General features: G+C 45.6%; 6 protein-coding genes and 1 long non-coding RNA gene across 27 annotated transcripts; 5 read left to right on the forward strand and 2 right to left on the reverse strand.

Moving 5' to 3' along the window:
• Positions 1-25511: 25511 nt before the first annotated feature.
• On the reverse strand, positions 25512-41504 carry WDR75 (WD repeat domain 75). Its single transcript, XM_027737533.2, has 21 exons — positions 41417-41504; positions 41131-41260; positions 40260-40325; positions 39565-39658; positions 38854-38978; positions 38140-38210; positions 37465-37581; positions 36802-36890; positions 35827-35985; positions 35431-35490; positions 35226-35341; positions 34563-34735; positions 33599-33762; positions 31233-31416; positions 29723-29817; positions 29214-29309; positions 28477-28646; positions 27835-27894; positions 26597-26740; positions 26425-26516; positions 25512-25877 (listed from the first exon to the last, which is right to left on the reverse strand). Exons 1-21 carry the CDS (start codon positions 41500-41502, stop codon positions 25670-25672), a joined length of 2499 nt encoding a protein of 832 aa, XP_027593334.2. The 5' UTR covers positions 41503-41504; the 3' UTR covers positions 25512-25669.
• Positions 41505-41604: 100 nt separating this feature from the next.
• On the forward strand, positions 41605-53664 carry LOC113996476. Of its 5 annotated transcripts, none has more exons than XR_005562617.1 (3): positions 41605-43593; positions 44721-50896; positions 52737-53664. It is a non-coding gene; the product is annotated as an uncharacterized LOC113996476 (long non-coding RNA). The 5 variants fall into 5 exon arrangements; XR_005562616.1 differs by lacking the exon at positions 52737-53664 and having other exon boundaries at positions 44721-47429; positions 48580-49614; XR_005562614.1 differs by lacking the exon at positions 52737-53664 and having other exon boundaries at positions 44721-47429; positions 49409-49614.
• Positions 53665-53907: 243 nt separating this feature from the next.
• Positions 53908-84935, forward strand: LOC113996478. 10 transcript variants are annotated; one of them, XR_005562620.1, is made up of 28 exons: positions 53909-55000; positions 55241-55305; positions 55420-55671; positions 55948-56095; positions 56336-56400; positions 56515-56766; positions 57045-57192; positions 65850-65914; positions 66029-66280; positions 66558-66705; positions 66946-67010; positions 67125-67376; positions 67655-67802; positions 68043-68107; positions 68222-68473; positions 68752-68899; positions 78034-78098; positions 78213-78464; positions 78742-78889; positions 81323-81387; positions 81506-81655; positions 81831-82289; positions 82377-82514; positions 82788-82902; positions 83315-83452; positions 83706-83872; positions 83983-84521; positions 84615-84935. XR_005562620.1 is itself a non-coding variant. In XM_039378839.1 (22 exons), exons 1-22 carry the CDS (start codon positions 54880-54882, stop codon positions 80029-80031), a joined length of 3423 nt encoding a protein of 1140 aa, XP_039234773.1. In that variant the 5' UTR covers positions 53909-54879; the 3' UTR covers positions 80032-80083. The 10 variants fall into 10 exon arrangements, 6 of the variants coding, with proteins under 6 accessions (XP_039234778.1, XP_039234773.1, XP_039234777.1 ...); XR_005562621.1 differs by having other exon boundaries at positions 84618-84935; XR_005562618.1 differs by having other exon boundaries at positions 83983-84935.
• A 4325-nt stretch (positions 84936-89260) lies between these two features.
• Positions 89261-117566, forward strand: MLPH (melanophilin). 7 transcript variants are annotated; one of them, XM_027737546.2, is made up of 17 exons: positions 89265-89704; positions 93552-93773; positions 94648-94784; positions 96097-96135; positions 97034-97128; positions 97832-97960; positions 99937-100129; positions 101364-101524; positions 106174-106257; positions 108086-108277; positions 110564-110758; positions 112638-112793; positions 112901-112993; positions 113203-113268; positions 113395-113473; positions 115041-115138; positions 115536-117566. In XM_027737546.2, the coding sequence occupies exons 1-17, from the start codon at positions 89595-89597 to the stop codon at positions 115560-115562; spliced, it is 2076 nt and encodes a 691-aa protein (XP_027593347.1). In that variant the 5' UTR covers positions 89265-89594; the 3' UTR covers positions 115563-117566. The 7 variants fall into 7 exon arrangements, with proteins under 7 accessions (XP_027593349.1, XP_027593351.1, XP_027593347.1 ...); XM_027737547.2 differs by having other exon boundaries at positions 89268-89704; positions 113416-113473; XM_027737548.2 differs by lacking the exon at positions 106174-106257 and having other exon boundaries at positions 89261-89704.
• A 2605-nt stretch (positions 117567-120171) lies between these two features.
• On the forward strand, positions 120172-120946 carry LOC113996477 (prolactin-releasing peptide). Of its 2 annotated transcripts, none has more exons than XM_027737557.2 (2): positions 120172-120498; positions 120755-120946. In XM_027737557.2, exons 1-2 carry the CDS (start codon positions 120384-120386, stop codon positions 120910-120912), a joined length of 273 nt encoding a protein of 90 aa, XP_027593358.1. In that variant the 5' UTR covers positions 120172-120383; the 3' UTR covers positions 120913-120946. The 2 variants fall into 2 exon arrangements, with proteins under 2 accessions (XP_027593358.1, XP_027593359.1); XM_027737558.2 differs by having other exon boundaries at positions 120172-120483.
• Positions 120947-121766: 820 nt separating this feature from the next.
• LOC113996447 (ras-related protein Rab-17) lies at positions 121767-125575 on the reverse strand. Its single transcript, XM_039378848.1, has 6 exons — positions 125530-125575; positions 124586-124745; positions 123439-123590; positions 122899-123024; positions 122622-122715; positions 121767-122244 (listed from the first exon to the last, which is right to left on the reverse strand). Exons 1-6 carry the CDS (start codon positions 125563-125565, stop codon positions 122132-122134), a joined length of 681 nt encoding a protein of 226 aa, XP_039234782.1. The 5' UTR covers positions 125566-125575; the 3' UTR covers positions 121767-122131.
• An 18193-nt stretch (positions 125576-143768) lies between these two features.
• LOC113996446 (leucine-rich repeat flightless-interacting protein 2-like) lies at positions 143769-222322 on the forward strand (the record flags this gene model as incomplete). Its single annotated transcript, XM_039378847.1, has 11 exons — positions 143769-143894; positions 191461-191547; positions 198927-198944; positions 202820-202867; positions 204426-204470; positions 204989-205039; positions 209655-209702; positions 213036-213092; positions 217878-217922; positions 218844-218909; positions 222245-222322. Coding segments are annotated over exons 1-11 (633 nt in total), but the record flags the coding sequence as incomplete, so codon positions are not given.
• Positions 222323-231032: the final 8710 nt, after the last annotated feature.

The following is a 231032-nucleotide window of genomic DNA, read 5'->3' on the forward strand; positions in this document are numbered from 1 at the left end:
ATCCTGCTAATACTGACTGAAGGTTAATTACTGCAGGCTGTGCCTCAGGCTCTTTGTCTGCAGGGAACCATTTCTGGGTTCTGATCATCTCCACTGTTTGCTGTTGAAATCTAAAAAATTGGGATCATCGTGCAAAACATATTTGTGGATTTCAGGGAAAAGAGCAGCCTATCAGGCAGAGAACAAGAGGAATTACCTCATTAGAGCTGTGCGGAGGAGTTCACTGAATTACTCATGAACTCATGAGAAATGCATAGCACAAAGGTAACTGCTATTATCATCTGCCTAGGGTTCATTCTTTATAGCAGAAATATATAGCACAAAGCACCTATAACCCCTATGCAGTGTGGATACAGCAACTTTGCTAAAGCAGCAAATTAACTCAGCATGTCTTTCCAACAGACCCCATGTGTCCAGCCTACCACAAGTTAAAGTTCTGTGAAGGATACTCTGGAAATACCACCCTCTGCTTTCTGAGTGAGCTGCCCTCCAGAGGGGTTGCAGAGCTGGGCTGCCCACGCTTCCTGCCTAGAGACTAGTTTGCTTTTCAAAGGTGGATTTTATTTAAAAAAATAAATAAAAAATGACATAATGATAATAAAGTTACAGACAAAATGCAAAGACCTGCAACTTCAAGTGGCTGTGTCACCACAAACATTTTTCTCACCTCTTCTGTAGTACAGAATGTGTACTACATTCTGTAGCGTGAGAATGTTTCTTTATATGATACCCAAACTCAAGTAAAGGTTACAGAGCAGATGGTTAGCACTTTCTGTTCTTCTTAAGAACACCAACGTGTTTTAAATGGTCAGGTACTACATGGATGGCAGGCAGCCACTGTGGAGAGGTGAAGTCAGTCAGAGGGGTGGGAAGTAACAAGCCCAAACTGAGCAGAGAAAATTGCAGTAGTATTTCTTCCTTCTTAGGCTTCTCTCTGCAGTTTTGCATTGCCTGTCCCCTGGCACCCCTAGCAAGGAGCTACTCTGCCTGACCTGTCCCTATCCCTATCAACACTCCCAAGGTGAGGCCAGCAGCAGCTGTAGTGCATTTGGACCAAAGCAAGAGACCCTGCACGCTGGTCCAGAGGCCAGAAAGGGGGTGGAACTTGTGCTGTTGGAAGAGGGGTGCCCAACCACCTCAGGAAGATGTGTCCAAGTTCATCCCAGAAGCCTGCATGGCACCCTTTCTGCTGATAATTCCAGGACTTCAGTCTAGGGCTCTGTCGCACCAGGGCAGAAGGAATGAGGAAGAAGGTAACAAGGTACCCAGAGAAACTCAGAGGGCAACTGTTGTCTCTCTTTCCACCTGTGGGATGCCAAAGGCCAGGAAACAGAGTCATTACAAAGCCTCTTAGACAACATAATTAACTCCAGCTGGACCTTTTGTAATCAGCTGTTTAAAATCTCTCCCTCCTCATTAAGGGCATTAAGAAATCACCTCTTCCTAGACCTCAGAGAGAACTACTTTCCTCACGTTAATCCAATCTTCTTTAAATGATCTTTTCTCTCCTTATGTTTAAGGAATTACTTACAGATCATCTGTTGAGAGCATCGGTCTCACCAGGGAGGACTCAAACTGAGAGATGAGTGATACCTGCTATCTATCAGTGGATAAAAAGGCAAGTAAAGTTTCTTCTAAGGTGTTTCAAATGCAGAGAGCTGACAGAATGCTTTGAAAATATTTTGTCAACTTCCTTGTTCTGTTAAAAGCTGATGTGGTCAAAGGGAGAACTACTGTAGGAGAAAACATATTTGCTATTCTCTTTCTCTCCAGGAGACAGAAAAAGTAGGAGAACGCTTTTTCATGCTTTCTGACCAGCAGTTAATCAGCAGGTTTGAACAATAGGGAACATTAATAGCTTGTATGTGCTTTGCCAGATGGAATGCTATTTTTGGTATGAGTCTCAGGGCATGATTCAGCAGTTTCTTAGCCAGCAAGTAGTTCAAACCTATCCCAGAGTATTTTAAGGCTCACTATGTCACATGTTGCTTAGTAATAGTTTTCCTCTCTTATTTTATCTGTGATTATGTGGTATTTCCATTAATGTATCACTCATTAATAATTATGGGAGCACATTAGGTTATCCAATACAGTGAGAGAACCTACTCAAATGGATACAGTGATCACTAAAGGTATTCCCACTGAATAGAATTATCTGTAAGTTTAGTTCTTGTGAGAAAATTAAGTGTGAACTAAAGAGATCTGAAATCCCTGAAATATAACCACGACAGGATCAACTCATGTGATTGTGCCATGCTCTGTTCATGTCACTTTACACACAGGTAGGAGAATTAGTAATATTCTCGAGGCTGCTAATATAGGGGAAGCAACCTGTATGCATTTTTGGGATGGGGGTTCTGCTTGCAGTTACTCATTTGACATTGAGAAGAGAAAGATATAATGCTCAGGGGTCAGCTGTAAGGCTGGAAACTTGAACGACAGTGTAAGTAAGAAAATAATTACAGTGAGAAAGGTAGGATTCAACTGGGGATATGTGGGAGATGCTCTCATTTACTCTGCAGTCAGGTGTACACCCCTCTAAGTGTCATGTGAGGAGTGCTCACTGTGTAGCAGAAATACAGTGTCATAAGGAGCAAGCAATGTTCTTGCTGCCTTTGCCATGAGAATCCTGATTAAAACCGAAAAGGAAACAGAACTCACGTGATGAACACTTCAGCAGTTCATAAATCCCCTTTCTTTATTCACACAGGAACACTTGGCACAGATCCCCTCTCCCCACTGCCCTGCCATCTTGCTGGGGAGCAGGCTAATAGCATGTGCAGGAGCACCTCCTCCCTGGGAAGAATCCTGACAGGGAGCTGTACTGTGGAAAATCACTTTAGCTTCCTTGCTACAGTAGCCTGTTTATTCCATAAACTCAGCTTTTGTGGTCCCCCCAGTTTTCAGGCAGAAAACAGGGTAAAGCCCATCTGATGCCCCTTGGCATGTCCACCCTGTTTGTTACATGGAGAAGAAAAAAGCCTCCGTGTGCAACTTCCAGTATCTGTGAAATCAAACAGTTTCCTCTGGAGAAAAATGTCGTGGTATTTCCTTGGCAGGGAGGGGCAGGGAATGAGAGGTGGAAAGAATCCGACTTGATGGTGCAGTTCTCACTGAAAAAGTTCTCTGATTCCTATTCACGTGGGAGTCAGGCACCCAAATGCCTTTGCAGGTTCAGTCCATGATCTAGAACTAAACTGAAGTTTCCATTTAGTCAGTAGAAATAGATTTGGTTCAGTGACTGAACTGAGGAAGAAGAGACTTCTCCAGTAGGAGAAAAATATCCCAAACACACGCGTGGGTCTTGCTCAGCCTCAAACACTTGAATGTTCTTGGCAAAAACAACAAAAAAATTAACAACAAAAGAACGCACACTCCAAAATATATTTTGGGAAATACAAAATACTGAGTCTTATCCAAAGCACGGCTGAAAAACCAGCATTCTCTAAACAAAAGTAACTCTGCAAAGCAGAACATTAAAATGTTATTAAATGTCAAACCCCAAACAACTTATTTGGGTTTTTTCCTCAAATGAAGAGGAAAATCTATTTGTTTTGCTTGAAGCTGTCCTGTGATTTAAACCAAATTCACACCAAAACTTCCTTAATGCTATAGTCCCAGCCTGCTGATTTTTATTTTAGAGGGGTAAAAGATTTATGAAAGTGAAATGGAAAGAATTAGTGGTATGCCACATCAAGGCACCAGAATAGCAACAAACCAAAGAATTAACAAAATAAGACTCTTCCAAAAATAAATTAGTTGTCCTTTGGCAAAAGTAACTTAGCAAATGGCTCTTGAAGATTTGGGGGCTCCTGTGTTCGCTCAGGTGTTCATGGGCAAGATTAAACACTTTGTGAAATGTAAAAGTGAGGCGTGTCATGTGAGGTTTTCTCTTGGGCATTTCTGGAAAAGCAGGGCCCTTTAGGTCAGGAGATGAATAAATCCACCCTGTGAGGCAATATATGGTTGTGGGGGGAAGTGTTTATGAGAAGGTTTGTTACAAGAAATCTGTAGTAGCTGGATACCAGAGTGAAAGCTGACCTGTAACTAGTGGCTGAACACAGTATGAATTAGTTACTTACAATGAAAGGTTTTTGTTTTTTCTTCTTCTGGATTCCCACAGAGTTTGAAGTTCTGTAGGCAAGGAAAGCCAAGTGAAAATATGAAAGCTGTACAGACCTCTGGGCTTGTCAGCCACTATGTGAGGCAAAGTTCAGCTCTCTGCTCTCCATCGCTGAGATTCTTGGCAGGCAGGACAAAGCTTTCCTCCTACCACTGCTGGAGCCTTGCCACAGCTGTTTTGAACATCTCCCTGTTTTAGGCTCTGAGAAGCTGACAGAGGACATTTGACATTATACCTGTATCTCTTTCTTTAGGTAGAAAAAATTAAAACTCTGGGCCCTTGAAGCTGCCGTGTTTGTTCCCTGAGAAATTCTTAAAGCATTGAAATTTGTTTGGAAGCTTCAAACACTTCAGACAGATGAGTCTGTTAGACAGAAATTTTTGGCCATCCAGAACACTGGTAAAGGTAATTACTTTAAAATATCTTGCACTTGTTTCAGATTCATTTAGCAAAGGTGCCATGAAAATTCCTAGGTGGTGACAGTCTTTACTTGCTGGGGTTTTTTTTATCTCCATGTAAGAAAGTCCCTTACCAACACACGTTGTGCTTCTGGATGGAGGTATGCCTTACTTTTACCTGCTTTAGCTTTATTCTTCTTGGTGAAACATCCTGCTACTCAAACTGTGCATGCCAGTAGTTCTGGATGCCTGGAAAACCAAACACCCTTTGGTGTAAGCTCTGAAATCACTTAATCTGGATAATAGTGTTTGGTGAAAATTGTGAGGAATCTGTACAGGACCTTCTGTCATTTTAAAGATAAGACAATACTGCCTTTAGCACTGATCTTTCATTTCAGATTCTGAAAATGCGTATTATTAGAATGAGAGAGATATAAACATAAAGGTTGGATGTCACACATCTGCTAAGGCTATTGATTTGAGACCTTAACCTTTATTTTTTTTCAAGTAAACTTTCATTTTAAACTGTTGCAGCAAGTGCTTTACACAAATAGATTCCTTGAATGGACTATTGCCTTCAGGATTGAGAAGGAACTAAAAGCCTTGCTTGTCTTACCGGTAAAGTATTATCAGAATGACAAGTACAGCTGATCACAGAATAAAAGTCCACTTGTCTGACTGCAGACTGCTTGTTCTTCTACAGGGTTAGGAAATCTGTGTTGTGTACTATCAGACAGGTTTATTACTACTAACACATATTTTGAGTTGCATTAAATCACAAACCTGAATTCTGATTATCAAGTCATGAAACAGCTGTTGTTCCCTCCTTAATAGGGAACAATCTGTTGCTTTGAGGTAAAATGGTTATGATCTGGCTGTTAGGATTTTAAAATTTTTTTAAAATTTAAATTTTAAAAATTTTTTGCAACTTCAACTTTCTCTTCTGATTTAGGCTTCACATACAAGGAATGATAGGGAACAGTCACTGGAATGATTTAAGGCTTATGAACCTAATAGCACTCCAACAATTGTTTCTCCCTTTGCTTGTAACAGTGCTCATTATTGGTTCTGTTTCCTGAGTTAAACAAAAGCCAGGAAAACTGCACAGTTTATATTGAGGGGCTGCAAATAACAAATACTCCTAGAAGAATTTTTTCAAACAGCCCAAGCTGTTGACTGGCTGTGATGTGGGAGTGAGCGCAGGAAAAATTTTCTGCAATAACCAACAGTCTGAAAGAAGCTCTCATGTTTTGAGAACAGGTTATTGTTCATCACTCATTGCAGAAAAGCAACAGAAAATTGTCAGATTCTGGTACCTTCTACTTAAAATCTACCAACGAGGTAGAAATTTCAGCTGTCCTGCTCTCTACCAGAGTGAATACAAAGGCTCTCTATGAATTAGCAGTCAGCCACCTTTAATGGTTAACATTCAGACTTGCTGAATGTATTTAGCTTGGTATCCAAGCTTGAGCTTGTTCCTTCCCTGAGCTTCTACAGAAGTGGTAGCACTTTAAAGGGATTTGTTAAGAAATGTCTCAGAGCTCCTGCCCACACCTTCACCACTTTTCCCTCCATCCTCCCTGGAGCACTGCATCCCTAAACACAGTGTGACCCAGGGCTCAGTTCTTAGGCCACAGTCCTGTCCTAATGTATCTATGACTGGAAATTTTTAAGCTTGTTTTGATGGAAGATCAGTAGTCTTGACTATATTTTGTTAGGCTTCAAATACTAATCTGTTCACAAAAATAGTGGAAATACTTCCATTAAGAGAGATGCAGAGAGTAGTAAAACATTTCCATGCACATTAAAAAGATGTGGCTGTGAGGTCAGCGATGTATGGAACACCATGTGCAGTGTACCAAGGCTGTGCTCAATTCATACAATGAACCTCACCTCAGCCATGACACACATGTCTTCCTTGCAGCCACTGGTATGGAAGACAGTGCTGGAGAGCAGATTCATTTGCTTGTTCAGAGGCTGTGATGGCAAGGATGCATTAGTCACAGTTCCAGTGCCTACTCAGCATCAGGAGGGCTTACTATGGCTTCTGGTACAAGGATCTGTCAACTCCTAAAAGTTACTTCTGTGTGAAGCAGAAAATTCATGTGGTGCCCCTTAGCTCGGGATCGCTCGTTAGAACATCTGCTGTTATTTCTGTACTTAGAAACAAAAACTCATATTTTTCAGCACAGATGTAGCAAATGTAATTATGCTGATACTTGTAATTGGGGAGTTTCATTTCCTTGAAGTTCTTCTCATTCTCCTGGCCTTGGAAAAACAGAAATGCAGTTAGGAAGTCAAATCGCTATTGGCCGTGTATGGCAAGTTGGCACATTCCTCACGTGATTTCTATTTTTGCTTTGAAAAGAGCTAATGCACTCTTTCACCTTGCATGTGGTCTGGAATGAACCCCTAGCTCCTGTTTGCACCCTTTCAGAGAAGTTACTTTTTTTTTTTTTCCTAAGAGAGGCTTAAAAATCAAAAGCAGAACAGACAAGCTTAAAAGCAAAGGTAAATATTTTATGGGTCATAAATGTGCGAATAACATTAGTTTCAGATAACTTCAGGTGCTAGGATAAGAAGGGATTCTCAAATGAAATTTCAACTGAAAACTGGTTTCACAGAATTGCTATTTTGGGCCAAAAGGGACTTTTCACATGATGCAGACACACTTGTCAGCAGTGCAGGGATGGCAGGCAGCAACTGCGGAATGGCTGCATGTTGCCAAGAGGCTCTGAGCAGGAAGATGTTGTGAAGATGTTGCAAAGATATCCAGATGCTTTGAGAGGTACATGATGAAAACTAACTAGAACAAGATAAAATCCAATTAGGTATGTAAAAGCCTAGTCTGTCTGCCTATAAAGCTGTAAGAATAAATGTCCTTACCTGTCATCTGCTGAAGTTAGTTAGGCGGGTTTTTTCTGCCTCTTGGTGAATGAAAGTTTTTTTTTCATTCACTTAATTTTACTACAGCATCAGAAACGTAATTTTTTTATAAGTCCTGAAAATACTTGTGTCTCTACAAACAGGCAATGTGGGTTTCTCAGCTGAATTTTGGTGTTTCTCTCTGTTGAAGACTTGTATGTTCAAGGGAAAAGCTGGATCAGCTTTTGCTCTCTAGTAGCAAAACCATAATATGAGCACCATGCATAGTGGTGCATCCTCATCTAAGCATGTATGTACCATCAAACTCTATAGGTGCACAAAAATTGATATTTTAGAGAGGAAGTTTCTTCAAAAAGGAAACCTTTGCTGTAAATAGTCTATTTTAATAGATCAAAACCTGAGTGTAGTGCATTCTGGTTCTAGCAATAAGCAGGCTCCTTGATTTGCCCCTGGGAGCGAGCGAATTCATTGTGCTCATGACATGTAAAAATATACAAGAAATAATACTTCTGAGGTTTCACATCCTTTCACAATGTAATCAGAAGACCCAGGAGTGGATGTCTGAGCAATGATAGGAGTGCTGTGGAGTCATATGTTTCCCATGGAAATCATTTGTGACTTCCCGCTCTTTGCTGCCACACATCTTCAAAGCACAAAACCAGCTTGTATTTTGAGGAGAACAATTATTTGCTTTACATCAAAGTTCTGTGTAGCTCTGAATTCAGACTAGATTTCAAAGGAGGAAACTTGATGGAGGTCTCTGTAACACATGGGTGGTGATGTGTTTTCCCCTCCTGGTGCACCTTCTGTTGATAGACTCAGTATACTTTACAAACATTAACAATTCAGCGCTTGCCAGAAAGAAAATATGGTTTGCTGTTTCACAAGAAGAATTATTGCCAATTCCTTCTACTTTTGCAAAGAGTTGGAAAAGCAGTCATCTCCATACCTTACCTGCTGTGTGATTGCAGTGTGATCACGGTCTGATATATCTCCAGGTGTTTCACTTGAACTATCTGGGCAGTCTAGTCCTGTGCAGTATAATTTTGCCTCTCAGGATCATACCTTTGGTGCTACTTGCATTGTTCCTATGGGTCAGAGTTTTAAAAGAACAGGCCTGTTGTCTTATGTTTAATGGGTTAAACTGCTGTCTGAACAGGTTGTTTGCCATCATGCTTGCGATGCAACTAAAATGCTTGGGCAATTAATTAAAACCAGAAATGGGTTTACTCATACTATAAAAATATATATTTTTATTATAAGGGTTTAACAACAGAGACAACCATTGAACATAATAAAACATAACCACAATTTTTAGTTCCAAGTATTAGATAGTTAGTTTCATGCTCAAAATAAGAGTTCAGTGTTAACTAATAAGGAGTGTGGACAGTAATATTGTTGTATTTGTGCTGGTTGGATCATAGAATAACTCAAAGCCTTGCCTGTGATTGCTTGGTAGAAATGAGTACAATGTTTTTCACTGTGGTGATGTGACCACAGGTACTGTGTACTGTGGGACTCTTAATTCTTTTGGTGAAAATTATTGGTTCTGCAGGTTATTTGCAGAAAGTTGGTTGTGAACATTTTGGTTTTGAAATTCACGGTCAGTCCAAAACTTGTGTGATCTGAGTGTTGCTTCTGGAAAGGCTGTTTCTTCCTGGAAAGGTTAAAATGGCTTCAGTTCTGTAGTGCACTTACATTGCACTACACATTTGAGCCCTTATGGCTGTAATTCTTTCAAGAAGCTGTGTGCCTCCCTAGTGCAAGAGGGGAGTGTAGCTGGTTTTCAGTATTATATTTGCCTTTACTATAACCCCTTATTAAAGTCTCTTTAGACTTGGTATTTTTTAAACGGGGTTAGGTCTCAGTTATGTCCAAGAACAACAGACAAAAATCATTTTCTTTTCTACTCTAGTTCCTTGTGTTCAGGAGCTGAGGTAGCAGAAGTATTTTGTTTTCCAGGCTGTTGTTCCACCAGTAACAGCAGCAGCAGAGTCGTCAGCTATTGTAGATAAATAGCTATCTTCCTGCTTGTGTGATTTAGATGGGCAAAGGCTCCTCTCAGAACAGGAAACCTCACTCCTCAGCCCTGAACTTCCCTCTCAGGTAGAATCCCAGTTAGGAGCAACAACTACATGTTTCTTCTTAATGTCTACCTTCCTGTTACACAGTGCTGTTAACACTGCTATATCATATTTTTACTTTAAACCTCCATGTATTATTTTTCTACTTACAGACTCTCGATTCTTTAGCAAGATGAATTTCTTTCCAGGCCAGCCCAAGAGAGGAGTCTCGTAAAGAGAAATAAAAATGAAGTGTCTAAAGAGTCAAGTTTAAACACTGTGCTTTCATCTTATCTCTTCCTTGCCTCAGACATCTCTGCCTGCCTTCAGACTGACTTGTTTGTTCAGGCTGCCAGACTTGCTGGAGTCAAATCCAAGGGGAATAACATGAACTCCATTAACCCTGATACATAGTCCAGTTCTCCCACGTGTCAACTCCTTAGTGGCTCTATCTGTCTGAGGGCTAATTTCCATAGTAAGGGACAGAAAACCTTAAAAGTTTAAGTTGTTTCTAGCAACCAGAGCCTAGTGGAAGGCTTCCCTTATTCTCCTTCAGCAGTGGACAGGATGAATTTGGATGTTCTTTTTTTTGTTTGGTTGGTTTTTCGTTTGTTTTTTTTTCGGGGGGGGGGGGGTTGTTAGTTTGGTTTTTTGGTTTTGTTTGTTTGATTGATTGATTTTTGGGGGTTGTTTTTTGGTTTTTGGGGGGTATCCCCTTCCTTTTCTCCTTCACAATGGATTTTCTGTCAGGATGGCTTTGTGATGTAGTTGAGGGCTGGAGAGCTGCTCTCACATGCAGCAGTATGAGATACATGTCACCTCGTGGAGGGAGCCAGCTTTTGGGAACTAGAGGAAGGAAATACTTTTCCTGTTTTCTATTAGCCCCTGAGATTCTAAAGCTACTTTTGTGATTAATCTAACCAAGTGCAGTTTGTCAGTACGAAGAGATGTGTGTGTTAATCTCTGAATGTCTTTCCTCTTTGGAATTCAAATATGGTATAAAATCCTTGGTACAGGCACATTTTTTTACTAGAAAAAAAAAAACGGTTTATTTTTTTCTTTAGTCATGTAGTTGTCCACAGAGCACAAATTGAAGGTAAAAGCCTTCAGTGAGAGGCATACTTCCTGCTTTCTCTATCTCAGATATTTTATAGGTTTTAGGGTTTTTTTTCTAAAAATAGACTTTATTCAGGACAAAAGCTGTGCTTCGAGACAGTCTAAAAGATGTGTCTGGAGGATGAGGCAAGGTGTGCTCTGTGGGGAGTAAATGATTAAGGGTTGTTTCTGTTTCTTGTTGTGGCCCTTTCTGTGGCCCTGGAGGTCTTGGTGGGAATATGTTCCAGTGAAACTACAAAAACATGCCTTACTTTATCTACTGGGTGGTTCATTCTTTGGCAAAGTAACCAAAATAAAAAAGCAGAGTATGAAAACTTAATGGAAAAACTGAAAAAAAAAAAAAATCCACGTTAAAAACTGGACAGGGGAGCACTAAAATGAGGACTCCGGGTTGCTCAATAGTTGTTTTGTTTTTTGTGGTTAGTCAAGCTGTCCTTTCCCTGCACAGCCAAGGATTGCTAAGCATGAAAGATCCCCTTTTGTAAGCGATCCAAGCCGCAGCTTCTCTGCAGCGTCAGCTTTCTCATGGCTTGAGGTGCTGGTAGCATGAGAGAAGTGCTGGGACTTGTGACTGGTTCAATGACCAGGAGTCTTGGTTAAGGAATAAAAATGACCCTTAAGTCATATGATTTGGAGATGTGGAGAATAGATTCTTGGGATTAAAGCGAAGTTTGACATGGTTTGGTTTACTGGAAGGCAAAGTATTTCACATGGCAAAATAGGAATTTAAAAACCACGTGTGTGAAATTAAAAACTAGAAAAGATTAAACTAGACTCTAAACTGCTTTCATATGCTGTCCACAGCAATATTATTTATTGTCCCATGTGAGATGAGCATTTACAGTAGCCTAAGTAGTTGTGGATCATGATTTTACCTTTACTTTTGGATATATGGCCTCAAAACTGTCTCATTTCAAATGATAATTTGAATCTGGCACTATTCGTGTATTTTTTGAGTTTGTGATTATACGTTGGAATTGTTTTAGTTTCTCCAGAAGCGAAAGCAAAAAACCTAAATATTTAAACATCACCAGTTTCCAATACTTGGAAGCATTGCTGCTCATTTGAGCACTGGTGCCTCCAACTGGATATGCAGTAAGAGGCCTTTGTCACCCAGTACAAGATTCCTTTAACCCTTTACATGAATACAGAACAGATTTTTTCTCATATTTCTTGAAAGACTATAGGTTTAAAAGCTTTTTGACCATATGATACATGAAACAAGTTTCTGAGCATGATTCTTAACTTTTCTAACAGAGAAGCCTTAAATTGTACAGTAATGCTGGTGGTTTCCCAAATGATCCCAAGAAAAGAGCCTTTAGTAAGTCCCTGACACAAGCTGAGGCTTTTTTTTTTGTTCCCCAGTTGTTCACAATGACGTGATTCATAAATTTCCTGCTGAAATATTCCTAGTGACATCTTGTGCCAGCTTCCCTAAGGATGCAGAAAGTTAATACCAAATTTCACAATTTCAGTGCCATAGAGCAAGAGTCCTTGTCCTTCTGATGGCACTGCCCACTTCTGGGTTTGTGGATGCATGATATAATTTCTCTCTTAGCACTGAATTGTTTGGGCTTCCTGCTGCCTTTGCAAGTCTTAGGTCCTTGTCAGGAGCTACTGCAGTAGATAAGAGCTCATGCTGAGTGTGTTGGATAATGTGTGTGTCACCTGGAGACAGTGCAGCCCAGAGACACCAGGTGATCTATGCCTATCATGACTCTGAAGAACGGGTTCTACATGTTTCCACACCAGGATTCATTCCATATGCGTAGAGATAGAGAAGTACTAGTATCATGGAAAATGTGAAAAAGCCTCTATAGATATACACTGGTATTCCAAAGCTGTAAATTCTTTCAAGCCACGCAACCTTAGCAAACACAAAGTACAAATATAATTACGTGCCTGATTACCTCCAATTGTTGTTATGCACTACAAGCAGGAACCAAGGAAGATCATGTCATTGTTTGTTCAGCTGAGACTTTTGCTTAGCAGAAGGGCACTGTCTGCCCAGCTTCTCCACCTGATTGACGTCGTGGGCTTCAGTGGGGCTTGTTTGTAACCTCCAATGTGGCTGTATGCACCAGCAGCTGAGCTGCTGTCCAAGTAAGCTTTTTTGGTAGATCGAGGAACTCAGGTCTTTGGGGAGATAAAGAATGTCATCAAATTTTATAGATCAGTAGCATGTGCTTTGGAACATTCCAAAACCTTTTGGAACCTCTTCAACTTATGTGGTGCTGGAAAACCAGAACCTGTGCTGTCTAACTCCTAGACATGAGATTTCTGTCTCCTCTCCTACCTTCATTTCCCACTCACTGAAGGGCTCTAGAAGTCTTTGATTTTTGCAAATATGTATGTACAAGGACATCTGAGTTGTCCCAGTAAATTTAATTACTCCATGTGCTCGAACTCATGTGGAAGGGCTGCGTCTTTAAGTTTAACTTCAGTGCTATAAAAGTTCTGAACAGAGAAAGACTGAGAAAAATTTAGATATTTTTTGGATTGGTAAAATCAACACACTAGAACTGCATCTAGTATTGTAGGAACAGCTTAAAATGTCTGGCAAAGTGAACAGTTTCTCTGACTAGATTTTGTTAAATTAACAGTGTCCCTTGGTCGGCTGCTCTGCATTCCCTGCATGTGCAGCTTTACATGGCTGCAGTCAGGGCTTGATTTGGGGGGAATTACTCATTTAGTGCACTAAACTACCATAATTTCAAGCTAAGTTTGATGAGAATTGCTTTCTTTTTATCCTTTTAAATAATACTATCTGCTCCAGAGTTTTAGAAGAACTAAATGAAGCAAATAATAAATGTTCTGTGCGTATCATCTGGTTCTGATTACCTACTTTATTTTCTAAATACCACTAGAACTTATTCAGCAAATAAATGTACAGTCCAAAAACATGGTATTAATTAATGAGGGACATGTTTTGGGCTTGTCTGCTGCATAACTCAGTGGCTTCTGGGCACACTGGTGCATTGCAGAGTTCCCTGATTTCTCTGGTTAGCACCCAGCTGGGAGTTGATACTGCTTAAACTACAGACAAGGCAAAATACTGAAGGAAATAGATTCTTTGCTATGGAACAGTGCTCTGTATTGTATCTATGGATTGCTCAAAGGATCATTTTACATTAATTCTGATTTCCATAGAAAAAACCCTCAGAAATAAGTGGCTCAAGTATTACAGGAATATAAATTAATTAGAGGCATGAAATCTAAGGTAAATAAATAGAAGACAGTTTTCTGATAACTTCTTTGGCTAGGATGTTTAGAAAAGTAGATGAATCAAAACCCCATAGTCCCAAAATTTGCATTTCCTCTTTCAAAGTGACCAGTTCCTGTCAGAGTGCAACAAGGTACACCACTGAAAGAGTTTAATGGAACAAAGGGTGAGTAAGATCTGTCCAAGCAGTGATATCTGGCATCACAGGAATGACATTTGAAAAAGGATATGGTAAAAAATTCTTGCACTGTTCTATGGAATATACCACTGACGTGTCAAATTCATTTAAAGATGTACTGTGCGTGTCTAAAACGTGTTCTTCCTTTTCACCTTCTCATTTTCTCCAGCAGAGCACAGCTAGGGGGAGTTTCCTTCCCAACCATTCCAGGGCTCTGCAGACCTTCCCTAAGCTCCCAGATGGGACTTGTCATGTGTTTCTAAAGAAAATATGCTGTAAATACCAACACCTGCTCACGTATCTGTTGGATGTATCAGCAGATTTTCAGGGATGGAGTAAAAGAATAAGCCACAGACCCGGCTGCCAGGTTACTGCTACAATATTTTCCCTTTCTTTTCTCTTGAGAACAGAACGGTGTCCTATGGAAACTTGAGGCTGAAGGTAGATTCACTATCAGGAAAACCTTTCAGAGTATTTAACTCACTCTTGTTCTTTAATTTCTATCCATATTACACAAGTGTGGTGGTGAGCCTTCTGCCCCTAGTTTCCAGATACTGTTGTAGCAAAAGATTACATGCATAATTAAACTAGTTAAATTCTAATAGTCTACAAATATTTGAAGGATGCTATGAACTTTCCAAACTATTTTTGAAGTTACTCATTTCTTCAATCAATTAATGTTTGTCTAAATGCAAACACAGCTGTTTTGTGGTTGTTTGGTTTTTACCCTCCTCATGAGGGACTCACAAAGCGAGCAAATGAAACACTGTGGGTTGACAAACTCTATTTCTTCAAAGCCCACAATCTCAGATGACAAATATTCCTGCTCTCCAAATTGGGTGGATGGGAAATTGGCTTGTGTTTTGGTTGCTTGTTTTTTCTGATGTTGTTGCCTTTCGGTTTGTAACCCCTAAAGCCATAAAATCCATAGAACTGAGCTTCCAGTGATGGCTTTTAAGATGGATTTTGTCTTCATCAGTGTGAGAGCAAAACAGACAAATGTGTTTGTAGTGTCTGTCCCCTTTTTACCATATCTGGAATATATATTTGGCCTTACAGGCCCCAAGTATAAAAACCCAACAAACTTGCTTTTGACTCTCATCTCAGCTTATGCCAGTGACCACATAGGAACCCCCTTTTTACCCTGGGGCACATTTGGGCTGTATTTAAACAGCCACTCCCCTGAAGTACAAGACAGGGTTCACTTAGTCAAAAGAAGCAATGGTAACCTTCGTCCCTCCAAAAACTTGGACTCCTCTGATCTGAAATATGCACATTTTATCCCTATTTCACTATTGCTTTGCAGAAAATAGCCCCAGAAATACCCACTTCTTTTGAATGTCTCTCAATAACACCTTCATACAGGACACTTTTGCATTTCCCAGTTGTTCATTTTTCCAAAGATTCTAGTTTTTCTTCCTTTAAACAGATATTTACTTCCTTCACTCTAACTTTTTCTTTATGAACATGAAAACTTAACCCTTTTATTAGTGTGAGCAAGTAGTAAATACAGGATTAGCAAATTTGCACAATGGGTTGGTTCACATTTCTTTCTTTGCAGTGTGATCTCGTTAATGAATAGTTGAATTGAATTTGGAAAATGAACACAGGATAAAAAAAAAAGCTGCTTTGTACCGCTCAGATGCTACTTAAGAAATAATTAATGTTGACTAGATCTAATAAAAAGGTAGACTTTTCAATTTATCATTTTAAATTGAATGTTTGCTAGGGAGTTCCTTATTCTTCTAATTTCTTGAGAAATAACAACACCTAAAGATTCCGAGATCATTTCCATGGAACCCTGCTGATTTCATTCTTACTAAATTCTATAGATCTGAGCCTACAGTTATTATGAAACTTAAAAGAAAATGACAATTAAAGTGATTATTTCAGTAAAATGTTAGGAAAATTGACCTAATCCCCATTGTTAAGTGGACAGATTTTTTTTTTCCTGTGGAGAAAAGAGCTATAACAAATGACTCATTAAAAGTTTTTTAGTTTTCTGAGTTCTGTCAAGCTGTTCACATTTTAAACTTAATTTCGATCAGAGCCACATTTGCATTAGTCTAGATGTGGTTTCTTAGTAACTCTTGAATCTCTTTTAAAAAACACGTCAAAAACAACCACATGGTTTAGATTCCTTAATGAAAGCAGCCTACTTGTGCAGCTGGGGTGTGTTTTCTTGTAATGCATCTTTAGCACATTAAACAGAGCACAATGGCTTGTTCCACATTTCAAGATGGATATCAAGTACCAAGTAGCTGTGAACCCTTCACGTCTCTTACATTTTGTTTGATCAGCAAGTACTTGTGCATGGGAAAAGTGTTCGTGCTTGGAAAACAAGAGAAGGTCACTATTCCTGCCAGGGCTTTGCCAGGGCAAGCTGCACCTTCGGTATGAGAACCACAGAGAGGCCTGATGTCCAGAGCCTGCTTATGTGTGGAAATTAAAACAGAACCCAACAGTTTCCAGGTGCTATCCATATCTTCCTTTGGAGACCCTTTACTTCTCTGTAAATCTTTAATTTTTTTTTTTTTTTTTTTTTTTTTTTTTTTTTTTTTTTTTTTAGAAGATCCTTGTTTACTTTAATTTTTATTGCTGGGATTATCAGTTGGAGGACTATAGAACTGAGAGTTATTTGCTGCAGATTTACTGAAGTCTTATAAATTTCCTCTGTAAGAGTTCTCTTTAGCATCTGCTGTCTGGGTACTTTCATCTGTTATGATCTCTGTTATTTTAATTGTCATATTATTATTTTAGAGCCTTACACCAACAGAAATTTTTCTTAAAAAAAAACCAAAAAAACCCAAAGCAAAGCCAGAGTAATTGTTGCCCAGAGTCAAAGCAAAGCCAGAGTAATTGTTGCCCAGAGTCAAACTTAATCTGTTATGTAGTGTTGTTTTTTATTGTGTGATCTGCCGAGTTCCACTTGTGAAGTTTTTGGACCGTCTCTGGTTGAGCATCTTTATACTAATCTGAGTTGCTGTAAGAAAACGATTGTGAAGTGCTGTTAACCTTTCAAATGCAACTGATGTGTCTGCAAGAAGCCTCCTTTCTGCTTTCTCTAGTTCTTATTTAGAGACTATGACCTAGACTGAATTTGTTAGATTTCTTTTTGTTGAGGATATTTTAAAGTCCTCAGGTCAGTGGGGTCTTGCTGTGAGGCTCTTGTCCCTTTTTGTTTGTGCACGCTCACCTGGATCCCTTTCCATCCCTGGTACTGCCAGTGGCCCAGTGCAGGAGTACAAGGGAAAGGCAGGGCAGCTGCTGCTCCCACTTGGCATGATTGCCTAGGAGGGAGTTACACAAAAGGAGGGAATTGATTTCTAGGTTGGTTTCCATGAGAAAAATGAAACTTCCTGCGGTTTGTCTATGTGCGTCTCCCTCACCCCCCCCCTCCCCTTCCAAATAACTTTTGAACCCTTTGGTCAGTTTTGGCCCTGTTGGATTGGGAGTTCCCACTGCAGGAAGTTAATTGAGATGAGCAGTTGGTAAGAGGAGAGAGTCGCCATGAACATCCCTCTGAAGAGGAGTCTGTGGCTTGGCACCAGGGAATTCACACGGAAAAGAGACGCGAATGCTCCAGGTAGATGAAAAGCAGCCATTGGAGATCAAGCGAAACCCAAAGCCACAAAATTATGGGAGAACCAGCAACGCTGTGCTGTGCATACAACTTGTTGTTTTTCTTCTTCCTAAAGCTTCAAGGAATGTTTTTCTTTTTTTTAAGTCTGTCCCCCTTCGCTGTTCCTTTGCTTGCTGATGCTACTCTTGCAACCTGAGCAGGTGCCTGTGAGTGTCTGTGGAGTCATTCTTTTGAGAAATTTGAGTAACAAAAAGCTAAGCATGCTTAAAATTTATTTCTCTGGATGTATGATTTTCATATTATACATCCCACGGTTGTATTTAGTCTGAAAAACTACATGAGAACTTCTGAATATTTTTTCTTTAAAACTGTAAATAGGAAGCTTTTTAACACACCTGTGTTTGAACTGTTACCCGTGTCTAAGTCGAGGTCTCAAGCATGGCTGTGTTCTATCTATCTATCTGTCTATCTATCTATCATCTATCTATCCATCTATCTATCTTTGCAGCATTTCTGTGGGGTCTACTGAATTGTTTTGCCTGAACTGTGTAAGTGGCTTGATTTATTACTGAGCTACGAAGAGCAGCAGGAAACATCCACTACTTGTATACACCAGCCCGAATTTACTTGTTTTGTAAGTAGTTCTACTTACATTGCATTATTGAGAGTTGAAATGTTTTTGGAACATTCTTTGCTGGTTAATAGGAAAGCTGTTACATATGGGCTTCCAGGAGTTTTGCACTGATGGGTATTCAGGGTGGTTTTCTGGCTTCCTCTAAACCAGTTGATTCAGAAGTGGGTTTTTATTTTGCAAGTGATGTGAGTTTTTCTTTCCATTTGATCCTTGAGATCAGCTAGTGGATTTCATAGAAAAGGAAAGATAAACTGTCACTGTGTCCTGAGCCTACTCACAGAATATGCAGTCCAGAAATAACATACTGTATGGACTGAGGGAGCAAGCACTATGAAAATGTTCCTTTCCTAGCCTGTGTGATAGTTCTCAGAAATCCAGCTTTCGTTTGCACTATGCCAACCAAAAAAGAGCTCTTTTCATGTATGGGATATTTCAGGGTTTGAATAGTCTCTTTGTACTAAGAGCACATGCACTGCTTTTTACTGTTTATATTTTTGTTACTTTTTCTTCTGTGAGCTTGAAGGGATGTGGGAAATGGAGCAATCTGCAGCTCACATGAAAAACAAGGAGGCTTAAAGTGAAGCACTTTGGGACTTGCACTTCACTGTCTTTGCAGCCGTGATGGCAACAGCGTGTGTGCTCCTGGTGGGTCTCAGGACACACAGCCCAAGGTGACAAACCCACTCTGATCCACCTTCTGAGGCAGGTCTTCAATTGTTTTAGTTGTCTTTCATACTGAAAACTCATCTTTACATAATTTTAATGAAAGCTGCGAACTTCTTGCTACATCAAGCTTAATTTTCAAAGTGGAAAAGGAAGATTGTGAAAGATCCCCCTGCTTTCCCTGTATTTCTTCCTTAGAAGAGCTAGGACTGAAATTAGGAGAGGAGCAGGGCTCAGGGAAGCTCAAAGCACAGAGGAAACTTAGCCTGGACAAAAGCTTTCATTGCAGAAGTGTCTGACTTTGGTGAAAATTATATATTGCCTTTGAGTAGCAAACTTTACAAGAGTGCCAGGTCACTTTTTCTTTACTATTTGTAAAGTCAGTGACTAAAAATGAAAGAGATGACATCTCAGATAATGTAGAGTTTGTTTGTTTGTTGGCTTGTTTTACTGGTTTGAGGAAGAAATGAAAATTCCTTTTGTCATTAGAGGAAATCAAATAGCCAAGGCATTTGAAGCTTTGATCACAGTCTCAAATCTAAAAATGTATTAGACTAAGTAGCATTGCAAACAAACATAATTTAAGGCATCAAAAACAGAAACTGATAACCAGCTTTATGGCTGATATAATTTAAATTCTGTGCTATTTTAAAATAAAGGAGTTAGCAGTATAAGAAAGCCATTTGGAAAAATTGGCAAAAATGTCTTGCTTCTCTGGGCACCTTCTACCTATTTCTTTGTTCTTGCTCCCATGAAGAAATTAGACAAGTTAATGGCTGCAGAGTCTGTTCCTGAATGATAAGCCTAATTCTTAGCTACTTAGCTGCATCTGCAAAGGTCAGCAGAGGACAAAGGTCATGGCTCCAATAGTGATACTTCATTACATGGTAAAAACCTCATAATTCTTTAACATTTCATTTTAGAAGCTAAGAGAATATCCCCCCCCTCAGCAAGTTCAGTGCCATGCTAGTATCAGTCTAAAAGTATTTTCTTTGAACTGCTGGCCACTGCTTCATTTGAAATTTGTTTATTTACCTATTAGTTTGGAAGAGGAAGAAGAGGGTGCAAGGAAAAACCAGGAGCTGCTGCATGGGAGCTGAGCTGTCTTGGGTATCACATCAAACAAACACCTCTTGGGAATGCTCTGGGTGTGGTTGCAGCTCCCCTGGCACAAGGGACAGACTCTGTGACAAGAGTGGGGGGTTGGATGTATAAGATTAAAACCTCATCTCCTGAGCACACAAAAACATCTTGAAGAAAATCCTTCCCCGTTCTCAGTGGAAATGTGGTTCTGTGAACATCTTAAACTATTTAGTCATGTATTATTGGGTTTTGTTGTAAGCAGATTTTTTCCCCCAGCCCGTTCCCCACAAAGGCAGTAACAGCTTGTGTTGGCACAGGAGATGCAGAAGTGGGCGGCAGATGTTAGCTGGAAGGTGGGAATGCTTCTTTCCCTGGTGGCCACTTATGTGTTCAAAGCGTTTGAGGAAAGAACCCACAACCTCAGGAACTGCTGATATGCAGGTTCTAGAGCTGGGTGGTAACTTTCCTTACAGCCACATTATGGAATTTCCCTGAAGGGCTTCATTCCGTGAATTACAAATCGTATTAGCAGGAAGTTCTTTATAAATACCTTGGGCTACATTCACTTTCAAATTACACAAACTACACTCAGAACGCTGCTTATAGCAGTATTTTAAGGTTTAGTACTTTACCTTGTTGTTGGCTATGTGACTTTGTGACTCTGGACTGTAAAGTCAAAGGGTGCTTTGTCAGTGATTTCTGAAGAGTAGGGATTTCATCCTGAGTTAGCTTTACAGGAACACAAATTTCATTCATTTCTGCCATCTGATAATGATTTCATCTTGTGAAGATACTCTGTTGTGACAAGTTCTCCTGTTTACATGCTCTTAGTGCAGTAGTTAAAATGCAGAGCTGTTCAGAGTATTATTTAAATGTCTTTTGCAACCTTAGAGGCGAGTGACCCTGCTGCCCTGGCTAAATTCCAGTTTACATCATTGCAATCCACTACTTAACTCGCCAAAAAATGCTGTGCAGAGGCCACCACTAATGCCTGCACTGTTCAGTCTGAACTGAGGTATCCATAGAAAATGGTGCCCTGCAGAGATTCTGCATCAGAAGAGGTGTTAGCTGCCCACACCAGGGTGTTAGCTGAGGTATAAACTGCTGCCTTTTTGCTCCTGCCAACCCCAAAAAGACTTGGATACTTAAGCTAATAAGCAAGAAGTACAAGCCAGAACAGAGGAAGAACAGGCTTTAGGACTATCCAGAAATATATCAAATGACCCTGACAAGTTCTGCCCTTGAAATTATAAATTATTCAGAACAATACTTGACCTGTAAGCAATTAGCCCAAAGAAGGGCTGGAGGATAATTCTGGTGCTGCTAAGGGCCCAGAGAAAAGCAAAAGCAGAAAGGTTGAGAGATGATTTTTTTTCTTTAAAGGCAATAGAGTAGCATGCTTTCATTTTTTTTTTCTAAAGATTGTTATCAAAGAATGGAATAGGAATTTTGCAGGAAAGAAAGACTTTGATTAGGAAAAACTGTGTCTGTAGAATAGGTAAGCATTGAACAGATTACATAGACCAAAAAATGGCTTTTATCAGGAGTTTTCAAAATCAGACAAATATCTGCCAAAAATAAATATTACTCAGTTACTCTGCTTTGGGGCAGGAGGGTGGACTAGAAGATCTGTTGAAGTCTCTCTGGGTTATATTTGAAGTTGTTGTTGTTTTCCTCTGCCCTATTCTCTGCTGATTCTAATTCTGGCTGTTAGCACATGCTTTAGGAAGCTCAGCACAGACTGGGATATGGCAGATTGAGACATCTAAAAGAGCCTCCCCAAGGCTAGACAGCCAAATGATTGTTAGGCTGAAATACAAAGATCCGAGTGATCCTAAAACACGCTGCACAATTTACAGTTTCCCACACCACAGTTCTTAAACAACTCGAAAAAATGTAGCAACTGTTGTTTATCAACACCAGTGGTTTAAAGTAGCTTTCCTGCCAAGTCTGCCCACGAAGGACAGGGTGTGTTTTGGAGCTGCTGTTAACTAATAACCAGTTTGGGGCCACAAAATACCAATGCACAGCAGTGATTTTTGGTCTCTGTGGAACTAAGCTTGACTGCAACAAATGGGTTTTAATTACTGGTCACCTCTTCTGCAGTTAGAGCAGCACCTGAGCAGTGTCACAGGGAAGCAGCATCTCAGTCAAAGCCCATTGCCATGACATAATCCCTAAGGCTTTGCCTATATTTTTTATAATGCTTTTCATAGCTGCTGAAGTTTCAGGCTTTCATGTTTATCTGACCCACTTGTCCAAGTGGAAAATTTGGGAGGTAAACAAGCCCCCTCCTAGGCACCTGCCACCCTTGCATGGTCTGTCCCTCAGCCTAAATAAAGCTGTGACTGCTTCTGTGAAAACTGCAGTCCTCAGTGATGCAAGAGGCACCCAGAGGTATTGAACACTGACCTCTACGTGTGCAGAGGTTTTTTATTACCTGTTGTATTTATCATGTAACTGGAATCAAGAGACTAAGTTCAATCTCCTTCTCTATTGTCTTTTGTGTCATTTTTTTTCTGATTAATAACAAAGTTATTAATCAGAAAGCAGAAGCCAAAAAATCAAATTCAGAGTTGATTTAGGATGTCACAGTAAATATGGAGACCTTTCATGGCCACTGAGAAACATGTGATTTAAAAATAATTAAATATTGAGGAACAGCAGAGAATTATTTTAAACATAAAGCATTCCCAAGCAGGTGCAGGTGGATGAATAGCAGCCCTCCTACTGAATTCTTCATTGTAATTGCAGTATCATTCAAAAGCCATTTTCAAAATGGTTGGTCAGAATGTGCCTACTAAATGTAGTAAAGCTGTAACCAGAAATGTATTTCCTGCTTGAGTAGAAAAAACATACACACAAAACTACAAAGTGAGGACTCTCTTTGTTATCCCTGTACCTTCAATCTACTGTGCAAAGTTAAACAAAGTGAGTAAAGACAAAAGGTTATGTCTAAAAGCTGTATCTTGATGAAGTAACACAGCGTGCTACTGCCTGGACACAAAACTAAATTGTGCCTTCAGATGCTGAATTGCATCTAAATTCTCTCTTGTTAATACCAGGTTAGCTTCCAGGAAAGCACTTGACTTTCACAAGAACATGTGAAGTTTAAAAACCCCACATGAACAGATACTGAGACTTCCTCCTTACCTCTAAAGCCACACCAAGTGTTGCTGACACAGTGACACCACGCCAGGCTTTGATGCAGCGACTGCTTTTGAAACAACACACTTAGAGATCCCTGCTCAACTCACACTTGTTTCTCACAGAGCTGAAGTCTGATTTAATTTAAGAAAAAAGACAAAAACCTTTCAGTGTGCCTTTCCTAGTGTAGTGCATGTTTTGAGGGGGGGAAATGTTTACTAATATTTTTTTTTTTACCTGTACTTTCTACTTCTTAACATCTCTGAGCTTTCGAAACCTGTCATTTGTCAGTTATGGTCTTAACACGTTTTCCCTATTTATTCTGCTGAAACTGTTCATTTAGGGAAAAATCCATTGGGTCCAAGGTTCTGAAAAGGCTGTATCAGTTTCAGATCTGCAGATAAAGGGATGGAAATAAGAATTGCATAATATTTGGGCAGCTGTGATTTTTTTTTTTTTTGCTTCAGCTACATATACCAGAAGGTTATCTAAACAGCTGTTATAAAAAGGGAAAAAAAGCAGAAAACTGACTGTAGTTGTGACAGGGTTAGTTTGTTTTCCTTTTCCTCTCCCTGTTAAGTTTGAGACAGAAATAAAAGCACATGAACTTACAAGCAAACTGATTTTGAAAAACTTTTATAGGTTTTAAACTGTTATTTTTCTGTTGTACCAAGGCATAAGAAAGCAAAATGACTAAATATTAAAAACTTCCCTTAAAATTCCCAGTAATATTAGTCCTATGTAAATAATCTATGGTTGAAGAAAATGTGCCTCACAGCCATAATAAATAAATAGTCTAAAGAGCTATGGTACCTAACTTTATTGTGTGAGAAGCTGCAGAAGCCCTTTGCTTCCAAGTGACGAAGTTAACCCAAGCTGGTTTAGTCTGAAATTGCAGCAATTAATTATTTTTCATGTTAATGTCTAGTTAGAAGGAAATATAAAGAGTATACAATGCACTATCATTGGGCAGTTCAGGTTGCATGGCACACGTTCCAACTAATGTCTTTGGAAGTCTGTTTATATTCCCCACATTCATGTTTTGACATCCATGACTGTAAACTTAGAGAATAAAAGAGTCCTTTTCTATAATAATGAGTTTTAAACTAATTTTTGGCATTGATTCAGCCAGCACTGACCTATTGGTAGACTTATTTCTAACAAGTTTTTTTAGGGCACCTGTCTCTGAGGCAGTGTTTCATTTTTCTCAAGGGTTAAGACTGATCCCACACCCTCACCATGGCAGCCCAAACATACAAAGTACCTCACTGCTAAAAACAGAGCTGAAGTCACTGTGGTAACACATTCTAGGTAATGCTACAACATTCATCTCTGGCCTGCTTTACACAGAGCTGGATGATGGTTGACTTGTCAGCACTGCTCACTGGAAGCAAAACATTTGCATTCATGTTAAAATGTGGGAAGTTAAACCTTCCAGCAAAACCCTTCTGAAGTGCTTTCCTTGATGCTTAAGGATGAGTATCAGTGTTTTCTATTCATGACAGAAGTGACAGATTTTGCCTATTGTAGGATATGTCCCCCTCAAAAAAAGTAAAAAGCATTGTTGCTAATCATTTTCCAATATATGGTGTTAAGAAAGGAGAGGGAGGAAAGGTTTTCAGTTTAAAGGCAGATGTAAAGTGGGGAGAACATGGGTTTTGCTGACAAGAGTTGAAGGATCTGCTCCCATTTCCAACCTTTTTGATCTGAGTAGTTTTAGCAAAATATTGTTTTCTGAGAGCTTTTAGTAACCTGTGCCATTTCCATCTGCTTGCCTTCATACTGCAACACCACAGGAGACTACTCAATTTGTAGGCCTTCAAATTTACTACTTCAAACTAACTCTACACTCTGATATGTATAGTTAAGTGATATTCAGGAACTCGAGCTGATGCATGAGAGGCCTACTAAGCTGGCTGTCGAGTTGAGAGGTTACATCTCCTCCTACATGGTGCAGTGGTCTTGATATTTGGAAAGGCTTCATTATGCTCTGCTACACAGAAGTACCCCCTGCCTGAGAATCTCCATACACCAGCAGACATTAATATCTGTATTCTCAAATCAGGCATATAAAACCACTTGTCATCTCTCTCAATGCCTGGAGAGGAACTTCTGGTGAGGAGACTTGTTACCTGCACACAGACCCCTGATTTCCCCTGCCAGACCTTGAACTAAGCTGTCTCACTGACTGAAGGTGTTTGCTGCTGTTGCTTTGGCAGCATTAGCCTGGCCTCAGTGGGGGAGGTTTTCAGCAGCTGAGCTGTCACTTTGCTCACTGATCACAAGATAATGAACTCAGTTTTGCTATTAGCCTTTTAAATATACTTGCAAGGGGAAAAAAAAAAAAAAAGCCCCAAGACCAGGTTAAACGTTTTCTAAGGTCACAGAGAATCAGCAATAAAATAGGAGCAGAATCAGCTTTTCAAAACTTTAATCCCCTGCCCCCCTTTTTGCTTTCCTTTGGAAAGAGAGGTTGCTAAAACTTATGGCCCAAGGGCCTGAAAGATTTTTTTTTAAGAATATTGAATCCACAAAGGTTCAGCTTGCAGTATAAAAAACATTACATGTCTGTTTAGAAGGCTGATATCCAACTGTAGTCCATTTTTCTTATTTTTCGTAGCTCTTTTTCCTGGGATTTAGACAGTTTACATGTCATCTCTCCTAATAATTCCATATGGCTTGTATCTTCTTGTTCCATTTCTGTAACATCTCTTTCCTCATCTGAATCATCTTCTGTTTTTTCACTTTCCATTTCTACTTCATCAACAACTTCTTCAGTACTGGAAGATGATTGGAAACAATTAATGGGTACTTTAACATACTGTAGTACTGTACTATACTCTCCTTACTTAGAGGAGAGAGGTAAGTTATCATGCAAATAATTAAGTAAATATTAGAATTTATCTCTTTTTTTTTTTTCATGCCAGGCTACTTAAAAACTACTATGTTTCTTTTACCATCTCAATTTCAAGCCATTTTTCAAATAGCTGTCCTCTGTTTTAAGTAAACTTATACAAAGTATTTTTTCCTCCAAATATAACACATGAATAAAGTTAAATTGATAAAGAACATTTGAGTACCAAAGGCAACATTTTGCATATGAGCATGTTGTGCCAAAACCCAGCAAAAATAACAGCACCAAAAGACCCAATACACTAAACAGCCAGACCACCTCCCTCCCCAAAACTGCATTGTTTTAAAAACACTTGCCACATTAAAGTGTTCTACTAATTTAGTGAATAGATGAAGAGTGTTGGAAAACTGCTTTTACACTTTAAACAAGGATGTACATAATTTAAAACAGGAGAGTTCTTGAACTTCTCTTACCTTTTGTTCTCTTTGGAGATGAGCAATGAATTAATAAATATAGGGCAGAGGAAAGAAGCAGATGGCAAAACGTGTGCTGGAGTGTGCAAAAGCTGAAAAGATAAAACAGAAGCTTTATGCAAGGTTTTGTTTGTCATGATTTTGTTTGTACACTTAATGTAATTACTCCTACCTCTTTGACAGCAGGTGAAGCTTGTTCATGCTTATTATGAACAACTAGTTTTCCAAGGTCTGTATCCTCTTGTGATTGCTGACGTCTGTGCTTTCCCAACAGCAAACTAAACGGGGTCACAGGGAGGCTTTCTTCTACTGCCAGCTTGAAAAATGTACAAGTTTCAAGTAGAATTTTAGTGTCACAAATCTAAGTTCCATCTCATTTAAAGTTACCTAAATTCAGAACCAACCCAGGTGACAAAACTTTACGCTCAAATTTAACTGAGCTGTGTGGCTCTTTGTACTCATTCTCTGTCAGGCAGCTGGAGAGAATCCTACTCAGAGGGTTGCAAAACTCTCCAGAACACCAGATTTTAGTTGGCTGACAGACCCATTAATTTCCAAATATGCAAGTTGGCGCATGTGCCAGAAAAACTAAGTATGAGTTTCGGATTCCACTTGGGACCAAAAGATTGTTTATACCCCAGCATCACCTGCAGAGACGTTCAATTATTTAACAGGAAGCAAAACATGGCACCATGCCTTTTGGCACCTTCCTAGATCAATATACTGTAATCCAAGCACCAAATTATTCCCCCACCCTCCAAAGAAACTCATTGCTTATGCCCACATCACCACTGGATTTTGTATCAGAAAGATACTAGTTTCCACTTCAATCTATTTTACGTAACCAACCAAATCAATCAAGTGCTGCTGTTTTAGTCTGTTCAGTGAGTGTGACACACTCCTTCAATATGAATTCAAAAAAACCTCAAGTTTCCCAGACTACTTCTCCACAGAAGTACATACTGGAATGCAGTTCTGGAATTCCTTCTCACTGATAAGTCACAACTGACTGACAATTGTTCATCCTCATCAGGAAGCACAGTTGAGGCCACACTCAAGGTTCCAGGTGTTACAGAAACCAAGATAAGGAAAGAGCTCATTCAAACATTTTGCTTCATTTGTGTAACCTGAATCTTTTAGAAATATATCTTTTTCTTTTTGTTGTTCGGGGGAAATGGAAAAAGGAGGGAGTGGCTTACTGATACTTTTTAACAAGATTTTTACAAACAGCAATTCTGTCAAAAAATAAGCAAATACACACCACTCCTCCCACACCTAAATGCCTGTGACTCCAGCTAAGGATCTGCTGTGCATTTTCATGACAGAAGGGAATGCAAGTACAACAAAATGAACCCCATCAGAATTTTGAACTGGTCTGTCCAGCTCTGTCAGAACTTCCACGACAGGTACCTGTTTGCTCGATGGTGTGAGCCGTTCTTCCAAAGGCTTTGTGCTAAGTGTCATTAGCTCCTACAATACAGAAGGATGCAGCACAGTTATCACAGGTGAAACTGTTTCCCACATTTCCATACCTTGCCTACAGAAGCTTCCAACTGGACCTAAAGTTTTTATCAGTCAAGTGGAAGAGATGAAACACATCTCTTCCTCTTTATTTTGTAAAGAAACTGAAAGAAAGCAAGAATGGACCTAGAGGTTCCATAGACATTTTGGGGAAACAACAAACAAACAAACAAACAAAACCCCCACACCCATCCAGAAACTACAAGGAAACTAAGTATCACATGGAACATTTGTATAATCAGCAATAATATATACAGCTTCTAGGTGGTTAAGTTAAACAGCATAAGCAATGTTCCCAATTTATCTAGTTTCTCAGTGAGGCAGCATAAACTACTGGAAGTAGAAAATCAGTAAATAATTTTGAGCTTAGGCTGTTTTGGCAGTTGAAAGCTTTTAATAAAGAACAAAGCATGGTTTATGCTGACTTGAAATCACAAAAAGAAACTCTTAACAGCACTACTCTGAATTTGTATCAATCCACACTTAAAATACTTTTTCCCCAGGAACCACCTGCTAATCACAGTTTCTTACTTGTGTATCCGTAAGAAAAAATAGTTGGGATCTTCTCAGCCAAAGGTATTTTTCTGAGCCAGTTGTTTCAGGTTCATCTCTTGGAACAAAGGCAGCAAGGAGGATCTTTTCTTTACAAAGGTTTCTCTGGATATAGATTGGCCGTGGCTCATTTGGTTTAAACACAAACACTGAAAAACCAAGAATGTCTTCTCTTTAAATCATGAAATTCTGACCTTCCTGGCCACCTGTCAAAGCCTTACAGCCACAGCCAGTGAGGGCTGGACAGGATTGCCTCCAAGCACTAGTTTGCAGGAACAGAATTGGATAACCTTAAGCATAGTGGAAGGAACCTTTCACAGTGCTCCAATCCAGACAACATACTTAGAAATTAACACAGGACAGCAGCTTTAGGAAGAGTTATCTTAATTTATAGTCAGAGCTCTAAAACATAGCTGTATGTTTCAGCAACAGTTTTGCATTTACAAGAGAGGGTCAAGAACGTTTCAGAAAACCTGATTAATCCTGAGCTATATCCTGTACCAGAATCTAACTGCTGGAAGAAAAGATGAGGAGCCAACATGCTTTACTTGATGGCTGCTGCCAGACGTGGCTCAGTATCCAGAGGTGCAAGCACAGACTCAAGTCCATCTTACAGCTTTCACAGCCTGAATTCTAAGAAAACCTTTTCCATAAACTGTGCTTCCCCAGTTTAAATTCTGCTGACTATTACTTGTCAAAGAAGCCTTTGTACTTACAGCTGGACTCTTTGGAGAGCCACGAGACCGCAGCAATATGTTCCGAAAGGGGATCAGGTTGCAGAACTACGATGTTGAGGTGGGCACTCCACTCCACTGGAAAGCAAGCAAAGTAGGAGGCAGAAGTGAAAAGGAGCCATTCAGTTCTACCTCAGCACTCTGCCAAACAAAAGGTCAAACAGAAACGACACACTGGGCCCTAACCACTGGAAGAGGCATGCAGCTTCACTGGTGAATGAAAATACACAAATACCACCAGCTTCTACACAAAAGTAAGAAGTGCTACCTATTACTGGGTTATCAACATCTAACTTAGAATTTGCTCTACACATGCACACAAAGCATATGCACACTGGACAGGATACTATCCTAACTGGAATAGGAAAATCACTGTATTTCCACAAAGCATTTTGTAGTGTGTCAGTATGGAATCAAACTAGAATTAATTTAAGGTTTCATAATGATTTGAAGTATTAAGTTACTCTAGCACACATTCAAGCTGATCTTACATGCACAAGTGAGCAGGTTCCAGCAACACAGAAAGCCATAATCAGTGGCACCAATAAGGTACTTGGAACATGTTAGTCTCCCAAAGCAGATGTTCCTACAGAAGTAAAAAGTCAAAACAAGTTAGTGACCTTTAGAGTTCATCTTTGGTTCTCTATCTAGCAATGATTCACTATTCACAAAAAACATCCAGCTAAGATTTAGTTCTGATATCTAAATCAAGCCTGCTTTTTGCTTTCACCTCTAAGTGGCACAAAACTTCACATGAAACCATCAGATAGGTCTGGGAGATTCAAAAGTATGCATAAATCTAATGGGATTACATGTTTCTACAGCATTATGATTTAAAGGAGGGATTTTAAGCTTTAAGTAAATTAAAAACCCATATGTAATAGTAAGCGTTCACATTGAGACTGGAAAGTAACTTCCATATTTGAAGAACCACAAGTATTGCTCTAAGGACTAGAAAGAGAGGAGTAGCCAAAAGAAAGCTGTTATTATAAGCTGCTCCACCTGAAAAAAGCATGTGATTTGTTTCCACTTATTTTAATTTCTCAGTCTCTTGTTTGAGAATACCAGAGCAGCCTTTTGGTTTCCAATGATAAAACATTTTCAAAAAAAAGCTAGTAAGGGACAGAATTTGTATATTGAAGCATAGCCTTTTGAAATTATGTATTTAATACAGTAATTTAATATATTCCTAGAGTAATTTATTTCCTTTTCCTATAACACAGAGTAAAGGCTATAAGAGGAGCAGCTAGCCTGGGAAAAGCTTGCCACCATACCAAGCTCCCATGCCTCTCACAGTTTTCCTGCACACAACTTCTGGAATCATGTTTCTCCCTTTCTAATCTCAGAGCACAAGTATCAACAAAACAGACTTCATAGCACAAAGGAAAAGCTTACAAACATACACACAAAAACATGGAAGTGAGAAATCTCTGTATCCTTCTATGACTCTTTGTGTCAGTCTTTAAAACATCGTGACCACGCAATATTGGTGTGTTTTATCATGAGGGCACACAATGGAGCATGCTGGGATAGTCTGCCAGGCAAACATGGATTTCCCAACAGAGGTTAGAGAGGATCAAGATATATATTTCATAATAGAGATGATATCATGATTTATTGATATAATTTCTATTTGTATGTGTGCGTACACAAATAAAGAACAAACTTCTTCTTGTATTTATACTTTTTCAGTACTTTGATTCATCCCTAGACTAATGGGGGAAAAGAGAAGGGCTATCAACACATACTGTGTGACACATATTTAAGCATGGGAGGTATAGGAGGCATAAGTAAGATGAAGAAACTGAAAAGCTTGATCTTATTTTCAACAGGAAGTTACCAACCACCTAAAAGCCATTTTAGAGTCTTTTCTATATATGAACTTAAGACTGTTAAATTCAACATTTCTATGAATATATATAAAGTCTTGGACTACTATGAATTGATTCTTTCTGCTCTGAGAGTTCAAGCGAGACATAAAAGAGCAGATGAAAAACATACCTTATATTTCCAGGTGGATGGCAGAACGTACACTTAAGATCCCAAGTGACAGAATCCCAAACAGTGACAGTTTCTTCAAAGCTAACAGCAAGCAGAGAACCATCTTCTGAGAAGCAGCAGTTAGTAGCTTGGTAGTTGTGGTAGCTGCCTACAAAGTCACAGCTCCAGCTCACACTTTGCTGTGCTGCATTGAATGAACAAGCCAGTTAATTCAAGTCTGTACATGAAGAAGGAATTCAAATATTACTGTTGCAAAATAGGCTCAAGAGCAAGGCAGTTTTGTTTCAGAAGGTTTATGTTTTGGAAGAGCAGAGAATCTGTCCTGTTCTATTACAAGAAACATCTGGTAGGGTTTTCCTTTGCCCTCAGTTTTGCATTTCAGCAGTGAACCCGAGCCTGACATGGTACAATATCCATGCTTACTCTGCCAACTCTGTTAACTCTATGCTCTTGCATAGGCAGATGTTAGATAAAAAAGGTACTCAAGTAGATTCAGCATTTATTGTTCTCAAACATACTGTTCTTTTAAAACTCTGGCAAGACAATGAACTTGAAATTTGAACGTAGGTTGTATTTGAGTACAACAGAGCTCATGGTTCATTACAGAAGATTTGAGGACCACCAGGTGACCCATCAGCATGCTTCCTTGTGTTGGTTAACATGCCAGTGCATTCCTTTGGGATACCTTTCCCACTGCTGAAAACTGCCATAAAATAAACTGAAGCAAAGTGATGTACTTACCACATTAACATACATTTCCCAGTATAAAATAATTCACACAGCATGCTTTTGAAACATATGAGTAGGATGAGGAAAGAAAGGAAAAGAAGTTTACCCCATGCTAAGCTATCCTTTATATAATGGCTACAAGTTGATGATTAAAAGACCTGCCTGTAAAAAAGAGCCAGAAACTATTCACTACTTCAAACTGCATGGCACCATCTAGAGGCACAGCGAGAGATCTACTGCAATTAAAAACATCCCAGCAGGTACTCAATGTATGGGCTCATTAGTTTACCAATATTTGCTGCACAGAAGCTGCAGCATGTTGAGCCTTTCTCCCTGAGCATTCCTACCTTGTCCCCGCTGGGCAAATACACCACAGAAGTCAGCACTAAAAAATTTGTGTTTTTACATATGCCATGGAACAGAACTCTGCAGTCATTAAAAAACAAACACACAAAAAAAACCCTGATGAGGCCAGTCAGTAGATACAAAACTACTTTGTGGAAGGAAACAAACCCCATTAGGTTTCATCTCCAACCCACACCATACTCGAAGATCAAAGTAGCTGCTTGTTAAGTTGAATATAATTTAGGATCAGAATAATTTACAGAAAAAAAAGCAAACCCAAACACTTTCAGATATCATTGAGGGAGTTGCTATTAAATGAACACAAGCTTTTGTCCTTCTTCTCAGCAGCAGCCACAGTTGAGCAAAGAGCTTGGAGAGAGAAAGTCAATTTGGCAAAGGAAGGTTTCCAAATGGAAACCTCAGTGATTCAAAAGTACTTGTGAACATGTTCTCACCTGCCCATGAAAAGACAAACAGGTTACTAAACGTAAGCAGTTCAGCATGACCACTATTACAGCTCTCTGGGAACATGAAAAGACAAGACACCCAAGTGGCAGGGAAGTTCCAGCTCATTTAAGTGTGGCTGGCACCAAAATAACATTCAAGTAAAAGGAAATTACTAAGTGGAAATCTTTTGTATTTTACATCCAAAGGCGTACAGGGCAATACACATCCAGAGATGTTCTGTTTGCAACAAGTGAACATCACCATCAAGAGGTGAAATTTGCTTATTTAAAGTACCTTGGAAGTGGATGCTAAATACCCATTCTAAGATGTTCAACTATCTAATGGGAAGGAAGGATGTTCAAAAAATGAACTCTGAAGTGGCAGAGCTGCAGAATGGCAAAGTGCTATTATTTTAACACATTCCTGCATCCTGCTCCCTCGAGCAGAAGTCTCAAAAAAAAGTCTATCCAGAAGAATGACAAAAATCCATTTTCCCAGCATGGAAAAACTGTTACCACAAACAATCCTTTAATCAATCAACACAGGCTGTCATTCCCTTCTGCAGCAGGCTCAGCAAGGTCTTTGGAACTTCAGGAACCTCCATATCAATCTATAAGACTGCAAAACTGTGACAGAACTCCATCACAGGCTGCTCATGAGAACACAATACTTCATGCAGCAGCAGAACCAGATCAATGCACAGGACAGAGCAGATGAAGGCAGGGTTAGAATTTCTATAGCATGACTCCAGTGATCCTTGTAGGCCCCTTCCAACTCAGGATGTTCTCAGGATTCTACGTTACAAGGTGGCAAGTAAGAGTATGTTAAGTTTTGACCATACTTGCCTTCTGGATCAGTGTCTTCTACCATCACCCAGACTTTAAACACACAGTCTCTGCCAGTTGTTACCAGTATCAGAGAGTCATCTTCCAGTTCACCCATGTCACGGAAGCACATGTCTGTGATGTGGTTGTCATGGGGTGTATTTATCCTAGTATTCAGCTTAAAGCTATAGGACAAGAAAACAGAAGTTTGTCATTCTATTTCATTTGGAACTTGGGGAACACTTCAGTTTTAAGTTGATTCTGGAATGGGCAGACGAGGGATAAAGAAGTTCTGTCTAAGACAGCTAGATGGTATCACATTTACAGATCAGATTTCCCTAATCACTTCCATATAGCAAGAGAGATTGTAGCTCAGCACCTATCACTAGGCAAGCATGTCTCAAATATTCAGCCTGAACTCTGGGTAGTCTTTCCAGTAGTTAGAAAACCAGTCCCATAGTTGATCTGTGTAGTAGTTTTCTTTTGCTTTGTTTCTTCTTTAGGAAAATAACAATTTATAGTCAAAATATAGTTGTTTAAGTAAGAAAATTAGTGTAAGTGTATTAAGCAGATGCATATGTTAGCTAAAGAAAAAAATCAACAATAAATTCCTGATCTTCTGTACTCTACAAGGGCTAACCAATGAATGATGGATTAGACAGAAGTGGGAAAACTGAACAAGGTATAGAACTATTCTGTCATGTCTATGGTTTTTAATACCAAGGAAATATGTGAATTTAAGTCCCATGGTTACAACAGCCTGTCTGATTACTCTAAGTAAAATAGATTCAGAGCAATTATGTTCAATCTGCAGTTACTGCATCTCTGTGTGCTGTTGCAGATGCTTCTAGTGTGCACGGTAAACTTCTGACAGCCTGCCCCAGAATTTTATTAGTTGATCTGGAAGAAGTCTGCCTTTGCAAGACCACGTCTGTGCAGGTATTTGTGTGACTGACACCTAAAAAGCCAGCTCTACTATTGTTACCTTTGTGTTTCTTCCTCATAGAACCACAGTTTCAGCTCTAACTCGGGGTCTGTCACTTCTTCTCTCTCTTCTACTGTGGCCAACCAGGTTCCCTGGGCGCTGAATGCGACCTTCACCAGGTCAGATTGCTTCAGACCTGCCTCGTGGATGTACTGGCGCTGCACAATGTCCAACTGCAAAACAAGGCCAACATTAAACTTCAAAATTCAAGTGCAGTTGTAAGAGATACCATCCATAAAGCCATGGAGAAAGGATGTTCTGAAAGCACTCATTAGACCTGACTGGGCTGTGACATAAAAAAAAAACAAACAACACAACCAACATGAGGGGAAAGCATCATTAGGGCATGTGCATCCCACAGCAATCCTATGTGTAGGAAAGAAGAAGAAAAAACAATTTAGAGGGATTTTACCTAGAAATTGGACATTCAACAGGAGTAGCACACACTGTTTTGAAGTATTTTTTCAACTATCAACATTTAGCTATGCTTAACAAGTAAAAAGTTTGCAATAAAGGCAAGAACATCTCAGCCTGGAATCCAGCCTTGCCATATAGCTGCTGGGTTTTTTCCTTTTTGCCACATTAAGTCTTCAAATAAATTCTGATGCACAAGTTACTTGACTAAAGAACTTAAAAGTTTTGGTACAAGCTCATTCAACTTACACTGAAGAGCTGTTGGTCACTTTGGAGGCAATAGAACTGCAAGTGCCCAGGCTCTCCATTCATGACCAGAGCTTTGGTTCTAGGATCAACCACTAGGCCAGTCTTGACATCCCTACCTGGAAACAAAAATCAGGTGACAAATGACCAAAGATGGTAAGTGACACATTCCATCCTCTAAAGGGAAGGTAAGTTTTATTGAACTTACTTTTGATTAGCCCTTGAATACTTCTGGAAAACCTTAGGTTGCTGTTGATTATTGTAATTCCTGAAAGAGAAACCAAACCAAGTCTTGCAAAAGGCTTTTGCAATGTAACCACATCTCACGGTGGGAAAAGGACCACAACCAACTGTACTGCAAATGTATCTTTTCCCAATTTATGACACCCCTACATCAGGGTGGAAGGCCAAGTTACAGCAGTCACCAGGAAAATTCACAGAACTGATGCAGGAGAAAAAAATCACTTCAAGCATCTGTCCTTTCAGATCAGCACTGACATTTTATGCAGTATCTGTTTAATTAATCTGAAATCAACAAAATAAAGCTCCTACAGATTTGCATTCCATTTTGCATTAAGTGATACTCAAGTTTGCTTTGGCTTACTGTTGTCTGCGTGCAAGGTGCAGCAGAGCGCGCCGTCAGATGACATGGAGATGTACTCAATGGGAGACCCCAAACGAGGCAGGAAATCCTTCTGACACGATGATTCATTGTGCCACTGGACTAGAACTGATTCAACTCCACCACTCAGCAACCTGGTTCCTTTTCCAGCAATAAAAATGCAGTTACTGGTTTTGCTTAAGAACAAAAATTCAGTAGTGTATATCTTTACAATGACAGACGAACATAAGTGTCTCAAAACTTTTTAAACTGTCACGAGCCTGGGCCACACACACAGATATGTTTCTTATTATCCCATGTTAAACTGCTAGAGAAACTTGGATTAAGCAAGAAGAATTTGTGCCTACAGTAAAACTCAAACAATGCTTTGGGAGTGGTAGATCCCATTACTTCCTGAATCAGCTGAGTATTTGTGTTAGAATACAGATGAATTGTTCTCCTTCATTGAAAAGTACTTTGCACTAAGAAATACCTTGAGAATAGTTCAGATCACACAATTCAGATAAAAGTGAAGTATTTCTGACACTAGGTTTGAGTTCAGACCAGACTAGCTTGTTTTATTTGGATGCAAATAAGACTGACAAGAACTAATCAGTATTATTGATGAAAGGGAGAGGGAATGAGAGTGGAGGTGGGGGAGAAGAGGTGAGAAGAGGGGTTAGATTCTAAATTTTACCACAGAGGTAGATATTTGACATTATGAATGCCAATCAAAATTACATCAAAAAAAGTAAAAACTGCTTCCATTTTTATTTTAGATCCTTCCTGGACACATTTAAAATTCTAAAAATTAACTTGTTATAAGTGGGCAAACTCGAACTTGTATTGATTCTTTCCTCCCTGCTGCAACTCTTTGACTTTAAAAGGGGTTTTTTGTTTTTTGGATGGAGGTTTGCTTTTGGTGGGGTTTTTTTGGTTGTTTTGTTTTGTCTTGATTTTTACTTTTCTTTTACTCACCCTCCATAGAAAAAGCCAGATCCATGACAATATCATGATGCCAGTGCAGTGCGGAATATGTGTATTCTTTCTTGTGGTGGAAATTCCTCCTATGTGGGGAGGAACAGAACAGTTTTTTACTCACAAAATCAAAAACAGAACAAAGGAAAAGAAATATTGAATTGAATCAAGTATATCATTCTCTCATCTAACTTCTAGACTACAGTTTCTTGAGTGCTCAGGTGATGCAGAGGGAAAGAACCACAGTAGCAGTTTTTGAGCACCCTCCTGGTCCATCTATACCACACATTTTAGATGTACTGAGCAACTCACCCCTGGAAGAAACTTGGCCAGTGTGTTGGTTTTAATCAAGTAGTTCCACTGGTGTGCTCTCCCTAGGACTCTACTTGCCCATCAAGTGTTATTTCTGCTGTTCCCACATCACTTTTTCCACATAAGTTTAGATTCGTGGAGCACAGCTTAACAAGCATATTTTTCCATTTGACAATACACTGAAGCTGTCCCCTGCAATGTCAACACTGCAGGTACATTGCTCATTCTTTGTTCATTATGACTTCTGAAAATGGCAGCACTAAGGACAAATCAGACTGCTTTGCTCAGGTTTCACTTAATTCCTTTGGTCAGAGCAGTTTATGGGGTACAGTTGAATCAAAATGCACATACCAGAGGCGAATCTTTCCATCAGCATGGCCAGTTGCAATGCAATCCTCTGTTGGGTGGCACGCTACGCAGCTGAACTGATTGTCTCCACCTTTTGTCTTCACTGCACGCAAAGAAAACCTTCAAGAGTTAAGGAAGTACCTTTAATTATATGAGTTGGGTTGGTTTTTTTGAAAACCTTCAAAAGGATCAGTCAGAGCACATAAAAAATACTTCTGATTAGCAAAATTAAACATCTCCAAGTTGTTATGGTTAGTTATATGTTAGTTATATATACTCTCAACAAAATAGTGACAGGCTTATTTTTCTCTTTATTTCGTTATTCTTTGCCTTCAATCAAGCTGAAAATTTTTTTGCTTCTTTCTCTCCTCTACTCCCCTTTCCTTCCCATGCCCTGATCCTGCCCAAACTATGTCACTTGTTTCAGTTCAGCATCAGCCTAAGTATTTTCCTGAAAAAAATACATCCCTGAGCTGCAAAGGTAAGGTACCATTGCCACTGCAGTGCTCACTGTCTGCTTCTGTGGGAAGCTTCTTATACAGTGACCACATTCCCTCCAGCATAAAACCAAATGGCTGTTGACAAACACGAAATCATGTGTGCACAAATCACTGGTGAATAAACACTTATTATATATTGGACTGAATCAATACTTGACATTTTTACTCACGTTCTTACCTGTTCAACAGTTTCCGTTTAAAGAAATAAACTTGGAGATTAACCTCTTTCACTGATGCCACATATTCACCCTGTTAAGAGTAAAACAATGTGGGATATACAGATTATGTTTTTACACATGAAAGAGAAAAAAAAAAAAAGAACCACATTTCACTACAAGTCTAGTGGTTAGAGTGTCTGACTTTCACCGCTGCGACCCGGGTTCGATTCCCGGCCCCCTGGGCAGGTGGAGCTCGTCAGCCATGGAAGGCAATCCACCTAAGAGAAGGTCACTCTAAACAAACCTACATCCTGGGGACCTCACTGCCACTGTCCAAGCTTTGCTCGGCCCCGGCAGATGAACCTCAGGGCTAAAGGGTGGGCTCAGTTCAGCGCACGCTGTGTCTCACCTAAAAATCCACTGCGCAGGCTGGAAGGGTTAATGACCTTTCCCAAATCTTCGCTCACGAAGACTGGCCATTATTACTTAACACCAGAGACAACATATGAGCTGACATTAAGTAAAGACTTTCCTGTGATAAGTGTTGATGTTTCTTTTTTCTGTTAGTATATAAAATAGTAGTAGCATAAAGTAAAGCCCAGGCCTTGCACAGATTCATTTACTTTTGGTTTTATGCTTGGCTTTATGAAGGCATAAACAGCATAGAGTTTGAGACAAAAAAACCCCAACCAACCAACACCCCACAGAAGAAAAAGCCTCAAAGGCGAATATACTTCTCTTCCAAACGCAATCTGCTTCGCTGATGCCCCCACACCATCCAGAACCACTAACAGCTCCTTGGCTTCCAGGTCTTGGCCTGCTCCTTTTGTCAGCTTCACAGAGACCAGCTGGAATGTATCTGACCAAAGAAAAAAGTCTCTTGGTTTCAAACAGTAGTACTGAAGAACGAGGACTAGACGGTGGGTATCAGTGCAACTGTAAGCAGAAACCAAGCAAAGTTGCACAATATTTGCTCTTGCTCTGAAGTAGCAGTATATTATGGTGCAGAGTAAGGCTAAACCATATTTATTTCACACAAAATCCTATTAAAAAATATCTAGGCAGGCTGTTAAATAGGACAGGTCTACTTATGTTAACACTGCTAAAAGTGGAAGGGTAATCTCAAGTACTCGTGTTCAAACTTAAGTAGTATACCCTGTACCTTCGTAAGCACTGCTTAAGATTTACTGCATCTACGAGATCACATCCATGCAGTATATGCTTCACAAGTGAAGATAAGCAATCTTTAGACAAATACATGTCATAGAATGAAAACAGAAAAAAATTATGACACGCAGGACTACAGACATCTGCCACAGGATTTAAGAAATATTTTCACAATTAGTATATTAAAGCACATTCCTGCAGCATACCATTCACTGATGTGACAGCAGCACAGACAGAGAATGACTGAGGTGACAGGGATGGTGCTAATTGTACTGTACCTCGTTCACCCTTCTTTGGAATTACAACAAACACCGAGTCCTCAGCACTGGCAAGTGTGTACAGTGCCAGAAGTTTGCATCCTACAGTGAAAGTCTGAAGAAAAAAAAGAGGAGGTCAACAATTATTGTATGCTTTTAAACAGTGAATAATGCTAAGTTTTTAGAATAAGGAAAGCGTCTGTGCTTTAAAGACCCCTTCATGTATTGACTAAAATTCTTGATTCTGAGACAAATACAAACACCTTTATTCTCTCAAGGACTAACACAGATGTTAAAACAGTACTAGTAAAATATGAGACATCAGATTTACTGAAAAACCTTAAGACACCTTACCCCTAATACAAAGCAGAAGGCTCATCTATAGGGAAGTGCCTCTATTTAGCAGAAAACAGGATCAAGAGGACAGTTAGCAGCCCACAATTTCAACCCATTACATCAATTCCAACCAACATATCCCAAACTGCAGTATGTTCCCCAAGAGTTACACTGGGCTCCAAACTGCAGCAAGGAGCAAAGTCAGTATGTCAGTACATCCCACATCAACTGCCACATTCTATTACTGCCATAGGTGGTTTTCAGGCTGTGTTAATAGCAGAACAACTTTATCTCAGACTGATTTGTGCCCATTTGTAGTAACAGCAGTATTCTACAATCAGCGGGTCAAGAATAATTTCGACGGGAATAACTCAACATACTTTAATGGGAATCCCATCCATGAAGTCCCAAAGCTTAATGCTGCCATCAAGAGAGGAAGAATAAAGCTGAGGAAAAAAAATAATAAATATATAAGCCAAAGCAGTATTTCAAAGTCAGCTTTTACATAAAATCACAACTTAAAAACTGGAAGATTGATCATTGGAACTGTGATTCCAGGTAACTGGATCGTCAAAAACACAGGACACAGACCAGTTCTGTGCTACCTTCAATGAACGTGCAATGGAAGCACAACATTCTAGTTTAAAATGTACATTGCCACAAAGTGTGAGTACACAGATGCCCATTATGTGAACCTCTATTAACATTTGGATCAGACTTTTCACAGCTAATACGCAGATCAGTCCCTCTGGGTAAACAACTGCTGTTTACATACAGACACCAAAAAAGCTCAAGTAAACTGAGAGCCAGAGCATGAGCAGGGAAGGCAGGCTGGGGACAGTGAGAGCCACTAAGCAAGTTAAAGGGATTTAGTCAAATCTGCATCTGTACCAGCAGATAGAGAGGGGAAAACACCAACCACAGTAAGTGCTGTTGATCTTCTCACATGCTTTTTTTACCCCTCAATCATCAAAGAACCGGAAATTTTGCTGACGTTTCCCTTTTGCTGTCATTGCATTCAACCAGTGCAATCCACGTGACGTTTCACGTTTTCACTTGTAGATAACACATACATTTACCGTTCTTGTCAGATTTCAGGGCAACATTAGCTCAGCGATGCTCTAATCGCTCCCAGCTCGTTCCCAAACTCCAGCCAGCCCCGGGACAGCCCCCGAGGAGGCACAGGAGGGCCAGGGGCACCCCCATCTCCATCCCCATCCCCATCCCCACCCAGACCTTCCCCTCGCAAACCTGCATGTGGTTGTGTGGGTTGAGCTGGATGCCCGTGACCAGGTCGGCGTGGCCGCCCATGAGCCGCAGGGTCTCCTCGGTGGTCACGCTGTACACCTTCACGAAGTCCCCGGAGGCGCAGAGCAGGTACCTGCGGGGGCAAACGGCGTTACCGCGGGGACAGGGGCCTGGCTGCCCCGCGGGGGCCGCAGGCCGCGGGGACACCGGCGGGCAGAGCTCGGCACGGAGCTCGGGAGCCCCCCCCTCGCCCGGGTGTGGAGCTGCCGTCCCCCCCCGCCCCACGCACTTGGAGTCGGCGGAGAACACGGCCCTGGCGCCGCTCAGGGCGCCGCCCCCGCAGCGCACCACGCGGAGCCCGCGCGCCGACACCATCTTGTCCCGCCGGCACCCGCGGCCGCGCGACGCTTCTCTCTATTGGCTCCCCGTTCGCCTCGCGCCCAGGGCGGGCCGCGCGCGCGCCCCCTCGCGCCGCCTCACGGGAGCGCGGGATGGATCCATGACTTAAGCGTTCGACCGGACCGCGGTACCGACTGCCACGTCCGGTCTGTCCTTCAGCACCTCCAGGGACAGTGACCTCCCCGGGCAGCCCGTCCCAATGCCCAGTCACTCTTTCTGCGAATAAATTCTTCCTAATGTCCAACCTGAACCTCCCCGGCGCAGCCTTACGCTGTGTGCTCTCGTCCTGTCGCCTGGGAGAAGAGCCCGACCCCCCACCTGGCTACAACCTCCTTCCAGGAGAGAAACTTCCCCCGGCCGCTCTCCCCGGCCATCCCCAGGCGGAGGGACAGGTGGGCAGGCATGGGCCGGCCCGTGAGGGCGGTGCCGCCGCCACCCACCGCAGCACCCCGGTCCCGGCTGGCTCCGGGCGCCTGCGACGGAAAGTTCTGTCCTTGGGTCTGGAATTGCGCGGGGCTGAGAGGAAAAACGCGTTAACTGCCTTGTTTAAGCAGAGGAAACTGACAGGTGAGCTTTGTTTAAAACCCGGCTTGTTCGCCGACTTGGACGAGCTGTGCGTTTTTTGAGGTACTGAGCACATCGTGTTCCTGTATCTGGAGAAAAACCGCCGTCAGAAGCGATGTGGGTGTCTGGAATAAACCATGATTAGTGCTGTCTGGCCCTTCGCTGCTGCTTTGGAGTAGTAATTGCAGTTCTTGCCCAGCTGTGTATTTTTGGCTGCTGTTTACGCTGTTGAAACTATCTCTGGTATGCTTGTAATTGATTTTTGAACAGTTCCGCTTCACAATAACAGGGACAGGTGCGTTCCAGGGGGTTAGTTGTGATTATCCTGCTGTAAGCCAAGTTATGTCCCTTTTTTCACTGCTGACTGAATTCTGGTTGGGAGGTTAAGTGAGGATCCTGCAGGGAGAGTAGCACAAGCATTGGAATATTGTGGTTATAGGGTGTGAGAGAGCACAATGCACCCAGAAACTTGGCTGCTAATCTCAGGTGTTTTTTCAGTTTAACAGTGCTCACTTTTTGGAGCTGAGAGCAGAATTTACAATTTCTGCCTCATCACTGCTGTTGAGTGTAACAGCTGTGTTGTTCTCTCATTCTGGTGAATATTTTAGAACCCAAAGGCAAATGCACCCTAGTGCTCTCTCTGTGTGGGACAGTCCGAGTTTAGAGCCACAGACACCGAGTAAAACCTGAGTTCAGTCACGAAGGAAAAAGCAAGGACTCTAGGAAAAGATAGTGCCTTTAATCCATGTTATTATGTGAATGGGAAAGGGCTTCTTATCTCTTTAGTCCAGGTCTACACTAAATGTAGTCAAGTCTAGTTAAAACGCAGCAGCTTGGTGTGTTGAACTTTATCCTGGATGAAGGAGAAAGATAAATACCTTGTGCATTTTAATGCATATGTTTTTGTTATACTGGTGTAATGCACATTTAGTTTTATCATTTTAAGAGGTCTGCCATAAGTTTAGAAGCTGATAAACCATCTAGACCTCAAGAATACCCCCAGACCAGGAGGGTAAATATCAGGTCTGCTATAGTGACACAATCCAATTCACTGTAATGTTTCATATTTAGAATAGCATTTCTAATAACTTTTGGGCAGCATTACATAGAACAATTACACAGTGCATCTACAGATGAAAAAGCCCTGTGTATAATAACTACCAAGTGGTCTTTTGGTACTGAAATCACATTAATTGTAGCTGCACTACTGGGTTTTAATGCTTGAGCATGGGAAGGAAAATATGAATTAATTGTGTTACTGGAAGCAGAGAAATCTGGTGCTGAAGGTAGTGCCTGTGTTGTGGGGGAACAGTGCTCTGCACTGGTAACTGGTACTGGCAGCATATGGTTTATTTTATCTATCTATGCTCCTACCTTATGATATACATTCCTGTTCTAATCCTTTCTCTCTTTTTTTTTATTTTTCATTTATTTGAATGTCTTTCTACTATCATGTGAATAAAGAAATCTGATCTTGAAGATCTCATGTCACATTTAATGAAGGTAAATTTATGTGCAGAGCTTATTCGCAGGTCTCGCTTCGTGAAATAACTGATAGTACCTTCCCAGAATTTCTTTCAAAAAGAGCTTAAAAGACTTTTGTGTTCAAGGTTAAAATGATTGCCATAAATTTATTAGAAGTCCTCTGTGTGTATTTCAAAAAAAAAAAAAAGAAGTCTTGTTCTTGTTTTTATAATGTACTCAACCTTTTAGTTCAGTGTCATAACCTGTATTTTAAAGCGAGGAAACTGTGGTTTGGTGCAAAGATGTATAGAAACCCAAAACTTACCTGTAGCAGTTTTTGGAGGTTGAAGTAGTAGGAAATACTGAAAGTATCTGGTTTGGGGTATTTGTGTCAGGGACCTGAGTTGTGTCTGAGGCCTTGCCACAGCTGGTCTGTGGTTGTGCTCGTCGATGTGGCATGGGAAAATATTGTAGTTTCACTGTTGGAAGCAAACCTTGGAAGGAAGAGCAATAGATTAGGACAGGAACTGAACCCTGGAAAGAGAAACAAATGATTAGATTAACTGGTGAGAACTTGACTTTTGGAAGAGAAACAACAGAGCCGTTGTTGGCACGGAGTTGGTATCAGAAGCCATTGCGGTCTCGGTTCACACGCTGGCCACGCGTGAGCCGATGTTGCACCTGGGAAATGCCACTACTGTGAGGGGGTATAAGAGGTGGTTCTGGGTTGGATGGGTGAGCAGGACGAGATGCACACTGCTCTTGTCTGGGGGACACCCTGAAACGGGCATTGCCTGCCTGCTCGTCCTGCCGAGTACCATGCTCCATCTCCTTCTGCTCAGCGGCTTCTCAGGAATCCAGGGGGCAGTGTGTACTAATTGCTATCACGAGTAGTGGAATAAAATTACTTTGCTTATACCCATCGTGTCTCGGTGTTTGTGATTTTGGGAGTTCTCACGAACCTAGAACAGTATTCAAGTGAATAAGGAGCAAAACTAATCTAACTTGTTGTTTGTTTTCATTTGTTTGAAGTGGTGGCTTTGTATGATTTTCTGATTTATTAGTTTAAATTTACCCTTTCATTATATACAATTGATAGGTCTGTCTGTTCAAAGAAATTTGCTTTTGTATTTCCCAAAGTAGTGTTTTGTAATGTCTTGATTCAGTGCATTCCAGTGATGGAGGAACTAATCAATAGGAATACAATCACTTCTGAAAGAATTACTACAAGTAAGTTTCACAACCTTTTTTATGCATTGCAAATAATCAAGCAAATATTTCATGTATTGGCCAACGATTTCTTTGCATTTTGAATTCACTGTGTGACTATGTAAATAATTCCAGGTAAACTAGTTGGAGAAAATGCAGTTGTAGTTCTGCAACATTTAATATTGTAGATTAAAATATAATTACTTTTGAATATCTTATCAGTTTAGAAGGAAATCCTTCCAGGGAAAGAGGCAAGTTCTTTCTTAACAAGTGTTTCTAAACAAGTGTTACTAGAGAGGTTTATGTACTGTGTTTAGCCTTTTAATTTTTTAAGATGTTCAGACATTTGTGAAATTCCATGTAAATCACACAGTCTAAGAGTGGTCAAGGGAAAAAAACACAGTGCTGACTTCAGGGGAGCAGAATGATGGTCCCCAAGGTGGGGTGTGATACACTGCTGTACCACTGCAATTCATAAAGTCAGTAGCACAATATAGGACAAATATCTGATTTGAAATGCTAATTACATTTTACATTTGGCTTTGTTTGCAGCTGATTTCTTACTTCCTTGTACCTTATTTGTTCTCCACCTTGCTCCTTAATAGAATATCCAGGTATGTATCGTTGTCTGAAGACTGCTCAGAGAGAGCTGTGGTAACTCCCTTGCTGTCCCCTGCACAAGGCTTTGATCCACGTGGGATCCCAGCTGGGTAACATTTCAGCATGAGGGCAACATATCTGGTACATTTCAAAATCTGTTGTGTTTGCAAACTCCACTGTTGGTCTTGAATGGCTTTTTGTCATCATAAATCAAAATAATAGAAAAAATTGCTGATAGTGACAGGTCTTCCATTTTGTGTCTTTCTCAGCTAGCTTGTGGACTGCAAAGAGGTTCCTGAAATTCATGCCTTGAGGTCTTCTGTAAGGAAATTTGCAATAAGAAAGGCTGCTTGTTTTAATAACGCCATCATTTAGGAGGTGATGTGACCGACTCGAAGAGTTGGTGACTGATTTGCCTGTGTAAACTTGCTTAAAGCAGAGGCAGTGAATTCATGTTGATTTCAGTTTGAGGAATATGTTTATTTTAAGGGAAATTACATTGTTTTTCTTTCTGTGGTACACAAAAATTAGCATCTGATTTAGTGAAATTAAAATTAACATGACAGAGATGACAACTGAGTATGTGGCAGGGACACATGCTGTTGTGGGAAGCTCCTGCAGTGGGGCACATCAGTAGTTTTCAAGTTGGGAAAGCAGCTCTGCTGAGAGGGGAGGGCTGGTTTATAGTGAGATCAGGTTCCTGTTATAATGACGAGTCACAGCTCCCGGCAGCACTAGAGGGTGCTGGAGGAACGACTGCAACATTAACAACTCTGTGTTGGAAATCCAGAATCCCAGGAAAGTCGAGTTGTGGTGCCCCTTAGAGGTCTCAGCTCCAACCCAGCCTTGCCATAAACAGCACACTCGTGTTCTCCTGCTGGATCCACTGCAGTCAAAGGGAAGGCAGTCACCTGGAGGGACTCTATTGTGTGACACACTCTGGTTCCTTAGGACTGGTCAACAGGTGATGGCATCTTGTGTGTGACGCTGTGAAAGCATCAATGGGTCACCAAAAGGAAAAAATACAACGAGAATGAAACTGTAAATGCTCATCTCAGTAAGTGTTACCACCTGTAGCAGTGATCCTGACTGGAAGGCCATTGGACATCAAGGAGTTAGTGATCCAGGGTGCACTTAACTTGAGCTGGGGTGCAGCTCGACCTTTGGGCTTGTGTTGTGGTGCACAAACCCCTTGGCCACAGGATGAACTCAGCCAGCTCATTGCAACAGAGCAGCCTGCAGGCAGCTCCCACCTAATTCCAGGAGTTAAGCTACCTGCCTGGCATTAGGGAATGCAGCAGGGGGTTCTTTCCTGAACATGCCTTGTTTGATAGTGGGAATGACCAACAGAGGGCCAGAGTGTTTGTCTCTCCTGTGGTAGAATCTTCATGACCGGAAGGGGAGAATCTCTTCCATGGAGGGGGTTTGCCTGGCACGGACCAGAGGCCAGTTTGATGCTACACCCCCAGGGGTTCCTACCATCTGAAGGGATCTGAAATTATCTATACTATGCTCTCTTTAGAGTGTTAGACCTTCAAAATAGCATTTTAAATGATAAATTCTTTCTTACTGAGATCATAATGGATCAACACATTCTGGTGCAAGACATTATAATAAAAGTACTTTAGCCAATATTTTTGTTTTAAAATAAATGTAAATATTGTAATAATTTTTTCAAAGAAGTTTTGGTTTGAGGCTTTTCTAAGTTGAGGGACTAGGCATATGGTGGGAATGAGGAGAGGTAGACCTTATAAATGGAAATTTGAATCTTGATAGTGATTCTGAAGTTGGCCTTTAAAATAATTTCATCTCTTTGTATGCTTTGGTCTGTGATAAATTGTGAAACACTACGTAGTATACTTTCAGTTTCATTTTAAATAGCTAATTTTGAATGTACTCTTTTCTTTTGAAGGTTACAAGAATATTTAATATTACAGAGTTCTTGGTTTTTAAAGAGTGACTGTTAGCAAGAAAGGATACAGTTTGAGAGGAGTGGGAATAAAATGAGCCTCGATCTTATTTACCTCAAGCAGCTTCTGAATCTCCAGAGTGTCCTGTTCCATGAGGTATGTGAAGATATTTTTTTTCTTACCACTAGCAAAGGGAGACAAGCTTTGTTCAGCTGGGGAAGGTATGTACTGCAATAGTAACAAAAAGATTCTGGAATAAAAGGAGAGACTCTGAGTCTTTTAGAGACTTAGTGTCTGTACTGTAGCAGATGTTCACAGCCTTTCCTCTGATATAAATGACTTGTAACGATGCATTGTGGTGTGCAAACAGTGTTACTTTGAACCTGCTATATAAGGTGTTGTTTCATTTGAATAAAAGGATTTGGCTCTGAACCCCCAACAAGGTAGCAGGGTCCATGTAATTTATTCATGTATTATATTAATATGCCACAGGTATGTACCCTTTACTATTTACAGATCTCCTCTGACATAAACAATGCCAACAAGACTCTAGTTTATAAGTCTATTCAAGTTGAGGTAAAACTCATTTCCCAAATTATTTCCAAGCGCTGAGTCCAGATGCCTGTTGGTAAAGTTTGGACTTTTCTCTTGCAGCAGCTGCAGAGTGGATTTTTTTGAACAGTTGTATTGAGTTTCATAGCAAGGAAAACTGTTTTGTTGACAAGTGGTTGTTACCATGATCTCTACTGAAAGTAAGATGTCGGAAGAGTGAGTCCAAATGTATTTCAGAGTTGTGGGGTATCTTTTTAGGCCCAATGCTTTTAGCATTCTGAGTACATGCTGCTGCTTTAAACAGGCTAAAACTAATATAAACAAACTGAACTGAGGGCTTGTAGCTGTTAGAAATAAGTCAGTCATAATGAAATAGCTTTGTATTTTAAAGCCTAATGAACTGACAAGTGTAAATTAACAGGAGAATATCTCCTAGCTTACATGCAAGTAAAAGGTTGTGTGAAGTGTTGTTTAGTCATGACACCCTCCTGATTCTCTCCTGCCTAACCCAGGCATGGCTGTTCAGTTGTAGGGCTGCCCATTTCACATTCTTAATCCATAGGCACTAATTCTAACTGAAGGATCTTATAGGAAGTGGTATGCACATCCAGTATATCTTTTACATACCCTTTCCCCAAAGTTTACTAGAACTTGGTAGCTGATGGAGCAAAGATTGTCTTCGGGTTTAGGTTCGTGTTGCCTTTAGCAGTTGTTGCTATCATTCATGTTGCTAATGTTTTGTAGCTTTTATTAGGACATTTTTTCTGGAGGCTGCATGTTCCATTGGCACAGTGTATTCCTGATCCACACAGTGGACTTGGAGGGCACTGACAGAGTAAGAGTTCATAGGGATAAACAGCTGATTTCATGGCTTAGAAGGAAGGTGGTGTTCCAAGGAACTAATAAGGGTAGCACCATATTTTTGCAAGCAAGTTGCAATGTCTTTGCTGTCTTCAAATAATGCCAGATCTCAATGAAAGATCCCAGCACAAGTAGCTGCATGAACTTCTGGACTTAATTCATGATATCCTTGAAATGTATTCTTGCAGAAAGAACCTGATGTTGTTCACCTCAAACCATGCTTGAGGTCCATCTAGACCAGAACACTGTAATACACCCCTACTTTTAGAAGTCACTAAAGTGGTGGAGTTTACCAGGTGTTTGATACAGTTTATTAGTTAAATGGAGGTGAGGGAAAACACGGTGTGGGATGGAAGCATTAATTTGGGTTACCTTGGTTACCTTGGTGTTCATGAACACTAAGTCTGCCTCCTGTTCCAAATTATACTTAAATCTCATTTTTCTCTCTGTTGGACTAAAATGTCTTGTTTTTATGAATAAACACCTTGGGTTGTACTATATTAGAACATCTGGGTAAGTTTATGCCAATTGAAATTCTTTAGACATTGTGGTGAAAGTAATCTGATTTACCTGTTTTTCCATACTTGTTATTCCTGTGAGAGAGGATCTTCCTGAGATACCTTTCCTCTAAATTCTTTGCCCAGAAAAAAATATCTGGTTGGAATTATTTGCTTGTTTTTCTTGGTTCCGTTTCATTTTCATTTCAATGCTGTCTCTTACAGGTTTATGCAACTTTGTGGAAGAAACTGAAGCATAAGCCAAAATAAAATGGAATAAATATGAAAGTTCTGTGACAAACTCCTCTGTTTGATATGGACTGAAGTCAACAAAAATATTTTTCTCTGCAATATACTATCTACACTTCAATTGTAAACTGGGCTATTTGATGCCTTGGAAGTCCAAAGGAAATAAATATGTTTTATGTTTATTTTGTCACACTTTAGATTACCCAGACATTCAGTACAGAGCCTCCTTTGACCCAGGATGTCCTTTGGTCAAAAACACAGTCACCTGAAACTAAGTTGGAATAGTCTTGAAACAAAATCATAAAAGCTTTAATTTTCTTTCTTATTTGTGGATTCATATATAATAATAATTTTGCTTCATAACTTCAGACTGAAAAATAGCTTTTAGTATCTATGAAGCTTTTCCTTCAAATACATTTAATGTTTTACAGCAGATTCCTAAGAGGCATGCTAATGTTAGGTACAGAGGGATGAGAAAGGACCTCCTCTTCTTGTGGACAGGACAAAAAATTTGTCTTGAATCAATTAGTTTTTTGTGTGTCTGTAATTTTGAAAGCTAGAGGGCGCTGAGTTTTCCAGCAGCAAAGGAAACAATGCATAAAAAAATAAAGGGGGGATTCAAGACAGCGAAGCAAGATGGTATGAAGATAGAAATATTTACAGTCTTGACAATATTGAAAAGGCAAGAGATGAATGGAGCATATGGTTTGGGGGTTTTGTTTGGGTTTTTTGGGTTTTGTTTTTGTGGTTTTTTCTTTTGGAGGTGGGGGAGTGTGTTTGGTTTTGTTTTGGTTTTCTGTCTTGGTTGGCTTTAGAAGTCCTGATTTCTGTTCAAACTGGTAAAGGTATGGAGTTGCTAAAGCAGAGAACCCCAGTGGGATAGATGCCGGTTTAACTTCTCTGCAAGTGTCAAGAGTGTGTGACCCCTTGGCAGCTGCCCTGAGTCCTGGCAGCAGGCTGAGGGAGAAGCAGCAGAGGAACAATTTGATCAGTTTTTCCACTGAGCTAACTGTTGAGCACCTTATGTTACACACTGGTGTTTAATAAATTAGCTCTCAGAATGTGAGTGTGGTGAAATTACAATTTATGTACAGCAATAGGATGGTTAAATATACATCATGTAGATACTGATAGCTGCTCAATAAATAGTCACCATAGCAGGTGCTAAAGGACATCCCTGTGGTTGAGCTTTAGGAAAAGTACTTTTGTGGTATATATAAGGGAATCTGCATCAGATCATACTGTTCAGTGTTTCCATTGGTTCACTTTATCTACTGACATGGTTTCAAAATCCCTTTCTCTGCTCTCTTTGTGCCAGCTCCTGGCTGTGGATTCAGGGGTCAGCTCAGATTGAATGAGTTTACATGAAGTCAGATCCTAAGCCATCCTCCCCACACTCTGGAAGGTGCTTTGGCATAGAGAAGAGGAGTGGCTGGAGCCTAATGAGTCATACCCAGCTGTTAAGTAAGATTTAGGCTGATCAGTTAATTGAAAACAAAATAGTGACATTTTTGTTTTGAATGAACTGCACAGTCTTCTAGTTCCCTTTCTTAAGTGTCCATCAGTGCTTTCCCAGCCATGCAATTTTTAGTTCCTTGGGAGACCTTACCATTAGTAAAGAGAATGTTGGAAATAATTTGCCCTTTGCTTAAAGGCTTAACTTTGCTTTTAAGTCAGTCCCCTGGCAAATGGAGGATCTGCTTTCCAGAATGTGCCATCTTCATTTTTAAGGGAAATAAAATACTAATTACTACATGATAATACTAATTACTAACTGCTTGAGCAAGAGATCTTCAAGATAGTCTTCCTTAAAACTTGGGTGAATTCCTTTTAGTCCTCTCTACACAATATTGTTTGCAATTTTAGCAAATTTGAGGGGAGTTTACAGACCTTGTGCAGGCAAGAGTCTTAAGACTATGGATTTAATTTTAAGAGAAGTAAAAATACTCTGAAATCTTAGGCACCAGCCTAAATCCACGGAGAAGCCTGAACTTTCCGTGTTTCCATTCAGACTTTGGGAGTACAGCTGAGACTCGAAAAGAGTATTTCTCCAATGCAAAACATTTTGCTTGAAGTCTGAACTGAGACCTGAGTGCCAAAATGTGTATGGTGCTTAGGCAGGAGAAGGGCAAAACCTGTGTCTCACCCTAAATAAACTAGCTCCTCCTGGGTGTGCATAGGAAAATGCTTAACTTCTGATGTGGAAGAGATACAGCAGCTGTTAAGAATGGCATTTGGTAGTTAGTAGTTCTCTAGCAGTGACTGTTGTGTTCCTGTTTGTTATTTTGTGAATGATCATGAACTACTTCTGGATTGAAAAAAGGAACACCATCTGCTGTATTTAACTTGCAGGTAAAATTTTGATGTGAACAAAGCATTGGGAACCTAGAGCTACACTGATATAATTAACAACATGTATTCTGTCAAGGTATTTCTTAGTTACATCTGACATTACATGTCCCAGCTTCTCTGTGTGGTGAAAGTTGTCACTTAGCAGTATTCTACACCTGGATTACTTGTGCTTATAAACTGTTATTTAATATTTTAGCTTTAGTTATTTTGAGCTTTAAAACAGTCAGATTCTCTTTCCAGTGTTTACTCAGAGTGATGTCTACTAAAACAGACCTTCCCAGAGAATAAAAAAAGTATCCAGCCCATGTTATTTTTAAAGTGTTGCCTAAACCCCTTCCAAAGCGAGTTCCTCAGAGGAAAGCAAAGGCATAATTCATTTGCTGAATAGGAAAAACTATTTTTCTAGTTATAGCAGAGAAAGCATTCCCTCATGTTGTTGGACCAGCCAAGCAAATCTCTGACATATAATTCATCAAAATAATAGACAGACTTTCAGTAGGAAAAAATGACTTGTATTCTTTCTCAAGGACCTGCCCTGATGTTTTAGCTATACTGCAAAATATTTATTCGTATTAGAGATGGTAGCAGTAGGGGGGGATTTGACTGTTGTCTGTTTTTCTCTGAGGGCCTATTTGAAAATCAGGGTAAACATTAGAATGTTATTGCATATTCCAGACACTTGCAGAATACCTTCCTGTATTAAACAGGCCAGAGCCAGCATCTTCCAAGCACTTAACATAATGCTATATCAAGTGACACTTTTCTTCCCAATTCTGAATTTTTGCATAGCCACCTGTCCTCCTGGGAAATACACAGGATCCATCATTGTGAAAACCAGGCTTTAAAACTTAAGCTTAAAAATAGAGATATAAATGTTTATTTTTGGCTTTTTTGTGGTCAGCTTCGATGTAGGGGTTTGGTACTCATAAATATTGTTGCTTCCCCCATGTAGCTCTTTCGACTTCACTGTTCAGCAGTCAGCAGTGTGAATTGTGATGCACGGCTGGGGCTGATAGCAGAGATGACGCCATCAAAGGTGGGGATGGGAGTAACTGGAATACTCTAAACTGGGTTTACACCTGCAGGATAACAGCAGTAATGGTAGAATAATGGGTTCAGGAGACAAATTGAAAACAAAAGTAATTTGTATGTTGGAAACTTCAGACTAGTTCAGGTGTAAAGGCAGTTTTATGGGATGTGCTTGTAAGCAAACATAGAGAAGAGAAAGTACAGAACCTTCAGGAGGAGCAGCACAGTATCCTGCCCAGCCATCCTCATTGTTGCTTTTTGTGATGTTGCACTGCTCTCTTCACTAACCTTTGCTGCTCACAGACTCCATGTATGAGCACCAAATATCTTACTTTTTGTAGAGAGGTTTGTGATTTTCCAGCAAAATGCTATTAACACAAATATTTTGCATTCTTGCTTCCATCTGGGTTTTGTCAGTGGTGGGATTATTTTCTCTTAATCCACTCTGCTGCTTTTTAAAAATATAGCATTTTCAAAAGAACGAGTAAGTATTAGATACCTAAAAGAACACCTTTGTTTTGCATTCCTGAAATACTTATTCAAAATAAATGAATATAGATGAATAAATGAAAATGTGTCTAATCTGGCATTCAGGAATTATCTGTTTAGCTAATATTTAAATTATTCTTGGTACAAAACATGTGCATGTCACTATTTTCAATCACACTATACATAGGCTGAGTGATTCTAAGTCACCTACAGAGACCAGTTCTGTCTATCTGGACAGTGGGAAAATACCAGTATAGGTTTGAACTATACCTGACACCTGCTGTTGGCCATGGTTGGTGACAGGATAACTGGTCCATCATTGTGTTTTTGAAGTAAGATTAAAAATAAGTTTTGTTTCTTCATTCTTGTTTTTGTTTGTTTGTTTGTTTGTTTGTTTTTAATGAACTAAACACATATACTCTTATTCTTTTTGAACAACATTCCCAGTGTTCATAAGGGAAATAATATTTTTAAACTGAAATTTTTCCTTCTAACTAGAAGCTGGTTTTCTATCCTTTGAAGCTGCCATGAGGTTGTTGAGAGATGCTGAATGTGCTGATGAAACATATCTCTCTGACTCCACAGCAGTTTAAGTTTTCTCTTTTATTTGGTCATCATTTCATGCAAACTTAATTAGCAGTGCTCTAAAAAAAGAATACTGAAAACCAGTTATTTGATCTTAATATCTAAAAAAACTGTACCATCTTGGCTCATGTCTGCTTGTGCCTTTGGCTAATGGGACCATAAGGGTGTAGCTTTGTCCTGCCAGGACTCGGGGCGGTGGCAGGTCTCCTTGGGCGGGGACTTGCCGGAGCTGCTGATTTTGGTGCAGCCCCGGCCAATGGGGTCAGAGCAGCATTGGTGTCCTTGCCCACAGGTTCCTTCTGTGTGTCACAGCCCCGTGTTCAAGAGGGTCACCAGCCAGGACTTCTCCCAAGGAGCCCGTGCCAGCTTCTGTGGAGGCCCCGTGGCCTTCCCACTGTGGCTGCGTCGGCAGCTGAGGGGGCTCCTTGTGCTGCTGTGGGCAGGCACAGCAGGGGAGGGTTTGCTTAGTTTTTCGTCTGTGCCTAAAGTTCATGTCCAGCTGTCTTAGATACTTTGGAAAACAGATTCCTTCCGAATCTGGGGGCAGGTTGGCCAGGCTGGGGGAGCCCCCAGGGCACGTGGCAGTGTGTCACAGGGCCCTTTGTGACACGGTGGGCATTGCCAATGGATGGCACGGGGCAGGGTGTCACAGGGCCCTTTGTGACACGTGATGACTTAATACCGGTGGTGAGGTGGCCACGCCTCAGTGCTCCTCGGAGCGTGCGACGGGACAGACGGGACAGAGCGGTGCTGTGCGGAGCCCCCGTGCAGCCAACTCGTTCCTTACTGATCCGGAGCTTTTTGGAGTCTTCTCTGTGGTTCAAGCGCCCTCGAGGCCAGACCGCGGGACTTGGTGACCCGGAGCTTTTCTGCGGTGTCTCCAATCCCTGCGGCAGGTGCCATCGAGGCCATTCTCTGGGGCTTCGTGCCCCAGAGCTTTTCCCTGGCGTCTCCAATCCCTGCAGCAGGTGCCCTTGAGGCCCAACTGTAGGATGGCAGGGAGACGCTTCAGCCTGTGCAGGGTTCTCAGGAGGAAGAAGAAGACCGGAGACCCTGGGACTTCCCCTGCACAGCAGCCTGAAGAGATGCAGCAGGTCCAACCCCTGCAGGAGGGTGAGTGGCAGAGCTGGGCCACAGGACTGGTGGCTGCAGCTGGCTGAGCCTCTTCCCATCCCATCCTCTGTGGACATGCCCAGGGAAAGGGAGCAGGGAATAGGGGCCGGGGCTGATCCCCTGGCAGCTCCACGCACTGGGCATCCTGGGGCTGGCCCTGCCTGTGGAGTGCAGGGCTGGGCTGTGTTCTCTGGCCCCTCCTGCAGCCCCTCAGCTCTGACTGCGCTCTCTCTTTGCCAGATCCAGGCCGAGTCCAGACAGAAGAGCAGGACCACGCCCATGGCCGGTTCCACAGGGCGGCACAGGTACCTACAGCCATTCCCCCCTGGGCTGGGCCTGCTGTCACTGCTCAGCCGAGCACTGCTGTCAGAGCTCTCCATGGCACATTCCTCCCTTCCCTGCCCTTTGTTTTCCTGCAGGCCTTTCTGAAATTCTTGGGCATTCGGCGTACAAAGACCGGGAGAACACCAACCGAGGTCATGGCACAGCCTGACCCCATGCCGAAGGAGCTCAAGGCAAAGCCTGATGTCGGCACCGTGTCAACTGATGGCACAGCAACCTGTGACACCGCGGTGACCGATGAGCTGATGAACACCGACAGCAAACCTGTTCAGCGCCTGGCCGATGCTCCGAGTCTGGACTTTGTTGAGGAGAGCGTTGTCTCTGCTCAAGTAAGCAGCCTGTGGCCGGGATTGTGTGGCCCTTCTGCTGGGCCCCCTCAGCCTTTGAGGCCAGCACAGTGTGGTGGGAAGGGAAGCACTTCTCGGGGGCTAAACTGGGCAAGTTGCTCCCTCTGGCAGCTCTCCAACTCCCTCATGTCCCCTCCTGGCCAGACTCTGGGACTTGATGACCTGGAGCCTTCCGGAACCTCCTCTGTTGCAGGAGCTTTCAAGGCACTTCTGCAGGACTTGGTGACCCAGAGCTTTTCTGTGCCATGTCTCCTGCAGGTAGCCGTGGAGCCAGACAGAGGCATGGAGCAGAGACCGCCCAGGGTGCCCAAGCTGGCCTGGCTGAAGGAGGGGGAGGAGGAAAGCCCTGGGCCTGCCCCAGCCCAGCACCCTGAGGATGTGGAGCAGTTCCAGCCCCTGCAGGAGGGTGAGTGGCAGAGCTGGGCCACAGGACTGGTGGCTGCAGCCACCTGAGCCTCTTCCCATCCCATCCTCTGTGGACATGCCCAGAGAAAGGGAGCAGGGAATAGGGGCCAGGGCTGATCCCCTGGCAGCTCCACGCTCTGGGCATCCTGGGGCTGGCCCTGCCTGTGGAGTGCAGGGCTGGGCTGTGTTCTCTGGCCCCTCCTGCAGCCCCTCAACTCTGACTGCGCTCTCTCTTTGCCAGAACCAGGCCGGGTCCAGACAGAAGAGCAGGACCGCGCCCATGGCCGATTCCACAGGGCAGCACAGGTACCTACAGCCATTCCCCCCTGGACTGGGCCTGCTGTCACTGCTCAGCCGAGCACTGCTGTCAGAGCTCTCCATGGCACATTCCTCCCTTCCCTGCCCTTTGTTTTCCTGCAGGCCTTTCTGAAATTCTTGGGCATTCGGCGTAGAAAGACCGGGAGAACACCAACCGAGGTCATGGCACAGCCTGACCCCACGCCGAAGGAGCTCAAGGCAAAGCCTGATGTCGGCACCGTGTCAACTGATGGCACAGCAACCTGTGACACCGCGGTGACCGATGAGCTGATGAACACCGACAGCAAACCTGTTCAGCGCCTGGCCGATGCTCCGAGTCTGGACTTTGTTGAGGAGAGCGTTGTCTCTGCTCAAGTAAGCAGCCTGAGGCCCGGGATTGTGTGGCCCTTCTGCTGGGCCCCCTCAAGCCTTTGAGGCCAGCACAGTGTGGTGGGAAGGGAAGCACTTCTCGGGGGTAAACTGGGCAAGTTGCTCCCTCTGGCAGCTCTCCAACTCCCTCATGTTCCCTCCTGGCCAGATTCTGGGACTTGATGACCTGGAGCCTTCCGGAACCTCCTCTGTTGCAGGAGCTTTCAAGGCACTTCTGCAGGACTTGGGTGACCCAGAGCTTTTCTGTGCCATGTCTCCTGCAGGTAGCCGTGGAGCCAGACAGAGGCATGGAGCAGAGACCGCCCAGGGTGCCCAAGCTGGCCTGGCTGAAGGAAGGGGAGGAGGAAAGCCCTGGGCCTGCCCCAGCCCAGCACCCTGAGGATGTGGAGCAGTTCCAGCCCCTGCAGGAGGGTGAGTGGCAGAGCTGGGCCACAGGACTGGTGGCTGCAGCCACCTGAGTCTCTTCCCATCCCATCCTCTGTGGACATGCCCAGAGAAAGGGAGCAGGGAATAGGGGCCAGGGCTGATCCCTCGGCAGCTCCATGCACTGGGCATCCTGGGGCTGGCCCTGCCTGTGGAGTGCAGGGCTGGGCTGTGTTCTCTGGCCCCTGTTGCAGCCCCTCAACTCTGACCACGCTCTTTCTTTGCCAGATCCAAGCCAAGACTGAACAGAGGAGCAGGACCGTGCCCGGGGCCACTTCCGCAGGGCAGCACAGGTACCTGAGGCCATTCCCCCCTGGGCTGGGCCTGCTGTCACTGCTCAGCCGAGCGCTGCTGTCAGAGCTCTCCATGGCACATTCTCATGGCACTGCTCCTCCTGCCTTTCTCCTGCAGATGGTTTGTGAATTCACCCGGTGCATTTGGAGGGAAGAGACCATTGCCATGGGCGCTGGGGGCATGGCAAACTCTGACTTCCACAATGCTGAAACCAGTGCTGCCCTGTTGGATTTGCTCATGGAAAATGGTGTCTCCAATCCCAAGAATGTAAGCAGCCTGTGGCCAGGGCTCAAGCCCCCCAGGGGTTGTACAGCCCCTCACGCAGGATCCGCTGGGCCCCCTCAGCCTTTGAGGCCAGCACAGTGTGGCGGGAAGGGAAGCACTTTTTGGGAGAAGCTGGGCAAGTTGGCAGCTCTCCAAATGTCCCCCGTGCCCCCTGCAGGTGCCAGCCTTCGTGAGGTACATCCACCCGTGGCTCACGTCCAGTGTGTCTCCTGAGCACAGACTAGACAAGACTCTTCTGGATCTGGCCGAGGCACACCCCGTGGATGTGGTGGTGACTGGGCTGAAAACCTGGGTTAGGGGCAGATTCAGGGGCACCAGGCCAGGTGCTCCTCCTGTGTCTCCCCTGGCCTCTCCCTCCCGCACTCGGGCCTTGCCACGTGGATGTCTCAGCACTGAGCGCTGCCTCCAGCTGTTTTACTTTTTTGCAGGCAAACGTGGCGCTGTGGACGATCCTCCAGCTGCCCTCGTGCCCACGTACAGTGAGGGAGTGTTTCCCCAGCCTCTTTGTGCATCTGCTCTTCCAGGTGTTCTTCAACGCAGCGCATAGGCTGGAGGAGGACGATGCCTTCTGGAGGGAATGCCAGGACCAACACAGCCTTCCCACCAACCCCAACAGGTGCTCCACCCCAGTCCTCCTGTCCCTCCTAGGCCCTCGGGGCTGGGACCAGGGCTCAGCATGACCTGGGCTTTGCTCTGCACACAGGTTTGCAGTGCTGACCATCAAAGCCCTGCTGCGCCATCTGAGGTGTGAGGGTGTGGTGATGGCACTGGAACGCAAGTGTGGCTGGGACAGGCTGCTCAGCGCTGACACCCACCACTACGCAATGGGTCTGCTGGCCAGGTGAGACCCCCTTGTTCCCACTGCCCCTGTCATTTCTGCCTGTGCATGGGGCACCACACAGTGCCCGTGGTCGCGGGCGAGAGGGCCTTGTCACTGAGGGATGGCTGAGAGTGGAAAAGGCTGGGAGAGGCGGGTGCACAGGAGGAGCCACCTCCCAAAGTGCCCTTGTCCCCTCCCATGGTGCTGGAAAAGACCACGCCTCTGTGAGACAGTCCCAGAAGATGTTTGGTCACCCAGCTCAGGGATTACAGTGCCTTTCTCCCCCTGCCAGGGAGATGGTCTGTATCTGCACACCCTGGTGTTGCAGGATTGTATGCTGCCTCCTGGAGCTGCTCAGTGAAGAGATGTGTCCCTGGGAACTCCCTGCCATGGCGTTCCTTGTGGAGGTGAGTCTGATGGCAAGCGCTGCCTCCCTGAGCTGTCTCCACGTCTCTGCAGGGAAAGCCCAGTGAACGGAGCTGGGGCAGAGGGGTTCTCCACTGTGTGCCCTTGGCCCATTGCTGCTGGGGTGACACTTGTCCCCAGCTGTATTTTGGGTCCCTCTGCTGCCAGCACTCGCGCTTCCCTCATGGCTCCTCAAGGCCAAGGAATCCAAGGCTGCCGAGGGCTGGTTGGCACAGAGGAGTGGGCACGTGGCCTGCACAGGGCAGGGAGCCCAGGGGCTCTGCAGAGCTACTGCTGCTTTTGGGCAGGGCTGCCCGGGATGGCTCCGCGCCCTGTGCTGCTGCCTGGGCCCAGCCCTGTGCGGGTCCAGGCTCCTGCCGGCCGGGCAGCCCGTCACTGCTCTGTGCTTTCCAGGTCCTGGTGTACCTGGATGTGACAGAATGTGGTGAAAGCATCCTGCAGATCCTTTCGAGGCACCTGTGGAGTGAGTGCCCAGAGATGCATTGCCAAGTGCTCAGAGGCCCCGTGGTGCTCAGCCAGGATCCCGTGATGGTGAGAAGGGGGCAGGGGCTGAAGGCCTGCTGGAATCCTGGGGCTGGGGAACGCAGTCACTTGGGCTTGGCTGGGCTTAGGGAGCTGTGGCAGCTGCTCCCAGCTCTGCTGCCTCCCCGTTCAGCTGCCCAAGCCCTTTGGGACAGGCCTTTGGCCTCCGGGCCCCACGGCAGCACGTGGGGCTGCCCCGCCGGAGCGGGATTGGTGGTGCAGCCGTTCATGGCTTCACAGCACAGCACTGTGTTCCTCACAGGCCAAAAGAATGGGCAGCCTGACTGAAAGCCTTGAGGAGCTCCTGTGGGATTCAGACAGAGAGCTGGTCAGGATGACTGCCACTGTCCTCGAATTTCTGTCCTTGGAGAAAGACATCTGACACCAGCCCTGCAGCTGGCTGAGGCGCTCCAGCCACTCTTTGACAATGTAAGGCTCTGTGCCCCCGCAGTCACGGGTGGGATGGCCCTGGCTGGAGGTGTTTCTCAGGTCACCACAGGTCTAGGCTCTGACCTTGGCTCTGTTCCTCCCTGTTCCAGCCCTCCGAGGTATGAAGAATGACAGCAGCCCCGCTATCTCAAGCCTGGCGTTTCAAACCTGCTCTGCGGAGCAGTTTCTGGCTGTGCTGCCAGAGCTCTGTGGAGAGTTGATGTAGGAAGCTGTGTGTGCTGGGGCCACGTGAGCCTGCGAGGAAGACCCCTTCTCTGCAAGCACTTTCCTTTATCCCAGCATGGGAATATAAAATTCCTTTTGTCACATACAGAGCCTCAGGAGTGTTTTTTGGTGTCCAGTTTCCACAGGGCACTGGGAAAGAGGGGAAAAAGGGTCCTTGTGCTCAGCAACACTTGGCCCAGGTGTGCAGCGAGAAGAGAAGCTGCCCTAAGTCCCCTTGGCCTTTGGTGGTTCTGCTGAAGCCTCAAAGTTTCCACGGAGCAGTTTGCTGGACGTGTTTTCCTATGTGAGAAGTAGATGGACCTTTTGGACTCTGCAAGACTGAAAGTGCATCACGCTACCTACAGCAGAGGTTGAAAGTGCCGTGTACCATGGTGGTGTGTGCAGTTCTCAGGCTGCAAGGAAAAGTAACTCCCACTTGATTGTGGTGCAAATACAAGTTTGCAAATGGAAGGGAAGGTCGGTGAAATTCTTCTGTTCTGGCACATTTTCTTTGGCAGCAGGGGAGGACGTTTTCAACTTTGGATCTTCCCATTTGGATAAGCCCGGTACGTTTACGTCTTTTTCAAGGACACGCCGACGTTCCCACTGTCGCTGTTCAACAGCTCCACGAGGTGGCGGTGTGTACATAACAAACAACCCAAAATGCAGCTCCGAAGGTGAAAACGTCCTGTCACAATTCTCAAACGAAACGTGTCAGGACAGAAAAGGTGCCAGGACAAAAAGCTCTGGAGCTTGGCTTTTCCATTCCCACTGGAGCAACAGCAGTTCACACGATAGCACTGTATACTAGGAAAAGCAAATAAATTCACCAAGACCAACCAACGTGTGGATTCAAAATTAATTTCCCTAACCAAGAGAGGAATTATGACCCCACGCCTCAAAAGAAATGTGATCCCCACCTCCGAAATAGAAAACATCAGCATCAAGTGCCAGTTGAATGTCTGGGTACCACCATCCAGGGAAAAGCACCCCCACTAGTGGTGGCACCAGATGCCCACCAGGGCCAGGCAGAGCAAGCCCAGGATTCCCAGGAGGGTGCAGAAGGGCAGGAAGGGCACATCTGGCATGGGCACACCACGGTGCTGTCACCTGGGGATGAGTGAGGTGTCTGCTCAGGCTCTGGCTGTGCCCAGACACCCCCTGGTTCTGGGGACTGTGAGGGGCTGAGAGACCTGTGGGGGCTGTGAGGTCTATGGGTGCTATGAGGGCAGTAAGGGCTATGGGATCTGAGGTCTGTGAGGGTTATGGAGGCTCTGAGGGGTATGGGGTCTGTGAGGGGTATGGGGTCAGCGAGGTCAGTGAGGGTTAAAGGGTCTATGAGAACAGTGAGGGCAATGGGGTCTGAAAGGGCTTTGGAGTCTGAGGTGGCCTGTGAGGGCTGTGGAGGCTCTGAGGGCTATGGGGGCTGTGAGGACTCCATAATTTCCACATGGTTAGGGAATATGTTCTTACAGCTTCTACCCTATAACTGATACTCCACAAACTTTGTTTTCAAGACTTCCTTGATAGTAGTTTTCTAATTGCAACAGATGTCAGAGCATTGTTTCCATGATAATTAAAGCTGAGTGGCCATTTGCTGTAAGTGAGGTTGTTGGGGTCTGTAGTGGGTTGAGATCTCATGACTGGGAGATGATTGCAGGAGGATGGGGGGAGAGCAGAGGCCGCCGTGAAATTCCTAAGGTCAGCAGCAACATGTTTGTTGGAGCTCCTGTTTTTGTTATGATCCTGTGAATAAGGGTCCTGTGACCTCCTGGCCTGTGGCTTGGAAATGGGCTGGAGGATGGGCTGCTGGTGGATGCTCCTGGTCTGACTCCACCTGGCTTTTGGAAACTCCCCTAGCTTGGCCAGGTGCTTGGGATGACCCTGTGTTGATGGGAGCCAAAACACCCATCAGTGTTCATGAAGTGAGGAGCAGAGCTGGAGCTGTTGCCATTGTAAATCAACCCACCACCCCAAGCATCATTGCAGCACCTTGTCTGGGCACATCTTCTCTCTGCAGCACTTAGGGCAGCTGTTTGGAAAGCTGGGTATTGTTATACATGGCGAAATTGTTGGGGTTTTGCCCCTTGGTTTGGAGGAGGAGGGACTTGTTTCTCAGGAAGAAAATGAGGACGGGAAAGTGAGAGTGTTGGCTGGTTTTGCTGGAGTGGCATTTGCTGTCTTCAGAAGCAACTGTATACTATCTTCATGCGTCGGTTTTGTTGAACTCTGATTATGGATTTCCTTCCAGTTATCAGCTAAAACATTGTAAAACGAATGGCTGGAGAAAGTCCAGGCCACATGTCCTATACATCAGTTCACAGTTGTCTCACAAACGATTACCAAGAACTGCAAAGATAGCAACTCATGTGACTATTATTTTTAAGAGAGTAGCCCTGCAGCTAGAAGGCAAGTTTCTCTTAAAGAAGATATCCCAGAAATCCATTATTTTATCGTCTGGCAATACTGAAAATCAGAAATGGAGCCTGAAATCCATCTATACCTGGTTTCCCAGGAGAGGCTTAGCTTATGGCATTTGCCTCTCCTGTTTTGCCACGAGGGTGCCCAGATCCCCAACTCAACTGGACTCAACACCCATCTGAGCCCCCAGCTATTAGGAAACACGTAACTTTGCCTCTACATCCCTGTTCCTGACTTCTACCCCATGCACATGTGGTCACTGCAGGTGCTGGCAGACTTAGGCACACATATAACATCGTCTGGCTCTACAAGATAGAATCATAAAGATCAAGTCCAAGCATTAAGCTAACACTGCCAGCTCCACCACTAAACTGTGCCCCCAGGTGCCACATCTACACCTTTTTTGAACACTTCCATGTGATAGTGTCTGCCTGAGTGGTTCTGGGTGTGGGTTTTCTCTCTTTCATGAGTTTGTAAGATTTGGGAGCCTTTATTCATGGCTGTATGATGGGGGAGGGAACTGTGGGCAGGCAGGTTTAATTGTCCTTCCCAACGCAGAGAATCGCTAGAATTCCTGGGAAATACACAGGATCCATCATTCTGAGAACCAGGCTTTAAAGCTTAAGCTTAAAAATAGAGATATAAATGTTTATTTTTGGCTTTTTTGTGGTCAGCTTCGATGTAGGGGTTTGGTACTCATAAATATTGTTGATTCCCCCATGTAGCTCTTTCGACTTCACTGTTCAGCAGTCAGCAGTGTGAATTGTGATGCACGGCTGGGGCTGATACCAGAGATGATGCCATCAAAGGTGGGGATGGGAGTAACTGGAATACTCTAAACCGGGTTTACACCTGCAGGATAACAGCAGTAATGGTAGAATAATGGGTTCAGGAGACAAATTGAAAACAAAAGTAATTTGTATGTTGGAAACTTCAGACTAGTTCAGGTGTAAAGGCAGTTTTATGGGATGTGCTTGTAAGCAAACACAGAGAAGAGAAAGTACAGAACCTTCAGGAGGAGCAGCACAGTATCCTGCCCAGCCATCCTCATTGTTGCTTTTTGTGATGTTGCATTGCTCTCTTCACTAACCTTTGCTGCTCACAGACTCCATGTATGAGCACCAAATATCTTACTTTTTGTAGAGAGGTTGGTGATTTTCCAGCAAAATGCTATTAACACAAATATTTTGCATTCTTGCTTCCATCTGGCTTTTGTCAGTGGTGGGATTATTTTCTCTTAATCCACTCTGCTGCTTTTTAAAAATATAGCATTTTCAAAAGAACGAGTAAGTATTAGATACCTAAAAGAACACCTTTGTTTTGCATTCCTGAAATACTTATTCAAAATAAATGAATATAGATGAATAAATGAAAATGTGTCTAATCTGGCATTCAGGAATTATCTGTTTAGCTAATATTTAAATTATTCTTGGTACAAAACATGTGCATGTCACTATTTTCAGTCACACTATACATAGGCTGAGTGATTCTAAGTCACCTACAGAGACCAGTTCTGTCTATCTGGACAGTGGGAAAATACCAGTATAGGTTTGAACTATACCTGACACCTGCTGTTGGCCATGGTTGGTGACAGGATAACTGGTCCATCATTGTGTTTTTGAAGTAAGATTAAAAATAAGTTTTGTTTCTTCATTCTTGTTTTTGTTTGTTTGTTTGTTTGTTTTGTGAACTAAACACATATACTCTTATTCTTTTTGAACAACATTCCCAGTGTTCATAAGGGAAATAATATTTTTAAACTGAAATTTTTCCTTCTAACTAGAAGCTGGTTTTCTATCCTTTGAAGCTGCCATGAGGTTGTTGAGAGATGCTGAATGTGCTGATGGAACATATCTCTCTGACTCCACAGCAGTTTAAGTTTTCTCTTTTATTTGGTCATCATTTCATGCAAACTTAATTAGCAGTGCTCTAAAAAAAGAATACTGAAAACCAGTTATTTGATCTTAATATCTAAAAAAACTGTACCATCTTGGCTCATGTCTGCTTGTGCCTTTGGCTAATGGGACCATAAGGGTGTAGCTTTGTCCTGCCAGGACTCGGGGCGGTGGCAGGTCTCCTTGGGCGGGGACTTGCCGGAGCTGCTGATTTTGGTGCAGCCCCGGCCAATGGGGTCAGAGCAGCATTGGTGTCCTTGCCCACAGGTTCCTTCTGTGTGTCACAGCCCCGTGTTCAAGAGGGTCACCAGCCAGGACTTCTCCCAAGGAGCCCGTGCCAGCTTCTGTGGAGGCCCCGTGGCCTTCCCACTGTGGCTGCGTCGGCAGCTGAGGGGGCTCCTTGTGCTGCTGTGGGCAGGCACAGCAGGGGAGGGTTTGCTTAGTTTTTCGTCTGTGCCTAAAGTTCATGTCCAGCTGTCTTAGATACTTTGGAAAACAGACTCCTTCCGAATCTGGGGGCAGGTTGGCCAGGCTGGGGGAGCCCCCAGGGCACGTGGCAGTGTGTCACAGGGCCCTTTGTGACACGGTGGGCATTGCCAATGGATGGCACGGGGCAGGGTGTCACAGGGCCCTTTGTGACACGTGATGACTTAATACCGGTGGTGAGGTGGCCACGCCTCAGTGCTCCTCGGAGCGTGCGACGGGACAGACGGGACAGAGCGGTGCTGTGCGGAGCCCCCGTGCAGCCAACTCGTTCCTTACTGATCCGGAGCTTTTTGGAGTCTTCTCTGTGGTTCAAGCGCCCTCGAGGCCAGACCGCGGGACTTGGTGACCCGGAGCTTTACTGCGGTGTCTCCAATCCCTGCGGCAGGTGCCATCGAGGCCATTCTCTGGGGCTTCGTGCCCCAGAGCTTTTCCCTGGCGTCTCCAATCCCTGCAGCAGGTGCCCTTGAGGCCCAACTGTAGGATGGCAGGGAGACGCTTCAGCCTGTGCAGGGTTCTCAGGAGGAAGAAGAAGACCGGAGACCCTGGGACTGCCCCTGCACAGCAGCCTGAAGAGATGCAGCAGGTCCAACCCCTGCAGGACGGTGAGTGGCAGAGCTGGGCCACAGGACTGGTGGCTGCAGCTGGCTGAGCCTCTTCCCATCCCATCCTCTGTGGACATGCCCAGGGAAAGGGAGCAGGGAATAGGGGCCGGGGCTGATCCCCCGGCAGCTCCACGCACTGGGCATCCTGGGGCTGGCCCTGCCTGTGGAGTGCAGGGCTGGGCTGTGTTCTCTGGCCCCTCCTGCAGCCCATCAGCTCTGACTGCGCTCTCTCTTTGCCAGATCCAGGCCAGGTCCAGACAGAAGAGCAGGACCACGCCCATGGCCGATTCCACAGGGCGGCACAGGTACCTACAGCCATTCCCCCCTGGGCTGGGCCTGCTGTCACTGCTCAGCCACGCAATGCTGTCGGAGCTCTCCATGGCACATTCCTCCCTTCCCTGCCCTTTGTTTTCCTGCAGGCCTTTCTGAAATTCTTGGGCATTCGGCGTACAAAGACCGGGAGAACACCAACCGAGGTCATGGCACAGCCTGACCCCATGCCGAAGGAGCTCAAGGCAAAGCCTGATGTCGGCACCGTGTCAACTGATGGCACAGCAACCTGTGACACCGCGGTGACCGATGAGCTGATGAACACCGACAGCAAACCTGTTCAGCGCCTGGCCGATGCTCCGAGTCTGGACTTTGTTGAGGAGAGCGTTGTCTCTGCTCAAGTAAGCAGCCTGAGGCCCGGGATTGTGTGGCCCTTCTGCTGGGCCCCCTCAAGCCTTTGAGGCCAGCACAGTGTGGTGGGAAGGGAAGCACTTCTCGGGGGTAAACTGGGCAAGTTGCTCCCTCTGGCAGCTCTCCAACTCCCTCATGTTCCCTCCTGGCCAGATTCTGGGACTTGATGACCTGGAGCCTTCCGGAACCTCCTCTGTTGCAGGAGCTTTCAAGGCACTTCTGCAGGCCTTGGTGACCCAGAGCTTTTCTGTGCCATGTCTCCTGCAGGTAGCCGTGGAGCCAGACAGAGGCATGGAGCAGAGACCGCCCAGGGTGCCCAAGCTGGCCTGGCTGAAGGAGGGGGAGGAGGAAAGCCCTGGGCCTGCCCCAGCCCAGCACCCTGAGGATGTTGAGCAGTTCCAGCCCCTGCAGGAGGGTGAGTGGCAGAGCTGGGCCACAGGACTGGTGGCTGCAGCCACCTGAGCCTCTTCCCATCCCATCCTCTGTGGACATGCCCAGGGAAAGGGAGCAGGGAATAGGGGCCGGGGCTGATCCCCCGGCAGCTCCACGCACTGGGCATCCTGGGGCTGGCCCTGCCTGTGGAGTGCAGGGCTGGGCTGTGTTCTCTGGCCCCTCCTGCAGCCCCTCAGCTCTGACTGCGCTCTCTCTTTGCCAGAACCAGGCCGGGTCCAGACAGAAGAGCAGGACCGCGCCCATGGCCGATTCCACAGGGCGGCACAGGTACCTACAGCCATTCCCCCCTGGACTGGGCCTGCTGTCACTGCTCAGCCGAGCACTGCTGTCAGAGCTCTCCATGGCACATTCCTCCCTTCCCTGCCCTTTGTTTTCCTGCAGGCCTTTCTGAAATTCTTGGGCATTCGGCGTACAAAGACCGGGAGAACACCAACCGAGGTCATGGCACAGCCTGACCCCACGCCGAAGGAGCTCAAGGCAAAGCCTGATGTCGGCACCGTGTCAACTGATGGCACAGCAACCTGTGACACCGCGGTGACCGATGAGCTGATGAACACCGACAGCACACCTGTTCAGCGCCTGGCCGATGCTCCGAGTCTGGACTTTGTTGAGGAGAGCGTTGTCTCTGCTCAAGTAAGCAGCCTGTGGCCGGGGATTGTGTGGCCCTTCTGCTGGGCCCCCTCAGCCTTTGAGGCCAGCACAGTGTGGTGGGAAGGGAAGCACTTCTCGGGGGGGTAAACTGGGCAAGTTGCTCCCTCTGGCAGCTCTCCAACTCCCTCATGTCCCCTCCTGGCCAGACTCTGGGACTTGATGACCTGGAGCCTTCCGGAACCTCCTCTGTTGCAGGAGCTTTCAAGGCACTTCTGCAGGACTTGGTGACCCAGAGGTTTTCTGTGCCATGTCTCCTGCAGGTAGCCGTGGAGCCAGACAGAGGCATGGAGCAGAGACCGCCCAGGGTGCCCAAGCTGGCCTGGCTGAAGGAGGGGGAGGAGGAAAGCCCTGGGCCTGCCCCAGCCCAGCACCCTGAGGATGTGGAGCAGTTCCAGCCCCTGCAGGAGGGTGAGTGGCAGAGCTGGGCCACAGGACTGGTGGCTGCAGCCACCTGAGCCTCTTCCCATCCCATCCTCTGTGGACATGCCCAGAGAAATGGAGCAGGGAATAGGGGCCAGGGCTGATCCCCTGGCAGCTCCACGCACTGGGCATCCTGGGGCTGGCCCTGCCTGTGGAGTGCAGGGCTGGGCTGTGTTCTCTGGCCCCTCCTGCAGCCCCTCAGCTCTGACTGCGCTCTCTCTTTGCCAGAACCAGGCCGGGTCCAGACAGAAGAACAGGACCGCGCCCATGGCCGATTCCACAGGACAGCACAGGTACCTACAGCCATTCCCCCCTGGGCTGGGCCTGCTGTCACTGCTCAGCCGAGCACTGCTGTCAGAGCTCTCCATGGCACATTCCTCCCTTCCCTGCCCTTTGTTTTCCTGCAGGCCTTTCTGAAATTCTTGGGCATTCGGCGTACAAAGACCGGGAGAACACCAACCGAGGTCATGGCACAGCCTGACCCCACGCCGAAGGAGCTCAAGGCAAAGCCTGATGTCGGCACCGTGTCAACTGATGGCACAGCAACCTGTGACACCGCGGTGACCGATGAGCTGATGAACACCGACAGCACACCTGTTCAGCGCCTGGCCGATGCTCCGAGTCTGGACTTTGTTGAGGAGAGCGTTGTCTCTGCTCAAGTAAGCAGCCTGTGGCCGGGGATTGTGTGGCCCTTCTGCTGGGCCCCCTCAAGCCTTTGAGGCCAGCACAGTGTGGTGGGAAGGGAAGCACTTCTCGGGGGGTAAACTGGGCAAGTTGCTCCCTCTGGCAGCTCTCCAACTCCCTCATGTCCCCTCCTGGCCAGACTCTGGGACTTGATGACCTGGAGCCTTCCGGAACCTCCTCTGTTGCAGGAGCTTTCAAGGCACTTCTGCAGGCCTTGGTGACCCAGAGCTTTTCTGTGCCATGTCTCCTGCAGGTAGCCGTGGAGCCAGACAGAGGCATGGAGCAGAGACCGCCCAGGGTGCCCAAGCTGGCCTGGCTGAAGGAAGGGGAGGAGGAAAGCCCTGGGCCTGCCCCAGCCCAGCACCCTGAGGATGTGGAGCAGTTCCAGCCCCTGCAGGAGGGTGAGTGGCAGAGCTGGGCCACAGGACTGGTGGCTGCAGCCACCTGAGTCTCTTCCCATCCCATCCTCTGTGGACATGCCCAGAGAAAGGGAGCAGGGAATAGGGGCCAGGGCTGATCCCTCGGCAGCTCCATGCACTGGGCATCCTGGGGCTGGCCCTGCCTGTGGAGTGCAGGGCTGGGCTGTGTTCTCTGGCCCCTGTTGCAGCCCCTCAGCTCTGACCACGCTCTTTCTTTGCCAGATCCAAGCCAAGACTGAACAGAGGAGCAGGACCGTGCCCGGGGCCGCTTCCGCAGGGCAGCACAGGTACCTGAGGCCATTCCCCCCTGGGCTGGGCCTGCTGTCACTGCTCAGCCGAGCGCTGCTGTCAGAGCTCTCCATGGCACATTCTCATGGCACTGCTCCTCCTGCCTTTCTCCTGCAGATGGTTTGTGAATTCACCCGGTGCATTTGGAGGGAAGAGACCATTGCCATGGGCGCTGGGGGCATGGCAAACTCTGACTTCCACAATGCTGAAACCAGTGCTGCCCTGCTGGATTTGCTCATGGAAAATGGTGTCTCCAATCCCAAGAATGTAAGCAGCTTGTGGCCAGGGCTCAAGCCCCCCAGGGGTTGTACAGCCCCTCACGCAGGATCCGCTGGGCCCCCTCAGCCTTTGAGGCCAGCACAGTGTGGCGGGAAGGGAAGCACTTCTTGGGAGAAGCTGGGCAAGTTGGCAGCTCTCCAAATCTCCCCCGTGCCCCCTGCAGGTGCCAGCCTTCGTGAGGTACATCCACCAGTGGCTCACGTCCAGTGTGTCTCCTGAGCACAGACTAGACAAGACTCTTCTGGATCTGGCCGAGGCACACCCCGTGGATGTGGTGGTGACTGGGCTGAAAACCTGGGTTAGGGGCAGGTTCAGGGGCACCAGGCCAGGTGCTCCTCCTGTGTCTCCCCTGGCCTCTCCCTCCCACACTCGGGCCTTGCCACGTGGATGTCTCAGCACTGAGCGCTGCCTCCAGCTGTTTTACTTTTTTGCAGGCAAACGTGGCGCTGTGGACGATCCTCCAGCTGCCCTGGTGCCCACGTACAGTGAGGGAGTGTTTCCCCAGCCTCTTTGTGCATCTGCTCTTCCAGGTGTTCTTCAACGCAGCGCATAGGCTGGAGGAGGACGACGCCTTCTGGAGGGAATGCCAGGACCAACACAGCCTTCCCACCAACCCCAACAGGTGCTCCACCCCAGTCCTCCTGTCCCTCCTAGGCCCTCGGGGCTGGGACCAGGGCTCTCAGCATAACCTGGGCTTTGCTCTGCACACAGGTTTGCAGTGCTGACCATCAAAGCCCTGCTGTGCCATCTGCGGTGTGAGGGTGTGGTCATGGCACTGGAACGCAAGTGTGGCTGGGACACGCTGCTCAGCGCTGACACCCACCACTACGCTGTGGGTCTGCTGGCCAGGTGAGTCCCCCTTGTTCCCACTGCCCCTGTCATTTCTGCCTGTCCGTGGGGCACCACACACAGTGCCCGTGGTCACGGGCGAGAGGGCCTTGTCACTGAGGGATGGCTGAGAGTGGAAAAGGCTGGGAGAGGCGGGTGCACAGGAGGAGCCACCTCCCAAAGTGCCCTTGTCCCCTCCCACGGTGCTGGAAAAGACCACGCCTCTGTGAGACAGTCCCAGAAGATGTTTGGTCACCCAGCTCAGGGATTACAGTGCCTTTTTCCCCCTGCCAGGGAGATGGTCTGTATCTGCACACCGTGGTGTTGCAGGATTGTATGCTGCCTCCTGGAGCTGCTCAGTGAAGAGATGTGTCCCTGGGAGCTCCCTGCCATGGCGTTCCTTGTGGAGGTGAGTCTGATGGCAAGCGCTGCCTCCCTGAGCTGTCTCCACCTCTCTGCAGGGAAAGCCCAGTGAATGGAGCTGGGGCAGAGGGGTTCTCCACTGTGTGCCCTTGGCCCGTTGCTGCTGGGGTGACACTTGTCCCCAGCTGTATTTTGGGTCCCTCTGCTGCCAGCACTTGCGCTTCCCTCATGTCTCCTCAAGGCCAAGGAATCCGAGGCTGCCGAGGGCTGGTTGACACAGAGGAGTGGGCACGTGGCCTGCACACAGCAGGGAGCCCAGGGGCTCTGCAGAGCTACTGCTGCTTTTGGGCAGGGCTGCCCGGGATGGCTCCGCGCCCTGTGCTGCTGCCTGGGCCCAGCCCTGTGCGGGTCCAGGCTCCTGCCGGCCGGGCAGCCCGTCACTGCTCTGTGCTTTCCAGGTCCTGGTGTACCTGGATGTGACAGAATGTGGTGAAAGCATCCTGCAGATCCTTTCGAGGCACCTGTGGAGTGAGTGCCCAGAGATGCGTTGCCAAGTGCTCAGAGGCCTCATGGTGCTCAGCCAGGATCCCGTGATGGTGAGAAGGGGGCAGGGGCTGAAGGCCTGCTGGAATCCTGGGGCTGGGGAACGCAGTCACTTGGGCTTGGCTGGGCTTAGGGAGCTGTGGCAGCTGCTCCCAGCTCTGCTGCCTCCCTGTTCAGCTGCCCAAGCCCTTTGGGACAGGCCTTTGGCCTCCGGGCCCCACGGCAGCACATGGGGCTGCCCCGCCGGAGCGGGATTGGTGGTGCAGCCGTTCATGGCTTCACAGCACAGCACTGTGTTCCTCACAGGCCAAAAGAATGGGCAGCCTGACTGAAAGCCTTGAGGAGCTCCTGTGGGATTCAGACAGAGAGCTGGTCAGGATGACTGCCACTGTCCTCGAATTTCTGTCCTCGGAGAAAGACATCTGACACCAGCCCTGCAGCTGGCTGAGGCGCTCCAGCCACTCTTTGACAACGTAAGGCTCTGTGCCCCCGCAGCCACGGGTGGGAAGGTCATCAACAGATCTCTCTTTGGCTGTTCAGCCCTCCGAGGTACAGAGCCTCTCAGTGAGCTGCGGAGCAGTTTCTGGCTTGCTGTCTGTCACCAGTTGTTCCCACACAGGGGATTGGGGAAAGAGGGGAAAAAGGGTCCCTGTGCTCAGCAACACTTGCCCAGGTGTGCAGCGAGAAGAGAAGGTGCCCTAAGTCCCCTTGGCCTTTGGTGGTTCTGCTGAAGCCTCAAAGTTTCCACGGAGCAGTTTGCTGAACGTGTTTTCCTATGTGAGAAGTAGATGGACCTTTTGGACTCTGCAAGACTGAAAGTGCATCACACTACGTACAGCAGAGGTTGAAAGTGCCGTGTACCATGGTGGTGTGTGCAGTTCTCAGGCTGCAAGGAAAAGTAAGTCCCACTTGATTGTGGTGCAAATACAAGTTTGCAAATGGAAGGGAAGGTCGGTGAAATTCTTCTGTTCTGGTACATTTTCTTTGGCAGCAGGGGAGGACGTATTCAACTTTGGATCTTCCCATTTGGATAAGCCCGGTACGTTTACGTCTTTTTCAAGGACACGCCGACGTTCCCACTGTCGCTGTTCAACAGCTCCACGAGGTGGCGGTGTGTACATAACAAACAACCCAAAATGCAGCTCCGAAGGTGAAAACGTCCTGTCACAATTCTTAAACGAAACGTGTCAGGACAGAAAAGGTGCCAGGACAAAAAGCTCTGGAGCTTGGCTTTTCCATTCCCACTGGAGCAACAGCAGTTCACACGATAGCACTGTATACTAGGAAAAGCAAATAAGTTCACCAAGACCAACCAACGTGTGGATTCAAAATTAATTTCCCTAACCAAGAGAGGAATTATGACCCCACGCCTCAAAAGAAATGTGATCCCCACCTCCGAAATAGAAAACATCAGCATCAAGTGCCAGTTGAATGTCTGGGTACCACCATCCAGGGAAAAGCACCCCCACTAGTGGTGGCACCAGATGCCCACCAGGGCCAGGCAGAGCAAGCCCAGGATTCCCAGGAGGGTGCAGAAGGGCAGGAAGGGCACATCTGGCATGGGCACACCACGGTGCTGTCACCTGGGGATGAGTGAGGTGTCTGCTCAGGCTCTGGCTGTGCCCAGACACCCCCTGGTTCTGGGGACTGTGAGGGGCTGAGAGACCTGTGGGGTCTGTGAGGTCTATGGGTGCTATGAGGGCAGTAAGGGCTATGGGATCTGAGGTCTGTGAGGGTTATGGAGGCTCTGAGGGGTATGGGCTCTGTGAGGGGTATGGGGTCAGCGAGGTCAGTGAGGGTTAAAGGGTCTATGAGAACAGTGAGGGCAATGGGGTCTGAAAGGGCTTTGGAGTCTGAGGGGGCCTGTGAGGGCTGTGGAGGCTCTGAGGGCTATGGGGGCTGTGAGGACTCCATAATTTTCACATGGTTAGGGAATATGTTCTTACAGCTTCTACCCTATAACTGATACTCCACAAACTTTCTTTTCAAGACTTCCTTGATAGTAGTTTTCTAATTGCAACAGATGTCAGAGCATTGTTTCCATGATAATTAAAGCTGAGTGGCCATTTGCTGTAAGTGAGGTTGTTGGGGTCTGTAGTGGGTTGACCCTGGCTGGATGCCAGGTACCCACCAAAGCCACTCTCTCACTCCCCTCTGCAACTGGACAGAGGAGAGAAAACATAATGAAGAGTTCATGAGTTGAGGTAAGGACTGTGAGAGATCACTCACTGATTACCATCACAAGCAAAACAGACTTGAAGTGAGGATATTCATTAAATCTATGACTAACAAAATCAGAGCAGGATAATGAGAAGTAAGATATATCCTGAAAACACCTGCCCCCCCAGCAGTGCAGGGAGATGGGGAATGGGGGTTACGATCAGTTCATCACAAGTTGTTTCTGCCACCCAGAGAGAGGAGTCCTTCCCCTGCTCTCCGTGGAGTCCCTCCCCTGGGCAACAATTCTTCATGAGCTGCTGGAATCTGGGTCACTTATTCCATGGAGTTCAGTCCTTTAGGCACAGTCTGCTCCCTCGTGGGTCTTCCCTCACAGAGTCACTGGCCACAGAAACCCAATACAGGGTCATTCAAAATGAGCTTTGGCCATGCCATAACATAATTTAACTGTCCTATTAATAGATGAAACCCACAGCAATCCCTCATGAGTCACATACAGAAATAGCAGTGCCATTGTACACCCCTTCCCTGCCCTGCTTGTTCTTCTTCACCGTGATGGGGATGATGTCATTGTAAAACTGCCAAGAAACTAAAGGGAAAAGGAATGCCATCCCAGCTGTGAGAGATCTCATGAGTGGGAGATGATTGCAGGAGGATGGGGGGAGAGCAGAGGCCGCCGTGAAATTCCTAAGGTCAGCAGCAACATGTTTGTTGGAGCTCCTGTTTTTGTTATGATCCTGTGAATAAGGGTCCTGTGACCTCCTGGCCTGTGGCTTGGAAATGGGCTGGAGGATGGGCTGCTGGTGGATGCTCCTGGTCTGACTCCACCTGGCTTTTGGAAACTCCCCTAGCTTGGCCAGGTGCTTGGGATGACCCTGTGTTGATGGGAGCCAAAACACCCATCAGTGTTCATGAAGTGAGGAGCAAAGCTGGAGCTGTTGCCATTGTAAATCAACCCACCACCCCAAGCATCATTGCAGCACCTTGTCTGGGCACATCTTCTCTCTGCAGCACTTAGGGCAGCTGTTTGGAAAGCTGGGTATTGTTATACATGGAGAAATTGTTGGGGTTTTGCCCCTTGGTTTGGAGGAGGAGGGACTTCTTTCTCAGGAAGAAAATGAGGACGGGAAAGTGAGAGTGTTGGCTGGTTTTGCTGGAGTGGCATTTGCTGTCTTCAGAAGCAACTGTATACTATCTTCATGCGTCGGTTTTGTTGAACTCCGATTATGGATTTCCTTCCAGTTATCAGCTAAAACATTGTAAAACGAATGGCTGGAGAAAGTCCAGGCCACATGTCCTATACATCAGTTCACAGTTGTCTCACAAACAATTACCAAGAACTGCAAAGATAGCAACTCATGTGACTATTATTTTTAAGAGAGTAGCCCTGCAGCTAGAAGGCAAGTTTCTCTTAAAGAAGATATCCCAGAAATCCATTATTTTATCGTCTGGCAATACTGAAAATCAGAAATGGAGCCTGAAATCCATCTATACCTGGTTTCCCAGGAGAGGCTTAGCTTATGGCATTTGCCTCTCCTGTTTTGCCACGAGGGTGCCCAGATCCCCAACTCAACTGGACTCAACACCCATCTGAGCCCCCAGCTATTAGGAAACACGTAACTTTGCCTCTACATCCCTGTTCCTGACTTCCACCCCATGCACATGTGGTCACTGCAGGTGCTGGCAGACTTAGGCACACATATAACATCGTCTGGCTCTACAAGATAGAATCATAAAGATCAAGTCCAAGCATTAAGCTAACACTGCCAGCTCCACCACTAAACTGTGCCCCCAGGTGCCACATCTACACCTTTTTTGAACACTTCCATGTGATAGTGTCTGCCTGAGTGGTTCTGGGTGTGGGTTTTCTCTTTTTCATGAGTTTGTAAGATTTGGGAGCCTTTATTCATGGCTGTATGATGGGGGAGGGAACTGTGGGCAGGCAGGTTTAATTGTCCTTCCCAATGCAGAGAATCGCTAGAATTCCTGGGAAATACACAGGATCCATCATTCTGAGAACCAGGCTTTAAAGGTTAAGCTTAAAAATAGAGATATAAATGTTTATTTTTGGCTTTTTTGTGGTCAGCTTCGATGTAGGGGTTTGGTACTCATAAATATTGTTGATTCCCCCATGTAGCTCTTTCGACTTCACTGTTCAGCAGTCAGCAGTGTGAATTGTGATGCACGGCTGGGGCTGATACCAGAGATGACGCCATCAAAGGTGGGGATGGGAGTAACTGGAATACTCTAAACCGGATTTACACCTGCAGGATAACAGCAGTAATGGTAGAATAATGGGTTCAGGAGACAAATTGAAAACAAAAGTAATTTGTATGTTGGAAACTTCAGACTAGTTCAGGTGTAAAGGCAGTTTTATGGGATGTGCTTGTAAGCAAACACAGAGAAGAGAAAGTACAGAACCTTCAGGAGGAGCAGCACAGTATCCTGCCCAGCCATCCTCATTGTGGCTTTTTGTGATGTTGCATTGCTCTCTTCACTAACCTTTGCAGCTCACAGACTCCATGTATGAGCACCAAATATCTTACTTTTTGTAGAGAGGTTGGTGATTTTCCAGCAAAATGCTATTAACACAAATATTTTGCATTCTTGCTTCCATCTGGCTTTTATCAGTGGTGGGATTATTTTCTCTTAATCCACTCTGCTGCTTTTTAAAAATATAGCATTTTCAAAAGAACGAGTAAGTATTAGATACCTAAAAGAACACCTTTGTTTTGCATTCCTGAAATACTTATTCAAAATAAATGAATATAGATGAATAAATGAAAATGTGTCTAATCTGGCATTCAGGAATTATCTGTTTAGCTAATATTTAAATTATTCTTGGTACAAAACATGTGCATGTCACTATTTTCAGTCACACTATACATAGGCTGAGTGATTCTAAGTCACCTACAGAGACCAGTTCTGTCTATCTGGACAGTGGGAAAATACCAGTATAGGTTTGAACTATACCTGACACCTGCTGTTGGCCATGGTTGGTGACAGGATAACTGGTCCATCATTGTGTTTTTGAAGTAAGATTAAAAATAAGTTTTGTTTCTTCATTCTTGTTTTTGTTTGTTTGTTTGTTTGTTTTTAATGAACTAAACACATATACTCTTATTCTTTTTGAACAACATTCCCAGTGTTCATAAGGGAAATAATATTTTTAAACTGAAATTTTTCCTTCTAACTAGAAGCTGGTTTTCTATCCTTTGAAGCTGCCATGAGGTAGTTGAGAGATGCTGAATGTGCTGATGGAACATATCTCTCTGACTCCACAGCAGTTTAAGTTTTCTCTTTTATTTGGTCATCATTTCATGCAAACTTAATTAGCAGTGCTCTAAAAAAAGAATACTGAAAACCAGTTATTTGATCTTAATATCTAAAAAAACTGTACCATCTTGGCTCATGTCTGCTTGTGCCTTTGGCTGATGGGACCATAAGGGTGTAGCTTTGTCCTGCCAGGACTCGGGGCGGTGGCAGGTCTCCTTGGGCGGGGACTTGCCGGAGCTGCTGATTTTGGTGCAGCCCCGGCCAATGGGGTCAGAGCAGCATTGGTGTCCTTGCCCACAGGTTCCTTCTGTGTGTCACAGCCCCGTGTTCAAGAGGGTCACCAGCCAGGACTTCTCCCAAGGAGCCCGTGCCAGCTTCTGTGGAGGCCCCGTGGCCTTCCCACTGTGGCTGCGTCGGCAGCTGAGGGGGCTCCTTGTGCTGCTGTGGGCAGGCACAGCAGGGGAGGGTTTGCTTAGTTTTTCGTCTGTGCCTAAAGTTCATGTCCAGCTGTCTTAGATACTTTGGAAAACAGATTCCTTCCGAATCTGGGGGCAGGTTGGCCAGGCTGGGGGAGCCCCCAGGGCACGTGGCAGTGTGTCACAGGGCCCTTTGTGACACGGTGGGCATTGCCAATGGATGGCACGGGGCAGGGTGTCACAGGGCCCTTTGTGACACGTGATGACTTAATACCGGTGGTGAGGTGGCCACGCCTCAGTGCTCCTCGGAGCGTGCGACGGGACAGACAGGACAGAGCGGTGCTGTGCGGAGCCCCCGTGCAGCCAACTCGTTCCTTACTGATCCGGAGCTTTTTGGAGTCTTCTCTGTGGTTCAAGCGCCCTCGAGGCCAGACCGCGGGACTTGGTGACCCGGAGCTTTTCTGCGGTGTCTCCAATCCCTGCGGCAGGTGCCATCGAGGCCATTCTCTGGGGCTTCGTGCCCCAGAGCTTTTCCCTGGCGTCTCCAATCCCTGCAGCAGGTGCCCTTGAGGCCCAACTGTAGGATGGCAGGGAGACGCTTCAGCCTGTGCAGGGTTCTCAGGAGGAAGAAGAAGACCGGAGACCCTGGGACTGCCCCTGCACAGCAGCCTGAAGAGATGCAGCAGGTCCAACCCCTGCAGGACGGTGAGTGGCAGAGCTGGGCCACAGGACTGGTGGCTGCAGCTGGCTGAGCCTCTTCCCATCCCATCCTCTGTGGACATGCCCAGGGAAAGGGAGCAGGGAATAGGGGCCGGGGCTGATCCCCCGGCAGCTCCACGCACTGGGCATCCTGGGGCTGGCCCTGCCTGTGGAGTGCAGGGCTGGGCTGTGTTCCCTGGCCCCTCCTGCAGCCCCTCAGCTCTGACCGCGCTCTCTCTTTGCCAGATCCAGGACAGGTCCAGACAGAAGAGCAGGACCGCGCCCATGGCCGATTCCACAGGACAGCACAGGTACCTACAGCCATTCCCCCCTGGGCTGGGCCTGCTGTCACTGCTCAGCTGAGCACTGCTGTTGAAGCCCTACATGGCACATTCCTTCCTTCCCTGCCCTTTGTTTTCCTGCAGGCCTTTCTGAAATTCTTGGGCATTCGGCGTAGAAAGACCGGGAGAACACCAACCGAGGTCATGGCACAGCCTGACCCCACGCCGAAGGAGCTCAAGGCAAAGCCTGATGTCGGCACCATGTCAACTGATGGCACAGCAACCTGTGACACCACGGTGACCGATGAGCTGATGAACACCGACAGCGAACCTGTTCAGCTCCTGGCCGATGCTCCAAGTCTGGACTTTGTTGAGGAGAGCATTGTCTCTGCTCAAGTAAGCAGCCTGTGGCCGGGGATTGTGTGGCCCTTCTGCTGGGCCCCCTCAGCCTTTGAGGCCAGCACAGTGTGGTGGGAAGGGAAGCACTTCTCGGGGGCTAAACTGGGCAAGTTGCTCCCTCTGGCAGCTCTCCAACTCCCTCATGTCCCCTCCTGGCCAGACTCTGGGACTTGATGACCTGGAGCCTTCCGGAACCTCCTCTGTTGCAGGAGCTTTCAAGGCACTTCTGCAGGCCTTGGTGACCCAGAGCTTTTCTGTGCCATGTCTCCTGCAGGTAGCCATGGAGCCAGACAGAGGCATGGAGCAGAGACCGCCCAGGGTGCCCAAGCTGGCCTGGCTGAAGGAGGGGGAGGAGGAAAGCCCTGGGCCTGCCCCAGCACAGCACCCTGAGGATGTGGAGCAGTTCCAGCCCCTGCAGGAGGGTGAGTGGCAGAGCTGGGCCACAGGACTGGTGGCTGCAGCCAGCTGAGCCTCTTCCCATCCCATCCTCTGTGGACACGCCCAGGGAAAGGAAGCAGGGAATAGGGGCCGGGTCTGATCCCCCGGCAGCTCCATGTACTGGGCATCCTGGAGCTGGCCCTGCCTGTGGAGTGCAGGGCTGGGCTGTGTTCTCTGGCCCCTCCTGCAGCCCCTCAGCTCTGACTGCGCTCTCTCTTTGCCAGATCCAGGCCAGGTCCGGAAAGAAGAGCAGGACCGCGCCCGTGGCCGATTCCACAGGGCGGCACAGGTAGCTACAGCCATTCCCCCCTGGACTGGGCCTGCTGTCACTGCTCAGCCACGCACTGCTGTTGGAGCTCTCCATGGCACATTCCTCCCTTCCCTGCCCTTTGTTTTCCTGCAGGCCTTTCTGAAATTCTTGGGCATTCGGCGTACAAAGACCGGGAGAACACCAACCGAGGTCATGGCACAGCCTGACCCCACGCCGAAGGAGCTCAAGGCAAAGCCTGATGTCGGCACCGTGTCAACTGATGGCACAGCAACCTGTGACACCGCGGTGACCGATGAGCTGATGAACACCGACAGCACACCTGTTCAGCACCTGGCCGATGCTCCGAGTCTGGACTTTGTTGAGGAGAGCGTTGCCTCTGCTCAAGTAAGCAGCCTGTGGCCGGGGATTGTGTGGCTCTTCTGCTGGGCCTCCTCTGCCTTTGAGGCCAGCACAGTGTGGTGGGAAGGGAAGCACTTCTCGGGGCTAAACTGGGCAAGTTGCTCCCTCTGGCAGCTCTCCAACTCCCTCATGTCCCCTCCTGGCCAGACTCTGGGACTTGATGACCTGGAGCCTTCTGGAACCTCCTCTGTTGCAGGAGCTTTCAAGGCACTTCTGCAGGCCTTGGTGACCCAGAGGTTTTCTGTGCCATGTCTCCTGCAGGTAGCCGTGGAGCCAGACAGAGGCATGGAGCAGAGACCGCCCAGGGTGCCCAAGCTGGCCTGGCTGAAGGAGGGGGAGGAGGAAAGCCCTGGGCCTGCCCCAGCCCAGCACCCTGAGGATGTTGAGCAGTTCCAGCCCCTGCAGGAGGGTGAGTGGCAGAGCTGGGCCACAGGACTGGTGGCTGCAGCCACCTGAGCCTCTTCCCATCCCATCCTCTGTGGACATGCCCAGAGAAAGGGAGCAGGGAATAGGGGCCGGGGCTGATCCCCTGGCAGCTCCACGCTCTGGGCATCCTGGGTCTGGCCCTGCCTGTGGAGTGCAGGGCTGGGCTGTGTTCTCTGTCCCCTCCTGCAGCCCCTCAACTCTGACTGCGCTCTCTCTTTGCCAGAACCAGGCCGAGTCCAGACAGAAGAGCAGGACCGCGCCCATGGCCGGTTCCACAGGGCGGCACAGGTACCTACAGCCATTCCCCCCCTGGCTGGGCCTGCTGTCACTGCTCAGCCGAGCACTGCTGTTGGAGCTCTCCATGGCACATTCCTCCCTTCCCTGCCCTTTGTTTTCCTGCAGGCCTTTCTGAAATTATTGGGCATTCGGCGTAGAAAGACCAGGAGAACACCAACCGAGGTCATGGCACAGCCTGACCCCACGCCGAAGGAGCTCAAGGCAAAGCCTGATGTCGGCACCGTGTCAACTGATGGCACAGCAACCTGTGACACCGCGGTGACCGATGAGCTGATGAACACCGACAGCACACCTGTTCAGCACCTGGCCGATGCTCCAAGTCTGGACTTTGTTGAGGAGAGCGTTGTCTCTGCTCAAGTAAGCAGCCTGTGGCCGGGGATTGTGTGGCCCGTCTGCTGGGCCCCCTCAAGCCTTTGAGGCCAGCACAGTGTGGTGGGAAGGGAAGCACTTCTCGGGGAGGTAAACTGGGCAAGTTGCTCCCTCTGGCAGCTCTCCAACTCCCTCATGTCCCCTCCTGGCCAGACTCTGGGACTTGATGACCTGGAGCCTTCCGGAACCTCCTCTGTTGCAGGAGCTTTCAAGGCACTTCTGCAGGCCTTGGTGACCCAGAGCTTTTCTGTGCCATGTCTCCTGCAGGTAGCCATGGAGCCAGGCAGAGGCATGGAGCAGAGACCGCCCAGGGTGCCCAAGCTGGCCTGGCTGAAGGAGGGGGTGGAGGAAAGCTCTAGGCCTGCCCCAGCCCAGCACCCTGAGGATGTGGAGCAGTTCCAGCCCCTGCAGGAGGGTGAGTGGCAGAGCTGGGCCACAGGACTGGTGGCTGCAGCCACCTGAGTCTCTTCCCATCCCATCCTCTGTGGACATGCCCAGAGAAAGGGAGCAGGGAATAGGGGCCGGGGCTGATCCCCCGGCAGCTCCACGCACTGGGCATCCTGGGTCTGGCCCTGCCTGTGGAGTGCAGGGCTGGGCTGTGTTCTCTGGCCCCTGTTGCAGCCCCTCAGCTCTGACCACGCTCTCTCTTTGCCAGATCCAAGCCAAGACTGAACAGAGAAGCAGGACCGTGCCCGGGGCCGCTTCCGCAGGGCAGCACAGGTACCTGAGGCCATTCCCCCCTGGGCTGGGCCTGCTGTCACTGCTCAGCCGAGCACTGCTGTCAGAGCTCTCCATGGCACATTCTCATGGCACTGCTCCTCCTGCCTTTCTCCTGCAGATGGTTTGTGAATTCACCCGGTGCATTTGGAGGGAAGAGACCATTGCCATGGGCGCTGGGGGCATGGCAAACTCTGACTTCCACAATGCTGAAACCAGTGCTGCCCTGTTGGATTTGCTCATGGAAAATGGTGTCTCCAATCCCAAGAATGTAAGCAGCCTGTGGCCAGGGCTCAAGCCCCCCAGGGGTTGTACAGCCCCTCACGCAGGATCCGCTGGGCCCCCTCAGCCTTTGAGGCCAGCACAGTGTGGCGGGAAGGGAAGCACTTTTTGGGAGAAGCTGGGCAAGTTGGCAGCTCTCCAAATGTCCCCCGTGCCCCCTGCAGGTGCCAGCCTTCGTGAGGTACATCCACCCGTGGCTCACGTCCAGTGTGTCTCCTGAGCACAGACTAGACAAGACTCTTCTGGATCTGGCCGAGGCACACCCCGTGGATGTGGTGGTGACTGGGCTGAAAACCTGGGTTAGGGGCAGATTCAGGGGCACCAGGCCAGGTGCTCCTCCTGTGTCTCCCCTGGCCTCTCCCTCCCGCGCTCGGGCCTTGCCACGTGGATGTCTCAGCACTGAGCGCTGCCTCCAGCTGTTTTACTTTTTTGCAGGCAAACGTGGCGCTGTGGACGATCCTCCAGCTGCCCTCGTGCCCACGTACAGTGAGGGAGTGTTTCCCCAGCCTCTTTGTGCATCTGCTCTTCCAGGTGTTCTTCAACGCAGCGCATAGGCTGGAGGAGGACGACGCCTTCTGGAGGGAATGCCAGGACCAACACAGCCTTCCCACCAACCCCAACAGGTGCTCCACCCCAGTCCTCCTGTCCCTCCTAGGCCCTCGGGGCTGGGACCAGGGCTCAGCATGACCTGGGCTTTGCTCTGCACACAGGTTTGCAGTGCTGACCATCAAAGCCCTGCTGCGCCATCTGCGGTGTGAGGGTGTGGTGATGGCACTGGAACGCAAGTGTGGCTGGGACACGCTGCTCAGCGCTGACACCCACCACTACGCAATGGGTCTGCTGGCCAGGTGAGACCCCCTTGTTCCCACTGCCCCTGTCATTTCTGCCTGTGCATGGGGCACCACACACAGTGCCCGTGCTCGCGGGCGAGAGGGCCTTGTCACTGAGGGATGGCTGAGAGTGGAAAAGGCTGGGAGAGGCGGGTGCACAGGAGGAGCCACCTCCCAAAGTGCCCTTGTCCCCTCCCACGGTGCTGGAAAAGACCACGCCTCTGTGAGACAGTCCCAGAAGATGTTTGGTCACCCAGCTCAGGGATTACAGTGCCTTTTTCCCCCTGCCAGGGAGATAGTCTGTATCTGCACACCCTGGTGTTGCAGGATTGTATGCTGCCTCCTGGAGCTGCTCAGTGAAGAGATGTGTCCCTGGGAGCTCCCTGCCATGGCGTTCCTTGTGGAGGTGAGTCTGATGGCAAGCGCTGCCTCCCTGAGCTGTCTCCACGTCTCTGCAGGGAAAGCCCAGTGAACGGAGCTGGGGCAGAGGGGTTCTCCACTGTGTGCCCTTGGCCCATTGCTGCTGGGGTGACACTTGTCCCCAGCTGTATTTTGGGTCCCTCTGCTGCCAGCACTCGCGCTTCCCTCATGGCTCCTCAAGGCCAAGGAATCCAAGGCTGCCGAGGGCTGGTTGGCACAGAGGAGTGGGCACGTGGCCTGCGCAGGGCAGGGAGCCCAGGGGCTCTGCAGAGCTACTGCTGCTTTTGGGCAGGGCTGCCCGGGATGGCTCCGCGCCCTGTGCTGCTGCCTGGGCCCAGCCCTGTGCGGGTCCAGGCTCCTGCCGGCCGGGCAGCCCGTCACTGCTCTGTGCCTTCCAGGTCCTGGTGTACCTGGATGTGACAGAATGTGGTGAAAGCATCCTGCAGATCCTTTTGAGGCACCTGTGGAGTGAGTGCCCAGAGATGCGTTGCCAAGTGCTCAGAGGCCTCGTGGTGCTCAGCCAGGATCCCGTGATGGTGAGAAGGGGGCAGGGGCTGAAGTCCTGCTGGAATCCTGGGGCTGGGGAATGTGGTCGCTTGGGCTTGGCTGGGCTTAGGGAGCTGTGGCAGCTGCTCCCAGCTCTGCTGCCTCCCCGTTCAGCTGCCCAAGCCCTTTGGGACAGGCCTTTGGCCTCCGGGCCCCACGGCAGCACGTGGGGCTGCCCCGCCGGAGCGGGATTGGTGGTGCAGCCGTTCATGGCTTCACAGCACAGCACTGTGTTCCTCACAGGCCAAAAGAATGGGCAGCCTGACTGAAAGCCTTGAGGAGCTCCTGTGGGATTCAGACAGAGAGCTGGTCAGGATGACTGCCACTGTCCTCGAATTTCTGTCCTCGGAGAAAGACATCTGACACCAGCCCTGCAGCTGGCTGAGGCGCTCCAGCCACTCTTTGACAACGTAAGGCTCTGTGCCCCCGCAGCCACGGGTGGGATGGCCCTGGCTGGAGGGGTTTCTCAGGTCACCACAGATCTAGGCTCTGACCTTGGCTCTGTTCCTCCCTGTTCCAGCCCTCCGAGGTATGAAGAATGACAGCAGCCCCGCTATCTCAAGCCTGGCGTTTCAAACCTGCTCTGCGGAGCAGTTTCTGGCTGTGCTGCCAGAGCTCTGTGGAGAGTTGATGTGGGAAGCTGTGTGTGCTGGGGCCACGTGAACCTGCGAGGAAGACCCCTTCTCTGCAAGCACTTTCCTTTATCCCAGCATGGGAATATAAAATTCCTTTTGTCACATACAGAGCCTCAGGAGTGTTTTTTGGTGCCCAGTTTCCACAGGGCACTGGGAAAGAGGGGAAAAAGGGTCCCTGTGCTCAGCAACACTTGCCCAGGTGTGCAGCGAGAAGAGAAGGTGCCCTAAGTCCCCTTGGCCTTTGGTGGTTCTGCTGAAGCCTCAAAGTTTCCACGGAGCAGTTTGCTGAACGTGTTTTCCTATGTGAGAAGTAGATGGACCTTTTGGACTCTGCAAGACTGAAAGTGCATCACGCTACCTACAGCAGAGGTTGAAAGTGCCGTGTACCATGGTGGTGTGTGCAGTTCTCAGGCTGCAAGGAAAAGTAAGTCCCACTTGATTGTGGTGCAAATACAAGTTTGCAAATGGAAGGGAAGGTCGGTGAAATTCTTCTGTTCTGGCACATTTTCTTTGGCAGCAGGGGAGGACGTTTTCAACTTTGGATCTTCCCGTTTGGATAAGCCCGGTACGTTTACGTCTTTTTCAAGGACACGCCGACGTTCCCACTGTCGCTGTTCAACAGCTCCACGAGGTGGCGGTGTGTACATAACAAACAACCCAAAATGCAGCTCCGAAGGTGAAAACGTCCTGTCACAATTCTCAAACGAAACGTGGCAGGACAGAAAAGGTGCCAGGACAAAAAGCTCTGGAGCTTGGCTTTTCCATTCCCACTGGAGCAACAGCAGTTCACACGATAGCACTGTATACTAGGAAAAGCAAATAAATTCACCAAGACCAACCAACGTGTGGATTCAAAATTAATTTCCCTAACCAAGAGAGGAATTATGACCCCACGCCTCAAAAGAAATGTGATCCCCACCTCCGAAATAGAAAACATCAGCATCAAGTGCCAGTTGAATGTCTGGGTACCACCATCCAGGGAAAAGCACCCCCACTAGTGGTGGCACCAGATGCCCACCAGGGCCAGGCAGAGCAAGCCCAGGATTCCCAGGAGGGTGCAGAAGGGCAGGAAGGGCACATCTGGCATGGGCACACCACGGTGCTGTCACCTGGGGATGAGTGAGGTGTCTGCTCAGGCTCTGGCTGTGCCCAGACACCCCCTGGTTCTGGGGACTGTGAGGGGCTGAGAGACCTGTGGGGGCTGTGAGGTCTGTGGGATCTGTGAGGTCTATGGGTGCTATGAGGGCAGTAAGGGCTATGGGATCTGAGGTCTGTGAGGGTTATGGAGGCTCTGAGGGGTATGGGGTCTGTGAGGGGTATGGGGTCAGCGAGGTCAGTGAGGGTTAAAGGGTCTATGAGAACAGTGAGGGCAATGGGGTCTGAAAGGGCTTTGGAGTCTGAGGGGGCCTGTGAGGGCTGTGGAGGCTCTGAGGGCTATGGGGGCTGTGAGGACTCCATAATTTCCACATGGTTAGGGAATATGTTCTTACAGCTTCTACCCTATAACTGATACTCCACAAACTTTCTTTTCAAGACTTCCTTGATAGTAGTTTTCTAATTGCAACAGATGTCAGAGCATTGTTTCCATGATAATTAAAGCTGAGTGGCCATTTGCTGTAAGTGAGGTTGTTGGGGTCTGTAGTGGGTTGACCCTGGCTGGATGCCAGGTACCCACCAAAGCCACTCTCTCACTCCCCTCTACAACTGGACAGAGGAGAGAAAACATAATGAAGAGTTCATGAGTTGAGATAAGGACTGTGAGAGATCACTCACTGATTACCATCACAAGCAAAACAGACTTGAAGTGAGGATATTCATTAAATCTATTACTAACAAAATCAGAGCAGGATAATGAGAAGTAAGATATATCCTGAAAACACCTGCCCCCCCAGCAGTGCAGGGAGATGGGGAATGGGGGTTACAATCAGTTCATCACAAGTTGTTTCTGCCACCCAGAGAGAGGAGTCCTTCCCCTGCTCTCCGTGGAGTCCCTCCCCTGGGCAACAATTCTTCATGAGCTGCTGGAATCTGGGTCACTTATTCCATGGAGTTCAGTCCTTTAGGCACAGTCTGCTCCCTCGTGGGTCTTCCCTCACAGAGTCACTGGCCACAGAAACCCAATACAGGGTCATTCAAAATGAGCTTTGGCCATGCCATAACATAATTTAACTGTCCTATTAATAGATGAAACCCACAGCAATCCCTCATGAGTCACATACAGAAATAGCAGTGCCATTGTACACCCCTTCCCTGCCCTGCTTGTTCTTCTTCACCGTGATGGGGATGATGTCATTGTAAAACTGCCAAGAAACTAAAGGGAAAACGAATGCCATCCTAGCTCTGACAGATCTCATGACTGGGAGATGATTGCAGGAGGATGGGGGGAGAGCAGAGGCCGCCGTGAAATTCCTAAGGTCAGCAGCAACATGTTTGTTGGAGCTCCTGTTTTTGTTATGATCCTGTGAATAAGGGTCCTGTGACCTCCTGGCCTGTGGCTTGGAAATGGGCTGGAGGATGGGCTGCTGGTGGATGCTCCTGGTCTGACTCCACCTGGCTTTTGGAAACTCCCCTAGCTTGGCCAGGTGCTTGGGATGACCCTGTGTTGATGGGAGCCAAAACACCCATCAGTGTTCATGAAGTGAGGAGCAAAGCTGGAGCTGTTGCCATTGTAAATCAACCCACCACCCCAAGCATCATTGCAGCACCTTGTCTGGGCACATCTTCTCTCTGCAGCACTTAGGGCAGCTGTTTGGAAAGCTGGGTATTGTTATACATGGAGAAATTGTTGGGGTTTTGCCCCTTGGTTTGGAGGAGGAGGGACTTCTTTCTCAGGAAGAAAATGAGGACGGGAAAGTGAGAGTGTTGGCTGGTTTTGCTGGAGTGGCATTTGCTGTCTTCAGAAGCAACTGTATACTATCTTCATGCGTCGGTTTTGTTGAACTCTGATTATGGATTTCCTTCCAGTTATCAGCTAAAACATTGTAAAACGAATGGCTGGAGAAAGTCCAGGCCACATGTCCTATACATCAGTTCACAGTTGTCTCACAAACGATTACCAAGAACTGCAAAGATAGCAACTCATGTGACTATTATTTTTAAGAGAGTAGCCCTGCAGCTAGAAGGCAAGTTTCTCTTAAAGAAGATATCCCAGAAATCCATTATTTTATCGTCTGGCAATACTGAAAATCAGAAATGGAGCCTGAAATCCATCTATACCTGGTTTCCCAGGAGAGGCTTAGCTTATGGCATTTGCCTCTCCTGTTTTGCCACGAGGGTGCCCAGATCCCCAACTCAACTGGACTCAACACCCATCTGAGCCCCCAGCTATTAGGAAACACGTAACTTTGCCTCTACATCCCTGTTCCTGACTTCCACCCCATGCTTGTGTGGTCACTGCAGGTGCTGGCAGACTTAGGCACACATATAACATCGTCTGGCTCTACAAGATAGAATCATAAAGATCAAGTCCAAGCATTAAGCTAACACTGCCAGCTCCACCACTAAACTGTGCCCCCAGGTGCCACATCTACACCTTTTTTGAACACTTCCATGTGATAGTGTCTGCCTGAGTGGTTCTGGGTGTGGGTTTTCTCTCTTTCATGAGTTTGCAAGATTTGGGAGCCTTTATTCATGGCTGTATGATGGGGGAGGGAACTGTGGGCAGGTAGGTTTAATTGTCCTTCCCAAAGCAGAGAATCGCTATAAGCGATGGGGATTGCTGGATCTGAACTGCTACAAAACCCAATAAACTCCTTTGAAAGAGGAAAAAGAAAAGAGGAGGAAAAAAAAAAGAAAAAAGAAATCTCTTTGCTGTTACACACACCAGTGAGCTGATGGAGGAGAGTTTCCCTAAAGAGACTCAGTTCCCAGGCCAATGGAATACTTGGAAATTATTCTGTGGACCTGCACCAGGGACATTTCCCACACAGTGGTTTTCTGGTAAACCAGCATTTTTTAGGGGGTCTTGGCACTGCTGAGCACTTGCATTTTTCATATTTCCATTGCATAGCAGGCCAGATCTTTTTGATTTTATGCAACTTCATCCTTTTGGAGAAGAAAATATCCAGATCCGAGCAGTGTTTGAGTTCCTGGCATGATTGTACTGACTAGCCCGGGAACAGGGTCTCATTGTGATGTTAATTAGTATCTATTGACCCGCTCCATGTTTGGATGCAGTGGGGCGCGCAAGGGCTCTCAAACATAAGCTTACATAAGGAGCAGCCCAAGCGGTGTCTGGCTCCTGCCAATAAACTAATTGCTTTTGTCGGGACTGTATCTCAGCTGGAAGAGGAGCTACAATCAATTTCTGGCTTCGCGTGTCCCTGATATCCAGGCTCAAACACTGCATCTGTAATCATCACTTTTTTTGCACAAAATTCATCCAAGTTCGGATTCAAAATGCTCTGTTCATAGAGTTTAATCTTTTGTTTCAAATGAGTTACCAGGGTGGATAATTAATTCCATGTACCCCTGGCAAGCAGAGTGGGTGGCAGCAGGGATCTTAGTCCCACCAGGCAGAATAGTTTTCCTCTTCGGTCTTGCCCCCTTGGTCCCTCTTTACATTACTGTCAGGGAGAAAAAAAATGTGAATTGCATCAATATTTGCTGTGATGAAGATGAGAAATGCGTTTATTTTAATATCCAGGGTCCTGCTTAGACACAGAGAGCAAGAGAACAGCCCTGGTAGTCAGATTATTGCAATATGTATCTCTTTGGCTATGTGACGTGTTTAGCACTTTTCTTAAAATCCTGTCAAACCGTCTTTTCTTGCTCGCGGTGAACGAGGGGAGCGCTGTGTCCTAATTAAGCTGTTTGCCACAAGCAAAGCTCAGCTTCCCAAATTGCTGTCAGAGCAACGCCAGAAGCCAGGCTCTGGTGTGGGGGAAAGGCAGATGCACTTAAGTTTTCCTTCCTAGACTGTTGGTGGAGAGAAAATTGGTGTGGTGAAATCAGACACAGAAGAGCGAGCTGGGGAGCAGAGGGTCGTGGTGGGGCGAGATTCCCCGTGATGGAGCCAGTCCCCCCGGGTGTGCAGGCACAGCTCCTCCCGGGAATGCTCAGCTCCCTCCCAAACCCCGTGGCCTGCCTTCCCCGGGGAGGCGTTCGTTTGAAGGCTTCATTTCACTCACACACCCTGCATAAAGCAGGCAGAGAGTAAACATCTCGTGTAGCCCCAGCCAGGCGGACGAGGTCTGAGCCGTCTGCAGCTCTGGGCAGGACCCTGGGGGAAGGCAGAGCTGCCCGCCCGGGTGGCGAGGAGTCCCCGCAGCCGATAGGCACCGTGCCAGCCCTGCTCGCCGGCCGTCTCTGCGGGCAGGTTCGCCCGGCAGAGCGGCTGCTGCGCTGCCAGGAGCCGGCTGGCCTGCCCGCAGCTCTGCCTCTGCCCCTTTATACGGGGCAGCCACGGAGGTGGGGCTGAGCTCTTCCCGCTCCGTCAGCATCCCAGGGTGCGGGACAGCGAGCGCTCAGGGGAGCGAGTAACGGGATCGGCTTCGAGATGGGGAGGAAGCTGGACCTCTCCAAGCTAACCGACGAAGAAGCCAAACATGTTTGGGAAGTCGTTCAACGGGACTTTGATCTGCGGAAAAAAGAGGAGGAACGGCTGGAGTGAGTATCGGCTCTCCGCTCCGTGCGGTTCCAGCACGCCGCAGCTGCAGGTCGTAGGGATAAAGCAGCGTGCGGGTTGCAGGGATAAAGCAACGTGCCGAGGCTGTGGGCGAGGAGGAACAGCCGGGACCTGACTGTGCAAGTCAAACACGGCTGATAGATTACGTTATCAGCGGCAAGGTGACGCGTTCGGGTGGCAAAGGTGCAAACTGGCACCGTGCCCTCGGCGGCGATGCGGATCGGTGACACCGCGGCAGTTTATGGGGACAAATACCAGGAAATGCCTTTGTGGGGCTTGGGGTTGGCGGGGCTCTCGAGGCGAGACCTTATCTTGCAGCAGAGGATGGGATTTGGCTCCCCTGCTTTTGCTTCATGTGATAGGTCTCGTGCGTTTAGGGCAGGAGGGGTGTTCAGAGAGTCCTGGGTGACCACAGGCTCCTGAAGGATCCTGGAAAAATAACTGAGAGGAGTAGTAAACCTACTGTAGTAGCCTTAAATATGCTATACAGGGGGCTGTGCCGTCCTGGGAAAGTTTCAGGGGCCCACAGACTGGGAAAAGATTGAAAATCACAGGAACAGCAAATTCCAAGAACTTTTAAGTTCTTACAAACAGGGCATTTGACCAGAAGTGCTGTTTAAAAAATGTTCTGTCAGATGAGATTAAATTCTGAGCACGAGAAATTGTGGGGGTTTAGGTCTTGTTCATTAGCTATGTCAGGCATTGAATCTAATAATGTCTTAACACATTTCAAGAAGCTGCAGTGACCCTCTTCAGCGTCTGGCCAAGTTCTTGTTATTTTCCCAAGGGGCTAGTCCATGTTCCCAGGCTGGGTTCAGGCAGTGCTGCCCTCCCACTGAGCCCTTGGACGCTCCTAGCCCTGAACTTTGTGAGCCGGGGCTGATGCTGATACCATGACAATCCCTGGGGACCAGGAGCTCATTAGTTTCTCTGTCAGATCCAAAGGAAAAGGTGTGGAATCATCTTCATTTGGGATATCTGCATCCCCCAAAAGCTTGCTGTCCTGCGAGCCTCTCCATTTACACCATTAGCCACGAGAAGCTCTCAGTCATATATTTTTCAATGCCCTGATTACTTTTTTGCCTAAAACCCCCCGCCTGTGTGGGAGGCAGAGATAATTCGGTATCATCATCTACTGCCTTCCTCTGCTGGCAGCTCTGAAATGCAGGAAGCTGATTAGACAGGGATATTTAAAAAAATTATCATCCTGGAAAGCGTGAATGTCTCCCTTGTGATGGATCTGAGGTCTGCCTTGAGGGAGGAGGTGGGGACCCATATTGCTGTGCCCTGCAGCAAAGAATTGGGCGAGGTGAATTCCTTCCCTACTTGACCTTGGCGCCAGACTGGCTTATATGGGTCCTCTCTGATGCCCAGGAAGCTTCCAAATGGAGTGTCACGCTATGGGAGGTGTAAGATGGGGAAAGATCTCAGGTCTCAGAATACTTCTACTCAGCTCTCCTCCTAAGTGTAATTTCCTCTGTTTATTTTTATTTTCTTGTTTAATCCTACCCTGTGGAGGGCTGGTATTAACACTCTAAATTACAGAAATTTCTGTAATTTCTGAATAGTTTCTGCTATAGACCAGACGATCAGTCTGGGAAAGTCTGCCACATTTCTGCATGCTGGACGTGGAACTACAGGAGCATTTTCTGCCTGTAACAAGCTGGGACACGATGTGACACTCTGGGAGACCCTGCATCCATTCACCCTTCTCTCTGTGCTCTGACCAGCCCCATTTGCTCTTCTATTCATTTGCTTTTCTATTCACTGGACTTGTCTCAACCTGCAAGCCTTGAAGAAATATCTCCCCCTGCCCAACCCCCCCACCCCCCAACCCCCCCATCTTGGTCTTTTTATTTCCTTTCTGCTGCTTCTCTGTATTTTGTTTTTGGCAGAAGCCACTCACCAACAACGGACAAAGGCTTCTGCTGGCCAGAAACTGCACAGGCATGTGAGGGTAGTGCTTTGCCCAAAAAATTAAACAATGGCCATTTTGTGGAGGCTCTCCCTGATTCTTTACATAAACATCCCTGTTTTCGAGGGAGGGCTCCCTGCGTCTCTCCTGGAGCTCAGTGGGACCAACCCTGCTGCAGTTGGCATCCCATTGCTGTGGATTTATTTATTCTGCCGTGAGCAGAGCAGGGAAGGGGCTGGCTTGTGCTCCTGCCAGCAAGAGGAGACAAGAGGCATGCAGTTCCTGCAGCTTCTAAACTGGTTTGGCTGAGACTTGTCCTTCCTTTGGCAGGTCTGATGGGTGAGGGAGTAGAGGTGTAGGGATCCAACCGGTCTCTGGGAACCAGAAAAGGCAGTTCCAGTAAAAGACTGGATCCTGCTGGAAACAGCCTTAGCACGGGAGTGGAAAAGGAGCACTGAGTCCAACCCAAGGGGTTTCTATTTGCGGGTTTGGTTTTCGTAGCCACATATAACTTTACTGCTGGACATTTGCACTGGCTTGTTCGAAACACTGCAAGGATGGTGAATGCCTGGTTATAAAAAGCCACGTGCCCAGTTCAGTCTTTATACTGTTTTTTACATCTCCCCGATCCTTGGTTCATGCAAGCTGGTGTCACTGCTGTGTGACAGCACAGCCTAGTGTGCTGGCAGTAAGCTGGCCAGAAAAGTCTTCCTTGGGAAAAAAAAAAAGAACTGCTCCCTAACATGCAAACTGATTTGGTTAAACAGAGATTATCTGGATTGACATGCCTGTCATTCCCAGTGCCAGTCACACCACTGCTCCTGTGGCCAGCAAGGCTCCTCCTGTGGTCACCCCGGCGTCGGTCCAGCGGCCGGCACAGGGAGCATCACCAAAGCCTCGCGGTCCACACTGTGATCATAAAGCATCCTCCAGAGCTGATGGCTTGAGGTTTTTGGCCAAAGCTAACTTCTACTCTGGAAAATACAGCTTCCTGATCCTGCCTGGGCAGAAAACAACCTTCTAGGACCTTCCCTACAAGTCAAACATTTTCCTCTCAGCCATGGCCCCAAAGGCAAACATACCTGAGGTGATGCGTGGTACGAGGAGCAAACAGAAAGCCTTTGGGCAGCACACTGGGCCCCCAGCAGCTTGGCAGGCATTTCAGGCCTGGGCTGTTGCTGGGGGTTCAGCCTCGTACAGGCACTGTCTTGCAGGGGGACCTGCTTTAGCAGCCAGGTTCAGATAATGAAGGAAGCCTGCAGCGATAGATTGCCAGGAGAAGGTACTCTTGGAAAACGCTCATCTTGGACAGCCTTTCACAGGACTGTCACAAGCAACTCCTCCTGCTGCGTCCTCTGAACAGCCAGAACGTCATTGCACATCACTTAATAAAATTCTCTGCTGAATTTAGCACTGAAGAACTATATCAAAACCCCTTTTAATCCTTTTTAATCCCAGAATTCTTTTTTTTTTTTCTTAACTGAGAATTACAGAAAGATTTTAATTCTCTGCTGGACTCCAGGGCCAAAGATTTTATCAGGTTGGCATGCAGCCAGAGTGTTCAAGAAGAGCCACTCTCCTGAGATTTCTGGGATTTATGATCAACACCCTGTGAAACAAACAGGACAGGTTTTGGCACAACCAAATCTAATATTAAACTTAACAGTGGCAGATCCTAATATATCTGATGATACCTGCCCTGAACCTGGTGCCCACTTCTTTGTTCAGCTTATTTAACTCGTGATATTATTTATTAGATTTGCCCTACAGCTCTTTCCACAAGCTGCAGGACTCGGAATGTTCCCTGGAAAATCGTTTCTGAAATGAATGAGGCATAACAGGGTTTGCCATGTTAGACTTTGCAGTGAAATGATAATAAAAACAAACCCTGTGTTTTGGGGTGTTTTCTGCAGGGAGCTGAAATGCAAGATTGACCAGGAGAGCAGCAAGAGAGAGTTCTTGACAAATCAGTCCCACCTCAATGAAACTCACTGTGTCCACTGCCTCCAGCCCTTCAAGTTCCTGCTGAACAGCAAGAGGCAGTGCCTGGACTGCCACTTCTACACCTGCAAGAACTGCAGCCGCTACAACAAGAAGGAACAAGGCTGGGTCTGTGATCCCTGCCGCCTCTCCAGGTCCTGCTCCTCATGAAATCATGGAATGGTTTGGGTTGGAACGGGCTATAAAGACCAACTAGTTCTGCGCCCCTGCCATGGGCAGGGACACCTTCCACTAGACCAGGTTGCTCCAAGCCTCATCCAATCTGGCCTTGGACACTTCCAGGGATGGGGCAGCCACAGCTTCTCTGAGCAACCTGTGCCAGGGCCTCACCACCCTCACACGAGAGTTTCTTCCCATTGTCCCACCTAACCCTGCCCTCTGGCAGTGGGAAGCCATTCCCTCTTGTCCTGTCACTACAGGCCCTTGTCCAAAGTCCCTCTTCAGCTCTCTTGGGAGCTCCTTTAGGTACTGGAAGGTGCTCTAAGGTCTCTCCAATGCCTTCTCTCCTCCAGGCTGAACAACCCCAACTCTCTCAGCCTGTCTCCATAGAAGAGATGTTCCAGCCTGTGTTTGTGCTTGGGATTGCCACCACCCAGGTGCAGGACCTTGCACTTGGCCTTGTTGATCTTGCTGAGGTTCACATCAGCCCGTCCAGGTCTCTCTGGATGGCATCCCTTCCCCCCTGCACCACACAGCTTGGTGTCATCAGCAAACTGAGGGTACACTCAATCCCACTGTCCATGTCACTGATATACATGTTAAACAGTGCCAGTCCCAATATCAACCCCTGAGGAATGCCACTTGTCACTGGCCTGCTGTGATGGAGGCCGTGAGGGACAAGGTGAGCCTCAGGGATGGAACTCAACAAGAGTTGCCCAAATTCAGCATCCTTTTATGCTGGTTAGAAAACACGCTGTGTTTTTGCTAAGAGGTGGTTTCTGGGTGAGAGTCTGCTCACTGTGGGCGTGGCTGGACTGGCTCATGTGTGTGCATCCTCTCTTTGGGCAGGATCGTGAAGGTCGGGTCCCTGGAGTGGTACTACGAACACGTGCGATCCCGTTTCAAGAGGTTTGGAAGTGCCAAAGTGCTGCAGTCCCTCTATGGCAGGCTGCAGCCAGGGCAGGGGGTCAACTCTGCATTTCTAGGTGAGGAGAGGCACTGGGGTTTCCCCTGCCCTGCTGCGCGTGGGGCGTCTGCGCGGCACCGCGATGGGATGCACCGAGGGAGGAGCATCAGTGGTGGTGCTGCTTCGAGTGCCACGTTCAAAACATCCTGGGGAGGAAGCAGAGGTTCAGACTTGTGCATTCACACGCAGAGCAGATGTTGTTCAGTGTTTTTACCACAGACTTGAGAATATAGGATTGTTAAGGTTGGAAAAGACCTCTAGATCGTCCAGTTCAACCATTATCCCAGCACTGACAAGCCCTCCACTAAACCATGTCCCCAGATGCCATATGTATATGTTTTTTTAACACTTCCAAAGATGGTGATTCCACCGCTTCCCTGAACAGCCTGTTCCCATGTTTGACTACCCTTTCAATAAAAAAAAAGTTCCTAATATCTCACATTTATTTTTAAAAGCTCCATGTCCTGCAGTTTGCAGCTCTTGTTTTTCTTTGTTTTTGCTCTTTTCGTCACAGAGTTTGTGAAATTAACACTAGTTTAACTGCAGGATAAAGCCAGCAGCCATTTATTTTCCCTATGATCTAATGATTTTTACAATCTGATGATCCCCTGGCAGAGACAAAACTTAGCAAAACGAATGAGTTACCTGTCATCAGTATTTCTGATAATGGTCCAACAGTGAATAAATGTATGATGATGTTAATACAGAACTATTTACTGACCAGCTGCTAGTTGCCATGCATACAGCTCCTACACTCCTTTGCCTATTGCCTTTGTAAGCCAGTGTGGATTTTATTCCCGTCTTGAGGAGCCACAGAAAAGCTTGCACAAATACCATTGGCATGACTTGATTCAACTGGTCCAATCACTCTTTTATCCAGACCACTCTTGGCAGAAATAGCAGAAAAAGCATGGAGGGTTGTGGCAGGGAATATAAAATTAACGGACTGAGAGACAGTTCATGCAGCATTTGATCAAAAAATGCATCGGACCACACAAAAAGGACAATCCGAGAGAAAACCAGACCAAGCATGAGAGTAAGTGTTTTAGGCCACTTTAAATTGAGATTCTGATGCCTTTTTAAAAAAGAAATGATTTTGTTGGTTATTACTTCATTAATACCAGAGAACTGGAAGTGAGGCAATCAGCTCTTTGACTTTTAAAAGTCAAGCTCTTTCTCCAAGTGCCTGTTTTGTTCTCTCTGAATCATCTTTTTCATGATTGTTTCTTATGATGGCTAGAGAATGAGAAGTCCAGTTATCCATGGCTCTGAGGCTTGTTGTCTACCTGAGAAAATATGATTATTTATTTTTATTTTATCTTTTCATTTAGGTCTTCATGACAGAGTTTACAGCCTGCCAGACATTAACAGTAAGTAAAAAAGAGAATTGCAGCATGGGGCTGGCAGTTCAAGCAAGGTTTCCAATGTCTTTTTCTCTTCACACCCCCTGGCTATGGGCACTCTGGAGAGATTTGGTGTGGCCAGACCGGGGAGAACATTCTTCCACTGCAGTGGAGGTGGACTGAAGTGGTCAACTCTTGCACTGTGGTGCATCTGGGATGTCCAAGGGTAGACTTGGATACAAGAGGACTTTTGGTTACATGCCAAACTCAAAGTTTGCAAACACTCACCATCTCAATGTACATCTATGTCATACACTTAAAGCTGCCCACATTCTTAAGGAACCCATGGAATTTGGGATTTCATGTTGTGTTTCTTAGGAGCCCTTGCAGGAAAGATTCACTATACCTTGCCATTTGATGTAGGAAACAGCTTTTTGCCTACCTTGACTTTGGACTTGGTCTGGCATTTGGGCTGTTCCCAATGTACTGCTGGGCTTGGCAGTGACCTGGGTGTGGAGACGGGCATCCAGAAAGCAATGGGGTCACTGATAAATAGTGGAGCTGGCTGATGGGAATCAGAAATAGCAGAAGCACAGACATGTTGGGCTGAGCCTTCGAACACTGGAGTCACCATGGTGGACCTCGGGGTGGTCCCTGTGCTGCAGGTGCCCTTCATCTTCCTAAAGGAACACCTTCACTTCCACATCTGTGATGGTGCACATCTGGAAGGGGAAGCAACGAAAGGCCAGCCAAGCCTTTGCAAGACCAAGTGCTAAGAGCGGTTGTCTGCAGAAAAAAATGTGGGGAGGTATTTCTAACCTGGACCTTTTCAGCCCATACAACAAGCATGGCCTCACCTGCAGGTACGTTCATTGGTGTGACCACCGTGGTGGGGACTTACCTACTGCTGTTCTCTCCCCTCCAGGTGAGTGCCAGCTGCTCACCAGCTGTGATGCTGGGGACGACAGTGATGATGAAGACAATGTCCTTCGTGGAGCTGAGGCAGAGCGCTACAGCAGAGTAAGTGTTTTGTTCTGGAGCTCTACTGCCTCACTTTGTGTCCTTGGCCTGCCTTTAGTGGTGGTGGCAGTGGTGGTGGTTTTCTGTGCCACTTTCAAAACTGGACTTTTATCTCTGTTTTCCTTCTCCGAGACAAGATTTTTTCCCAGTTTGTGTAAAAGCAACCATGTCAGTAACATCACAAATACTTGTGCTCTGGAAAAAAAAAGACCCACTCCTAACACTAAGGATGTCCACAATTAGTATAAAAGTCCCAGCTCCTCCATAATGAGAACCACCTGGTTTTTTTTTTACTGATGACCTCCTAAATATCCAGAGAAATCTGCCTGCAGCATCCTTTCTCTGAAGATAGGGGGATGCTTCAGGACTGAAAAGCATCACCTGGCTCTCCCTCTCAGCTGTAACCTGGCTGAGCTTTCCCATAGTGCCTTTATAAACCAGGACAGAGCTTCTTACTGTCTGCTTATGGCAACAGTCCTGAGCCAGAGGCTGTGGAGATTGGGAACCCACTTTTCCTTGCCTTCAACGTAAGCATATGCTGTACCTGGCTCCCTTCAAGCAGGACAGTGTCAGACTCAAATTCTCGCTGCAAAATCAGAGCAAACTCAGGCAAACTAAGGAGAAAAGGGCCCTCCCTCCCCCTTTCCTCAAGGTCAACTGTGTTTTATGCTGAATTTTCATTTCTTGCACTTTCTACGCTAAGATGTGCAAGACAAAGCGCCTGCTGTCTGTCCATCCCTTTGATTTTGAACTGGACTCGGATTACTCTGCTCAGTCTCGCCGTCAGTCTGCGCAGCTCTCTCCAGCAGCCAGCAGCCCGGATGCTTTCCAGGTACTGGGAGTGTGCTGAGGGTTTTCTTCCTTTCTTCCTCCTACTCCTTGCTACCTCTGCTACCCCCCTCCTCCAGCTCTCAAAATCTCCTTCAGCTGGTGTTGGGAGGCAATGGTGCCAATCTTTGCTCCCCATATCCCGCTTCCTATCTCTTCTGCCTTTGGAGTCCTTTGCCTCAGGCTAAGTCAGGAGTAGGGCATCTGATCCAAGCGAGGATGAGATGAGACAGCAAGAGGTTCTCAGGCCTTTTCCCTGCAGATTTCCTTTCTCGCTGCAGACAATAGTTTTCTTGTGTTGTCCCAAGGCTATGAGACACCTTAGTTTCCAGCAAGCCCTTGAAGATTCAGTGCTCAAGGGATTAAATGAAATCAGACTCTTCTCCCATGTTCCCACCCAGTTTGGGGCTGGTTTTGCCATGTTGTGGCACTGGGGACATAGTTGGCCAGCAGCTTCTTGAGGCACACAACCTTTGTGAGGTTGAGGTGGATCCCACAGAGTCAGCGTGAGGGCAGGGACAGCACCTGCAGAGTGAGGGCCAGCCAGAGGGAAAAGCATGGGGAGAACAAAAACTGGAGGAGTCTAGATGTGCCTTAGTATCCGGAGCTCCTGACCAGGAACAAGACTCACAGACAGCTCCAGACCAAGGAACTGCAGTGAGCTGCACCCCGTGATCCCACCGAGGGCTGGGGCTCAGCCATCCCTACCTTCCAGGTCTGGGCAGAAACACAGATGGGGCATCACTGGATGTGGCAAAAGGTCTTCCAGCCTGAGAGGCTTCCAGTCAAGGTTTTTGGGCTGCTCCTGTTTGCCTTTCTTGTTGAAATTGCACTTCTAAAACACTAAACAGCTGCTGCTTCTAATGATGCTGTGATACTTGAAACTTCCCTCATGGGTAGAAGTGGGATTTGCTGACATCTGTAACAAAGGCTTAGAAAAAATAAATCTGCACGATTCCACATAAATTGATTAGAATTTGGCAAAAATAAGTAGATTCCTCCTTTCTTTATCTGAAACCATCTTTATGCAGCAGAATTCAATGTGAGGGCTGGCCTCTGTTGAGATCATCCAAATGAGATTCACTGATTGCAGATCATTTGAGGTGGTAGTTCTTTGAATAAGAGAAAGGGGGTGGTGTTTTAAAAGATCAGAGTGCTTTGCAGCCTGGCTGAAGGGACTCTGTGCTTGTAAAAATTAACAGTGCTTGCAAAAATTACCAGTGCCCCCTGGCCGTGATGGGAAGTATTGCTCAGGGTTCAGCAGCCAAGCAAAATCTTTAAATTGGATTGTTAGGAATTTTGATATTTTATATAAATATAATTGGCATTATAAAAGGTCAATCCATGGCCTTTGACCAAAAGGTCAATGAAGGATAAAGAGAGGAGATGTTACTGAAGGTCAGGAGAGACAAGGAGTCATAGAATGATAGAACAGTTTGTATTTGAAGGACCTTAAAGCTCTTCTCATTCCACCCCCCTGCCATGGGCAGGGACACCTTCCACTAGACCAGGTTGCTCCAAGCCCCGTCCAACCTGGCCTTGGACACTTTCAGGGATGGGGCAGCCACAGCTTCTCTGAGCAACCTGTGCCAGGGCCTCACCACCCTCACAGGAAAGAGTTTCTTCCCATTGTCCCACCTAACCCTGCCCTCTGGCAGTGGGAATCCATTCCCTCTTGTCCTGTCACTCCAGGCCCTTGTCCAAAGTCCCTCTCCAGCTCTGCTGGAGCCCCTTTAGACAATGGAAGGTGCTCTAAGGTATCCCTGGAGCCTTTTCTTCTCCTGGCTGAACACTCCCAGCTCTCCCAGCCTGTCTCCAGAGCAGAGGGGCTCCAGCCCTTGGAGCATCTCTGTGGCCTCCTCTGGGCTCACTCCAGCAGCTCCATGTCCTTCTGGTGTTGGGGGCCCCAGAGCACTGCAGGTGGGATCTCTCAAGTGGAGACTTCACAGGCAGCTGGTCAACAGCATCCTCATCTCTCAGTCCTTCACAGATTTCCCCAACTCAGCCGAAGGTGCCTCCCAGGAATCCAGGATCGCGGATGCAGATCTGGTCTTCCATCATGTCCTGCAGGAACAGGGACCAGGCATGAGCCCTCCGGAGCAGCACTTCAGCACTCAGGTTCGGCTCACCGTCAATTCACGGAGAAGGAGCCTGGAAAGAAATCCAAAATCTGGTAGGTGTCCCTGTCCAGGCTTCTCTTGTATCCTTGTGGGACAAGTGGCTGCAAGAGTTGGACCAAATGAAAATGTCTTTTATTTTTTTTTTTTCTGAATAATCTCAAAGACACTAAAAGGCTTTTTCTCATGAAACAATGTGCTCGTGTTAGTTAGTTGTAAAGAGCTGGTCTTGTTCCCAAGAAAGCCGAGGGGATCATTCTTAGCATGTCGATCCCTTTCATACCTACTGGTCTTTTCTAGGGTGGAAACTAGATACAATCAAATGGACACTACTAGAAACAATAGGATGTGTTTCCTGCTGCGGACAGAGGTAGAGGAATTCAACATCTTGACAAAGGATCTTGTGGGTGCAGAATGTTTTGAGTTTTAAGGAGACTTGGACTAGAACTGGAGGCAGGAACTGGGGACTGCTAAGTAACATCCTTTTAGCTGGGCAGGGTGCACATGTAGGCCAAATGATCTGTGGTTTTGCGAGTCTATAAATACCCTGTAAGAGGCAGAATTTGTCTTTTACTACTTCTGTTTTCCCTGCAGTGACAGCAGAGCCAGGAGGGTTGGATACTGGCTTGTGCACATGCAAATGTAGAATGTGCCCTTCTGTGTCTCCAGCGGCTGGGCTGTGTTTTCAGGGCATTAAGGAATGCTGGGTAGACCTTACCATGTGCTGTTTAAATTCCTACTCCGAGTCCTGCTGGAAAGACGTAGCAGCACGGTCCCCTGGCTTGTTAATTCCGTTTTCTCTCATTGTTTTTGTCTCTTGAAATTCTCCTTTGTGAAGGAGCCCTTCCACTCCTTTTAAATGCTCCATCCTAAAGTGGTACCTCTCTAGCCTGAGCCTAAACATTTTCCAGCAGCTCACAAAGGGCAGTGTCCAAACCTGGGCTCCCACAAAACTGGGAAGGCAACAGTGGTTTTTGGTGAGGGGCCTGGCTGTTCAGGCCATGGGAACAGTGATGATGCTCCTTGTGCCCAACACTGTCTCTGCAGGGTGTGGGGCCCTGCTGAGCCTGGAGCTGTGCAGCCACAGTGTGTGGAGCTGCAGCCTGGTCCAGTGTAGTCATCCAGAAACTTGGTCACTCTTGCAGAAGCATCTCCTGACAAAGAATAGAAAGTGTGAGCTGGAGAAGTGCCTCCATATTTGCTTGTCTTAAGGGTGGGGCCAATGTCCAGGAAGGAACTCAAGGGTGTGAATCTCTTGTACCTTTGTGCTGAAGCCTTCTCTCTCCAAAGGTGGCTCCTGGAACGAGCCGTCCCAGTCCCGGTACTCCGCAGATATGGACACCTCCGATGAGGATGTGAAGGGAGCCCAGTTCCCTGCCTACCCACCCCATCACATAAAACGCCGGAACAGAGCCTCCTCCCAGGAGAACATCAGCCACTCTGGCAATCAGGTATCAAACAGTTTTTGAGCCTCTTCTGAGACCAAGTCTGTGGCCAGGTCCCTCTTGTTACCCCTGAGCTGCAGGGTGGTTTCGGAGGAGAAGAGAAGCAGCAGTGGCAAACTGGGGTGAAACCACAGCAGTCTCCTGGACAGGATGGATGTGGAGCATGAGCAGAAAAGCTGGTGTGCCCTAAGTATCCACACAACTGCTGCCCCTTCTGCACAGGGATGAGTTGATGCCCTTGTTTCCAACATGTGGGTCCAGAGGAGCAGACCTCTGTAGACTTGAGATATCTCCTCCTCTTCTGCTCAGGAACTGGGGTGTAGCCACTTGACATTGCCAGAACAATACAGAGAGGCTGTGGGATGACCTAGGAACTGACTCATTGAGGTGTCACATCACAATTTTGATGAATTCACAAGATGAATACCCAGGAGATTTCCTGCCTTCTGTGTTGTGATGGACCTGCCAAGGTGGCTGTGAAATGGAAGCAGGACTGAGACCTGGGAAGGTGCATTCAAGCCTCCTTCATTCTTTAGAATGAGGGAGAACAGACATTTCTCTGCCGTTTTAGGATGATGCAGAAGTATGCTGGAGCTCTGTGCTTCCTCTCCCAGGTCCTCCTTCCTACCCTTCCACTTTTTTGGTCACAGCAAAGAGAAAATCAGGCACTGGTTGGTGCTTCTCTCTGCCTATGCTGCCAGCACAGTAACAAACCTGCCTTCATTGCTGTTCATTTTCCAGTTTGTCCCAATTAATATGTGAGTTGCCTGTGTTTTTCTGTGTCCCCAAGAAGGCTTTCTTCAGTTGAATGTGCCAGTGCTTTATGATCAGACAGAGGTCTGGAGGGGGTTATTTAATAAGCGCCAAGATTCTTCTCCTCCTTTGCAGTGTGTTCCTGCCCCGACAGGACTGGGTCAGGACAACCTGTCACGTACCTCTCCTGAATGATCGTAATAGGGGAAACGGGCTAAAGAAGGTGTCAAACAGGCTGTGAGCTTGTGTTTTAATTGCCAAGCAAGGACCTGCTGTTCCTGATGCTGCCTTTGCCAACGGGTGGTGGTGAGCGTTCCTCAGATCTCACGAGCAGCAAAATGCAGGGTGGTGTTTGGCTACAGATGCACGGGGAAAGCCAGCTGCCAGTCTCACAGCTGGTAATTTTGCATGTCCTGGACCCTCTTTGGGTAACCACTGGGGGGATCTGTGACCACAACCATCCCTCGGCACCACGCTTCATATGTGCCTGTGTAGGGAAAGCTTTCCTTCCTTTTTCACTTCTCTGGGCACATGCTTTAATTAGTAAATGCCATTCCTTTTTCAGTCTCCTATTTACATAGGAGAGCCCTGGACTGGGTGTCCTTAATGAGGCCACGGTACGTTAGGCATGAAATGTGCACCGGGGGGAAATGGGGCCAAATTCCTACCAATGCCTCAGATGACTTCCTCCAGGAGCTGGGCAAGCTCTCCCTTCAGGGCAGTCCAGCCTGTGTTGTGGTTTGCTCTGTCACACAAGTAGGAAGGCTGGTGTGGAGCCTTGTCACCCTAATGGTTATGAGACTTCTTCTCACTCCCAATTTAACCCCATTTGCTCTTATGCCAGCATTGTTCATTAGCTTAAATAGCTCCTCATCCTCCCTGCCCTTTGTGCTGCTGATATGTTTACAGCTAGCAACCATCCTCCCATCCAGCCTGCTTCTCTCCCAGCAGGAAGAAACCCAGCTCTGTGCTGGACCATTAACTTCAGAACGATGCTCACATGTCACTTTTGGCCAAGGAGAGGCCAGGTACAAGCCCAAAGAAGACTGAAGGCAAGAACCCCCGGGTTTTGGTGTTAGATGCTGCTGTTAGAACAGGTCTGTTCTATTGGCAGAGCTGGTTGGAAAAGGTGTCCATCCCCTTGTCCTGACATCGGAGCAGTGAAGCGGTGGCTGTGGAGTTGCTTACAGGCACTTCCAGGATATGCCATGTAGCCATCATCAGAGCTTCTGGGGGAACCCAGGTCCTGATGGGACATCCCAGGGAACAGTGAGGATGGCTGAGTACAGCTGGTCCCCCTGTGCTGCAGCTTGCAGAGGCTGTGCCCTTTGCAGTTCAAGATGTGGGTCTGCAGGTGTACAGTCCAGAATCATGTTTGTTAACCCTGTATTGCAGCCTATAGCCTGGCTTTAAATGCAGTGTTTATCTGTTGGTATCTGAAGATTTCAAAAGGTGGAGAGCTCAGCTCTTTGAGACAGAATGAAACCTCTCTTTCCTAAAGCTACTTTAAGAGCAAGTTTGTCAAAATCTGGTTGATCTGAAAACTGCTTTTGCATTAATTCTGGAGAGGATACACTGTTCTGTCCCAAACACAAGAAACTTAACTTTCCAGTAACAAAAGCAGAGTCTGTTCCCTAGGTCTGTGACTCCAGGAACTGAAGGTGCTAGAACAAAACTTAGAAAAAACTCTAAAACCTATTTAGAAAAGCTCTTAAACCTGATTAGACATGAAAAGAAGCCCTGAATTGGTAACTGTGCAGGTCTTTGCCTTCAGGTTCTTACAACTCGGAGGACAGGACCAATTCACAAGGAATAGCTCCAATTTACCAAGTTTCTCCCCAAAAGCCATCCTGCTGTACCTCAAGGGAGCTCAGTGGTTCTGCATTCCCAGAGCTTTGATGCTGCCTGGCTATTCTTTACACAAAGCTTCTGTTAGAAGTCTTAGGTATTTGAGAGACTGGAGGCAGCACCTCTGCGAGAGTAACCTGTCCTCTCTCTCCAGCAGCAAGGAATTGTTTCCTCTACCTGATGTTTCAAGTTTATATTTCCTTAGTTTCAGGTTAACTATTAAGCAGAAATTTCCTGATGTCCACCTTATGGGCTGTGGTTTGAGTTTACTCACATTAAGTGTTTTAATACAGTTTGCCAGCCTTTGTCACGCAGAGAGCAGTGCAGGATGATGCAGTCCCTGATGGGGACCTGCCCTAATGGGTGCCCACCCTACATTAAAGCCAGCTTTGATTGGGAAGGAGAATGAAGACAAGATCTTCAGCTCCTGCCCTGGTAGATATCCATCAACATCAACAGCAGTCCCTGCATTATGCTCTGATCTCTCCCAACCTCTGCCTTATGGAGACAGGGCAGTGCTGGTGCTTAGTTTGTCACCATCTCTGAAGCTAATGGACCATCACAGGCTTCTCATTGTCACCGGGAGCAATGCAGGAGTCAGGCCTTAACCAGTGCTGAGAAACCACTTAGCAATGGATTGAATTGCTTCCTGCCCCTGGGTTTAACGCTGCTCGGAGATGCTCTCAGTTCGGGGTGGCAATGACAGCGCTCTGCTCTCCACAGCGCCAGGCTTTTACATTCATCTTCCCTTAAGCAGAGGCTATCACTCCAAGCTGTTGTGAAGAATTAATTAATAAAACACTAGCAAGCACAAAGAGAGAGGTAGGAAATGTTATAAAAACAAAGCCAAGCCCTTGTATCTCTTTGTTACCACATTTATTTACCGCATTTGCTGCTTGTTCCCCTTTGAATGGGCAGCAGCCACTCAGAACAGCAGTGATGCACTGGTAGTGTCATAAAATAGGAAATATTTCTCATCATTTGTGTTTTATTTGTTTGGATCAAAGGAGAGAGACCTTTTTTTTTCCAAAGAAAACAAAACTTCCATTTCAAAAGGGAAAAAAAGCAGTTCCTTTAATGTTTTCAGTGATCATAGATTGTAGAATTGTGTTGGTTTGAATGGATCTTAAAAATATCTCAGTCCATCCCACTGCCATGGGCAGGGACACCTTCCACTAGACCAGGTTGCTCCAAGCCCTGTCCATCCTGGCCTTGGACAATTCCAGGGATGGGGCAGCCACAGCTTCTCTGGGCAGCCTGTGCCAGGGCCTCACCACCCTCACAGGGAAGAATTTCTTGCTAATATCTAATCCAAATCCACCCTCACCACAGAGGTTTGTCCTGGTTCTTGAGCACAGAATGTAACTTCTCTTTGATTTTTCAGGACTTCGTCTGTCTTTTTCTTCTCTGCTCTTCTCTCCATGCCCCTTTTTATAGTTGGAAGAGTAAGGGAGAAGAGACCATCTGGTTAAACCGATGCATTGGGAAATCAGAAAATTTCAAAATGGTGGGGAAAACTTTCAGGTGTAGTTTTTCTACCTGGAATTTTTCATGGGAAATTTTTACCCTCTTCCCTCTTCCTTTCCAGCACTATGTTGGCAGGCTGCTGATGGGGTAATAACAGCTTGAAAAACATGTTAGTAGGAGGTGAAAACAGATGTTGACTTCAATTTGGGGCAGCTTGGGAATGATGGCAAGATAGATGGCTTTATTACAGCTTGATGCTTTTGTTGGTGATGGGGTTTTATATTCACTGCATCAAAGCTTTGGTGGTAATTGTGATGTGCTGGGTACTCACCATTGCTTTGAGTTTTCCAGATTTGAGGAGAGGTTGCTCTCCTGGAAGTTACTGACATTTTTTAAGACACTATTTAAAAGATATTATTTTTTAAGACATTGTTTTTTAATGTCTTTTAACTCTGTCCATGGTGGCAGTGTCTTGCTGCTTGCTTTCTTCTGCTGGTTACACTGTTTTCTCACTGTCCTGGCAGTGGTGGCTGGTCTGTTCTCTACTCCTTTTCTCTCTCTCTCTCTTTCTCCCTTCTTTCCTTTAGATTCATGAGCTCAACACTCGCATGTCTGCAATCGAACGCATTCTGAACCGCTTGGAGGAAAAAATCCTGGTGCACTCTCACAAGGTAACTGGGCAAAGCCAAGGTGCTCTGCAAGGAGAGAGCTTGGGTTGTGCTGGGCCCCTCCTCTGATCACTGAGAGGCTTCCCTGAAGCAGCCAGCATTGCAGGGAGAAAGCTGGATAGATGAAATCATAGAAATATTTAGGTTGGAAAAGACCTCTCAGATCACTGAGTCCAACCATTACTTACCACTGCCAAGTCCACCACTGGACCTAAGTGCTACAGTGACTTGGGTTGTTTGAGTTTAGTCTCTGTTTTGGCCTTGGAGGCTGTTCTCTAGTTCCAGGTGATGGAGTGCCTCAGAAAACATTGCATGGCAGGACAAATTTAACCCGTTTAGACCCCCTTGCAAGCCAGTGCTGTTCTTGCTCCTTCTGCACAAGGAAAACTGGGGTTCAGGCTGATGCTTTATGAAATGCTAATTTCAGGAGTTTCGTTAGGTGGGTGTCTGTACATCCACAGAGCTGTGACAGCTCATTTGAAATCACAGGACACTTGTTTAGTCCCTATGAGGAAATCATCTGGTTATTGTGTCTATAAGATCTGAGTCAAGGAGGATTTCTGCATCCTTTCTGAGCTGCCCTTGTCTTACCATGCCATAAAACTTGGAAGAAAACATCTAAATGAAGTTAAAGCTGAGCAACAATGTAGAATGTGTGAATACTTAGGCCGCTAAACATTGATTTTTGGGTTTCTGATTTTAGACTATGCACTCTTTTCCTTTGTGTGAACCCATCACCGCTCTGGTGGCTGACAGCTCAGTAGAATGGACGGTGATAATTACAGGGAGGTCCCCTCTAGGCACAGATGAAACGATGCAATTTCTCCTTTTTTTTCTAAAATTCGTAATGGGGGATGGCCATGTTTGTGATCATTCAGTGTTTCTGTCAGTAAGCCTGACCAAGGGAGTAGGAGATGTACACGGTGGCAGGTTCCCATGCTTTATTCCCATATCTAGGGCAAAGCAGAGCAGAGGCAATGGGTCTAGACTGCTGTGGGACAGGTTGGAGTTAAGTATTAAGTGAAGATTTCCAGTAGAAAGGACAGCAGAGCCTTGGAATAGGTTGCCTGGGAGAAAGATTGCCTGCTGCAGATGCTGTTGTTCAAGGTTGTTAAAAACAGCTTAGACAAAAACCCACCAGGTATGACGCAGGTAATTGTATTCCCATCTTAATGCAAGGGACAGCGAGTTCAGGAACTTCTGGAGATCTCTTCCAGTGCCTAGGAGTTTAATAGGATTCTTCTCCGGGTACCATGAATTGCCCCTAATAACCGGGCCAGGTGGAAATAAGCCATCTGTCCTACAGGAAAATTTGCTTCATGGTTTCTCATCGCAAATAAGATTATCTAGAGGCTCTGAAAGCTACCTCTTGGAGTGGCAATTCCCATGGCTGCTTCCCTCACCCTGGTGGACCATGTCTTTGGGTCGCTGTGATCTCTGCCCCCAGAGCTACCAGCCACACCATGGTTCCTAATGAAAACGTGGTGATTTTTGGCCCCAAATCCCCAGTGCATACCTTTTTAAGGGTGAGGGAAAGGCAGTTTTCCACAGGGCAAAATAAAGATGTTCTGCGTGTGGAGAAAATGGGAATGAAGGACCTTTAGAGCAAGGGTTTGTATTCCTCAGAGTGGAGCTGGTCTCCGCTGCTCCCCTGGGCAGTCTGGCTGCTCCTCGGGAATACAGGTGTGGAGAGGGGCTCCAAGTTCTTGTTGCAAAGTCCATCTGTCCACTCCTCGAGCTCCTCTGCTCAGTGAGTGTGTCTGGACCCAGGCAATGCCCTGTTGTCCACCACAGGAGGCTGTCACACAACTCCTTTCTTCTGCTCCTTCAGTCTCCAGCCCCAGAGTCCCAAACTGATCCCGATGCCGAGGAGGAGGAGTTGAAGAGGAAGCTGGAGGAGTTAGCCAGCAACATCAGTGACAAAGAAGTCTCTTCTGAAGAAGAGAAGCACGAAGAAAAGAAGAGAGCAAAGAAACCAGAGATGAGTTCCTCCAGCGATGACATGGCCAGAGATGCTCAAAAGGTAATCTGCGTTCTCCCACTTGTATTTTTCCAGGCTGCATCTGTGATTCCTTCTGCTCTCAGTGGTTTATGATTTTACACCATGATAGTGAAACTCTTCTTCTGTCCCACACCTCCACTTTGATGCCTCCCAGGGCCGTGGTGTGTCTGACTCAGCTGTCTGCTTTAACAGAGTGTCGAGGGATTGGGAAGTCCCAGGGTGTTGGATCTGGACCGTTCTCCTTGTAGGCTCTCCCAGTCTCATCCAAGAGTCAAAAGTAAAGCCTCTTAGAGGCTACTGCCTGTCACGAAGAAGTACACAACCTCCACATCTACTTAGAGTTGTCCCAGGACCTGGACATCTTTATGGAGAAGAGTCCTTGGGGTGGGAGAAGAGCTTGGTGATGATTTAATACCAGCAGCCTTTGTCAGGCACCTGCTACAGCCTGAAATGTCTTTTCCACACCCGTCAGTGCTCCTGAGTCCCTAAATCCCTTATCCCTCTTCCACTCTGCCAGATCAGTATTTACAGCACTGTGCTGGCTCCTATCCCCTACTATGTGGTGGGTGACCTGTGCGTCAGGAGAGGAGGAGGGATCACAGCATCTATGCAGTGTGTCTACAGTTGTGCAGAGCCTCCCAAGATGATCCCTTAGCACAAATGGAGAGGTCAGCATTCCCTGTTTGGTCTACAAAGGCTGATTTGTTCATCCCTTCCCTTCTGCCTTGGCTGTGGAAGGGGTACACATGAGTTGTTCTGACACATCCGTCACTGGCAGCAAAGGAAGCGAGTGGGCACCACGCTGCTCCTCTCCAGTAAAACTGCTTTCATCTGAGGTTGCAATGACTTTTTCATGGTGCCACGAGGCCTCCTTTCAGTATGCATTTGTTCCTCAGCCAGTGCAAAACCTGGTGGTTTTGGGTACCATTTGCTGTGCCACTGGATCAGCTATGTGCTGCATCCTTACCCCACAGCATCCTTCACTGCCTCCTTTTTCCTGAAGGCTGCTTTTAGATGATTGTTGCAGCCAGACTTAACTACTTCTCATAGATTGAAGGATGTGCATCATCTTAATAACCATTTCCATTTAAGTGCAGATAAATGGTAACATAACTCCTGTGTGAGCTGCTGATGTGCAGCAGACAGAGGCTCAAACCTCAAACAACAGGCAGTTCTTTGTATGGTATCAGTGTAAGATTCTTGATTCTCATAAATGAAGCCTGGATCCTTCAGATTTTCTACTTTCTTTGCACCCAAACCCACCTTTGAAGCAGGGGGGAGTATTGAGTTAGAAATGTCTGCAGTGATGTAGCTGGACCAGCCTTGATTAAAGGCTGTGTTGGCGTGGATGTTTTTTAACAACTTCCCTTATACCAGAGCCTGGTTTGGGTTTTGAGGGTTTTTTGTTTAAGTCTCCTCCAGTCAGGAGGAAATCTTCTAACTGGAGAATGCTGTGATGAAAGCACACAATCCTAATGGAAAATGTGAAAAAACTCCATTGTACCGTGAAGGCACCATAAAATTATAAAAATATCATCTGGACTGAGTTAGCTGGTTCTCTGCAGGACAGCTTGCCTGGTAATAAGGTGCAGTTGTAAACACAACTGTTTTGTCACCGGCACATATATCACCCCCATCTCCTTGGTTTCTAGGGAATTATCAGTTGAGAGAGAGAGATGATGAGTTTCTTCAGCCCATTTTTACATGTGCTTAGCACCTCATCAAGCCAACAGCACTTAGGAGCATTATTGGCATCACTGCTCCTTGAGGAGGGAAGAGAGGACTTTAGTCTCAAGTTCTGGCAGTGTGGCAATACAATCATTTTATGAGGTTTGGTTGTTTTTATTCTTTTGCCACAAACTCAAGGAGTTATTTGCATCCCTGCTCGGACCCGCTGAAGTGTAAAGCAATATGCTGCAATTAGATCTCAACTGCTGAGTAACCAAGAGGCCTTCAGGTGGCCAGATGGTGTCAGATAGCTCCGGTGGCACCGCTTCCAGTGAGCAAAACATCCCTGGATAACCTTTTTTCCAAGCCTTTCAAGATGACTTCTTTTGTCAGAGGCATCCTCCAGAAAGCACGGGCTGAGATCAAAGCTCTGCTTTAGCCACGCATCCGTCTCCAGTGGAGAGCCCTTCAGGAACAGCGTAAGCCCGTTAATTACCTCTTCTCCATCTACCTACAGCTCCTGAAGGTCTGATGCCCCTTTCACCCCCAACTTGTGCTGTTTTGTACACCACATTAAAATAACGTCCTTATTTTTTCCCCGCTCCCACCCTCCGCTTTGGCTGTGCTGGGCGTTCGCAGAGGTCGTCGGCTCAGGCTTTGAGCGAAATCACGGCCAAAGTGCTGAGAGCCATAAACGCCACGGAGAAAGCGGTGTGGGAGTCGTTGCACGGAGAGAGCCAGTGCAACGGCGGCTGTGCCCTCCCTGCAGGGCAGCTTCCCAGCCTGGGAGATGGGAAAGAGGTGGCCGAAGCGTACCGTGAGCTTGAGGAAAACGTAAGGTTCAAGAGAACTTTCTGCGAGCAGGGGGTGGGAGTGTAGAGGAATCCCCCCCCCCAGATTTCTGGTTAGTGGGTAGGTCAGCACTAAAAGGATGGTCAGCAGAGGGATTAAAGAGTCTGGTCTTGTCCAATGGTGATACAACAGCAAGAGCAGGTGCTCTTGTCTTGTGGGTTTCCCTTTCCTTGGTTCCTGGTTCCCCTGGGTGAGTGCCCGGGGAAGGAGGTGAGCACAGTCCCCAGCTTGCTGTAGCAGCACTGCTTTGCTGGACTTCAACAGTCCTGTGCTCCAGCAAGACTTGTGTCCCATTTCTCTCCAGTTCCTCCCAGCACTGTGTTTCATCATCGAGGGTACCATGACCTACCTGTTTGCTAGGGCTGGCCTGTCCCTGGGGCTGATGGGCTCGTGCAGGTGACAAGGCTACATATAGAGCATGATCCCCTGCTAGGTTTATGTGACACTATGAAGCACTGACAGCTTTTTTAGCTGCTATAAACCCACATATATTGATTCCCTGTGGAAATGGATTGCATCCACAGTGCCATGCACCAAGCTCCAAAGAAACGGTTCAAAGAGTTGAATCTCCATCTGGGTGGCCGGGTTTTGCTGTAGGAAATGTCCTGCAATGGGGGAGCAGGGTTTTATAACATGTGCTGTGGCTCACCTCTCACTGGGGAAAGCCTGCAAATAAAAGCAGGGAGCTGCAACACCTGGATGGTTTTTGGCCAAATACAGCATCCCAGAGGAAGAGGGTTGCATGCACGAAGGTTTTGAGGTTCCCCTGCTCCCGGGAGAGGGGATAGGGCTGGGCAGGATGTGAACTTTGGGCTTAGTACTGCTGCCGTCAGTGCTGGCACAGGGATGGGTAGACAATGGCTCTGGGAGATGTGTGTCATCCTGCCATTCCCTCAGGGATCCTGGCTGAGTCACAGCTGGCTGGCCACTCTCTTCTCTCCAAGGCATGTAACCTGCCTTGGAGGCACTGGGAGAGCCTGATGGGCCAACAACAAATCCCTACGACTCACAGGTCGAGTGGTATATGGCTTTAGGGTTTGCACTGGGGTGGGTGGGACCTCTGGGACATATGCTGCTGTGATTTGGGTGGATGCTTGGTACTTCAGTGCATGCAGAGGACTCCTGCCAGGCAGTTTTGCATAATGTCCAGTCTGGGTAAAGCAGATAGGGCTGGAGGAGCAGGAATTGCATTAGCAATAGTGACATATTGGGACCAGTCAGCAGAACAGTGACCAAACCCCATCTGATCATCTCATGTGATTGCATACTGACATATTAGTGTTTCTTGAACTGCTTTGCTTGGACTTGTGTCCTTGTAACAGCCCAAAAGGAGGCAAGTGGCAGTGGGTTTATTGGGATAGATCCTTTTACCCTTCTTCTCTATGAAGCAAAGGGAGGACAGTGCAGGCTGACCATGCCCCCAGGCAACCCAGCAGCACAGACACCCTTAAAATAGACTGAGAAGATATGAAAAATCAGTCTATCTCCTTCCCAGCTCTCTGCCATCACAGGACATGGCAGCCTGAGCTTGTTTGCAGGTACCTGCCCTCCCTCTGAGCACATGGCATAAAGATGCTGCTGCTCCTCAAGCAGGTCACTGAGTTTTGGTGCTTCCTGTGTTCCCGTTGAGCCTTTTACCACTTCACCCCATTGGTAATTGCTCTCTAAAAGCCTGGGGAAGAGAGGAAATGAGATGAAAAGCCATGTCAGAGCTGACTGGTACTGTCTGTGCTGCAAGGCAAGAAGGCAGTCAAATAAGAATGGCAGGAGCTGTTGCATCTGTGGCTGCAGTCACACCAGGAGAGGAGAACTCTAGGGAGGTTGATTCTGCAATGCAGGTTTTCTTCTTCCTATATTTCAGGTGTACCTGACTGCTGGAAAGACCTACAGGCTTGAGAAGACCCTGAAGGAGCTTGAGGAAGGGGCTCAGCACAGCGGCACTACTGACTCAGAGCTGTCAGAGCTGGAGGACAAAGTGGCCTCGGCTGCTGCTCAGGTGCAGCAGGCAGAGAGCGAGGTGAGGGCTTAGCTCTGAGAGGTGCTTTGCCCAGCCACTGATGGCAAACAAAGCCAGTGGTGGATCCTCCAGCCACCATCTGTATGTTTTTCTTCCTCCCTCTAAAGATATCAGACATCGAATCCCGAATTGCGGCTCTGTCTGCGGCGGGGCTGACGGTGAAGTCGGTGGAAAAGGCAAAGAAGAAGTCAAGTGGGCAGGTGAGCATGGAGGATGGTGGGTATGAGGTCCCAGCCCTGAGATGTACATGCTCCCCCGGGCTGTTGCTGCTGCCTCTGGGTGCTGCCAAGGGCTGCCTGGCTTGCTGAGCTGTGCCCAGCTCTCTTCCTGCTGCCTGGGGCTCTGCAGACCGAGCTGTCTGCCTCCTCTTGCACCCCCAAAGAAACCTCTGCCCTTCCTCTGCCTGCAGGCTGCCTGCCTCCACTCTCCCGGTCCTGCCAGCAGCAGTCCAGGGGAGTCTTTGGATGACATTAAAGTGAGTATGTGTTTAGTCAGTGCTGGCTTTGCATGTGGCACAGCTTTAAGCCTGGAGACAACTGCCGCTTTCAAAGCAGTTGCCTCACTGGGGACCTCTGCCCTTCTGTCCCCTTTCCCACAGCAGGCTGCTCCCCTTCCCTTGCAGGCAATGCCCGGACTGCAGAGGTTCAGGAGGAGGTTCAACAGTCCGCTGGAAATCACAGGTAAGGAGCATGGCTCTGCCTGTGGGAGATGGGGACCTGTGGGTGATGGACTGGGCTCTGGGGGATGCTTGGTCCTCTCTCTGCATCCAGCTGTGTGTCTGCAATGGGGGTCCCCTTCCCTGTGCTCACGTCCTCCCAGTCAGACAGCCACAGGGGAAACCTGTGATGGATAATGTGGAAAGGGGACAGCAGTTGGCAGGATCAGGGATAGTGACGGGAAAGCAGAGGTCAGGCTGAGGTGGGTCAGTCCTCCAAGAACCAGGGCTGTCTCTGCAGCCTGGGCTCTGGCCACCCGAGTTCAGGGAGACATCTGCGTTACTTCATCTCTGGCATCCTGTGGGCTGTTAGATCTCAAAGCCTCGCCTAAGCCCATCATCGCTTCTGACAGCAATTTCTTCCTTGCTTGGCCATCCTGGAGAACGTATCCTTCCCTGGATGGTATGCCCCACCCCTGGAAGTGTTCCAGGCCAGGTTGGAAAGGGCTTGTAGCAACCCGGTCTAGCTGGAGGAAGGTATCCCTGCCAATGGCAGGCGGGTGGAACAAGATGGGCTTTCAGGTTCCTTTCAACCCAAACCATTCTATGACTATAAATCTCAACCCTGTTGCCCAACTGCCTCAGCCACTGGTCTCTGGTGGGGGGCAAGAGGCCCTCCAGGGCCCAGTTATGACAAACAGCAGCTTCAAAGTAGACTGTGACCTGAAACTTGGCACAGCAGCTTGTGTGGTAGGGGGGCAATCACTGGAAATGTTTCATCCTGACCAATATCAGTGAGACTGATTAGGAAATTACTTTTCTATTTCTCTCTTATCACACTCACAAGCTTAAAGACAGAAAGAGCGGCTCTCCTTCCAGATAATGGAAGATGAAGGGAGGGAAGGGGGAAAAGATTATTTAATGCAGAGGTGAAATAGCATTTCCCCCATTCACACAATTAACAGTGCTGTTTCCTAAGCTGAGGCTGGTAGGTGGAAAGGTTCCTTGTCCTCATGCTCAGGAGTCATCTGCTCTCCTTCCTGCAAAGGACAGGCAGATAAAGGCAGCCCGTGGGACACGTCAGCCCTGTGAGGAGATGGAGGGATGTGCAATTGGGACAGACGTCACCAGGCAAACCTAATCCCCTCTGCCTGGGCTGGGTGATGGGGTGACTTGGTCTCCTGACTGCCCTCCCTGCAGGCCAATGACTTGAAAAGTTGGGCCTAAAAAGGTGCAGCTGGTGGAACCTGGTCACAGAGAGGAGAGGAGAGGACTTAGTAGGTCAAGAGAGTGTCATAGGCTTGGGTGGTGTGAGAGCTCCTTGTAGGCAGGCAGAGCTTTCCAGAGCAGAGGTCCTGACTGCTGGTAGGCTGACCCAGCTCACACAGTGCTCTAGGAACCTGAGTAGCAGCAACTCTTGTCTCCTTGTTATCAAAGGGCTTCCCATCACCTTCCTGGAGAGGGAAGTGCCATGATGCATCCAAACCCACAGTCAGCAGGGGATTAGTAAACCCCAAATGACTTGGTGGGTAACTAAAACGTCTGGTGAGGTGGATGAAGAGCTTCTCCCCATCTCTCTTTGTTCTCTACAGGTTTTGATGATTCCTTTGACCGCAACTCTGTTTACCGTGGTTCCCTGACGCAGAGAAACCCCAACGGGAAGAACAGGAGAGTGGAGAGGCTCTTTGCGGTACGGACCCAGCCACCCAGAAGGGCTGCTGGCCTGGATTCCATGTGGGACCTGCCTCCCTGGGCTTTCACAGAGGGACCTGTCCCTCCCCACACTCTCCTCAAGCCGGTGGAGCGCCCAGCTCCCAGCATTGGTCTCACCATGCTGACTGGTGGGCAGGCACACCTGGGCATCACCCCCTGAGGTCTGGGATGTCACGAGCCCCAGTGTGGGGGGACCAAAAAAGATGTACATCTTCGAATTCCTGCTGCCTGCGTGGTCCATGGGATGGGGCAGGTCCTTGCTCCATGCAGTGGCAGCTAGAGGGGACAAGGAGCACACTGTCCTTGTCACCTGGGGTGGCTCAGGGCATAGGCACAGTGAGTGGTGAGCTGAGGTTTCTCCTTGTGCCTTGCAGAAGCCTGTGATGACCCACCTGTCCTGAGGAGAGGGGAACCTTCCTGCTACCGCATTTCAGTGATGATACAAGACCTCAGCGCAAAGCCTCTCACCGCCTTCCCCGCAACACTTTCTCCTCCTTCTCCTATGCCCTTCTCTCTTTGAAACCCTGGACAGAAATGAAGCCAAAGGCCATGGGCAGGAGGTCTCCCTGGGAGCTGCTGGGGTGCTGCAAGGCACTGGGGTGCATTCACGTGGCCAGGGGCTTCCCTGGGAGGATGCAGGCATGAGACCTTGGCTTTGGGAAGCTCTTGGGTACCGGGTCAACCAAAGGGACCAGAGGAGGGAGCTGGATGTCAGCGTGGCATTCAGCACAGGGACCAGGAGCAGTGGCACAGCCCTCACTTGGTAAAAGCTGTCAGTGCCTGTCCCTGCTCTTTTCCAGGCTGGTGGTGAGCAGGGACAGGAACTGACAGTGGGGTGGAGGATGCCCCTGGGGTACCCCAGGTAGAGTAGGGACCCAGGAATCCCAGTGCTGGGATTCGCAGCGTGGTGCTGGTCCCAGCTCCCTGCCATGTCCCTGGAAGCATTGCTTCCCTTCCCTGAGCAGCAAAGGAGGTTGAGAGCAGTGCTGGTTCCCTCCCAGGGAGCACTTGGCCAACAGATCTTTGCACCAAGCCATGCAAACACCCACTGAGGCTTCTCGCTGCCATGCCTGAAGTGAGTGTGACCATCTGGGGACGTGAGTGAGGCGAGGCTTGCAGGAGGTGTTGGCAAGGAAGGTGGAAGAAATGATGGAGAGCTTGTTGGGTATTGGTTTGCTTTTCCAGCTCTCAAAGATCCCTCCTCTCCATGTGAGGTTATATCAGCAAGATATATAGAAGAACTCCAGCAAGCAGAGTGTAGGTGCTTCTCTGCTCTGCAGAGGGGTCAGCCCATGCCAAGATGCACTCTGTGGATGAGCATGTCCCCTGTCCCTGATGATGGCATTGTAGAATCTGTTAGGACCATCCCATCCTTTGGAGGAGCTGTGATGACCTTCGGGGGCTGCAGTGGCCCTGGGCTCCTGCCAGGTGACAGTGGCATTGGTAACACCCTCCCAGATGCTCCAAGATGTTCGTTTTCCTCCAATATTTAATTCCCCACATCCATTAACCCCCGTGGATCAGTGCCTGGCCCCATCTCCATGCCCAGGGTATTGGGATGGGAAGAGGGTTGGTTTCTCTTACAGGTCACTTTGGAAGAGTTTTTTTGCTTGGTACCTGTTGGTCCCTATCCTGTATAGCCCTCACCTCCATCCTTCCCTCCCTGCCTCTCTCCTTCCACAGTGGCTGATGGGGAGAGGATCATTCGCAGCCAGAGGGCGAATGTCAGACCAATGCTGACAGATTCCCATCAATGGCCACTCAGGCTGGACCCTTTAGGCAATTCCTGTGCATCTGAGCTAAAACCACTTTAATTATGAGCAGTAGGATGAATTATCATGCAAGTAACACATATGTTGGCTTTGTCTAGAAACTGCTAACTGCCTAGAAATTGGTCCTGTGGTCATCCCAGAGCAGTCTTGTAAGTCCATAGTCTGGGCTTCCCAGATGGAAACAAAACCAGTTTCTTAATTTAAAATTAAATCCTTCTGTCCTGACACTCAAAAGGGTAAGTGCAAATCTCTGCTGTGGCAGAAACTTTCCCAGACACCGTGGCGTTAATGGGTACATTTCTTGCTGCTCCGCTGGCCTCGGTGCTGGGATGTCAGCTCCTTGCTGGCAGAAGGGAGCTCCACCAAGACTCGGGGGCTTTGCACCCAGCCTTCTGGTGTCAGGGCTCAGCCTCTGCCCCAACTCCATCTCTTGCTGTGTCTGGTTTCAGCCATAACTCAAGTCCTTCCACACTTGACCCTGTAAAGAAATCCTCATGGTGAGCTTCAGCAGTGCAAACTAAGGCATCGTTCAGGCTGTAGTTCTCTGTTGGTTTTCTGACCCATCTTTCTGTCTAGAGATTTTATATATGTATACTAAATCATGCAATAAAGCCAATTTTGTGTCCAGAACCATCGACTCATTTTCCTGTGTCTGTTCTTTTAGCTCACTCAAGCAAAGGTTCCTCTCTCTTTCCATAGAATCACAGAAGGGTTTGGGTTGGAAGGGATCTTAAAACTCATCTCATTCCATGCCCCCCTGCCATGGGCAGAGACACCTTCCACTAGCCCAGGTTGCTCCAAGCCCCATCCAACCTGGCCAGGAACACTTCCAGGGATGGGGCAGCCACAGCTTCTCTGAGCAACCTGTGCCAGGGCCTCACCACCCTCAAAGGGAAGAATTCCTTCTCAATATCCCATCTAACCCTGCCCTCTGGCAGTGGGAATCCATTCCCTCTTGTCCTGTCACTCCAGGCCCTTGTCCAAAGTCCCTCTCCAGCTCTCCTGGAGCCCCTTTAGGCACCGGAAGGGCCTCTCCGGTCTCCCCAGAGCCTTCTCTTTTCCTGGCTGAACACTCCCAGCTCTCCCAGCCTGTCTCCAGAGCAGAGGGGCTCCAGCCCTTGGAGCATATTTGTGGCCTCCTCTGGACTCACTCCAGCGGGTCCATGTCCATCCTTTCCTTTAACCAATCTGTGCAGTCCTTGCTTTAAAACTAGCCAGTTAAAGCAGACAGGAATTGAATCAGCAGCACTGAAGCAGAACAGAGGCAGATGGTTCTGATCAGGATGGCAATATGAATAGTCAGATACTGGTCACAGAGCCACAGGTGTGAAGACTGTGGGTTAGTGGTACCCAGTGGTGAAGCCAGGTGGGCAAAGGGGATGCACAGGGTAGGGGTAAGGAGAGGCTGATCCTGAAATAAATGCACTGCTCCAACTTGCATGGACACCCCGAATCAAGTCTGGCAGCTGAAGCCACAAGAAACACAAGCCCAGTTTGAGGGGTTGCTTTAAATCTGTATTAAATAATAGCAGCAACCCTGGGGTAGAGAGAGACCTGCTGAGCCCAGGGTGTGGGTTTCCATGGGGGGTTTATATATCTCTTTACCCCTTTCCCTGCCTTTGCAACAACTCTGTGGCAATCACCCTGTGTCCCTTGCTGCTCCTGTCACCTGTCCCCAACACTGCTGTGCTCAGGCATTGGAGCTGACAACCATATGAGATGGAGACCTGCCCCAGGGCAATGCCAGCCCCACGTGGGGGTGGCAGACAGAGACCTGCCCCCTGCCCTCACCCCACTAGTGACAGTGTCTTCACCATCCTGCCAACAGAAATATGTCCCTGTTTCAGGATGTCTCTGGTCCCAGTTTTGCCTGGGGATACCAACTAAACCCTCTGTGCTCAGGACATGAGATGGCTTCTTCAGTGTCACATCCAGCAGAACATAGTCAGAAATCTTTTAAACCCATTTAAAAAGGGTGGGGGGGGGGAAGGAAGGGAAAGCAGGGGATTTGAAGCCCTCATGCCATGAGGACAAACCCATTTCTGACAACCCGAGTGCCCCAGCAAGTTGTCTTCCCCTCTTCTCTGCATTTAATGTTCTGATTTCTTTAAAGCAGCTTTTTTGGGGGAGGGAAAGTGATGGAGAAAGGTACCCAGTGTGAATCCTGTGGTGGAGTTGCACTGGTAACTCAGCTTTCAGGGCAGCGTGAACCACAGATCCTCCCCCTCCCCGCAGTGGGCGCTGGGGGGGTGATGGACCAGAAAACTTCCCCTTGTCCAAAATAACCCTGGGTCGAGGACAGGGATTAACATATTCCCAAACTATCTTCCTCAGCCAGCGGAAGATAAAATGCTGGTCCCTTCTGAGTCATGAAAATCCCTGTGCTGATTTGATGAGAGGGGACAGCGGGGAGGGGAGATGCCCCGGCTCGGTCCCTGTCAGGACTCGCCTCTGACATCAGCACGAAACCGGCCATAAAAACAGCGACCGGAGGGGACTCCGGCTCAGACAGCAGCCACTTGGCTCAGCGGGACGGCAGCCGGGCACCTCGCCTCGCCATTCCACGGTAAGTGCAGCCCCGGCGGCGGGAGCCACGCTTTTCTCTCCCTCTCATGACGCTTTTGAGCCCTGCTTTGCCTCTCCGTGTGTCTGTCCTTGCGTCTGTGCGACCGGGCTGGGGGGTTCCAAAAATTTGGTGGCCGCAGCAAACCTGAGCTCGCAGGAGCCCAATCTGCCTCCTGCTCAGCACGCTGCAAACTTTTCCTTTGCAAAAGTCCTTGGAATCAAAGCTGCCGCCACACCCGCGCCGTGTCCTGCCTCACCCAGCTCTCCCGCTTCTGCCCCCCTCGCCCTGGCAGAAATCAAGCCCATTGCTCAGCCGTGCACGCTCCTGCTCATCCCCTCAGTGCCCTGGAGTAGGTTACAGGGTGTTCCCGGGTTTCCATTTCGGCAGCCAGGTCCAGGGGTGGGTGCCCAGGGTGCAGAGGTGACCGTGGTCCATTCATGCATCCCCCAGCATCCAGCAGCAAACCTCATTTGAGGCTCTGCAGCCTTTGATTGGTGCAGCCAGCCCTGCACTTTGGTGGTGGCTCCTCTCCCCATCACCCAGGCTGTGGGATCCCGTGCTGCACCGGGAACTCTGTCAGGCCTGACCTAAGGCACTAGGCTAGGACCAAAACCTGTTTTAATGAACATCAGGTTTGCACAACTCATGTTTGGAGGGGATACTTTCCCAAAAGTATCAGCCCCAGCAAAACCCCCGAGTTCTGATCCAGTTCTCCCGAGTGCTTTGCATCGCTGCTTGCCCAGGGATACCGTGATAGGGACACACATCAACAGCCAAATCCCTTCCCTCCCACAGCCGCATCGGAGGCCACCGTCTTTGTGGCGTGAAGTGCCGGGGGCCAGGAGACTTCGGGGCCGAGCCACTGCGGGCGGAAAGTGCTGGGGATGAAGCTGGGGGCCACCTGCCTCCTGTGCCTGCTGCTCGCCTGCCTGACCCTGCCCGTCGCCTACGGCCGCATCCTCCAGCGCTCCATGGAAATCAGGAGTAAGGAGAACATGAGTAAGGGAGTCCCCCCAATCAACACCCTGCTTCCAGCCCCCTCTGCATCCTCAGACTCAGCCGCATTTTTGGGGGCGAGGAGGGGGTGTAACGATACAAAAGCAAAGGTTTGCTTTGAAACAGCCTTTGCAAGAGCTTTTATCCCTCTCTTTCCCCTTTCCTGCTCTCCTTGGGTTATCATCCCCCCACCCACGGGTGAAACGCCCTGTCCTCTCCCCCATTACCCCCTGATGGTTCCTCGGCTTTTCCCTTGCAGACCCGGACATCGACCCCTCCTGGTACACGGGACGCGGGATCAGGCCGGTGGGGCGGTTTGGGAGGCGGCAAGCCCTGGGCGAGGGCACCCACCCCATGGGGGGCCGGCAGCGAGCCTGTGCAGCCCCCCACCCTCCCCGGGAGGAGCGGAACCCTTGAACTGAAGCTGACAATAAAACCCCTTCTCCTCTCATCCCTGTGTCCCAGCCTCTCTGTTCCAAAACGCAGCATGAGGGGGACGTGGGGGATGCAGGGTGGAGAGTGTGACCCCAAAATTTGCTGGTCTCGTCACAGCCCAGCACTGAGGGTCTAGTGTAGTTCGGGGAGGGAAGGGTTAATTTTGGGAAGGGGAGGGAGCAGATGGGGTACAGGAGTGGCAATTAGCACCTAATGTCTCCCAGCTGCCCTAACAAAGGGGATTTAGGCGAGAAGAGGGAGCAAATCAGCCTTTTTTCAGAGGATGGGCTTTTGTCCTGTTCTGGGATGGCTCAGCCCTGGGGAAGCACCACAGGTGAGTGTCCTGGCTGGTGTGGGGTGCTGAGGTGGTTGGTCCTCAGGGGTAAGATAACCTCCCCTGCACGGGGAAGGTCTTCAAGGGTGTTTGCTGCCTGGCATTGCTCTCAGGCCATACCCCGAAAACTCAGAGGTTACTGCCCTGCAGACAAGGTGAGTGCTGCTGCCTTTGGAGAGAGCACAGGTGTTTTTTAATCCTTTTCCAGCCAAGGTGCATTCCCATATCTAACTCATAATATGTAAAGGGGAGGCCCTGGAAGGCACGGGGTACTGAGACACCACTTGTTTGGTTTGGCCCCATTCTGGCTCTTATGTTGGCAATAAATCTGTGATTTCTCCCAAGGATGGGCTGTGACCCACTAGGGGTTAGATGGGGTGAGGGAGCACTGGCTCTGGTCCCTGCCACCTCTAAGCTTCCCCACCTGCAGGCTGACATCCAGGACAGGGAAAAGTAACGCACCTTCAGGGCACTATTCTCTTTATTTGCAGCCTGAGTGTGAAGTCCCCAGAATGCACCTGCTTTGCTCTGGAAAGCTAAACCCTCCCTTTTCAGATGGAAAGGGAGATGGAGGAGGTGATGTGCAGCTGGGGTGGGGGGATGTCACCAGTCAGGGTTGGTGGTAGTGTTGCTAGCAGGTTGTGCTCTTCTCTGGAAGTGGAAGCTTGGTGGAAGAAAACCCTGTGCTTTAGCTCTCGGGTGAAGACAGTGCTAGAGGGTTGAAGAGGCCCTGTGCACCCGGGGTGGGCTCTGAACTCGCTTTAAGGGGGAGGGTGGTCAGGCTGAGCTGCTTCTGCACTTCTGAGTCCCCACTGCTCCTCGTGGAGACTTCATCCAGTCATGGCTGAGGTCCAGAGTTGCATGTCCTCAGAGCCAGCAGCACCTCCTCTCTGGCGTGCCCTCCTTCAGGTCAATTGTTGATCTCTTGTGTGGGGATGGGGCAGATGCCTTCTCTTTTTCCCGACGCAGGAGCTCTTGGACTAGGAGGAAACATAAGGCAAGAAAGGGCTCTTTTCCCCTGCTGGTAGTGTGGGGTGCGATGGCCACACCATCCCACCCCAGGGGACCATCCCACAGTTCCCCAAATAGCTAAGCTGGGGACACCATTACACCCAGATTGGATACTAAAGCAAAATAAAATTGTGGCTTTGGGAAAAGGCCTGAAAGCCATCTCTGATACTGGAGTATCCTGGGATGGATCTGTCCATCCTTCTGCCTTAAGGGGTGGCACAGGCTGGATTGGCTGGGAAGAAGATCTCAGTGGCAAGCAGGAGCAGTGAAGGGGATCAGCTTTGCAGGGGCTTGGGGCCGTGGTTCACCTGCTTCTGCTCTCACCTAGACCCATCACATGACTCACCTATGGCCATGAAGATATCATTTACTTGATGGTTGGATTTTGCAGATGTCTCCATGAACAGGAGGCCTTTTATCCGTGCAAACTCTGCCCCCTCCTAAGTGGAGACAAGCAGAGTTATTACCCCAGCCTCTTCTGTGGCTGCTTTTTTGGCTATGGTGGGTCAGTAATTGTACAGAGATTTTGGAGGTGTCTGAAAACCTTTTAAACTCTTGGCTTTCCTCGGACATATCCCAGTGCTTGCTGGTGAGGGGGTGATGAGGGAACCACAGGCACTCACCTCAGTGGTGACCTCTCGCTCAGCAGCAAGGTCTGTTTTGTTGCCCACCAAAGCAATGACAATTTCATCAGGGAGGAATTTCTTCTCCAGCTCCTCCACCCACAGCTTTGCTTTCTTGAGTGTTTCCTGGAGAAATGGAGACAAAACCGCTCAGTGATCTGGTTTTGATTTAATCCCTTTGTCTCAGACAAAGCTGAATGGGTGGCACCAAACCAAAGGTGGAAGAGGTGTGGTGGGGAAGTAGTGATTGCCCTCTCTCAGAAAAACAGGTCACCAGCTCTCAAACACCTTCAGGCATAAATCCACCTTGGATGGGATGCACCCTTTCTGCGTGGCAGCAGAAATCATCCCAGGGTAGTGGCATGGTCCTGCATGGGCAGGGGCAGCCCCTGACAAGTCCCAGGTGGAATGTTCACCTTCTCAGGTGGTGCTCATGTACTGCTTTCTGGTCTGCAAAGGACAAACACCATCATCTGGACATCTCTGCCCCACCAGTGTGCTGCAGCATGGCATGGATGGAACGAGCATCCCCTGCCTTACCTTCTTAGCAATGTCATAAACAAGGAGAGCAGCGTGGGCATTCCGGTAGTAGAGGTGGCAGACACTTTGGTACTTCTCCTGGCCTGCCGTGTCCCAGATCTCAAACTTGACGGTGGCTGCCTCCAGGTTGTGTGTGCGTGTGAAGAAGGAGCCTGCAAGCAAGATGCAGGGTACATGTTCACTTGCAGTGACAGGAGATACCTTAAGTCTGCTGCTGTGAGGTCAAACCCATCCCGAGGGTTGGTAACAATGTTCTAACGCGCAAAGTTGGGGTGGGTTTCTCGTAATCACTGGTACCATTGATGGGATGATGTGCTGCAAGGCTGGGAGCCCTTCCTGACAGCAGACTTGGGTGGACACCAGGTTTGATGGCAGATAGTTCTGAGCTTTGCAGAACAGACCCCAGACAGAGAGGCACCACCACCTTGCTGGTGGGTCAGACCTGTGAGAGCTCTGAATAGGAATATCCACTGAAAGGGCTCACACTGGAGGGTGAGCCTTCATCTCTGTTCCCAGGGAGCAGATGGCTGCCTGTAGACCAGCCACAGCCATGGCAGAGGGATGGGGAGAAGCTCCATGGCACTTTGCTCTCCTCCACCAGCTCTGCAGATACAGGTGGGACTGCAGCCTCTGTGCCTGCTGTGCCTTCTTAGGCAAAAGCCAGGTACATCATGTAAAAGGAACATCTATAATGTCTAGATGCTGTAGGACCTAGGCAGGGGAGATTGAAACTAGATTATCTTTAAGATGCCCTCCAATGCAAACCATTCTATGAGACCCTCCTGGGGTGTCTTAAATAGCTGGGAGGGCAGCACAGGACCAAGCGTGCAAAGAGCAGATGGGCTGTACAGTTTGAATTCCAGGTTTCACTCAGTTTGCTGCTCATCTGCCTCTAAAAAGCAGCACCAAGCCATACTTGTGTGATATGGATGTGGCTCTGCTTACAGCCTGGTGCTGAGCAAATGGTCTGCAGAGATGTGAAGGGGAAGGTCTGGCTCTTGGGCAAATCTGTATCATGTTCAGAAGTGGGTCTGTGCTACTGTGAGATGTACCAACCAGTTCTTCTCCATCCCACCCTGCTTCAAGGAAGTGCATCAGGCCTGGTGTCTTGTCCAGAGCCATCAAGCAGTTAAAGCCACTCACTCACAGCCCACGGTTGGCAGGAACTCCCTGAAGTCATTTTTCACGTATCGGTAGGCCAGGCTTGACTTCCCCACCGACATGCTGCCCAGCAGAACCACCTTGTACGTGTAGGTGGGATGACTCCCCTCCAGGGAGGCGCCTGGCATTGTTTCCTGTGCCATGGCCTGCAATGAAACCAACTCTGTTCAGTGTACATCTGCAACTGATCCCAGCCTCCTGCATCAGGTCCTGACTGGTGCCAGGGGGACAGGTGGGGTTTAACCTCAAAATAGGCTGGAATAAAATCATTAATATCCTGAATCAAATCTAATATATCAAAGCATCTGCCACTGTCAGTTATGACCAGAAGGTGGAGATCTTTAGGAAGGAACAATCGATGCAAGAAGCCTTCTTGGATGTAGACAAGGAGACTAAATTTGGCGTGTCTCCTTTAAGAGGACATGCTGGGGGAAGTTAATGGCAGAGGGACATCACTCATGGCTGTGCCTTGCTCTCGAGCCCACCTTTCTCACCACAGTGCTGCTGAAGAGTTTAGGCTGATGTTCTACATTTATTGTGGGTGCTGGTTATAAGTTATACCAGGAAAGCCCAGCTCAGGCATGGAGGTGATGCTGCTACCAGCTTGCTAAGGACACTGCCCAGGGAATGACTCGGCACCTCAGGATCTGATGGGCTTTGTGGTAGCCCTGCTTTGAGTCAGCAAGTTGCTTGAAAAAGCAGGAGCAAGAGGACCTGGCTCAAGCACCCCTGAGGACAGCAGCACACAAAGCAGATGGCACATGCTCTTGCACCATGGTAAAGAACCCCCAGACAGACCAAGCCCATGAAGTCTCACACCTCATGACTATGTCAGCACAGAGCGCGACTCCGCCCCACTTCAGATGGAGCTACACTGTGCCCAGGGATGGCAGGGGAACATAGACCAGAATAACAGTGGTTATCTCAAACCTGACTCCGAGAAAGCTGCTGCAGAGTTTTGGCCATACCCTGGGAAGAGGATGGTCGGTGGGAGCCCTCCTGGGTGGCACGTGTCTCCTCCTCCCAGCCTTGAGGTCAAGGAAGCGACAGTGCCCTGCTCTTGGTGGGAACTGCCAGCACAGGGCAGCAAATAACACTGTCTTGGTTTGCCTTGGTTCCTCCTTACAGAGCTCCTCCTCCAAAAATACTCATGTGAACAGTTATAAATGAGAGAAGGAAGTTCATGCAGAGCCTGAAGATGAAGGCTCGTGGGGTGTTGAACTGAACAGGATGCCAGGATGAGCACTGATGGAATGGGGTGCTTCCTTCCATGTGGAAGAAAGCCCTGGTCAGCCAGAGAGCAAGACCAGGACCTGCAAGACTTATAATGAAGATTTAGCGATATTTCTACCTGGGGCTCAGGAATCTGGTATGTGAAACATTGCTGTTGAGCAAGAAGTACCTTTATGAAGACACCTAACAGCAGCACTAGCAATGTAGTTTCTGGCCTGGGAAGGTCTCTGCAACACCCCTCTCTGACAAAAGCCTCTTGTTCTTGCAAGCTGCTCATCCCATTGTCTCCTTTATTTTGCCTGTCCTTCCCCTGCAATCTGGCAGGCTCCAGACCTTTAATTCTTCATTAAGGCTGTCCTTAAGAGCATTCCTCGGTTGGCTGAACTCGGGTCTGTATCTTTAGATCCAAATAGCTTTCCTGCTCAGTTAAATGGGCTTTAATTCCCTTAAAGAACACAGGTAACACCACCTTCCCCAGCTCATACAGCCCCTGTGATGAAGAGCAGGATTGTAGTTTGTGCAGAACAGCTAGTCAGGAGTGGGTAATATTATTTAAACAGGAAAAAGATAAACTCTGCAGCACAGCATAAATGTGCTCCTTGTGGTATTGATCACATACACTTGCCTCTTTATAGGCTGGAAATAAGACTGCCATCCATTCTGGGCAGTTACTGTCGGTGATAAGCCATAAAACTCTCTAAGGAAGCAAGAAGCTGCTTGAAAACCACCCAAGATTATCTATACTAAACTCAGTTTCTCATCATTTCCCTCTGCTGCTCTCTGTTCAACGTCATAAGGTTGAGTTGATGCTGGAACAAAACTCACCTGAGATTTACTGCAATGAGTTTTGCCAAAGTTCATTTTAAACAACTTCTTTCCCAGAGAGTGTCTCCCTTTCCACTCAAGGAGAATGGCAAGGAAGAAAAACACGTGGCTTTATTCTTTCTAATTCAATGAAGAACAGGGGAAAATGGTGGTGGTTTTGTCCTTTTTGTTTGGGGTTTTTTTCGGTTTTGGTTTTTTTCTTGGTTTTGGTTTTTTTTTTTGTTGGAAAAAGAGTGTAAAAACCTGCACTTTCTGGCTAAAGGACTACAGGAAGAGCATCCAGATATCTCATGTGGTTCACAGTCACCCTTCTGTAGCTGCTCTATGCTTTGAGGAAGAGACCGTCAGTAAGACTTGGCTTAGGGTTACAGTCAGCTCCACAAATTCCAGGATGCTGTTCTGGCAGGGTCACCAATCCCTGCTCCAGGTGTGGATGTCACAGCAAACATCATCCCTGTCCTTCCAGCCAGTGTCTGTGCTGCTGAGGAAACACAGGCTTGCTGTTCATGTGGAAACCTTGCTGACTTCCCTGAGCAGATCCAGGAGAAATACTGACAAAAACTTTCCTGTGCATTTCTGTAAGTTAAACCCCAGCAGAGTGCATGTGCATGCTAGAAAGTTTCTGTCAGCATAACTAGAATAAGTTCGGTTGATCTTATTACAAACTCGAAACTCTGAAGGAGTCATCAATGCTTTGGTGTAAAATGGCTTTAGCAAATTTTTCCACACAGGCTTTCAAAGGCTGAGGTGTAACCTGAACTGGGACTGCTTAGATGCTGGATTTTGTGGCTTTTTATTTTGATCCTGGCAAAGAATAACTCAGCAATTTGGGGAGCAGCTTGGGGAACAGCTGAGGTGTTGCAAGTCCTGTCCTTGTGCCTAGAGGCCATGCTGAGGGGCAGAGAAAGCTGAACCTGCTTGGATTCAGTATAGTCAGAGTTAAACCAATTTATCTTCAATCGACTGTAAAAATCCTGCTGGTGGATTTAGCCTCCAGATACAGCTTAATATTTTGTGACAGCTGTGTCTAGAAGCAGATATTCGGGGCAAGATTGCTTGATCTCACACTTACCTTGAAGGTAAGTGGCCAAATGGCCACGACACAGATCATTTCTCACTTCCTGACAGAGGATTAAACATTGCTGCACCCAGGAAATTGTGTTCTCAGCCAGACACCCCCATTCCCCTGTCTCATTGTCTCCTCTCTCCTTCCCTTGGGCCAGCTCTGACCAGCGTTAATCAGCTGTGTCCCTATGGAGCCCACTGTAAATCGAGTTAAAGGTGATCTCTTTGCCAGCTCCGGCAGCAGCAGCGCCAGATCAGCAATATTGCACTTGAACCACCCATTTCCAAGAAGGGATCTGATGAATATGTTTATGAGGGTGACCTAGTTGTTTAGCATTAGCAGGAAAGTGGATTTTATCTAAGGAGTATCCTTTCAAACTCGTCGTTTATCAGCATAAAGACTAGTAATAAAGAGAAACATGAGGTGACAGTGTGTGCTAGAATGTGACAGCAAGGGCTTGGCTGTCGCCACTTTGTAAATTAGTATCTCTGCAGCATTTTTAACCTGGGGTGGAGGGTCCTGGTATATTAACTGTGAGGGGATAAGCCTTTTATTTCCAAAGGAAAGCAGTAAAAAAAAAAAAGGAAAAGTAATGCATACCTTTTGAAGATGAAGTTACCGAGAAGTCTCATTTAAGACTGTTTAATTTCCTGGGAAATTAATGTTGTTTAAGTGTAATGATGTCTAATTGATGTCTAAGCTTTTCTAAATCACAAGCTCTAAGAAAGTCCTAAAACCATTAAAGACATTTGCTGAGTTTCTGCAGGGGTGCAGCAGTGAACTAGAACCACAGTTAATGAGCTCCTTGGAAAAAACACAGGATTTCAATGCTTAACTGTGTAAGTCTGCAGTATCTAACCCTGCAATTTTTGGTCGTGATACTTTAGGTTCTTTCACGCTTAGATACTTAATTTTTTCCCCCACACGAGATAGTTGTCATGCACCTACGTCCCCAGTTAACTTCCAGTATTCAACTTAAAGCACTCCTCTGCTTTTGGGAGCCTTCTCCTAGCTGCTAAAGCTCCGGCAGTGCTGATGTGGGAGCATGATCACTTGGAAAGTTCACTTAAGCCAAGGTTACCAGGGGATACAAAAATCCCAACTGCAAAGACTTAAGGTGCAAACACTGTTAGATTTACATAGTGCTGATTTCTCAGGGCAATCAGCTCTCCCCAGAGCTAAGGGGAAGAGAATAAGGACCATTAACTGTGCCGGGAAATACGGCAGCAATAAATGGAGACTGCCTGGGCTGTGGGACACACCGAGCACTGCTAAGACCTTTGCAGTAGCTCTTTGGCTTCCTGAGAGGATGGGGGTAGGGCAGAGGGCTTCCTAAGTCTTCCTAAAACCTCTTCTCTTGGGCAGAGACTCACTGAGGACTGTGCCACCCTTCGTGCTGGCTGCACCTTCGCCCCTTGGGTGTGGGGCTGCTTCCTAGTGGGAGGATGAGAGTCCCGGCGCTTGTCTGGGAAAGGCACCTTGGAGACGGTGGGTTGGGTCTGGGGCCTGCCTCACGGAGAATCCCCCAGCAGAGGATGCCTTTACCTTCCCGAAGCCTTGCTCTCCTCCCAGGGTTTCAGTCTGTGGTGTCAGGTGCGGTGGGATGATGGCCCCATCCGTCTGTTCGAGCCTCTTGGTGCCAGGGGCAGGTGAAAGCGAAACCACCCGGGAGTGGTGTCAAAGGTGAGAAGCGACCGGAGATCAGCGAACCTTAGACCTGACGCCAGGTCTAAGGTCTGGGAGCCAGGCAAGACGAGAATATTAGGCTGCCGTCACAGGGAGCGGAGCCGGTGGCCATGCCCCCTGCACTCCCTCCTTCCCCACCTCCTTCCCTCCCCATTTCCCACGCTGGGGTCTGGCAGTGGGTGGGTGGATGGACAGACACATGGATGAATGGGTGAGTGTGTTTTTCCCCATGCCATAGGGTCCAAGGCCAGCCTAGTTATCAGGGGAATGGGGAGGAAAAGCACCTTGGACTCCACCACAGCCGGAGACGTGGCATACCAGGGATCTGTCCTTCCCCGGGGTTTTATAATGCAGCAATTTCTGCTGACACACATTAGACCTGGCTTTGGTCTTGTGCCAGGTATGGGCTCAGGTAACTTAGGTTTGGGATTGCAAAGTAGAATTGTTTTCAGGAGCGTGGCTGATTTACTGTGTGTGAGAAGACACACCCGCTTGTCTTGCAGAATGCTTGGGCTGTTGAGCTTGGGAGGTGCAAAGTGAGCAAAAACTGAGCATTTTACTGCCTGTCAATTAAGGTAATAGCTATTTACCCCAGGCAGCTGGGGCTTAGTGTTTTGAAAAAGGCTACTCTTGTTAAATCTTCAGTATCTTGAGAGAGAAATCACAGCATGTTAATGCATTGGGATAACGGGTCTGGAGTGAAAATGGTAAGATATGATAATTAAATATCTAAATTAAGATAGTTCTGTATTTCTGTCACTCATCATCACAGGCAGTATCTTTCCTTCAAGTAAGATGTCTGAGAGTAAAACAGACTTCACAAAATCTAGTCCTAATAGTTATAGGGAGCAGGGTGAAAAGCAGAAGTCCTACAAGAAAGCTTAAAAATAATATCAGCCTAGTTTTGAAATGAGAAGTGTGTCTTGTGACTTCCAAGGCCTGAGCACTGTGGCTCAATTGCTTCTCATTTCTATAGTAAAAAGCCATGTACAGATGCCCGAGAGTTGCACAGATTTCATGCAGGAGCTCATGTGGAATCACCATGAGAGGTTTTGGTCTGCAAGCAAAATTGGAGCATTTCCCTTCATTTGGGAATGTGTGCATGGATTTACACTGTCACAGCAAAACTTGAGGTAGATATAATCAAGCCTGAGAGCAGATTTTACCCTCTTGCCAGAGGGAAGGAAAGTGTTTACCTTCCCAGGTCCTTCCCATCAGCTCTGCTGAGGCTAGAACAGAATCTGGGGATCCTTTGAGGATGATTCCTAAAAACCCTATGAAAACCCAAACTGTCTGAGGCTCATATAATTTTTTCAGCCCCAAAGCAGTTTTATGCCCCCCCTTCCCTTTCCCATAACTTGTTTCCCACATGAGCTGACTTAAAGCCTTATTTTTTTTTCCAGGGCTTTGCATCAGTCAGTTCTTTGATGCAAGTCTTTGACCCTGTGCACAGTTTCCCTGGCACAGCACATGGGTAGGAAGGTGTTTCAGGACTTTGGAAGGGCTGGGGGCATGGACCCCTTAGGCTGGGATTGCTGCAGGAAGAATCTTTGCCCACAGTAATGAGTGATGCTGAAAGGCAGTGTGTTCCCTTTTACCACTGGTTTGGACCTAAAAGCTATGGTAGCATCATGCACCTAAATTAAGCATCTAATGTTTTGTAAGAAAAAAAGGCTGGAAGGCTTTGAAGCCTTATGAAAGGACTGCTTTGTTGGTGCTAAGAGAAACTTGATTACCAGTTTGTGCTGCTGCAATAAGCACTCATCTTGTGCTCTGTTATTTTCATACCAGTCTCCTCTGCCTGAGCACATGACACATCTCAGATGCCTTTCACAGAATATTCTGAGTTGGAAGGGACTCACAAGGATCATCAAGTCCAACTCTTAAGTGAATAGCCCACGCAGGGATCAAAACCATGACCTTGGTGTTATTGGCAGCATGATCTAACCAACTGAGCTGATCTCAGGATCTTTGTGAAGGGCTTTTACAAAAGAAGATGGTGGGAACAAAGTGCTATGGCCTGGCTGGTGTAAATGCCTTGAAGTCCTCCCGAGTCCAGGTAAGTGTGTCCCTTGTGTGGGCTGTGCCATCTTCCCCTGGAAAGCTCTTCTCCAGCTCCTGGTGTGTCAGACCCCACTAGAGGGCACAGCTCATCTACCATTTAAGACAAGGACGATGCTGCTCCCCAGTCTGGGTAGAGCACCTGCAGAGTCCTGCACAAAGCCAGGTGTGCACCTTGTTCAGCTGTGCTTGTGCAGTGAAGGGTTCCTCACCTGAAATAAATTTTACTGGTAAAAACTGGACACTGGTTGTTTTTCCGAGGTCTAGGGGTTGCATTTCATGTTATGCTTGCCTGATGTAATTACGTCACGAGAATTTACAGGACAGGTCTGGCTGCAGGAGTGGTATGCACCAGCCCAGCAATGCACCACTTGAGCACCTGTAACCTCTTTGCAGGCATTCCTCCACTGCTCCACCTCAGCCTTTTTCTTTGATTTTTTAACTGTGAAGGGAAGATTGGCATGTCAGTGGTGCACAGGAATGGTAGAGCAGGTCAAAATAAAACTCCTAGATTAAACATGCAAGAATAATTCCAATAATTTTGTATTTCTAGGTCTGCCTGCTGTATAACTTGGGGCAGGATGCTTCTCCTTCTCCCTTTCTCTGAGTAAAAGGATGCACAAGGACAAAGATCTTTATGGAGCAGTTTGGGAGTTCCTAGAGGGTTCTTTTCCAGCGGTTGTGTAGCAGTTGGTTCTTCCAGACTGTGCCTGCTGTGAGGAAGCATCCACATGAGCACTGTAAATCATCCCTCGCTTAAGGAAGAGCAGTTGGGTGGAAAAGGCAACAGGGTCTGGTAATGAGGGCACTACCCCAAGATGAAAACAGAGACTGAAACCAAACCTCAGCTTTGCCACTTGTCTACCTGTGGGAAGATTTATTTTTTTCTTCTCTGACTTGTTTCTCCCACTCTCCTTGGCTCATCTTCACAGTTTACATGCGCTCCCTGGTGTGCCCTGTGCAGGCAGTCCAGCACGGGAGGTCTGGTCTCCATCAAGGCTCCCACGCTGCTGGAGCAGTGCTTAGACCTTGTATTTCTCAGAAATTAGCCTGAGCTTTAGCATTTTTGGTCCCCTGAGATCTCTGAATACCATGAAATTGTTCCTGATGGATCAGTTTTTATCTGGAACACTCATTTCTTATTTAGTCTGCTTCAAGGGTACGCTGTGGTCTTGGCAGCCCTGCTCAGCTGAGCACTGTTTGTGCTGCTTGCTTGGGTACCTCCAGGCTCTTGTTTTGTGCTCACATTGCAGCACTGCTGCACTGTTTCATGCAGGGACAGGTGGCTGTGACCTCACTCCTGAATTTGTTTGCTCTGACCAGAAACAGGCACAGGTACCTGAGCGTGTTTCAGCTGCCTGGATCACACAGTGAACGCTGTTGCCTGCCTTGCCTCTCACTTTCTGAAGACCATGTCCAAAAGCACAAGCAGCTTTTCAGGTTGGTTTTTTTATTTTCTCTTCCTGTTGCTGGGGGACATGGAGTAGCAAAAAAAAGATATGTTACTTACCTTGGAAGGGCTTTGTGAAAGTTTTCTGGCTTAAACCACAGAGCTGGGGTTTGCTAGAGCTGCTTTAAAGTTTCACCTGCACAGATTGAAGCCACTGCAGCAGGGTTAAAGCGGTATGAGCTCACTAGATATCACCCTCATAGCTCACTAGGTGGAAATCCTCATTTGTTTTTTCAGAAGCAAATTATCTGTAGTGCATGTGCGTGTGTGAGCAGGCGTTTTGGAAAGTGTGGAGTGTGTACTTGATAGCATCTGAATCCTGCTGTTGTCCTGTGCCATGGTCTGGTGGCTTTAGGGCTCTGGGCTGTGCTGAAAGCCTACAGTGGCCACAGGCCACTGCTGACCCGATGTAAAGCCCCCACTGCTGCAAACTGCTCTCTATATAGGTTCTGATGGGCTGCCTCTGCATTGCCAGGCGTTCCGAGAGCATCAGCCGTGGTCTTGATGCTGTTGCAAAGCCAACACCGTGTCTGTTGTGAGCTCTGGCTGGACAGAGCTGAGGTTATGGCCAGATTTAGACAGCTGGCAACGGGTATGTAGAGACCAGAATCAATGGTCATAGAAATGTGGTTTTGTTGTAACCTTGCCTAAATGATTTTGGCTCCTGGACCAGCCATAGGACAGACAACTTGCCTCTGCACCATCAGCTTCAAAAGGAACCACACACAGTCCATTGTGTGCGAGTATATATAGCAGGCCTTGCTTTTGGGATGGAACTATTTTGGTTTAGCTGGTGTTGCTATAACTGAGCTCTCTGATCAGAGTCCACCTGTGGTCTGATCAGCTCCTGCAGAGCAGCTCTTCTCACTGTGTTCCTTTGAGCAGGGCTCCAAAATGCTGTGTGTTGGTCTGAGGAGCCCCTGGCCAGCTTCAAGACAGGTGGGCACGCTGCCTCTTGCTAAGCAAGCCAGCCTGGCATTTGTCAGCAGCCTCAGAAATAACCTGAGGCTCTTCTGTATCTAAAAGCCTGTTTGTTTCAAAAAGGAACATCTGACACCATGGTAAACAAAATAAATTCAAAATAATCGACCCATTCAGAGGCCACAAGAAGTGATGTTCTCTAAACTGTTTGCCATACTGTGCTGTAAAATGTGCAGTCCCTTGTTTGTGCAATGGTTCTCACAGAAAACATGGGTAAGGAGTTAAATCACAGAGGCCTGGCTTGGAATGGAAATGCTTTTTCTAAGTGTCCTGATCTTTGCTGTTTCTCCTTTTCTGTGTGTGCAGTACTGTTATCAGCTGAGGCAAGATGAACTTCTGAAGACCCAGGGTAGCCCAATAGTGATCAGATAGGCGAGGTTTGTCACCGCTGCCATGGAGCATTAAAAGATCATTTTGTCAGTTTTGAGAGGAGGAAGGGTTGTGCCTTTGCTAATGAAAAAAGGATTGGGGTCCTCACTGTTACACTGATGAAGACTTAGGAAATATTTTCAGGATTAGTGGAGTTGTAATGATGAACGAATCATTTACACTGTGGCTTGAAACTGTGAGCCTGCCCTGAACTGCTTCAGGCTTCTAACATGCTAGGCTTCCTATATTAATTATTAACATCACTAAAACACTCCAGAGATTGGCCTGGAAACATTAAACAAGCTTAATATTAATAGCTCCCAGATGATAAGTGGTGGTGAACATTAGCATGTGTTAAAGACTAAGGAGGGAAAATAACTACTGACTACAATAAACATTTGAAGTATAGTGGCATTAAATTACATAAAGAATACAAGTGTGAACCACAAGAAAGGTTTCCCTACAGCATTGCCTGCTACCATTTGAAGAGACAGGTGAGATTGCTTACACCTTTGAAATTACACTTGACAGGTCACAATTAAATAGCCTCGAGGAATAGGGATGTGCTGAGGTTTTTGCCACATGTCTAATAAGTAAAGAGCAGCTTTTGTGAAAGGCAAATGTGACTTCCTCGAATAAAAATGTCTGCATCGAACATTTTGTTATCTCAAACTTCATGTTCTCTTTTACTCAGCGGACCTTGGCCAGAAGGATCCCCCTCCACGAGTCCAGCCCACCTTGCCAGAGGAGCTGCGATGCAGACACCTTTGGCTCTGGGTTGGGCACCTGACTTCAAAGGGAGAGCCGGCTCCTGAGGGGTATGGAAAAGAAGGAAATGGTTCTGTGAAATAAGAGACATCGTTATCTAACAAGGTGCAGGTTTCGCAGCATTTTACATGATTAAAGCACTTAAGCACTCTCTTCCACGTGCAGGGTCTGGTGTCTACCAGGAGCTCCATGTGCTGCTTCTTTTGCCAGTGAGGATATCACATTTGGAATGGACCTTGACCTCTCCAAAAAAGCTTGGTGGCAACTGGCCAGCTGGCTTAAGCTGTTAGTCTGGGACTGGTGCACGCACACAGAGTGATCACACATGTTCCCTTAGGAAACCAGGCTAAAAATGGATGTAGGCAATACCTTTCCAAGGAAAGGGCTATAGAGAAGCTCCCTGACAACTCAAAGTTGCTCCCAGCTCAGTAATCTCCCTCAGAAGCATTTCATCTCTGTGTTTGTGAGACAGTTGCAATAAATGCAACTGAAAATGGTTTGCCTGAGCTTGGAAAGAGGAATATTTAAGCAATGCTGTCTAGCACAAACTTGGAAAGTTCGTGTGGGTGTGAATATAAGTTTAGTTTTCCTGAAGTCCCCACCCAGCTTTAGGATGTGTAGCCTAGACAACTTCACAGGGCATTTTATGATGAATTTTGCCTTTCCGTGCTTTGCAACCAGGCCGGTGGCCACAGCATCATCTTGCTTTTTTCAGCTCACATCTAAATGTTTGGCTGGTTTTCAGTCGGTTTTTAGTCTCAGGCACTGGCTGTTACAGGCGTGGTCTGTAAAGGCACAAGAATAGAAATTATTTCATCAGTATGAGCCTGAGTAACCTCGTTTAGGGCCAGATGCCGCTGGAAGAGTTGTAAAGCTTAGGCAGAGGTGAAATGAGTCATCTGTTGCCAATAAACTTGGAAGGAACAAATGCCTTGGGGAGGGAGAGGGGTGGAACCACTATCTGCTGTTACCTAGAGCAACCCCTTTTATAATTGAAAAATATATTAAAAATTATTTTGGGAATTTCTAATTAGTTGAGTTGAACCACTAATGTGTTCCGGATGTTTCGGAAACTTAAACTAGTAACTTCCCCAAAAGAGGCCACACAGAGAAGCATCTTTCCTGCCTTTCCCCTCTACCACCACAGCTCCAAGGTCAGAGAGGATGAAAACGTCTGTAGAAATTGAAGTTGGGCAACAAAGGCGGTGCCTGTCAATCCCTGGGGAGATGCCTCCTTCTAACAGTGCCCAGCCCGACGTGGCTTAAGGCTGGAAACCCTGCAATAAGTAGTTACATCGAGTAGCTGTCCTTAGGGAAAGGCACAGCTAGGAAAGGCAGAAGGCAAAAGGAAGGAAAAGCAGAAGCTTGTGGCTGAGGCCATTCTGCTCCTGACTCTGGCACGTTTCCAGCCCGCTCCTTGACAAGCCATTGAGCTGGCTATGGAAATTGGTGGTTTCTAGATGCAAGCACATATTTTGCTTTCTGTCCTGTTTGGGGTATTCAGTGCTTTATCTATCTATTTACTTATTTGTTTATTTGTTGTTTTTACAGCATCTGAAATGAAAGGATTCTGCAGCAACTTTGTGTGTGTGTGTGTGTGTGAAATCTTCTTTTAATTGTTGCTACATTTGGAGGGAAAACTAAACACTGGAGACTTCGACAACACTTGCCTGACTGTTTTGTCTCTTTGTAGATGGAGAATAGAGGGGCTAATTCCGTCACATTCCTACAAGAAGGGATCAGAAGGGGTTTAGTGCAGGGCTGGGATGGGCTGCAGCAACTGATGGTGCACAGTGAGGCAGAGGGCAGAGAGAGCACTGGGCAGATGAGTCAGTCCCACATGGCATTCATCATCACTGTGCACAGAAAACCAGGAATGCTATGGATGCCAGAAAAATGTGTTATGATTTAAAATCAGATGCACCAACTCTAACACATGTAACATCTGAAGTGTTTTGTCTCCGTTTCCTCTGATGTTTTGTTACCAGCATCATCTTCCACTTACCAGTTTAGGCAAACTTCTTTATTTCAGGAAACTATAACGACCTGCCTTCCTGCCCTACGAGCGATTAACACAGCTGGAATCTGAGATACTTTAGCACCAGCATGGTTTATTTTAGGTAAGCCAGGAATTGTTAGCTGACACTGCCTGTTTGCTGCTGTTCTCTGTAGGTGGGTGACCAGAGAGGTGGCAGGAGATGGGGTAGCGATGCACAGCTCCAGATCATAATGCAGAACCATGAGACATCACACAGGTGCTCCTCTGTCTGATGGCAAGTGGTTGGAACCGTTCTTTGAGAATAGAGCTGGCAATTTTTCATTTTGCTGTAAAATAGGTGAGTGGAAAACATACCTCTTTCCCGACAAGCATGAAAGAGGGATAGAAGCAGAACACTGTTTTCTGTGCTCGAGAAAAGGGATAGTTTGCCTCTGACTTGTGCTCTGGATAAGTCTGGATAGATTTCCACAGGGACACTAAACAGCACCTCCTTCCCCCTCTTCTGCTTCAGCTGAGGGAGTTTAACTGTGATGTGGTTTCCCATAAGCTCTTCCAAAAGCATGTTCATATGGCATTTTACAGAACAGCATGACTAATTAGTGCAAGCACTTGGTCTTTTACAAACAACTGGCTGTTTTCAGACCATGTGTTGTGGCTATGTTTTACTCCAGTCCAAAACAATTGGAGTTCAAGAAAATATGAAGGGCCTGATTGGAAAATGTGGCTCAGCTTAACTCTGCAACATTTGGAATGGGAGTGGATGAGGCCACACAGCATGGAGCAGAAAAAATATGGGGAAAATTAAACAAGCAGGCAGCATCAAGCCCTTGTAGCAAGGCCACGTGATTCCTCACTCTCATGTCTACGCCCTGTCAGTGGGGTGAGGACACCAGCACAATGACAGCAGGAATGCTTTGATATATTAATCCCAAAGTGATGCAGAGCCAGTTCCTCAGCTGCTTCAGCTGATGTAATGCATTGTTTTCGCCAAAGCCATCTCGATTTTGTCTGACTGAAGGACTAACTAGTTCAGACTATTTTCTTGACAGATACAGAGGCTGTATTCCCAAATTAAATATGCATATTGGCCTCTTGCCTGCCTCCTGCCCAAGCCCTGTGAACAAAAGGCAGGGATGCAGGGACTGCACTACCCAAGCATCCCCCAGTCTGGAATAGCTTTTATCCCTGTAGCACTTGAGGTAGGGAATGAGGAGAGTTTTTAGATTAGGTGGAAGAGACTAGGACGTATTTTCTTCTGAAGATAGCCTGAAGCTTTCTTAAAATATAGGGTTTTTTACACATCAAGAGGGGAAGCCACAGGAGACGAAACAGCCAGATTTTGCAGCTCAGCAGTGCTGTGGCAGGCCGGGAATAGCGGATAGGAGCACAGATAGCAAACAGCAGACCATGACCATCCATCTTTGGGAGCCAGGCACTGCAATTGGTTGCTGTTCAACAGCCTGGGATGGGTTTGGCTCCCCACAACCACAGCTGCTGTGGAGTTGGCTTCACTTTGCTTTGCACTGAAACACTCTGAGCCATGGTGTGTCTGTTGCTAATTAGATTAGGTCTGCAGAGGCTGTGTTGAGCGAGTTCCCATTTTCGCCAAGGATGGGCAGTTTTCAGCGAGTTCAGTGATAGTTTGCACATTGCAGGTAAGTTCCCAGCCTGGCACAGTAATGCAGAGCTTGCACATGTCGGTCTGGGTGGAGGCTGGCTTATGTTCTCCAAACAGAAGCATCAATGGGACCAGAACAACCTCTCTGGGTTGTTGAGCATCAGCAATGATGGATATTCATGTGGTAGATTTACTGGCAGGGTGAAAAGCCTGCAGTGTTTGGACTAGTGCTTGTTAAGGCAGACAGACTCTCAGTATAGTGCTTACCACAGACTTAACATACTTCACCCTGGCTACCCGAAAACAGCTTTTGGATGCATGTCCAGAAATTTGGCAAGAAACCCCTGATTTCCAGACTACAGTTATATATGGCCTGTTTAGCTGTATGCTTTTGTGCTAACTTGGCTCCAAGTTTTATAGAGCATCATCCTCATCCCACTTATCTCTAGCGGAGTTTATAGAAAAGAAGCGTAGTTGTTCTGCCTTTGGCTAGACAAGCCAACCCCTTCTCATCTCAGTAAACTCCTCCTGCTGCTTATCTTAGGAGCTTTTCTCATCACAGCTATTCAAGTTTGGTTTCTTTTTAGCATGGAAAGGCAGACTTGCAGGCACCATTTTAGTTAAGGTCTTGTGGATGGTCGTGCAATGACCTTTCTGAAGTACTCTAACGTTAAATGCAATTTTTTTGGTGTTTATGTTGTGATGGTGGCACACAACCAATCTATGACTAGTTTATGACCCCAGAACTTCCTCTTTTTCCCTTATTAACAGCTGATGAGATAATGAATTTAGCTCTTGACGTGGTATTGGCTGTCTGCTTGATTTCACTCCACTTGTTTCTCAGTCCTTAACCTCTTGTAGGACTTCATCCTCCTTTTCTGGTGACATTTCATAACACCGTGTCATCAGCTTATTTCATTAGTGCTGTCCTATTTGTGTCAGGGTGCTGATGAAAATACTAAAGGAAATCAACCCCAAGGTTAACCTTTGAAAAACTCCCTCCAAAGGAAGATCCTTCCTCAGCCTTAAAAGCAATCCAATACCGAGACCTTGAGATCCTCAAAGTGGCATCTTCAGTGACCTGCGAAAAGTTTACAGGTGAAAAACTCTCTCATGGCATGCTAAGGTGACATTGAGGGGGTTTGGCAAGGTGAAGGCAACAAATAAGCTCTCTTCAGAAATATACCCACATCTTTAGTATAGCATGTAAATATACCCACATCTTTAGTATAGCATGTAAGTTGCTGTTGGTAAAAGTGATCAAGATAATTGTCTCCTGCCGTTCTGGGATATTTTTTTTTTTCCAGTCCTCCTAAAGGCTTGGAAGCTCACAACTTTATGGACTGTATTCTCTTTGGTCAACCCAAGCTCATGGATCTCTTTTCTGGACCACCTGGGAAGCCACTTATCAGTTATGGCTTTGCTGTGTGACTACAAGCCCCAGGCTAGACATGACAAAGCTAATTAAGGTTCCCAGAGGGTCAGAGCTCTGCTGATGCAAATAGAGACTCTGCTGACTTGAAAAGATGAACCAACAGTAATGAATTTCATCTGGATAAAATCTGCATGGACACTACCGCTCTCCTGAGCCCTGTCTTGACACCGTTCAAATGTGGCAGCACCTGAGAGCTTTCCCCAGGAGGTCTGATTTGCTGAAGAGGATCATTTTGGGCTCCTTAGGAGGTCTAATAAAGTACAAGCCCTTTAGTTGCATCAATAGGTTTTTTCCTGCAGAATTTCAGTGCCAACACATACTTGTCTGTGATGTAATTTTTTTCCACTAATAAATCCACAAACCCTGCTGGATAACACTGCTGTTATGTTTGCAAAATACTACAGTGCTAATGGAGCTCTGCTCCTGTCATGTGTCTTGACAATACAAAATATTTGCCTCCTAAGCATAGATTTTCCAAGGTCTTCAAGCATTCCACTCTCCTTGGACTAATGGATATCTTGTTAAAGCTGTCAGGCTTCATTTCTGTTTTGGCAGATGCTGTGACCTTACAGGGGAACATTTTCTTTTAACACCATCAGTTAACAGTTTTAACACCGTCCTTGCCACTGGATTCTCCTATCCCAGGGCTTGCTGCTAATAGAGATGTAATCACGTTTTCCTGCACAGAATATAAAAACATCCATTTTATTATGCAAAAGAGGTCTGTTGAGTACACCACCACCAGTTTTAACAGCTGATTGCTTGTTCTGATTCTCAAGAGTGAGGTTTTACAAGACGGTTCTGTTTAAGAGTGGAAAATTGTATCTTTAGGGTGTGCTCTGCACAAAACAGCCTCCTTGCACACAGGACACTGGAGAATGAGGTACGTACTGTGCACTTGAAATTGAGCCCTTTAAAACTGGCACGGGATACTCAGTGTTGTCTGAGTATCATGAATCACATTCATGACTCTCAGATAAAATGAGCTTTGACTTCATGTTGCTTGTTAAAATAAGAAATGTACATTCAGTATTTCATTTTCACTCGCTGCACTTCATAGTGCAGCCAAAACTAATGTTTTTTTGAATCATTATTTCATATTTATCTGAACAAAGTCTGTATGTATAGTATTTTATAACAATATGGCTTATTTTGTCTATATTAAAAGAAAAAAATTACTGTGTCTATCTGGAATGTGAGGAAAAAAAGGATTTCTTACACTGCAGCACACTTTCAATGTGTGATTTGAAATCTGACTGCAGTCACCTAATAGCTTGTTCTCTTCCAATTCTGCTTTATTCTTTTCATCTTCCCCTCCTTCCCTTCGTCATCTCTTTATTTCTATTTCCCCCTTCCTCCCTTTCCCCTCATTTCCCCTGTTTTTCCTGTATTTCTTTCCCTCTATTTCTTCTTCCCTTTTGCTTTCCTCATTTTCTTTCACCATTTCTTTTCCCCCCTTTATTCCCCTCCCTCTCTTCTCCCCCTTCTTCCCACCCTTTCCCACCTTTCCCCGGATTTCTTTTTCCCTCTGTTTCTTTCTTTCCCCCTCCTTTCTCCCACCCATTTCCTTCCTCCTTCCCCTGTATTTCTCTTCCCCTCTCTCCACCCCTTCCCCCCAAATTTCTCTTTATTTCTTTCTTCCTTTCTTCTCTCTCTCCTCTTTCTTCCCCCCTTTGCCCCCATATTTCTGTTTCCCTCTTTTCCTCTCTCCCCTTCCCTTTGTCCCCTCAATAGTAGGTTTTTGGACAGAAGACTGCCTAGCCCAAGGTTCAGTTGGCCATACAGTCAAGCCTCCGTAGGGCTTTCAGCCAGGCAGGCAAACAGCACTGATGCAAATCTTACTGCACCCCTGAACGGGAAATTCCTTGCATGGATACGGTGATGCAGCTGCACAGGTGGCTGAAATCCCTGGGTAACAGGGACCTAAAAATAAGGCTTTGCCCCGCCTCTCTGGCTAGAATTCCTCAAAGGGCAGGGGCAAATGCAAGGATAAGGGCTCAAGGAAGAAGTTATGCAGAGCCTGAAAGGGTGATAGTGCTAAGCCAGGCCTTGGGGAGGTGAAGAAGGGGAGCCTCAGGGATACTTAGGAAAACCAGACCCAGCCCAGCAAGGCTTTGCCTCCAGGGTGAGAGCTTAGTTTAAGGCCCCAGTGTTGCACTGCAGAGGAGGTCCCTTTTTATCCACTTGTGTGGGGTCAGATTAAACTTGATGCCGAATCTGAGGATGTGATGCACATTTTAATGCCCAAGCAAGGTGAGGGACTCATCCATCCACTTCTGCTGACAAAAAATCATTTATTTCTTGTAAGGTGCAAGGAGCAGCATCGATGCAATACCTCTACCCAGTTAACTTGAGGATGACCCAAATCTCAGGTGTTGTACGTGAATATTGAGAAGGCAGGTGTTGGCTTTTACCTTTATCAAGTTTAAATCAATGGTAAAATTAAGCCATAAAGATTAAATGCAGCTTTCTGGTCAGAAGGGTTTTGTAGCCCTTTTTTCTGTCTGTGTAATAAAGTGAGCTTGAGAGACTTTTAATTCATATTTAGGGAATTATTGTGAAAATTAAGGTGTAAGGGCTGTGACAGGAATTCCAGAAAATACATTTTCCTTGTCAATGTGAATTAATTAAGCATCGATGTACTTGACACTAAAATGAATCATGTCCACTTATACATAATAGGAAAATTCATTGTTGAAGAGATCCCACAGGACTGTGAGGCTGTGTGAGGGTTCAGGGCACGAGGAGACATTTTTCTATCCTGTTTCCCCTGTATTTGTGGCAGAGAAATCCCCCAGCTTTGCTGCTGGTGAGGTTTTGATGCCCGTTTCCACGATTTCTGGTAAATTTACTTTGTCCAGTCTGGGCTCCTCAGTACAGGAGAGACATGGAGCGGATCCAGTGGAGGGCAACGAGGATGACTGGGGGACTGGAGCATCTCTCATATGAAGAAAGGCTGAGGGAGCCGAGCCTGTTCAGCCTCGGGAGGATCCAGGTCTGTCAGTAACTGCAGGGAGGGTGTCCAGGCTCTGCTCGGTGATGCCCAGCAATAGTACAAGAGGCAACAGGCAGGAACTGATGCCCAGGAAGTTCCACCTGAGCACGAGGAAGAACTTCTTTCTTGTACAAGTGACTGCACACTGGAACAGATTGCCCAGAGAGGGTGTGGAGTCTCCCTCACCGGAGATACTCCAGAACCGTCTGGACACGATCCTGTGCCATGTGTTGTGGGTTGACCCTGCTTGAGCAGGGAGGTTGGACCAGATGGGACCTGCTGTGGTCCCTTCCAACCTCGCCCATCCTGTGACTCTGTGATGCTGTGACTTTCCTACAGCTCGGCGGGCAGTCCGGGGACCCCAGGGAGGAGCGGGGCTGTGGGAGCAGGAAGGGGCATGAGGGCAGCGAGCAGGGCCCCCCTGGACTCCGATTTTGGGGAAGGGGGGCGTGAGGGCAGCAGGCAGGGGCTCCCCTGAATCCCTTTTTCAGCGGGACTGTGAAAGCACCGCGCAGGGAGCCGCCGCATCCCGGTTTCGGGGGGCGGAGAGGGGGGGACGAGACGGCCCCGTCCTGCCCCTCAGGGCGGGGGGCGGCGGCGCATGCGCGGGGCGGGGGGCGGTGACGGGCGCGCCGGCGGAGGCGGCGGAGGGAGCGGGAGGGTCGGTCGGGGCTGCCGGGGAGCGGGGCCGGTCCGGCGCCGGTCCCGTCGGGTCCGCCATGGGGACGCAGGGTGCCGGGAGAAAGCGGCTGCCGAACCGGGAGCGCCTGACGGCGGAGGACGATGCGCTCAACCAGATCGCCCGCGAGGTGAGTGAGCGGCGTGAGGCGGCATCCCCCCTTCTCCCTTCTCCATCCTCCTCCCTCCCCTCTCTTTCCCCCCGGACTCCCCCAAGCGCCGCGCAGGCGCCCCTGGCCACAGACACCACGGCAGCTCAAGGGCGAGGTAAAAACCCGCTTTCACCTCCGTCTGTGTGACCGTTGCTGGGCACCGCTCCGGCTCTCGGTGCGGGGAAGGGCGTGCGGTGCCGGAGCCACCCCCGCTCCAGCGCCTCCGGGAGGGGACATCCATCGTCTGCTGCTGAGAACCACTGAGACTGGTGTTAACCACTGAAAATAGGCCGCTCGGGTGTGTTACGGATACTTAAAAATCATGGAGTCGCAGAATGGTTCGGGTTGGAAGGGACCTTAAAGATCATCTAGCTCCAAACCACTGCCGTGGGCAAGGACACCTTCCGCTAGAGCAGGTTGCTGCAAGCCCCATTCAGCCTGGCCTTGAACACTTCCAGAGATGGAAGTGAAAAAATAAAACTGGAATACTGTAGGCTGATGCTGGATGTAGGCATAATTGAACCCTCTAACTTGAAAACTGACGTATATTTATGTTGCTGGCCACTAGACACTGCATTGTGCTCAGTGTGACTTTAACCAGTTAAACCAGCTGATGGGCAGCTGCTTGCTGCCTCCTTGTTCTTCTTGGGTGCAGTTGCATTGGTTCGGTGGTAACCAGAATGATGTGAGTTCGGTTTTTATCTTTACTAAATCTGACACGGGTTGTTCTGTATCCTTTGTCCCACAGTCTTCCAATAGGAGAGATGGGCAACCCCAACCTGAGAGCGGGATAAGCAGCTCTGAGGTTGTTCTCTTGTACAGAATCTACAAGAAAGACGGAGAGAGACTATTTACGAGAGCATGTAGTGACAGGACAAGGGGAAATGTCATCACGCTGACAGAGAGTAAGTTTAGATTGGATATTAGGAAGAAATCCTTGACTGTGAGAGTGGTGAGGCACTGGCATAGGTTGCCAAGAGAAGTTGTGGAAACTCCCACCTGGGAGTGGGTGGCGCTCTGAACAGCCTGGTTTAGTGGAAGGTGTCCCTGCCCGTGGCAGGGGACTGGAACTAGATGAGCTTTAAGGCCCGTTTGAACCCCACCCATTCTGTGATTCACTGTGTCTAAGCTGCTCCAGTGCTGGTTGCTGCTGAAGGTGGCCATTTGCTTCCCCTAGTATGGGTTATGTGAGTCTCCTCGCCTGGCGTTGGTCTCACCCCAAGATGGGTTGTGAGATAAACAGCTCTTCTAGAAGAGATTTAAGTCTCTTGTGGTTTCCTTTCCTGAATCACAGTTGCAGCGGGATAAAGAAGGATGCTAATTTGTAGCTTATTTTTGGTGGCACTGCCTGGTAGGTTGAGTTAGCTGTAGCATCATGCACCATATTGTCAGTAATGCCTTTACTATTCTTGTGTACCATTTTGAAGTGGCTTGTAGCATCACTGGAAAACATGCAGTAGACTGATTTTTGTGTGAGTGATTCGGATAGCGTGTTTCCAGAAGGCAGATTTTTGTGGCAGTTTGATGAGAAGATGAGAAAGTTCCTGGGGATGGAGTTTGAGATAGGAGGACAAGGATATCTCATTGTCTGGACATAAAATAGCAAGAGTGATTGTGCTGTCTGTTAGAGTTTGTGTCATGATAATATCCTAAGAATTGTTTGGGGTGAGAGTTTAAATTCCATAACTGTGTCCTGGCTGTGCTGTCAGGAAAACATTGTAACAGAGGGCCTAGGTTGTCCTTTGTTGCACATTTTTCTCTCGCTTTCTCTTTTCTTTAACTTAGATCTGATTTTCACTGCATTGTGCAGTGGTTTGAGGCTCAAATATTGTGGTGTTTTGTGGTTTTTTTTTTCTTCTCCTGGGGTTTGTTTAAAGGACAACTCCATTTGTTCGAAAAGCCCAACACAAGCATGTCTTTTATCTTTTCCCTTGAGTGCTAAAACTGTGAACTGCCAAGTTCAAGGTTCAGCATTTTCCCATATTATTTTAACTATTTCCATTACTCTGTCTCTGGGTTTTATGCACTTATTATTGTTTTGTTGTTTAACCACCTGTTTTCCACACAGAGGATCCCACAAAGGATTGCTTCTGTATGATCTTAAAATTCTTAAAAAATGTAGATTAAGCCTTTTGTCCCTTCCTAATAGGGATGCTGATAGTCCTTATGTTAAGAAGGGTATAAGGGTTACTGACATTTGGTCTCTTGTAGCCTTCCTCACAGGTGTTCAGACAAAGCTGAGACATAGACATGTTGTGTTTGCACATAGGTTTTCACTCCTCTCTTTCCTTTGGTCTTTGCTGTCCAGAAGACAGAGGTGCTTGCAAGTTATTTGCAGATCCTAGAATCTCATTTTTCCTATGTTAAGATAGGAGCCTAAAAGAGCATCCAAACCAGACTGATCCATGGAGGTGCTTTTACCTTGGGATCCTGCGGAGCGAGCTGAAATACATACATCTTCTCTCCTTTTGGTTTTCCTCCAGAAAGATTGTGCTGCTTTGACACTTTCCAGTTTTATTTTGTGATCGTCAGCGTATCTTGACAAATCCACCATTCTTGCTCTACTGCGTGCTTCTATTAGGAGACGGGACTTGTAAGGACTCTTAAACTCCTGCCATTTGAAGCATGATTTATTTTTTTTAATTTTTAGCCAGCGTGTCTTGCTGTGCATGTGCAGTCTTGCGTAGACGGAGGGAGAGCCTGGTGTGGTGAGGAGGGCAGCCCTCGCCCCGCGGGACGCAGGAGCGGTCGGTCCGGAGGGGAAGTAACTAAGCAAGTGGAAGGAAATTGTAAGAGTGAAGCACATTATAGTGACAAGGGCTTAGTAGCAGTATTAGTTGTGTTAATCAGTAGTAGTAAGTATTAATGTTTGAGACAGTGTCTGAACTGGATGAGCTGCATGTAGTTCATCGCCTCGTCTAGACCTAATTAGAAGGGAGGTAGAAGGCACAGTGCTGTACCGCTAAATCTGGCGGCGGAGTTCCTGGCAGACGTGGTAATTAAGTGGATGGCAAATATGTAAATATAATTAACAGGAGAACACGGTGTGCTGGGTTTCTAACAGCCACAGACAGCTGCCACTCAGGATTTGCTGTACACACACCTGGCTTGTATTGCTGAGCTTGTTTTTTCCCGGGTGTCAGCTCTTGTAGATGGCAGCGAAGCAGATCAATGATCGGCTGCTCCGCTTTCGGACTCGCATTGACGCCAGTAGATTATTCTGTGTTTAGGTCAATGGAAACTTTTGGGCTGTTTTGTTCCTCGGTGAGTGCATGCCAGCAGTGTTTGCAAAATCTAGCAGTTTGATACTCTTCAAGGTCTGTGCCAGCACAGCCAGCGGGAATCGCGTCCGCGTACTGCGCAATCATCTGTCGGGCTGGTGCATGCGTGGTTCGGGAAGGCAGAGTCCTGGGCTGCTGAACCTTACAGGAGCTGGCTTCCCGCTTGGATTACATGGGTTTGATATGATTACTTGAGACACTGTTCCTAGGGGAATATTTTTCTCGCTAACTTCCACTACAGTAATAATTGTTACACGAGCAGAAGGAGTTTTGCAAATCCAACAAGGAACTGCCATCTGTGTCAATGAGGTATTTTTCTCACAGGCAGGGAATATTAGTCACTGGTTTTTGTTTTCTTGAATGAGGAAGAGAAGGTCAATTTCTTGTTTTTATTAGGAAAGTAATTGACACCTTGTTTTGCCACTGTTTTGCAAACAAGTGTGTTATACTGCTCGGAAAAAACAGTCCTGCCCTGTGTCATCCCTGTGCTAGAAATCTTTTTCATCCGTGATTTTACAGTGTAGAACTCTTTAGCTAGTAATTAATTTGAAATTAGTAATTCAAGCAACATAATTCATTTTTATTGTTAAAGAAAGTAGTGTTATGACGGTTGTGTCTTCATTCTTTGTACACTCTTATGTCACTTTCAAGAATTGTCACCTACGTACTTGTACATACCTCAATATTTTTTTTTGATAACTGCAACAATCAGTTTATGGGTCATTAATTTGGTTGTTTCACTGAAGTGTTTAGTTTGGGCATTAGCTTGTATGCCTAGTGATTCAAAAATTAGAATGTTACACTCTTGTGAGGAGCAAAACGCGTTGCTGATTAGAAAAAGCTCAAAATGCAGGTGAAGCCAGCCAACCAGTAAAATAATGATTACAGTAAGAAGGTATTAAGGAACTTCAAAAGCCTAAGTTGGAGTTTTGGGGCTAGTGGAGAGATGCTGTGATCAGGGAATGTGAAATCTTTTTAATTGACGGGATAATTTGGGGGAGAGATCTCTGGTTTATACAGAATTTTGGGTGACTTCCTTATGTAGAGATGGAAACAATTTGATGAAAGTCGAAGCTAAACCAAGCAGAATGGATATTTATATGAGCAAACACAAGCCACTCAAACTTTATTGAACTGTTATGCAAACCAGAGCATTTAAAGCAGCGTGTTCCCTAAGGATATAGGAGATAATGCCCATGTAAGATCTGTGTTCCTCTTTTATAGTGGTGGAACTTTTTCGAACGGTATTTGGCATTACAGATGTGTGAAGGCTTTTGTAAGCCAGATGAATATTCCAAGAGAAGCCCTTAGAAACAGTCTAGCTTATGTAGAGTCAGTACTTATTTTTTTATTGTATTACTTTCTGCCTTTCTGAGGGTTAACATATGATGTGAAGAAGCATGTCTGACTGTAAGTCTCTCTTCTAGAACAGAAAGTTATGAAAGCAAGGGATGCTCTTGGAGGGCTTGACTCAGCCCGGCTGACCTAAATATAGGAAGGAAGGAGGACTTTGTAGGCGATGCTTGCCAGTAGGGCGTGGGGAATTGTTCCAAATTTGAGATGATTTTATGTAGCAAATATGTTCTTCATCAAACACTCCTTTTTTACTAATGTTTTACGTCTGTATATCCAACAAATGGCATTGGCATCACTTACAGTCTTTTCCAAAAGAAATGTGTGAAGGAGCAGCTCTGGATGGTTTGGGAAGCAAGATAAAAATCCTGTTTCCCACTGCACAGTCTGCCCACACTATGCCTATTGCAACTTGAAATAATTAGTCGCCTGCCTTTGTGTCCGTGCCTGGCCCGAGTCCTCTTCAGCTGTTCTCTTGCTGTCCGAGGAAACAGCTGTTTAGGAACTGTGATTCCTGTTTCAGTCAAGCAGGAGACTACTGGTAGGATTAACAACATGGGAAGCCCAGCCTCTTTCTTTGCAAACCCAGATGCTGAGCTTGGCTGCAGGATGTAATACTAATCATTACCTCATCTAGAAGGATGTTTTTCCAGACCTGTTGCTGAATGAAGTTGGAGCTCAGATGTACTTGCAAGGTTTTCAACACCGTTCAGATTTTTTTTTTTTTATCCTTTGGTTGCAAGGAGCATAATCCACAGAATATTTGGGGCTTGTGAAGCAAGGTATTTGTCCCTCCCGTCAAGTCAGCAGGTTGCCAAGGCAGTGAATCTGTCTAGCTAGACAGAAGCACTCGTAGGCAATCCTTAAAATAGCAGCTCTGAAATATCAGCTGTTGTCTCGCTTGTGTTGAAATAGTTTTTGGGGAGAAGCTGCCCATTGGAATGGGGGGGGGGGGATGGGGCAAGAGAGCTGCAGCAAGCCAAATTTTCCTTCAGAGAAGTTGTAAGGTGGCTTGGAGAGTTTATTTTAAATGCCAGAGATGCTTCTGAGAAGGGAAGGTGCATGGTCATTTCAATACCAGAAGCAGAGAAAGCTCCACAATGTCTCGTGCTCTTGCCCATCCCTCTGAATCCACCGGAGATGCAGCTGGTCTTGCACGTAATAGAAGAATAGCTGATTTTTGGGCTTCATCACGTGGGAAAGATGAAGGAAGTGCTTAAGGGCTTCTTGTGGGAGGACATCTGTAGCCATCTACTCCCAAGACACTCTCCTTTCACCTTATTTAAGTTATGGAACAAGAAATAGGCTGTAGAACTTTCCCAGCTAATGCTGGAAAAATAGCTGGTATGTGCATTGAAATTAGAACATTGTATTAGGCAAAAATACATTTAAAATGCATCCATATGGGCAGGCTTGGTGTAGAGTCTTGCAGTTGGTGTTGGCTGATTCCTAGTGAACATGTCTTTCATACCATGGGTAGCTGGGATGAGCTGTGGTACAGATCACTGCAGCTCAAGGTACTGTGATCCCTAGATTCCAGCCTAGCATCTTTGTCCCTAATTTTGCTTTAAACTCTTAAGAGTAAGATGCTGTAAGGTAAATTCCTGCTGGTGAAGAGCTGCTGTGTGCCACTTCATCCTGTGAGTAGCATAACCTCTTACAGTAGAGTGAGACTAGTGACAGTATCCCCTTAAACAGAGTAGTCCAATGTGCTGGAGCTCAGGTATTTTGAGGGTGGAGAACCACCAGTGTTGCTGGTAGGTTGCAAGAAATGTAAGGCAGCTCTCAGAGGCCTGGTTGTAGAAGATTTAACTGTTGAAATTAAAGCTTGATGTGGCATAATAAATACTAAATAAAACAATGCTTCACTGGTAGGCACGTGGTGGTTTTAATTATGCAGGAAGAGCTACGCAGTGCTTGCAGTGTAAATGAATTCAAGTAGCTGAATGACCATGTGACATAATTTTCTTGTATGAAAATGTGTAAGTTCTATTCAGGCTGTTAAAAACTAATGATTTTTGGAGGCTACAGAGAGGGTACAGAGGCTGGGAAAAAACACAGAAGTACCACTTTCCTGTTGGCAGGAATTTGCCATAACTCTGCCCACTGTGCAAGTTTGACAGCTGTCCTTACCCAGAGTACTCACTGGTTAGACCACAGCACCAAAGAAATTTCCTATTAATATTTGGATGGTTTCTGAATCTGCCTTTAAACAAACTTAACTAAGTGGCATGAATCCTTGCTTGAGGGGCAAGGAGTGGGAAATATTTCCCGGTGAGCAGAGCTAGGAGCACTTTTATGGCCTAACCAGTAGAGACTTTTGAGTGTTGGGAGGGGTGAAGACACAAGCTAACTCTGACTAATGCTGTTTCCAAAATGGAGAGTTGCTTGTTTTGGCTTGTGGATGCGTGCCTAAACCAAAAACTGGGCAGAAGAGGGTGTACCCCTGGCTCGATGAAGCAGCGACTAGTGTCTTCCCAAGATGACTTTGACTTGCACTGCAGCATCTAGCCTGAAATCCTGTGCTCTTTTCCTTCATCCCCTCAATGTTTCATGTTTTCCTGTGTGAAGTGTGTGCTGCTTCAGGGTGTGGCATTGTGAAAGGGGGGATGTTTGTCTTCAAATCCCGTGAAAACAATGTTGGGTTTATTCTCAGACGTAAAAATTTGAAAGTTTTAACACAACTAGCTGTTTCTCGGTTAAGGAAGGATGGATGTTTTGGGTTTTGAGCATACTTGTACTTAAAGGGCACAGGTCTGGTCTAAAACTTTGAGTGACTAGTTCTGTCTTGAAAGTTTAACTGAATACACTGAAATAACTTTTGTTAATTTAGCAACTTAAGATACTGTTTGGTGCCAACAAAAATGAGTGTCTGAGCTAATTGCTCATGAAAAATTTCTGACCTAGAACTGGGAAGTTGATTCCTTTGAGATGCACTTCCAGTATGAAGTAGCCTGGGTGTGATCTGAAGAGAGGTGAATTTGTTCAGTCACATCTGCTTTGCCCTTCTGTGAGCCAACAGCTTGGCGTGGACCGGATCCACCTAAATAATACTGCAGCATTTAAGAGCTGAGCTGGAGACAAGGAAAGTGATCTGATAGTGCCAAATCTGAGCTGTGTTCCAGTCTTGGATGTGGTGAGGAAGCCTCTTTGTTTCCTGTTGCTTCTAGCTCCTTGCTGGGTTCGTCACCACTCTTTCCTCCTTCCTGCATGCTGGTTTCTCTGCAAGATGAGAGCTTCTTTTGTCACACAGCTTAATCCTGACATTATGCTTGCAAAAACACTGGATGCCTTCTAGTTCTCCAATGCTTCGTGAGCTCCTGTGCTCTGGGACGGAATACTTAGATTTTATTTTTGTATTATATGCTGCTGTACAAGAAATCAGAGTCTTTGGTAAACCAAAATTACCAGGTGTATCACCATAACTGTGTTCCTATTTTTAATACCTGGTAATTAGGTAGGGCAGTGCTTGTTATCATTGGTGTGTGAAGAATGGCACAAATGATACTTAGGTTTCAGAGCAACAGTTTTCTTTCCTCTTAGCTGTCGGAAGGTTTATGTGAATGAGAGTGGATTATTCAATCTGTATTCAAACTTCTATCAAAGAAAGAAGCAAGATGGTGTCTCCAACTGAATTCCTCAAAAATTGATCCCTCAGAGTTGGGCTTTTCCTACCATAATGTCATTACTTGCAGTTTTTGGATGTAATTAGTGTCAGATTGATTTATCTCTCCCAGATTGGAAACGCTTACTGGAAGAGAGTTCCACAAATACAGTTTATTTGTATGTTTACTGGTTTAGGTGTTTGGGCAGTGGCTTGTGTTAATATTGCCTGCAGTGAAGTGATGATGCCTCTGTCACACTGGTGACTCTTTGCAAACCATTCCTGCAGTCCAACAGATGCCTTGAGTGCAGAGCTCTGCACAGGCAGGGAATGTAAAGAAGTAATATTTCTTCCCTCTTGGTTTCTACTTTTGCGTATCTTGTGACCTTTCCCTTTGCCAGTATCTGGTTTAAATTTAATATTCTTTTTTTTTTTCTTTGCCTTCCTCTTCTGAGTGCTTCCTACGTCCCAAAATAACCTTTCCCTAATCCCACGTTTGAATACCATGTTTAGTTGAGTCTGTCTCTTTTGTCTGCCTTTGCCAGCCCCTTCCAGTAGACAGAAACGTAATACACGGGTATCTGGCACTCTAAAAGCTGGGTCAGGTTTTTAAACTTGTTCCCTCAGGTCAGATGGATTTCAGGCATCCCCACTTGGGTCTTCTAATTATGGAGCATTTATCAGCTAACATACTAGGATGACAGGAGAGCAAGGAAAGGCTCTTGGTGTGCTTTACATGCAGAAAAATCCCTGGGCTCTGGTCTCCTGTCGGACCCTTGTGGCTTCACATTTTTTCCCTTTTAAAACACATGTTGCTTCAGAGTCAGATGGTTCAGATAGGGCTGTTTTTATCAGTGCTGGTGTGCTGCAGTCTTCACACAAACCCATGAAATCATATTTGCTTCTGCTGACTATGAACACTAAAAGAAAACAGCCTACTGGTTTGGTTGTTTTCTTTTTTTTAATCTGTATTTGCTTCTTGTTTCTCTCTGATTGTAAACTTCAAGTCCTTTCAGTGGTCTTGCTAGGAAAATAGTAGATTTAACATTATGTGTTTTTAGGAAATAAGTCAGTTAAAATTTTGATGGTCTACAACCCTGTTGCTTTGCTGTGCAACTGTGTATTTCCCATAAACTGTTTTCCTTAAATTGTCCGTTCTCCCATACGAAATGTGTGTGTGCTGGTCTTGGTTTTCTTCCTTTGCTGAATGTACTGCTGGGCTCTAAGAGGATTTACATTGACAAATATGTTGATTCAACATCTGTTGAAAATGAAAGTGGGCTTCTGGGACATGTTGTGGGATACCCAAAGGTCATGCTATTCCATTGTTTCTTAAATATGAAATTTAAATCTGCCCCAATGTGAAATGAGTACATTGAAACAGTGATGTGACCTAACCTTTAAATGAACTGTGGAGGAATCCAGGGGCTCTGGGAAATAGTGTGTGCTTGTGTGTGGATACAAGGGATAATGTCAGTGTTTTATTTATAGAGGGTTATACAGTGGGTTTAGTAATATTTGTCCATTCTTGTTTAATTACCCTGGGAAAAAAAAATCATTATTTGTTGAACTAGAGCAAGCAAAGAAAGGTTCTCTGTGTGTGCTGATGAAATGCTTTTGTATCACTGATGGAATAAGTGTAACCTGTCAGGCTTAACAACAGTTTTCAGGTGAGAGGTAACTTGCTGTCTAACCAAGCAATATACAAATTTAGCAGTAGAAAATAAAGAATGGTGGTTTTGTAGTGGGCTATAATCTTTACAAAAATGTAGCCTCATTTTTTGGGGAGGCTCAACCTGTTAATACAGAAACAAGCTTCTTAGATATGCACTACCTAGAGATGTTTCTCTGGGGTCTGTTACCTGTGCTTCTGGCTTAGCAAGTCTCCTCTTTCAGTCTTCCCGCTATAAAGTCACCACAGTGTGCCAAAAAAATAGTCTTGGATGAGAGCTCTGTGAATACAGCCATCAGGTGTAAACCCCTTGTGTGTGACATTTCTAAGATTGTTGGGTGCACCTCGGGAGCTGGTGGGAAACCTTAAGGGAATTGAGTGTTCACTGTAATTTCCTCTAATCGAATGTGATTCTCCAAGGGCTGAGCTGCTGCTGGCTTATCCCATTCTCTCACTACTTCTTGTTACTTTGCCATTTTTCAAACACAGCTGTTCCTGACATTGAACTTACCAATCAACACAATTTGAGTGTTAAATAGACTGTGAGACTGAGGATAAAAGTTATAATTGTATCTGCTGGGTGGTAATTGCTGTTAGGGAAAAATGGAGCAAGCAAAGAGAGGACCTGAGCAGGGGAGAGCTGTCTCTGTCTTCTGCTGCTGATGTATTCCAGGTGGCATTCTTTGATTTCCAGAACTCCAGTAAGTAGCCATGAAGGTAATTTTTCTGTTATACCACTAGACAAGGTGTGTGTGGCCTGGTAGTGTATTTCAAACTAAACTAATTTGTTAATGAGGGTTAGGACACAGATTCTCCAGGTAATCTGTTGTGGCTCAGACCCAGTTTGGATGCACTAATCCTGTCCCACCCCCACGCAAAAGCTGTCCAATGGTTTCTTAAACAATGCTGTTTTTTTAGCTTTAATCCGAGCTGGTGGGTTGTTCAGCGCCATCGCACCCTGGGCAAGTTGTCTTGGCATGTCCTGACTCTCTCAGGGAATTCCTCTTCCCATGAGGGAGTGGGTTGTGGAATGATGGCAGCATGAGAGGGTGACTCCTGTCCGCTGGCCAGGTAAGTGTGTCTTGTAGATACAAATTTTTGAACTGGTTGAGATATAGGGCACAGTGTGATTTTCTTAGATTTTTTTTTTTTTTTTAATTTATTTTTTGACGGGTCTCTTGAAATTACTTGAAGTGAATTTTTAAAACGTTTTCTTTGTGAAATTTCCTATGTGCTTTTTCTGCAAACTGAAATGTAGAACTTGGCTCCTCTCCTGAAGGGACGTGCTTAGAGCGCCGCTGCTAAATGTTTGAAGTTTGATTTTTTTTTTGTTAACGAAGGACAGAAAATCCAGTAAAGCACGATGTAGTAGGAGCTGTTATCCATACTCTGCAGTGTACAGCTGTACTAACAAGAAAAGGCAACTTCACCAGGCTTTTTTTAAGGTGGTGTCTCTGGATATAGACACTTTTCCTTAAATCAGATTCGCTCAAGCTGGTTTTGGCGTTTCCTTGGCGGATGTAACAAATGGAGAGTTGCAGCTTGTATTTGAAGTGTCCTGGCTTTTCCATGAGGATATGAGTAGCCTGAGGGAGAGCTGCAGGCTATTTGTTGTAGCAGAATATCTAAGTTATTCAGAAGCACAGTCTCTCTGCAGGCAGGTAATATGATTTGAAGAATTCCATGCAACTCTTTCCCACCTGGCTCTCCCCAAACGCTTTTTAAACAGATGACAGAGGAGTCATCCACTGCTTAACAGAAGTATTTAGCAGTGAGGGGCATGGAAAATCACAGTTTTTACAATAGTTCTCTTGCATATGCTGAATTTTTATTTTTACAATAGTTCTCTTGTATGTAGTGAGTTTGGTGTGTTTTACATATAAAATCAAAATAATCCTCTCTGGTGACATCTCTTGTAGGGTCCTTCATGCAATTTAATTTATGTACTAGACTTCTGATCTTCTCCAGCGCTTATGATGACTCTGGGTCCTTCTTTTAAATTTCATATAAAATCAGTGCAGTTGAAGAGAGTGAAAAACCAGTGCCTGGCAGCTTTAACTTACACAGTGTCCAACAAAACATCGTGTTGTAAACATAATAAAACGGTCTATTAACAAATTGCTTTATTAACTCTAATCAGTCTAAAGAGCTAAATTTAATTAAATCTGCTTGTGGATGAGAACATTCCACTCAGAGAAGTGCACTAAAGGTCATCTCCTGTTTTGAATTTTAATGTTGCATGTAAAAATTTGTTTTGTCTTTCATTTGCTTGAAGTCAGGTAGGAATGTACCTTTAGGAATTTATTATTATTACTAATTGTTTGAAGAGGTCAGATATCCCTGACTTTTGTACAGAAATTAGAGGTATACCTATGAGGCGTGAGGAGATAATTTGTCTATTAGATGTGTGTAGTTGTAGATATTTATACTTACTGAAATGGAAGTTCCATGTAAACAAAGATTGAACCCTTTGTTCTGGCTTGATACTTGAGTGTTTCTGTTTTGAACTCCCATTTATGAAAGTACTTAACTCTAAACAGTAATTTGCTTTTTAAATACCTTGGTTTGTAGGTCAGCCCTTCCCAGGGAAAAAGGTACTTCAATGAGGAAGGAGGAGAATATCTGCTTTCAAATACATGGCTAGGAAAGAAAAGTGCCACTGAGGGCACCTTTTTCACTGCTAGAAAGTTGTCTTAGACTTACGTTTTTTAAAGGGTACTCAAACTATATTGAGTGTCCACATTTTTGAGTGGCTTCTACGGCATTATCCCTCGTTTTAACATTTTTAAATTAATTAATTAAATTTTGGAAGTAGGCTCTGGACATCAGTCTTACCCTGACAACTTAGGTCAAGTGTCACAACACACTGATTTTCCTCCTGCTGTCAACAATCTGTGGGATTGAGGATCAAAACTGTTGCAATGAGTTCTTATTATAGATAAAATAATAATTATTTTGACTCCCTAACAGTTTAAATAGTACTGATATCAACTGTTAGTGTCGGGTCCCTGTAACCTAGTTTGGTTATGCAATCTGGTGAAGTCAGGCTGACACGAACATGGTCAAGTGTTCCCTTTGAAAGAATGTGCTGTGTAGCACCTGAGATGAGGAGTAACACCGTGCTGAACAGTCAGTGCTTCCCAAATGCTGGGGAGACACGTGCTAAAGCAGAGAACAGGCGTTCTGGAAAATAGACGTGTTAAAAATCCGTCAGTAGGCATTGCAAAAATTCGCTGCACTTGAGTTTTTTGACATTAAACTTCAGAAAGTTCCAAGAACTTACACCGTGGGCATTGCAGGAAATCCTGCCTAGCAGCCAAAAATCCAGGTGTCACCTTGGGAAGGCCTGTGGAGTTTTATAAACTTTGTCGTGCATAACTGTGTTATGCTGATGTTATAACTGTGTTATGTTACAGCTGGAAACCTTCAGTGTATTTATTTCCGTGTGGGATAAAACCCACACTCTTCTATAAGTAAATGTGTGATGGTTTCTTGGGTGTATTTTTAATGTGCTGTTATGAAGGAAACAAAGGCCACCCAGGGGAAAGGTGTGGTGCTGGTACAGAGCAAAGGGGAGAGGAGGCAGGTAACCCTCTCTACAACTTTGTAACTCCTGAAGTATTTTGTCTGCTTCTGCACTCAAGTCTTTGTTTCTATTGCTTTGCATGACATGCTTTATGAAAGGCTTTTGAGTATCTCAAGGAAATTCAGTAATGAAGTGTAATTGGTAGGTGTGATGGGTTTTTCCAAAGACAATGTGAACTCTTGTTCCTCGAGAACATTATGAGGTGCTTCGGTTGTTTGAACATAACTCCAAAGAGGGATTTCTTTTTTCCTTATCCAGGAGAACTTGCATCCAGCGTCAGGCAGGCCATATTATTCAGACGTACTGAACACCAGACAGCCAGTTTATATATAGAAGCAACACACTTCTAGTACTCTCTTTAATGTGCTAAGCTTGACAGAATTCCATCTGAGATGCAATAAGTGATTACCCTGGCTGGATTTGCTAGTTGGTGAAGACTGAGGAAAAGAGGGAAAGTGTGGTATGGCAAATAAGGAAAATACAGATAATTAACATCATGTGTTGAATTGTTTCCTTCAAAACTTTATACATGCTTTGAAAATGACTAATAAAGTAGTTGTGTGATTTAGTGGTTTGTTTATTGCCACACTATCTTCAGCTTCCTTTTGTTTCAGTTCTACAACAGGAATGTGGGTGGGCTGGGTGCAGTGAGATGTACTATTCATCCCAATACTGCCAAACCAGGACAATTGTATAAATGGATTTAATTTCCAATTCTGTAGCACTGCACTGGGTTCATTGTGAAGTGTGACCTGATTGTACAGGGAACACCTTGGGAAATACAGAAATGAGATTTGTTTTGTATAACATAGTGGGTGTTGTTGATAATCTTCTGTGCTCTTAGTTATTAATTTGAAATAGCTTTTCTTGCACAATAGTTTTTAAACCACTTCTATTTTTATAGTGCAGGAAAATAACTTAGGCAGGGTGGGAGTCGGCAATAAATACTTTTATTCCCTGAAGTAATGGCTCTTGGCCAACTTCTACACTCTTACTCATCAGCTGCTGGTCTTAATTCTGCTGAATTCAGACTTTTTTTTATCTCCAAGAAGCACAAATAATTATTGATGCATGATTCTTACTCCTGAGTTTTCTTTCATTAGTGAGATGCTGCAATTCCTTGGTTCTTGAAGGCAGTTCATTCAGGAGCTTGGCTGTGCCGCTCCCGTGTGTGACACACGCAACTCAATCAATAGAGATGTTGGCTTCTAAGTGTCCTTGTTTCTTTCCCAAGTTTTATGAGAGATGGAAACCCTTGAAAGATTGTATGGCTGGCAACACTCAGCACAACACAGGTTTTTTTGCATAAGAAATAAATGAAATCAAACTTTCAGGATAAAGGTCTCTCTTTAATAAAAGATCTCCAGACCGAGGGCGGAGTCTGAGAACAGCAGTGAATTGTTACTGTGTTGGTTTATCTCCTCATCCTGTTTGGTTGCTTGTGCTGTGAGATTATGCTACATAAAAATATAATCCCAAAACAGAAAACCCCACACAGTTAAAGCTTCCTAGAAGTTGGTCAGTCAGTGCTTATTTTAGAAATGGGCTAATTCAGGGGCATGAGAGAAGATCATGGTAATGCCACCGAATGCTTCAGTAGTCAGATGTCAAAGTGCTTTGTGTTTGTTTTGCTTGAATGCAATTTAATGTTGCTGCTTTTAGAAAATAATCAATGTTCTGTGCCACTGCTTTCTCATTTTCATGCATCCTATGCTGGCATCAACTCTCTTCATTGTGGAATATGCTAAGCTCATGAAATCCAGAAAGTTTAGTCTTCTTTTTGGTTACGCTGAAGCGAAGTGCAGAAAACAAGAGAAAACAATTTCATTTTGTTGTTTGGTGGCTTTTTCTGCCATCTCATTGTTGGAAATTCCAGGGGAAAGGGTTATGGCTGGAATGAAATGGGGAGTGAACTTCCTTCGCTTGGACATTGACTCAAACCAAGAGTGATCCTGGCAAAGAACCATGGGAAAATCCATGCTGCTGTGGCAGTCAAATGCTACACTGCATTGAGGAGGGAAAATGAATTCATCATGGAAAAAAGGGAGGATAAAAAGGAGAGAGAAGTGTCTTATACGTTAAATATCTTTGACAGGAAAGTGTTGGTGTTGATTTTTAACAGCTCCTTGGAAGTTGTGCTGTTGTTATGGGAGGGGGCATGATACTGTGCAAGTGTCCAGGTAAAACAGGGGCCCTTTGGTGAGAGATGGGGGAGAAAACACTGCTTAAGTCTTGCCTGACTTGCACAGGCATCAGAACAGAACCCAGTTATAGTGCGTCTTTGTCCCCCTTTTCTTAATTCCCAAGCAGTTCCTTCCCTCACCTTGCTGTTTCCTTTTGTTGGAGAGGTAAAACAATGCTGTCTCTGGCACAGCTTTCAGCCTGTGGTTTAGCTAAGTAGGTGTCCTAGGAATGAGCTTCCTGCCCTAAGGTTCTGCCTTCTTCCCCTTCAAGCTGACTCACACTTGATCAAATGGCAAAGTTAACCCCTTGAAAGAGAAAAAAAAAAACTTTTCTGTGAATGCAGAATATGGGAAAACTGCTGCCTTTTATTTTTTCTTTCTTTTTTTTTTTTTTTCCCCTGTTTGGAGTTTGGGTTTTGCCTCGGTACTGGAAATGTACTGAGCAGTTATTCAAGATGAGCCAGACTGTGAACTGGCTCAATCTCTCCAGTTCAGGTGTCACAAAGGTTTTCTACTTGTGTACACTGCTGGTTAATTTTCCATTCCTTTCTGAAAACAGATTAGAGATCTTTGGCAGCTTTTTTGGATTCAGCATCTTGGGTATTAGTGAAACCATTACAAGATATGCCTTTTTCTTTTTTTTTTTTCTTTTCTTTTTTTTGGAAGACCTGTCTTTTCCTGCCTGGATTTGCCAAGATAGGAAGCCAAAATTGAAGGATTACCGAGATGAATTGACTGGAAAGTTAACCTTGATGCAGCCAGTCCTTCACCTATCTCCATAGCAGGATGGTTTTAATCTAGTGTTGGTCTTTAGCATCTGAAATTTATTATCAAGTGATTACATTGGATGGAATTGCACTTCAGAAATCATAGCCTGAGTTCAGCAAAAATTGCATGGGACCTGCTTTCTGTGAGTATAAGCTCCCTGGTGTGATGGATGTTGTATTATGATACTTCTAGAAGACAGGGATTTATTTAAAAGCAATACTGATTTATTAGTCAAACCTAGAGGTTTTGTGCTTGGCAGTTGTTCTTCTCCTCTAATACATCTTTTCCAGTACAAATTAGAGAAATTGTGCATGTGTCCCACCAAAGTTTGGCAAGTTCAAACTATGTAACTTTAAATATTTAATCTTGGAGAAGAGAATCAGTAGGACTTATGAGTTAATGAATGAGGTGAAAGAGTAGGCAGGACAAGCCAAAAGATTCTTGATAGTTCTGGCTGCTTTTGTATCTAGTGTACCTTTTATCACAGCATTTGGACTGGAGTCACTTCCTCTCGTCCAAGATTTTTGGCATCCTGGCTCTTCTCTTGATCCAGTTGCAGAGGCTTTAGACCATGATTGCTTAGCAGTAGTCTCAAAGAGCTTTTTGAAAAGAAGAGCTGGAAAAGCATCCTGGTGAAGTTCAGGGGCAGAACTATCACTTCATCTGTTCCTCCCACTCTCAGAGTGACCAAGCTGGACGGGTGAGGTGTGTGCAAGCAAAGGGGGCCAGCAGAGCTCAGTTGCTGGCAACAAATGACATCTCTGAATGGGCTGGGAATGCTCGTGTACACCTACTTCTGGTAAAAAGTCTTAGTAAAACAGTGAAAAACTAGGTTAGAGCTTTGCACTGTGGCTGCAGTGGGGGCTTTCCCCCAGGTAGGGAGGCTGAAAGCTTAGCTAATTTATTTTAGAAGATTATGTTGCAGTCGCTTGCCATCTGAAGCTAGAAGTTTGTCAGAAAAGACATTGAAAGGGACAGCTGAGAGCTGAAAAATTCACACACCTAAAAGAGGGACATGTCATGCTTGTTGCTGTTCCTATGCTCTAAATGGCTTATGCAGGATTCCTTGAAGACATGGCCCTGCTTTACGATGCAATATTAACGTTACCATATGGTGAACCCAGGTCATAGTTTTGCAGGTTGGGTCTTTGAGAGTGAAGTCTGCTTGAGAGTAAATCTGTGCATAACAGCTACAATTGAACCAGTCTCTGTACTACCAGTTTGAGACCTCTCTGTGGCCTCCCTCTTTGGCAGCTTTAAGTCCCTGCTGTTTCTCCCTCTCAAAGGTTGCAGCATCTACCTTCCCCGTTCTCACAGTCCTCCTCTAGACCCCTGATGCCTGCAGCCATTCAGATGTCACTTGAGGCTAGAGCTTACCTGAAAACTAGATTTCCTAATTGCTGCAAAATGTCACTTGAGGTCTGAGCCTAAATACATGCCTGAATCTAAATAGATGAAGTACGGCATTCCAAACAGGTGTGGAAGTAAAAAGATTCATACAAAAGCTTAGGAGAAGTGTCAGTTCCTTCTGATGCTTTCTCAAAAGCCCATTTAATATCTCCAAATGAATTTTGGGATTTGCTGAAACAGGAGGGGAAATACACTCATAGTTGGATGCTGAAGTTTGTCTACAAAGATGTTCATGTTTACCTGTTTCAGCTGCTCATTGTGTTGAGTGAAGCAGTTCAATCATCCTGGGCAATTCAGTATGACAGATTATCAAATTGCTTCTTTAAAGAAAAAACCAGAAGAAAACCCCCCAAAAAATTACTCGGGGCTTTGATTTGTGCTGGTAATTATGGCTAAAGACCTCTCTGACTCTTATAATTAATGTTAATAAGCTTTTAAGTATTCTCCAAATATAATTAAAGGAAATTACACGTTAGAGAAATAAAGATTAAGTGGCTGTGTTGGTGAGGACTAAAAGGCTCTAATGGAACTGTGATTTAAAAACAAGAGCTCACAGAGAAAGTGGCAGCTGTCTGGCAAGGATTTTATTGATACTTCTGGTTTGAGGAAATATTGTTTATATACATTATGCATAAAAAATAATCATTAATTGAATAATTTCACAATAGTAAATACACTAGGTGTGCATATTCATGTAAATAGTGTTGATTTTTTTGGAGTGTAAACTATAATATTCAGATGAACTCTCATATTCTTTGTAAAACTGTAGCTTTATAATAACAGAATAGAATATCTCAAGTTGGAAGGGACCCATATGGATCATCAAGTCCAGCTCCCAGCAAAGGTTCACCCAGAGCGTGGTGGGGCACAGGAACAGGCTCCCCAGGGCGGTGGTCACAGCCTCAAACCTGCCAGAGCTCAAGGAGCGCTTGGACAATGCTCTGAGGCACATGGTGGGATTGTTGGGGTGTCCTGGGCAGGGCCAGGAGTTGGACTCAATGATCCTTGTGGGTCCCTTCCAGCTCAGCATATTTTATATGCATGAAGTCCTCGTGTGGCAAAGTCCTTAAAATTGCCTTTTGTGGTGGTGTCTGGCTTTGCAACACTCAGCTTTTCATGGCATTGAGTTGAAAGCAGCTTTATCTTTTATCTTTAAGACTTTGTGTGCTTGACAAAAGGGGTTGAGGATCCTCCATCTTCAAATGGTCTTCTTGTGATTCACTAGGTGGGGAATGGAAGTTAGGCTCTAAAATGAAACCAACTTCTTCCCCCCCACCCTTTCTCCCAGTGTGAGTGTGTTACATAGTCTTCTCTGGACAAGCAGAGTCCCCCATTAAAGAACTCTCATACCAGGACATACTGGCATTGGCTAATATTGCCTGTCTCTGCTTGGATGGTTGAAGACTTGATGAGTTCATGTTAAACCTGCTCTACCTTCCTTTCTCTGGTTGGGTGGGAAGGGTGAGAGTGTGTTCCCTGCAGACATTCCCATGCATGGACGCGAATAAATTCGGAAGGGCTGTGTTACATGCTGGAGTTATGGGAGTTATTTGGAGATGGCCGAGCTGGTCGACAGCTGCAGCCTCTGCTCGCGTGTGGATGGTTTGCCTTTTGCCACAGTGCTTATTTTAATGAACTCCATCTGCAGAGAGCACAGTCCATAATAGAAAGCAGCTTGCTGGGCTGATGGTGCAGTATGGATGCCATGAGTTGTCCAGTCTATCAGGTTGCAGCCGAAGGTCAGATATGAAAAGGAGGTAGATACCTCTTCGTTTAGTGCAGAAGCAGTTTCCAAAATGTTGAGATTTTGCTAGAAAAGGAAAGAGACTGGGAGGTGGGAGAGGAGGGTGAGGCAGCAATCACTTACAAGCAGCTGACATTTTTCTGAGAGAGACAGCTCATAATCTCTGAAATTTATTTTGGAGTTAAATCCATGGGGTTTTGTTGCTGGTTGGTTTTAGTTTTGGATTTTTCCCCCCTCCCTTCCAAAAGTCATGATGATAGTGGCTTACCATTTGGGATTTTTCTGCTGTTGAAAGTGATTTTTCTTTCCAGAGTTTCTGGTTTTATTCAGACAGTATATTTGTGTAGAAGCTCGATGTCCTATCCTTCAGGCTCTTGCTAAGATAAATGTGACAAAGGAAACACAGAGTGGAGTCATTTTAAGGTAAATTCCATCCAAAATCAAAGAACTTCTCTTAAAACAGAAAGAAGAAAACAGAATCAAAATAGAAATAAGAGAAGGAACTTTCAGATTTGGTAATAAGACTTAAACATCACTATTTTTAGCTGCTTTACTCAGGTAAAGTTGCTTCTGCCTGAGTCTAAATATATGAAGTATGGCATCCAAAGCCATAGCTGGCTTCCTGGGAATAGATGGTGCAGCATATTTTCCTTTTCCTCTGCCATAGGTTGTATGTAAATCCTCAAACAACTTACCATACCAAAAATAAGGCTGTATAAATATCTGAACACATGGAAAAATACCTCTCCTATTACTACCACATTAGAAATGAGAAGAATTAGTCAATTTTAGGCACTCGGTGGGGACTTCTTAAATTAGTAACAATTCTATGAACACAGATATCCAGCTTTTAGGCAGATTTCTGGAAATGAAGTGCTGGCACATGCACCGAAATGACCGTTAAAAATAGTATTTCAGAGGAAATATTTGTCTGAGGGCTTGTAACAACTTCCAACAGCTGATATTTTTCAACCAAAAGTGTGCCAAATTAGGTAATTTATGTTGCTTTTTTGCTCTTTTGTATCCCACTTGCTTCTCCTTGGATTGCAGCGTTGACAGAGAGAATTCCTAATTTAATCTGTGACTGTCTGAATGCATAAATTAGTCACCTGAACGCTTTCAATAATCTTAAAATGATAACTGTGGAAGGGAATTAATGCCTTAGGCTGCTGGTGGTGGGATCTGTAAACTCTCCTCTCCAGCTGTCAGGTCTGTATTGATAGGGAAGGTGCCGTTGCAATTGGATGCCTGCGGAAACAATTAGGATGGAAGAGATGCAGGAAAGAAACTCGACTGTTCATCTTGGGATGGTTTGCTGATGGAGGCTTCTTGGTGCCTCCTTTGGACACTTTCTAATAACTTTATATCCTCCTTATATTGAGGTGCCCAAAACTGCCCCCAGGGCTCTCAGTAATCTCAGTCTTCCAGGCAGCTTTGTGAGTAGTCTGCTGATGCTTTTCCTGTTAATGAAAAGTTAATCACCACCCACTCCCTTCAAAGCCTGTGGAAGGAAGAAAGGGAGAGTATTTTATAACTTCCTCTGATTAACATAAATAAGAAGGTGCTACAATTCAGGATATTATAGCTGTCTTGGTCATGCTCCTGAGGTATTTCTTCAGTTAAAGGTTAAACATGAGTTTAGTATCTTAATCATCAAAATACAGGATGTTCACTCCTAGATTTTAACCACAAACCCCTTGCATTCAGTTGAGCTGTTTGTCTCTGGCGTGGCTGAGTCTCATTTCTGTCAAAGGAAGTGAAATTTAGGCAGATGCTGTTCTTTTTCTAGTGGAATCAAGAATACTTTTCTATGTCTGTGGGCAGCTTTTTACAGCGTATGCAGCTTTCATCACTTCCAGCCCCGAAGTTGAGAATGAAAACATTCTTTCAGGTGAAATCAAGTGTTCATGAAGAATTTAGCCTGTATAGATTTTGCTTTGTAGGACTGAACTTCTTTCACTGCTCCCAGGACTGTGAATCTCGTGGATGCTTAGACAGTGTGGGTGAAGGACTGGCTTCAGCTGGTTGTTTTTGTGAGCTTGTCTTTTTTCTGTTTGTAATAAAGAAACACTCTGCTCAGGTATATGAACAAACAGTGTCAGTTGACAAATATGAAAGCTAATGCTAAACACGGGATGAGAATAAAGGGATTTTTACTGGACTAACCAGGATTTTGCTGGAGAAATGGGTTAGAAATTCACTGTATCATGTACCATGGTTTCTGTTTTGTTGAATTTGCTGAAATGTCAGATTTTTATAAGTTGTTGCAAAACTAAAACATCAGTAGACCTGCTTTACCCATCAATGTAGCTGATGGGTATTTCAGAGTTTTATATAGACTGTCGTTGATATTGGTTTAAATCAAGACACTGTCTGTTTTTATATGCAATATTCTGTAAATACCACTGCACTAACAAAGCTTAATAACTTTTTGCCACTTTGTCCATAAGGTTTTTCTGGAGCAGCATGAACACTTTGAAGCCTTCCTGTGAATTTGAAATCAAAAACCTGAGGCTCAGATTCATGAAAATACTTTCTTGACTATCTAAGTCTCAGTGTCTTAAAAACACCTCCTGTTTGCCCCCATCTCTGTAGTTGTCTGCATTTTTTTATCATTGTGGTTATGCAGTTAAGGCCCAGCTTTGAGATCCTGGAGCAGAATTCTTGGGCTCTTTGCCTCTCTCCAGTGTGGCTTCATCACATCAGGGTTGATGTGAACATTGCACAGATCCTGAGCTTGTGTTCCCTGAATGCTTTAGGTAAATGACTCTTGCAGGTTTGCATCCATGAGATTGAAAACCCATTTAAAAGTATCGAACTCCAAGGAAAATGGTTCCTATCTAAGAGGTTGATTGTTATAATTTTCAGCCTGAGCAGTTGTTGGTCACAGTGGTAACAGGAAGAGAATCGGTGGTTATATACTTTAAAGTAATGAAAATGAGAACTTCTCAATAAATTTTTGTATTTCAGTTTCTCTTTGAAAAGGTTTCCTAGAAAGCCCAGTAATGTGTAGATAGACCACTGCTTGGGAAGCTGGGACTGAGAATGCCTGGGGGAAGTGCAGTGTGAATCTAATGGAAGGGTCTTTGAGTGCTTTAGTGAACACATTTGAAGGATAAAAAAAGCAGCAGAACTGTGCTGAATTCAGGATGAAACGCCCCTGTAGCATGAAGGGTTTAAATGTCACTGTGAAGTGTAAAAGTCTGATTTAAGGAGAAAAGACTATTTTTATATAACTTGTGTGTTAAAAAAAAGCACGGTCACATACTGTCAATTCTGATGCTTCTTTAAGATCAGGAATATAATATTCTACTTACATTTAGCAGAACTCTGGCTCTGTATGGACACTTGAACATTTGCTCTTGTTGTTAAGAGTATGGGCAGTTCTGTTGCATTCAGAACAGTGATGGTGCTTTGTGACACTGAAGGAATATGAAGTTGGGGACTTCAGTACTGTTCATATTAAGACAACATAGAAAAGCCCATAAAAAACTCCTAATAATTATGTTTATGAAGAGCATGGATACCTACTAGACAGGAAGGAATCTAGTTTTGGAGAGTGATGTATGCTGTGAGGAACATGCAGCTTTCCAGAGTCCTGTTTTGGATTTCATGTCATGAGAATGGCATTTGCCAGTAGTCAATGCATTTAATGAAACTAATTTTAGACCTATAGGTCAGCACTTAAATTTGTTTTCTCCTTGTTAGTCTCACAACTAGATCAGGCCTTAGATTTTACAATAAACAGGACTTTGAAGCCTCATTTCTTCCCCCTCTGCCAGATACTGTCAAGTGAAAGAACATGGTGGTTGCCGCTTTTGTACTCTATAAAAAGTCAGATTGCATTTTTTTAACACTTGAATCATATTTCCAGCATTAGGGTGGTGTTTTTCTCCCATTCTTACTCAATTTTCTTTTTGTTCCTGATCTTTTGTTGCTTTTGTTAGTGACAGAAATAACTGTTGCACAAATCAGCGGTGTTGTCATGGGGAAGCTTCACGGCGTGAATGTGATGAAAAAATGGCTAATTTTAATTTTTTTTTTCTTTTCTTATTGAGACACCACAGGGGAACGAACAGAGAAATAATTTCCTTGCCGCTCCACGGGGTGGTTTGTGGACGGACAAGAAGTGATGGGCAGTCTTGGCTCAGCTGTGGGTTTGAGAGCTGAACAAAGGAAAAAGGGAGCTGTAATCTCCTGTCGTATCGGAGTATCCCTTGGCATCCATTCAGCAGTCCAAGTCGGGCTGATTCCTTAGTGCAGCAGATTTGTGGAGAAGTGTGTCTCCCATAGAAAGCAGCACATGGCGAGGGCGCTTTTGCCATCTGTCCCCCGTCGCCTGGATCCGTGTCGTTAAATCCGGAGCTGTGGTCGCTCGGGAGGACAAGCGGCCGGGCGGCAGCTGCCGTGCTCGCAGTGTGTATTAATGCCCTAAGGAGATCGGATCAAGCCCTGCCTGCCCACGAGCTGTGAAAGGGGAATAGTGCAGGAGGGACGGGATTCAGCACGGGAGAGAGGTGTGAATTCCTCTTGTAAATGCCAAAGCTTTCACCACGCGAATATTCAGGTTCAGCAGCTGCCTCTGGGCACCTCATTGATCCTCTGGATACAGGTTTTTATGGGATTGGTGATAATCGGCCTATTTAGAGTTCTTGCTGCTGCAGTGAAATTGGTGTAAGAGCATGGCAGAAGCTCAATCCTGAACATCAGTAAGGGAAAATAAACCCTTCATCTGGCTTGGTGGTGGTGAGGGATGGTTGTTATAACAACTGATGCAGTATCATAGCAAAATTTGGCAGGTCAAACAGATGATATGGGTTTATATATGGGGAGAACAATCATTACCCCCAACAGTATGGAATTTACAGGACTAATAAAAATCTGCACAAAGAGGGAAATACGATAAATACTTTAGTGTCCTCATAAAAGAGATGGCTAGAATGAAAGCTGTATGGTGTTTTGCTGTAAGGAGGTGGCAGTGTATGGCTTTACAGTGACTGTGGCAGAAAGCTTTCCTTTTCCAGAGTATTTAAGCCACAGGAATCTGCATGAAAATGAGGAATGTGTTCTAGTAGTAGGATATTAAGCTTGTCACCTACTTTGCTATCTGTGTGCCATTTTAAGAACAAAGGCTAAACTGTGCAAAACATCTAGTATAGAGCAAACATCATGTTTAATCCTGATGGAATAAGTAGTTTATTTCATGTGGATGACAGTATTGGCCAGATAACTCAGGTACTATTGACCCTGTGATTGTATCAGTGTTATATTTGGTCTGCATTGCCCATCACAGCTACAGTACCTTATATAGTGTAAATATTTAGACAGGTAAGTTGTGACCTCAGCTGAATGTCATCAAAACATGAACATCTAAAGAATACTCATTTGTGAAGAGTAAACATTGCAACAGAACTGTAACGACATTCTGTTACACTTAACCTGGATGATTTATCTCCAAAGGTGTTAAACCGGAGCCTGGTGAACAAACTGAGGGCAATTTTGTATCAATCTCTTAAAATTAGTCATTTATTTTGCTTGTGTTTTTGGTGGGAAAATCTGTCAGAGGTGATCAGATCATGACAAATAATTTCTGTTTCAAAAGTGGCCACTGGAGAGGCAGACTTTTAAGCACCAGTGTGGGTGCATTGCATCCTCTGCTTTCGGGTGGCTGGGCTCTCCTCTGGACTCAAAAGTGGCAACTCCCAAGTCAAGCTTGGACACGATTTTGCAAAGCCAGTGTTTATTTTGCTGTCTGCAATAAGCTCAGCAGGGTCCTGCATCCAATGCAGGAAGTAAAATGCCGTAAGTGTGTACAGGGAGATGCAGGGCTTGGATTCGGTGCCTGATGTTCCCCGTGAGACTATCTGGTCCCTGCTGGGAATTGGGACACTGGCAGTGTGCTGCTGGGCTGGCTGCCAAGGCCCTGGAGAGAAGCTGCAGTGTCCAATGAGAAGGCCTGCAAGCCCCAAGGCATTCCTTAAAGATGGATGTTTTGTGGATGTTCCCCACTGAAACCACTGTGCATCTCTGCTACAGCTGGAAATGTCGGAGAGCAGGGCCATCCTTCCCTCCCACCCCTCAGAGCAGTATTTGGGGGAGCCTTATTCCTAGGTTGGAGTGGGAGAGCTGGCCAGAGGAATGGAGGCTGGGCTGAGGACCTCCATGGCCTCTGGCTGTCCCTGCTGCTGCTTCCACAGTGGTCAGTTTGGGTGTTCAGCATTTAGCCTAACATCAAACAAATGTTGATACATTTGCAGCAGAACGGTTACAAAGGCATTTTTATCAAAACCTGGACTGTTTATCATGCTTATTCCAGTATGTGTCTGGATTTATGGCAGAGCTTCTCCTGTTTGAAGAGATTTAGCCTTGCTTTTCCCAGACCTACTGTATGAATTTGCATAAGCTGTAGTTATGTACTACAGTGGCTTTTCCAGTCTCTGTACTGTAGGTTTTCAGTGAAGCAGACTTTGCTGACTGCAGCTCTTGCCGAGCCATTAACTTAACTGGGGAGTGTCCTTTGAATGTTCAAGGTGGTTTCCAGATAACCTTGACGTTTCCAGAATTTCAAAAGCCCTGTGGAGTTAATAACAACAGAACTGTACAGCCTTTCCCCCCTGTACGAATGGAGTGTTGACGTGATTTTGTGATATTGCTACCCACTGTGAAGTGACAGTTTCTTTAATTGAGTAATGGTGTAAAATCTGCAGCTCCACATGTTTTATTCAGAGGAAACCTTAAACCTGCTGTTAACTAATGCATACTGCACTAAGCTGGATCCATTCATATGATGGCACTTCAAGCCTCTGTTTTCACTTATTTAAATGTGTTTTTCAGAGAGCAGTGCATCGCTCCCTGTTTTACTTCTCTCTGCTTGTTCTCTGCTAGCAACTGTATGAAGAAGTAACTGTATAGCAGGAAAATGGCATCTCCTAGATAAACTGAGGCTTGATGACCTCAAGGTTTTTTTTAAAACCTTTTTTGGCAGCTTTATCTCTGCGTATAAATAGCTCACAAGTCTGTTCGTCAGCATTGGCTAGATGTAAAGTAGTGTTAAATGCTTTTGGGAGGTGAAAGTAGGCTTTCTCAGTTACTTGTAGATGGAGCAAATCCAAACTGCATGCTATATTTACACACTTTGGTTCCCCAGCAAATTTGACTCCTTAAGTAATATCTGCAGATTTGGTATGAGTATTTAAAATGCACTCCTAACAAAAGATTTTTGCTGCGATTAAAAGCCAGATAAGTCTTTCCTTAATTCACTTTGTAGCTGGCCACTGTCAGCGGCTTTACCTTAAATTTGTTCATACAGTTTTTTAGGTAATATTTTGATCAGCAGCAATTCTTAGATCTTTTGAAGAAGAGTCATTTAAAATGGTCAGGTAGTGCTACTTGCCTCACTGGTGTTTGCTGTGTGTAGCTGAATAAGCTTGTCATTCATGCCCTTGAGTCTCAACTGATTGATTTTTTTGGAATTGGCTTGGCAAGTGTACATTTTTATCAGCTCACTGCTTGCAATGTGGGAGACAGGAGAGCTTCTCAACTGTATAAAGTACATTGGCACCATGTCCTCCTGTAACTGCCAGGGAAGAGCAGGTGGAGTTCACCAGGGACAAAGTAATAACAGATTTATCTGCGTTTGCAAAAGGTCACAAGGAACTCTCAGTGACCTCAAGGAGATTCTCTTTTTCCTTTCAAGCAGCATCTCAGGTTTCAAAGAACTCTGTTTCTTCCCTGCTTAATTGGTGCTGTTGAGCCAGGGAGATTTCCTGCCTATTGAAGCGTCATTGCTTCTGGCAACATGAAAGGTTTTGAGGTCTTTTCCCAAAATTTTAGCTGGTTTAAATTCTTGTGCTATCTGACTGTGAGGTGACATGGCTGTAAGCATCATTAAAGCTTGGAAGAAGTTGCTGTGAATCATTTTGGAAATGTTACTCTCCATGAAATTGTCAGAGCTATGAAAATAAATGGAAGTTATTCTTTGTATAACTTCCTTATGTATTGTGTTTGGTTTTTTTTTTCATATAACCTAAAAGCCTACTCTAACTTTAGTAGTAAACTATTGTGATTATGAATAATATTTGACATTACCATTCTTGAATGATTACCAGCAAATCTTATATTCTTTGGCAGATGTGCCTCTAAAACCAGTTATGCTTTGTATGTCTGTAGCTCCAAGTATTTCTGCATCCATAACAGACAGCTTTAAAAAATCAAGGAAGCATGAGGGACAGTCAGAGCTATTATTAAAGTCTCTGTTGGAGCAATGGATGTGTGCAAGGTCTATTGCCAGAGGAACCTAGAACATGTGAAAATGGCTTGTGTTGTTTTTTGGTTTTTTTTGTTTCTGTGATATTGGCAGGTGAATGTAAAATCTTCACTTTTTTTTATGATCAAAAGCGTAGCTTCAATTAAATTCAGATTCTTACTTTCCCCCTTTTTCAGGTGATTAGGGTGTGAATATAACAAAAACCTGTTGAGGGCACTGTGGATAATCCCAGAGGGAGAAACCTGGGAAGGGAGAGCAGTAACAGAAAATACTCTGGGGATGACAAGAGGACCAAACACAGCCTCCAGGAGCTGTCAGGAGAACTAATGATGGGTTTTAGCTAAGTGATGTCGTGGCTCTTGTACAGTGACCTGCTCAGCTGTGCTTTGTTGGTCCTCCTGGGATGGCATTGAAGCACACAAAAAAAGAAATTCTGTCTCAAAGTATTCTTCTGTCAAAAACTTTCTGCCAGTCTCCTCTCTCTACTGCAATTTGTAGCTGAATGTGCTCTCTTTACAATTCCCGCTCTTAAGAAAAGGCAATAAATTATTAATAGGTCCTGAAATACTGAGCTGGGAGGTAGGAGACAGAGTGATGCCAGAGGTTCTGCCTCTAAAAAAGCATTTAGTTGAGTCCTCAGCTTCTGCTTTGAGCTCTGAGATGCTCCTACTTAAAAACCATCTAACTGTCAGCAAAGCATGTTGCTGTCTGTTCTTCCCCTTAGAAACAAGATGGTTGGGAGCCTGCAAGAAATAATACTGTGAACCTTTTTAAACCTCCTAATGTGTTTTTTTTTTTTCTGCTGTGTTGAAGTGATGCTGAAGGTGGAAGCTGTTACCTTTTGAAAGGCTGGTAGTTAAAATAAAAACGCTGTGGGTTTTGTTGGTGTTCTTCAAAAGTATTGCTGGAGCAGAGAGTGAGCATACAGAATAGGAATTACTGACAAAATAAAGTTAGCTAGGATTTGTGGAGTTTTTTGAGAGTCTGGGAGATCTGGAGGCTTAATACAAATTTTAAATATCCCCACTCCCCTGCCACCTTTGTTGGTTTGCTTCTTCACATAAGTGGTTGAAATGTATTAGGGAATGGCAGTAATTTAAGACTGACTTGCCATGTTGTTGTCAGTAGGAATACTGAGGAGTATCCCTTCTGTGTGGTCTCTTGCTCTCTTTGTTATCCCAAGGTCAGATTAAAAGGTACCAATAATTTCCAACCACATCCTCAGTGACCGACTAACCAGGTAATTAAACATTTATAATGAAGATTCAGGGATCCAGCCTTGTGTGGTGGAAGTACTGTCTCTGATTCAGAAACACTAAAGTTTGTTTGCTTGATTGCTGCTCCCTCTTGTGGGGTTCAGGCCAGTTTAAGCAAGCTTGAAGTTCACAATTAAACACGGTGAGACCTACACAGAGCCTCAGTCACCGAGGCTGAAGCGGCCCTGAGTGAAGGGAAGTCCAGGGGGTGAGATCCAGCTGTACGGAAGGTTTCTGAGTTCAGGAACCTGTGCAGCAGCCCCATGACCCCTAATCCCTTGGCAGCCTTCTGGGAGAGGAGGGAGCAGTGCCAGGAGCAACAGAGGGACATTTAAATGGCTCCAGGGAGTACGAGCGACCTGGAGTGTGGCAACCCTCTGCTCTTGGGAATGTTGAGCCTCCATCGTAGTGGAGAAGCAGGTGGACTCAGAACCCTGCAGGGTAATTAGTCAAGGAACTGTTAGTCAAGGGTCTGTTAAAGATGGAGGCTGGAAACAGGTCACTGCATGAACCAGGAGGAAGGTTTCCTCCTCCTTCTCAGAATCTTACAAGTAGGACTGGCACCTTCGACAACAGGTATGAGGCTCCGGAATTAGAAGTCCAAACAACTGATGAGATGGGCGAAGGTCCTTCTGGGACAGAGGAGCCTCCTAAAACACCACCACCTGTACCCCACATCAAGACCTCCTCTGCTAAGGGGAAAAGAAGGGTAGTTGCAATGGGAGACTCCCTTCTAAGGGGAAGGGAGGGTCTGATATGCAGACCGGATCCAACTCACAGGCAAGTCCGCTGTCTCCCTGGGGCTCGGATAAGGGACATTACTGGAAAACTCTCCAGTCTAGTAAGGCCCTCTGATTACTGCCTGCTATAGGTTGTTCAAACTGGCAGTGATGAAATAACAAAGACAAGTCTGAGGGCAATCAAAGGAGACTTCAGGGCCCTGGGATGATTGGTTGAGGGATCAGGAGCACAGGTAGTGATTCCGTTGATTCTTCTGATAAGGAGGAATAATACTGGTGGGAATAGGCAGATCCATCAGGTCAATAACTGGCTCCAAGGTTGGTGTAATTGGAGAAATTTTGGGGTTTTTGACCATGAGATGATCTACTTCACACTTGGTCTACTGACACCTGATGGGAGGTACCATTCTCAGAGGGGAAAAGGAGTTCTAGCACAGGAGCTAGTGGGGCTCATTGATAGAGCTTTAAATCAGCTTGGAAGGGGGAAAGGAACTAAACCAGACTCGCCAGTGATGAGCAATGGGATGGTGTGCCAGAACTTTAGAAACCCAGCACTCATGGGACCCCTCAATCTGCCTCAGGAGGTGTTGGCTACAATGAACCACACCTGCAATGTTTCTACACTAATGCACACAGCGTGAGGAACAGAATAGAGGAGCTCAAAGCTTTGGCCCAGTCCCAGAGATTTGACATCACTTGTGTAAGTGAAACCTGGTGGGATGAGTCCTGTGACTGGAGTGCCCAGTTGGACAGTTACAGGCTTTTCAGGAGGGAGTCCTTTTTTCAAGGACTTATCTTGCTGGCTGTGCTATTAGTATTTAGTATGATTTACTTTTTTTGTCAAAGCAGAGAGAAGCCTGTATCAGCTGTAGCAAACTTGGCAAGCAAGTGCCTGCTGTACTGGCAACATTAAGATCTCTTACATCTCCTCTCCTGTAGTCAGCGCTTCTGAGTTGCACTCCACGGGCTAGTGCCCTTGTGTGCAGAGAGCTGCTCTGTTGTGCAAGTTGCTATTGAAAATTAAATTCCAAGAAAGAGCTTTGTTTGCCTCCCATGTGCTGTCCTGTATATTCAATAAATGCAGATGCTGTAGGTGGGGGAAAAATTTTTTTTTCTTGTACTTTCTCCTGTCATAAAATCTCTCTATGTAGTGTGTTGGGTCTTAAGATTTCAGAATACTACCTGTGTTTTTTTCTTCAAGAGGGACATATAATCTCTGTTCTCTGGACAAGAAACTGAAGTGCAGTGGAATTCTGAATTGCTCCTAATTGATGGCAAAGACCTGTGCAAGTTCACTGACTAGTTCTTGGCATGAAACTCTTCAGAAATTTCCCACTGAAGCTTAAAAGACAAATTGTTCTGACCTATTACAAAATGGGAAGGGCCCACATCAGTGTGACACTGAAACAACGGCAGTTCACATGATCTAATTTCCAGTCTTAGACAATTTCAGAATAATGATATGATTTGTCTCAGCATTGGAAACTGTTCAGTTTCTGTCACTTAACCCGTGTTGAACTGTTTCTGTCCAGGAACTGGAATATGGGTATTAAATCTTGGTCCCCTAGACTTTGGGGAGTATTCAGTGGGTGACCTGAAGCTTCTCATCTTCATTTCACTTGGCCTTAAAAGAATATATCAAACAGAAATTTGCCTGCATGCAAAGTCCCTGCCTCTGTGGAGACCCAGTGGTGTTGGTGGACTCAATACCCTGTAAATGTGTTTGTTCTTACCGTGATGCAAGTGGGCTTTTGGTTGTTTTTTTTGTTTTTTTTTAAGGTGATTAAACCAGAAAGCAGGTGGACTTGGTTGTGAGAAACCAAAAAGAATTTAATCTTATATTTATGCCCTTTCTTAATGCTTTATATCACTTCTTGTCACAGAGTGGGTAATCCCTGGAACAGTGTCAGTAACCTTTACTTCAACATGTGGTTTCTTTTCTCTGGACTAGTAGTGTGGCCATTGTTTTAAGCACTTGCTGGGGGTTTGTATCTACATTTTAATGTGCTGTAAATGCAGAGCTGTGTTCCATATTTGCCAGCTCTTATTCAGATGAAATTTGCAGTTCAATGGGGACCAGAATGCGATCCCCACAGATTACATTGCTTGTAGTAGTCCCTGAATTCTTATTTATACTTCAAATGTGTTTACCAGTCAGGAACAAAAATCCCTGTTCATGTCCATGTTCAAAAAGATGCTGGCATTTGCCCAGCCCTGGAGCCCTCCCCAGCCTCCTGCATTTCTTTATGCTGTAAAGAAATATTACAGTTTATTGCAGGCTCCAAGTAGGGTTATTGTGCTTACGTTATGGTCAAGACAAATGTGTTTGCTCTTCAGTAACACGTACCAGTGATTGAATTAATTTTGTATGTGTGCAAATTCAGTATGCCCAATATACAGATTTTGTAATGAAGAAAGATTTAGAACCTTTTGAGGTGTACATTCCATGGACTAACTCTGGGGTGGATTTTACAGGCTCTTACCTCCCTTAGGTACACCCTGTCCACATACAACCCTCTTTCTGCCAGATTGCTTTAAGCCCTCTAAAGTCAGCAGTGAACTCTCTGTGACTTTAATTACAGAGGCTGTTCTGCAATCAAAGAGAAATACAGTATTTAAAAAGCACTCTGGAACACAACCATTCTACTTGTGTGTTCTGAGGTTCGGTTCTATTTACATTTTAAATGAGGGAAACAGTCACTGCAAAATGCTGCTGATGCCACAGAGGGAAAACTAAAAGGATCAGTGGGGTCACTGTAAAAGAGAAGCTTCTCTTTTTATAAAGAAGTTGGGTAAAACAAGTGGAAGAAACGACTGGATGCAGCTTCATGCAAATAACTATTTCACGAGATAACGCTGGGAAGCTTTTTATGCTTTCCTTGTGAAATTCCAGTCCATATTTGCTAATACTGTCAAGTGGGTTTTGTTTATTTTTCTCCTTCTAGGTATGATTTCTGATTCATTTATTGGTATGAGTGATCCAGCTGTTTCCAAAGCCAGTGTCAACTCCCTCAAAACTATTTTATATAAGTAACAGTCTTGATGTAAAATACATGAGTGCAGTATTACACGGGGTGTATAAAACATGTGGGTTTGCTCTTGGAGGTAACAGCTGTAGAGGAGTATCCAAATTCTTCTGTTGTGGGAGCAACCACTTACTGACTAGAGCTATTTAGAGAGAAAATGCCAATTGAAGAAGTGACCTAAATGTGGTTAGTTGATACTTTGTTGGTCCTCTGACAAATACATCACCTACACAAAATCGGTTGGGGTTTAAAACTGTAACACACTGCTACAGAGCTGCCTGCCATCACCCTATACTGGACTTGTGCTTTCATCCCTATTTTGCTTTTTCAGAGTACGGAAATGGGACAAAGTATTAATTGCTGAATAGCAGTGGAAGTGGTGCACCCTGTGTATACAATGAGCTTCACATTCTCCAGGCTCTGGAGCTACTTATGAAAATATCTTTTTTATAAGATTCCACAGAACTGATTTACTGTAGAATTTTGTAATTTTCTTCCTAATCTTGTCCTGAAGCTGCTTTGAGGTCTCTAGAGCTTTCTCATGGAGAGGGTTTGTTTGAATTGAAGAACATGCTTTGAGCATTTTTCCTTTCCCTCCTGCCATGAGTCCAGTGCATCTGAAAGCGGAATCCAGTTTTCAGCTAAGCCAGTGGCAGCTAAATCAGTGCCTTAGTATTCAGGGGAACCCAACACTGCAGCAGGTACCACACCAGTGCAAGCCACTGAAGAAGCTGTCAACAAGAGGGTGTGTGAGAATGTACGTGACCGAGTAGCAGAGGGAAAGAGACTGTATAACCTTCCTGAATAGTCAGTAAATTTTACAAGTGTCACTTTTAAACCCCAAGGGGAGGGGAAAAGAAAAACCAGAACCAACCAACCAAAAAAAACAAAACAAAAAAACCCTAACAAAAACATTTACTAAGACAATAAATGCCTCTAAAACACTGCGAAGATCTATGGAAATGATTACAGGATGCTTCAGTTTTAAGAGGTGCTTTGAGATCAATGCCTTGTGTCAGGATTTACTTTGGTAATCCATGCAAGCTCATGATGGAGCTCAGTTATTGTTTAGACTGTATTTTTAGCAGCAGGCCCTTGTGACTCCATGGTAATATAATTTATGAGGTAGGACGCAACTCCTTAATTGTCTCTTACATTGTAGAGCTGTACATGCTGTTCACTGCAGAATAAACATTCTCCTCCTTTATGGGGAAAAAAGGTCTGTGTCAACAAGACTTTCCAGCCTCTGGTCACATGCTTAAATTAGATCTCTGAGATGGGTTTCCTCTCAAACGCATGAGCAAACATTTCTCCAAAGTGGACAGTGTTCGTGTATAAATTCCTCATTAATCGTGGGTGTCTCTCCCTCCTCCCCTTCCCAATTTTTGGCTTAAACTGTTAAGCAAGAGGACCAAGAATGCTGACCCCTTAAACACAGATAACTCGCAACAGCACTATCAGCATGTCAGAGGGGAGCCTGTTCCAACTCCCTGCTCCTGATGCTTGGGAATTAATGGAAAGAGAAAAACAGAGCTCTGGTATTCTGAGAAACTTTAAAAACAAAACCAGAAATCACTCTTGGAATGCCCTTGCAAGAAAAGCTTTCTCTGAAAAAAATTATCATTTAATCTCCCACCAAATTCATTCCTGTGGGATTGCAGGGTGTGAGTGAGTCCAACTCAGAAAAATATGTTTATGTTGCAGTTAGGGTGGTCATGGGAAACACCACAACAGTTCTTTTGGTCAGGTTTCCTTTGTAGGTCCTTATTATCCCCTTTGTATGGGGAAATTGGACACTTCTTAAAGGGAAATGTCAATTTTTTGCTAAGATGTTTGATAATGAGATTCTTCAGTGTTTGCAGAGGATCTTAAGGTAAAGATGTAAATTTAAGATGCCATACTAGTTAATGTGCTCTCATGTATACAGTCAAATATTTGGGTTGAAACTGTAATGATGTTTAGCTGTAAGACTTTTTGAACTTGATTTTTACTGTGAATTGGATGTTGATTGCCTTTTTGCTGGTGAGTTGGAGAGCTTGGTGAGTTAACCATGGCACTCCCAGAGTTTTCAAATGCTCCATGCATTTCCCCCACTTAATGTCCCTGATGAGGTAGGACTGAAGTACACAGAACCTCAGTCCTTCTGTGTGGTATTTTTTGGAATTACTATTGGTTTTCCAAATTACAGAATTTACAGTTGTGGTGGAAATGGTTAATGCAGCTTCCAACTCTGTAAAGCTGATTAGTTTGGAGGTAGAGCCTGGAAGATGGCAAAGCCTCATGTTGTGGATACCCCAGCAGAGAAGCCCTTTTCTACAAGTAAAGGCTCTTACTGGATCACTTCTGTGTTTGGGGTTTTTTATACAGATGTCTGTATACTCAGGTTCTGTGAGATGTTCCCAACCAAAACTCTTTTTTTTTTTTTCTCTGATTTTTTTTTTCCCATTTATTAAGCAAAGGAATGGAAAACCTTAAGGCTAGGACAGGAATTTTTATTGGCTTGTGGGAACTATTCTTGAATCTCTCTTCTAAAACAAGAAGGTCACGTAGCTTTTCATACACCCACATTTCACATTTCAGAAGCTTTCCAACAGTAGCGAGGCATTAACATATTTGATTTCCAAATGTTCATGAGAGGCATTAATATATTTGATTTCCAAACGTTGATGACAGCATTGCTTTTGAGTTCTGAAGCTGAAGGGATTCCCTGAGCTGACAGACATGCCATGTACAGGCTACCCAAGAGCCTCCCAGTCTCCCCGCCAGAGTCCCTGTGACTGTGGTGTGGCACTTGCGCCTGGTCCAGCAGTTTCCTTCCTCCTCCTCCCTTCCAGCCCCACTAGAAGATAATCTGTTGATACTGGCAGTGCATTTTGGTGCTGAAAACCGGACATTGTTTTCCTAAGAAGCACTTAGTTGTGTTTACTCGAGTTCATTGCCTTGGTTACAGGTTACAAGGAGGTTTTGTTAACTTTGCCAGCTGAGCTGCAAAGGTGCCAGGATGCCCATAGCAGGCAGGGATGATGAAGTGAGATGCATATGTCATTTTTCCTGTCTGCATGACTCCAGATGGGTGTTACTCCATAGATTTTTATAGACTTTCTTGAACCTTAGAAGAATTTTGAACCTTATTTAAAAAAAAAAAAGCTAGAGTAACCAAATGTTTCTTCTAATATAAAGCATTTTTCAGCTTTTTTTCTCTCCACAAAATGAGGCTTGCTTTGTCTGTTTCCACTGTTTGGAAAGGCAGTAGTAAATGTGATATGGAGGGTCATTACCAAAATTCTAAGAATCATTAAATCAGGTAGGTTGGAAAAGACCTTTAAGATTGAATCCACCCAATAATCTAATATTGACAAGTCCACCAAAAGTGATGCTACTTCAAGAGAGTACAGGAAATGCATGACAGAATTTCATTTTTATATCTGTGATATAAGCTCAGTTACGTACATAGGTGATGGATAGTGTTGGGAGGTGGCTGCTATATTGGTTATGAATTAATACTGAGGTGAGCCAGACTGATCTATAGTGCAGTTTCTTTCAGTGTTTAAACCTGTCTGTAAAGGTTTTGCCTACTTTATTCCTACTTGAATCCTGCTTCCATGCCTCTTAAACTACCTCTGGCACCCTGAAGACAAAAATAAGCAATTGAGTGTGAGCTGTGCTGGGGGCCAGGCTTCCTTGGAATTTGATGAGTTATTAGTGATAGTAACATACTTGGAGGATGACTGTATGATCTTTCCCTCTTCCTTTTGATGCAGCTCCTCGGTAGCTGCGGTTCTGGAAAACTGGTTTTTTTTTAGGATTTAGGCTAGCATTTATGGAGGAATGCATTGTGCTGAGTGCACACATGCATTTTGTGTGTGTGTGTGTGTTTGCAAAGGAGAGGTGTGTTCTCCCTGGGGAGATAAGGGTCTGTGTCATCGGAATTGGAGCTGCTGTCTTAAGTGCAGTAAATTTCTTTTTTTTTTTCCTGCTTAGACATACCCAAGATGAACATGCAGTTATGCCACTAGGTTTCTGAAAATGTCAGCTGACTTTCCCCAACCCCCCCCACCCCAAGTCTCTCATTATCTGTTTTTCTTAGGCTCAGTTTAGCATTTTAGTACATGTAATGCATATTTCCACAATGAACATTCTTCCTGCTTAGATATGTCCCGGAATTAATGGCACTCTTCCAGTGTCCCATTTCAGAGGGGAAATGCACGGACACAAGAACTGTCTGACAGTGCTGAATAAATAATTATCACGATATTTAGCAGAGCTTCAGGTGCTTTGGCTTTCTTTCTGAATAGGAGGGAGGTATGACGAGATAGGCACAGCATTTTTGAGGGGGTAAAAAAAGAAAAGCTAAGACTAATACCCACTTTCAGCCAGTGTCCTCCAGGTGCTGTGAGTGTCCCCTGCACCTCCAGGGCAAGGAATTTAAGAGATCCCTGCTATCAGCTTAACGATGCTAAATACCCCTGGCAAGCAGTCAAGTAAGATGCATCACTGGCTTCCTAGATTGTGGCTCAGCTCCTGTAGTCACAGAACTGTGTGCACTTGCTTTTTATTTAGCTGTGTCTGAAGGATCCAGTGGAGTGTTGAGCACTGGGAGGGTTGAGGAAGAGAAAGTGTGTATGTGGGTGTACAGAGAATTCATGGTGTTGGGGAATTTGTCAGGACCTGGTTGGAATTCTGAGCCTCACTTCATGTAAAATCAATCATAAGATGCTGAAGCGTGTGTTCAGAGTGCTGTCAGCTCTGTATTACTGAAAAATAGAAGTTTGCTTGCATTTAAAAGACATTTTGATCCTTCAGTTCCTACCCAGCAGGTCCGTAGCACATTTGTTTGTTTGAGTTTATCCTGAGGTGTGTGCAAAGTGCTTCCTCAAGTAAACCAAATAAAACCAAACATCTTTGCTTGTACATGGACTTGAAAGTAAACAGGAAAAGGTGTATGTGGGGTAATTTATGCCTTGTAAAGCCAGTGTATTTTCCAAGTGACAGTACAAAAACTGTACAGATTTGCCAGTGAATGTAAGGAGAGCTTAATTCTCGTTAACCAAGAAAACCAAAACAAATTTTCTATTTTAAGCTAAGATGAAAATATTCATATTTTGTCACGCTCAGTTTTTATGATACTTCAGATTCACATGGTTCACATCACTTTCCTCTGTTAAAACTTCTACATACAAGGCAATATGTATTTTTCCTGAAGAAGCAACTCCAGTGCCTGGTCTCTGCTACCTTGGGGTGAGCTGCCGTAGTCCAGAAGTGCCTTCTTTACAGCTGAGCACCAAGCATTGCAGGAATCTCAAAATGAGACTGTTTACTGCACCAAAATGCTGAGCAGTCTCTGCAAATTAGGCATAACTTCTGCTGGACTCGGGGCCGTTCACAAAAGACAGACCTGCTTGGCATGGCAGGGCAGAGCAGAGATGTTGCCAGCACTCGGGAAGCATCTCCAGGCAAGCCGGCCAGCTGGGATAGGAAGCACTGCTGCAGGGCAGGCCAGGGCCTGCCTTCAGGTGCTGCAGGTCTCTGCTGGTCTTTGCTCCTGCTAGTGGAGGATAAGGAAGCACAGCAGACTGAGAACTTTATCAGCCTTAAATAACGGGCTTAGGGCTGAAGGTTATACCACCTGGAAAGGAGAGCGTTTCCTGATGGTGTTATGTTGGCCTGGTTCCTGATTTCAGTGTGAGCAATACCAGGGGATGAAATGAGTGTTTGTTAAATGTAGATTTAAATTACAAATGCTTTACAGAAACATATATTATTTATGTATCTAGTGCTTTCTTTATTTTTATACACCTGCTGAAGTGGATTTAAGACAGTTGACACTTATTTTTTAAAGCAAAGTTGGATCTTTTACCTGGTAATGAAGAATAAAATAACTTGTAGACTCAACAGGTGTTTTTGGAGTTTATTGAAAGATATGACTTTGGAGACCTTATTGCACCCTTTCAGTACTTAAAGAAGGCTTATAGGAATGATGGAGACTTTTTACAAGGGCCTGGAATGACAGGACAAGGGGGAGTGGCTTCACACTGTCAGAGGGCTGAGTTAGATTGGGTATAAGGAAGAAATTCTTCGCTGTGAGGGTGGTGAGGCCCTGGCACAGGTTGCCCAGAGAAGCTGTGGCTGCCCCATCCCTGGAAGTGTTCAAGGCCAGGCTGGATGGGGCTTGGAGCAACCTGGTCTAGTGGAAGGTGTCCCTTCCCATGGCAGGGGTGTGGAACTGGGTAAGCTTTCAGGTCCCTTCCAACCCAAACCATTCTGTGGTTCTATGACTTACGTAAAACCAGTCTGTTTTACAAGCTGTAAAGCTTCACCTGACTTAATCAGGGTTTCTCTCAGGGCCAGGGTGCAAGTTAGACATCCCTAATCCTTTTTATTTAAGGTGAGCATGTCTGGCCTTTCCAGGGACAGTGGGATATGGCTGGGGTCCAGGGACTGCCAGTGAAACCAGCTGAAGTATTGCCCTCAAATGTAAAATAGTGCCAGCACTTCCAAATTGGCTAAAACACTGTCAGCAGCATGGGAGCGTGTGCTCTGCCAGCCTGAGGAACCAGATTCCTTGTACTGGGTTGGCAGCTCATGGAAAAACTGAGCTCAGTTGCTGGGTGGAGCTTTGCAGGGCTCGCCGACCTGTGCCGGCTGAGCGGGGAGGAGAGCGCGGGCTGAGTTGCTAAGGAGCAACCTGTTTTGCTTGCCGGAGAAAATCCGGTGCCAGGAAGAGATGACTCTCCGTGTGCTCTATTGTTGCTGCTGCAGAATGGGAACGGATAAAATGAGCTGTTTAAACTTGGGCAGTTTCCCCTACCCTGATGCTTTCCTCCCTGACCTCTGGGAGGGGGATAGGTGTGTGCGCTTGGGGTGAAGTCAGAAGGAATCGAGAGATGGCTTGGACGAAATCAGGTGGAATGGAAAGATGGCACTAATTTCTCTGGAGCCAGGATTTCTGCTCTCACAGTGCTTTGAATTGTTCTTGGGGTATTTTCCCATTTAAAAGCTCTCGTGTCCTCTAATCCTTCTGTAGTTTTGGCTCATCCAACTCATCACGAGAGACCTTTTGAAATGCAGGATGTCCTCTTTTCCGACCAGCCACTATTCCTGTTTGTGCTTCTGCAATATGGTCAGACCTCGAATAGATGCTTTTAAAAATTATTATTCTTGCTTAGCGTGTAATGCCATTTCTTACAGAATAAAACCAACACCAGCTAATCCAGCGTGGGTAGGTTGTTTTAAGATCGGCTCTACACAACCCAGCCCACCATACCGATATAATCGCAGCAATTAACAGCAATTAGGCGGTTTATTTCTGCCACGCAAACGCCACTTGGTGTGAATGTATATTTATAAGCATCTGTCCTGCGTGTTATCTGCCAGCGCGCTGGGAGCTGCGCGGATCTGCAGCCTGGAGGGCGGGCGTGCGCCGAGTTGTTGGGATGTTCCGGGGGTGTTTATCTTCCTCGGGCACAAAAGGGAGGCGATAAGGCTTGCAGACGCTCCGGAGTCGCTTTCCGTGGTGGGTTCCGTGGTGATTTCGCAGCGATGCCCAGCGGGAGCGGCGGCAGGTGCAGCCCCAGGAGCGCTCGGTGCGGCCCCGGCCGGGCAGCGCAGCCCCCGCTCCCCGCTCCGCCCCCGGGCCGTGCCGGGCGGGTCCCGGGCGGCTCCCGGCGGGGACAGACGGCGGCAGCGGCACAGCGGGAGCCATGGAGGCGGCCGCCGACTGCCTCAGCCCTGCCGCCCAGCAGCAGGTAAGGCCGGGGGTGCGGGGGCTCGGGCAGCGGCGCAGCCCCGCGCTCCGCGTGGTGCCCGGGGCCGGCCGGCGCTGCGGGTGCCCGGCCCCGCCGGGGCTCGTCCCAGGCTTGCTTTTGAAAATCGCTGACCAAAGCGTGAGCTGCTCGCTGCGCGGTCTGCTCCGGGAGCGGTCGTGCCAGCGGAACCTGTAAAATGTTTTCCAAACGAAGTGTCAGAACGGCCCCGTGTGACCATCAGATGGGGGTGGGAGGGTTGGTCATCCCTTGACACGAGCTGACACTGGGGCTCGCCACTGTCCCTGCATTGAAGGGAGAGGAGCTGTTTTGGGGATGGTCTGTCAAGCCAGCGGCGCTGGTACGTGGGTATTAGCAGGGAATCCTTAAGTTTACGTGTAGGCTAAGATTCATCAACCTGCTGCCTTTTAATAGTAATTTGCATTTAAGAGAAAGGTGAGGAGTAAAGCAGGATGTGGACTGACCGAGCCCTATGTGATTCACAGGCTCATTATCATATGAGTAAGTGGTGCAAAGTGTGTTTGTATTTATAACTCAGATGCAAAATATGTCAGATAATTATGCTCGTTTGACCTCTAAGCATAGAAGTCATTATAGACTGTCTTGTTTCAATGCTAAATAGCACGTGATAACTCCCCGTGAGCTCCTGGAACTTGCTGGTTTAGGTCACTTGTTGCTCAAGTAGAGATGGAAAAAACATTGCCATGGGTTAGCACTAGTTCTACCTGGTAGCTATGTTGGTCTGCTATGTTACAGGACTATTGCAAATCAGGTGTTGCTTGTCTAAATAGGCTTTAAATTATGTAGAACTGCAACAAACCTTGTCAGATTTTTGTCTGATAAAATATGACTTGGATAAATAGAATGAACAGTTGTATAATATCTGAGGAGGAGCCTTTGCATGAAGAATACTGGAATGGGACAGCATCCATCGTGAAAAGCTATGCTGGCCCCAAAAATGACTGGCTGGCTGTATCTTAAGCACGTTGGCAAGAAGTTTAAATCAGCCTGAGAATAGTTATTGCAGAAATACATAGTAGTGGTTGTATACAGTAAGCAGGTGTAATTTAGTTGGGCAGACTTGTGTTTTAAAGCTTCTCTGGCAGTGGGATCAGAGAGCTTTTCAGAGTGTGGTTTGGTGCTGGCAAACTAACACTTCAGTCCTCCACAAAAAATACGATACTAACTTTGATTACTAGTCTTAGAAACAGGTAATTTTGAGTGCATTGGAATTAAGGGGTGCTTTGTATAGATGGAAAACTCTTACATGTGTAACTCTGTGGCAAGTCAACATAGTCATTTTTCACTCAAAAAAAGCAGCATAACTTCCTGTCTTTGTTGGCTGTTTCTTGGGGCTGCCAGGCGAACAATGAACCCCTGGCCTTTTCAGAAGGGAAAAGCTCTGAGAATGCACACCTTCAGGATGTGTGTCATTGGCCTCTACCTTACCGAGTCACCTAAATAATTCTCTCATCGAAATGATAATGACCGTGCAGCTTCCCCGACGCTGCGCTGGGGGCAGGAAGCCGTCGCTTCCGTAACCATTGTGCATTATAGCCTGGCCACGAGCGCAGCTAGACCTCACCTTGTCTCCAGGAGTGATATTTAAAAAGGGGGTGTGAGGGGTAACTCCTCAGCAGTTGCACATCTCATACTCCCACCTCTCCCCACTGCTGCGGGTGGCAGAAGATGCTTCTCATCTTTTCCAGCTGATGTCTAGTATCTGGGTTTTTTCAGACATAGTTGTGCTGAACCAGGTTACAACCTGCTTATTTTTTTTACCTGTTCAGAGCTAAATACACTGAACTCCTTTAAGTCAGGGTAAGGATCTGCTGCTGCACAGGACTGGATTTTTGTTTTCAAACCAAAGCGACCCTCAAGCAGGAGTGTCAAGTGCTGGGCAAGTAGACCAGCAAAAGCAACGAGTGTTTTGTGGTTCAACTGTACACTTGTTTCAGGGCTTAGTGGCTATCAGTCATTCTGAGCAACTGCAATAAAAGACAAAAATTCAGTGTGTATATTTGTGGTATTTGAGAAGAGTTACAGAAATTAAGGTGATGATTTTTCAGCTGGTGCACAGTTCCGTGTTCATCTCAGCAGTGTGGTTGCCATCTCCTCTCGTTTTGCCCACGGGGCTTTACGGAAGCCTCTTAGGAGGTGTTTTTTTGTGTGACATGCTCAGTAAGGCTGAAGCTGCCAGTTCTTCTTGTCAGATGAGCAATACCTCATAAAAGGGAAGTTGCAAAAGCTTTGTGATGAGTGCAATTAGGCTTCATATTTTTATTCTTCTGGTTTTGCCAGTGATCTGTCACTTTTGATTGAGGCCTGTATTGCTTGCTGAGTCACTAGTGAATTTTAGATGATTTTAAGATCACTTCCTTGAATCTTAGTGATTTTTAGGTTTTTTTTACTTGAATCCCTTAGTTATTTATGCCTTAGGCAACCTAAAGACTTTCGTTTTAGCTTTTGTAGTGTGAATTTCAGAAGTCTGTGTGAATTTTGGGGTGGTTTTATAATGTTCAGCAGCGTCTCTTGCAGGCTGTGGTGTCTGTCTCTGCTACTGCCCTTACAGGTAGTGGCTCTGATGAGCACTTGGACTGGATGAAGGCCAAAGTCAGCCAGGCAAAGCCTGTTTTGGTTTGGTCAGCACAGAGAGAAATGTAAAGTTAACATTGCTGTTTGCAGGGCGTGCAAGGTATCAAGGTATTTATAGCACAGAGCAGAGTCCAAGAGTTTCAAAGAGTGTGGTTTGACAAACTCGGATGAGTTTCATCACACCCCTGTGTTTGAGGGAGAGGTCCATAATAAATCTGACACTCTTTTGTCTTAGTCTAAAAGTTGGTGCTTTTATTCTTACAGGTCTTAAAGGTTTGCAGATTGGCTGTGAATGAGCAGGTGGGGGTGGCCATGGAGGTTGTGTTTTGGTGGGGTACCTACACCTGTCTGTACCTGAGCTGTGCTTTGGCACAGGAAAACCTGTGCCTAAGAGGTCCTGTTTGCCACCCACACTTGCTGCAGAATTTGCTGGATGTTAGGATGCTCCCAGACTTTGGTTTGATTTTGATAACGTTGTGCACAGTGTGTGGACTCATCCCTGCCCTGATGGATTTACTTCCTCTGAGCTCACAACTGATGCCAGGTTTGTCACTAATGCCACCAACAGAGTATAGTAATTCCATCCACCAAAGCATGCTAGAAACAGGATTATGAAGGTCACAGGTTGATCATTTAATGACCAGTCTGAGTATACCATAAAACATTTCTGTTGAGTTGGAGAACACCTGCAGAACCTCAGATACTGAAGTCTTTCTTTTCTTCTTGCGTATTTCTTGTCACTCGTTCTCTCATTTTGCTGTGGACTCAAAAACCCTTTAGGAAAGGATGGCCTGTTTCTTACAAAACCGCCTTTGTCCAGCACAAATGAGCTGGTGTTTTGTCAGGAACCACGGTGAGAATTGTGTAACCATCTAAATGGCACCCAGACACCCTTGAGAACATGTTTAAAAATGTAGCAGCCCAGGTCACTTTGATGCAGAACACCAGACCTTAAGGCACAGTAGCCTTCTGACATACAACCTGGGGTTACCAGGGAGCCAAGAGCAGTTCTGACATGATGTATGTGGGGGATTTATTCACTGTGAGGATGGTCAGGCATTGAGACAGGAGCCTGGAGGGGCCGTGGAGCCACCAAACCTGGAGGTTTTCAGGAGCCAACTGGGCAAAGCAACTGATGTGAGTTTGATGCTGACCCTGCTTTGAGCAGGAGGGTGGAGTGGAGACCTCCGGAGGTTCCTTCCAGCCCAAACAATTCTATAAATATTTGTTTTGACATGATAAAAATGAATTGCCTTAAAATATTAGTGTTCAGGGTGGAGTAACAATTTAACTTCTTACAAAGGCGGTACCAGTATGTGCTAACAGCAGATTTTTAACTTAAAGTTCAAGAATCCAGAATACAGTTTGTGTTGTTTGTGTTCAGAGATACTTAATGCTGAAGAGCCATGTGGTCATGGAAAGACAAAGTTCATAAATAAACAATATGCTTGTTCCAAGACATAAGCCATTGTTAGTCAAAGATGCTAAGTGAAAATGTGTTTTTCTTCTTACAAGGTTTGCAGATTGGCTCTGAATTAACAGGTGGAGGACTGCATGGGTGAAATAGAATTAATTAGATATGCCCCATGGATTGGCACTTAAAACTGAAATGCATCCTACTAAATGACAGGTTACATGTGCAGTGTTGCACAAAGTAAAATTAATTTAACTTACTGCAGTTAGTATCAGTAATCAGGGAACTGTGAGCCTCATTCTCAGGGAGGCCTGAGAACAACTGGCTAAATTTTTAATTTTTATTCCTATTTTTCAAGTTGTTTCATTTCATATTATATTGTGCTTCTGTAAAACATATAATTCTGCAACATAGCTAGGTATTGTGCAAATCCTTTTGCCCTTATGATATAAGGAAAGCAAGAGGAAATACACTGTAGTACAACATCTGAATTTTATGTGAAGGCATCCAATTCTAATGTGAAAGCTCAGCTGGTTATTGAAATTCATGAGGATGAGACCTACAGTAATGTTAACATAAAAATAATCTTGTTTCCGCCTCTTTCTGTCACGGGGGAAGTTTGACATACACAGTCTGTACTGTTTGGTGTATTTTGCTTATGGAGACTTTGGGGCCCTTTATTTTCCATGAGGGAAAAACAGTTTGCTTGGACGTTATTCTTCACCTATATCAGGTGGGATCTGCAAGTGCTACAGTTTATTTTTAAATAAACAGAAAGGAATCTCCTCAAGTTGATATCATACTTGTTTGTAGAGCAGTGGTTTCTTACCTTTAGCATACATCTCGGGGCATGTTTACATAGTGGGTGTCATAAATTCAAACACTGCAGGTGGATCATAACACTGCCTGGCAGGGATTCCGCCTAGGATTTGCCTAGCAGCAGGGTTGGGGTGTTTTTTCTTCGTTTGTTTTTTGTTTTTTTTTTTGACAAACTGCTTCAGGTTGGGAAGTGCTGTTGAAAACACTCCTGGGAATACGTGCCTGCACCCTGGAGCCTGCCATCACCTGGCTCCATAAGTAACGGATGATGAGAGGGGGTGGTTTTGGGTGCAGATGTGGAGATGGGAGTTTCTGTCCATGGCAGAGCCGGTTACCTCAAAATTCAAGTGGTGAACTCGAGGGAGAGCAGCGCTCTGTGCAAAACCAGTCTGTCTGTCTTTCTGCCATGAGCTTTTTTTTTTACTCTCCAAGAGGATGAGTGGGTTTTTTGTTATTACAAATAATTTTTCAGACTGAAGTTCACAGAATCACAGGATAGTTGGAGATGGAATGGACCTCTGGAGATCATTCAGTCCAACTCCCCTGCCAAGGCAGTGTCACCTGGAGCACACAGGAATGTGTCCAGGTGGGTTTGGAATGTATCCAGAGAGGGAGACTCCACGATCTCCCTGGGCAGCCTGTTCCTGTGCTCTGCCACCCTCCATGGAAAGAATTTCATCCTCATGTTAAGGTGGACCTTCCTGTGGTTTAGTTTATGGCTGTTGCTCCTCTTCCTGTTGCTGGGTACACCTGAAAAGAGTCTGGCACCATCCTCTTGACACCCACCTTGGAGATATTTGTATGGACTGATGAGATCACCTCTTGGTCTTCTCTTCTCCAGGCTGAGGTTTTAAGATGTACAGCATCACAAGGCTCCTAGTCCTCCCATACACTGCTCGTGCTTGGTTTTCATTAGCTCTTTTCTATTAGTTGCAAGTTCCAGCCGACCTACAAGGCAGTTTTTTGCTTTCTTTCTGTGTTTTGTTTTGTGTTTTTGAAGGCCCTTTTCCCCAAGCTTGAGTGGTGAATACACTTACAGAAAGGAGAAGAAATTACACCTTCCTTTTTTTCTGGTTTCCCTTCTATTTAGAAGCACTGGTGAAAACATCAGCATTTTGATTTCTCTGTGTGCTTGACCTTGATATTATTGCACTTTTTCCTGTAAATTTGGATGCTGTACTTACAGTGGAAAGTTTCATAAGCAGAGGAGTTGGGTGTAACACCAGGGTGACTGGCTGAGTGATGCCTTTGACTCCTGCTGAGCTATTCTGAATTCCGCTGGGCGAGCTGCTCACAGTTGTATTGTACCAAGCCTGAAATTATTTCATGTTTTTCTCTGTAAGACCCACTGCCTTTGCCTGGGATTTAAAGCAGAATATTAAAAATGTTACTGCGATATGTAGCATGTTCCAGCACTTCCAACAGGGCTGAAGTGAGGAAGCACTCCCTAAAGGCCTGTTCCTGGCAGAATTCCACTCCAGAGAGGTTGGGACTGGAATACGGAGTTCTGGAGACTTACAGTTGAGTTAGTGCATTTTCTCAGGTTCCCTACCCTCTATCCACTTCAGCCTTAGCTGTGCACAGTCATGCTGAACGGCAGTGTTTACCCAACCCCTGTGCCCAGGTATGTGTGCGCAGTGTCAGCGGTGAGGAAAAACGGCACACGATGTGTTTGCTGCCAGTCAAATTAATTCATCAATAAAAAATAATCCAACACCGCAGGGGAGGGAAAAAACCCCCATCCAAAACGAAAAGAGCAAAACCCGCCTTTCTTAAGTAAATCTCCCTGTTTGCTTCCCAGCCACACAAACAGTAATTAAAGAGACACAGAGCACTTTTAAACACAAGTGCTAACGAGGGTTGTGCCTGCGCGGGGGTGTATTAGCTGAATGTGAAGATAACAAGTTACAGAAGGCAGGGCCATTACTTGCAATAGGGAATTAACTCCTACGGATGTGTTTACAGTCTTGCCGAGTCAAGTCTCCTTATTTCATGCCCTGCTTAACAGGTGTGTTTCACGTTGGATTGTCCAGCTTTCATTTCATTCCCGTGTTCCCGTTTGCAGGCTGAAGCAAGGCTCGCGGCGAAGCGAGCGGCGCGGGCAGAGGCACGGGAGATCCGAATGAAAGAACTGGAGAGACAGCAGAAGGAGGTAAGGTCAAGGCTCCGGGGGGTGTTTGGACTTATACGCAGGGAAGAAGATCATCAGAGATTCTGGAAGAGAGGGTTAATCTATATTCTGTGGAAACACATGTAGTCTGCGTGGAACTAATGTTAATCGTAGAACAGCCTGGAAAAAATATGGATCGTGGCAAGGATTTTATCTTGGTGAAGCCAGTGTAATTATTCACAGAAAATTCTCGTGGTTAGTAATTAGTGTTTAATATTAAACTTCGAAGTGTGCAGCTTCTTTGTGTGTGCATTGGGGGTGGTGGATTCCTATCACTTTGTTAGAAATCTAATGAATATGGAAGATTCCTGGCCCTTGTATAACTCTATTGTAAATTGTTCTGCTTTCTGCTGTGAAGCTGATATTGGGCTCTCCCCCACTTTTTAAAAAGGATGGTCTGCTGTTGGCAGGAGCAGCGACAGAAACTGAACTTGGCAAAGCATTACCTTCTCCACAGAATTTGGATTAAATGCCTGCTGTAGTCTCTCCCTAATTCAGGAAGAGCTGGTTGTTTTATACCACCAGCAGAGTTTCTGTACCTCTGCCTGTCAGCATGTGGGAGGTCATGGGCTTCCAGCGTAGGAATGATCTTAAGACCAGAGAGCTTGTTCTGCTCCTGCTGTGTTTGACAAGTAGGAGCTGTACTCAGTGTCACTGCTACAAGAAACTGGGAGCAGCATTTGTTTAGGAGCTCTAGAAGATTAACTGGTGCTACTGGAACCCCTGCAAGCAGGGGTTGGCCCAGGTGAACTGAACCAAAAGGGCTTAAAATCTGTATTTGCTGATGTTGATTCAGTGAAACAGCAGAGTAGGCATTACAAGGCCAACAGTAATAACAATTTAATTTTTTCAATAGATTTTTGAGGGAAAAGGAAGTAGTAAGGAGTCTGGGGTCAGGGTGTGGGAATACATAGTAAGAACAAATGTACAAGAGCATGTAGTGACAGGACAAGGGAGAATGGCTTTACAGTGAAAGGGAATAGGTTAGATATTAGGAAGAAATTCTTCCCTGTGAGGGTGGTGAGGCTCTGCCACTGGTTGCCCAGAGAAGCTGTGGCTGCCCTATCCCTGGAAGTGTCCAAGACAGGGCTTGGAGCAACCTGGGACAGTGGAAGGTGTTCCTGCAGGGGGGTGGAAAGGGATGATTTTTAAGGTCCCTTCCAACCCAGGCAATTCTGTAATTCAGTGATTCTACCTCTGTGCTGCAGGGCGCAGAGAAGGATTCAGTGGAGCTTTTAAGCAGCGAATCAGGATGTGATAGCAGGATATGGATGAGGGTGTGATGGCAGACCCGTGTCAGGGTGTCAGTGCAGGCTGCAGCAACCAGCCCGCAAAAGAAGCGCTTGGGCAGTTTGCCCACACTCGGCTTTTGGAGTGTCTCATACGTGTCTGGATGTGTCTCAGCACCCTGTAGCCACAGCAGGGTTTGATGTACCTGCAAACACAGCAGCAGTGAGAGCTGTGGGGGAGCCTTGCTGCAGACACAGAGCTCATGGAAGAGAGAAGCCTTTTCCTGCTGCAGTTGCTGCTTTCTAAAGGATGTTTTTTGCGACCTGTCTCACGGTCAGAAGGTCTAAGTGTTGGCACTGCCAAGCTGCTGACGGTCTGGTGGGACTTGCCAGGCAGCCTGTGGGAGGGCTTGTGGTAAACAAGCATCAGGTGTTTTGTTTGGGCAAGAAGGTAAATACCAGAGTCACGGCAGCTGACACCGTCTAATTTACAGATAACTTCAGTGGAGCTGATGACCCCTTTGAAGATTAAAAGCTGATGCTGCAAAGGGTGTCCTGGTAAACTGAAATTTTGGTATGAAAGCTGAAGCTTGTGTACATGCTCCTGCAGTTAATAACTGAGGAGCTTGTGATCTGAAAATCTGTGACAAATTTCATAGAGATAGAAATTGAATAGGACAGGATGTCCCTCTGAAATACCACATTCAGTAAAAGCTCAGCCAGATACCCACTGCAATCTGCTTTGTAATTCACTGGCATAAATGACATAATATGATTACACATTCATTTTGTATTTTGCAAGCCCAGAGATTCTGTAACTTGCCAAAATAGCTTAATCTCAGCCCCCAGATGCCAGGTAGATCTAGTTAGGATTGACTGGAGGAAGTTTTTCCTTACCACAGGTATCCTGCAGATATAGTAAAACATACAGAAAATCTCAAGCAGTGATCAACACAAGAGATTTGGCACCTACACCTTCCTTGATGGGGAACCTGCTGTGACACTGGTGTCTGTACAGCTTATTCTCTGCCATCCTCATTTCCCTTTGCAAACTTTTCAAGACATAAAGAGCGCTTTTCCACTACTGCCACGTTAAATAACCAGAACTTAAAGCACTTGCTTTACTACTTCAGAAGGGTTTTTAGAGCCAGCTGTGGCAGTTAAGAAGCAATAAATAAATTTATTGCATGTGCGTGTACTTGTTCATGCTTAAAGCACTGTACATGCCCTGGCAGGCTTTCTTGTGGAGCGTGGATTACTTGAAAATATATTTATATTGCTAGTCTGGTTTAAAAGTTTCCAGGTGCTACCATTACAGGCTATAACCATGGCAGTATAGCCCTCGCTGGCAAAGAAGCAGAGTGTTTTAATAATTTGGATTTGAAAATTGGCTCCTTTCTTGCCCACCAACTAGTATTAATGACATTTCTTTATCTTGTGCTTCATTTTCCTCATTTTAAAATAACCGGGTGACTTTTGCATCACAAGTCTACACACATGATGGAGAAATTATGTAGCAGAAATAGATGGGCTTTTGGCAGAAAACACTTGATTGCAGGGGGAGATGTGGGAAAAGTTCTGGTGGAAGGCTGCAGCCGGTCGCTGTGGTGGGGCAGGATTGCAGGTGTGTCCCACCATGGCATCACCTGGCACCACCTCATGCTGGGCAGCAGAAGGAAGGATAAGCGTGCCAGTGGTTTGTGTTTTTGGGTTTTTCTTCTCTGGGGAGAGGAAAGTGAGGAGAACACAAGCACGAGTTTATAGTAAAGTGTGAACTAGGTAGATGAAAAGTGTTTTCTGAAGCTGAAGAAAGAAAATGAGCACAAGAGTCATGATCTGATCACAGAATGGTTTGGGTTGGAAGCGACCTGAAAGCTCATCTTGTTCCAGCCCTCTGCCATGGACACCTTCCACTAGACCAGGTTGCTCCAAGCCCCGTCCAACCTGACCTTGAACACTTCCAGGGATGGGGCAGCCACAGCTTCTCTGGGCAACCTGTGCCAGGGCCTCACCACCCTCACAGGGAAGAATTTCCTCCTAATATCTAATCTAAACCTACTCTCTGTGAATTTGAAGCCATTCCCCCTTGTCCTGTATCTCCAGGCCCTGGTAGATAGTCTCTCTCTCTTTTTCCTGTAGGCCCCTTCAGCTCCTGGAAGGCTGCAATTAGGTCACTCTGGAGCTTCTCTTCTCCTGGCTGAACAGTCCCAATTCTCTCAGCCTTTCCCAATAGGAGAGGTGCTCCATCCCTCTGATCATCTTGGTGCCTTCTCTGGACTCGCTCCAACAGCTCCATGTCCTTCCTGTGCTGGGGCTTCCAGAGCTGGAGGCAGCTCTGCAGGTGGGGTCTCACCTGAGCAGGGCAAAGGGCCAGAATCCCACCCTCCCCTGCTGCCCACACTGTGGGATGAGCCCAGGACATGGGTTGGCTTTCTCATGAAGACAAGGGTAGTGATCACTCTTGAGTCACATATATGTGAATAAATTTATATATTTAGTAGAGAATGTGTTCTTGGTGATAAGGCTTTAGGAAAGGCACAGATCTAACAAGTGGAACAGCTTGAATGTTTCTGAGTTCTCATTCGGTGCTGCTTCATTGTTGTTATTCACCAAAGATGTAAATAATTAATCTGGAGGTTTGGACAGGTTTGCTGGTTTGCTTCCACACATAGTAAGTCAGTGCAGGAGAGCTCTCGTTGCCCATGTGTGTTCTGAGCTGAAAGGACAATTACAATAGACGGTACTTGCTCCCTTCCCTGTTTCCACACCGCTGATGCCCCCCAGCTGGTGGGAGTCAGAGCAGTGATGGGTCATCTTTTACCATACCATGCTGCCAGGGCCTTTAAACATTTGGTTTCCAGCTGCAGAGTCTGAGGCCAGTCCCTTTGGCTTGTACTTGTGCTTGGTCCTGAGACAAATGCCTGTGTACGCTCAGATATTTATTGTTAATTCACGCAGAAGAACAAGTCAGGAGTTTTCAGCTCAGTTTTTCTGAGTAACAAGTTGTTAATTGTCATGGGGCTACCAGGTAAAATGGAAAGAATAATTTTTTTCCTGTGCATTTTTTTTCCCTTTTTCTCTTGAAGCTTGACATAAGATGTATTAAAGCCTTTTTTCCCCAAACAATATTTAATAGGAATGTTTCAAGACACGTAACAGCTGCAACATTAGGGCTAATTGTAGAGAATGTTTTCTGTAGGAGTACTTTCTGTGTGCTCTGCTGCCAAGGCTTTAAATGTCTCTTTGAGGACTGACACTTGGAGACCACAGTTTAAGCTGATATTAATGCCTGAAGTTAAAAGACAGTGATCTCCTCCCACTCCTTAATCGGCTGGATAAGATTCTTCCTTGTCAGTTTGCACATTAGATGAGCCCTCCAGTTCAAGGCAAGTGCACTGTGCTGGTCTCCTGCCTTCATTTTCAGCTCTTGCTTTAAGGGCACAGCACAAAACTTGCCTTGGCTATTTTGTAAATTCCTTCTTTAAAAGCACACTCACTTTTCCTTCTTTGGATTTGTATTTCTTTAGAATAAAGTATGCCACCAATACTTTCTAGTAGAAAAGAAAAGCTAGAGAAAAGCAGAATTTTTGTGGCTTGAATGGGAAGGGTGAGACAGACTATGAAACTCGGTGCTTCCGTATCTAGGGAAGAAATGAAGAAGGTTAATCTGTGCCTGTCTTACAAAGCCAGCGTGAAGATGCACAGGAAAATTTGGAAAGGGACAATGTTGAAGGTGTTTTTCCTAGACTCTGGACTTCTGCCACCATCTAACAATGCATCACTGGCTTGTTCTGTCCTGTTTTAAAGATATTTCTATGAAATATGTTATTTTTGTGGAAAAACTCCTGTGATGGGAAAACCAGGAAAGCAGTCTGCCACTAATACTGTGGACAAAACACGTTTGGGTTTTTTTGTCATACCCTAATACAGGAAAGTGCTGTTTAACAAATTTCACTGCTTAGGTGTCTGTTGACTCTTAAGCTTTTGTGAGGGGCACACCCGCAATAGGAATTATTGTTTAAAAGTGTGCTTCCTCCTGTAACATACCATCTAAGGAGGACAGTATCATCACAGAATCCTCAAGTGGTTTGGGTTGGAAAGGACCTCAAAAATCATCTAGTTTCAACCCCCCTGCCGTGGGCAGGGACACCTCCCACTAGGGCACTGCCGAGGGATCAGTCACTTTGGAGGAGAGCTGTTGTAATGCCTGTTAGCATTCAGAATTCCAGGTTTTATAAAACACTGAAACAGTTATGATGATGCACTTGGCTTTATCCCTGTGCCCTTCTCCACCTCCTTCCATGGTGCCTGGTCTGAACAAAGGGCCTCGTTGTTATCTTGTCTCTTGGCAATCAGGGTCCCGGGCACAAGACTCCTTGCGTGTCTTGCTTTGGGCTCAGTGGGAATACCTTCTGTGCCAAGCCTGAAGCACTGGGGTTTCAAAAATAAAGACTTCCGTGGTGTTGCCTGAAAGCATGGGTGAAAAAACAGCACTGAAAAGTTAAAGCCTAAAGGTTAAACAGCCGCAGGGTAATTGCAACAATTAACCTGTTGTGTTTGGCTTCTGTGTATGGACAAAAGGCACCCTGTGTGTGCCATGGAAAAGCCAGAGACTGGAATTGTGTGCAACCTTGGGAACTGTGGAAGAATCTAGTTAATTTTCTTCTTCAGGGCTTTCTTAGGAGAAGGTAAGCGAGGTAGTGAATTTGTGTGGGAATGGTGGTTTTAAATGTGGGTCCTAATTATCCCCCCTGCGCTTGTCGGAATGGGAATTAATGCTGCTGAGGTATTAAGCTGGGTTCTGCACTTGTCCTTCGTGGAGGGGAACCTGATCAGGAGGGCGGGGATTGAAAAATGTACGTTCAGCTTCCCCAGGGCCGGGATCTGGATATCTCTGAGGTGGATTTCTCAGAGAGCAGTGGGTGGCAGGGATCCTCTGAATACCTGGATGGCAGAGATCCTCTGAATACCCCAAAATACAGGAGACTGAGTACCCTGCTGTCTGCTGACCCACTGGAGTATTGGAGTCAGAGCAGTGTATGTTCCCTCCCCCCTAGAGCAGCGGGCTGGTGTTGGTGTTTACTCCGTGTCTCTGCTTGTCTCAGAAGATCAGCAGTGAGGCAGCTGAGGACTCTCAGACCAGAGCTGGGACACGTTTCCTGAAAATTCAGAGCTTGGTGTTCAACAGGAAAGCGGGGAGAATGAAGCTTCAGCTTCCTTCTGGATTTGTGTAGCCAGCTAGGTGGTTTTGAAGAAGAAGAGTTCTTTGGGGTTTTTGAACCCAGAAGGGTTTCTGGCTTTAGCAAAGATTAAAGAAAAAACACGTTGTCCGTTTTCATGTGGGTTCACAAAGCTGATCAGTCAAGGGCAGTTCTCCACTTACTCAAAATTCAGATGCAGTAAGTAACTGTTATGCTTTTGTGCATTACCAAAGTGCTCCAAGACTATCGAGCAACAGAGTCAGCAGTGTATTTATTAAGGCCTGAAAACAACGTGAGGCTCCATGGAAGCATTAAAAATTGAAAAAGCAACCTGCAGAGATCCTCTAGTGCTGGCAGTGTATTTGCAAGGAATTTTCCAGCAGCTTTAACACACTGACTGTGCTGTACATAGGTGGAAGGTGTGTAGGGTTGGTGCTTTTCTAACTGTGCTTCATCCCTTAAGGAAAAAATTTTGTCCTTTAAATACAAACTGTTCTTCTTTGAAGCTGTTTGCTCTTATTTTGGTGGTAGATGCACGGCTGTCGTCCCGGCTGAATATTTGGGCATTCATTCCTGTGATGGAGGAGGCTGGGAAAATGAGAGGACCTGGCTCACAGCTGGGTTGGGCTCTGGCCTGGTGCAAAGCCTAGGGAGCAAATGTCCTGTGTGCCTCTAAGGGCCTGGTGGGAATGAAAACAGGAATGCCGTGTTCTAGCTGGGTGCATGGAGCAGGCCTACAATGCAAACGCTGCTTTCGTTCTACCTAAATCTACAGGACTTCAATGTGCTCTTCTTTGTGTTCATGTTTTGCTGTATTTTCTGTATAAATTACGTTTTTTCCCTCTAGAACGAGCTGTGGAATGTTGCATTGCTATGTATCCATTCATGCTTAGCTTTGTTCCTTGTTTCTTTCCTTTCCCTTTTCCCTCAGATCTATCAAGTCCAGAAGGTAGGGCTTGCTCGCTTTCGTTCTTGTTTGCATGCGTTCCTGTGTTGTGAGTCGTGCTAGAATTTCAGAATCGTTTAGGTTGGAAAAGACCTCCAAGATCATTGAGTCCAACCTAGAAAATCCTCTAAAACATGGGAGATGCACAGCAGGCTGTAACTTTCCATACAATTCCTTCCCTCCCTTAATCTTGTATGGATAATAAAGGGGAGCGGGGGGAAGATGACCCTTGGAAAACGTCTGGTCAGGCACTTAATATGATTTTTTTCTACAGCCTGTTTGACCAAAGAATAATCAATAAGCAGAAGAGTGACTTGGCAAAGCAGGGTCATAGGAGGGTAGGGTGGCTCCATGTGTGACCAAGAACCACACAGACATTTGTGTGCCAAAGGCCAAGAGTATCCCTGGAAGTATTTCAGGCTGGGCAAGCATTTAACAGGTGCCAGCAGGAAGAATGACTTTCAGATGACTTTGTTTGCAGAAAGTCACTGAAGGAAATCAGCGATGCTGTGTTTGAATTCATAATCTTTTGGTAAATAAACCATATGACCTTCCTTCCAATGGCACCTAAGTCTTATAAGTGCTTTTACATTATTTAATCCTCTCTCACCTCAGTTTAAAGTCGTGATCTCTTCCTTCCTCTCAGTTTCCTTTTCATGATGGTGGCTGAGATGATGATGATAATAGTAGCTCTGAGGTCACTTGCTATGTAGCAACAGAGATTTTGGAGTTTGTGTTATGATGTTTGGCTGTTCTACACTTCCAGCATGTGAACTGTGTGGTACCTAGAAACAGAAATAGCTCCAAAGAGGATTTGCAGGGAGGGAGAAAGCACATATTTCTTCAAGCCTGCCATTTTCTCCTTTATTGAATATTTCCTTTTTGTTTCCTGAGATATTTTGATTGCTTGCTGAGTGATGAATGTGTCCTAAAACCACGGCGTGTTTGGTTTTGTTCTGGCACTCCAGCTGCCCTAACTGCATGTTTCAAAGCTTGACCTAGCAGTGCATGTGCTTCTCGAAAGTGCTGTTCTCCTCTTTGAGGGCATATGTATATGAAGAGAGCTGCTCAAATCATGTGCTCTGGTATTTAACCCTGACCCCATCGATTGAGCAACAAATCTATCTTACTCTTGGTTTTATTTCTGGAGTTGACTGCGTAGTGAGTGACTCAACGTCTGCCCATGGATCAACAGGCTCGTTATTAATCTCCTTTATGGGAACTAATTTAACCTTCTGGTGCAAATGCAGCCCTGTGGGAGCCCAGGAGGTTGTTTACTGTTGGTGTCCTGACATGGATGAGAAGATAAATGGGTTATCCTCCCAACATCCCGTAGTGAGTTTGCAAGCCTGGCAGTTTTCGCTGTCACTTAGTGAGCAAATCGCATCTGGAATTCTCTCTCAATGGTATTAACGTCATTAATTATTTAATTGTAATATCACTTTTCAGGGTAGAAGGGAACTTGAGTCCGGCAAGGGCCTCTGACTGAAACCTAAGTGAATGGCTAAGCACCATTTCTTCCTTTAACCCATTCGAATCAGGCCCCTGGGGACAGAACAGAAGAGTCAGTGCAGAGAAAGAAACAGGAAGGGGCTGAGGGGTCAAAATACTTGAGACTTCAAAAGCTGCCAGTTCAGTCCCATATGACATGTGCTGTTTAAAAGATAATAAATTAAAAATAGTCTCAAGGCAGTTGCATTCATTAAGATTTTTCTTTAGGGGATATTAAGCATGTAGCTGTGTAATTTGAAATGGAGGAGGAAAAGCCTGTAAGTGGAACTTAAATTGTGACACAGCAAGTCTTATGAGGGGTGTTTCCTTATCTGCCTTCTGCAATGCTGAATTCAGAAGCCAGTGTCAGAAAATGAGAACAGAAGGCAGGAAGAAGGAGCAGCAGACCTTTCAGAAATTACTAGTGTGTTTATGGATCCTTTCTGTGTGTGAGAAAGGATTCTCCATTTTAATAGTCTTTTTTTAAATTGGTGTCTCTTAATGGCTGAAAAACCTCTAATAAGGCTTTACCTCACCTGCTTTACTGCAAACCATATAATCTGTAGATTCTCATCATGTACACAGCCCTGACCAGCTGGAGCTCATAGAATTTTCAGGGGTCATTTTCAGGCTGTGATGTACATAAAAGTTAATTTTATAACGCTCTGTTGTATGGGTTTTGCTTTTGCCTGGAAGTAACAAGTCTGAGCCCTTGTGAGAAGTGTGCAATGCTTGAAGAAACTATTCATATTGTGCCCTCTGATTTCCTGTAGTTCAAGGGGGAAGTTTCACTTGTGTGTAATTTGGCTAGGCATTGTGTAGGGAATGGGATATTCTTGAACACACAATGAGATGCTTTGCAGGTAAAGCAGAGGGGAATACTTCCCTGTTCCCATAGGGAAGTGGTTAGAGAGGTTATTGAACTGTTGTTTCTTTTCCTTGTTCCAGAGAGATGTTGACATACTACTCAACTCTGCCATGCAGTGAATTAATTTTCTGTTTTCAAATTACTGGCCTAAAAACTTATTTTCTAACATTATTCCGAATAACTGGGATTGTTCTGAGCTCCTGCCTTTTCCCAGTTTGACCTCAAAATTGGCAGCATTTAAAGGTAGGTCATTGAACAGTTCAGACTATCCAGGATGCATAACTGAGCACCTCACTACCTATTTTGCTCTCTCCAGAGCTGTTAAGAATAAAGTAAAATGAAGAATACTTTAACATGAAAATAATTTTGTTGTTTGAAGAGAAAGAACTCTGAACTGGAAGTAAACTGATAAAGTATTGAACTGTAGTCCAGCTGCTATTGGTTCTAGTTTATTAATAACTAGTGAATGAGGTTTTTAAGGGTGAAAGCAAAATTACGTTAATACCATTGAGCGAGTGGTAAAACCAGAGTGAAGTACAGAACATGTTTCTGATTTTCTTTTATCATTTCCTAAGGTTTCAACTGTTGATACTCTTCCCTCCTCAAGCCAGTAGGAAAGCTCTAAAAGACATATTATGCTTCCTTAAGCAGGATTTCCATTTGGCTGTTGCTGTGCTTTAGGCCAGTGATTTTTTCTTCACACAGGAACCTTATGGTCCCCATTAAAAATGCAAACTTCCTGAGACCAGAGTTGACATGCTTGTTTGGGGAGGAAGAAAAGTCCCATTAAACCCCTGTATCTTTGAACAGTTTGCTGCCTGGTGGAAATTCAAATTCATTGGGAACTTCCCAATGTTGTGCAAAGAAATTACAAGCTGAGAAGCGGTTCAGACAAGACAGTCTATTAAGAAAATTCATGGCATTTGGAACTGAAAGGCAGGGAGCTTTCCAGCCTTGCCTGCATTGGTGGAGCTTGTCCTCTTCTATCCTTGTTGGTGCTCCCACCACTGTCAGATGGCTGAAGTGTAGGCAAAAAGCCTCATGCTCTGAATGGAGCTCTGGGCAGCTCTGAATACAGCGAATCAGAGTGCACAGAGATGTGTTTGTATTCAGCTTGTCTGCCCAGTTTGACAAATCTGTATGGGAAACATGATTTGACAGCATTTTTCATCCTGGAAGTGTCCTGCATTCACCTCCCTTGTAATGACTCTTGACTTAAATGGGTCAGGAATTCAAGACTCATTACACTCCTTACTCCTGTCCCCCAGCACTGGGATTTCTGCACTGCTGAGAGAGAAGAAGCTGTCAAGTATCCCAGCTGTACCCCAAAAACCCCTTTCCTCTTACCAGGCAGCTTTTCCTGGGCATGTGCTGTGGAGGGTTCCGGTGCCCCTTGGCACGGCTCTTCCTGGCATGTCTGTGTGTGTGTGGCTTGGCCAAGACCTGGCAATGCATGTCTAAATGTTCTGTGTTTGCTTTTCTCATCTAAATTCTGTTTTTTTCCCTTTTCTGTCTGTAGAAATATTATGGTCTGGATACTAAGTGGGGAGACATCGAGCAATGGATGGTAGGACTTGATCAACGTAGCTCAACAGCTTTTATGTGTTGAAGTTTTGTGTAGTTCACAGAGTTTGAAATCCCACAAAGCAGGTATTTTCTTGTGTTGGAGATGTGAATTCCACTCGTACCACAAGCATTCCTGCAGTCTTGCATTTCCACCTGAAAGGTGGCTTTTAATCAGCTTAAAACTGGCAAGGGCTGGGTTAGAACCATCTTTTTTAACAGACCTCTGTCTCCACTCTATTGCTCGAAGGTTAGGTTAGAATAAAGACCTTTTAAAGCCCCTTGAGATACAAGGAATATCCATACTCATTTTACTTCTTGTGGGTTTTGTTACCATTTGAGTCTTCTTAAATCTGCCTTCACAGGTAAATTGTGGGCATGCTTTATCTGTGCTGCCTCAGTTACCTTGGCACTTAGTGGCCCAGGGGTATCCTTCAGAGGAATTATTACTGCTACGGTGGCAACGTTTGCTTTTTCTGGTAATACAGTGTCCTGGATTTTACAATTTGCCAAAGCCAGTGAAGTTGATACCCGCTACAGACTTGGCCACTAGCAACATCTGAGTGTTTTAACACCTGTAATATAAGATAAAGAAGTTACTAACAGGCTGGAAGTCATTGGCTTCAAATGTCTTTCAACCCTACATTTATGAAATCACTTTCCAGTGATGCCAGATGAAAACTCTAGTGCATGGTCTTGCCCTACAAGCACACTGGAAAAGGCAAAACCAAACAACTGGCTTCCACTGTGGAAGATAACCTCACAAACTCCTCAAAACTCTTGACCCTCGATAATAAATCCGTGTAAATACTTGTTTGCAGGGACCACCTATCCACCAAGGTGCTCCAGTCTCACAAATAAGCCATTGAGTCTCCTCAAATCCTTGCTGGATGAGCTTAGCTCCACCTTACTGGCAATTCCCTTGCTTGAAAGTCCGTTCAACCTGTGAGAACTGTTGACTATAATGGTGAAAGGTTTTTTTTCCTGTTTTCTATCACTGTTTCTAAATTCCATGGAAAATCAATTTGTTCAAACCAGTATATTGAGATGTATTACATCTGACAGTATTTGCAGCGTCACAGAGGCTGTAAGCAGAGCACAGCTGCTTTCAGTCTGGAAGAAGGGGCCAGGCTGTGCCCCTCCAGGATACTCAACAGGGAGAGACCATGGCCCTGCCACGTTATTTCAGATGAAAGATTTTTGAGGTTTATTTTGAAGGACCGGGAAACTTAATTACACAAGCCCTGTAAGTATTACCGGTGCCACATGCGAAGAGATGCACTTGAAACATTTTTGAGATAGAAATAAGGCGTTGTTGCTCGAAGTTTTCTGCACAAGTAATAACAGTGTGTAGCAGAGTAAAACGGAGGGTAAGAAAGTTGGGGTCACAAAGGAGGGAGAGAGGGATTTTCTAGTTTGACAGGGTGTCACCTTCCGTTTATTTGGTTTAACCTCGCTGACTCCCAAGCGTGGCTGAAGTTCACTGTGTGTTTCTGGAACGCTGTGTTGGAGTGTCTGTCCTCTCAACACTTCCCTCTGTTTTCTCTCTGCTGCCTTGGTAGGAAGACAGTGAGCGTTATTCCCGTAGAGCCCGAAGATATGCCTCGGTTAGTATCTACTTTTGCTTTTTCTGTTTAGCTAGACATTTCAAATTAAGAAAAGACACAAGTATAAGGAACTTCCTTCTTAAAAAAAAACTCTAAACCAAAAAAAGCTCCCCCCACCTCAGGCAAGTGAAAACCCCAAAGCCACTTCCTGACTTCTCTGCTCTCTCCCCAGACACTTCAGGGAGTTTTTGCAAATGTTCAAGAAAAAAGGAGGGGGGAGGTGGGGAAATAACCTGCTTGGAGTGTTTAACATTCATTTATTCAGACCAAGGGCCAAGAGCTTAGAGCAGGGAACACCCAAGCAAGCTGTAGTAAAATGCTTGACAGTGTTTCTTGGGCAGAGTGTGATTTAATTTACTTTCTGCTTATAGTTTTAATGCAGTTCTTTTAAAATACATTTATTTTGTACGTCTTTTCCTGCCTTCTGTCCCATCAAAGCCATCAACATTTGCCTCACTGCCCGTTACTTGTGTTCTTTTCATTGTTTTTTTTTTGTCTTTATACTCTTCTCTCGATAGGCTTCGGATGAAGATGAGCGCATGTCAGTGGGTAGCCGTGGAAGCCTGAGGGTTGGTAAACTGTACAATTTCTGTGTGTGTGTGTGTGTGTATGGATGTCTCTGTCTCCCTGCACCCCAGACTGGTTGTAGTACTCTCATAGTATCGTCCTTCCAAGGTCTTGACGTGTTCTGTGTTGTTTTTTTTCGAGTAACACGTGGATCAATAATTCTTTCAGCCGGGGGAACTGTCAGATGTGTGTGCAGGAGCAGGAATTCCTGTGCAGGAACCTTTGTGGTAAATGCTGTTTGCTGTTGCAGGAAGTACTTAGCCAAGACATTGGTATAGGCAGCTATTTCTTGTATGCACCTTGTAAGCTCCCCTGTTTCATTACTGATACTGAAAAGGAAGTGCTAGCTTACTGCAGGATCAGTGTTTATTAGCTCAGGAAACCAGAAGAAAATAATCAGTGGAAATAAGTCTTAAGCACTTTGGAATTGTAGGTGAATACCTGTAGAATCATGGAATATCCTGAGTTGGAAGGGACCCACAAGGATCATCCAAGTCCAGCTCCTGGCCCTGCACAGGACACCCCAACAATCCTACCATGTGCCTCAGAGTGTTGTCTAAACGCTCCTCGAGCTCTGGCAGCCTTGGGGCCGTGCCCACTGCCCTGGGGAGCCTGTTCAGTGCCCCACCACCCTCTGGGGGAAGAACCTTTTCCTGATATCCAGCCTAAGCCTCCCCTGAGACAGCTCCATGACATTTCCTAGGGTCCTGTCACTGGTTACTCTCCTTAAAAATGCTTTAGAGATACTTGAAGTTCATTTGCAGGCTTAAGTTTTCTGCAGGGAGAAAAGTAAAGCACAGAATACTCATCTCTAGGAAAAGTTCAAATGTTTTTTTTTCCTCAAAATATCCAGAAAGTGTTTTCCCAGGTAATACATGTGTATATAAGCCTTTAGTCTGGTCTAGTGTAGAGTTTAGAGGACTCATTTAAAAATAAACAAATAAATAAATAAATAAAAATTGCTACTGCAGAGCCGGTTCGGTGATCCCAAATATTGTTCACAATAGCTCAAGGTACACTTAAAAATACTTAGTGTTGCCTTGTTCCCTTTTTATTGAAATCCTTATTGCTACTTTTGAAATGCTGTTAAAATCTTTGTTCTTCAAGACTGCAAACTTATTTGAGTGCTTTTCAAAGCTAGAAGATGCCTCAAAGCTCCAAAGATTCCGTTAAGAAAAGCTTCTCTTCACAGCTGAACAGGAAAAGAAATGTTTATTTTACTTAGAGTTAAATGTCAACATGTTCATGAAAGTGGTTTTTTTAGAGGGAAAAAAAATCTCTAGTTCAGTTGAAATATCAGTTTTTTCTGTTTAGAAGGTGTTGACAACAGAAATGGGTTGTTTAACCATTACTATAAGTGTGTCCCTTAGTGTGGCACAATGCAAGCACGGCTGGCTCTGTGCTTATAGCACATCTTCATCTGAAACACCTTTTGTTCATGGAAATCCACCACTGATTGCTTTTGAGGTGTTTTTGTAACATAGTCCTGTGTTTTTTAGATAAGTAAATGGCAGAAGCCTTGCATTCTGCCTCCCCACCATGCGTTGGAGAAGCTTTTCCAACCATTTTTCCTAGAGCAGCCAGCCTCTGGGCTGCTCACATGCCTTCAGGCTGTGATAACCACTGCTGGTCTGGTGAACAGCAGTCTCCAGCTGGTCCACTGGATGGTCCCTAAATTCTTCATACTTCTGCAAAGAATGTGTTTCTCTGACAGAAGGATCTGGTTGAAACTTTCCACTCTGGTATTTCTTGTGATGTTGCACAGACTCCCTCCTGTCCTCGTAGAGCAGAGTTCAGTGGGTGTTCTTAGACACAGGAAAAGTTTTGACAGAGCTTCCTTCCCTCCTGCAAGTGTCACTGGGATTATAGAAGCATGTAAATGTTTGCTAGTCTGAACCGAAACTTACCCTTCTACATCCTCCAGTTGTTTTATTCACAATTAATCAATAGAACATATAATTATAGAACAGTTTGGGTTGGAGGGACCTTAAAGCTTGCCCTGTTCCACCCCCTGCCATGGGCAGGGACACCTTCCACTAGCCCAGGTTGCTCCAAGCCCCATCCAACCTGGCCTTGAACACTTCCAAGGATGGGGCAGCCACAGCTTCTCTGGGCAACCTGTGCCAGGGCCTCACCACCCTCACAGGGAAGAATTTGTTCCCAATCTAAACCTACTCTCTTCCAGTTTGAATCCATTCTCCCTTGTCCTGTCACTCCATGCTCTTATAAACAGTCTCTCTGTTTATAAGATCACTTTCCTGGTGTGGGCTTACAGTAGATGTTTTTAATAGTTTGACCCCATCTCTGGCTAATCTGTGAAGGTTTGGCTCTTGCTATGCCTGTCTTCAAAACAACAAAGTAAAGAAACCATGAACAATGACCAACCTAAAAAATTACCTCTGAATATTAGAGTTCAGTTTGGCTTTGGAGCTATTTTAACTTGAAGACAAAACCAAAAACTATTGCCTTGTGTCCACAAGGGTTTATAAAATGAGTCTGAGAATTCTGAATGAGGCTAGTTTTTTTGATATTTGAAGGCTCTCCTTCCATTGTTGCAGGATGTCATTGTCATTGTTTTGTAGGACTTGCATTTTTGGAAAATTGATCTTGCATTTTGTCACTCAGACTCCTTGCACTACTGTGAGGGTCTGATGGTGCTAGAGGTTGCTTTTTGAACCCGTGCTACTCTTCCGTACAGGAAGTTTTCACTGAAATGAGCCAATATTGGACATTCATTTCTCCCTAAAACTTTACCACCCTACTAATCTGTGCGGGTTTTACTCTGGGGTTTTTTCCTGGCATGTTTTTTTAAGTGGATGTCTGGATTGCAGGCACCAGAGATCTGCTGAGGTAGCTTTTGGGGAGCTGGCCTGGATGCTTCTGGCAGAGCAGCCAGTGCTACGTCCTGCAAAACCACTGGAGATGTTGATCAGACCAGGCCAGCAAATTGAAGCTCCACAGCTGTGACTGTGCTGTAAACAGTGACCTGAGGTGCCAATAGAATGCTGGCTTGGGTATGTGTGTGTCTCATCAGCTGCCACCAAGGGGCTTCTGCAACAGCTTTTCTGTTGCTCATCCTGAACCCATCAACAGAATCTGTTTCAGGAGTTCTGCAAGCTCAATTCTTTATCGTGCAGATTTTTCTAGGAAAGCTCAGTAACATCACCCTGTGTTTGTTGAGCATCTCTTCAGTCTCTTTTCTATTTCAGTCGTCCTAGTTCTCCCACTTCTCAGATGGCTATCTCTAAATAGAATCCAAGACCATCAGCATGAAATACTGTTGTGGTAGTAATCACTTGTGATGTAATCTGTGCATCTTCCACGTTTTGTTTGCTGCCACGTTCCTCCTTGTGCCTTTGTGCAAGAATTCCTGCATTATCAAAGTTCTTTAGTTGGGATTTACATCTCTGTGCCTATTTTTGTGTCTGTGTGTTTGGTTTGGGGAATTCTTTTGATTGCCATAACTTGCTTGAGTGTTTTCCTTTGTATTCTGATTTTCCTTTCCTCTCATGCCTTTACAGTCTCATTTGGAATATGCCAGCACCTACCCAGTGGTGAGAATAGTCTGCAAGCTCTGCAGTGTGTGTGTTTAAAAACTAATAATGAAGAAGAAACTAACACAAGTTGTGATAACTTATCTGAGATAAGGATCTGGAAGGATCCTGAGACAGTTTGTGGTGTGTGATATGAAGATGCCACTTCCCTGTCCTACTGCTCTGACGCAGTTCAGACGAAGAGCGACAAGTGATTAGAGGTCTGATCCAGGTCTAGTTCAGTAGTTGCCATAGGACAGAGCAGAATGGCCTTTATTTCCCCTGACAGACTGTCTCTGTTACAGTCTGTCCATCGTTTGGCCCGATGCATCTGGATTTATTTCAGCATAGATCTGGAAAGGATCTTATAAACTCGTTCTGAGTAGATCTAGCAAAGGTGATGGGACAAACACACTGCCTACCAAAGCTGCAGCTTGTGTGGAGCTGTTACCTTCACTTTGGGGAACAAAATCAAACTAATAATAATACAAGGAGAACAAGTATTTCCTCCTGTGAATGCTGAAGTAAAGTTGAGTCTTGGAAGAACAGAAAGGGACAGTGAGGATTGGAATTTTAATCTCAGTTTAAAATATTTCCTGATGCCTCGTGGCAGCACTGTGTTGAAGTAGAGGTGCTCAGTGTCCGCAGTTTTATAGATTCTCTAGGGTTTTCACTCTGCTTCATTCCTGGCACTATTTTCAATTAGGAATGCAATGTATCTATTTGTTCGTGACCTACATACAGCAATAGTTCCAACACATTTGGATTTTGCATGGATGTATTGATGTAGTAAGTATGGACAGCTGGTAGCTCTTTTAATTGACTTAACCCAGCAAGCGTGAATGGTTTTAACTGTGGCTACTAAATTTAACAGCACTATCATCACTTTTAACAATATTCTCTAATAACTGGGCGTTTGACTCCGAGATTTGATTTTTTTCCCTTTGTGCTCACTGAGCTGTGTTGTGTAGAGCTGGAGGAGAACTGGACTGATGTTTCTGCATGTGGACGTGCATGCCTGGCTGCGGATGGGTGTGCATAAACTCATTGATCTTCTCATCCTGCATTCTTAATCTCACTGCAGGCTGGATTAGAGAATGAGAGGACCAAAAAGAAGAACTACTCCAAAGCAGTATGTATCTTGACTAACTGCCTCAGAGAGGTTTTTTTACATACAAACCCACTGTGATAGACAAAGAGTATGTTCGAGAGCTCACCAGCCCAGTGTCAAGGATATGGTGTAACTGTCAGGATTTGTTGGGTCTGCACAAATAGTGACCATCAGTTCATGTGCATAATATGGAATAATCCAAACCCTTATGTCAGTGTTGTACATAAAGGACATGTGGCAAAACTCAAAACCTAACTTGAGCTACCTAAGTTGAACTTTATTATTACACAGCAATATTGAGAGCCTATAATAGAATCACAGAATGGTTTGGTTTGGAAGGGGCATTAAAGATTATTTTGTTTCACTTGCCTGCCATGGGCAGGGACACCTTCCACCAGACCAAGTTGCTCCAAGCCCTGTCCAACCTGGCCTGGGACACTTCCAGGGGTGGGGCAGCCACAGCTTCTCTGGGCAACCTGTGCCAGGGCCTCACCACCCTCACAGGGAGGAGTTTCTTCCATATATCTAGCCTAAATTTCCCCTTTTTCAGTCTGAACCCATTATTCCTTATCCTGTCACTACAGTTCCCGATGTATGGGTGCCTTACTAGCACCTGTACAAATAGGGCATTACTTAGAGCACCACAAAAGTGGGTCTGGAGGGAGGATAAAGGATAATGTGCTTTCACACAGTGAAGATTTTATGGGGAGCAATTCTAGGGCAGAAAAGGGTACACAAGAGAGGGCAGAGTGGTGTAGGGCTGTGGGGGGAAGGCTCCTCATTACAGGAAGAGGTTGCCAGGCTGGGTTGGGGTTTTTCAGTACACTGGAAATGAGCAGAGAGTTCTCTGAGGAGCAGAAGTTGGATGTGGGATTGAGAAAGCCTGAAGGAGCAGCGTGAACCACAGTCTGAGGTAAAAAACATTACAAGTAGAAATGGATATAATGGCAATAAGGTGGTTTTCTGCGTCTGTGAAAAACAGAGAGGAATGAGAGTCAATGGCACGTGAAGGGAGAACAAGTAAATCTGAGTACTTTTGGCCTCCCTAGTATGCAATTTTATTTGTTAAGGTTTTCATGAGGGTTAGGGTTGGATGTTTAGTGTGTTAACATAGCAGAGAACAAAGGTCAACAAGGTCTGATAAAACTGACCCTGCTCTTCCAGAGCTGTCTGGAGCATTTGTCTTCAAAAATATGCACTGGAGACGTTTCTGGAGAGGATGGGTCATAGCAGCAAGGGAAATGACCTGAGCTATGGGGTTTCAGTCTGAAATCTGAAAGACACCAGGGCAAATGAAACAAATTCCTTTAGAAGGGCCTGAACTATAAAGTGATAAAAAAATTAACCTGGATTTGTAGAAAATTAATTATGTCAAATCAACTTAACTTCCCTAAGCAGGGTAATTATTTAAGGGCATAAAGGAGAAGCATGAGATGTTACTATAGCTTGACTATAAGGCTCTTGGCATGTCTGTACATGACATTAAGTGAAACCTTGGGCCAGATCTAGTCCTTGTCAAAGGAATGTACTCTTGTAAAAGGAATGAAAAATAACTGTTAGAAAATGAGACAGCTGGAAAGGATCTCAACTGGTCTGTTCCCATCTAAGAGCATATCTGTTTTGTTTTTTTAAAGGGGAAAAGCAGTTCTGCAGGAGTCTCTGTTGCCTGGCTGTCAAAGTGCAGGGAGTGAAGGCAGTTTCATGTGAGGTTAGACTGAAAATATTGATGATGAATAGGAGACAACTTGTCAAAAGTAAATAACAGTACTAATAAATGAGGAATACCACACCTGGGAAAAAAAGAAGTTACTATTACAAAGTAATAGGACGGTCCAGATAGTGATCTGAGGTTTCATTTAGTCAGTATTACACAGCTGAAAAAAGCAAACTTAATTCCTCAGTGTAGTAATAAAAGGAGTGGTGGAAGTAATAGTTCTGCACGGTGCTGTTGAGGCTGAGCTGGAGTATTGCCTTCAGTTGCTGAAGATCCATTTTAACCATTCTTCAGGGAAGTGTTAGAGAAATTCAAGGAGCCTTAAAAAAGAAAAGCTAGTAAAAACTGGAAAGGAGCCAAGCTGTGTGAGAAGGCTTTAGAAGTACTTCAAACCATTTCTTCTTGAGAAAAGAAACTTGGATGTTTGCCCTCCATTTGGGGTGATAATACTGCATTTCAATAGAGAATCTAAGCGTTTCTTTTCCCAGAAGTGTATTCCCAGCTTGACTCTAAACTGATTTCCAAGTTAATTTGTTTAGTTTTTCATGGAAGCCGCTGTATAGTAGATGATAAATATTTTGCTTGGAAATTGAATCAGATTGGTTTTAATGGATTTTCATTTCAGGAGTGTATTAAAACTTGGACTTCAGAACTTCATTTGAATAGAAATGCTAATTAAATTTCCACTAAAACCCCCACCTCAAACACACAGAGTGCTTCCTCATTTTCAGTGTTAAACCAGGGCTGCTCATTGTGAGGTGATGCCAGAACAGTGAATTGCTGGAGAAACTTGAGCTTTTAATGGTATTGATTGAGGTCACTTTTGGGTCTGTACTCTCTTCTTCAACATTGCATTTCCAGACTAAAAACTGAGTTGTGGTGATCGTTTTGTTTTATTCCTGGAGCTGCTGCCATAGGGATTTGAAGCATCTCACCCTGCTTGAGCTTGTTTTTGCCTTCTCCAAGGGAAAACAGCTCGATGACAACAAGGCTGGCCATGAGGAGGACAGCTGAGCCAACCCAAATCTCTTATTAGCCTTTGGACTGCCATGCAAAATACTGGGATGTGGCAGATGGCCATTGCCTGGGTTTAATTTTGATGCTCAAAATTAAAAAGAAGAGCTAAAAAGAAGAGAATTCATACATCAGTGCATGCTTACTAGGCTGAATTTCTCAAATATAAATTTAGAATGAAGTCTTTTGCTGCAATTTCCTGCATTTTAACTGCTTAGCTGCCTGAGGTATAAGTAACTATAGTGATATATATCTTTGACTGTAGTCTCTAATCCCCTTTTTGTCCTGTGTTCCCCTCACAGAGTGTTTGAAGAGATGGGGGCTATAGAGCAGTGATGATGGGGGAGGCAAAAAAAAAAAGAGTCAAAAAAAGCAGGCAGGAGTATCCTTGTATCCTTGACATTTTTGGCTGGTATACAGGTACTGACACAAATGTTCATGTCCTCATGTTTGAAATCATGACCCCCTCCTGCACTTCTCCTGTTCCTGGTGTATCTTTGAAAAGTTCTGTCTCTGCCTTTGCTTGTTGTAAGTGATGACATTTGCTTAAAAATTCCCTTTTGGGTCTGCGTCAATTTTTGTCTCTCCTTTTTTTTCTTTCCTTTTTTCCTTTCCTTCCATAACAGACCAATGGTTATGAGGAAGACGTGTATGGATCATCCCAGAGTAGAAAATCTAGCAGGGTTAGTAGATGATTTATATTGCTATAAAATGATATTGCTCTATTTAATGGGATTAAAGCTAATTAGCAAATTCTTTCCTGTGGCAAAGCAGGCTTTTCCTGTGTTGCATGTTGTGGGTTTGGAGTTTGTCAGACACGGAGGTGCAGCACTAAGCTGGATGGGAAATAAATAACAAAAAATCAGGCCATGAGTGGGAAGGGAAGTCTCTGAATTTGGTACAAGTAGAACTTGGAAGGCAGAACTGCTTAACTGGTAAGCAAAATTGGGTAAAAGTTAAAATTGTGACAAGAAATAGATTGGCAGCACCTGGCATGGAGGATTTCCACATGCTGGACAACAGAATGATTGTTATTCAACTTTGTCAAACATGCTCTTGTCAAAAAAAAGCTTAATTATTAACTCCATTGTGCATTTGCGGGTCACAATGTTCCCTTCTGTTCCAGCACAAGTGTTGCGTGTCAATTATAGCAGCTCATCGTCCTCCTTTGTTAAATATTGGGGTTTGTGCAAATGATTTAAAGGGACTGCCTGAAGCAGAGCCTGGGGGGCAGGGAGGGAAACTGTTTGGGTTCTTTTACTTGCCTTTATTTTAACAAGGCCACACAAAAGCTCAGAGCCTGGTGATCTTTGTGCTATCGGTACTTGTAAAGAAATTTAGTGGTATGCAGACTAAAGCTCTGTTTCTGGGGGGAGAATAAACTCCTTTTCAGACTCCATTTAGCCAAGTGTTTGAGCAATATATGCTTAAACATGAGATAGAGTTCAGGGGGTTACTTTGTAAGCATGAAGTTAAGCAGATGCTTGGATAAACAGTGAAACGGGACCTTATATTTCATGTCCATTTTAAATTGTTGCTGCCATCTAGTTTTATGCATTTAGCTTGTGTATGTTGATAAGAGACAATGAAATACTGTTGCTTAAACTGTTAACAAAACAGCATGTCCTGTTGTTGGCACTCTCGCTGGACAGTTTGACGAGTTCAAGGAGCTTTGTTACGCAGTGCTTGTGACAAATGATGTTCTTATTCTTTACTGACGTACTCCAGTGCTCCAAGGACTGCAGGGAGAGCAAAAGACCTGCAGGATTGTCGTCCCGGGAAAAGGAGTTGTTTGGCTTCCCTTCAAGTAATTTAAAATCATCATGATATTAGGGTTTGCAGTAAGTAGGGAGGTTTAGTCTGTGTAGAGCTTCATTACAACGACATCATTAGTTCCTGGCAGTTTTCATTACTAAAGGTAATTCGGATTAATCATTTCTTAGGAGGCAGAGGAAAGTTCGAGGGTAACTCAGAATAGCTGAAACCCAGTTGATGCCAGTCTGGCTAGGATTCACCTCTCTCCAAGAAGCCCAAATCTAACCATAAAGATGTCAAAGTGACAGTGAAAAACAAGAGGAAAATTCTTCAAGTCGCCAGGAAAGGGACGATCTCCTGGTAATAGTTGTTTCCAAAATAGGTGCCCAGTTCTAAGTTACAGAACAGACTGATCTCCATGTGAACACTGCATTTGTAGTGCCGCAGGTTGATTCCTTAAATGTGATTAATGCCATTAGTTTAGGTAGTCCACATGCAGGCTCTCTATGTGGAAATGAAAGTAATTTCTTAAAGCTTAGTTTAGTTCAGGTTTCTTTTCAGTGAAAGTCTTATTTTACAAACATTGATTGGAAGGTTTTCATCTGTGGGTTGGTTGTTTTTGTGTTGTTTCTTTCTGAGGCTGGACAGTGATTTGCCTTCAGTCTGTGCCTGTGGGTATTGTGTCTCATCCACACATCTGTTTGCTTGCAGTGACAGAAGTCCGGTGTCAAGGGCAAACAAGTTATTTTAATTTGCCATGGATCTCCCTCCTTTGTGAATGGACTTAACACCTACATGGATCATAGTGATGAGGCAAAGATGAGTTAGGGCTTGTAAGAAGTTGGCTACTGAAAGCAGAGTATCTCGGTTGCCTAGACCCCCTAAAAAATTACGGGAGAAGTGCAATGTCAGAGAGCAGCTGGAAAAGGAGGGCTCTGGAGTGTAGCAAAGGAGGTGAAGGTGTGAGATCTTCCAGAACAACCGTTCCCACCAGCCTGCACACACCCGTGGGAAAATAAGAAATATAAACAGTGCCTGGGAGGCTTTGAAAATACCTTTGCAACTTCTTGCAGGAGACTGAGTGAGCACCCGAGTCATTTCGGGTGGGTGGGGATGTGAGGAGGCAGCATTTCCTGCCCGTCCCTTCGTGCTGCAGCGTGTGCTCACCCCTGAGCACCCCTTCCTGGTGAGCTTTATTCCCCGCAACTTGGCTCCAGGTGCAGCTGGCCCTGGTACAGCACAGAAACTTCCTTAGCACATCTCAGATGTGTTTTTAGGCTGCTCTTTTTTCTGAAAATAAGGAAAATGCAAAGTATACTTCCTATTATGCCTGTATTCTCCTGATTCCTGTGGCTCTGTAAAATGCATAATGTCTTATATGTGCATTTCCAACCTGCATTCGAAAGACCTGGACTTGCAAATTTAATATTCCTGCAAATTAAAAGCAACTGTTTATAACAGCTTAAGTTTTTCACAAAGTCTTGTTGCGTGTTCTATTTAGACACATAACATATCCACAGGGGCTTCTCCTAAAGCTTTTGGGAAGCCAAAATACTGAGTTGCATTCTGTTATAAATACCCTACTGCTGTCAGCCTCCCTGACAAGCCCCACGTGCTTGTGTTGAGGTGTTTGCACAGCGTAAGTTCTCACAGATAACACCTGGCAGTGGATGAGCTGACCTGAGCTGACACTCTATACAGGTGCTGGGGAATGCATGCAGATGTTTTATATCATACTGGACAAACAAGGATTTCAGAGGGTGAGGGTGATTTTTTAAGTCCACTGGAGTTTAAGTGTTTAACTTGGAGTTGAATTAAGATCTCCCTAATTTTGGGGAGACAGAGTAGGTGGACCAAAGTCCCGGGTTGGCTGGATGCAAGGTAGGAAGCTGCATAAAAGAAGGGGTTTAATTTAAATAAGGTGTTTGATTTAGACAGTCTCACTTCCTACAGAAGAGTTTCCACTTCACTCAGCCTTGCTGTATCTGACAGTGGGCTACCCACATTTCCTGCTGGGCACACCCAACAGTTTAGGTCCCTGGCTTTGCTTTCTATCTCCCAGCATCTCACCTTCTCCTGCATCTCTTGTGGGTGTAGGTTATAGGGCATAAGCTCCTCAGGAACTCGGAAGGAAGCTGACCAACTCTCTGACCAGTGCATTTTTCCAGTGCCTAAGAGGGCACACAGTTCTCACACACCCTCACAGCTTTAATGCAGTTCTCTCTCATTTTGGAACCCGTGACCAATTTGACTCCTTGCAGTTTGTAATCACTTGATTTACTTTTTGCTTCCCATTTAAAGGAATTGAGAACTCTGCTTCATGTTACGAAGCCGAGTTCTCAAGGATTTTTTGTTTGTTTGTTATTAACACAGGCTTCGTACTACTCTGATCTGGGTCTGCACAACAGCGGCTACGCTTCCACATCTCAACTTTCTTCTCAAAATGGAAATTGGGTCTGTTGCCCTCTGGCTTCACCTGGCCTGGACTTGTCCTGACTTCATTTGGATAATACAACCTCTTGTACTTAGGAATCAATTTGGACCAATTGTCAAGAGACTCTGTAGCTCTTTTAAGTAAAACTTAAAAAAAACAAACCCAAACCAAAGCCAAACCAGACCTTTTAAGATTGGAATGAGTAATGGAAAGCTGCTTTAAAAGGAGCACAATCAGTTTTCCTTTGCTGCTCCTCCCTTTCCTACAGTTACTTTGACTGATATTGGCTTTAGTTGGTCTGTAAAAATAAGGGAAATCTTAATTAACTGAAGTTCTCTATTTGAGGCAACTCTTCTGCTCATTATGTCAGTCTAGTGAGCTTAAGACAATCCAGTCTGCATGAAGTGAAATTGCAGGGAAGCAATTCCCAGACTGCTAGAGGAGAATCACTGAGTCTGTAAAATCCCCAGGAGGTTGGATTGTCCCGTGTGTGGGCAGAGCTCGGCCAGCCCCGTGCCAGCAAGCAGTGCTCGAGCAGTGCTCCGGGCCCACAGCCTGTCCTGGCTGGGAGCAGCAGTCAGGAACATCACAGTGCAGTGATGGGACACTGCAGATGTGCGGGAGGGGGGACTTGCAGCAGGACCTTGCCTGCAAGCTTTGGGCTGGGGACCACTGCTGGAGTTTCCCTTGCACCTAATTCTGCCAGATACCGCGCGTGCTCTGAGTTTAGCTGCTGCATCTCAGGAGTTGTGGTTACTAACAGTGGAACCACTTGTTTCATGCTCTGACTTAAGTATTTGTAATTTTTTCCTGAACTATTTGGATTTTCTCTGCATTTGTGGATAATAAAATACACAACAGTTGATCTTATATCTGTGTGAAACACTTAAAATGTGTATCCTAACCCTTCTGTGTAGCTTTTTCTCTGGCTTTGGTTGAAGTGGGGAGAAACACCCTTTCTGGCTCCTGTACACAAATGTGTGTGAGACAATAACAACTTGACAACCTAAAATTGAATTACGCTGTTTTGCTTTTGCATGCTGCCATGTCCTCCCTTCCTGTAGGAAATGCACGTGTCTACTTGGTATTCTTAGTCTTTGGGAGCTGAGAGCTAATGCTTTTATGGTGCCAGATGACTAATATTCTCTATACTGGGTTTCCTTCTGTTGTAGTGTAATGATCCTAATTTCTCCCCAAGATGATTAATTCTGCTGTAGGCGCCTTTTTTTTTTGTTTCAATTTTCTCTGCAAAAAAAAGTTTTGTGCTTGTCTTCCTCAGCCCTCCCTGCTGTACAGCGATGCCCTGCCAGCCAGAAGTCACAGGGTTTGTTGTACTAATGCTTTAAACACAAGTTCTGAAGCCACTCACCTCCAGCCATGCACATGTTGTCTCTTACCTGTCTGTGGTTCCTGTTTGGGTCCATTTATCTCATTCTGTGATGTCCGATCCATCCGACTGCATGTGTGCAATGCCGTTCGTACAGGCCTGGGTTTGCTGATCATTCCTTTAAATCCTGTTGGAACTGTGGGGTTGTGATGCTGTCACGGGTATCTGTCTGTCTGGAGACGGTTGTCTTAGTTTCCATGTATGAGCAGGAGCAGGACAGAGGCAACATCAATTCTTTCTGGTTGTTTAACAACTAAAAAAAAAAAATCTGTTTGCAAATTGTTTTAGACAAATAGCACCATTTTTATTTAAAATGAGCTTCTCAGAACTTTTTCTCAAAGCTTAGTGTTTCTACTCCCCTTGTGTTTCCTGAGCCATGTATCTCTATGCTAAACTGGAGCCAATCTTAAAATACACGTTTTCTTCCTCTTTTATTAGTTTACTAAACTGGCTAGTGAGTTAAGCTCATCAGGTGTGAGTTTTTCCTCTTATTGCCAGCGCCAGAAATGAAGGTTTAACAGATTGAAACAATTTAAGAATTGATGTAGCCGTTTTGTTGACAGGCAGTAAAACTGTTGCATTGAATTGAGTGTTGACCTTAACCCCCGGGAGAAGGGTTAGAAGTGCACGATGTGCGATGGACTCGGGGTGTGTGTCACACTCTGCACGTGCCTCGTGGTGTTTCCCAGGTTAGACCTTCCCTTGCATGTCGCTTGTGGTTGCACACAGGAGATGTCCCAGTCCTCTCACATCCTGCTCGTTCCCTCACGTCCTCCGCGCCGCACCGTGTGAGTTTGGAATTGTGCAGCCTGAACCGTGACCTGCCACTCCTGCGCTGACTCTGTGTTTTAATTGTAGGCGTCTGTGTACGAGGAGAGCGTTTACAGCGGGAGCCGTCGGTATAGTGCCCCTAGTTCTCGTGCTGTAAGATGTTTTCTGCATTTCCCTGCTGTGTGTCTCTGTCCTCCCTTTATCTGTATGTACCAGGACTCAGCCTTTTCTGGGTTGAGGAGCATTTAAGATGAACTGTGTGAGATCCAGAGCTTGCTGCTGCGGGTGTCATAAGTAGGAGCACCGTTTCCAGGAGATTCCATGAAATAAAAAGTGGGTGGTTTATCTGCAGAGAGGGGAATTTGGCCCTGCTTCGCACTTGGTTTGCAGATAAAACACCTTGGAAAGGTGGTACGTGAAGTCCTGTCCCTCGCTGAGACTTAATTCTTCTTTGGAAAACTGAGAAAAATGCAAGTCTAAAAAATAATTAACAAAAAAAGTTAAAAATCAGTTCCACATTAGCAATCCTATGCTAGCGTGAAGCAAAGGATTTTTGTGAACAAATGGCTTGCTTGGATTTGTATTCAAATATATTTTATATTCATATACATGCCAACTCATGACAAGTCTTCCAAATTACATGTTCCTGAGAGCGGAGAGCTCTGTCATTGATGGGGAGCAACAATATGGGGAATAACAGTATAAGTTGTTTCCTTTCAGAAAACAGAAACTGCAGGACTTGGTTTACAGATTAGAAGGCAGAAAATGCCTTCACCTCTTCTCAGAGGGCCTTTGTGTCATGGTGGGCATTCGAGCCAGGTGGTATGGCTGCTGCTCTTGTGCCCACCTGGGAAAAAAATAAAAGCCAGTATTCTTTTGATTTTTAAGTCCTGCCCTGGGGGCCCATTGATTATAAAAAAGACCCCAACCAACCAAAAAGACCCCAGCAAACAAAAATCCACCATCTAAGACCGTAAGAGTAAAAAGACTCAGGACAAAGCATTGATGTTAATTTAACCTTAAACACTGCATTTTTATTAGCCTGGAGGAGGAAACTCTTTCCAGAATGCTCACTGAGCACCTGTTAGTCTTTAAAGGGCTGCGCCATCCTCTTGCAGTCCCATTGTTTCATTAGTTGTGCTGTGCATCTTCCTACTGATGTTAAGCTTCAAATTGCTTTTTATTTCACAATTCTGCCTTGATTTCCTTTGTCTGCCTCGGAAAATTCATTGATACTGACCCTTTTGCAGTGTTGTGGCAGCAGCCTGCAGTTCAGTGAGTTTGCCACTGAGGCTGAGCTGGCTGTAGCCCTGTGTTTTTATGGAATGTTGTCTTACGTTTGTAATTAGTCCCTCGGAGGTCCAGATGATGCACTGCTGCTCTGGGGAAAAATCATTTACAGCGGGCTCTCAGCCCAGGAACTGTTTACAAATCTTTCACCTGCTGTCAATGGCTTGAGCAGGGAACACTCAATAAAACTCTGGTGGTCATTCCCCTTCCTCCATCCCAATCCCACCCTGTGCCACAGGAAGCCTGTGTGTAACCCAGCTTTTCCAACTCCTGTTGAATGGTTGCCTGTTGTAATGAGAGAGTTGAAGGAGGAGGGATTTGCTTCCAAGGCAATGACCTTGTCACAATTGCCAGGTTATCTGTGGTTATTTTGATGTCTCTGAACCTTGCAGTACTTTTAACATGTAGAGAGAGTGCCATTTGGGTAGCTGTTCCCAAAGAATGTTTTTGGATGGTCAGGTGAATGCAGGGGGTGAGGCTGAACCTGGCCCTGTTTGGTCTCAACCAGCTGAACAAGTGCACTTGCTTCCATACCCTGCCCTGCAATGCACAGAATAAATAGGCCCTGGAAGCATTAATGTTGGACTCATCAGTAATTAATACTTTTTTTCTGTCACGTGTTTCAAATTTATTCTAAACCCTTCTTAGGTTAAACATAAACCACTGGTGATGGCCAAGGCTTCTGTGCTCAAACTGCTTAATAAGAAAAGAGAATATAAATTTTTACTTCAGTACTTTATGTCTTTAATTTAGGAATTAGTGTGACTGACAGTAATTGTAAACAGTGTGCAACAGAGTTCTATATTATGCATATTCTCACCTCTGAAATGAAGCTCAGGTGCACAAAGCCAATGTCATGTCATGTGAGACATAAAATCCCAGAATGGTTTGGGTTGGAAGGGACCTTAAAGATCATCTCGTTCCACCCCCTGCCATGGGCAGGGACACTTTCTACAAGACCAGGTTGCTCCAAGCCCTGTCCAGCCTGACCTTGAACAGGGGTGGGGCAGCCACAGCTTCTCTGGGCAACCTGTGCCAGGGCCTCCCTCTGAGTGTATCCGAGGACATGGCTTGGCCACGTTCTGCCCTGCCTGAGGGCTTGCTAAGGGCTGTATACCTTGCACATAGTGCTTTGTGGTTAGTAACTAAGCTTGTGGTTGTATTCTAGCTGGGGTTATTTCCAGCTTACTCTCTTACCACTTATTAGTGCTGTAAGTTTAATTTCCAGTCAGTGCTGTGCTGCTTTGTTAGTGTGACTAAACAGTGTGCTGAAACAGCCCTCCAGTAGCTTGGTGAAGGCCTGGTTGTCTCTGCAGCTGAGAAGTCCAGAGATTCCTGTAGTGGTCAGGTAACATAATAAAAGAAACCTTAAGAAAAGACAGAGTATATGCATCTTAAAAGTATTATAATTCCTTAGGTTTCTCCATTTTTGTATCTGAGGAAAAGTCTTAATCACCTATAAAATAAACTCGGTGTTTCTAGAATAAGTTTTAGTTTTATTTCTCTGGCACTTTAAACTTTAATTTCCCTTCTCTACTTCCATTGCATTATAACCTCTGGAAATAAAACAGTATAGACACATTCTTTGTGCTTGTCAGCAACAAGCCAGCCCTGTGTGTTGTGCATCACTGCTTAGATGTTTGCTTTTAAGAAGGGCTAAGACTTTCTTTGGCAGGAGATGAAGACTGCAGATGCTGGAAAAGCAGGAGAGATACTCAGTCTCTGAGATGGTCTCAGTTTTTGCTTTAATCCCAGATGGATGGATATTTCTTGCTTTGGCCTGTGGAACATGGATTCATTTTATATGTGCACAATGTTGGAAACATGGGAAAAAGATTCACCTCAGAGAGAACCTCAGAGCTCTTGGAAAGTAGGATGGAGCCTTTTGTATAGAAACTGAGGGTTGTTTACTTGTGACTGGTACCTTAAGAGATATAAATAAATCATTAGTATTCTGTCATTCAAATAATTTAACCAAAACTCTGCCTGATCCATCAATGGACTTACTACTTACCTTAAATTTTAAATTAACACTTGAGGTGTCTGCTCTCTTTCACTGCTATTCCTTTGTCCAGCTGCATGAAACCATTTTCGTAACTAACTTCAGATGTAATGCTCTACATCCTCTCTTGCTTCTCTTCCCAGTTCTAATGCCTTTCTCTTTTCTCTGCTTGCTGTTCCTGGTTTACCTGCGGCAGCCTTCCGAGTACAGCTGCTACCTTGGTTCGGGATCTCGGGCATCCTCAAGAGCCAGCTCTGCTCGGGCCAGTCCAGTGGTGAGCTCCTCTATTTATCTTTGTCCCTGAACTGTTTCATTCCTCTGTTCTTCAAGGTCTGTTTTGTACTAAGGGGTCACTGTCCCTCATGAGACAGTTTTTTACGGTATTAATTGGACCTTCTGGGCAACGCTTAAGACAAAGAAGGGGTGAACCAGATGAGATGTTACAGAACCAAAGTAATTTCGGTGCAGATGCACGTGTTTTTACAACAGAAAGTACAGTTTGGACTCGTGTGACAGTGCTAAATTTATTTTAAGTTGGGCATGAAGCACACTGGCAAGGGTATTACGAAAAAGACTGGTGCTAGTACTGCATCTCCTTCAGGGATTAAAATCAGGAAACTCTAAATCTTACTGCAACATTTATGCAGTTTAGTTTCTCTACATCGAGCAGTTATTTTGGTGTTGTGTTGCTGCAAAGCTGCAGGGTGCTCCAGAGGTTGAATTTGGACATGTTTATGGGTCTGTAGAGTACGAGGCACTGAAGACCCTTGAGCATGGTGAAGTGCTAGAAGGATAACATGTACCCAGCATGAATTCCTAAACTGTGGCAGAGCAGGGCTTAAATACTAAAGGCTTGTCCAGCATCTGCTGTTCTTAGATACAAAGTAACTGTCTTCTGATTTTTTTAGTGGCATGCTGTGCTTTCTCTTTGTGGTTGTTTCCATTTTGCTGTTTACAACTGAGTATCTTCCCTGATTAATTCCCGAGCACAAGCTGATAGTGTGGTGACAATAGCAGAGTGCAGCAGGATGTCTCTGAGAGGAAATGTGCAGCTTAAGGTCTATAACAACATTAATTTTCCATAGAGAGTGGGTTTTGAAGCATTGCACTGTTTCAATAAACTGGCTTTGCTTCATGGAAACCTTCTTTTTAGGGAAGTTTTACTGTGCTCTTTCTCCTGGGACCTGTCATGTGTTACCTGCCACATCCCCAAGAAAAAGGGGTGAGGAGGGTGTAAATTAACACACACAACATGCTGCTCTAGTCATAACATCCCGCTGCCTTTGCTGAGGAGCTGGAACTTTAATGCTGTAAATGTTGCCTTAAGGACTAATTAAAAAGGAGTATCTGGATCGGCAAGAAAGCTGCCACATCAACAGCTGAGCTGTAGCACGGGCACTTGGGGTGTTCCTCTTTGGGAAGCACATGCAGGCTGCAGTAAGGAATTGCTTTGTGTTCAGTGTCCCCATCGTGGGAACCTGCAGCAGAGCTGGAGAGGGACTTTGGACAAGGGCACGTACTGACAGGAGAAGGGGAATGGCTTCTCACTGACAGAGGGCAGGGTTAGATGGGATGTTAGAAAGAAACTCCTCCCTGTGAGGGTGGTGAGGCCCTGGCACAGGTTGCCCAGAGAAGCTGTGGCTGCCCCACCCCTGGAAGTGTCCCAGGCCAGGTTGGACAGGGCTTGGAGCAACCTGGTCTGGTGGAAGGTGTCCCTGCCCAGGGCAGGGGGCCCGAATGAGCTGAGCTTTAAAGTCCCTTCCAACCCAAGGGACTGTGATTCTGTGCTGGTTCCCCCTTAAAATGTAGTCTGCAATTTGAATACTGATAGAACAAAACTATGTGCTCTGAAGTATTGGTGTTTCTTAAAGACGAGGGTAAAAATTAATTAAAAAAGAAAATTATTTTCACCAGATAATGTATGGCAGCCGGTGAGCTATAAATAAATCAGTATTTCAATTAGTCCCTGAACCTGAGTCCCTGAGCTATGAGTTCTTGCAGTATATAACTTACATTAGTAATACTTCTTAAATGTCTTTGCAAACTGAATTTCAATTATCCCCAAAGCAAAAGTTAATCAGAATAAACAGAGATTCCATTAAAATTCTTTAAGGGTAAGGAGCTGGGTACCCATATGCTGCTGTTGGTTTCCATTAGGTGTTTTTTGTATGCAAACCAAGTAATCCGTGCAAGTTGCTTATGGGAATCACAGGATGCAGTTTGCCCCTCCTGGGAGCTGCACAAGAGGTTTTCTATTTTAAAATTTTAATTCTCTGCATCCACTTTGGCCTGTTGGTATGCAAGTGGCTGGGGATGGTTTGCTGTGTCAGCACCAAGGTGCCAAGCTGAATCTGCTCTACAGGGAGACAATAGGCACTTCTTAAACTACTTTTTTTTTTTTTAATTAGTGGTTTACTGCAGGGTGTGAAGAGCTTTCCTTATCTCCATGGCCTTGAAAAAGAGCTGAGAGTTAATGCCATAGTGAGTCTAGTTGATCCTCAAAGTCTTTATTACTACACAGGGTCAATACAGCAGCACCTTGTGATAATAATATTATTTTCCCTTTTTTCCCCCTGTATTAAACAGACATTGCTTTACCTGAACTCACATTGAGGAATCACTTGCCTTTTACTAACAGAGGTTTCAAAGCATTTCAATAATGTTTTCGGTTGTATACTTGATCTTGGCAGTAAAGATGCTGAGATAGAGCCCTGTCTTCTCAGCAGGCTCAGCAGTGCATGGCTTCCACTCCTGAAATGTCAGCTGCTGGGAATTCCTGAAGGAAGAATAAAGATCTCCTTGGAGGACAGTGACAACCTGAGAGGGAAAAAAGGGCTGGTTTTGTTTATATCATTAGTCAACATCAGAACTTTTTGTTTCAACATCACTAAACCACAACATTGAGTTGTTTCCTGCCTTAATCATACGGTTTCTTGATTTTGCTTTATACATTTTCTGGGATTTACACACTTAAAGATTCGATTCCAAGTTTACTTTTTAAATGGCTGGTGGAGGAGAAGGAATAGGGGAATATCTGTTGAGTCGAAAAGCTATTTCCAGCATGGTTGTGTCACTTGAGAGTGGGACAGTTTACAAAATCCAGGTACTCTGATCATTCATGCTTAACACATGATTTTCTTATGATTATGGGCATTATTAGGCAGAAAACCAAAACTGAGCTGTTCCCAAGCCTACCAACTACCATGAGAAATTATACATGGGGAATGGAGAATGATTCCATTGACCTTTCTAAATTAAAGCATACAACAGCTTACTGCAGCCCTTAAATTTTTTTCTCAGAATTTTGTTACCTCCTTCTATCACTGTTCACTAAGATTTCAGCAAAACAGTAGTTTTCCTGCTGTGCAGAGCTTTGCCAGCTTGTGTTCTCTGTGTTACCATGTTGGTAATACATGAAAAAGCAGGATGGTACTTAAACATAACATGTGAATATTTGTTTTTGTAGTTATTTTTACAAATTCACTGTATCTGCATGAAGTTTGCTGTGTGTTTATTTTTCTTTAACATTTTTCCTGTTACCCCAGGAGTAATCATCTGCTGTCCTTGCAGTCACTGCAGCTATGCAAATGTGCTGTTTAATACTAAAGAATTATCCTTATAAAAAATACAGATCTCAAGACTACCAAGAGCAAACAGCAGGTCCTTTTGTGCAGATGGAGGTAAATCTTGTGCCTGAGCTATCGGCATATTTTGACTGAGATGGGCTTTTAGTATGAATTGTAGAAGTTTGGGGGTTTTAAAATTAAAAAGCTGAATAGACTCAGAATGCAGGAGTATTTGTCTGAAGGCTTTCTGAGCAAAGGCAGGCAAAATAATAGGAGAGGGCACATTTGCTACCCTGAGAAGATGATGGTTTATCCTGGCTCTCTCCCTTCCTGTGGAGGCTCAGGCAGTGGGCACGAGCAGTTGGCATCAGATGGGCTGGTACCGACAGCAGTGTGAGCGTGTGTAGAATCATGGAATATCCTGAGTTGGCAGGGACTCACAAGGATTATCGAGTCCAACTCCTGGCCCTGCACAGGACACCCCAACAGTCCCAACATGTCCCTGAAAGCATTGTCCAAATGCTTCTTGAGCTCTGGCAGCCCTGAGGCGGTGACCGCTGCCCTGTGGAGCCTGTTCCAATGCCCAGTCACCCTCTGGGGGAAGAACCTCTTCCTGACATCCAGCCTAAACCTCCCCTGACTCAGCTCCAGCCGTTTCCTCCAGTCCTGGCACTGGTCACAGAGAACAGAGATCTGAGCTGCTCCTCGTGAGGGAGCTGCAGACCATGGTGAAGTCTGACCTCAGTCTCATCTTCTCCAGGCTGAACAAGGCAAGTGCCTTCAGCTGCTCCTCATATGGCCCCTCCAGACCCTTCATCATCTTCATTTCCCTCCTTTGAATCCTCTCTAATAGCTTTAGATGTTTGTTATATTGCAGTGCCCAGAACTGCACACAGTATTCCAGGGGAGGCCGCCCTGGAGCAGAGCGAGACAATCCCCTCTCTCAGCTTTGCCTGATGCCCCTCAGGACACTGATGTCCCTCCTGGCTGCCAGGGCACTGCTGACTCATTTTCAGCTCACCATCAGTGAGGACCCCAGATCCCGATTTCCAGCATCTCGTTCCCAGTCTGTCCATATGTCCAGGTCATACACACAGTGCTCAGGTCACATTGATTGTGCATTGTTGAGAACAGCTTTGTTCATTGGAAGAAGCTCATGTTCTCACCAGAAATAAAATGAAGACAGTGACAGACTTAATTTTGACATAGGCACTTATCAGGTTTTGCCTTCCCTCCTCTGCACCTGAAGGCTTATCCAAGCCTGGCCTCTGACAGTCTGGATGTGCTTTGGGCCCCTCCAGAGTGAGGATTTGCTGCAGTGCTGACTTGCATTTCAGAGGCTGATAAGTTTGTTTAAGCAATGACGTTTGGCATAGCACTCATTCCTGAGCGAGGATTCTTCTCACAAACCAGCTTCAGACCTGAAAAATTTCAGCAGTGGATTTCCCCTGCTGACTTTGAAAGGCTTGTTGCTAATTGCTAGTGTTAAGGTGGCTCTCCTTGGAAAAACACGCAGGGACTCTGTGTTACTGCCTGGCCCAGCCCAGCTGATCAGACTGGTAAGATGGGGATTTTAGGAGGGGTTATACTGCCTGCAGTACCTCTTTTGTCTTTTTTAATTCCAGGTTTTGTAGGTACCATCCCTGTGTTCAGCACTACCTATTGTAAAAATTTTTCTTCATTGTTGACCATGTTTCCATTTCAAACTGTGCTGTACTACTTTAAGAGAGCAGGAAATGACTTAATTTGATTTGTCACCATAAAAACCCCCTTGCTTTCCTGAGAAAGTTGATCTAAGTGCAGGATCTTAGATGGGGCTGAGCAGTGACAGCCACATACTGAACACACTGAAGTTGTTCTGATACCCGAGAGTGGTATGTAGCACAACCAGTCAGCAACCGTTCCAGATTTCCCTTCTTCTCTAGCCTTGTTCAGGAGCCTGGGAGCTGGAAATTGTGCCTTAATCCTGTTCCTTTTGTTGATTTTAAGAGCTCTTTATTTAGGAGTTGTTTTGTTGGATGCTCTCTGATAGACTCTAATTTTGGCCTGGACACTCCCTGGTGGCAAAGAGCTTCAAGGGTTAACACACTAACTGACTGCAGAGTACAGAGAAATACTTTCCCAAACGTTGTACTAAAATGTATTTATTAGCTATGAAAAATAGGCACTGTATCCATATATAGGCTTGTGGGATGATTTTGCTCCTGTTACACTTCCAGCTGCAGTAAGCCTTTGATACTGCTGACATTTTTGTAACGTGGCTCTGGATTTATTCCGAAACTCCTGTCAGAAGAGGCTGAACTCTGATCCCATTGCACTTATTTTGCAGACAGCAACCTATTCCCTTTGCCAAAACAAAGATATGCGTGCTGGAGTTCCTCAGAAAATTACTTCCTTTTCCTGCTTTTTTACGCAATAAGGAACAAATTGCCCAAGTTGTTGGTGAAGAGGAAGATAATCTGTGATCAGAGACAGACCCGTACCCTTGTGCAAATGAAAAATGGTACAGTGTTCTGTAAAGTATCATTAGGTGAATCCCTCTTTAAATCTCCTTTTTAGCAAGTATTCTCTCAGTCCTTTGTGTGTGGGAAAAGTCCCAAAGCCAGAATGTTTTTTTTGAACAGCTGTGCTTTGAAGGTGAAGAAGTTATTTTCAAACTGTTTAATAATTGCCATGTTCTTGATTGAACGCTAAAATAGAAGGTAAGTATTTTGGGCAAGAATTCTGAACAACTTCAAATAAAACCAAACATTTATTCCCTGACCTTTCTCTGATTTCGTGCTGAATCAACTGCCAAAGGGCTTGTGGGGGACTGGATGAAGGCTGGAAACCTGGAGTTAGTTCCCTCTGGTGGCTAACTGCTGTTGAAAAGCAAAATTATCTCTTTAAAGAAGTGATACTGTGAATACATTAATCTAAACATGAGCAGAATGAAAACTGTATAAAATATTAATCTACTGTCTTTCTAGAAGACAGGTTTTGGTGTTTCACTGCCATGTAACCATAAAATTAAATGCTGCTTGTTTCAGACTGACCTTTTGCTTAGAGAAGTGTTGTGTAGCAGGAGGCATCTTTGTAATGTAAGGATATTATTTTGGAATGAGGAACTGGCATTTCTCAGGACATTATACATTTTTTCAAGTGTTAATATTTAAATAAGTTAGTAGTAGTAATTACTGGCTCTGAGGGGAAAATGCTCTGAGTATGCCATTCATGGCACCAAATGGATGTGTGCAGGAGCATCACTAGGGAAAACGAAATCTCCTGGTTTGTTTTTTCAAACTACCTCAATTTTAGATGTCACTTAATAGCTTTAATTATAACAGATCATGCCCCATTAGAGTTATTATTTAAGATTGTTTTGCAATAAAGGTGTAGCAGGCTTCACAGGTGTGGTTATGAGTGCTCTGAGTACAAATATTCACTGTAGTCATTTCTCTCACCACGTTGTCTTCAACATTTTCCCCTTTGTAAATGGAAGCTTTTATTTGACTCACGTGGTGCACCATTAAAACAATATCAATATTTGCTCCCTTCTTTATTTTACTAAAAACTGAGATTGCACATAATTTCAGAAAATAGAGGCCATTCTGCAAATGGCTTAAGGAAAATAAATGTTTTGAGTTGTGCCCTGAACCTGTAAAGGCAGATTTTGCAAAGGCTGTACAGAAACTCCTGGAGGTAGATTTGTGTGTGTGTGTGCACACTAATCTTTTGTCACATGCCAGTATTGACAGTGCCACAACTCTCTTGATAAACAACCACACAGTGCTTGGCCAGGCTAAAAGGCTGCCAAATCCAGCACTTGGAGCTGTCTGTCATGAAAATAAAAGGCTGTTTGCACAATTCAGTCCATCTTGTTCATGGGGTCTGAACTGAAGTATCTGCCTTCATTAGTTACCTTCTCTTACTGCATCCAAATTCAGAGATTTGAGGGTTTTTTCTTAAGTATTTTGTGTATTCAGTGTCTTTGCAAAGTTTAGACCTAGAGCTTTAAGTCTGGCTTATTTTACTTCCAAGCCTCAGACTTAAACTTTTTAATGCTAATTCATAGGGCATTTATGCTATGAGATGTGTTGTAAGTGTAAGAAGCTGATTTGTAATAGGTACCTCTCAGTTCTCAGATTTATTTTTTTTAATAGGGTACCATGGATAATATAAAAAAATAATGAGTCGGATCATCCCCATATTATTCTGCATAATTCAGATAAAACCCCTGCTGTGAACTGATTGGAAGGAGAGGTAGTTTCTGAGTGTGTTGTCAATGGAAATTACTGGTTAAACCACAACTGTCCCCTGCCTTCCCCTGAATAGGGTCTATCCTGATTATTTTTCCAGTAATTTCAAAAACACTATTGCCTTTGGCTCTTAGTCTCTTGTTCTGGAGAAGCCCTTAGTTTCTAGGATTCCTTTGGGAAACCATCTTGACTCTGATGCTGAAATGCTCCCAGAAGAATTTGACAAGTTCAGGAGTTCTTGCGTTCTGCTAAGCTTTTCGTTTCATTCAGTCCTTTTTACACTTAGTTCTTGGTAAAGTGTATATTTCATTTCATTTCAGAACGGGAAAAATTGATAAGATGGTTCCTATCAAGAAAAAAATTCCTACTGGTGTTGTACGTGGGTCTTGTTCTTTAACTTTCTTTTAAACATTTAAGCTGTTTGTATCCATGCTAATTTTCTGTACTCCTAAATACTATTTTGTTTTGTTTCTTCTAGACTAGTTTTAGTGCAGGATCTCCTCTGAATTAGTAAATTGCAGTGCAGTACTGAAACCCTAAAAGAGCTGTTTATTTACACTTTGAGCTAATCTCATGATATTTGACTTGAGGATCAGTTTTGTAGTCTTGGATCTCTGCTTGAAGTTGCAGTTGCTGTTTTTCTTGAGTGGGGAATATTTACAGAGGTTTTTAAGGTGTAGATTTCAAGTCTTAACTTGATACCTTGTTTTTTGGGACCAGGGAGGATGAAGTGGCAGGCTTCAGAGGAGCCTTTTTTAGTTAAGGTCCATAAAAAAATGCAACTTTCAAGAAGCTGCCTTGGTCTGGAAATCTGTTGATCTTCCAATTAAAAAAAAAAACCTTCCCTTCTCTCTTTAAATAAATTACTATTTGGGGTTCATTTCAGGCATATTTTTAAATTGTTCTAAAGTAAATAGGTGCATTTGTCAGGACAGCAGTTGCATACAGCTGTTTATGTCCAGGGAAAGACATCTGGAACTTCGAGTTCATTCCCAACTAGACCTTTGTACTCCTGCATTGCCAACTCATAGATCGTGTGTCATCTTCATGTTTGAAACACTGTGATGTAGAATATAGAAAAATATATTCCTCTGCCTTATTTAATAGACCAAGTAGTTTTTTATCAATAAGCATATTTCACTTAATTACACGCTGCCTAGAAATTGGAGGTGGATTGTCC

The sequence above is a fragment of the Pipra filicauda genome, unplaced genomic scaffold (assembly GCF_003945595.2).
Source record: "Pipra filicauda isolate LSUMZ 115617 unplaced genomic scaffold, ASM394559v2 scaffold149_size4050908_pilon, whole genome shotgun sequence".
In the NCBI taxonomy this organism is placed as follows: domain Eukaryota; kingdom Metazoa; phylum Chordata; class Aves; order Passeriformes; family Pipridae; genus Pipra; species Pipra filicauda.

Excerpts from the sequence above, each read along its gene's own strand:
- WDR75 (XM_027737533.2), bottom strand. The coding sequence starts at position 41,502 with ATGGTGTCGGCGCGCGGGCTCCGCGTGGTGCGCTGCGGGGGCGGCGCC. Across the intron at positions 41,261-41,416 it reads GTGTTCTCCGCCGACTCCAA|GTACCTGCTCTGCGCCTCCG; the intron begins GTGCGTGGGGCG and ends TTGCCCCCGCAG. Across the intron at positions 34,736-35,225 it reads GTGACCAACAGCTCTTCAGT|TTGGACATTGTGCAGCGCCA; the intron begins GTAAGTTGAATG and ends CTTGTTTTGCAG.
- LOC113996478 (XM_039378839.1), top strand. The coding sequence starts at position 54,880 with ATGGCAGGGAGACGCTTCAGCCTGTGCAGGGTTCTCAGGAGGAAGAAG. Across the intron at positions 56,767-57,044 it reads AGAGCGTTGTCTCTGCTCAA|GTAGCCGTGGAGCCAGACAG; the intron begins GTAAGCAGCCTG and ends TGTCTCCTGCAG. Across the intron at positions 78,099-78,212 it reads GATTCCACAGGACAGCACAG|GCCTTTCTGAAATTCTTGGG; the intron begins GTACCTACAGCC and ends GTTTTCCTGCAG.
- MLPH (XM_027737546.2), top strand. The coding sequence starts at position 89,595 with ATGGGGAGGAAGCTGGACCTCTCCAAGCTAACCGACGAAGAAGCCAAA. Across the intron at positions 97,129-97,831 it reads AGGCAGAGCGCTACAGCAGA|ATGTGCAAGACAAAGCGCCT; the intron begins GTAAGTGTTTTG and ends TTCTACGCTAAG. Across the intron at positions 97,961-99,936 it reads GCAGCCCGGATGCTTTCCAG|TCCTTCACAGATTTCCCCAA; the intron begins GTACTGGGAGTG and ends CTCATCTCTCAG.
- LOC113996477 (XM_027737557.2), top strand. The coding sequence starts at position 120,384 with ATGAAGCTGGGGGCCACCTGCCTCCTGTGCCTGCTGCTCGCCTGCCTG. Across the intron at positions 120,499-120,754 it reads CAGGAGTAAGGAGAACATGA|ACCCGGACATCGACCCCTCC; the intron begins GTAAGGGAGTCC and ends TTTCCCTTGCAG.
- LOC113996447 (XM_039378848.1), bottom strand. The coding sequence starts at position 125,565 with ATGGCCAAAACTCTGCAGCAGCTTTCTCGGAGTCAG. Across the intron at positions 124,746-125,529 it reads AGCAGCTTTCTCGGAGTCAG|GCCATGGCACAGGAAACAAT; the intron begins GTTTGAGATAAC and ends GTTTCATTGCAG. Across the intron at positions 122,245-122,621 it reads TGATATCTTCATGGCCATAG|TCCAAGAGCTCCTGCGTCGG; the intron begins GTGAGTCATGTG and ends GTTTCCTCCTAG.